The sequence below is a fragment of the Oryctolagus cuniculus genome, chromosome 4 (genome assembly GCF_964237555.1).
Source record: "Oryctolagus cuniculus chromosome 4, mOryCun1.1, whole genome shotgun sequence".
NCBI classification, from domain to species: domain Eukaryota; kingdom Metazoa; phylum Chordata; class Mammalia; order Lagomorpha; family Leporidae; genus Oryctolagus; species Oryctolagus cuniculus.
In genome coordinates, this window is record NC_091435.1 from 147,113,306 (window position 1) to 147,398,944 (window position 285,639).

The window sequence follows — 285,639 nt, forward strand, 5'->3', positions numbered from 1 at the left end:
GCCAAAGATGGCCCAAGTGCTTGGGCCCCTGCACTCACGTAGGAGACCCGGAAGAAGCTTCTGGCTCCTGGCTTTGGATCGTCCCGTTGGGGCCATTTAGGGAGTGAACCAGTGGATGGAAGATCTGTCTGTCTCTTTCTCTCTCTCTCTCTCTGTCTCTGAAACCCTGTCCTTCAAATAAATAAATAAATATTACCCAAAAAAGAATGTAATACTATGTAGATACAAAAAAAAAAACCCACATACACAAGGAAGAACTTATTCAGAACAAAACACAATGCTACCATAAGTTTGTAAAGAAAGAATCACATTCCCTTATGCACAATTAGGAATTTCGAAACCCTCTGAAAAACAAACATGTTAAAAAACAAATGGTACAGACCCATTGGCAAGAAAACCTGAACCAAACTGAGTTGACTTAAGGCTGCTTATGGTTTATTTGTCCTCCATGGTGCGGAAATGATAGCATGCACGTTTTATCACGTGTCCCGCTGGGTGTGTGGCATCACCTACACACACTACCCTTCTACACACCTTGAATTCCAGACTCCAAAAAACACCTGCCCTGCAGGGCTCCAGATAAGGGACTGTGGCTCTAGCATTAATATTGCTTTTTTAAAAACATTTATTTATGTATTTGAAAGTCAGAGTTACACACAGAGAGAGGAGAGGCAGAGAGAGAGAGAGAAAGAAAGAAAGAAAGAAAGGTATTCCATCGCTGGCTCACTCTCCAGATGGCTGCAACGACCAGAGCTGCACTGATCCGAAGCCAGGAGCCAGGAGCCAGGAGCTTCTTCCAGGTCTCCCACGTGGGTGCCGGGGCCCAAGGACTTGGGCCATCTTCTACTGCTTTCCCACGCCACAGCAGAGAGCTGGATTGGAAGTAGAACAGCTGGAACTCGAACCAGTGCCCATATGGGCGGCTTTACCTGCTACACCATGGCGCGGCCCCTTAACATCTCTTGAGGTATCCAGGAGAAACTAGCAGCAGTGGCTCCTTGCACTGGAGCGGCATGGCTGTGCAGCAGGGCGAGAGGGAGGCTTTTCACTGCACCTCACCTCAAGAATGCAAGGGTGTGGGGAGACGGGCGGGTGTCTGGCACAGGGGGTCAGGTCCCGCTTGGGACACTTGCAACCCACATCAGAGTGCCTAAGCTGGCTTCCCGGCCCTGCTCCCAATTCCAGCTTCCGGCTAATTGGTACCCTGGCGGGCAGCAGGTGACAGCTCAGGTGTGTGGTTCTCCTGCCGGGCACGTGGGAGACTGGATGAAGTTCCCGGCTTCTGGCTTCTGCCTGGCCCAGCCCCGGCTGTTGCTGGCATTTGAGGAGTGAGTCAACAGATGGCGAGCTCTCCCTGTCTTTCAAATAAATTAATTAAATAAACCAAAAATAATTTTTCTAATGTAGTATAAGCATATTTTATTTATTCACATAAAAATAAACACTGCTTAAGACTGCCTCAATGCTGGTCAAAAGCCCAACCGGTCCTGGTCCTGTCATTGGGACTGGTTGTGGTAGGCTGTAGGAACAGGGAGCTGGGAAGGCGGGCTCCAGGGTGGGGGCAGGTGGGACGGCAGCCTCATCTCTGACTCACGGTGCTGCCCTGGGCGCCTAGAAAAGTCGAGATAATAAGAATGACTCAGGACAAGCACCCTGATGGGTGGATCGGGAGTGGTAGGGAGCCAGGTCCCCATATCAGCCTCCTCCACTACCCCTCCCCCCACCAAGGGGCACGAGAAGCCCCGCCCCAGACTCCTCCTCCTCCTCCTCCTCCTCCTGGGGGACATGTACCCAGCAAATCCTCAAGGTAAGGGAGTCGGGGGCCAGGGCCCAAGCGCAGGTGCCCATCAAGTCCTCAGTGCAGTAAGCGGGACAAGGGGCAGGACGCGGCGGCGGGCCTCAGCCGGCCTGCAGCACAGAGTTGGAGGAAGAAAGCAGGCCAAGGACAGGGCCAGGAGTCGGGCTGGGGAGCGCGCGGGCTTGAGCGGCAGACGCAGGAACTTCTCCCTCCAGCGCGAGAACGTCAGGCGCGCTCTTCAGATGAAGGCGGGCGGCGTTGGAGGGGATTTAGAGCAGCCTCTCGGCTGCTGCAGGGCCCCTCACCAGAACCTGTGCAACCACGGCTTCCTCTACGCCTGGAGATCCAGACAAATGCGAACACGCACAAACACTTCCGCACGTCCACGTGCACACGCACAACTGTGCACGCGTGCGTACATTTACGTGTCCGCACACACACAGACGCCTGCCCCTGGGTCCTTGTGCTGGAGCCTTCGGAACACGCCGCCTACGTTTCTCTCGCAGGCCTGTCCAGGCTGAACCCCGTCTTGGTGACTGAGGTTCGCAGAGCTCAGACTAACAAAACACGTATGGGGGGCGGGGGCAGAGAGTTACAGGAAATGCATACTGTGAAGCAATTATGCATTCATTTAAAATGTTTTGAACCAAAATAAATGTACCTTTTCATTCTAGCGCCCACGATCTTTCTGAATTACCCTTGTATCTATTCACATAGGTTTTCAGGTCATTATTTCACCTAATTATTATACATACTCTTTGTTTTTGTTTTTTAATTTGACAGATAGAGTTAGACAGAGAGAGAGAGAGAGAGAGAGAGAGAGAGAGAGAGAGAGAAAGGTCATCCTTCCGTTGGTTCACTCCCCAAATGGCCGCTACTGCCAGCGCTGCGCTGATCCGAAGCCAGGAGCCAGGTGCTTCTCCTGGTCTCCCATGCGGGTGCAGGGCCCAAGGACCTGGGCCATCCTCCACTGCACTCCCGGGCCACAGCAGAGAGCTGGCCTGGAAGAGGAGCAACCAGAACTAGAACCTGTTGCCCTTATGGGATGCCGGCCCCACAGGCGGAAGATTAACCAAGTGAGCCACGGCGCCGGCCCCTGTACAAACTCTTATTTCTCTTCTTACTCTACAATACCTAATGAAAAGCTATCATGGGGCTGGTGCTATGGCATGACGGGTACAGCTGCCGCCTGCAGTGCTGGCATCCCATATGGGTGCCGGTTCAAGTCCCTGCTGCTCCACTTCTGATCCAGCTCTCTGCTATGGCCTGGGAGGGCAGGAGAAGATGGCCCAAGTCCTTGAACCCCTGCAACCATGTGGGAGGCCCAGAAGAAGCTCCTGGCTCCTGGCTTCGGATTAACTCAGCTCCAGCCATTGCAGCCATTTGGGGAGTGAACTAGCGGATAGAACACCTCTCTCTCTCTCTCTCTCTCTCTCTCTCTCTCTCTCTCTGCCTCTGCCTCTCTGTAACTCTGCCTTTCAAACACATAAATCAATCTTTAAAAAAAGGAAAAAGAAAAGCCATCACTCCTTTATCTCTATTGCATTCTTCGTAATGACTGAGTACTGTTCCTAAATATGGGTCCACCAGAATCCAGTCAGCCATCCCCTGGGAATGGACGTTCAAGTTGGCTCCCATCTGGGGACACCATGACCAGTGCCGCAGTGGTTGTCTCGGACAGATGTGAGTGCGGATGGTGAGAAAGGGTCGGCGGCGGCAGTGTACTTCCACGGGGGTAGGCGCTGTGGCCCGCAGCTTGAGCTGCCGCCTGGTGGCCTCGCGTTCTGTGCTGTGGCGCCGGTTCAGGTACCAGCGACTGCTTCTGCTCACGCGCCTGGGAAGCAGCAGAGAGCGGCTCAGGTAAGTGCGTTCCTGCCACTCACAGGGGAGACCGGGACGCAGCTTCCAGCTCTGCCCCACCCCCACCCCGAGCCAGTCCTGGCCACTGCAGCCATCCGGGGAGTGACCCGACGGATGCAGCACCTCTCCGTCGCTGTCTCTCCCTCTCTGTCACGCTGACTTTCAGAGGAGTAGGAAACTATTGCAGCAGTCTGTAACACCTGGGCAGGCGCTGTGGCACCGAGGGGGACGCCACCACTTGGGAGGCCAGCACCCCCTATCAGAGCACCGGCTGGAGTCCCAGCTGCTCTGCTTCTTGGCCGACCATTCTCTTTCTTTCTTTCTTTTTTATTTATTTTTTTATGTGCTTTGGAAAGCAGCATGTAACGGGGAGACCCAGATGGGGTTCTGGGCTCCTGGCTTCAGCACGGCTCGGCCATGGCTGTTGCAACCATTTGGGGGAAGAACCATGGACGGAAGCTCCTCTCTCTCTCTCTCTCTCTCTCTCTCTCTCTCTCTCTCTGCCCCCGCTGTCACTCTGCCTTCAAATAAATGAATAAACCTTTAAGAAATACATACACTTCTATATGTCATTTATACAAATTATTTATCATACATTATAAGTTGTATATTATAGAAGATAAAATCACTTCTATGTCATCATTCTAATTGATTGTTAAAGGTCGTAGAAATGTCCATTTCCGTCCCACTGCGCGTGAGCGCTCTGTCCTCCGCAGACACACAGCAGCGGGCGCCCGTCTGTCTCAGTCCTTCTAAGCTGACGTAATCGTTCCACTACCAGTGATTTTTCCTACTTTTTGGTTCTTTGAAACTGCCATTCCATAAAATGCTGATATTCCTATAGAATCATTTATCTTTTTCTTGCCAATTTGTGAACATTCTTTGTACTCTTCCTCTGATTTATAAGTACAGTTCCCAAATATGCTTACCTATTGCCTTTTTAAAGAAATACTTATTTGTTTATTGAAAATCAGAATGAGAGAGACAGAGAGAGAGAGAGAGAGATCCGTCTTCTATCCATTGGCTTGCTCCCCACTTGACTACAATGGCCAGGGCTGGCCAGGTCAAAGCCAGGAGCCAGGAGCCTCTTCTAGGTCTTTCCTGTGGGCGCAGGCCCCAAGCATTTGGGCCATCCTCTGCAACATTCCCAGGCCCATTAGCAGGGAGCTGGATCACAACTGGGGCAGCCAGGACTTGAACTGGTGCCCATATGGGCTCTGGCACTGCAGACAGTGGCTTAACCCATTGTGCCACAGTGCTGGCCCCTTACTTATTGCCTTTGTATTATCTTTCACCAGAAAAAGTTTAAAATTTTCAACTTGTGAAATGTATTTCTCTTTTCCTCCACAACTTCTGAGTTTTTGGTGTTTTTAAAAAATCTTCCCCCAACTTCCAGATCTTCATAGTGCAAGCAGGCTGCTAGTGCCTTGCCATCACATCTGCATCACAGGCAGTGGGATGGAGAAAGGGCAAGAAGGACACTTCACCCCAGTTGAAAGCATCTTTCCAGACATTTCCACACCGTAATTCCACTCACATGCCATTGGCATAACCTAGTTGCGTAGCCGTCTTAGCCAACATGTGTCATGGGTCATCTTTGAGAAATGCCATCTGGTACAGTCAACACTTAGAACCACGAGAGCGCTGGCTTCCATTTGGTAGAACAGCAGAGACCACACACGGCCAAGATTCCTGGAGCCTGGGAGCCGGCGTCTTAGGAGCAAAGGGCTCTCTCTCGGGCCCCACTGGCGTGGTGCTGCAGAGTGGGCGCCCTGAGTCACAGAGGCTGCTCAGGGGCCTGGCTGCAGGGCCGGGGCGGGGGGCGCTGCCCAGGGCTCCTCTCGCCTCATTATCCTCCCCAGGCGATGGGCTAGAGGCTTGTGGCTGGGTGGGGCTGACGGAGGAGGTGTCTCCGCTGTGGGAAACACCCCGAGGCACTTCCAGGCACACAGGGGCTGTGGGGGAATTACTTCTGAGTCAGCCAGGCTGTGGGGTGTGTCTGCGCCTGGGGCAGGGCGGGGGCAATAAACACACTTTCCAACCAGGCTCACTCCGCGCGCACGCGTGAGCCCACTGGTCATTCACCCAGGGCCCAGGGAAAGGGAGGCGGGCCGTGCTACGGGCCCCAGCGGGCTGCCAAGGGAGGCAGCAGCAGGCTGGTGGACAGCAGCTGGGGCCCCACCAGCACAGCCCCAGGCAACCGAGCTGCCCCGGGGCGCGCAGGTCCCCAGGCCGGTGCGGCTCCTCCACTTGGCGGCAGTCTCCGGGCCTCACTGAGTCCCGCTCCTCATACATGCAGAGGGGGGTGCCTGCGGCCGCACTCGGGGCTCAGCGCTGGGAAGGGGGACCCCGTCAGTCTCCGCGCCCCCAAGCTGGCTGTGTGGAGGCCAGCGTGTTCCGCCGCGGGTCTCCTGGTCTGTGAAGTGTCTTTAGGAAATCGCACCATTACTACATGTTCACTGTTAAAACAGCCAGGAAACGCAAACCCAAAGAAGGTAGGTAACCAACTTTTAATTCCGGAGATCAAGAGGCGCCAGCCCATAGGGCTTCCGATGGCTTCCGGAACCCAGACACCGCGTCTTTGTTAACGGGACCAGGTTTTGTGCAGAGCTCCCTAATTGCCCCCTTTCCCACTCAACAGTAGCCAGGAGTTTCCTTCTATTGTCAACAAGCAAACCTCCCCGAGCGACCTTAACCCCCCTTGGGCCATTCTGGCAATGCCAAGTCAATGCTGAAGGCAGGCTGGGTATCACCGAGTTTTTCTTTCCCTCAGCTCCCAACCTGGCCAGGAACAGAACTGCCATGGATCCGGTTTGCATGTGCAATTCTGAAGTTGTGTTCACCATGGATTAATTTTTATTCTTAAAAACGTCATGTTGATGGGCCAACGCTGTGGCGTAGTGGGTAAAGCTGCTGCCTGCAGTGCCAGCATCCATATAGGCTCCAGTTCGAGTCCTGGCTGCTCCACTTCCCATCTAGCTCTCTGCTATGGCCTCGGAAAGCAGTAGAAGATGGCCCAAGTGTTTGGGCCCCTGCACCCACATGGGAGACCCGGAAGAAGCTCCTGGCTCCCAGCTTCGGATCCGCTCAGCTCTGGCCTTTGCAGCCATTTGGGGAGTGAACCAGTGGTTGGAAAATCTCTCTCTCTCTCTCTGTAACTTTACCTTTCAAATAAATAAATAAATCTAAAACAAAACAACAACAACAAATGTCATGTTGAGAGAGCATTTCTCTTGTAGAGGGCGTCTGGTGCAGTAGGCTAAGCCCCCACTGTGAGCGCCGGCAGCTCCCATCATATTGTTGGTTCAAGTCCTGGCTGCTCTGCTTCCAATCCAGCTCCTTGCTCATGTACCTGGGAAAGCAGCAGGGGATGGCCCAAGTGCCTGGGTCCCTGCACCCACATGGGAGACCTGGATTGAGTTCCTGGCCCAGTCCTGGCTATTGCAGACATTTGGGGGGAGTTAGGGGATAGAAGATTCTCTCTCTCTCTCTCTCTCTGTTATTCAACCTTTGAAATGAATAAATTAATCTTAGAAACACAACGAAAGAGATACGTTTTGGTGGACAGCACCCTTGGAGCCTCCTTCGCTGCCTGCTCTCCCATCCCAGCCCCGGGTGGTGCGGGTTTTCCGGTTCTACACCACGAGCTGTTGGGATTCTTAGGTTGTTTCCAATCTGCGCGGTCTGCACTCCCGGCACTCACAAGACTGCCTGGCACCTAGGAGGTCACTCAGGACATATTTATCGGATGGCTGAATGAGTGAAGGAGTACTACAGTGACCACTGGGACAGCTGAATCGTGTGCGAATCCAGAAGGGAGAGGAGGCGCTCCCACGGCTGACTCAGGCCTGCTGGCCAGGCCCCTTGTCTGGGGCACAGGACTCTGGACCCCCGTGTAGCTGCCTCTCAGGCGACAGGGGATTTTCCCAACCCTAACGAATGTGTGGAATTTTCAAATAACAAAGCCAGAACCCAAGAGAGGAAATTCTAAGAACATGAAATAAGTCTGAAGCGCAGAGGTGGGTGTTTATTTCCCATCGGCTGCGCTGCCCCGCCCCCGCCTCCCTCCCCAGACCCCAGAGGGTGGGAGTGGGGGGGTCCGGATTCAGATGTCAGCACCACAAAGCTCAAGGAAACCCATCTTCCTGTGTTTGCTCAGAACAATGCCGGAGAGGCCACAGCACGGCCTGCACTTTTCCTTTGCACACACGCACTGGGGTCCCAGCGCGCTGGGGGGGGGGGGGGCGCCAGGGACGCAGGGCCGTGAATGCTCCTGTTCCATCACGGGTCACGTTTGGGCACACACAGGCTGCGAGCCCCTGCGCTTCCTGTGCTCACACCCACGGGAGCCCCGGCAGGTGAGGATGAGATGGGGGATGTGGAGCCCTGGCCCCACCTTGCTGGGAGCAGCTGCAGAGGCTCCCTCTGTCTGGAGCTGCGGCTTCTGTCAGGAAGTCCTCCTGGATCTAAACCTTTCCCAATCCGGGCTATTCCTCTGCGTTCCTGACAGCCCGGGCTTCCGCAGCCTCCCTGAGCATTTCAGAGACCACCTCTAGGATCGGAGTGGGTGCACCTTGCCGACTTCCGTGCCCCCAGCACTGAGCACAGGCTGCGAAAATAAGTACTTGCCGAGTGAATTAAGTGCTCACTCTGGGGACTCGTCTCTCCCTGGCCAGAGAGCGCCTAGGGCCAAAGTGAACGTGCGCTTTCCTCCTGTTTGCCCCGGGCACTGCCCCCACGCACAGGCGACTGCGGGCACCCGGCCCCCGAGCCCCTGGTGGCAAGCAGGGGCGGACCCTCGCTCGCCTTCCCGCTGTCGGCCCTGCGTCCCCAGGGCTCGAGCAGCCCACTCTGGGTTTCCCTCTTCCCTAACAAGCCACCGCCCTCGGGCTCTGCCCCGCAGCCTGATGGCTGGCCGGCCGGACGTGCGACGGGGAGGTCGGGAGTGGCCCCGGGAGCGGCCGCCAGGGGAAAGGGCTGGTGCGTCCAGGGCGCGCGGCGAACACGCCGTCCACATTCCTGCGCGGCCGCCCGGAGCCAAGGCCGCATTCCTGGGCCGCGGCCCGAGCGCAGCCCCGACTCCCGCCCCGCTCCGCCCCGCCCCGCGGGGCCGCGCGCGTGCCCGCCCTCGCCAGCGCCCCCTGGCGGCGGGCACGCGCCCGCCCCTGCGCCCTCGCGGCGCCCGTCCCAGCCCGCCGCTGGGGTCCGAGAATTGCCCCCTCCGCGGTCGACATTGGGTTTCTGCCGCTAGAGACGCGCAGTGGCTACCCGAGAGCCGTGAGGGCTTCGGGGGAAGGAAAAGCAGCGGATCCCCCGGCTGGAAAGTGGGAGAGGGGACCCCAGCAGGTGGGAGGGGCCGTGGGCTGGCCCACCCGGAGGGTGGGGCTGCTGTCGGGAGTTGAGGCCCCAAGAAAGAGGAAAGGCACCGGCCCGAGGCGTCCGCATTGGAAGGGTAAGCGCCGGCCTCAGGTGCACCTGCACGCACACACCTGCGTCAGCACCAAAACAGCGCGGATACCTTGTTTCAGTCGCTGCGGTCCTCCAGGGACCTGAGGGAGGGGAGTGTGTCATGTTCACTTCCTCCCTGCCCCCCTCCCCGGGGGGCCTGCTTAGATCCCTGGTCAGTGTGGAACAATGGCCGGCAAAGTCTGGCTTGCCCCCATCTTCCCAGCTTGTTAACACCGGCCTGTCTTCGTGGAGAAGGAGCTACAGCCCGGCACAGGGAAATTGGCGTGGTTTTCAGCCCGAAGACCTGTTGGGGACCCACCCTGCGGATTAGCGACACCTGAGAAGCCATTAATGCAACAAAGCATTCCTGGAACTTGCAAGGCTCAGCATCTCGCAGGGTTGCTTGGGCAGCCGGGAAGAAGGGTGGCAAACTCCGACTGGCCCACACCCCAGCTGCGATGAGGGGCAGGGAGGGAAGGGAGGCGGCAGCCCTGGAAACCACTTGTTTCCCAGCCTCTGAGAGCAGGACCAGAAAAGTACCCTTTCCCACCGGGTGGTGTCTGGGGTGGCCCCGGGGGAGGCCAGAGTGACAAGGTGGCAGCCGGCTGGGCAGTCCTGGTTTGAGGCTGTAGAAATGGCTCAAGGTCAGCCCCTTTCGGATGGCCCAGAAAATGGGCATCCTGGAGTCCCATGCTACCTTGCAGCCCCCTCCCCACCCCCGCTGTGCCGAGGCTCCACCTCTGGGGGATGTGAGGGCACTCCAGGTGACGGTGATGAAATCAGACACGAGTGAGCCCCTCGGATGAGCCCACCCGGGCCCTAACCCCCCAGACACTCACCGTCCCTGCAGGAGGAAGACACGGCCAGTATAAGGCAGTGTGCTATGTGCCCCTGGGGGCAGGGTGCGGGCTCAGGTGCAGCGGAGGACTGTGCGGGGCGGGGTGGGGGGGTGGGGGTGGGGAATGGCGGGGCCCTGCCGGAGAGGGGGCCGTTCCATGCCTCCCCATCCTCAGTGAGTCTCCTTGGTGCCTTGGCCCCTGTGGCAGCTCCATGGGCTTCGCTGATCAGGTAGTTCTGCTGGCTAGCCTCTAAGCCTGGCACTTTGAGCAGAACTGAAAATTCCCACTGGGCCCGGCTTGGGCTGTGGCTTCGGGGAAGAATCCAGAAATGCAGTCCCTCTCCCTTGGAGTGATCTCCAGCCAGGGCGCTCCTCACCGACAGGGGGAAGGCGCATTCTTTCACTGCCCCTCGCTCCTGTGCAAGCAGCCGAGCCGGCCAGGGGACTCGGGCTCCCAGTCACCTTCCCCTATGCCCCGCAGGGCCTCACTCCATCCGTGTGCTTCATGTGAATAGAAGGCTCCCGGCCCTACCACCCCATAGTAAGAAAAATGTCTTGAGGGGCCGGTGCTGTGCCATAGCGGATAAAGCTGCCACCTGCAGCACTGGCATCCCATGTGAGCACCAGTTCAAGTCCCAGCTGCTCCACTTCGATCCAGCTCTCTGCTATGGCCTGGGAAAGCAGTGGGAGATGGCCCAAGTGCTTGGGCCCCTGCACCCACGTGGGAGACCTGGAGGAAGCTCTGGCTCCTGGCTTCAGATCAGCACAGGTCCAACTGTTGAGGCTATTTGGGGAGTGAACCAGCAGATGGAAGACCTCTCTCTCTCTTTCTGCCTCTGTAACTCCACTTTTCGAATAAATAAATCTTTAAAAAATGACTGGAGATAATAAACTCGGAAAAACACGAGTTTGCAAAAGTATCATCAGAGTAAAGTTCCTCAAATGCTGGCAGGCTCCAGCACCACCAGTCCGTGTGCAGAGCAGGAAGAAGGTGCATTTTCCTGGGCCCACTCACAGATTCTGAGTCAGGATGTGGTAAGTGGGCCCAGACTACACAGATTTAGAAACTATCCTGGGAGGCCGGTGTTGTGGTGTAGTGGGTAAAGCGGCTGCCTGCAGTGCTGGCATCCCATATGGGCGCCGGTTCAAGACCTGGCTACTCTACTTCCGATCCAGCTCTCTGCTATGGCCTAGGAAAGCAGCAGCAGATGGCCCAAGTCCTTGGGCCCCTGCAGCTACATGGGAAAACCGGAAGAAGCTCCTGGCTCCTGGCTTCGGATCCGCCCAACTCTGGCCATTGTAGCCATTTGAGGAATGAACCAGCAGATGAAAGACCTCTCTCTCTCTCTTTCTCTCTCTGTCTGTCTGCCTCTGTAACTCTGTCAAATAAATGAAATAAATCTTTAAAAAAAATTATCCTGGGGCCAGTACAGTGGATAAAGCTGCCACCCATGGCACTGGCATCCCATGTGGGCACTGGTTCATGTCCAGCAGCTCCACTTCCCATCCAGCTCCCTGCTAATGGCCTGGGGAAGCAGTGGAGGACAAATAAAATAAATATTTAAAAAAAATCACCCTAAGGAATCCTGATGCCCTTAGACTGTTTTAAGATTTATTTTTATTTATTTGAAAGAGTCTGCTGGTTCACTCCCCAGATGGCTGCAATGGCCAGTGCTGGGCCAGGCAAAAGCCAGGAGCAACCTCCAGGTCTCCCACATGGGTGCAGGGCCCAAACACTGTGCCATCTTCTACTGCTTTTCCAGGTGTATTAGCAGGGAGCTGGATTGGAAACAGAGCAGCAGGGACTTGAACTTGTGTTGTGATACGGGATGCCAGTGTCACAGGTGGTGGCTTAATCTGTTGTGCCACAGCGCTGGCCCCACCATTGGACTTTGCAAGGTACTTTGACAAGAATGGGTACAGATGGCCTTATGTCTGTTCTCAAATCCACTTTGAATTCTCACTCTGTCAAGCATTGGACAAATCCCAGGAGATTTTTAATTTTCCGCCCTTGAAAGAGAGCACATAGGGAATGGGGTCTGGAGGGAAGCCCCACACTGTGCAGACTGGGATAAACCAAGGTGGACCTCAGGAGTGTTGCAAAGTAGGGCCCACAGAGCACCACACAAGGGAAGGCTTCCACCCACCCCCGCGCCGCCACCTCCTCCTCTCTGTTCCAGGAATCACTCATGAAGCAGACCCAAAACAAACAAAAAGCCCCTCATGTCAATGCCTCGGCCAGAATCGGAAGCAAAGTCCCCCAAGGGTCATAGTTCTGCTGTCTGGCACCTGAGCAGTGTCAGCAACAACCTTTGTGGAACCCAAGATCCAGGCCCTTGGCCCAGACAAATCCTAAGAGGGAGACGAGGGGAATGCGGGGCTGTTGGCAGTGGCTGCCTCTTCCCGTGTGCTCCTTGGCCTCTGCCTGTGATCTCGCTCACACCCCCGATGCACCGTGCTGGGCCTCCTGTCCCCGGCTGTGACTGAGAACAAGGCACGGCAGCGTTGTACATACTTGATGTCATTGCAAATTGTTGTTTGCAATAGATTTGCATCTGGGAGACTTGTGTCAGATCTGTTGAGATTGTCATTGTTTTTGTGTCCTATGCAGCCTACAGTTCACACAGGGACCCAAGTGACAGTTTAGGCAGCTTTTTCTGGTTCCCTTGGGTAGGTACTGGTAGCATCCCCTTCAAAACTTACTTTTTAAACAATATTTTTAAATGTGTTTATTTGAGAGACAGATTACCCTTACACTGGTTCACTTCCCCAAATGTCTACAGTAGCTAGAGCCAGGCCAGACCAAGGCCAAGGTCAGGAGGCTGGAAGTCAATCCAGGTTTCCTGTGTGGGTAGCAGGGACCCAATTAATTGAGCCGCCGCCTGCCGCCCTCAGGATGTGCACCAGCAGGAAGCTGAGCTGGAACCAGGAGTGAAACCCAGGTACCTGATGTGAGAGGGGCCCCTCCACTGCTGGATTGCGTCTTGAGGAAGAGAGCGCCTGCACATTCCACGAAGGTGATTTCGTTAAATTATATGACGCAGCCCGTGGCTCCATCCAGCCCGCAGGAAGCTGAAAATGCTGCCTATCAAATATTAGTGAAGCCACATTCTATTTTTTTTAAGATTAATTTTATTTATTTGAAAGACAGAGTTACAGAGGTCTTCCATCCACTGGTTCACGCCCTAACTGGCCACAACCACCGGAGCTGGGCCAATCAAACGCCAGGAGCCAGGAGCTTCTTCTTGGTCTCCCACGTGGGTTCAGGGGCCCAAGGACTTGGACCAATCTTCTGCTGCTTTCTCAGGCCATAGCAGACAGCTGGACCGGAAGTGGAGCAGCTGGGACTCAAACCCCAGTCCATAGAGGATGCCAGTGCTATAGACAGGGGCTTTAACCTACTGTGCCACAGAGCTGGTGCCAGAAGTCATTCTTAGTTTTAGATGAAAACTATAAATACTAAATAAAAATTCTAGCACTTTCTTCCTGCCCCCTCCAAAGGATTATCTCAAACATCCCAATTTGGAGACCACTGAGGTCGCCAGGATCTCCACCCCCTCCCCCCCGACCCAGGGGCCCAGGTCTCTGAAAGCCAGCCTTCCTGTCGCAGAGGGGCTCCCCAAAGCCAGGTGCACAGGCTCTCGCAGTGGGATCCTGGGTTCCGTTCAGACTTCTCTTGGCTGCAACTGCCCTCCTGCCGGGTCGGGGAGACAGGGCGGAAGGCTGTGCTGAGGCATGGTGGGCTGGGCCCCACGGAGTCTGCACTTGTGGGACTCCCCCGAGCTTGTGGGACTCCCCTGAGCTCCTGGGACCTCCATCAGACTGCATTCCTGAGGTCTGTGGAGGACCTCGGCTGGGTTCCTGCCCGACGGTGGAGAAACAGCGGCCCCTGGTGGCTGTGGCAAGCCATGCCTTGGAACTCCTGCTCCCTCTGGCTTTAGAATTGGCTGTTTTGCTTTGATGGCCTGGTTATTTGCACAGACATACTTAGGAAAGACTTGAGTTTGTGGCTGGGCCTCCTCAGCGTGATTCCAGGCAAATTACCTTCACTGAGTCTTGGGGTCTTCAGTATCGCAGAGGGACAGCCAGGCCTACTTCTTAGAGTGGTTACAGGAACTAAATGACAAGCCGTAAAACAGTGCCCCGCGCAGAGAGAGGAGGCGTGCTAGGGTGACTGGATGTCCTTGCCTCCAGACATCAAAAAGCATAGCCCCTGGAGGGAGAGTGTGAGACGGTGGGCAGGGCCCCTGTGCTCCTGTGCTAACACGTAGACAGCAGGGCACAAGTGTGGTGGGCACGAGCCTGTGTGCGTGCATTTGTGTCTGTGTGCACTCAACACACACACACGGTAGAAATGTGCAGAGCTCCGGATGATGCCCAGGGCACACACCCCAGGGGAGAAGGAATGGCAGCAACGAGGAAGCCTTGTCACTGACTTCTTGAGCTCAGCCGGAGATGCACCTGAGCTCACGGCTCTTAGGACTTGCACTGCAGTAGCCTACACACTTATCCACGGGGGATGCATTCCAAGACCCCCAGTCGAGGTCTGCCACCTCCAACACACTGCTTTTCCCTGTATGTATCTCTATACACAAACTTAATGCCTTTCCCATCCTAACTGAGGTACTGTGGCCATAACTTTTGCAGTCTGAGGTGTGAAAGCAAAACCCGCACACACTTACCGCCCCCCCCGCCCCGATTCCACTGATACAAGATGGATCCCACCATAGATCTTAGCAGCCTTACCATACAATTTTTTTTGTCTGCTTATTCAAGAATCTGCCCCAGGAGCCAGTGCTGTGGTATAATGGGTTAAGCTGCTGACTGCAATGCTGGCATCCCATATGGGTCCCGGTTCAAGTCCTGGCTGCTTCACTTCTGATCCAGCTTCCTACTAGTGTGCCCAGGAAAGATGAAGAGTGGCTTAAGTGCTTGGGTCTTTGCATCCATGTAGGACACCCAGATGAAGCTCCTGACTCCTGGCTTTAGACCAGCCCAGCTGCAGCCATTGCAACCATTTGAGGAGTGAGCCAGCAGATGGAAGACCTGTCTCTCTCTGTAACTCTGCCTTTCAAATAAATAAATCTTTTTTTTGTTTACAAGACATGAAAATCTTTACTTTCAATAAGTAATGTATTTTTGCATAAATCTACAACAGAGAATTCAAATGTAGAAAAAAAAAAAAAACTATATCCAGGACACGGTCATCAGCACATCCCCCAAAGGTCAAATAAATAACTCTTAAAAAAAAAAAAAAACTTGCACTTCTTCCCTTTGGCATATCTGAGTCTCCAGCATCACCATTCTTGCCGTTTGGGGTCATCATGAAATCAAAAAAGAGTTACTTGATCAGAAGCGCTGTGATACCGGAACAGTCCATCTGAGAACCAAGATGGCTACTAAATGACTAACGGGTGGGTCATGTCTGCAGCGTGCATGTGCCGCACAGAGAGGGGTGATTCACGGCCCAGGTGGGACAGAGCCTGACGGTGTGAGAACTCATCACGCTGATCAGAGTGGCATGCAGTTTAAAACTTAGGGATGGTTTATTTCTGGAATTTTCCATTTGATATCTCTGGACCCCAGAGGACCGTAGGGAATGGGAACTGATCAAGGGTGACGATTGTACTTACTGAACACCTACTATGTGCTGGGCGGGATCAGCAGCATGGGGTAGGGGAGGAGGATGGCTGCAGAGGCCAAGGAAAGGCTCCTGCTGGGTTTGAAGCTTCCCCCTTCTATGACCTTCTCCTGCCCTTGAACCCCTTTTCCCTCCCGTGTTTCTCTCTCCCCTCATTCTCCTAGAGGCTTTGGGGGCCTGTCTTTGGCCCCCTTCCGTCTCCACCAAGGGTGAACCATTAAAGCTACCTCTGCCCCAATACAACCGTTCAATACAAAGGCATAATTGCTGTTTTGTGTTTCTGCTTTCTCCCTAGCTTGAAAACAACAATGCTTCCACGGCTGTTTGCCTTGGGAGTGGGCTGGGGTGGGAGATGGAGCCACCCACCCTGGAAAATGAGAATTTCTGAGGCCAAACAACTGGTTCCTAAACCTCCACCCACCCTGGATTCCTGTGGATCTGTTTTCCCCATTATGGGTCAGGGGCCTAGAAACCTTCCACTGTTTCGCCATCTCCATCCTCTCCCTGACCCCCTGATCTGTCTTTCTTGGCTCTGTCCTTGCTCTTCAACAAGGAGAGAAACAGAGGAAGGAGCCACTCCATGTTCCAGGGTGTTCGTGAATTCAGAAGTGGGTTTCAGTTCCTTTTGGAGGGGTCTGGAGGCTTTAGTTATGGGTATACAGAAAACTAAGCAAAAAGTGTTAAACAACTATTAACTCCAGGAAAACTAAAAGGAAACATAATCATAATGAATGCTTTGACTCAGCCGTAACTATACTCACATGTTCATCTGAAGATTGAGTGAACACTAATTTAACCAAAAGTTGGAACACTGCCGTTAGAACAGGACAGAGAAAACAACAGTGGGACCTGGAGGTGGTTGGCTCTGTCTTCATCCTCCAAAGTACAAAGTCGACAAGGAAGCATTAAGAATTGACGAATATGGTGGTAAACATCAGAAAAGAATCATTTAAGAGTTTAGGGAGGGGTTTCAGAAGTCAGAATTTATGGGGTGGTACTCTTTATTATAAACCTATAAGACATTTCAGTTAAAAAACAACCTTTATGTATTACTTTGATTTTTTTAATTGTTCTATAATTTTAAAGACGTGGGCTGAATGTCTAGGAGATAATACTGGAAAACATTCCCTTTAAATGCAGAGTGAAAAGACCAACAGATGCAAAACATAGACTAAAACTAAATGACACAAGGACAAACCCAGATGTCTGGATTCAGGGGAAGAGGCCTGGGAGACAGGAGAGGAGACAATGAGAGGGACATTTTCCTAAGGCAAAGACAGAGCTAGGCTATCAGAGAAAGGACCATAGAGGACAAGAATATCATTAGGGAAGCCAGCAAAAAGAAATACGAGTGGGCAATAAACAGGAAACGTACTATGCCATATACAGTTAAAGAAACACACACTGACACACCAGTGTTTTCATTTACCCTGACTGGCAAAACTTCGAAAGCCTGATAATGCCTGGAATTAATAAGCAAGTGGGGAATCAGGCCCTCTGATCATCTGTTGAGAATGCAACAGCACATCCCTTTTGCAAGACTAATTGCCCTACCCCCAAAAAAGATCAGCATTTAAAATGCCTCCACTCTTTTTCTAGCACTGTCATTGCAGAAATTTATGTCGCAAAAACTTGTTAAAATCTGTTATGATTTCTTTTGGGAAGATTTATTTACTTTATTTGAATGGCAGACGTACAGAGAGAGATATTTTTGCATCTCCTGATTCAATCCCCAAATGGCCACAATGGCTAAAGCTAGGCCAGGCAGAAGCCAGGAGCCTGGAATTCCATCTGGGTCTCCTGTGTGGGTGCCAGGGGTCTAAGCACTTGGGCCATCTTCCACTGCTTCCCTCCGAGCATTAGCAGAGAGCTGGGTCGAAAGCAGAGCAGCCGGTACAGGAACCAGCGCTTATATGGGATGCCATATAAGGTGGCTGCTTACCCTGCCACACTACTGCCCTGGCCCCTCAAGATTTCTATAGTCATTCTAGGTTGCTTCCTGTATTACAGTAGTAAGAACATAAAGCCTGATCAACCTGTCCATTGGCAAGGTCCTAGAGCCATTTTGCTACATTACAGAGTAGAAGAGGAGAATCCGACCGTGTGCTGAGCTCTGGTGCTAAGAGATGGTGAGGTTGGGCCATGTACACACTTTTTAAAGTGAACATGATATGTCAGTATAAACATTTTTTCCGTGTGAATACCCAATGAACCTGTGGACCAGTGAAGATGGTGGTCCATGGGTACCGCAGATGAAGACTGGGCAGAGCTGTGATTTTCATTTTATTCTGTATGGAATCCTTTTTCTCTTTGCACGGTGTTGTATTAATTTATGCTTTAAGATGATCATTGGCGTTATCTGGCTCATGGTCTGATGGGCTTTCTTTGTTTTCTTCTTAATGCTTTTTTTGGCATTAAGCCAAATTATTTTTTTCTTTGGATCTTGTGTCATAAGAGGCTTGCTGAGAACGATGCGGGTGAGTAAAGAAATGGCACATTTAAATGCACTTGGGTACAGTTTCACAAGTGACAGGGTGAAGAGAACAGTGGTAAGCTTCCAGAAAAAAAAGCAGTAGGTTACAAACAGAGAAATGAGATTTGGATTGACATCAGATTTCACAAGAGTTACATGTTGCAAGACGAAGAGAGATATCTTCCAAGTTCTGAAGGAAATTCAACTTGAACCTGGAATTCTATAGCCAGCTAAACTACCACCCTAAGTGAAGACCAAATAAACATGTTATCAGAAATTCAGGGACTCAGAAAATGCGTTACTATGCACTGTGTGTGAAGAAATTACTCAAGAATGTATCTCACTAAGCAAAGTAATTCAAAAAGTAAAAGTGATTTTTTTTAATGGAAGATGTGGTTGAGAAGAATATAAACATGGGAAAAAACAGATACTACAGTGGGGCTTGACGCCTGAGATGTTCTGCTTTGGTAGATGCTTACTAATCCACGATCATTTTCTTAAGAACCCCAGTTATGTTGCTCATCCAAGACAATGTCACCTTATAATAGCATTCTTTACATGGCGTTTCCTATTTCAAAACCAATCTGCAGGCAAAACACATAAGGGAATGGACAGAGCAGAGATAAACCTTGACAAGGAAGAGGGGGAAAACAGAGCGGAAAGCCACGGAGCTAAATCCTCTAAATTCTTTCAGCTGCATTTCCATCGCAAAGCCAGCGTGGGAGGGTTACATCTTTGGGTTTGGGGAGGACCCCAGGCTGAGCCACAGAGGAAGTGGCCCAGGGATGTGTTTGAGCTGGGGCTGACTAATCCTCACCGTGGGTCGTCTTTCCTCCTTCCCAGCTCATGGTGACATCATGGTGGTGGCTTGAACTTAACCGCAGTAGGAACAGTCTCACCTCGAAGAGGAGCAAACGCCAGGCATGAGTTTTCTTTCCTCCCCAGAGAGCCAGTTGGTAAATGTTTACCAGCACGGCCCTGCAGCCTTGTGAGAGAGGATGAGGATGGTGAAAGCAGAAGGTGAAACCCACGGGCTGAATGGTTGTGGGTAGCTCAGAGCATTCCTGGAGGGTGAGGTCTTCCGAGATAAGACTCGGCAAAGTTTCCCTTAAGGGGCCAAGCAATACAGATCTCGCTCAGCTCTGCAGTTACAGCTCAACAGACGCCACCAGGGACTCGTGAATGGACAAATGTGGCTGTGTTCCAATAAGACTTTTATTTGCAAGACAAGGAAATCAGCCCAGGAGCCCCAGTTTGCTGACCCTTGGTCTAAAACAGACTCCACAGGCGTGCACTCCAGATAAGGCACCGGAAAGTGGTCAGCGGCCACAGGGGGAGGCACCTGGATGGATGGATATCTGAGCCAGACGTCCCACTCCTGGCTGCCCCGTGGGGCAAACGGGGGGTTCAGAAGTCCCCGGGGACCCAGACACAAGGTGCTGTATCAGATAGAACTGGGCTTGGTTTTATAGCAGGCTGAAAACACACAAACTAATGGTGGTTCAGAACACACAGATTTATTCTCGATGTGGAAGCCAGGAGGTCACACAGCCTGGTCAAGCGGTGGGGAGAGACTTGTGTTCAGCTGAGCTTCCTCCCTGCCTTTCCTAAGTGTGGCTTCGTTCACATGGTTCAGGCTGGCGGCTGAAGCCCCCGCCATTCTGCCCTCCATGGCCACCTAGCGAGGAAAGGAAGCAGGAGGGGGGATCCTCCCCGCCTTGTGCTTAAAGGCCTTTCCCAGAAACCGCACGCCCTTCTCCGCGTATGCCTTCCTGGTTAACACGCACTGGCTGTGCCCCAGTGGGAAAGGGTTGAGGACAGCACCTCATCCAGGGGCGCACATTCCAAGTCCCCCCATAGATGCCTGAGACCATGGAAGGTACCAAACCACATGTATACTGTGATTTCCTACACACACGCATGCCTACGATAGAGTTTAACAGATACATCAGGTACAGTACGATTCTAACAGCTTGCTGCATTACAAGTTATGCGGATGGAGCCACACTTCTCTCTTGAAAGAGTCCATACAAATAGTAACATCTTTGGATAGTGGCTGAATGGGGATACCCAAAACCACGGATAGAGAGGGACTACTCTAGTCTTCAGATATAAATGGGGTGTTACTTGGAAGGAGAGGAGAGAGGCTATCCACTCAGCAGCGTTGGTCTCAACCCTGTGGGCAGGCAGAGGCGCAGAGCTGGCCAGAAAGGCCAGTTTCCAGGGCCTTGGCAGGGCTCACAGAGGATGCCAGAGCATGGGGCTGCCTCCTGGGCCTGTGCAATTGCATAGGGCCCCTGCTTAGCAGGGCCCACGCTCGGCTTAATGATGGACTGTCGGGCTTTTGTCTTTGAACTTGTGTTTTGTACATGAAATCTGATGGGCCAGTGCATGGGTGCTGAGTGGGTGGGGAGGGGATGGGGTGGCAGTGGGGGTGGTGTGTGTGCCCTATGCATGGTGCCCAGGGTCCTTGCAGCCCCTATTGTCATATTACGTTACAGATGACTGAGGTGCGGCTTCCATAACATGCTTACCTTATATTCAAGTCCGTTCTCAGAAAGCCCCCTATGGGGGCTGGGCATTTGGCACAGAGTTTAAGATGCCACTTGGTATGTATGTCCCATATCATAGTGCCCGGGTTCAAGGCCCAGCTTCACTTGCTGGTCCAACTTCCTGCTAGTTCAGCCCCTGCGAAGCAGTGGTGATGGTTCAACTAGCTGGACCCCCGCTACTCCTGTGGGAACCCAGATTGAATTCCAGGCTCTGGCTTTGGCTTGGCCTAGCTCTGGCTTTTGAGGACATTTAGGGAGTAAACCAGTGGGCAGAAGAGCTTTTCAAATAAATAAACAAAAAAATGTTTTTAAACAAAGGGCCCCTAAGCATGCTTGAGTGCTATTCTGTGGTCGTTTTGATTTTTCAATGAATTTTCTCTTTGAACTTGAGTTTTGTAAGTGAAGTCCAGTGGGACAGTGGAACGTAGCCATGTGCTCCATCCCCTGCCACCCCATTTGCCCATGCATTCAGAACTTGCAATACCCCAAAGCACGGAATTCCAGTGGACCCACAACGCGTAGGGTTTCAATGGGACTCAAAGCAAGTACAAGGCCACCACGCCATGTCTGTGACTGAGCAGAAGCACTGACAGCCCGAGGGGCCACACTTTCCATTCCAAAAGGAAAGAAGACAGGGGGCGGGCCAAGGACCCAGCCCTATCATGTGCGTTTTTTTTTGGTTTTTTTTTTTTTTTTTTTTTTTGACAGGCAGAGTTAGACGGTGAGAGAGAGAGACAGAGAGAAAGATCTTCCTTTTCCATTGGTTCACCCCCCAAAATGGCCACTATGGCCAACGCACTGCACCAATCTGAAGCCAGGAGCTTCCTCCTGGTCTCCCATGCGGGTGCAGGGACCCAAGCACTTGGGCCATCCTCCACTGCACTCCCGGGCCACAGCAGACAGCTGGACTGGAAGAGGAGCAACCAAGAATCTGGCGCCCCCACCGGGACTAGAACCAGGGGTCCCGGCGCCACAGGCGGAGGATTAGCCTAGTAAGCCACGGCACCAGCCGTGTCATGTGCTTTCTTACTGGTGTTATTTCCCTGTATTAGCCAACCTCTTCTGTCAAAACTGATGGCAGAACAAAGACAGGGCAACTCTCCAGCTCATTTTACTTTCAGTCTTCCTTAATAACCAACAAGGCAAAGGTAGCAAAAAGGTTGGTACAAGGTGCAGAAAAGTAAAAGTAAAAAGTTACTTTATGCAACATTTCAATTGGTGTGGTAAAGGCAAAATACATGAGCAATGACATATAAATTATATTATTTTTGTGATTTTTGCCTCTGGAGTTAAATACTCTTAAATTTTTAATTTAAAGCTAGCAGTGTATGATATAAAGATGAATGATAAAATCCATATTAGTATAAAATTTTTATTTTTCTGTACTTAGAATGACATTATGTAGCAAACCAAAAAACACCATAACAACATAAAATAGGACAACTTTTTATTCTTTTAGGACTTTTGGTAGTACTTTTTTCCTACTTATTGAATGAGGGGCCCCTCCATGTCCCTTTTGCACTGGGCCCTGCAGGGGCCACAGCAGATGCAAGGACACAACAAAGGACCAGCTCACCTCTCAGGTCTGGGCCAGGGGTGGGCAGTTGCCCCTGTCCTCAGCAAGCTTAGGCCCCCTGCATCTGTGTCCAACTTCAGCAGGCACAATAAGGCCTGCTGTGACCAACACCCGCACGACATCCTGTGGAGAGGAGGCTGGAGCAGGCAGCTCAGAAAGACAGGACATGGAGACACTGAGTTTTCACCACCATCTGTGGCGAGCAGCCCCGATTCGGTCATGAATTTTTTTGTTATTTTTTTAAAGATGCATTCATTTATTTGAAAGTCAGAATTACACAGAGAACGGAGAGGCATTGAGAGAGAGAGAGAGAGAGAGAGAGAGGTCTTCCATCCAGTGGTTCACTTCCCAATTGGCTGCAATGGCTGGATCTGCACTGATCCGAAGCCAGGAGCCAGGAGCTTCTTCTGGGTCTCCCACATGGGTGCAGGGGCCCAAGTACTTGGGCCATCTTCCACTGCTTTCCCAGGCCATAGCAGAGAGCTGGATCGGAAGAGGAGCAGTTGGGTCTCGAAATGGTGCCCATATGAGATGCCAGTGCTTCAGGCCATGGCATTACCCTGCTGCGCCACAGCGTCGGCCCTCGGTCATGAATTTTTAATGCACAAAGCAATCCACCATTGTAACAATTTTAATAACTTGTTAAAGTGTTCTGGGCACTGCTACCATTAGAATGTTTTTAAGTAATTTTACTTATTCGTTTATTTTTAATTTACAAAAGTTATACACATTGGGGCCAGCATTTTGGCATAGCAGATAAAACTGTTGCTTGCAACACCAGCATCCCATAAGGGCACCGGTTCGAGCCCCGCTGCTCCACTTCCCATCCAGCTCCCTCCAAATGGCCTGGGAAAAGCAGTGGAAGATGGCCTAAGTGCTTGGGCCCCTGCACCCATGCTGAAGACCGGAAGAAGCTCTTAGCTCCTGGCTTCGGCCTGGCCAGCTCCAGCCACTGTAGCCATCTGGGGAATGAAGAAATAGATGGAAAATTCTCTATCTCCATCTCCATCTCCATCTCTATCTCCCTCCTCCCCCTTTCTGTAACTTTGCCTTTCAAATAAATAAATAAATAAATAAAGCCACTGCCTGCAGTGCCAGAATCCCATATGGGCACCGGTTCGAGTCCTGGCTGCTCCATTTCTGATCTAGCTCTCTGCTATGGCCTGGAAGGGCAGGAGAAGATAGCCCAAGTCCTTGGGCCCCTGCACCCACTTGGGGGACCCGGAAGAAGCTCCTGGCTCCTGGCTTTGGATTGGCTCAGCTCCAGCCATTGCAGCCACTTGGGGAGTGACCCAGCAGATAGAAGACTGCTCTCTCTCTACCTCTGCCTCTCTGTAATAAATAAAATAATAAATAAATAAATAAATCTTTTTTAAAAAGATAGCCATTTATCATGTACAACACATTTTAAACTATGTGTACATTGTGAGATGATTGATAGAGCAAATCAGCATATGAAATATCTTACTTATCTTTTTTTGTGATGAGAAGACTTGAAATCTATTCTCTTAGCACCTTTCAAGAATGTAATACATAGTTGTTAGCTATGTCACCAACGTGTAAAACGTCCCTGGAATTATTCCTCCTATCTCCCTTATCTCTCTGAAGTGGTGCATCCCTCTACTAACTGCTCCGCACCCTCCAGCCCCCACCAAGTTCCTTGTAACCACCATTCTGTCCTCTACTACTATGAGTTCAGCCTTTAAAATTACACCCGTAAGTGAGATTTTGTGGCATTTGTCTTTCTGTACCTGATTTTTTTCACTTAACATTTTGTTCTCCATGTTCATCCACATTGTCACCAATAACATGATTTCCTTCTTTTTAAAGATTGTATAATGGGGGCCAGTGCTGTGGTGTAGTAGGTTAAGCCTCTGCCTGCAGTGCTGGCACCAGTTCGAATCCCGGCTGCTCCTCTTCTGATCCAGTACTCTGCTAATGGCCTGGGAAAGCAACAGAAGATGGCCCAAGTTCTTGGGCTCCTGACCCACATGGGAAACCCAGAAGAGGCTCCTGGCTCCTGGCTTCGGATTGGCCCTGGCTGCAGCCATCTGGGGAATGAACCAGCAGATGGAAGACCTCTCTCTCTGTCTCTCCTTCTCTCTGTCTGTAACTCTGCCTTTGAATGAATAAGTAAATCTTTAAAAGAAAGTTTGCATAGTTCTCATGGTGTATGTACACCACATTTTCCTTATCCACGCGTGGGTAGACGCCTAGGTTGCTTCCCTATCTTGACTCTTGGGACCAGTGCTGTAATGAACGCAGGGGTGCGGGAGTCTTTGTGATATGCTGATCTCATTCGCTGTGGACACACTCAGTGGGAATCATACGGCATACATATAGATTCACAGTCATTTGCTGAATCACACGGCAGTTCTATTTTCAATTTTTTGAGGCCTTTCCACACTGTTTTCTAAATGTTTGTATGAACTTGCATTTCCACCAACAACATGCAAGGGCTCCCTTCCTCCACGTTCTCACATTGCTTGTCGTCTTCCATCATTCATCTGTGTGGGAATAGCCATCCAACCAAGTGTGGGGCGGTACCTAACAAGCGTGGTTTTGAGTCGTGTCTCTCTGATGGTTGGTGGTGATGGACATTTTTCTATACCTTTGAGAAATGCCTATCCAGATTCTTTGCCTGTCTGCTTTCTTACTATTAAGTTGTTTGAGTGCCTTACATGTTTTGGACGTTGACCCCTTATCAGATGTATGGTTTGCAAGTTTTTCTCCCCTTTCGTCTCTTCCCTCTGGACTGTCGCCTTGGCTGTGCAAAAGCTTGTCAGTTTGATGCAACCTCACGTGTTTATGTTGCTTCTGGGTTCCTATCCAAAAAAACCACTCGCCCAAATCAACGTAATCGGGCTTTTTCTGTGCTTTCTTTTAGTATTTTCTAGCTCCAGGCCCTCATGAGGTCTTTCATCCATTTTGGGTGGGTTACTGTGTACAGTGGGATAAAGGGTCTAGTTCTGTCCATTGGCTTGTGGATATCCAGTTATCCCAATGCTGTTTATTAAAGAGGCTATCCTTTCCACAATGCGCGTTCTTGGCACTCTGTCAGAAATCAGCTGATTTTTAATATGTGGACTTATTTCTGGGCCTCTATTTTGTTCCATTGGTCTGTGTTTCTGTTTTATTGCTAGCACCATGATGTTTTAATTATTATGTTATATATTATATTACATTTGATTGTTACATAATAATACTGTGTATACTGGAAGTCAATTTTGTTACATGATAATACTGTGTATACTGGAAGTCAATTGTGAAGTCAGGTAACATGGAGCCTGCGGCTTGGTTCCTTTTGCTCAAGATTGGTTTGACTATTTAGGCTATTTTCTGGTTCTGTGCGAAGCTTGGGATTGTTTTTTTTTTTTTTTTTGCTATTTCTATGAAAAATGGCATTGGAACTTTGATAGGGATTGAACTGAAGCTGTAGATTGCTTTGGCAGCACGGGACGGCATTTTAACTGTATCAGCTCCTGCGACCTGAACGTGGAATAGCTTTCCATAGTTGTGTCATCGTCGGTTTCTTTCATCAAGGTCCTAAGAGTTTTCAGTGTCCAGGTCTCATCTCCCTGGGTAGATGTTCTGCTTTCTCTCTGTAGCTCTTGTACACAGAGTGGTTTTCTGGATTTCTTTTTCAGATAGTTCATTGTTAGTGTGTAGAAATGCTGTTGATTTCTGCGTGTTGATTTTAGATTCTGCATCTTTACAGACTTCATTAGTTCCAGTTTTCCACACACAGACCTCTGAGTTTTACCTTTGCAAAATGCAAGTCTGAGCATGCCACTGGGCAGCTTAAAGTCCTTCCAAGGCATCTCCTTGCCCTGAGGACAAACATTAAAGTACTTAACACGACCTGCCAGACCTCCACATTCAGCTCCCTTGCATCTGCAAGTAGTACCCCACTCTTTTCCACACACCCCTCGCCACAGGGCATTTGCACATCCTCTCCTCCTGGACCATCTTCCCTATCCCTCACCCTTAATCTGTTGAACTCTCCTCTTCTTTCCAAATGAGCTTCACAGTGCAGCTTTTGCTCACGCATGCGTCCCCAGGCCTAGCAAAGACCTTGGTATGCAGAAGGTGCTGAATGCATTTTTGGTGAACCGTTGAATGCGGGCAGGCAGGGAGGGGTCAGCTGGTAAGGATTACGCTCATGTGGGTCTCTCCTGGTCACCTAGTGGGCTCCAAACAGCACAGCTCTCCTCTCTTCTCTGTTCAGGGTCTCGATTCATTAGCCTTGGAGTGATTTTTGTTTAATTAGACAATTGATGAGGAGGATGGGAAATCAGATAAATCCTACAGTGTGCCTCCGGGGAAGCTGTCATCCCTTCCTGTGCCAGCTCCTCGTCCCTGGAAAGGGGATGGTGACGTCTGGAACTGGCCTGTAGGCTGACACCTGCAGGCGCTGGGTGCCCTGTGACAGGAAGCTGAGCCCCAGCCTAAGCATCTCCAGCTTCCTGCTGAGCAGCAAGAGACCTGAGCACAGGTCGCCAGGCCCCCAGCAGGCACCCTCTCACTCCTCCTCCCTAAAGGGAAGACTTTCACATCCAGCCAAAGGAAGATTCCAAAGAGGAAGCATTACAGCCAAGGTCCTCATGCCCCCGCCCCCGCCCCGCGCCCCGGGGTTGGTCACCACTTCCCGAGGGGGGCGAAGAGGCGGTCAGCAAAGTGTCACCTGACCTTTGTTTCTACCTTCGGGGAACTAATTCTAGACTCAAGGATTCTCTAAACCCATCCAAAACTTGTGGCGAAACCCACATCCTCCCCATCCGCCCGAGGCCCCCACCCACATCCTCCCGCTGACTATTTTCGGTGGAGAAGTAACCAAAGCGCACATCAAAGTATTATGAGACAGAGAGACAGACAGATGTCTAGACAGACTACACGGGGATCGCCTGCGTCCAGCTTCAACGACCTTTCACCACTCGCCACTCGGCATCTACCTCTCGGGCCTGAGCCATCTTCATCTCTGACCTGGTTGGCTCACCCTCCCAGCCAGCTGGCCACCCTGCCATCACCTGTGTGCCCCAAATCTCTCTCCATATACAGGTTGCCAGGTGAAACACAGCCCCTTGTGTTAAATCTGCATTGCAGAGAAACAAGTAACCCTTTCAGGATAAAGATGTCAAAATATCTCCTGGGGTATACACACACTAAGAAAAAATCAGTTAATCTGCAATGCATATGTAACTGGACATCTCGAAGTTTCATTTGCTGATTCTGGCAACTCTATCCTGTAGTAACTCATGCTTTTAAAAAATGCAAATTAGCTTATATCATGCCATCTGCTGGAAATCCAGCAGAGGCTTCCCAGCTTGAAGCAAAGTCCTTCCTTGTGCTTCTGGGTTCTCCTACCCTCTCCGTGGCCACTCCGCCTCGCCCCGGCCCCTGCTGCCTTGCCGTGTTCTTGCATCTCCCCCAGACGGCTGCATGGCCGGCCCCCGCACCTGCTCCGGATCGTCTCGGATGGAGACAGTGCTGCGGTCTTGGGTAGGTCTTGCCTCACAGCGCTTTGAGCACTGCCCTCCTCGCTGCCTTGGATTATTGTCTGCCTCCCTGCCAAAGTGTACGGTCCGCATTGAGTGTGCGGCACAGAGGATACACTTTAATACATGCTGAGCCCCTACTGGGACGCCGTTAGGAAGTACAGCCCGGTCAGGTGCAGAGACACCGGGCTTCTAGACTCTTGTCTTCTTCAGCCGGCTTGCTCTAATCTTTCCCCCACTTACCTTGCTCAGGGCTGCCTTTGGCCACCGCCTCAGGTCTCCTGGGGACTTTTCCGGGCTGCACTCAAAGATAGGCATGGGGGAACTGTTGTATCTCATATCAGAGTGCAAGCTGGTTGCTCCGCTCCTGATCCAGCCTCCTGCTAATGCAATCCAGGGAAGCATCGGAAGATGGTCCAAGTGCTCCCACTAATGTGGGAGACCCGGGTGGAGGTCCTGGCTCCCGGCTTCAGCCTGGCCCAGGCCTGGCTGTTGCAGGCATTTGAGAAGTGAAATGCAAGATGGAAGCTGATGGGTGATCTGGATCTCTGTCTCTTCCTCTTTTTCTGCTCTTTCAAATACAGTAAATAAGCATTTTTATTTTTTTAAAGATTTACTTATTTATTTATTTGAGAGGCAGAGTTACAGACAGAGGGATAGAGAGAGAGAGAGAGAGAGAAAGGTCTTCCATCCGCTGGTTCACTCCCCAGATGGCAGCAACAGCAGGAACTGAGCCAATCCGAAGCCAGGGGCCAGGAACTTCTTCTGGGTCTGCCACATGAATGCAGGGGCTCAAGGACTTGGACCATCCTCCGCTGCTTTCCCAAGCCCATTAGCAAAGAGCTGGATGGGAAGTGGAGCAGCTGGGACTTGAACCGCTGCCCATGTGAGATGTGGCGTCGCAGGCGGTGGCTTGCAGCTTCACCTGCTACACCACAGTGCCAGCCCTAGCACTATCTATCATACCACTTCCTTGTGTGGTGACAAATTTTTCTCTAGTTTTAATCTGTATTCCTGGGGTTACCACAGGCTTGAATCTTTTGCCACATTTGTTTACAACAATGTTTCCACTGTGTAATGTGAGCTCAGATGCCGGTCTACTACCCAGGCCTTAACTACTTAAACTAATTTTATATGCTCTTTCTATAACAAGAGGTGTGAGTGTTCTGCCTGTGGTAAACGTGTCTTTGAACCTCCCCCTGCTTCCCGATCTGTTCTTTTTATTTTAGTCATTATTTTCATTGTTTTTGCTGCAGTACAGAAATTAAAGTTTTTATTTATGCAAATTCATCAGTTTTCTTTTGTGGTTTCTTCTTTGTTTTCACTTCAAATCTGACAAATATATTTCCTATCTAGAAATTTGATCAATATTTGATTTTATGTTCTTCCAGTTTGTCATCTGTGATTTGGTTTTCTGATACTTAAATTTTTAATCCAAATGAAACTTACTTTAGAATGAGGGCATTTTTGTTTTTGCCAAAATTGTGCAAAACATAAGCCTTTGTACAAAACCAAGTAAATAAGTAAAAGTGTGGCTGGTGTTGTGGTGCAGCGGGGTAAGCCGCCACTTGGAAGGTTAGCATCCCATAGTGGAGCCCTGGTTCCTGTCCCAGCTGCTCTACTTCATATCCAGCTCCCTGCTGGTGCGTTTGGAAATACAAGTACTTGGGTCTCTGCCACCCACGTGGGAGACCCATATGGAATTACTGGTTCCTGACTCCGCCCTGGCACAGCCCTAGCTATCGTGGCCATTTGGGAAATGAACAAGCAAATGGAAGATCTCTCTCTCTCTTGCTCTCTCTAACTCTTTCAAATAAGTAGATAAATATTTTTTTTAAAAAGGAAATTTGGGCCAACACTGTGGCACAGCGGGTAAAGTCACTGCCTGCCACACCCCATCCTGTATGGGAGCCAATTAGAGTCCTGGCTGCTCCACTGCTGATCCAGCTCCCTGCTAATGTACCTGGGAAAGCAGCAGAAGGTGGCGCAAGTGCTTGGGCCCCTGCAGCCATGTGGGAGATCTGGAGGAAGCCCCTGGCTCCTGGCTTCAGCCTGGCAGAGTCCCTGCGCATTGCAGCCATCTGGGGAGTAAACCAGTGGATGGAAGGTCTCTCTCTTTCTCTCTTGTCTCTCCCTCTTTCTCTCTCTGAAACTCTTGTTGGGGGTTTGAGGACTGGGGATAGGCCTGGGAATAGGCCTGGGAATAGGAATTTTCTTCCATTACCTTCCTCCCACCCCCAAGTATCTGGTGAATGAACACAGGTGGGAATCATCCATCTGGTCAACCCTTTCCCATCAAGTCCTCTTCAGAGGACACAGAGCAAACCCCAAAGGTCAAATCCTTCTTTCTGAGTGGCACATCCTCAGGGTTGACGGCTGGTGGAGGGGCAGGTGAGTGAATGGCTTGGGGTTTGGGTCACAAGATGATCTTGGGAGGTGCAGTATCAGGCCCGTTCAGTCCTCTGAACCAGAGGGCTGGTTGCTGCCAGCACATTCTTTTATAGTAGGAATGGGATGAGAAATGAGCCGAGGATGTGTGTGTGCAGGGGGGCTGGGGGACTGGGGAGCGCCTCCTACACAGGGCAAGAGCTTCCCGCTACTCTAACAGAATGCTGGCGCTAATTAGCCACTGAAGCACATGTTCATGCAGTTATGTTATGAGATACAGGGATAAACAAAATCTGGAGTAGTTTTAGGAACTCAATCTCTTTACACCTGAATTTCCCTAGCTAAAAACTGGATCAGCTTGGAATTCTATCCCCCTTATATTTCAGGAATAAATGAAAAAGATTATCTCATATAAAAGATTCAATTTATGTATGTTCCCTTGGATAATTAACCTCATTGAATTAATCAGGCTCTGATCATATATATATATATTTTTTTTTTTTCAAAAAGCTTCGTTTTAAAATGCCAGAACTGGCACTGGTGTTGTGGCACAGCTGGTAAAGCTGCTGCCTGTGATGTCAGCATCCCATATGGATGCCAACTCGAGTCCTGACTGCTGCACTTCTAATCCAGCTCCCTGCCACCGGTCTGGGAGAGCAGTAGAAGATGGCCCAAGTGTTTGGGAGACTCGGATGAAGCTTCTGGCTCCTGGCTACGGCCTGGCCCATTCCTGGCAGCTGCAGCCATCTGGGGAGTGACCCAGCAGAAGAAAGATCTCTCTCTCTGTCACTCTTTCAAAGTAAATAAATACATATTTAAAAATAAAATGCCATGGCTGAAACAACTCAAATGTTCACCAATAGGGCATGAGTATATCCACACAAAGGAGCCCTTTGCATCTTTAAAGAGTATTCGGGAAGGCACAGTCATTTGGCAACGCTCGGGGTGCCCACATCCTGCATCAGAGCATCTGGGTTCAAGTCCAGGCTCCTGCTCCTGGCTCCAGCTTCCTGCTAACGCACACCCTGGGAGGCAGTAGTTACAACTATAAATAGCTTACAACTACTTATTAGATATTTTATAAAGAACTAGAAGAGAGGAGTTCAAGTTGTCCCAACACAGAGAGATGAATGCTGAATGTTCAGGGAGATGCAAATGCTGATGACCCTGATTCCATCATTGCACATGGGAAACATGCATCAAATTACCACACTGTACCCCACAGATATGCACAAACCACAGGCTAACAAAGCAGTGTGTATAAAATGCTATCTTTAAGAAAGAAGCAGGAGGTGGGCATTATGGCATGGCAGCTTAAGTGGCTGCTTGGAAACACCCGTATCCCTTATCAGAGGGTCTGGGATGGAACCCTGTCTCCACTTCAGCCCAGCTCCCCGCTAATGCACCTGGGAAGCAGCCGATGCTTGAGTCCCTGCCGCCCACCTGGGAGACCTGAATGGAGTTCCCAGTTCCTGGATTCAGCCTCTCCCAGCCCTGGCTGTTGCGGGGATTCAGGGACTCACTCAGCGGACGGAAGGATTTCTCTCTTTCTCTCTCTCATTCTCTCTCTCTCTGTCACTCTCCATTTGAAATAAAATTAAAATGAATGAATACAGGCTTTATAAAAAGGAAGAGTCAGGAGAAATATGACCATGTATTTTATATTTTGTTTATATGACATTTTTAAAGGAAAAAAATGGAAGACTAAACCAAAAACTAAAAGGAACCAGGGTTCTTTGGAAAAGTTCCAGGGGCAGGAAATGTACAAGAGCAGACTGGAGAATTTTGCGGTACTGGAAAACAAAGAGGCTATCAGAGACTGCTGGGGTCGTGCCAAAAGGACACAGCAGCCGCCGGGTAGGACTTCCCGTGAGCCAAAGATGGAAAAATTTGGATATCAAAAGTAAACAAAGAGGGGCAGGCATTTGGCACAGCAGCTAAGACGTTGCTTGGGACACCCACATCCTGGCTCAGGATTTGTCTGGGTTTGAGACTCTTGCTTCCTGCTAATGTGCATACTGGGAGGCAGCAGGTCATGGCTCAAGTTCTTGGGTCTCTGCCACCCATGTGGGAGATCCAGACTGAGTTCTGGGTTTCTGGATTTAGCCTTACCCAAGCCCAGTGGATGGAAGATCTCTCTTTGATTGTCTCTGTCTGCCTGCCTGTCTGTCTCTCTTCCTTCCTTTCCAATAAGAATAAATAAAATGTAAAAAGCAAACAAAAATAAAAACAGAAAATCTTAGAAAATAATGACATGTGTGTCCTTGATTGAAACACAGCAAACGGATTCAAATCAGTGAGTTCGTAATGACACAAAAAAAGAATTCATTGTTCAGAGAGGTGAATGCTAAGGAGCCAAATCATTTTGAAGAATGGTAAAGAGAGAGAAAGAATAAGACACTTACGTTGTCTCTCCTATGCACACTATACTTCAAGGTCACTGAGTGGACAAGAAGGACCGTTTTTTCATGACAGATCTCCCCCTGATGTGAAGGACAGCCCCCAGAAGGGCCCCCAATGAACCCCACCTTGTGTTGCTCCAAGGTTGGTTCTGTGTGATTATCAGCACGTTGCAGAAGTGATGGTGAGTGATACCAAATAATCTGGCTTCCATCGTGAGCGCACGTGTTTGGGGGTGTGTGTGTTTGTGTGTGTGTGTCTATCTCTTCATCTATCATCTATCTTCCCCATCCCTCATTGCTCATCTGGGCAGTGCCCATACTGTGAGACAGTTGCACCGTCCACAGGGAGCTTCCTAGGTGAGAAACTGAGAAATCAAGCCGAGAACCGACAAGGACGGAGGCCAGCCAACAACTGTGCGAGTGAACTAGATCCAGCCCCTGGAGGGCTGCAGCTCTGGTCAGCCGACTGATGGCAACGTCGGAAGCAGAAGACCGCGGCCAGGAGATTCTTGACCCACAGAAACCACGTGATAGTAGATGTGTTTGGTTTGAAGCTTCTAAATTAGGTAGCAGTAGATAACTAATGCAAGGAGTGGCGAACTAGAGGACAGGTTGGTGCTGACTGATGACATACCAGACGTAAGCAATGAGCATCAATGACTGCAAAACCCAGTAGGTGCTACCCATATGTGGATTTAGTATCAATCTTTTATTTTCAAACAATTTAATTTTTATTATCTTTACTAAAAAACTTTATAATATGTAATTTCAAACATATTAAAAGTATGAAGAATCATAAACTGAGCTTCAAATACCCATTATTGAGCACTAATAATTATCGACTTATCCACAGCTGCATCCAACTCTCCTCATTTTATCTTTTTTTAAAAAGATTTGTTTGAAAGGCAGAGTTACAAAGAGAGAGGAAAAGAGAGACGTCTTTCATCTGCTGATTCACTCCCCAAATGGTCGCAATGGCCAGGGCTGGGCCAGTCCAAAGCCAGGAGCCAGGAGCTTCTTCTGGGTCTCCCACTTGGGTGCAGGGGCCATCTTCTTTTGCTGTCACAGGTGCATTAGCAGAGAACCAGATCAGAAGTGGAGCAGGCAGGACTTGAACTGGCACCCATATGGGATGCCGGCACTGCAGGCAGTGGCTTAACCTGCTGTGCCACAGTGCCAGCCCCCATCTTCACTCCATCTTCACACTGGATATTTTGAAGTAAATCTCAGACATCATATTATTTAACCTACTGATCAATAACATCATAAAAAAGATAAATTAACATTTTACATTTCCTATTTGATGCAATGAGAAAGAACTAACAGTAGCTATGACACATTATTGTTAAAAAAAAATTAAAGCTGAACTTCATCACATCCCTGGATCTAACTACAGTTTTACAGGAGATACCGAGATTAAGAAGGAAATTATACAGGTAAGTTATTGATTTCTTTAACAAACTAATGGTCTGAAAAATGGATTAAGAAATACAGCAATCTAAGGCCATGTGTGGGCCCTGTTTGGAACACAAAGCAAATAAATCATTAGTAAAAAGACATTGTGGGACAATCAAGGACAAGGGAACATGAACTAAATATAAAATAATACTAAGAAATTATTATGGAGCCAGCATTGTGGCATAGTGGGTAAAACCACTGCCTGTGATGCTGGCATCCCATATGGCTGCTGTTTTGAGTCCCAGCTGCTCTACTTCCAATCTAGCTCCCTGCTATGGCCTGGGGAAGCAGTAGAAGATGGCCCAAGGGCTTGGGCCCCTGCACCCACTCCCATCCATGGGAGACCCAGGTGAAGCTCCTGGTTCCTGGCTTCAGCCCAGCCCCAGCCATGGTGGCCATTGGAGGAGAGAGCTAGCAGATGGAAGATCTCTCTCTCTGGCTCTCCACCTCTCTCTGTAACTCTGTCTTACAAATAAATAAGATAACTCTTTAAAAAAAGAGAAGGGAGGAGATGGAATTTGGCTTCAGCAATGGCATATAGGGGTACGTGTACGGAGTGGAGCAATAACGAGGAGGAACAGGACTGAAGGGAGACCGAGTGTGAGTTGGAGCTGTGCTAAGTTCGAGCTGCTTATTCAAGACACAAATAGAAAAGGCATTTATGGTAGCAGCTCTGGAGCACGCGTAGAAAGAGTTGAGCCAGAGACACGAGGACAAAGTACAGAGAGAAATGGAGCAGGCGCAGATCTGAGCTCAGGGGCCCATCCGTCCTGTAAGGTAGGCGAGAAGACGCAACCGGGAGAGAAGCAGCCCTTTGTGGTGGAATGAGAAGGCCATGCCAAGGTGGCCCCTGGCAAGCGAGCATCAGTTACTCAGGAATGGCTTTGAAACCCATCTGGCTACAGAGCCTGACTGGCAACAGGCTGTGATTGGATGGCTTTGAATCCCACCTGGCAATGGAGCCTGCCTGGCAACAGGCTGTGATTGGATGGCTTTGGAAACTGCCTGGCTGTGATTGGTTGGGGCATAGACCGCCCCTTGACCGGATTGGCTGGTCTTGGCTATATAAGCTGTTGTACCAACTGAAATCAAGAGTCTGCAGGCTGCTCGCCTCAAGCCTGCTTTCAACCGACTCCCGGGGTCTGTGTGGTGACTCCGCGCCTCTTGCCCCCACCATGCTCCTCCTCTCAGAAAGGAATCCACTGCAACATTGTTGAGAAATCAACTGCAACAGACCTTAGTGAGGAGCGGGAAAAGCAGAGGCATTTCCAGAAGAACTGTGTCTCGGGCTGCAGGGAGCGAAGGGGGCTGAAAAAAGCAGCTGACCGCCAGGTGTGGTGCCGGCAGGTTCTCCGGGGTGGAGGCACAGGCAAAGCGCCAGGAGAGGGGGCATGGGAGCCCGCCTGCCAGGGACTGGCAGACACCTGGGAGCAGGAGAGGGAAGACGGCGAGTTGGATAGCACCTGTGAGCTGGTCTTTAGGTGGGAGGAGCACAGAGATGGCCAGGGGAGTCCAGTGGGGCACATTCCCACCCCTGGCCTCCACAGTTTGACTCCAGCCCTGCTTCAGGAAGCTGGGGGTTATTTTGTAGGAGAATCATAAATCAGAAGTAATTTATCTTATTTAAAAAATTCTACTTTATTTATTTTACTTGAAAGTCAGAGCTACACAGAGAGAGAAGGAGAGGCAGAGAGAGAGAAATAAAGGTCTTCCATCCACTGGTTCACTCCCCAATTGGTCGCAATGGCCAGAGCTGCACCAATCTGAAGCCAGGAGCCAGGAGCTTCTTCCAGGTCTCCCACATTGGTACAGGGGCCCAAGGGCTTGGGCCATTTTCTACTGCTTTCCTAGGCCATAGCAGAGAGCTGGATAGGAAGTGGAGCAGCCTGGACTCAAACCAGCACTCATACGGGATGCCAGTACTGCAGGTGGTGGCATTACCCGCTATGCCATAGCGCCGGCCCCCCAAAAAATTCTATTTATTTGAGAGGCAGAGAGACAGAGAGCACTCGTATCTACTTTCTCCCCAACAAATTCACCCCCATCCACTCACCCCCAGAATTAAGCCAGAAACTCAATTCAGTTCTCTCACATGGGTGGCAAAGACCCAAATACTTTTTTAAAAAATATTTATTTATTTATTTGAATGTCAGAGTTACACAGAGAGAGAAGGAGAGGCAGGGAGATATATATATATATATATATATATATAGAGAGAGAGAGAGAGAGAGAGAGGTCTTCCATCTGCTGGTTCACTCCCCCAGGTGACCACAACAGCCAGAGCTGTGCCAATCCGAAGCCAGGAGCCAGGAGCTTCTTCTGGGTCTCCCACGCAGGTGCAGGAGCCCAAGGACTTGGGCCATCTACTGCTTTCCCATGGCAGAGAGCTGGATTGGAAGTGGAGCAGCCGGCACTCGAACTGGCGCCCATATGGGATGCTGGCACTGCGGGCCGCACCTTTACCCACTTCGCCACAACGCCGGCCCTAGGACCCAAATACTTGAGCCAGGCATTGCTGCCTCCCAAGGTCTGCACTGGCAAGAAGAAGGAATTGGAACAGAGACCAGAATTGGACCCAGGCTCTCTGGTGTGGGATGCAGGCAACTTAAAGCCCACACCTATCTTATGTTTTTTACATGTTTTTAAAAGGGACTACCTTTTAACCAGCTAAGACAATGGTAGAGAAGGGAGTTAGCTAAAAATGTTGTCTAAGTTGGGGGTTGAGGCTTTTTTTTTAATGTTTGTACTTACTTTTGTTTTATTTGAAAGGCAGAGTGATGGAGAGGGAGAGAGAGGGAAAGAGAGCGAAAGAGAGAGATTGAGAATCTTCCATTTGCTGGTTCGTCACCCAGATGCCAGCAACAGCCAGGGCTGGACTAGGCTCAAGTCAGCAGCCAGGAGCTCCATTCACATCTTCCACGTGGGTGGCAGGGGCCCAAGTCCTGAAGCCATCACCCTCTGCCCCTCACGGTGCACATTAGCAGGAAGTGGAATCGGAGCAGAGGCTGAACTGGATTCCAGGCACTCTGACATGGGGTGCAGGTACCCCAAGCAGCAGCTCCACCTCCCGCACCACAACACCCCCCAAAGCAGATGAGCTTTTTTAAAGGAAGTATCATCTCTTAAGGCAGGAGCCCACAGGACAGGTAAGTGAGGGGTGGAGGAAGCGGAGCCCATCCGTGGCAGAGCGCCTGGCAGCCGCGGTGATGGACACGGCCTGGGATAGAGCAGCCGCAGGGACGCTTTCCACCTTGGAATTCCTGGGCAGCGCCAGACAGGCCTTAGGAAATGAGACATTCATGTAATCAGCGACTCTGGCAGCTCCCAGGCCACACATATGGCCGCGTGCATGGTGCATCCAGAACAAACACAAATCCATCTCCAAACGCTTGTAGGGTTAAGACAGCTTTTACTGAGTGTTCTCCCAGAAGGTGCAATAAGGGGAAATTTATGCCACGCAACAAGCAATTTCTCCTAGCCCCTCTTGTGACAAGGGGAGGACTGCTGTTTCCTCTGGCCAGGGGCTGTCTCACTCCTTCTTCTTCCACGTACCCGCAGGGAGAGTGTCCTGGGCTGCCAGTGGTCCCACCTCTCCCCCTCCCCCTCACCTCCGCCACCCCATCTCAACAGACCTGCCTGGTCCACTCCACAGACATTCCCTGCTCTTGGATGCTATCAGTCAAAGAGACAGTAGGCCCTAGGCCAGATGCAGGACTCTTTGTTTGTTTGTTTGTTTGTTTTTTGGACAGGCAGAGTTAGACAGTGAGAGAGAGAGAGAGAGAGACAGAGAGCTTTCTTTTCCGTTGGTTCACCCCCCCCCCCCAAATGGCCACTGCAGCTGGAGCACCGCACTGATTTGAAGCCAGGAGCCAGGTGCTTCTCCTGGTCTCCGATGCGGGTGCACGGCCCAAGCACTTGGACCATCCTCCACTGCCCTCCCGGGCCATAGCAGAGAGCTGGACTGGAAGAGGAGCAACCAGGACAGAATCCGGCGCCCCAACCAGGACTAGAACCCGGGGATTAGCAGAGGATTAGCCAAGTGAGCTGCGGATGGGACTCTCGTTTTAACCACTGAGGCCCTTTAGGTTTATATGAATTTCCCATTGTTGCTCTAACACCTTACCATAAACTTGAGAGCTCAGGACAGCGCAAAGTGGGGTCAGCATAATGGAGATGAAGCTGTCGCCTGCGACACTGGTGTCCCATGAGAGCACCAGTCCAAGTCCTGGGTGCTCTGTTCCCTGCCAAAGAGCCTGAGAAAGCAGCAGAAGATGGCCCAAGTCCTTGGGAAACTCGGATGGAGTTCTGGGCTCCCGGCTTCAGCCTGGCCCAGCCCTGGTCATTGTGGCCCCTGGGAGCATGAATCAGCAGATGGAAGATCTGCCTCTCTGTAACTCTGCTTTCCAAATCAATCAATCAATCAATCAATCAATAAAATAAAGCACAAACTTAGTGTCTTCCAGTTCTGTAGTTCAGAAGTCCACGATGGGTCTCACTAGGCTGAAACCAAGCTGTGCTTCCCTCCAGAGGCATTGGAGGGACTCAGTTCTCTTGCAATGTCCAGTCCTTAGAGTGTACCTGCTTTTCATGGCTCACGGCCCCTGACACCCTCAGAGCCAGCCATCGTTCTGCTTCGACCTCTGCTGTCACCGTCACCCCTCCTTGTCAGACTTCTGCCTCCTTCTTCCACATTTAAGGAAACTTTTGCTTATGTGGGGCCTGCCCTCATAATCCGGGATAATCTCCCTGTGTCCGAGGCGGCTGATTAGCCTCCTTAATGCTAGCTGCATGCTTCATTTCCCTGTGCCATAGTCACAGTTTCTGGGGATTAGGCCTGGACATGTTTGAGGTTTGTGAGCTGTGGGGGCTGGTGGCAGCCTGCAGAGGGATGCTCTCTTCCTCTGTAACCAACAGCAATACAGGGGAGGGCCATGCTTAGGGAGAGGCCCTAAGCCCAATCAAGCAGGGCAAAGGGGCCAAGGAAAGCCCTCCCCCAAGCTGAGCCTCATGCAATGCTTTTTCAATTTTAGCTCCACTCCGGCCCTTGACCTTCACCTCCACACTACGTGGGCAAGGGTGGGTGGTAAGTGATTTTCAGGAGATACAGAGATGTCAGACACTGGCTCCCGGTGCCCTCACCCATCCTCTTCTGGAAGCCTCTCAGTTCCCGAGCACTGAGCCATCCAGATTTGGGTAGACATCTTGACATTCCAATATCTCTCCCATGCCCAGATTAAATGTGAGAAGCACAGTGATTCCTCCTTGACTCTGGAAAGCCAGGAAGTGCTGTCTCTCTGGGGCTTAGATTTGTAGACGGGGAGATGAGGGAATGCAGGATGCTCACCGATTTTGATTTTGGAAAAGGATAACTCCACAGCCCATGCTTGTGTGTTGCGGTGAGGCAGCCTCCAAGGATGGCTGTCACCAGTCCCTTATCCCCCTGGCTGCGCCTGGTACTCCCCACACGGAGACATGGAGTCCAGTAGTTACCCTTTCTGTGTTTTAGCCTCAGAGACTTGCTCCACCAGCAGAGCTCGGTAGAAGTTATATTCTGAGTCTTTGGAGGCTAAAGTCAGATGGATTTTGCATGATTCTTTTGGGAACTCATTCTTGGCACCCAGCCAGAATTCTGTGAGAAACCCAGACCATTTGAGGAGGCCCACTGTAGGCACTGTAGTTGATGGGATGAGACGCGCTTCCCGGCAACAGCATCCACGGGCGGCCGTGACTGAGTGATCTTGAACATGGGGCCCAGTCGAGCCTTCAGCTTGCCCCAGCCCCAGTTTTTATCTGACTGCAGCACCATGCAAGCTCTAAGTGAGAACCACACAGCTGAGCCCACCCAACTCCCAGAACGGTGAGCGACAGAACAAACGTTGTTTTGCCACTAGGTTTTAGGGTGGGGTTTGTTACAAAGCAGTAGACAACCGGTACCCTTGGGGGGGGGGCACAGAACAAAGTCCAGGATGTGTGCTAGCTGCTGCAGAGACTGGCATAAAGTACCAGATATTGGCAGAGAAGATAGTAAATTTGTGATCAATAAATAATAAAGGCAAAGTGCTCTAGGATTTTGGAGGAAGGAGATAACACTTATGGGGATCTGGTCAAGAAAAACTGGAAAAATCAGATTTAATAGAGGTCTTCAAGGTGTGAGCAGAGTGGGATGGGAAAGTTTATGTCTGAAAGAAGTCACGTGGACAAAAGTGGCAAACTGAAAGAACGAGGAGTTCATGAGAAATACGGTAGGCTTGGTTGAAAACACTGATCTTTTGCATTTGTCCTTTTCCAGGCGGCCTCCTCCTCTTTCTTCCATTTCCCTAATTTTATCTACTTAAAAAATAATTCTTCCACTTTTATCCTAATATCAAGAATAGTTTGGGATACTGTTTTCTTTTTTAAAAATTCTTGAGGGGCCGGCACTGTGGCATAGTGGGTAAAGCCGCTGCCTGCAGTGCCAGTATCCCATATGGATGCTGGTTTGAGTCCCGGCTGCTCCACCTCCAATCCAGCTCTCTGCTATGGCCTGGGAAAGCAGCAGAAGATGGCCCAAGTTCTTGGCTCCTGCACCTGCCTGGGAGACCCAGAGGAAGTTCCTGGCTCCTGCTTTGGATTGGCACAGCTCCAGCCGTTGCAACCAGCTGGGGAGTGAACCAACGGAAGATCCCTCTCTCTCTCTCTCTCTCTGCCTCTCCTCTCTCTGTGTAACTCTAACTTTCAAATAAATAAATAAATCTTAAAAAAATAAAATATTCTCCTTATGAGGAACTCAGAAGATATTAACAAGTGGAGCAGAAAGGATACCTAATTACTGCCACTTACAAACAAGGGTATGAACATGGAAACTTACTAACTTTTTGAGCTGACCTTCATGGTATAGGTTATTATTATGAATAGTTACATAGAATACAACTGCTTAAACTGAATCAGTGTTTATTTTTCTCTCCAATATGAACAATTATCAGATGAGACCTGTGCTTCATGCTAATTCAGGGACACAAATCTTTCTTATTATTTTTTTTTTTGAAAGGCAGAGTTACACACACACACACACATACAAACATACACACACATGCATTTTCCATCTGCTGATTGACTCCGTGAACGGATGCAATGACCAGGGCTGAGCCAGGTGGAAGCCAGTAGCCTGGAATTCCATCCAGGTCTCCCACATGCCCAAGCACTTGGGTCATCTTCTGCAGCTTTCCCAAGTGCATCAGCAGGGAGCTGGATAGGAAGCGAGCAGCTAGTACTTGAACCAGCACCCATAGAGGATGGATCCTAGGTGGCAGCTTAACCTACTATACTACAACACCAGCCCTCCATGTCCTTCTGTGTCACTGTTCTATCCCCTGGGGTAACATCAGCAACAGTATGATAGAAACCCAGTCACCACTAAATCTAGGTTCCAGCCAATCTGGAAAAGGGGAGAGGGGGCTGACACTGTGGCACAACGGGTTAAAGCCCTGGCCTGCAGTACCGGCATCCCATATGGGTGCCAGTTCCAAACCCGGCTGCTCCACTTCCGATCCAGCTCTCTGCTATGGCCTGGGAAAGCAGTAGAAGATGGCCCAAGTCCTTGGGCCCTTGCATCCATGTGGGAGACCCAGAAGAAGCTCCTGGCTCCTGGCTCCTGGCTTCAGATCAGTGCAGCTCTGGCTGTTGTAGTCATTTGGGGAGTAAACCATCAGTTGGAAGACCTCTCTCTCTTTCTCTGCCTCTGCCTCTCTGTATCTCTGCTTTTCAAATAAATAAATAATTTTTTTTTTGAAAAAGGGAAAGAGGTAGGAGAGGCAGGCCCGATGGCCCACAGTTGAGAGTGGCCACCTGCCTTCCTACACAGTCTTTGTCAGAACACGTTCTCTCAGCCTCACCCAAGCCCAGGAGTCAGGGGAAATGTGTCCATTGAGGCAGCCGGCTAGATCTGTGGATCATAACCACAGAGGAAGGGGATTCGGGGAGGGCAGAGGCTGTCTGTGCCCCAAGTTCTGAGCTTTCCCACAGTCTGGGAGGCGGGTCTGCAGGTTCCTTGTGAGTAGGAGCCACATTTTCTCCATCATTGGCCCCCGGCGCTGAGCCCACCCCCGCTGAGTGGATGGAGCTGAATGCGAGAGCTGTGCTAGCCAGCAGGGGGGACCCACGAAGGGAGAGAGAGAAGGGAGATGTGGCAGAGTTTCCTAGGGAGATGCACAGGGCGTGATGAGTCTTGCCAGAACAGAGATTTGTTAGTGTTATGATATTTTTGTGATCCAGGCTGACAGCTCTTTGGCTCGAGTTTAAAGAGCTCGAGTGGAATACCTCACTTAACAGAAATTTACTGAACACAATCCAACGTCGAGAGATTCCTCAACTGTTTTAGGGAAAAGCAGGCCCTGAGCTTGAAGGCTCCCAGGGACCTGCCTCTACTGCTGTCCACAGGTTCCAGAACCTAACCACACTTCAGGGCCTCCACCTGCAGCCACTCCGCACGGTCGGCCACGCCTGCCTGGCTCTGGCGACACCTTTCCGGAGTGCTAACAGCCCCCAGAAAGTGAACCTGTGCACTCATTCACCATGTCCAGACGCCAGCTGCTTTCCAGACAACCAGGCCCTGCCTGGTGTGGACTCACTGCTCCTCCAGGTCAGCGAGGTTTTAGAACCCGCTAGGCCAAATCAGAGTCTGGCCAGTGGGTATTTACCACTTACTGACCTTGGACAAATTACCTTGCCTGTCTTAACTCCAGCTCCTTCGCCTGTAAAATGGGGAGTTTCACCTCACTGAGTGTTTGAGAATTAAATGGGGTTCTAAGTGGAATGCACCTGGCCCGAGTCCATGATGGTGAGTAGTAAACCAGAGCTTTTAAAATAATGCATGACAGTTAGGTGTCCAGGCCTCCACGGCCTCTCAGCCCAGACGGTATTAACAAGTAGGACAGAGAGGAAAGCTAATTACCGCCATTTACGAAACTCACGGGTATGAACATGGAACCTTATTAACTTTTTGAACTGCCCTGCACTCCCTGTGTCTCCAGCCTGGTCTCTGGAAGATGACCTGATCCCGGTCCATGTAGCACCAAGTGACTTCTCAGCCAAACTGGGGATGATTTGCAAACTCCAGTTCAGAGCTTGCATCCTCCTCCCTGGTCCTGGGCAACCTGAGAACAAGCGCATCCGCAGAGCCACCTGGAGGAGGCCCAGTGGTCTCCTGTGCTCAGGCAACCGTGCTGCAGTAGGCTCCGGATGGCTCTCAGAGACCAGCTGTGGTCTCAGGTCAGTAGCTCATTCTGTTCTATCCCACAGAGCCCAGCCCATCCTCGTCTCACTTCTAGGGGACGGTTTCACGCCTCCCAGTCCTGGGGCTGGCCAAGCTCATCCTTCCAGGCGTAGGTGTCGCTCTCCCAACCCAGGCCAGCTTGGCCTCACTCCCAGCTGACTTCACACCTCCTGTCCAAGCTGTCGGTCTGGCTTCCCCTCCTCAGAAAGCACGAAGCCCACCTGAGCACCTGCAGCCGGGAAGCGGAGCCCGTGAGTCTTCCATTCTCGTACATACCCCTCCCCTTCCCGGGAAGTCTTTCCTTTAATTCCTTCTCCTCACATCAGTGCTCCGTGGAGGGGCAGGCATGTCCCCCCACTTAGCCATCCGTTCTTCCTCGGAAAATGCCTCCCCCTTCCCCAGCACAACACTCTCCGTATGCAGGTGGAAGAGATGTGTGCGCACACGCGTGCACCTGGTGGAAACCAGTTCCCCAAGTTTGTGCATACTTGCCAGGCTGTTTTTGTCTCCTATCTACTTTGAAATGATAAGTTGAGAAGTCTTCCGTTCTTGTTATTAGCAGGCCATGTGGGGCGCTTGAGGCAGGGCGAACCTGCTGTTTGATGTCTGAGCTGCTAGCTGCCATAAATTAGTATTCATGTTCCATCCTGTCTCATGAGTTACATGGGTGTTTACCGAGTCGACTGTGAAAACAGGTCTACCAGGCTGCTCCGTCTGTGGAGAGGGCAGAGCCCCTTCCTGATGCTCCACTTGACACCTCTGTATCCCATTCCAATCTCTTCATTTAATTTTATTTGTTAGCAAAGTTATACAAATACAAAGTTTAGAAAGTCAAGTGATTCTCTAACACATTGAAAACACAGCCTTCCTCCGGTCTCTCCTTTACCCCTTCAGTTGGCTGATTTGATACTTTCCTCTGTATTACCCAAGAATGCAGTTCTAGTGCTATTTCTTGATTTTTCAAATTTTTGGCACCATCTACTTATTTTCAGCTTGAGAAATGAAGATTTAGTTCTTTTTTCAAGACTTCATCACCATTATTTTGACCATAATAAATAATCATCACAGGTGAGCCTTGTAGCATGTTATGATTGCCATTCTTTTTAAAAATAATTTTGTTTTCCCTGGAGTTATTAATTGCCCTGTTTTTCTTTTCAGTTTTCTATGCGTTTATCTCCATATCAGTATCTTTTTTTTTTTTTTTTTTTACTTGACAGGTAGAGTTAGACAGTGAGGGAGAGAGACAGAGAGAAGGTCTTCCTTCTGTTGGTTCACCCTCCAAATGGCCACTATGGCCAGCGCTGTGCCAATCCGAAGCCAGGAGTCAGGTGCTTCCTCCTGATCTCCCACGCGGGTGCAAGTGCCCAATCACCTGGGTCATACTCCACTTCCTTCCTGGGCCACAGCAGAGAGCTGGACTGGAAGAGGAGCAACTGGGACTAGAACCCGGCGCCCATATGGGATGCTGGCGCCGCAGGTGGAGGATTAGCCAAGTGAGGCACAGCGCCGGCCCCAGTACCTTCTTTTTTTTTTTTTTTTAACAAAAAGAACATTTATTTGAAAGATAGAGTTACAGAGAGAGGGAGAGAGAGAGAGAGGATGAGAAAAAGGTCTTTATTCACTGGTTCACTCCCCAAATGACCGCAGTGGTCAGAGCTGGGCCTATCCAAAGCCAGGAGCCAGGAGCTTAATCCAGGTGTCCTACACAGGTGCAGGGGCCCAAGAACTTGGGCCATCTTCCACTGCTTTCCCAGGTGCATTAGCAGGGAGCTGGATTGGAGGCGGAGCAGCTGGGACTTGAACCGGTGCCCATATGGGATGCCAGTGCCGCAGGCCAGAGCTTTAACTCGCTGTGCCACAGTGTCGGCCCATTACCTTCTTCTTAAAGGCTTTGTTCCTGGATCCTTCTTGCTTGCTTGCTGGACTGCTGACTCTTGTCCTGCCTCCCAGCTGTCATAGCCCTTCATCTCCTCCCTGAGAAGTCCCTTTGCCTCTCTCGTGTCAAATTCACCGTTTTCTGTACCCCATGAATGTGTGAGCTCAGGAAGTTTGGCCATTACCCTATCTTTTTAGATTCTTTTGGTAAATACCCATGGCCTCTAGCTGTACGTCCCTTCCAACAACTTTGCTACCTGGTGATAAGCATCAGACTGAATTATGTTAAATATTCAATAGCAAGCAGGCACAGAAAGATCCAGAGAGACTATTTTTGTAATCTGGGGGGGGGGGGATGTCCTTACTTTCCATCCTTGGACATTCTGACAGATATAATTTAAAAAATGTGTTCAAGGGCTGGTGTTGTGACTCAGCAGGTTAAGCCTTGCCTGTGACGCTGGAGTCCTATACAAGTGCCAGTTCAAGTCCTGGCTGCTCTGCTTCTGATCCAGCTCCCTGCTAATGCCCCTGGGAAAGCAGTAGAAGATGGCCCAGGTGCCTGGGCCCCTGCCACCCACATGGGAGACCCAGATGGAGTCCCAGTCTCCTAGCTTTGGCATGGAGCACCCTGACCATTGCGGCCATTTGGGGAGTAAACCAGTGGCTAGATCTCTTTCTCTGTCTCTCCTCTTTCTGTCACCCTACTTTTAAACTAAATGAATAAGTCTTTTAAAAATGTATTCTAAAGATGCACTGGCATTCCAATAGTAGAACAACCATATTCCAGTTGGATCAGATAATAAAGACCCATGAACTATGTGTGTTTTTATGTGTAGGGCACAGAACCCAATGGGCTGCTTTGAAGGAATTGGGCTACTGAGTGTGCCAAATTCTTATATTTCATTTATGCAAGAGCAATAGACTTTTTTTTTTTTTTTTTGAGAGAGAGAGAGACAGAGAGACAGAAATTGAAAGAAAAATAGAGCTCCCATCTGCTGGTTTGCTCCTCAAGTGCCCTACAAGGGCTGGGCTGAAGCTGGGAGCCAGAGACTCACCCCAGCTCTCCCATATGGAGAGCAGGGATGCAATTACTTGGCCTAGAACAGCTGCACCCAGGGTCTGTATTAGCAGAGTACTGGAGTCAGGAGGTAGAGCTGGGTATTAGTCACAGGTACTACGGTGTGGGATGTGGGTGTTTTAAGCACTGGATCAAATGCCCACCCGAGAGCTGCAGATTCAGAGAGGTATTTTAGAATTGTTATGCCATACAAGTGTGGATACTTCATTAGGCTGTTTCAAATGCTAGCTCACTGCCCTTACCATGTAGATTCAAGTTAATTTATGCACACTCACACATCACACTGTTTATACCAAGGCCCTTTTAGTAACTTTTCACCTAGATGATATAACACTACTTGGTTTTATTTTTCTTAGTTTACGCTCTCATTATGACAGTCTATAAAAAGTTCCCTAAGAAATGGTTCATGTGGTGGGGTAGAGGGTGAATCCTGTGCCTGCATCCCATTAGGGTACTGGTTCCTGTCCTGGCTGCTCCATTTCCAATCCAGGTCCCTGCTAATGGCCTGGGAAAAGCAGTGGAATTTGGTCCAAGTGTTTGGGTTCCTGCACCCACGTGGGAGCCCTGGAAGAAGCTCCTGGCTCCTGGTTTTGGTCTGGTCCTGAGCCGGCCATTGTAGCTGTCTGGAGACTGAACCAGTGGATGGACAAATCTCTGTCTCTTCCTCTCTCTCTGCAACTCTGACCTTCAAAATAAATATATAAATAAATCTTTTTTAAAAAAGAAATGGTTTATGGGAGATAATGTTTTTTAGATTTATTTATTTGAAAATCAGAGTTATACAGAGAAAGGAGGAGAGGCAGAGAGAGAGAGAGAGAGAGAGAGAGAGAGGTCTTCCATCCACTGGTTCACTCCCCAACTGGCTGCAACAGCTGGATCCAAAGCCAAGAGCCTGGAGCCAGGAGCTTCTTCCAGGTCTCCCATTTGGGTGCAGGAGCCCAAGGACTAGGGCTGTCTTCTACTGCTTCCCCAGGCCATAGCAGAGAGCTGGATCGGAAGTGGAGCAGCCGGGTTTGGAACCGGCGCCCCATGGGATGCCGGCACTGCAGGCGGAGGCTTTACCCACTGTGCCACAGCACCAACCCCAGGAGAGAATATTTTGAGATTTTGTAATCTTGTGATATATTTTGAGATCTTGATTAAAAATATCTTTATTCTCTTCTAACATATAGCTGAAAGTTTGGAGAGGGATAGAATTCAAGTTGGAAATTATTTTCTCTTTTAAAAAAAAAAAATATTGATTGATTGATTTATTTGAGAGGCAGAGTTACAGAGAGAGGGAGAGACAGAGAGAGAGGTCTTCCATCTTCTGGTTCACTCTCCAGATGGCCACAATGGATGAAGCTGGGCTGATCCAAAGCCAGAAACCAGGAGCTTTTTCCAGGTCTCCCAGACTGATGCAGAGACCCAAGCACTTGGGCCATTTTCCACTGCTTTCTCAGGCCATAGCAGAGAGCTGGGTTGGAAGTGGAGCAGCCAGGACTTGAACCTGTGCTCTCCCATTTTTTAAAAAAAATTTTTAAGGCTTTACTTGCTTGTCTTATAATTCTTACTATTTTTATTGAAAATGATCCTATATTTTGAATCTTTGCTTTGGTGTTTTGAAAGTTCATGATATATGTTGATGAGAGTCCATATTCATCCATTTTGTCTGACACTTGGGAAATTTTCTTGGATAATTTCTTTTATAAATTTTCCCCTATTTTCTTTCCCGAAGCTTCTGTTCTTCGAATGATGCGCCTCCTGGACTCATCCCATATTTCTTTCTTTAGCTCCTCCCCCTGTCTGCTCCATATTTTGTTTTACTTTCTTGGAGATTTCTTTAACCTTTTATTCTGACTTGAACATCGACTTTTAGTCTTTATTGTCACAAACACTCTTTGTTTTTTGTGCATAAATGCCAACCTATTCTTGTTTCCTGTGTCGGTATTCTCTCTCGTCTCTCTGGGAGGTTTACTAATCACACTATGTTAGGTATGTTTTTCTGCCCTGCAGTGTCCCGCACAGATTCTGCTTATCTGTTTACTCTGCTCGCTGTCTTTCATGTTGAAGAACGGCCTCACGTGTCTGAGGCTCTAAACCTTGCTGGTTGACTGGTGACCTTTATCTGGAGTCATAAAGGAAGGGCCGTGAAATGTCAGCACCTTTAGGTATTTTCTCTGGGACAGATCCGATTCCCCAATCTCCCTCCACTCTCCTGCCTTGCTGCCAGCATCCTGGGGGCTAAGTGTATGACGAGTGTGGAAACTTTCACCTCCTCCTGTTTTCAGAGTAGCATCTCAGCTCTTACGACAGTTGGTGTTCCCCAGTCCCAAGACCTCTGTATTATTATTTCTTTTTTTTTTTTTTTTTTAACAGGCAGAGTGGACAGTGAGAGAGAGAGACAGAGAGAGAAAGGTCTTCCTTTGCCGTTGGTTCACCCTCCAGTGGCCGCCGCTGCAGCCGGCGCACCGCGCTGATCCGATGGCAGGAGCCAGGATCCAGGTGCTTTTCCTGGTCTCCCATGGGGTGCAGGGCCCAAGCACCTGGGCCATCCTCCACTGCACTCCCTGGCCATAGCAGAGGGCTGGCCTGGAAGAGGGGCAACCGGGACAGAATCCGGCGCCCCGACCGGGACTAGAACCCGGTGTGCCGGCGCCGCAAGGTGGAGGATTAGCCTATTGAGCCACGGCGCCGGCCTGTATTATTATTTCATAGACTTCTCATTTGGTGCTCAGGTTGGGGAGAAGAGCAGGGGGTGGATTTGCTTTTCAAAGGGCCACACCATGGTTTTAACCATGGCCTTGGCCACTATTCACCTACCTTCACTCACAACGCAGCTACTGTTGCCTTCCGCTTCTTTTGTCTCCTAAAAAAAATCCCTTTCCTACTGTTTCAGAGGGGTTTGGGAATATTGCAGAGATAAAAGCTGTGTTCAATTTGCCATATTTGAGCAAAATCTATTTTCTCCACTTCTGGTTTCACTTGGGAGAGACCCAAGCTGGATACCCTGACGTCTGGCTTTCACTCTCTCCTCCAAACCTGTGCCTGTTTCTACCCACTGCTTTGGATCTGTAGACAAATCCGAAGTCCTCCACAGGCCGTCTCCTTCCCTCCTGCAACCAGGCTGCTCAACACAGACTGGTCTCACCCCCTCCACCTACCACTTTCAGCTTCACTCCCAACCATGCCCAGAGCTGACCGATCCCTGGTCAATACCATCTTCCATCCACCTCCTCAGCACCTGCATACATTGAGCCCTGGTGTCTAGTCCTCAACTCTGCTCTTCTGTGCCTTTCTTCATATTTCAGGGAACACGGAAGCAAACCAACATGGATTTCCCTCACCTCCTTCTCCTTCTCTCCTACCCCACACAGGTGTCTACGTCTGGACCTGTCCTGTCCTCCTCCCATAGCAAACTCTGGGGCCAGCACTGGCCATCAGGCTCTGTTTCCAGGCTGCCCGAGGCACTTCTCCCCCCATGCAGACCATGCCTCAGCTTCCAGCGCCAGCTCTGCCTGCGTCTTTGGGCCACTGCCCCCTCATTTATTTCCTCTCGCTCTTTGTCTCTTGACCTCTGCATTTTGGCACATTCCTTTCAGCTTGAAAGAAGCTTCCATTTTCCCTCCTTAAAGGAATCCTTCTAAATCCCTATCAAGGGGCCTGCGCCGTGGTACACTAGGTTAATCCTCCACCTGCGGCACCGGCATCTCATATGGGTGCCAGTTCAAGCCCTGGCTGCTCCTCTTCCAATCCAGCTCTCTGCTATGCCTGGGAAAGCAGTAGAAGATGGCCCAAGTCCTTGGGCCCCTGCACCCGCACAGGAGACCCGGAAGAAGCTCCTGGCTCCTGGATTTGGATCGGCGCAGCTCCAGCCATTGTGGCCATCTGGGAAGTGAACTAATGGAAGGAAGACCTCTCTCTCTCTCCCCCTCACTGTCTGTAACTCTACCTCTCAAATAAATAAATAAAATATTTTTTAAAAATACCTAGCAAGATACTGCTCTATCTCCTCTTGCTCCTACATCAGCCTTCCTGAAAGCATCCTGTGTGTTCACTATCTCCACTTTCCTGCCTCGCCTTCTTGCTGAACTTTGCAGTCAGCTTTCTGCCTGCCATAGAGTCTCCCTCGCCAGTGCCCCTCTTGTCGGCACAGGCACTGAGTGCGTCTAGGTTCCTGGATTACCTCCTTGCAGCATGTACCATCATTGGCACGCTTCTTTTGCTGCACACCATGCTCCTCTCCTGCCTGTCCTAACCCCCTAGTAACTGCTTTTCTGGAGTTTCTCTTCCTCTCCTACCCCTGGAATATTCTTTTAAAAATATTTATTTATTTATTTGAAAGTAAGAGTTACACACAGAGAGAGAAGGAGAGGCAGAGAGTAAGAGGTCCTCTATCCGCTGGTTCACTCCCCAGATGGCTGCAATGGCCAGAGCTGCGCCGATCTGAAGCCAGGAGCCAGGAGCCAGGAGCCAGGAGCCAGGAGCCAGGAGCTTCTTCGGAATCTCCCACATAGGTACAGGGGCCCAAGGACTTGGGCCATCTTCCACTGCTTTCCCAGGCCATAGCAGAGAGCTGGATTGGAAGTGGAGCAGCTGGAACTCGAACCGGTGCCCATATGGGATGCAGGGATTGCAGGTGGAGGCTTACCCACTACTCCATGGCACTGGCTCTGCCCTGGAATATTGATCTGCCCAACATTTCCTCTCAGCCCCCCTTCTTGATGGGTCATATGCAACACCCCCAGCCTCTTCTGCCATCTCTGCTGAGCTCAGACACGCATTCCCCTTTGCTGGTGAGACATTTCTACCAGGACACTCCATAGGAGCCTCAAATGCAGCGCGGCCCAAACTGAAATCCCTGTTTCAGGACCTAAGCTTGTACTAAGTGCTTTCTGCGAGTTGTGACACCCCGGGAAGTCACTGCATTCTTATTTGGAGAAGTGTGTGATAATATATTTCTATAGGATTAAATGGTTTACTTACGTCTCATGATGCACGTTTCTGTGGTTTGAATGTGTTGGGAACTTGATCCTCATGTATCAGGGTTGGAAAGTGGAGCCTAATGAGAGATATTTGGGTGATGGGGTTACCACCTCTATGAATGATTAAAGCCATTACTGTAGGAGTGGGTTCTTTATAAAAGACAAATTTGGATCCCTCTTTCTTTCTCTCTCTTGCCTTTCCTCATGGGATGATACAGCAAGAAGGCCCAGACCAGACGGTGGACCCTTGACCTTGAACTTCTCAGTCTCCAGAACCATGCGCTGATAAAAACCTACTCATGGCCGGCACCATGGCTCACTTGGTTAATCCTCCGCCTGCGGTGCTGGCATCCCGGGTACTAGTCCCGGTTGCTCCTCTTCCAGTCCAGCTCTCTGCTGTGGCCTGGGAGGGCAGTGGAGGATGGCCCATGTGCTTGGGCCCCTGCACCTGCATGGGAGACCGGGAGGAAGCACCTGGCTCCTGGCTTCGGATCAGCGCAGCGCCGGCCGTGGCAGCCATTTGGGGAGTGAACCAATGGAAGGAAGACCTTTCTCTCTGTCTCTCTCTCACTGTCTATAACTCTACCTGTCAAATAAAAAAAAAAAAAAAACCTACTCATTATGCATTAGGCTGTAGGATTCCCTTACAGCAGCACAGGATGGACTAAGGCACAATCAAGCACTCATCAGCTGGCTGATGTACTGTCCGTGCTCAGCAAATGGCCTCAGTCGTTAGGAACAATGTCGGGAGTAAGCATTAGCATCGCTATCCTTGTCTACCCATCAAAATGGCAACACCGTCATTTATTTCTGGCCCCTGCCTGTCACTGCCTGATCCGCTTTAATTATTCAATCATCAGACCCACTGATTCTATTCCACAAGCATCTCTCGTATCAAGCTCCCTATTCCCATCTCACTGCCCTGTCCTGTTCACTCCCAGTCTTTGCTCACCCATTGAAAGCTACACTGCCTGATTTCCCAGTCTCTGGTTTAACCATTCTCCCCATCCCCCAGTTCACCCACTGACACTATCACCAAAATGACCCTGCTAACTGTGTCACATCTCTTCTTGGCATGCTTCCGTGGTAACTACAATTGTAGTCGACAGGGGAAGCTAATATTTAAAAATCGCACCCGCTGCAGCTGTGTCTTTGCCTGAGGCGCACTTCCCTCCTGAGCACAAGGCTCTTTGATAAAACACCTGGCTGTGTGCAGGTGAACGGCTGGGAATGTAAGACAAAGATATGGCAGAACTCCTCCACAGAGGTTTGGAAGGCTGCTAGTAAGGGAAGAAAGTGGAGGGGCGCCTAGGAAGGGGAACAGCCCCACCCACCACTCGGTGGGAGGCAGGAGGAAACCTGGCAGTGCTGGGAGGTGAAGATCAGAGGTATCTAACACGTTCCCTCGAGATCTGGGCTGTTTCCTGTTGCTCTCTAATCCCGCCCATTCTGCCATCAATACCCTTGACCCTGTGTCTTTGATAGAGTATGCTTCCACAGCAGTGGACAGGGCTGCGCCTCTCCAGGGCTGCTGGGAACACAGGGCTCTCTGTACCTCCAGAAATTGGAGGTAGGAAATTAGAGCCTGCAGACCAGACCCTAGGCACCCATGGGAGCAAGGAGGGGGTGAACCTGAGGTATGGCAACATGGGGTTTCGATCAATTGCAGTGAAATGCTCTCTTCTGCATGGTGTCATCACCATGGTAACAATCTCACAGCCATGTTTGCTGGGACCAGACAAAGGGCTGCGTGCTTTGTGTGCACAACTGCATGCAGTCTTCCCCCCGGGCTGGCTGCAGAGCTGGCATCCTTAACTCCTGTTTATAACTCAGGACCTACAACCTGCTGTGGTCACAGAACTGCTGGGGCCCACACTCAGAGCTGCCCGACAGGGGGACCTCACTGCTCTTCAGTGTTCCTCTCCAATAGGCCTCACTGCAATCAGACAAAAGGGCGGACTCAGTCACAGCTCGGAATCAAACATCAAGTCCACCCACTCATTTTGCAAATCGGAAGAGGTCAATCCAAGGTAGCAGAGTGACCACTTTCAGGGGCCAAGTGCACTGAGATGAATTCTTTTCATCCCAAGCCCAGCGCTCTTTTTCCCAAATGGGTGTTGCAGAACTGTGATGCCATCAGGGTGTCCTGCAATGAACTGTGTACATTATTGCACTGAAGTTTAGCGGGTGTTCTCACTATCTTTGGTGTATTAATTTGATAGAGTTTGGGAACTCCGGCTTCTTGGGTAGAAAAGCCCTTACTTTGGGAAATGCAGGCATCTCATTCATCAGGGGGTTCAGGGAGTGCAAATGGATACATGTCAAGGTGACGTTCTCTGCAGAGACCCGCCAGGGCTCATAGATTTGCTGATAGTTGGATGGAGACAGACTCCAAGGAGGAGGGACCGTCCGAGAAAGGGGAGGAACGCCACAGGACTGGCTTTGGAGGAAAGAACAGGATCCAGGAGAAGGAATGAGAGAAAGAGGCCAGGTCTGAAAGAAGCAACTGCCCAGGTAAGGACTGGTCCGTAGTGGATAATACACACCTTCACTTTCCGCGATCAAATAGAATCTGGCTCCCAGCCTCTCTCTGCATTCAGCATGAAGTCTGGTAACAGTCATTTCCTGTGACTTGTTCCCGTTCCCCTCAGGTCATCCCAGAGTCCAGAGTCCCAGGCTTATCTACTCCTGAACAGCTGGGGGAGATGCACCTGCGTTCTGGTGGATCCCCAGGGGGGGTCACCAGGGTACCTCCTGCTGTGCGGATCTGGACTCCAGCCTGACCAGCCTGGTCCCTGCAGGCGGAGCTCAGAAGCCATCTTTCCAGGACTTCCTCACAGCAGGGCTCAGCTGCAGGGGCCCTTCCTGGCCTCTGGGAGATTTTTCTTAGCAGCTGGACACATCCCTCCACTGCTGGAAACCCTAACCCCTGCCCTCACTCCAACTCTCACCCTCTCCCATTCAGTCTTTATCTAAGCTCCCAAGAGCACAGGTGTAGTGATGCCCTGCGGGGATCAGGCAGCCAGGCTGACCTTACACATTTAAAGATGGCATGAGGGGCTGGTGCTGTGGCATAGCAGGTAAAACTGCCACCTGCCATGCCGGCATCCCATCTGGGTGCTGGTTCGAGTCCCGGCTGCTCCACTTCCAATCCAGCTCTCTGCTATGGCCTGGGAAAGCAGTAGAAGATGGTCCAAGTTCTTGGGCCCCTACACCCACATGGGAGACCCAGAAGAAGCTCCTGGCTCCTGGCTTCGGATCAGCACAGCTCTGGTCATCGTGGCCAACTGGGAGTGAACCAGTGGATGGAAGACCTCTCTCTCTCTGCCTCTGCCTCTCTGTAACTCTGACTTTCAAATAAATAAACAAATCTTAAAAAAAAATAAAGATGGCATGAGCTGATGATCCCTTTTTTTTCTTTGAAGATTTATTTATGTGTTCGAAAGGCAGATGGGATGCTGGCATTGCAGGCAGTGGCGGCTTTACCCACTATGCCACAACACCAGTCCCTGAAGATTCTTTTAAATTGAGAGGAAAAATGCTTTTTAAATTATTATTATTTTTTAAAGATTTATTTATTTGAAAGTCGGAGTTACAGAAAGAGAGAGGAAGGAGGGAGGGAAGGAGAGAAAGGGAGAGGAGGAGAGAGAGAGAAAGAGAGAGAGAGAGAAATCATCTACTTGTTGATTCACTCCCCAAATAGCCTCAATGGCTAGGGCTGGGCCAGGCTGAAGCCAAGAGCCAGGAGCTTTACCTGAGTCTCCCATGTGGATGTAGGGGCCCAAGCACTTAGGCCATCCTCTGCTGCTTTTAGCCAGCTCTCTGCTAGTGGCCCAAGCACTTGTTTGTGTGTGTGTTTGTGTACATGTACATACATGTATATGTATATGACTGGGCTGGACTAAGCTGAAACTTGGACTTGGGAACTCAAGCTGAGTCTCTCACGTGGAAGGCAGGAACCCAGTGATTTGAGTCATCATAGGTACCTCTCCTGATGCCCATAAACTGAAAGCTAGAATCGGGATCCCAGCAGGAACTTGGATCCAGGCATTCCATTATCAGGGTCTCAACCAGTCTTAGTCACCAGACCAAATGCCAGCCCCCAGTGTTTCTATCCTGAATATGAAACCTGCAATCTAGAAACTCAGACTGGGTTTCTATGTTGCAAGTTTGGGTCAGCATGGCTTCTTTAATCATTGCGGTAGGTAATCTTGCTTTAGGGTTGAAATGTTAATTACATCTAGAAAACACCTGGCAGAAGCACCCAGCCCGGTATTTACCCAGTAACTGGGCACCGCAGCCTGGCCAAGTGGACAAACTCAGTTAACCTTCACAGCCAGCCTTGCTGTTCTTGTCCTTGCACGGCTTTTGTGTCACTGGTGTTGTGGATGCCAAGCAAGTTACAGCATGCTGAAGCCTGTGTTTAGCTACACACACTTCCCTGGCACCTGTGCTGCCATGCAGATCAGAGCTGGCGGGTGTCTCATTTCACTCATGTGTCAGACCACCACCACCCCATGCTTTGCCATGAGGGAACTAGGATCTCGCTTCCCTGGCTTCATGATATGTTACAAAAGTTGTGTCTACCTTTTCCTCTCTTCCACTGGAAATATAATCATGGCAAATGTAACACCTTGTCTATATGTGACATGGTACGTTCTTGAGAAACATATTTTTTCTTTTTAAAAAAAGCACTGCTATAAGAGGTGACTGCTATGGGTTCATCAGCCAAAGAAAGAAGCATTTGGGGCTGGCATTGTGGCACAGCTGGTAAAACCACCACCTGCAATACTGGCATCCCATCTGAGCACTCGTTCAAGTCCCAGCTGCTCCACTTCCCTGCTAGTGCACCTGGCAAAGCAGCAGAGACTGGTTGAGACCCCCATAATGGAATGCCTGGATCCAAGTTCCTGCTGGGATCCCGATTCTAGCTTTCAGTTTATGGGCATCAGGAGAGGTACCTATGATGACTCAAATCACTGGGTTCCTGCCTTCCACGTGAGAGTCAGCTTGAGTTCCCAAGTCCAAGTTTCAGCTTAGCCCAGCCCAGTCATATACATATACATGTATGTACATGTACACACACACACACACACACACAAACAAGACTGCAGGTGCAGCAGTTCCAACCATTGCTTGGGACACCACACCCCATATTCAAGTGCTGGTTCCAGTCTCAGTTACTCTGCTTCCAATCCAGCTTCTTGTTAATGCACCTGGGAGGCAGTAGATGATGGCTCAAGTTCTAGGGCACTGGTCACCTACCCTGATGGAGTTCTGGGCTCTGGGCTTTGGCTCGGCCCAGCCCTGGGTGTTATCAGCATCTGAAGAAAGAACCAGCAGATAGAAATCTCTCATCTCTCTGTGTCTCTGTCTCTCATTCTCCTCACTCCTGCTCTGTCTTCCGAGTGGATGAGAATAAACATCTACAACAAGCCTGCAATATTAACTCTTCCCTGTGCTTCCAGCCTGTGAGCCTGCGCTGTAGCCTGCAGACTTGGTAGCCTCTAGATGATTCCTTAACCTCTCCCTCTCTCCCTCCTCCCCTCCCTCCTGTTCTGAGGCAGAACCCTGACTAATACAGAGCTTTATACTGTTTCAACACTACAATGTCCCCTAGAGATTAAGAATTAGATGAGCACAGAACCCGGAAGCACCCCAGGTGCACAATGCCTACTGCCTCTTCCTCACCCCACCAAATTCCTCGAGGTCAAGGGCAATGTTTGAAAGAAGAGAAAGAGGAAGTATGTACGTGTGCTGGGGGGAGGCATCCACAACAGCACAAGAAAATTATGAGTAATCTAAATGCCACATTAGTTTTTTGCTTTTAGAGAATTCTGAAACAAATTGCTGAAAGGTGGGAGAATATAACATGGTTATAAAATTCGAAAAGGTAAATTTCCCTCCCATCACTGTTCCTGTACTTGGGGCGTGGAGGGCTCATGTGTGTTTTATAACACCCCAAACCTGCATTGCACATGCACAGGCACTCAAGTTGAATTTCTTTCTCCCTTTTTTATACACATAGTAGCATGCTCCACATACTACTGCGTGCCTGGTCTTACTTGTACAGGACAAAGACAGTTCCGTATGCACACACAAAGAGCTGTCTCATTTGTCTTTACAGCCACATACCTGTGGGGATTCAGCATGACTTACTAAACCACGGCACCGTGGGTGAGTAAATGCTTCCCAGTGATGACGAGCTGGAACGAGTGACTTTGTATACACAGCATTTCCCCGGATAGAGCACTCTACGTGGAACTGCTGAGTCATAGAGCACTCTACGGGGAACTGCTGAGTCAAAGATAATGTGCATTCACAGATGGGATAGGTAATTGCCAGAGTGTCTGTCTTGGAGGCTCCTGGGATTTTCGTCCTGGTCAGCTATGTAGAAGAGGGCCTGTTTCTCCACACGGGGGCCAGCATTGTGTGCTTGTTAGCCAACTGGTAAAGACTGGCTCATCCAAACTGAAAATATGGTATCTCAGTGCAGTTTTACTTGCATTTCTCTCGCTAAGACTAACATTAAGCACCTTAACTGTTATTAATGTATTTCTAAATTATTTGCACTTACCTCTGACTTTTACATTTCTTTATTCATTTTTTATTGTAGAAGTAGTTAGGTATTTGCATGTGATAAGAATTGCAATTTATCCCCTTAATTTGTCTTTTGCCTTTTTACTTTGTTTATGGTTGTTTTGTTCTGCAGAAATATTTTTATGTAAGTAACGCCAAACACGTTTCTTATGAATGGATCAGAAAAAATTGAGAAATCCCCTAAAAGAAGGCAAACAGTACCAAATAAACAGCGAGACAGGATCAGAGAAAACCACAGCCTAAAATATCCCCAGGGAAGTTCTGCTTTGGAGGTGGGAAGGGTTTTGGAACAGTTCAGAATTCAGGATACATGGACCCAAAACGGGAGGACACGCTGGGCAACACCCAGACTGCTGAATTTGGAATGTCTGGGCTGGTGGGATCCTCTTCCTGCTCCCCTGGACTGAGCAGAGGTTCCCAGCGGTGTTGTTGCAGAATAAAGGAGTGATGGCAACATCACTGGACCCAAGAGGAAGACTGACGTCCTGGAAGCAAGCCTCTCCCAGGGCAGGCAGGGAGACCTCAGGGTGAGCAAAGGGAAGCTGGCAGAGGGGCCCTCCACCCCAGAAAGGCACACTCCCATCACTGGGAGTGCACACTCAAAGACCCACATGGGTTCACAAAAACGGAAGGAGTGGCAGGCAACATTCAGGAAACACCTGGGGAAAACCAGTACCCCCAGTACAGCAGCAGATGCAACAAGCGGAGGGTTGTTCGAGCAAAGCGTTAGTTGAGAGCAAAGAGAAAAGTTTAAGCACACAAAGTCAATTGCTTCAGAATGGCTCAGAACATGGTCTCAGGCACCAGACTGTCTGGAATTGATTTCTAGCTGTACCACTTTCTAGATGTATGGGCAGCACCAGAACAATTACCTCAGACCTCAGTTTCCCAGTCTGTAAAATGGGAATTTAAGTAATACCAATCACATAGGATTCTCCTGAAAATTAAATAATCATTTAAAAATACTTAGCTCAGAAACGAACTAACAATAAGTGCTCAATACATCCTAGACATTGTTATTTTTTATTTCAAGAGATAGCTAGCTGCAATAAAGAAGGAAAAATGTGGGAATTTAAAGATTACAATAGGGGCAGGCCCCACGGCTAGGGGTTGGATGCCCACCTCCCATATCAGTGACTAGGTAGGTCTGAGTTTCTGCTCTGCTTCTGACTCTAGCTTCCTGCTCACGCACACCCTGGGAGGTAGCAGGTGATGGTTCAAACATTTGAGTTCCTGCCACCCACGTGGGAGACCCAGACTGAGTTCTGGGGGCCCCTGGCTCCAGGCTGGCTCAGCCCTGGCTGACTCAGTCATTTCGGGGATAAGCCAGCAGATGGGAGCTCTGTCTCTCAAATACACAAAGGAAAAAAAATTCTAATTAAGATCCATGGTGAATTTATAATTGAAGTAGTAAATTGAAGAATATAAGAGGCACGTGTTGAACAATGAGTTAATGACTGAGATTTTGGGTAGGGAATGCCCTGTCAGAGACCCAGCTTCCTAACTGGCCTCTCCTCTCTCACCCTTCTTGGAGACAGAGCTTTGGAGCAGAGCGGCAGCCTGGAGTGGGGGAGGGGAGCATGGGGATTGGCTTATCTGGGGCTGAGCTCTGAGCAGGCAGGTCCAGAAGCTTTCTTATCTATGGAGGCACGGAGCAAGTAAACAGCTTCATGGAAAAAACTGGGAGCTCTGTTTCTTGTTGTCAGAGAAGGGACTTACAGACAGGGAGTGAGGGAGGAATGGCGTGGTGAGAATCAGAAGTGCTGCGGTGAGCTCATGGATTTAAGACTCACATAGGCGTACAGGCGTACGCCTATGAAAATGCACTTGCTTTCCTGTTCTTTCTCCTTAAAGGGCCTACAAGTAATTGCATCTGAGCAGCAGTGAGATCTCCCAGCTCCCAAATCGTGGTTTCTAAATGCCATTCTCTGTGAAAAGGGATGGCAGCTCCTAAGAGAAAATGACTGATTCCAGGGCTGGGGCAGGAAAGTGTAAGAGGAGAGAATATTTGGTCGTTCTAAAAAGCAAGAAAATGCTCAATGAATGCTAGACACAGGGTTAAAAAAAAAAAAAAGACACAGGAACCAGCTGAAGGGGCTTCCACTACTCAAATCTGGGACAATTTGAGCATGAAAATGTATAATCACAGTAACAGATTATAATTCATCAGATAAAATCAGAATCCATAAACCAATATTGATATAAGTAAATGAAAAAAAGAGAAAATGGAAAAGATCTTCCTTATGGTTATATGTTAACTAAATATAGAAGGAATAATAAATTTAGAAATCAGGGTCAGCGCTGTGGCATAATGGGTAAAGCCACTGCCTTGGCGCTGGCATCCCATATGGGCGCTGGTTCTAATCCCAACTTTCCTCTTTCAATCCAGCTCTCTGCTGTGGCCTGGGAAAGCAGCAGAAGATGGCCCAAGTCCTTGGGCCTCTGCACCCACGTGGGAGATCCGGAGGAAGCTCCTGGCTCCTGGCTTCACATCAGCTCAGGTCCAGCCATTTGGGGAGTGAACCAGCGGATAGAAGACCTTTCTCTCTGTCTGCCTCTGCCTCTGTAACTCTGCCTTTCAAATAAACAAATAAATATTCTTAAAAAAGTGATAAAATCATCCATGTGCCATCAAACTAGCTGGATAAGTCTGATGGGTATGGGCTGGCACTGTGGCATAGCTGGTAAAGCTGCTACAAGTATCCCCTATGGGCACCGGTTTCAGTCTACTTCTGATCCAGCTCCCTACTAATGTGCCTGGGAAAGCAGCAGAGGATGGTCCAAGTGCTTGGGCCCCTAAACCCATGTGGGAGAACCAGAAGCCCCTGGCCTCTGCCTGGCTCAGTCCCGGCCATTGGGATCATTTGGGGAGTGGGCTAGCCAGTAGATGGAAGATGTCTCTCTCTCTCTTTCTGACTTTGCCTTTCAAATAAATAAAATAAATATTAAAGAGAGAGAATGAGAGAGAGTAGAGGCAACAAAATGGAAAAAGAAGGGAAAAAAATCAACCTGAAGGAGGGAAAAAGTAGGTGGGAGCAAGTAAGAGAGCAGAAGAAGAAAGAAAATACAAAATACATAAGAAAAAGATATAAATAAATATACCTGTCATGCCAGTAATGTAGAAAATCAAACTCTCAAGAACTGCTGTATTGTAATAAAGCGAAATCCGCACTTCCTGCCTCAGACACAGAGATGTCGAGGGTGGCAGGATGTGTCTGCGGCCGTGACTGCTGCCAACAGGGTGCATGAGAAAGAACAGGCCTTGATCTGGCTCAGGGCCTCAGCCTCTCCCGAGGGCCCTTCACGCTGTGTTGTGACATGGGGGCAGGGCAAGCAAGCACATGGAGACACGGAGACAGGAAATGGGCCCAATGCACCCTTCATCAGTAGCCCACTTGGAAGATAATGGACCCAGCCCCTCAGCCCTCATGGCCAGAACCATCTCTTACATGTCCCACCTCCTAATACAGTTAATGTGGCCACTAAATGTCAACATGTAGCATGGTATATGGCTGGTAGGGCTTTATTCACATTAGACAACATAGACGCTCAGGCTAAAAGCATATTCATGGAGCTACAGAAAATCACATGTGAGGATTAAAACCTCAAGGTACCCAGAAGTTACATCCTTTACAATTTTCATGCCATTTCTTTTATCTTAATAACATTGCATATTGTGTATAATTCTATATACCTTATATATAATACATATGTCAACTCCAAAAGCCAGAAATCTATGAATTTTTCTAGTAGCTAAGTCAAGAAAAGGTGAAAAGAAATAGATAAAATACGTTTTTTAAAAATATTTATTTATTTATTTATTTCAAAGTTGGAGTCACACAGAGAAAGAAGGAGAAGGAGAGAGAGAGAGAGAGAGAGAGAGAGAGAGAGAGAGGTCTTCCATCTGCTGGTTCACTCCCCAGATGGCCGCAATGGCTGGAGCTGGACCGATCTGAAGCCAGGAGCCAGGAGCTTCTTCTGAGTCTCCCAGGCGAGTGCAGGAGCCCAAGGACTTGGCCATCTTCTACTGCTTTTCCCGGCCATAGCAGAGAGCTGGATTGGAAGTGGAGCAGCTGGGTCTTGAATGGTGCCCATATGGGATGCTAGAGCTTTAGGCCAGGGCATTAACCTGCTGAGCCACACTGCTGGCCCCTAAAATAAGTTTTAATAACATATTTTGATGCAACTAAATTTAATATTTGATCCATATAAAGTTAGTTATTATTTATTCTTTTTATTTGAAAGGCAGAGATAGACAGAGAGAGAGAGAGATCTTCCATCTGTGGTTCACTCCCCACGTAGTCGCAACAGCCAGGGCTGAGCCCAGCCAAGGCCAGGAACCAGGAGCTTCACCCAGGCCTCCCATGTGATGGCAGGGGCCCAAGCACTTGAGCCACTTTCTGCTGCTTTCCCAGGCACATTAGCAGGGAGCTGGATCGGAAGTGGAGAAGCCAAGACATGAACCAGTGCTTGAATGGAATGCCAGCATCATAGGTGGCGGCTTTACCTGCTATGCCACAGTGCTAGCCCCATCTCTTCTCTCTTAAGGGAGATAATCCATAAAGGAAAGGATTGTCAGATTTATCTAAAATAGAAATCTAAAATTCAAATTAAGCAGAAAGCTTCATAATCAAAGAATCTAGTAAAAGAAACTATCTACAAATCTATCAAAGAAAAACAACTAAATTAAAAACTAGGCATGGGGCCGGCACTATGGCATAGTGGGTAAAGCTGCCGCCTACAGTGTTGGCATCCCACATAGGGGCACGTTCGAGTCCCAGCTGCTCCACTTCTGATCCAGCTCTCTGCTATGGCCTGGGAAAGCAGTAGAAAATGGCCCAAGTCCCTGGGCCCCTGTACCCACGTGGGAGACCTGGAGGAAGCTATTGGCTCCCGGCTTCGGATTGGCGCAGCTCTGGCTGTTGCAGCCAATTGGGAAGTGAACCAGCGGATGGAAGACCTCTCTTTCTCTCTCTCCTCTCTCTGTGTAACTCCAACTTTCAAATAAATAAATAAATAAACAAATCTTAAAAAAAAAAACAGGCAGAAGATGTGGATGGATGCTTTACAACATGAATGTCAATAAAAAAACCACACCTCATTAAGAGGACAATGCAGATTAAAAAACAATGAGCCACTTTTCTTCCCCACCTTGTTTAAAGCAAAAGGGAAAACACTGATATATTACCTTGCCTGTGTCATTTATGCCACTGATGGTTAAAAACCTTTTGGAAGACAACTCAGCAGAATCTTTAAAAATTAGACCTAAGTCCCTTTGACTCAGAGATTGTCTCTCAGAGAACCCATCCTTGTAAATAGCTACCTGCGTGCACAGAGATGCACCTGCAAGGATGACCTCTGGTGTCAGAGCTGGGGAAACTTGCCAGGAGCCATCCCAGCCCAGAGAATGTCAGTGGGGTGCTTGTGGATGTCACAGGGGCACCCTCAAGATCACAGCTTACTTTGATCTGCCCAGAACTCAAATCCTGCAGACCAATTCCTTTTTTGAATGATTCTATTTCTGAACGGCGGGAAAGAATGACGTACACAACAGGTGTGTGTCTAAATGCATACAAGAAGGGAGTTCAAAAAGTTCATGGAAACATGAAGTTCAAAGATCAGCTTATTCTGATACAAAAAATGGTTTTAAATCCATTCATAGTTTTTGCATAATACCCATTTTCTAGGAACATCTTGAAGGTCACATATGCAAATGTAACTACCTGCAGAAAGCACTGTGGAAACATACATGCACTAAAGCGGATGGCGGGGAAGAGAGAGGGCGTGTGAGGAGGGAATGCTTGTATTTTACTGTGTGCTTCCTGGCTGCTTGACTTCGAGGAGCTCATCCATCGCTTGAGGCGAGAGAAGGGCTATGGGGAAAGCAGCACTCCCAACTTCTTGCAGAGCAAGGTAGGGGCTGTGTTCAGAACAGACAGCAGTTGTAGGATGGCTAGGTGCAGGGTCTTGTTTCGGACATAAGAGAAGAATTAGAGGACGAGATGGAGATGCAGGTGGGTAGAGGAGCAGGGCTTATTTACAAGCAAAGTGGTGAAAGCGCATGTGGGGGCACTCAAGAGAAAGCTGCCGTCCACCAGGTTGGGGTCCATCCTGTTTATGAACTGGCGGTAAAAGGGGTGGGGCTTAACTGAGTATTTGCAGGGGATGGAGTTTGGGGAGGGGGCTTGAGTGCTGCCCATTTCTTTGCTCCCCCTCTCCGTTTTATTTTATTTTTTTAATTTCAGAAGTGTCACGGCGTCAGGTGCATGATGGGAATAGGTGTGTCAGCCAGGGTAATTTTATTATAATGACTCTATAATGAGTTAAAGGTTATCACAAAGGGGCCAGCGCTGTGGTGTAGCAGGTAAAGCTGCCGCCTGCAGTGCCGGCATCCCATATGGGTGCCGGTTTGAGACTTGGCTGCTCTACTTCTGATCCAAATCTCTGCTATGGCCTAGGAAAACAGTAGAAGATGGCCCAAGTCCTTGGGCCCCTGCACCTGCGTTGGAGACCAGGAAGAAGCTCCTGGTTCCTGGCTTCGGATCGGTCCAGCTCTGGCAGTTGCAGCTATTTGGGGAGTGAACCAGCGGATGGAAGACCTCTCTCTCTCTCTCTCTCTCTGCCTCTGCCTCTGCCTCTCTGTAACTCTGCCTTTCAAATAAATAAATAAATCTTAAAAAAAATTAAAGGCTATCACAGGGATGCAGCCAGCAGCCATGTTGGTTATTTTTAGCCATGGCCAGTAGTAAGGGGCCAAATCGGGGAAGCTGTGGTGTTTTGGTTTTTCATTGCGGAGACTGGGGTGGGAGGCTTGGGTGGTGCAGGCAGAGTGGCAGGGGGAGGCTGGTGACCTCAGCTCCTCCTTGCCAGTGATCTCCCTGCCTACACCCGAGTCACCCCTTCCCAGACTGCCCGCCAGCTTAGTGGCACAGTCGAGTGCCGGTCAGGGTTGAGGATTCGTCCTGGGGCTCTGTGAGCGCTTGGCAGGCAGGCTGAGCGTCTCTCCCAGTGGACACCAAACCAGCAGGTCTCGGAGCTTGTGCCAGAGTCCACACATGGAACCCTGTCATCTACGTTATCCATGCAGTGTCCCCTCTGTGCCACTGCCAACCACACAGCCCAGTGCTCCCACCCTGGGGCATCTCCAGGCCAAAGCTGGCCTTTCTTAGGACTGGCAAAGTAACGCATCCTGCTCATGGCGTTTTCCGGGCCTTGTGTGATATGGGTCTTGGAGGAAAGAAAGAAGGGCAACCACCATAACAAGCAGAGCCAAGAGCGGGGGCAGTGTGTGGAGAGCGGTCATGACCGTGGCCTCCATTTCTCCCAGTCAAGGAAACAGCAGGCTGAGGTCAGGGCTTCCCAGCATCTGTCTGGAGAGGCTTACTCAGAAATTTCACAGGTTGCCACCTACACTTTGGCAGGGGATGGAGACTTCCTGTTCAGGGATTAGGGTGCTGGGAAGTCCTTTAGGTGAGACCACCTGCCTTGTAGAGAGAGAGAGAGAGAGAGAAAGAGAGAGGGAATCTGCTCCTTTGCTGAGGATTTAATTAAGCATTAGGAAGTTTGTGATTTTAATCTTACTCCAAAGTTAATATTTGAGTATAGATTTGAAGGGGGTGAGAGATGAGGCCATGTGGCTGTTAGACAGAAAGCAGCAGTGCAAAGGTCCTGAGGTAGGAGGGAGGTGGGTGGCCGAGGCTGCGGCTCACTTGGCTAATCCTCCACCTGCGGCACAGGCACCCCAGGTTCTAGTCCAGGTTGGGGTGCCGGTTCTGTCCCGGTTGCGCCTCTTCCAGTCCAGCTCTCTGCTGTGGCCCGGGAGTGCAGTGGAGGATGGCCAAGTGCTTAGGCCCTGCACCCACATGGGAGACCAGGAGAAGCACCTGGTTCCTGGCTTCGGATCGCTGCAGCGCCGGCCATGGCAACCATTAGGGGAGTGAACCAACGGAAGGAAGACCTTTCTCTCTCTCTCTCTCTCTCTCTCTCACTAACTCTGCCTGTCAAAAAAAAAAAAAAAAAAAAAAAAAAAAAAAAAGGAGGGAGGTGGGGACTGGGAACTTCCTGATGCCTTCTGAGAACCTTGCCTTCTCTCTAGATGGACTGGGAAGCTGTGGGCAGATGAGGCTGACACGGAGCAGCATGGCTCCGACTGCTATGGGGGAAAGTGCAGTGCAGGCAGCGGCAGCAGCCCAGAGGAGAGATGGTGGAGGGCAGCCGTCCTTAAGTGAGTGCGCAGAAGCACCTGAGGGCCTTGGGACCACGGATTGCAACCGCTAACTTCTCCTTCACGGCATGATGAATGCACAGTGAATCTTCAGCGAGGCGCCTTGCTCCCCCACTGCAGGAAGCCTTGGCAGGACCGGGATAGAGCCCAGGCTCCAGGGCGGGGAGAGTGGTGCTCCTGAGGGTGTCTGGTTTAAGCTGTTGGGAGGTAACTGGAGATGAAACTTCTATAGACAGTGGTCATCAGAGGGAAGGGATTCTTTAGAACAACAATCCTAGCAACAGGTGTGACACCCACCGGGTCGTCTGCCTTTCCAACTAAACCCTGTTGGAGAGATTAAGTCACGTTCCCAACTTCATACGATTCCTAAGTAGCAGAGCCCAGCCAGGCTTTACAGCTCTGTGTTGCGGGCTGCCTCACGAAGTCAGGCAAAGGCAGATCTAGAAGCAGTCAAGAACCTCCGGAAGCTGGGAGCCCTTTCCAAAATGCAGGGGGCGTGCCACCCTTTTAATAAAAGTGTCTCCTACCTGAACCGGGAGCTCTGTCCAGAGGGCACCACCTCCGCCCCAGCCCCAGCCCCAGGCTCTTCCCGGCAGTTCCTGGGGCACCCTACCTCAACACTTTTGTGGCTTGTGTGGTTTCCACCCTCTTCCCAGCCGCCTCCTGCAGGATGCGGGTTCTGGGCTGAGAAGCTGAAGCTGGCTAAATCCGGGCCAGCCAAGATCTAAACTGTCACTTGAAAAAAAAAACTAAGTTCCGGAACATCTCTCATCAGTCGGGTCCTTCCCCACCTTCCAGGGGATAAAAATAGCCGTCGTGCAGGGCCTCACTGCGGAGAGCAACTGCGCGCCTAAGCCGGGCCTGGCTGGAGTGCAGCTGCTCCCGCAGGGGAGGCTGGGGCCAGAGGGGACCTGTCCCACCGGGCGGGGATGCTCGGGAGCTACACCGAGGCTGGAGGGAGGTGACCTACGACCGCGCTCCCCACCCTCTGGGGGGGCGGGGATGGACTCCCTGAGAGAGGTTATGAGCTCAAGTGCGCGCACACACACACACTCAGGTGCGCAGTCACACCTTTGCACTCTCCACGTTCTGGAAGCAGCTTTGGGACCCTGGCAAGGGTCGCAGATCCACAACTCCAGAGCTGCGTATAGACAGTGACGCAGATCGACTACAAAACTATTTCAAATCCGCAGCGTGTCATCATCTCCCTTTAGGGTGCTAAGATCTTTCTGGAAAACAAATGTATTCGATATAAACCCGCAAGAAGAGGCACAGAAATGCTGGGGTTGACCTCCCATGCCGTGACAAAGGGTGATTTCTATTAATCTGCGCTTTCTCACTACGCCGAAAAAAAAAAAAAAAGAGCCAGTTTTTCGTTTGCAACCAGAGAGGCCGCGTCCAGGCATTTCCGTGGACCTTCGGAGCGGCCGGGGTCTCCTTGCGTGGACCCTCCGTCGGGGGAGGGGGCTGCAGACGGCACAGCAGCCGGGGGACAACGCGGGGCGAGGACGGGCCCTTGAAGAGGGTGACCTAGGAGCCCTACGCCCGACAGAAGCACTTTAAAATGCAGGCGCTCACAGCTCGGATGCGGCCCGCAGGGAGCGGGCGGCGCGTGCGTGCGCGGCCCCGGGGCGGCGGCGGCGCGCACGGGCGCGCCTCCGCGGGCAGTCCCCCGCCGTGGACGATGCCGCCGGGAAGGCGGCGGCGGCGGCGGCGCGCTCCGGCGGTCTGAAGCGGCGGCTGGCTGCCACGGGCCAGCGGCGCGATGAGCTGGGCGGCCGCCCCCGGCTCGGGGCTGTGAGCGGCTCGGGGCCGGGGGTGGGCGGCGGCGCGGCGGCCGGCCGACGCTCCTCCTCGGCGGCGGCGGCGGCGGCGGCGCTGGCCATGCGCGGGGCGGCGCGGCCGGGGCGGCCAGGCCGGGGCTGCCTCCCGGGGGCCCGCGGCCTGAGGGCTCCGCCGCCGCCGCCGCCGCCGCTGCTCCTGCTCGCGCTGCTGTCGCTGCTGCCCGCTCCCGGCACCGCCGCCGCCGCCCCGGCCCCGCGGCCCCCGGCCCTGCAGCCAGCGGCCGCGGGGCCCAGCGTGAGCCTCTACCTGAGCGAGGACGAGGTGCGCCGGCTGATCGGTGAGTGGCCCGGGCCGCTTCCGGCTGCCGGCGGCTCGGTCCGCGCGGCGTGGACCGCGGGCGCCTGCCCTCCCCGCCCCCAGCGCTCGCCGCCCGCTCCTGGCGCCCGGTTCGCCCCGGCGGCCCCGGCCTCCGCCTGCCTGCCGTGCTGGCCGGGAGGTGTGGTCCCTGCCCGGCCCCCGCCCCGGGTCGGTCTCGGGGCCTCCCCTCTTCGCCCTGGCTGTCCCGCCACTGTGGGGACCCTCGGCCTCCGCCAGAGACCCGGATCCTGCCGGTGCCATCCCCCTCCACCCTCTGCCGTGCTCTCGGTGCAACTTTAGCCCCGGCCGCGCAAAGTTTCTTTGACCTTCCCCGTGCCTGTCATGCTCTAGGGCCCTGGATGGAGGATGCCTGAGAATTCACGCAGATCCTGGGTTGTGGTTTAGATGCGGGGTAGGCCACGCTCCGGTTGCTCGTGCTTTCTGGTTGCATGCTCTCAGCAAAGCGTGAGAGCAAGGGGACGTTGGTGGCAGCTTCTGGGTGCACTTAAAGATAGTGGGTGATTCCCCAGGTAGCCGACATCTGAGCCCCTTCTTGCTGCTCGTCTAGGATGTGACTGCTTCGTGTAAACACCTTGAAGAGAACGGAGAACTTGGCCTTGGGTCACCTTCACGACAGCGTTGTTGCTTTCTGGACGCCTGCTTTCTTTTGTGTATTAACACAGTCCCTTTATTTGGTCTTGTGGCGTGGTTTAAGGGAAGAAAGTTAACTCGCTTCACCACCCATTGCCTATCGCTTTTACTTATTCTTTTTTAAGTTGCAGGATTTTCTTGAGGTCTGCTGAGAAATGGAATTGCACGCGGCAGGCTGTTGAGACGTTTGTTACGTGTATGGATTTGTAGTTTTAGCTAAGGAGGTCGTCTGTGTTTTTGTAGCCTCGTGCCTTTCTTAATCCTCCTTTTAGGCTAGCCGAATTCGCTGAATGTAGTTTAGCCCAATTAAACCCATGGATTGGCTCAGTGCTTGGAACATAAGATTTAGGCTTAGGAAAAATAGCGAATGTTTGTAAATCAACTCACATCATATTAGAAAATATTCATGTGTTATGCATGCCTTGGTCAAGATGGAAAGAACGTGTATAATTTGTGAAGTTGTTTATGTGTGTTTCTTCTTTCCTGGTGAAGGGTGGAGGGAAGGGACAGAGGACAACCAGGGCCTGATGCTGATGGAGTGCCCATATAAACCTGCCCCTGCACACTTTATACGTGCTGTTTCCTTGAACTTTCTTGCTAACCAGTGAAGTCTATGTCTTTGTCCCCATTTTAGAGATGAGAAAGGTGAGGCTTTATGTATTTTGCTCAAGGTAAGAGTTCATATTTTTTTTTTTTTAAATGAAATGGTGACATTGGCTGCAGACAAAGTTCCATTGAATGAAAAGAAGATATTGTATATATAGAAGTTTGATTATGGCACGGAGAAAAAGAAATCATTGCTAACTAGTGCTTGAGGTGATGTGTTTGTTCCCTTATTCAAAGGGAATTAGTTTTCTTAGGGATATTTGTGGCAGAGGAGGCTCCTGGTTGATGAGCATCCAGTGTATGCTGGGAAGTGGACTGTGGGGGCAGAGGGGCTTGAGCTCCAGGACTGGGCTCTGTCCCTGGGGGAGGGGGACCTCTAGCAGCGTTTGCTGTATTTCAGATTCCGTTAACCTGTGACCCATGGCCGGGTCCTCTGTTTTTACCCCTTCCCTTCTCCCCTATTCCTTTTATCTGTAAAGTACTCCTTGGCTCCCCCTAGGTGGAGAGATCAGGTGCTAAGCTGTGTACCAGGCAGCCTGGGTTGGCAGAATGCATTTTTCCATGGAAGCTGTCATGGTGTTTTAAGACTACTTGAAATAGTACTTGTGCACCATATTTTTCAATCATTGTGATATGGGAAATCTGGTATGGGAAACTAACATTATTTTATGATATTCTATAGAGTTGCATGTGAGAATCTTATGAATGAAGTTGATAGTGATAGGTTGAGCTAACTGCCTTTGATTTGAGAGTAAGTTGTTTTAATCCATTTCATACATGCACAGTTTTTAAAGAATAAAATAGAGCTGAAAGACTTAGAACAAAAGCGAACTCCTGCTTTCAGGTTTTTACTCTCCAAGCTCTGTGGATAGCTTCTTCGACTTCACCTAGGTCTTGTGTGTTTCTTTTTTTTTCCCTTGAGTTTTACATTTTGTGTTTCTGAAATCAGTGTAGAATAAGCATTTGACATCTTATCATAACTGGGTGCTTATCCCATTTTTCCTTTAAACTCTTTAAGTATTTTTTTTTTTTTAAATGAAACCCGCAGTGGGGCTGGTGTTGTGGCTCAGCAGTGGGGCTAGGTTGGCACTTGGGACACTGGCATTGTGTATCATAATGCCTGGTTCAATGTGGCTATTGCATGCTTCTGATCTAGCTCCCTCCTAATGTGCACCCTAAAGACTGCAGACGATGGCCCAAGAGCTTGTGGGAGACCCAGATGGAGTTCCTGGGTTTGGCTTGGCCCAGCCTCAGCTGTAGTGGCAATTTGAGGAGTGAACCAGCAGATGGAAGATTCTCTCTCTCTCTCTCTCTCTCTCTTTCTCTCCCCCTCTCCCCCTCTCCCCGTCTCTCTTCCTCTTTTCCTCCTCCCCTGCTGCATGTCCCCCTCCCCCATCACTGTCTTTAAAATAAATTAATTAATTAAAAAAAAAAAAGTAAACCCAGCCGTCAGTTTTATATCATGTGTACCTGTTTTGCTCCCTTTTGAGTTGGTGATGTATTTCTTGTATGTTTTTATTTCTCCCAGAGAAAATAAGTGCTTCAAACTTTTTGATGAGTTTTCTATGTGTTTATGTCTGCGTTTCCTCCAGTACTCAGAGAAATACATTACGTGCCTTTTGATGTTTTTCCCAGGTAGCGCTTCAAGTCGGTCCTCTCTCCATCCCACACATTTCTTCTTGACACTCCTCCCTCTGGAGCTCCCTGTTCTGTACGCACAGTAGGACTGCTTTTCCTGGGACTTCCACCCCTTTCTCCTGCCTGCCTTTTCTTTAGCTTGCTCCATTTAGAAGTGTACATCCTCAGTGGCTTCCTAAGGAAGAGCACGTGGGAGATCCGTTGTTCGCCACCTTGCATGTTCAAGACGTCTGTCCTAGTCTTTCTAGGTGGTGTGGCTGAATTAGAATATTAGATTGAAAAGATTCCTCTTGGCAGTTTCAGTGACAGTTTCACACTGTCGTGTCATGACAGCTTGCGATAAAAAGTCCAAAGTTATACTGATTCCTTTTATTTTCCCTTGTTTTTTTAAATGTCAGGGTCTTTTTGTTTGACATTCTCAAGTTTTATAACCTTCTGTGTGGTTTGTTTCTTTTTTGTGTTATCTTAGTGGGCCTTTTAATCTGGAGACTCATATCATTCAGTCTTCAGAAATATCTGTTACTTTCTCTATTTTTTTAATTTATTTTATTTATTTGAAAGACAGAGTTACAGAGAGAGGTAGAGACAGAGAGAGAGGTCTTCCATCCACTGGTTCATTCCCCAGATGGCCGCAAGGGCCGGAGCTATGCTGATCCGAAGCCAGGAGCCAGGAGCCCCTTCTGGCTCTCCCACGTGGGTGCAGGGGCCCAAGGACCTGGACCATCTTCTACTGCTTTCCCAGGCCATAGCAGAGAGCTAGATCAGAAGAGGAGCAAACAGGACTCCAACTGGCGCCCATATGGGATGTCGGCGCTTCAGGCCAGGGCTTTAACCTGCTGCGCCACAGTGCCGGCTCCTGCTACTTCCTTTATAACATCTACCCTTCATTTTTCTATTTTTTTCTTTCTGAAAGTTCTGTTCTGTTAGAATTGAATCTCCTAGAATTGAACTTCAGATTTTTTTATTTTGTCTTTTATTTATATTTTTGCTTTGGAATGAATGGCAGGGGCAGAGTTTTTTTTTTTTTTTTTTTTTAAGATTTTTTATTTATTTATTTGAAAGAGTTACACAGAGAGAGAGAGAGAGAGAGAGAGAGATGTCTTCCATCCGCTGGTTCACTCCCCAACTAGCCACAATGCCTGGAGATGCACTGATCAGAAGCCAGGAGCTTCTTCTGGGTCTCCCACACTGGTACAGGGGCCCAAGGACCTGGGTCATCTTCTGCTGCTTTCCCAGTCCATAGCAGAGAGCTGGATCAGAAGAGCAGCTGGGTTTCGAACTGGTGCCTATATGGCATGCTGGTGCTTTAGGCCAGGGCGTTAACCCACTGTGCCACAGCACCGAGGGGCAGAGTTTCTTAATTTTGTGTTCAACCCTTTAATTTTTTTTTTTGTTTGTTTGAAAGGCCAAGTGATGAAAAGACAGAAATATAGAGAAAAAGGTCTTCCACGTACTAGTTCACTCCCCAAATGGCTGCAACATCCAGGACTGGGTCAGACCAAAACAGGAAGCCAGGAACTCCATTCTGATCTCCCACCTAGGTGACAGGGGCCCAAGCACTTGTACTGTCATCCACTACCTTCCCAGGCGCATTAGCAATGAGCTGGATCAGAAGCAGAGCAGCTGGGATTGGAACCAGTGCCCCGATGTGGAATCCTGGTGTAGCAAGCAGCAAAGCTTGACCCTCTGGGCCGCAATGGCGGCCCCCAGGCTGTAAACTTTGATGGCTCCTAGCTGCAGTTCTGCCTGTGTGATTCAGTTTCTTCAGAAAGAATCGTGGGGTCTCCTGTTGGACTTGAATAGCGGCTTTGGGGCTCTCTCCTTGTCAGTCTGAAACTCGGGTCAGCCTTCGGTACCTCCTTGGTGCCTGTAGGGCGGAGCCTTTCAGGGGTCCCAAGGGGCAGTGACCTCTCCTTCAGCTGCTTCCCGTCATGCAGGAGTGTGTTGAATTGTATGCTCTGTTGTTGTCTTTTGCTGTCTGTTTGCCCTAGTGGTTTAATGTCTTTGTGGTTCTTTCCTGTCCTTTTAGAAGAGTTTGGGTCGGGAACAGGGATCGAGGCCGTGGTCATTGCATGGAGTGTAAGCGTCAGTTAGGATTGGGCTTACCTGCTGAGGATAACGTGTGGCAGGTTTTTGTAAGCACGGTGTGCAGAAGAATAGCAGCTCACCCCGCCGTTGACAACACTCTGCTGGTGTGTGGTAGTCTTTTGCCTGTGTCAGGCACGAAAGCAATCCCTGTGTTAGGTATACTCTGATACTTCCATGTTGTAGGTGGGTATTGTATTAGTCTGCTGTTAACGTCACAAAATCCCTGAAGCTGGATGCTTTAAAGGAGCGCACTGCTCTGGAGGGTCAAGGGCATAGTGATGTCTTTGGCTGGCTGTGATGAAGGCATCGTGGCAGACGGCATCCTGACACTTGCCAGAGGGAGAGTACATGTGAGACAGGAAGCCAGGGAACGGTTCAGAGGTCAGGCTCCATCTTTCTAACAGAACTTGTGAGAACCACGGCAATCCCTCCAGTGACCTCACCCACCCCTACAAGGCTCCACCCCTTAAAGGTGCTGCCTCCTGTCATGATCACCACACTGGGGACCAAGCTCCCAGCCTGTGAGTCTTTGGGGGGACACACTCAAACCAAACTGAGACCAAAGTAAGGGACTTAATTTGTCAGGCTGCTGTAACAAAATAGCATAGACCAGGCAACTTGTAAACAACAGTCTATGTCTCCTGGCTCTGGAGGCTGGGAAGTCCAAGGTCTGGGCTCTGGTGAGGGCCTGCTTTCTGGTCCATAGACAGTGCAGCGCTGTCTTGCCTTGTTCTCATGTGGTAGGCACGAACAGCTGTTTGTGAAGGCACTGATCCCATTCCTGAGGGGGTCTGCCCTTAGACCTCTCCCAGGTCCCCACCTGCTCATGCTATCCCTTTCAGGACTAGCATTTGATGGGGGAGGGGATTCAGATTCAGACCACAGCAGAGAGGAAAGACTTGGAGCAGGTATGTTGGTAGCCCAGTTTCTTGGTGGTAGAGCAGACAGCCCTGATGGAAGTCTGTCCATTCTGAGGATTCCCGGAGCTTTAGGAGCTTTGAATCTCTGTGCAGCCATCCCGCGTCCCTCGGTCCTGCTTTGTTGCTCTCAGCTCCTGTTCTTAACAGATTGCAGCCTAGGCATCCGTTTCCCCATTTTACAGCTGAGGACTCCGATTCAGGGCTCCATGAGTAGAGGCTGAGTCTTGACTCAGTTCTGCAGAGTCTGGAACCCATACAGCCCCTTTGTCAGCTCCGCGGCACTGTTCAGGGAGTGGAATCTGCAAGGCTGCTGCCACGCATGCATCTTGGTCCTGACTGTTACCTGCATCCTCCCGTGTTTTCTAATAGGCAGCGTCGAAGTGCTGAGCTCCATTCTGGCTGGGCAGTGCCAGAGGTTTAGGAATAAAGTACGGTGGGATGGTGTGGCATAAATTGCTCATGGCAGCAGTGGAGGTGGTGAAGAGTCAGAGAGAATAGACTTGGTCCGCCACCCATTAGAAGTTCATTTTGGATATCTTGTCTCTCCTTTCAAAATAAATACCTACTGGGAGAGTTGATTTGATTTTAAAGAGATGTAAATAAGTTTGACACCAGTTGAGATCATTGCTCCCCACAGCTGTCCAAAAGAGTTTTTTGAAGCCCAACCAAGTATCATATATTGTGGAAGAAAATGGTGATTCCAAATTATTAGATTCCTTTGCTTGAGGAACTGCGAGTTTTGTAGGAGAGACTGCTGCATCCAGGACTGTTAACTTTGAGATAAGAGTTCTGTTGTTGACATATGTAAGTAATAGGAGTGATTACTTTTTTTTTTTAAAAGATTCATCTTATTTGAAAGGCAGAGTTGCAGGGTGGGAGGGAGAGAGAGAGGTAGAGGCAGAAAAAAAGATAGAGATGGAGACAGAAATATGTCTTCCATCTTCTAGGTTACTCTCCAAATGGCTGCTCCACAAATGATTGCAATCACCGGGGCTGGGCCAGGCTAAAGCCAGGAGATTCATCTGGTTTTCCCTCATGCGTGGTAGGGGCTCAGGTATTTGGGCCATCTTCCACTGCTTTTCCAGGCACATTGTAGGGGATTGGTCAGAAGTGGGGCAGCCAGGACTCGAACTGGTGTTCATAAGGGATGCTGGCATTTGCAGGAAGCTGCTCAACCTGCTATGTCACAGTGTCAGCCCCACCAGTGATTCCTTTTGACGGTGATTGATAGAAGTAAGTTATCTTAAGCAGGATTACCTTTGAAGAAGAGGAGATAAGCTTAGAGTTTAGGAAAGGTATTCTAGAAAACGTTTGAGCCTTATCTTAAAGGATGAGCTTTTTGAAAAATTAATTAACCTTTCATTTGAAAGGAACAGAGACTGAGTGACATCTTTCATCTGCTGGCTCACTCCCTGAATGCCATCAGCAGTTGGAGCTGCACCAGGCTGAAGCCAGGAGCCCAGAACTCAATCTGGGTTGCCCATGTGGGTGGCAGGGTCTCAGTAGCAGGCAGCTGGAATCAGAAGTGGAGCAAGGACTAGAACCCGGCCACTCCAGTACTGGATGCAGGCCTCCCAAGCAGTGCCTTCACTACTGTGCCAAACATGCACTCCTGAAGGATGCGTTTGATGGGCAGAAAAGAGAGCAGCTCGTGTCGCCAGAGAAAACAGCATGAGCAGAGGCACAGAAATATGAGCGCAGTGTATGAAATCGCGCAAGAGGAAAGAGCAAATGTGGCTACAATGAGGAAAATTAGCGAAACCAGGGAGTGACAGAATATGAAGCTGGGCGGTGGGTTGAGCTTGGATTCTCTTCAGGGTAAGGGACTGTTGCAGAGTTCAGAGAAGGGGAGTGTGCACTCAGGACTGGGTTGTAGAGAACACTTCAGCTCCAGTGGAGAAGGTCGGCAGGGGAACAGAAGCTGTATCTGGGCCTTGGGAGCCGGCCTTGCCTTGACAGAAGAGATCAAGTAGGGCAAAGCTGACTTGTGAGGAATTTGCCGAGTTTGAAGAAGGCTTAGAGGAAGAGTCTGGAGGGCTAAGGACACGGGAAGCATCACAAAGGAATTGAGTCTCAGCTGAACCAAAGGGCCCTTTAGGGAGAAAAAGCCTTAGATGAGCCAGGTGCGGTGGTGGGGTGATGAAGTACCCTCTCTGCGGATGGGACTGGCGCTACCTGCACGGGGCCCAGATGAGGCGTTGGGGTTTGGTGGAGGTGGGGTAGCAGCCTGCAGCGAAACCTTAACCCCTAGGCGTTTTGGGTAGGATTGGTGGTATTGACACAGCATTAATTTGAACGCATCTGTTCTTCATTGGGAGAGCAAGCCTGAGACATTGTGCAATTGTGGGTTTGAGGGTTTTTTTTTTTTTTTTTAAATGCTACACATGTGGGAGAGTTCTAACCAATTATGGCTAAACCTGTCCCCTATGAGTCACATCCTGAGTTGGCAAGTGAGTTCTGTAGGTGCTGCCTAAAATGCTGTTTGGGTTTTAAGGCTAACTTTAGGGACAAACAAAATGTGTGTATTTATTCAAGCACCCTGAATTTGGAAGTTCCACAGCATTGCTTTTGGGGTTTTAGTGCAGTTTTGTCAATGTTCTGAAAAAGTCTTGCCATTTACGCATCCTGAAAACAAAAGCCTCATGAAACAAAACCATTGACTACTCTGAAATTACATTAGAAGTATACTTTTCTGTTGTCCTTATTCATGAAAATCAAATACAATATTTTCTAGTACAAGTGTTATTAAATAGTTTTCATTTGTATAGGATCTCTTAAAAATGTTATGTGCTCAAATGTGTCTATATCGATGAATTATATAGTAAAACATTTATTGACTGACTGTTTTGCTGTGCCTAACAATGACAGTACTGAGTGAATGTCATTGGCCTCATTCTTGTCCTTACCTAATATTTTAAGCTGGAATAGAGAGCACGTCTAAATAGGGATCACCTGTAGCCAGGAGGCCTACCATCTTGCTCCATGCCATGTATTTCAGGGTGTTCTGTTTTATTTTATCAATCTTAGGAAGTAGGTAGCATTGACTTTTTTTTTTTTTAACAGATAAACCTGAGACTGGCAAATTTCAGAATTTGCTAGAGGTTGCAGAGATGTATAGGGCTATGTGATTCCAGAATTTTTCCTTTTCTGCTGTTCTGCCTCTGAAGATTAGCTATTTACTTAAGTCTATAACCAATGTCATCTGAGAAGCTTAAACTGAATACGTATTCCTACACCTACCCTGAGTAGTATTTTTACTACTTTGATCTGAGATGGGACTCAGCTAAATGAACCTTTGGAATGCTGTGCTTAAATGACTATAAGAAAAAATTATAAGTTTTTTCATATTTGATTACCTTTGAAACTGGAATCATAATCATTTGACAGTTTTTTCTTAATGATGTACTTTAAATAAAATATGGCATGATAAAAAGATAATACAGTGAAGGAAATGGACATAATTTGCCATCTTTCTGAGTTGTGTGTATGTGTGTGTGTGTGCTTCTGTATGTCACAGCTTTCCTTGACAGTTGTGAAATTTCTGCTCGTGCTCTTTGCTTATGGTCATGGCTGCATAGTTTTTGCAGGGCAGGGCTATGCTGGGTGAGATACTTGGGTTAAGAGCAATGGTGGCTCTCTTCAGTTAGGGAATTGCTGGCAAGGAGAAACATCAGTGGTTCTCAGCGTTTTTGTTTTGTTTTATTTTTGTGAAAACTTCAGGAAAAGAAAACTTTTCCTGGACTCATGCATGGATACCCAAACATCCTGAGTTTTGTACACTGTGCCAGGGCTTTTTATGTTTTTGGAACTTTGCAGGGACTCTGTGAAAGTTTGTAGCTACATCTGAGCCCCATGAAAACTGAGATCTTGGTCATATGTGGTGTTGTATCTTGGGATCCCCTGGCCTCCCATGTGAATTTTTGAAAATTTGCATACATTTTAACATTCACATTATTATAAAGTTATATGGGTTTTTGACAAATGCAGTAGAGTCCTGTATCCATCATAGTATCACCTAGAAGTTTATCACCCCAAAAGGTATCTCCTGGGAGGAGGCCTTTATATTTGTAAATGCTCCTCCTCGTATTTGAAATTAATGTGTTTTTTCTCTTTCAAATAAATTTTAAAAAGATTTTAAAAATTTATTTGAAAGGCAGACACACTCACACACACACACAGATTGAGATTTTCCATCTGCTGGTTCACTTTCCAGATGTCTGCAATGGCCAAGTCTAGTCCAAGCTGAAGCCAGGAGCTTCATCCTGGTCTTCCATGGGGATGGCAGGGGCCCAGGTATTTGGGCCATCTTCCACTGCCTTCCTTGGAGCATTAGCAGGGAGCTGAATCAGAAGCGAAACAGCTGGGACTCAAATTGGCACTCCAATATGGGGTGGTGGTATTGCAGGCTGTGGTTTAACCTGCTGTGCCGTAACAGCAGTCCTAGAAAGTTGTTTGAGTAGACTCTGTTACCTAAAACAATACATAACCTGTAGTAGATGTTCAGTGAAATTGAATGAATTAGTAAATTAATGAATTATACTTTTTTTTTAATGTACTACCTTATGCCTTATTGGGGTTATCATTCTCTTGATCATTTGCCATTGCTTGCTAAGTTATTATCCAAAAGGGAAATTGGATTGAACTTAAGCATACCAATGGAAGTTTTTGATAGACTGCTTTCTTAGAAGTTGCCTAATTTTCTCAAGTCTCTTTTTCATGGTACCCTCCTCTCGATAAGGTGCCAGCCATGTTGGCTTCTGTAACTCCATGCCCTGTGCAAACTTATCTTACGTACCTGTCACATTCTGTGTCTGTCCTGCTACAACAAGGCTACCTCATGGCTTGACATTTAGCAAATTCTCAGTAGACTGTTGGCCCAAACATGGTTGAAGAATGTGAAGTATTCAAAAGTGAGTCTGGCAAAAACCTTTTCCAATAATTAAACGCTGGGAAATACAACTTCTAATATATACTTTTTCTGAAATATGTAAACTGCTATTAGTCAGATGCAGTATGTTTTTCATCTTGTAATTGTAGTTTTCACCTGTAGAAATTCATTTGAGATTAAAAAAACTTACATGTTCCTTAACTTTTTGAACATGTAGAATGCAGTTGTAATAGTTATGTCCTTGTTTGCTAATTCTAAGGTCTGTTCTTGTTCTGGGTTGCTGTCAGTTGATTTATTTATCCATCTCTCATCTCTGTATTTTCTTGCTTCTTTGCATGCGTGACAGTTTTGGACTGGATAGCAGGCATTGTGAAGTTTACCTTTCTGCATGCTGAGTATTTTTGTATTAGAAAAATACTCTAGGTTTTGATTTGGACTGCAGTTACTTAAACACATTTGGTTCTTTCAGGTCTTGCTTGGATTGGACAGGAGCAGAGCTCAGAGTAGGACTAGTTATTCTGCACTGCTGCGTTAAGTATTCTCTGTGCACTCTCCCTGATGAACTAAGAAGCATGAGATCATCTGCTCTGGCTGGTAGGAAAGTGTGATGTTCCAGATTCTGTGTCAGTACTAGGTCATACCATACTACTTACACAGATTCTGATAAGTACTAGGTTTCCTTGTATCTTTTCTCTGCCCTTGTGTAGTTTCTTTATATGCGTGCTCTGGACACTCAGCTGAATACTGGAGGGCAGCCCTCCACAGATCTTCAGTTTCGCTGTTCAGCTCTCTCCTTCCTGCTGTTCATCTTTCTGGGCTTTCAGCCTTGGCTTCTCAGTTCCCGTCTTTGTGCTGCAGTTGTGGAGCTCACCTAATTCAGATTCTCCCCTCTTGGGGATCATTGGTTATTTGATATTCGGTGTCTTAACTGGTGTTTTTCTTGCTTGTTTCACATGAGAGGGTTAAATTGGTCCTTTTATTTGATCTTGTACAGAAGTAGAAATGACTGAGGACTGTATTTTTATTGTTTACATCTTCTCAGAAGTTGTTTAACTCCTTAGAGAACTTATTCCAATTTCAGAAAGTGTTTAAGGTTTGTATATATGTGCATTCGTATACACATTTGTGGGTGTACAGTAGAGAACATGGAGTGGGAGAGTGTTGGACTTGGAATTCATCTGTTTGAGTTTTAATTCCATCTCCTCTGTTACATATGGGTAGGCATGTTTTAAATTGTTAATTCCTCATGTAAGATGGGATGCTTGTCAGCATACAACAGGATAGCATTTAACACAGATACTGTCATTTATATGAAAGTGTTACATAATCCTCAAAACAATTTAGTCAGTGGCAGGGAGATTTGAATGTTTTTGCATTAAAAACAAAAACCCAAGATGTTAGGTTGTTTAGATATTGTATTAAGATTCTTTAGAGATACAGGATAGGGTGGGGGTGTGTGGGGTTGTGTGTGTGTCTGTACACAAAGAGGAATTTTTAGGGAAATTGGTTCCCACAGTTAACGACAGTTGAAAACTCCTGCAACTGGTCTTCTGCAGGCCGGAGACCCTGGGATACTGGTAGTGTGGCTCAGTCCAAGTCCAAAGGCTTAGTACCAGGGGAGCCTCAGTTTGAGGCCAGAAGCCAGAGTGCTGGCAAGAAGGCCATGGCTGTGAATCCTGGAGTCCAGAGGCCAGCAGCTGACATCCAAGGCAGGAGTCAAGTGTGTTCCAGCTCTTTCAGACAAAGACCAGATTGCCTTCTGTATTTAGTCTGTCAGTACCCCCAGCCCCTTTATGGCTGCCCCACCCGCAGTGAGGTGGAGTCTTCCCACCTAGTCCGCTTGAACTCACATGCTAAGCTCATTTGGAAATACCCTTGCAGATGCACCCAACATAATGCTTTTCCGCGTTTCTAGGCATTCCTTAATTGAGTCAGGTAGACGCTGTCACAGATATCATTTGGTTGACTGATTTCCTTTAGTAGCAACATTTATTCATTTACTCATTGAACAGTTGTTGAGTGTGTATAGAATCTGATTTCAGGGCTTGGTATGTATTTTGGTGAATAACAAAGATCCTAACTCAAGCAGAGAGCTAAATGATCTGCCTGAGAGAATACAGGTAGCTTTGGAATTGAACTCTGAAGATACCACTTTCCAGTGTAGTCCGTCAGTAGCAGAGAGGAGGGATGTTATGAGTTCCCTTTCCTGCTCTGAGCCCCTGCACATGACAGCCAACTCTAGGTTGCTAATGGCCTGTAAGGACGAGTGAGGTAGAGAGGGTGCTCCTTTTGGGAAGTGACTGTGAAGGAAGCTGAGTGATGATGTCAGACTGTGTGTAAATTATCTCCATTAGAGGGCTGGTCAGATAATTTTCTTGTTTTCAAAGGGAAAGGGGCCAATGGCAAATTATTTCCTAGAGTATCCTTCTATCAGATATTGGAACATTCTGGCACTATGAGAGAGCATGTTTCATATTTTATGTTTAGGGTTGGCGATTCTGGGTTATGCTTCTTTAATTTACTGTCGTTGGGTAGGATTTGGGAAGCACTTTAAACCTCTCTGCAGTAATGGTACAAATCACGGCTTTGGGGAATTTTTCTTAGATGACATGTATTCACTGGATGTGAATTCTTGTTCCCTGACCCAGACTAATAGTGTCTAACTCCCTTTCTAAGTTCTTAACCGCCTGCTACGGTGTTTGCAGTGCATCTTTTGAATCATCCATTTTCAATCATGTGACCAGATTTTTCTCCTGATTCCATACATCACCTCCCAAAAGTGTTATCACAGGTACTAGTGAAGTGAAGCTGAGCACAGCTTTTGTGCTGGGTAGCTTTGGGTTTCAGTTGTCAGGAACACAGAGTTACAGAGCAAGTTAAGTTATGAAATGGTGTCTCGCTTAGTTACTTGGGTCTTTGTACCTGTGGCCTGGTCTGTTAAAGCAGTGCAGCTTGGAGCCATTCCAGTGAACTGCTTTTAAGTGGGCTGTTAGAAAATGCTGCAGCAACTGCAGATGCTCGGCTTCTACTTGTTCCGGAGATTCCTTGCCATGTCATCCTGTAGCTGTTTGCAAAAGCCACCTCCTGGGACCAAAAGGGAAGACCTGCCCGCCTTTCTTAGCGGAGGCGGATCTCAGGAAGAGAGGAAGCAGCCTGGAGGAGGGGTGGAGGGGCACAGTGATGCTGTCTTCTGCTGGTTATCCTTCGTGTCTTTTTCTCAGATGCTCTCTGTACAAGTAAGCAACCCCTTGCTATCGCAGCCTTTAAAGTTGAGGAGGAATACGTGAGGAAAAGGCCAGATGTGACAGAATGAGACGTGGACTGTCTTCCTTAATCTGCAAGATTATTGCTTGAACAGTTGTGGAGATTAAATAGTTAGGTGCCCCCCCCCCCCCGCCTTTTTTTAATTATGAAGAAAGGACACTGCTTCCCTACAGTCTTAACATTTTAGATTCCCTATCTTATTATAGTTAAATATTAAGTCTCAGTTAATTTTCTAGTTATAATCTGATAGTAGCTCCATTATCAGATTCTGATGAGTAAAACATTATCCAATTTTACCTTATTTGTTCCATAAAGTGGGAACATCTGAAATAAGAACTCTTTATTTTCTTTTAGTATCAATTTAAGTTTATTTGGTGGGTTATTACACATTAAGTGTTTTTCTCTGATTAATGGATCATATACCTCTATCCCCAGAAGCTGTATTATCTTGACTAAATAGAGTGTTAAAGTTTTGACTGGCACATGAGAACTGGACGGTATCAGAATGATAGGGTTTTGGCTGGCATTTGGAAACGTAGGTCATATCATGGAATGGTGGAATTTGGCAGCTGAGGAGGGGCTTTACTACCATCTGTTACAACTTTATTTATTTGTATATTTTCTTTTAAAAATAAAAAGGAAAATAGTGTATTTATAAAGATTTTTATTTATTTATTTGAGAGGTAGAGTTACAGACAGTGAGAGGGAGAGACAGAGAGAGAGGTCTTCCTTCCGTTGGTTCACTCACCAAATGGCTGCAACAGCTGGAGCTGTGCCGATTTGAAGCCAGGAGCCAGGAGCTTCCTCCAGGTCTCCCATGAGGGTGCAGAGGCCCAAGGATTTGGGCCATCTTCTGCTATCCCAGGTCATAGCAGAGAGCTGGACTGGAAGAGGAGCAGCCGGGACAAGAACTGGTGCCCATATGGGATGCCAGCGCCACAGGTGGAAGATTAATCCACTGTGCCATGGGGCCAGCCCCTCCCTTATTTTTAATATACACATTTTTAATTGACATGCAGTATTTGTGCATATTTATGGGGATAGCATGACATTTCAGTACTTTTATGCCTTGAGTAACGAGCAGATCAAGGTAATTGACTTATCTGTCACCTCAGTCGTCATTTGTTGTATAGGGAATGTTTAAAATCCTCTATATTAGCTATATTTTCAATTAATTGTTGTCAGCCATAGGTATCCTACTGTGGAATGGAACATTATAAGTTAGTCCTGTTCAGCTGCACCTGTGTGCATTAGCTATCCTTTCTCCTTCCCTCCCTCTCTCACAGCCTCCTAGGTCATGGTAACTACTATACTATTCTCTACTGCTTTGAGATCAACTTAGTCGTCATGTGTGAGAGCCTGTGATATTTGTCGTTCTATGCCTGGCTTATTTCACTTAACATAATGTCCTCCAGTTCTATCTGTAGTGCCGCAAATGATAGATTTTTGTTCTTTAATAATGACTGCTGGATCATATGGTAGTTGTAGTTCTAGTTTTTCAAGGAACCTCCATACTGTTTTCCATAATAGCTCTCTTACGTTCCCCTAACCTGCCTCCTTGCCAGCACTGCTTTGGTCTTTTTGATAACAGCTATTTTAACTGGGGTGAAATAATCTCTCATTGTGGTTTTGAATTTAGTGATTAGTGGTGTTGAGCATTTTTTTCTGTATGTGTTGGCCATTTGTATGTCTGCTTTTGAGAGTGTACAAGTCATTCACACATTTTAAAATCATGTATTATATATATATATATATATATTTGCTATTGAGTTGTTTGAATTCCTGATGTATTCTGGAAATTAATCCTTTGTCAGCTGAATAGTTTTCAGGCATTTTCTCCCATTCTGTTGGTTGTCTGTTCATTCTATTTTCTTTGCTGTATTGCTTTTTGGTTTGTTGTAATCCCTGTTTGTCCATTTTTTCTTTGTCTTTCATTTTGCCTGTGCTTTGGGTCATATCCAAAAAAAAATCTTTGTCCAAACTATTGTCTTGAAGTGTTTCCCCTATATTTTCTTCTAGTAGTTTCAGTATTTTGCATCTTACATATAAATCTTTGAACCACTACCACTTTGAGTTGAGTTTTGTATATGGTAAGAGTCAGGGGTCTGGTTTCTTTCTTCACTCAGACACTCTATTTTTTTCAGCATCACATACTGAAGAGACTTTCTTTCTCCAATGTATACGCTTGTTGCCTCTGTCAAAAATCAGTCAGCTGGGGGCAGGTGCTGTGATGTAGCTGATAAAGCCGCCCCCTGCAGTGCCAGCATCTCATATAGGAGTTGGGTCAAGTCTCCACTTCTGATCCAGCTCTCTGCTGTGGTCTGGGAAAGTAGAAGATGGCCCAATTCCTGGGGTCCCTGCACCCACCTGGGAGACCCTGAAGAAACTCCTGGCTTTGGATCGGCATAACTCCGGCCGTTGCAGCCGTTTGGAGGGTGAACCAGCAGATGGAACACCTTTCTCTGCCTCTGCCTCTGCCTCTCCTCTCTGTAACCCTGCTTTTCAAATAAATAAATAAATCTTTTAAAAAATCAGCTGTAACCGGGGTAGGCGCTGTGGCATAGTGGGTAAAAAAGTCAGCTGTAAATATGTGGATTTCTAGGTTCTCTGTTTGCTGGTCTTGCTATTTTGGTTATGGCTTTTTGGTATGTTGTTAAGTCAGGTATTATAATGCCTCCAGCTTTGTTCTTGCTCAGGATTGCTTCATCTGTTTGAGGTCTTCTGTGTTTCCTAGTGAGTTTTGTGATTGTTTTTTCTAGTTTTGTGAAGAATGTCATTGGTGTTTTGATGGGAATTGGGCTGAATCTGTAGATCACTTTGGGTAATACAGACATTTTAACAATAGTCTTCTAATCTGTAAACTTGGAAAGTCATTCCATTTTTTGTTTCTGCTTCAGTTTCTTTCGTTCTTGTTTTACAATTTTAAAAAGTATTTATTTATTTATTTGAAAGGAGAGTGACACAGAGAGGGGAGATAGAGAAAGAGATCTTTGATCTACTGGTTTATCTGCCTGCAACAGCCAGGGCTAGGCCAGGCCAAAGCCAGGAGCCATGAACTCTATCAGGGTCTCCCACAAAGGTAACAGGAAACCAAGTACCTAGGCCGTCTGCTGCCTCCATGCACATTAGCAGGGAGCTGGATCAGCAGCATGGATTCAAACGCAGCAGTCTGGGTGTCCCAACCATTGGGTTAGTCTGCTGCACCACAGTGCCCTCCTCTGTTTTGTAGTTTGAATTGTAGAGATTTGGTTCCTTGGTTAAATGCATTCCTATATATTTTAATTTTTAAAAATATTTATTTGAAACACTGAGTTGCAGGGAGGGAGGGGCAAGATCGAGAAAGAGATCATCCATATGTTTTGCTTTCCAAATGCCAGGTGCCTGGAACTCCATCTGGGTCTCCCACATGCATGACAGGGGCCCAAGAACTTGACCATTTTCTGCTGTTTTGCATTAGTGGGGAGCTGAATTGGAAATACAGCAGCCAGGATACAAACTGGTACCCATATGGGATGCTGGCATAGCCGGTGGAGGTTAACCTGCTGCTCCACAATGCCAGCCCCTATATTTTAATTTTTAAAATTATGAATATCATTGCTTTCTTAAATTTTTCTCAGAAATTTCATTATTGGTATACAAGAGATCTGATTTTTATATGTTGATTTTATGTTTTGTGACTTCACTGAATTTGTTTATCATTTCTGACTTTTTTTTATTTTTTATTTTTTATTTTTGACAGGCAGAGTGGACAGTGAGAGAGAGAGACAGAGAGAAAGGTCTTCCTTTGCTGTTGGTTCACCCTCCAACGGCCGCTGCGGCCAGCGCACCGCGCTGATCCAATGGCAGGAGCCAGGTACTTATCCTGGTCTCTCATGGGGTGCATGGCCCAAAAACTTGGGCCATCCTCCACTGCACTCCCGGGCCACAGCAGAGAGCTGGCCTGGAAGAGGGGCAACTGGGACAGAATCCGGTGCCCCGACCGGGACTAGAACCCAGTGTGCCGGCACCGCAAGGTGGAGGATTATCCTATTGAGCCGCTGCGCCGGCTAGGTTTTTCGATATATGAAACCATATTGCCTGGTAACGGATAATTTCCTATTTGTATGTCCTTTGTTTCTCTTGTCTAATTATTGTGGCTAAGACTTCCAACAGTATATTGAATAAGAGTAATGAAAATGAACGTCTTTGTCTTGTTCCTGTTTATGAGGAAACAATTTCAGCTTTCCCTCATTCAGTATGATGTAGGCTGTGGCTTTGTTATATTGAGGTATATTTTTTCCATGTCTGATTTTTTTGAGAGATTTTATCATGAAGGTATGTTGAATTTTGTCAAGTTTTTTTCCTGCATCTCTTAAGCTGATCATAGGGTTTTCACCTTGGATTCTGTTTATGTGAGGTGTTACATTTATGATTTGTATGTGTTGAACTATCCTTGCAGTCCTGGGATCAGTCTCACTTATGGTTTTCAAGGATCATCTTTTTAATATGCTGTTGGGTTTGATTTGCAAGTATTTTGTTGAGAAGTTTTGTATCTCTGTTCACTAGGGATGTTGGCCTGTAGTTTTCCTGTTTTTCTTGTGTTCTTGTTTGATTTTTGTATTAGGTTAATGGCTTTCTTTATAGAATGAGTTTGGAATGGTTTCCCTCACTTTCAGTACTGTGGAGTAGTTTGAGAAGAATTGGCTTGAGTTCTTTACAAGTTTGGTAAAATTCAGTAGTGAAGCTATCCAGTGCTGGGCTTTTCCTTACTGGGAAACTTTTTATTACCGAGACACTCTCATTACTTGTTATTGTTTGTGTTTTTAAGTCTTAGTGGTTCACTGTGGTAGGTCATATGTGTCCAGAAACTTTATCTACTTCTTCTAGGTTTTGTAGTTGGTTGGGCATAGTTGTTCACAGTAGTCTGTAATGGTCCTCTTTATTTCTATGGTATGGTTGTAACGCCTCCCCTTTCATCTCTGATTTCATTTATTTGTGTTATCTCTGTTTCATGGTTAGTCTAGCTTAAGATCTGTCAATTTTTTTTTTAAGAAAACTCTTCATTGATCTTTGTATTTTTTAGTCCCTTTTAAAATTTCTGTTTTGATCTACAAATTTTGGTTTGCTTTGTTTTCAGTTTTTTTTAAAAAATTATTCATTTTTATTTATTTGAAAGAGTGATGGGGAGGGAGGGAGGGAGGGAGGGAGAAAGAGAGAGAGAGAGAGAGAGAGAGAGACAGAGAGAGAGAGAGAGAGAGAATGAGTGAATATCTTTGCTGGTTTACTTTCCAGATGCCTGCTGTAGGCACCGTTGAGCCAGGCCAAAACCAGGAGTCAGAAACTCCATCCAGGTCTCCCATGTGGGTGTCAGGGGCTCAGCACTGGGGCCATCATCTGCTGCCTCCCAGGTGTATTAGCAAGAAGCTGGATTGGAAGCAGGGGCAGAGACAGGAGTCTATCCCAGGCACTCCAATATGGGATGTGGGGCAGGCATCCCAAGTGGTAACCCACCCTGCTGTGCCATAGTGCCTGCTCTTATTTTCAGTTTTCTTGAGTGGCGTGGTTAGGCAGGTCTTTTGAAGTCTTTCTGTTGTTTTGATACGGGCATTTACTGCTATAAATTCTTCTTTTAGTACTGCTTTTGCTGTATCCCACAGGTTTGGGTATGTTGTGTTTTCATTTTCATTTGAAGAAATTTTTAAATTTCTCTGCTGATTTCTTCCTTGATTGTTAAAGAGAATATTGTTTAATTTCTCTGTATTTGTACACTTTCTAAAGGTCCTCTTGTTGATTTCTAGTGTTATTTCATTGTGATCAGAGACGATGTATGCTATGATGCCAGTTTGCTTGAATTTGTGGAGACTTGTTTTGTGGTCTAACATGGTGTATCCTGGAGCACATTCCATGTGCTAATGAGAAGAGTGTGTATCTGCAGCTTTTAGGTGAAATGTTTTGTAATGACTGTTAAGTCTATTTGATCTATACTGTAGCTTAATTCTGATGTTTCTTTATTGATTTTTTTTTTTTGGGGTCTGGATGATCTGTCCATTGAAAGTGGAGTGTTGAAGTTCCTGACTGTTACTGTATTGAGAGTCTAATTCTCCTTTAGAAATAATGTTTGGTTTATATAATTGGGTGCTCCAGCATTGAGAATACATGTTTATAATTATTAATTATTATTGTTGAATTCATTTCTTTATCATTACATACTGACTGACCTTCTTTTGTGTCTTTTTATAGTTTTTGATACAAGTATAGCTATCCCTGCTCATTTTTGGTTTCCATTGCATGGTATACTTTTATTTTTTATTTTTTTATTTTTATTTATTTATTTATTTTTTTTTCTGGACAGGCAGAGTTAGACAGTGAGAGAAAGAGAGAGACAGAGAGAAAGACCTTCTTTTTCTGTTGGTTCACCCCCCAAATGGCTGCTATGGCCGGTGCGCTGTGGCCGGCATGCTGTGCCAATCCGAAGCCAGGAGCCAGGTGCTTCCTCCTGGTCTCCCATGTGGATACAGGGCCCAAACCCTGAGCCATCCTCCACTGCCTTCCCGGGCCACGGCAGAGAGCTGGACTAGAACCCTGTGCCCCAACCGGGACTAGAACCTGGGGTGCCAGCACTGCAGGCGGAGGATTAGCCAAGTGAGCCGAGGCACCGGCCGCATGGTATATTTTTAATACCCCTTTCATTTCAGTCTGTGTGAATCTTTAGTGGTACAGTGAGTATTTTGTAGACATCAGATCCATGGGTCTTGTTGTTTTTAGTTTATCCATCCAACCTGTGTCTTAATTGGGATATTTAATAATTTTACAATCAAAGGTATTATTGATCAGTAAGAATGTACTCCTGTCATTCTGTTAATTTTTTTTTATATCCCTTGGATTTTCTTCTCGTTATTTAATTTTGTGGTTTCATGGTCTTCTATGTTGATGAGTTCAAGTCTCTTATTCTCTTCTGTGTATCTGCTATACTGTTGAGATTTGCACTTCCACATGTTTCATGTTGGTGGTCATCATCCTTTCACCTCTAATGGAGAGTTCTCTTGTATGTTCCTTATAGGGCTGATGTTGTGCAGATGAACTCCACTTCGAGCTTGTCATGGAAAGTCTTTTTCTCCTTCATTGCTTGAGGATAGCTTTGCTGGGAATTTCTTGGCTATTTTTTTTCTTTCAGAACTTTGCATATTTCATTCCATTCTCTCTTGGCTCTAAGGTCTGCCAAGAAGTCAGCCTTTAATCTAATGGGGGTTCCCTTATAAATGACGTGATGCTTTTGTCTTGCTGTTTGCATTTTTTGACAGATTGACTGTCAGCTGCTTCAGAGAGCATGCTGTTTGGGTCAGATTTATTAGGGGTCCTCTGGGCTTCCTGGACCTGGATTGCTTTCCCAGATTTGGAAAGTTTTCAGGAAGTATTTCATTGAATAGGTTTTTCTGTGCTTTTCCTTCCTTTTCTCCCTCTGGAACACCTATAATGCAAATGTTTTTCACTAAATGGCATTACGTACTTGTAAGTCTGGGAAGCTTCATTCTTTCTAGTTTTTTATCCAACTTGGTTATTTTTAAAGACCTGCTCAGAGGTTCTTTCTTATGCCTGCTAAATTTTGTTGTTTAGGCTCTCAACTATATTTTAAATTTTATTTATTGACTTCTTTAGCTCTAGGGTCTTCTTTTTAAAATATTGTTTATTTGAAAGGCAGAGCAACAGCTAGAGAAATCTTCCATCCATTGGTTCACTCCCTAAATGCCAAGTACTTGAGCCATAACTGCTGCCTCCCAGGATGCCCATCAGCAGGAAGTTGGATGCAGAGTAGAGCAGCTGAGACTCAACAGGTGTTGTGATCTGGGATGCAAACAACACAGTTGGCGGCTCAATCACTGTACCGCAATACTTGCCCTTAGTGCTGAGGTTTCTGATTATTTTTTTTTCTTAAGATCTCTGTTTGCTGAATTTCTCTTTCATAGCATGAGTTGTCTTCCTAATTTCATTGTCTTTTGCATTCTTTTGAATATCATTAAATTTCCTTAAAATCATTCTTCTGAATTCTCTGATAGGTAGTTTACTGTTTTCCGTTTCTTTGCACTCTGTTTTGCTAGAGTTGCTGTTTTTCTTTGGCAGTCCTGTTATGCTTTTTGTGTTCCTACATTGACTTTTGTGCATCTGCTGAGTAGGGTCATTCCATGGTAAAGGACTGTCTGCTGCTGTTGCGTCCTAGAGTGTTGGTTGGATATGCTGTGTTTACTTTGGTTCCATGTGGATGCTTTGGTGTAGTGTCTGTGTAGCTTTTTTAGCTGTGATCAATGTTGATGATATCTGCAGGTATCTTGGTGGTCTCACTGCAAGGGTCATGGGATCGCATCACCAGTTGGGGTGCAGCTCCTTAGGCAGGGTAGGTTCACTACCCGATCTGGGCACAGTGTGTCTGGCTATGGTTGTGGGGTGCCCAACAGGTTTTGCAGGTTGTAAGAGGGCAGGATCACCCCAGTGGGCCCAGGTGATTATGGTATTGTGTGTCTGCTAGTGAGGTGGGATACTGTCAGTGACTGAGGCCTAAGCAGAGGCTGGGCTGCACCAGTGCACTCAGGGCACTTGTCATTTGGCGTCCAGGGACTGTACAGTAACTACATGGGGCTCTCAGACATCAGCCTGCTCGGGAAGGTCTGCCTAGCGACTTCCCAAGGCTGAGACTGGGTGGGCAGGGCTGAATAATGCCTGCTTCTGGTTGTGCCTCCGAGAACAGGCTGCTCAGAGCTTCTTGAGGCCACAGGAGGTGTACAGGACTGTCGACTTGCTTCCCAGGTGCCTCTGGGGCCCAAGCCCCTCAGGAAAGCCTGCTGAGTTGCTTCCTAGCATCATGGGTAGGTGAGCAGCCTATGTGGCTGCTTTCATGGACTCTGTGGGCTAAACAGCTCAGAACTGATTGCCTGCCTGATGGCTTTCTGGGGACAAGGGTGTGTGGATGGGGCCGTCTGGCTGATCTGAAGGCTGTAGGAGGGAGGCAGAGCTATGTGGCTGCTGCCCATGTTCAAAGATGGTGAGTGGGGCTGTCTCCTAGCTGCTTGCAGGTCTTCTGGCTGTTTTCCTGGGGTCTCTGCAGGCTGAGCTGCCCAGGATGTGCTCCCTAGATTCTTCTCGGGATAATGGGAGGGTGTATAGGGCCTCCTTGCTGACTCACAGGGCTGGGTTGGCAGAGATGCTAGGAGTAGCTATCTGGCTACTTCACAGGACCCTGAGTGGACAGTACTGAAGTACCTTTAGTACTTTCTCAGTTTTACTGTTGATTCACACTCTTTTAAACAACATCTTGGTTTCATAGTTGAGAAAACTGATGAGAAAATAGAGAAAGTGGTTAAGTAGTTGATTGCCAAAGGTCTCTCAGCTATTAAATAGCAAAGTGATGTTAAAAATGGCTCTTTTTATAGAGGTGGCTTTCTGAGTTGGCACTAATTAACGTGTTTGCAGACCCAAGAAACCAATCATTCACTTTTAAACTAATTTGGAAAAAAATTTTGAACTGAATTTGTTAGAACTCTGAATTGTTAGAGCTGTACAGGCCAAGTCATGAAGAACACAGGCCTTGAATTCAGTTTGAACTTCACATTGTGTAGGAAGGAATGATGTTTCTTGATGGATCTCGGGGGTTTTTAGGAATAACTGGTTCTTCAGCTTGGCATTTGGTTGTTTAAAAATAAAATTATGATCAAATGTCATACTTTCTAAGAAGAAAGCAGCATTCCTGCTTCACTGGAGTTGACAGTGAGAAATTGAGAAATTTAAGCCTAGGTAATTAATTGAGTAGCTGGAGTGTTTTCATTCTGAGTGGCAGAGCAAAAACAGGAATGCATGCTAATGATAAGATGCTCTCTTTTTAGTCCTCGCCTGGCTGTCCTTGGTCTGGTCTGGTCTGGTCTTTTCTTTTCTTTTCTTTTCTTTTCTTTTCTTTTCTTTTCTTTTCTTTTCTTTTCTTTTCTTTTTTTCTGACAGAGATAGACAGAGAGACAGACAGAGAGAAAGGTCTTCCTTCTGTTGGTTCACACCCCAAATGGCAGCTACGGCCGGCACTGTGCCGATCCGAAGCCAGGAGCCAGGTTCTTCTCCTGGTCTCCCATGCGGGTGCAGGGCTCAAGCACCTGGGCCATCCTCCACTGCACTCCCAGGCCACAGCAGAGAGCTGGCCTGGAAGAGGGGCAACCAGGACTAGAACCCGGCACCCATATGGGATGCTGGCACCACAGGCGGAGGATTAGCCAAGTGAGCCACGGCGCCGGCCCTTGTCCTTGGTCTTTGCCACCGCCCAGCTTGGTCTGCTTTGTCTGTGTTCCCGCTGGTGCTTTCAGTCGTGTCTGTGGAGCCCGCTCTGTCTGGAGGTCTCCTCTGACTCTTCTCGCAGTGCTGCTCCATCCCGTCAGCCTCGCTGAAGCCGGAGTTTTCTCTTGAAAGTGATAGTTTTCTTATAACCTTTTCCCAGTCGCTGCGAGCTGGTTTTTTTGGTTGGTTGGTTGGTTGGTTTTTACTACTCCATCCCCATTCTTGGGGCAGGAACCAGCTCTCTTCTTTTTCTGTTGAATTATAATTTGTTGAGGTGAAATTCATTTAACAAATGAGCAGTTGAGAAGTGAGCAGTTCAGTGGCATTGACACCACGTTGTGCAGCCACCCCTTTCATCCAGTTCCGAAGTATTTCTAATACTCAGAGTAAAAGCCCTTACTCACTGCGCAGTTTCTTCTCATCCCCCTCCCCTGGCTCCTGGCAGCCTCCGATCTGCATTCTGTCCTGTGGACTTCTCTATTCTAAGTATTTCACAGAACCCGAGTCATACAATATGTGAGCTTTACGTCCAATTCTTTTTACTGAGCAAATTTGGAGATTCTCCTACATTGTACCATGTGATTAATACTTAATTACCTTTTTAAAAAAGTTTTAAATTTTTTTATTTTAAAGGCAAAATGACAGAGATAGATAAATAGGTAGATAGACATATTCCATCTCTGGTTTACTCCTCCAAATGCCCTCAATAGCCAGGGCTGGGTCATGCTGGTGCCGGGATCCTAGAACTCCATCTGGGTCTCCTACATGGGTGGCAGGAATTTGCGTAATGGAGGTGTCACCTGCTGCCTCCCAAAGTGTGTGTTAGCAAGAGGCTGGATCAGAAGTGGAGTGGCTGGGACTAGAACCAGACACTCTGATATGGAATGTGGGCATCCCGAGCGGTATCTTAAATGCTGCACCCAAACACTCACCTGTTCATTACATTTTATGGCTGAATAATATTCCAGTCTATGTTTGTGCCATAGTTTATTTGTCCATTCCCCTGTTAGTGACTGTTACATTTGTATTATGGATGATGCTATTGTAAATATCCATGTAGATGTACTTCATTGAGTATCTGTTTTATTTTTTCAGTTTATTTATTTGAAATGCAGAGGAACAGAGATAAAAATCTTCCATCTGCTGGTTCACTCCCCCAAATGCCTGCAATAGCCAGGAGCCAGAAATTCCCTGTGGGTTTCCCGCATTGGTGGTTGGGACCCCAGTACTTCAGCCACCTTCTCTTGCCTCCTGTGTGTGCGTCAGCAGGAAGCTGGGTTGAAAGTAGAGGTGGGACGAGAGCCAAACACTCCAAAACAGGCTGTGGGCCTCCCAAGTGGCAACTTAACCTACTGTACCACAGCGCCAGCCCCTGAGTACCTGCTTTTAATTTAGAATACTGTATATACCTGGAAGTGGAATTGTGGGTCATGTGGTAATTGTTTAAGTTGAGGAGTCACTAAACTGTTTTCCATACTGGTTGAACTGGTTTGCATTCCTACCGACAATGTAGAAGAATTCGAGTTTCTCTACATCTTTGGCAACACTTGTTATTTTCTGCATTCTTTCTTCTTCTTCTTCTTATTTATTTTTTTTTTTAAAGACTTTATTTCTTTGAGAGACAGTTATAGACAGAGAGAAAGGTCTTCAATCTGCTGGTTCACTCCCTAGATGGCCAGAAAGGCCAGAGCTGCGCCAATCCAAAGCCAGGAGCCAGGAGCTTCTTCCAGGTCTCCCACATGGGTGCAAGGGCCCAAGCACTTGGGCCATCTTCCCCTGCTTTCCCAGGCCACAGCAGAGAGCTGGATCAGCAGAGGAGCAGCTGGAACTCAAATCAGTACCCATATGGGATGCTGACACCACAGGTAGAGGCTTAACCTTCTTTTTCTTTTTATTTTTTTTAAAGACTTTAAAAAAAAAGATTTATTTGAAATGCAGAGTTACAGAGAGAGAGAGAGAGAGAGAGAGAGAGAGGGAGGTCAGTCTTCCATCCACTAGTTCACTCTCCAAATGGCTGCAAAGGTTGGAGCTGCACTGATCCGAAGCCAGGAGCCAGGAGCTTCTTCTGGGTCTCCCACGTGGGTGCAGGGGCCCAGGGACTTGGGCCATCTTCTGCTTTCTCAGGCCATGTTAGAGCACTGGATCAGAAGTGGAGCAGCCGGGACTCGAACTGTCATCCATTTGGGATGCCGGCACCACAGGCAGTGGCTTTAAGCTTTATCCGCTATACCACAGTGTAGGCCCTGCCTTAACCTTCTGTGCCACAGCGCCAGCCTCTGGTCTATGTTTTTCTTTCCTTGCTCCTACTGTTGGTGTGATTCTTAAGAATCCATTGCCAAATCCAAGGTAATAAAGAGATATCTCTCTTCTTTTGAAGGTTTATTTATTTTTATTTGAAAGAGAGAGAGAGAGAGAGAGAGAGATATTTTCTGTCTACTGGTTGACCCTCCAAATGGCCACAACCAGGAACTGCAGGATGTGAACCATCTTCCACTGCTTTCCCAGGTGCACACAGCAGGGAGCTGGAGCAAGAAGTGGAGCAGCTGGGACTTGAACTGGCATGCATATGGGATGCCGGCATCACAGGCTGTAGCTTAACCCACTGTACCACAATGCCAGCCCTTCCCTATGTTTTCTTCTAAGAATTTTATGGTTTTAGGTTTTAGCATTGATCCATTTTGAATTTTATATATAGTATAAGCTAAGGATCCAGTTTCATTCTTTCACATGTGGATATCTAGTTGTTTCAGAACCCTTTATTGAAGAGACTTTTCTGGTGGCCAGCTCTGTGGCATAGTAAGTTAAGCCTCTACCTGCAGTGCCGGCATCCCTTATGGGTACTGGTTTAAGTCCTGGCTGCTCCACTTCTGATTAAGCTCCCTGCAAATGGCCTGGGAAAGCAGTGGAAGACGGCACAAGTGCTTGGGCCCTAGAACCCACGAGAGAAACCTGGAAGAAGCTCCTGATTGCTGGTTTCAAATTGGCCCAGCTGCAGCCATCGCAGCCATTTGAGGATTGAACCAGCAGATGGAAGACCTCTCTCTCTGTCTCGTCCTCTCTGTAATTCTGCCTCTAAAATAAAGCTTAAACAAACAAAGACTGTTCTTTCTCCATTAAATAGTCTTGGCACTCTTGTCAAAAATGAATTGTTATGCCAGTATCATTTTTTTTCTTTTTTTCCTTCCAAGCCAGACTTTATCCAGCTTTATTAAAGATTCTTTTCAAGAATAATCATGGTATTTCAGACAGGACTTGGGCAGACAATTGTGAAAAATTACAGCAACTTTAGTTCCTTTCTCCAGTGGACTCCCCATATCAGAAAGCCAATATAAAGCCCAATGAAGTCTTTATCTGATGCTGTGAGCAGGGGACTTTGAGAGTGAGGGTTGACCTTTCACGTTTAGCATGTTGTTCAACAGCTTTTCACAAGCCCACCCTGACTTCCAGGAAGTGAATTGATAATGGCAGAATGATAAACCTAAAGATCCACAGCCTAGAAAAGGAACCGCAGTTCTGTTGGGACAGCATCTCAGCAGTGTCACTGGGAAGGCCAGCTTGCCTGTCATGCTGGCTTTGGGGTCAGGTCCCAGCAGATCTCTGGGTTTGAGGGAGTTAAGTCTATGCTGAAGGCAGACAGGGAAGAGGAAGAGAACACAAAATCAAGTTCAGTCCCCCCTCCCCCCCACAAGGTTATGTGCCCTGGTGGCTATGTGTCGGCAGCAGGGAACTCCTCCTCTCTCAAAACTGGAAGGGAAAGGTGTTTTCCCTCACGTCAGTCCAGCCTCAGAGACTCTGAGAGTGCCCTGTGCCCCCTGCCCCAAAACAGCAGTGTTCTGTGTGTTAACAACTAATTTGAAAAAAAGTAAAACAAAATTCTGCATTTTTATAAAACTTGATAAAAACAGTATTTCAAACTGTGCAGTTGGCAGAAGCACGCAGTTACCAGAAGTGCACAAACTCACTCAGTGTCTCCAGCACCTTCCGCTCTCTGTGCCTGGGCTGTTCTGCTGTCTCCGTTTTCTGCAGGGTTATTGCCATCCTTGTCAGCATCAGCTTTTCTCTTTTTCCCTTTGGGTACCATCTCTCCCTTTTCTGCAGGGGCCTTTTAAGGCTTGGGTTCTGGCTTTGGAGGAGCAGATTGGCTGACAACCGTGCGGGTCTCTGGGGTTCGACCTTCATCTGGGCCTGACCTCCTTGAGCACCCCCTTCAGCCTCTCTCTTGGGCATGGTGGTGTGGTGGTGCAGGCTGGGTTGGTCCAGGGGTCGTTCTAGCCTCTTCTTTACAGTGCTCCCTCCGAGGAGCACGTTGTTTTGTTTAAAGTAGTTTTGTGATGAGTTTTGAAATTAGAATTTTGAAATTGCAACTCTGTTCAGTTTTTTTTTAAAGATTTATTTAGGCTGTGGAGTTGCATTCCATATGGGTGCCAATTTGAGTCCTGGCTGCTCCACTTCCAATCCAGCTCCCTGATAATATGCCTGGGAAGAAAGTGGAGGATGGCCCAAGTGTGTGGGTCCCTGCACCCAGGTGGGAGATTTGGATGGAGTACCAAGCTCTTGGCTTCAGTCCTGCCCAGCCCCAGCTGTTGTGGCCATTTGTGGAGTGAACCAGAGGATAGAAGATTCCTCACCCCCATCTTTTCAAATAAATACATCTTTTTTTTTTTTTAATTTATTTATTCACTTGAAAGTCAGAGTTACACAGAAAGAGAAGGAGAAGCAGAGAGAGAGAGAGAGAGAGAGAGAGAGAGAGAGGTCTTTCATCCACTGGCTCACTCCAACTGGTGGCAATGGCCGGAGCTGCCGCTGATCCGAAGCCAGGAGCCAGGAGCCAGAAGCAGAGTAGCCAGCCGGTGCTCGAACTGGCACTCCCACATGGGCTGCCAGCTTTGCCAATGGCAGTTTAACCTGCTGTCCCACAATTATGGCTCCTGTGATCATTTTTAAGATTGTTTTGGTTATTTGAGGCTGCTTGCAATTCTATATTAATTTGAGGATCTTTCCCATTTCTGCATTTAGAACTTTGATAGACATTGCACTGAATCTGTAAATCATTTTGGGTTATATTGTCATCCTAATGTTAAGTCTTCCAATCTGTGAATATGGTATGTTTTTCCATTTACTGAGGTCCTTAATTCTTTCAACAATGTTTTGTCATTTTCAGGATAGAAGTGTTTCATACTTGTGGTTACATTTCTTCCTAAGCATTTTATTCTTTAGATACTTCTGTAAATGAAATTGTTTTCTTAATTTCCTTTATGGAGTGTTCCAAGAATCCACTCTTATGCATTCATTACCATTTTCCTGTTTTTATTGTCTTGCCCCAGGATGATGACTTGAGATTCTCTTTTCTTGATTTCTGTGATGGTTACTTGTTTGACTTTTGACCCATCTGGGTTGTGGGAGTCACCAGACCACAACAGAATGATCCTCAGAGACTTTATTCTGCCTTGCATTTTATTTCCCTTCCTTAATCCAGAGGGTTATTAGAACATTCCCTGTTTTTCTCTTGGTTGCTACTCCTTTGACCATGCTAAGTGTCCCTGTTCCCAGGTCTCTTTCCAAATAAGGCAGTGCCAGGATGACCAACAACCATATATTTGGTCCTTACCTTGGCCTTGCAGTCTCCTTTTTATAAGTGCGGCACTGTAATCTTCTTCCCCGTCATTCCCTTCTTCTGGAACCAGTCTGGCAACACAAACGCCAGTATATTGCTCTGAAGAAACAGCATACTAAGAAGAATAGGAAGAGACTGAAGAATATGCTCACTTTTTTGGCCAACACAATGATGGAAGCCAGAGAAAACTGCCAGGCTGACATTGCCAAGAAATCCAGGCTCTGCTCTTTGAGAGCTTCTACTTCTAGATTTGAGCCAAAGTAAGATTTAAGAGTACAAAAAGGTCAGACCTCAAAAAAGAAAACTAGTTTTTCCTTAGTTACTTTTTTGTAACTATCTTATGGATGATTTGAACAATTTATATACCTATATAAAAATTACATAATTTGCATGCTAATATCAGTCATAGATAGGTAGTTTTGTATCACAGTTATCCTTATATTGGCTTCTCTCTGTATTTCTACTATTATGGTTTTTTGGTAAGTCATCTTTTTTTTTTTTAAGATTTATTTTATTTATTTGAAAGGCAGAGTTGCAGAATTAGAGGAAGAAACAGAGAGAGCTCTTTCATGTGCTGGTTCACTCCCCAAATGGCTGCAACAGTCGATGCTGGGCCAGGATGAAGTGAGGAACTTCATCTGGGTCTCCCACGTGGGTGCAGAGGCCCAAGCACTTGGGCCCTCTTCCGCTGCTTTCCCAGGCATGTTGACATAGAGCGTGGATCGGAAGTGGAGCGGCCAGGACTCAAAGTGGCGCCTGTATGAGATACTAGTGATGCAGGTGGTGGCTTTAGCCCCAGCTTTTACATTTTGATTTAGAACAGTAACAATTCGTGATTATTATACTTTCATTACTTCTTTGTATAAAGTGATTCTCTGTTCTTTTAAAAACATAAATCTCAAATTAATGTCTTTTGGAGTAACTTTTTTGGGAAGAACATGTTATTGCATATGATGAGAGTTTGTCTGGAAATAGAGTTCCTTGTCTGCATTCTATTCCTCTGAAGACCACTATCGCTTTGTTCCAGTCCGTCATCCTTAGGGTTTTCCGTGTTATTCCCATTCAGATTGTGAGCAGATTTAGCTAAGATTCCTGGCTAACCAGGAATTTTCTTTTCATTTCAGAGCCCCATTGTCAGTGGAGCATGTAGTCTCCCATGATGCTTGTCAGGTTTTGCCTTTTGGTGTAGGTGTTTTAAGGAAAAGTAGGGGAAAGGTGTTTTGCTTTAATCATTGATCTTTGATCATCATAGATGTTAATTTTGATAGTAGCCTACAAATATGAACTTTTACTAAGTTTTGTTTCATTAGCTTGCACCAACCCTTCATGGATGATTTTAGACACTTATTGATTTTTGTTTTACTTATTTATTTTTTTAAAGATTTACTTATTTTACTTGAAAGTAAGAGTTACATAGAGAGAGGAGAGGTTGGGGGAGGGTTTCCATTCGCTGGTTCACTCCCCCATTGGCCTCAACGGCCAGAGCTGCGCCGGTCCGAAGCCAGGAGCCAGGAGCCAGGAGCTTCTTCTAGGTCGCCCATGCAGGTACAGGGGCCCAAGGACTTGGGCCATCTTCTACTGCTTTTCCAGGCCATAGCAGAGAACTGGATCGGAAGTGGAGCAACCGGGTCTCAAACCAGTGCCTATATGAGATGTTGGCGCTGCAGGTGGCGGCTTTACCAGCTATGCCACAGTGCTGGCCTCGATTTTTTTTTTTTTTTTTTTTTACTGAATTGCTGTTGCAGTTGTATTCATATTTCTTTAAGTTTTTTTTTTTCCAACTTAACGTTTATAGAAAATTTAAGAGAAGAAAAAAGATAAAGGTATACATTAATCTACCATTTATAATGAACCATTGTTTATATTTTTTGGGATTTTCTTTTTAAAAAAATAGAAGATAGGGCATTTGAGTTAATGGTTAAGATGCCTGCATTTCTGTTCTGGAATTTGATTCCAGCTCAGGCTCCTGTTAGCACAGATCCTGAGCGCAGCAGGTGGAGACTGAAGCAGTTGCATTCTTGCTATTCATGTGGGAGACTTGGATTGAGTTCCCAGTTCCTGCCTCCAGCCCTAGCCCAGCCCTGGCCAGTGTGGACTTTTGGAGTTTGCACTAGCAGTAGAGAGCTCTGTCTCTCTGCCTTGCAAATAAATTTATTCAAAATTAAAATAGAACATACACACTACATGTAACATGGAGTTACATAAATGAGATTCTTCAATAGGTTCATGGAAAAATGAGTAATGTGAAAATCTGTGTGTGGATTTCAAAAATTTTTGCACCAAAATAAAATTGCCTTTTAGTTTTATTTTCCCACAAATATTTTCAAGTAGCTTTGCGTATTTAATTCACTAAACCTTTTTTTTTTTAAAAAAAAGATTTATTTGTTTATTTGAAAGAGATTCAGAGTTAGAGGAGGGAGAGAGATCTTTCATCTGATTTACTCCCCAGCTGTCCACAAGGGTCAGGACCTGGAGCCAGAAGCTTCATCCAGGTCTCTCGTGTGTGGGAGGGACCCAACCACTTGGGTCACCTGCTGCTGCTTTTCCCAGGTCATTAGCAGGGAGTTGTATTGGAAGTAGAGCAGCCAGGACATGAACCGGAGCCCATATGGTATGCCACTGACGCAGGTAGTAGCGTTACCTGATAGGCCCCTGAACACGTTTTATATGCATGGGCTGTTCTGAGTGTCAGCTGTTGAAAATTTGCTTTGTGTAGTTTGTATTTCTCATTTTAATAGTACATTCTGAGCAAAATCAAGTTCATTCAAATTTATTTGTAATAGTTCTGTTCATGACTTCGTATTTTTTTTCCAATATTTTTTCAGTTACATTTTTGGTCATTGAAACTTGTCTTCAAAGGGGAAGCCCAATATGAAATATAGGTGAACTGAAAGTTATTTGACTCTTAGGGTATTACCTTTCTCCTCCAAAGAAGGAAAAACTGTTGGAAACCACTGTTCTCTATTATGAATATATTATGGTTTATTAATCACTATTTTATTTCTGGTAATTTATATTGTTGTCTCCAATCTTAATTATCATTTTGGTTAATATTTTTGAGCATAAAAATTTGTTCATCTTTGGCTTCTGTATGATGGATTTTTAGTAATGGAATTACTTGATCGAAGAGTATAAATATTTATAAAACTTTAGATATAGTTACAAATTGCTTGCCATATCCTAACATTTAGTATTATATTTAAAGAACATAAGTGTTTCTGTTATAACATCAAATGTATTCTTTTTTAAAAAAAGACACCCTCAAAATTGCCTCTTCACTAAAAATAACAGGATTTATGGGAAAAATAAGGTTAAGGGCAGACCACTCAAGACCTCTACAATTTTCAAGCCAGAGTACTAACAAAAGCATAATTGGTACCTTATGAGGTAACTTGGGCAGCTCACTCAAACCACTTAACTTGGCTGAGGCTGCCTCAGGAGAGTTTAAAAAAAAAAAAAAAAAAAAAAAAAAACCTAAAATACAAGAGGATAGAAGCCGCAAGCTTGCATGGTCTTGAGCCAACACAGATGAAAGTAACTTGTTAAGCTGGGGGGCTGCCACTGTGGTGGGCACAGGTGGGCACAGGTAACTTTCTTGGTCCAGGAGAGACAGAGCCCTAGATGCAGGTGCTGTTTTAATGTATTTTTAAAGATTTATTTAGTTATTTTAAAGGCAGAGATAGAGACAGAGATAGAGAGATCTTCAGTCTTCTGCTTCACTCCCCAAATGGCTGTAAAAACTGGAGCTGGCCCAGGTTGAAGTCAGGATCCTGGAGCTTTTTCCAGGTCTCCCATGTGGGGTGGCAGAAGCCCAAGCACTTGGATCCTCTTCTGCTGCTTTCCCAGGTGCTGCATAGGAAGTAGAGCAGCTGAGACTTGAACCAGTGTCTGTATGAGATTCTGGTGTGGCAGGTGGAGGCTTAACCTGCTGTCTCCTGTTTTAATATTCTTAAAATAGGGCCTAGATGGCTCCTGCCTCGCAGCTTAGCTGGGTTGAGAGTCTTTTTTTTCCCCACTGGAAGTTGTAATTCACTTCCTGCTGCTCCTTTTCTCTGCCTGGGGAAATTCATATGTGAAACTGATTCAATTCTTATTTGTTATTTTGGTTACTAACCACTTACATGCTAATTGGTGTTATATGAACATGTTTTATGATAGCACAGACTGTATTTGCTGAACTTAATAGGTGAAAATTTGAATATAATAATGATTTCTTTGCAGAAATCCTAACCCTTTGAAGGAGATAGTTTGAAAACAAATGTTTTCAAAATCTGTAGTAAAAAACCAGCAACTTTAAAAATTGTATTGTTATTTAGTACCTTGGTCTAGGGTAGTGAATTTCAAATTTACAATGTATTTTGGTGGCCATTTGGTGTTCATGGAGATTTGGATCACAGGGGGCTCCAAACTGTTAGCAGCTTGTCAATATTAATTTACTTGTAGTCATTCATTTGTGAGAATGGCTGCACCCAGGATTACAAAGCATTCAATTATAGACAAAGAAGACAAGAAGTGGGGGGGTTGGTTCAAGATTGGGTGTTTTCTCAGTGGGATATGTATGTCTAACATAGACTGCTAGAAGTTGGGGTTCTAGTAAGAAAGTAATTTACATAATTGGGGCTGAGGCCTGTAAGCAGGAAAATGAGGAAATGTTTGGTATAAAGAATGGGAGAAGGAACAGGATTACAGATGCTGAGGATAGTAGGAACCCAGAGAACAGCTGTGGTAATTATAACGAAAACCAGCAAAAGAGCTGCTATTGAGATTACGTTCCAAGATTATGGAGTGGAGTAGTTTGCATTTGCTACCGTCCACCCAAGTTGGTTGCTTTGATCTGGATGAAGGTTGTTGGAGCTGAAGAATAGAAGGAGTGCAGAAGGGCAGGATGCAGGAGTGAGTTGGTCTCAGGAACACTGGGAGTCTGCCATAATTTGTCATGGAGAGGGATGTATAGAACTGGTTTCAGAATCCCCAGTGAACAAGGTAGCTAAGATGATGGGAAGGATGGTTGGTGGCTTAGTTTGATGGCATGATCTTAAAGGAAAAAGATTTTCGACAAGGATGTTCAAATAATCATCTAAAGTGGGGGTCCTGGGGTCCACAGCTATTCCTACTAAGGGTAAGAAGAAGGGCCCTTTGGGCCCCACAGGGCCAGGGAAAGTTATAGGCAGCACAGAAAGGCTCATGGAAGAGAAGTCAGGGAAGAACAGCCAGGGTGATAAGCATGCCAACTACAGCTGAGGTTTTAGAAGCCTGAAAACGTTAGCTGGCTGCAGTCTGCTCCGCTGGGATGTTGTGGAGTTCTTTCTTGGTGTTCAAAGAAATGTTCTCTGCTTAGGAACCATGGCTTCTGAGATGTTTGGGTTGGGAGAAGTAGAGAGACTTTGAGCCATTTGGAGAGAAGAGATATTCCAGGAGGTTGGGAAGGAATTGACTGTGTCCTGTGAGAGCTAAGAATTTGGAAAATTTCTGGTAGGATTCACCAACAAATTAGTAAGTGCATGCGCAGCTTGGGGGTATGTTTGCCTTGTGTTCTATTCGTGTCTGACTGCTTATAGCTCTTTCCCAGCTAGCTTGGTAGGGAACTGAATTTTGCAGAACCACTAGATGTTCCTGACACGTTGTTGTCTGGAAAACTTAAACACATACAACACTATCTTCATTGTTATTCTATTAATAGCATAAAAGCTGTTATTATTAAGAACAAAATTCTTTATTTCCCTATGAAAGGTGTTTGAGGTTTAAAACTGAAAGCTGTTGATCACTGAAGATTAATTTTTTCTAAATATTTTTTTTAGTGCCAGCATTGTTCTATGATTTGCAAGTTTTTTTGAGATTAAAAAAAAGCTAAGAACTGTTGAGTATTAACTTTTACTTTCCTCTTTATGTAACGCCCAGATTTGAGATGTTCAGGTAGTTGAGTTTTAGAAAATGCGCGTGTTATCTCCCATTCCAGATACAGAGCATTTCCATCACCCCGGACGTTCCCCGTGTCTCTTTCTAATCCATCTGTCAGTCTCCCTTTCACTACCCTCTCTAGGCAACCACTGATGTGATTGCAGTCACCATGAATTAGTTTTGCCTGTTCTGGAACTTTATACTCTCTTGTGCCTACTGTCTTTCACCTACAGCCTGAAATTCATCCCTGTTGTTACAAAGTCTCAACAATTTATTTTCATTGCTGTGTAGTATTCTGTTGTATGGATATTTATCCACTCATCAGTTGATGGACATTTGTGTTGTTTCCGGTTTTGGCTATTTTGAATAGCTATGAACACTATGGGCTATGAACACTCCTGCAGAAATCTCTCTGTGGACATTCATCATTAGTTTTGGTAATTACTTAGAAGTGGAATTGCTGGGTCACAGAGTAGGTGTAGGTTTAAATTTATGACACTGCCGGCTTTCCAAAGTTGTTGGAACATTCTCACGCTCCCAGAAATGCATGAGTTGCAAGTGCTCCATATCCTTGTCATCATTCAAACTGCCAGGGGTTCTCCTTATGGTTTCAGTAGTATTTTTCTAGTGATTAATAATGATTAGCACCTTTTCCTGAGCTTATTGGCCATTTATGTGTCTTCCATAATTATGAAATATCTTCTCACAACTTTTTTCCATTTTATTTGAGTTATATTTTTATTTGTAAGAGTTCTTTGTTCTAGAAACAAATTCTTTCATTAAAAAAATTAACCAAAAAAAAATTAACCAATGTCTCATCACTTGCCCTCAAATAAGTCTTACGTTGTGAATATATTCTCCCAACTTGTGACTTGCATTTCATTTTCTTAATGCCTTTTCAGGGCAGAAGTTTTTAATTTTGATGAACACCCATTTGTTCATTTTTTTTCTCTTTTGGTTTATGTTTTGTTGACCTGAACAAGAAATCTTTGCTTATTCCAGGTTGTTAAGCTTTTTATACCTAGCTGTATTTTCTTCTAGAAGTTTTATAGTTTCAGCATTTACACTGAGGTTTATATCTCAAGTCACATTTTGTGTGATGTATAAGATAAGGGCCCTTTTTTCCCATTATTTTGTTATTATCCATCCAGTTGCTTTAGCATCACTTGTTGAAAATATTTTAATTGGGGCCATTGCTGTGGCGCAGCGAGTTAACACCCTGGCCTGAAGTGCTGGCATCCCATATGGGTGCCGTTTCTAGTCCCGGATGCTCCACTTCCAATCCAGCTCTCTGCTATGGCCTGGAAAAACAATAGAAGTAGCAGGCCCCTGCACCTGCATGGGAGACCCCAAAAAAGCTCCTGACTCCTGGATTCTAATTGGCGCAGCTCCGGCTGTTGCGGCCAATCTGGGGAGTGAACCTACCTCTCTCTCTCTCTTTTTTTCTCTCTCTGCCTCTCCTCTCTCTTGATGTAACTCTTTTAAATAAATAAGCCTTTAAAAATATTTTAATTGATTTGCCTTTTCCTTTGTTGAAATTCCATTGACTGTATAGTTGCAGGTTTATTTTTGGATTCTGTTCTATTCTGCTGGTATGTCTGTCTATATACCAGTACCACTTTGTCTTGATTGCCATAGCAATTCAAGCAATTGCTAAACCAGGTAATGTGGATCACCCAACATTGTTTCTTTCTTTTTAAGATTGTTTTGATAGGACAGATGTTTGGTATGACTGTGAAGACACCTCCTGAGGCACCCAAATCCTATATCAGTGTTTTTGGACTCTGCTCTTGATTTTAACTTCCTGCTAATGTACGCCCTGGGAGGCAGCAGTGCTGGCTCAAGTACTGGAATCACTGTCACTCACATGGGAAATCTGGATGGAGTTCCTGGCTCCTGGCTTCAGTTTGGCCGACTCTGACTGTTGTGGGCATTTTGGGGAGAAAACCATGATCTGAAGCTTGGCATCTTAACAGTATTGAGGCTCACCCAAAAGTGGAATATCTCTCCACTTATATAGGTCTTTTATTTTTTCTTAGCCATGTGTTTTGTAGTTTTCAGTGTAAGGGTCCTTCTTCACAAAGCTTTAGTTAACTTTATTCTTAGATCTGTGAATATGATCTAATGTTATGGTATTGAGTTACAAATTTTACTTTTCAGTTATTTATAAATGCAGTCATTTTTTAATATTGGCCTTGAATTGTAAGCTTTTGCTAAATTTTCTAAGTGGTATTTCAGACCCTCAGTGCAAGGTTGAATAAAAGTGGTAGAAGTGGACATCTTTGCCTTATTTCTGATTCTAGGAATAAGGACTTAATAATTACCATCGAATATGATGTTAGCTGTAAGATTTTTGTAGATGCTTTTACCAGCCTGAGGAAGTTTCTGCCTGTTTCTAGTTTGCTGACAGTTTTGGCTTTTTTCCCCACCAACATGCCTTTGAATTTTGGCAGCTGTCTTTTCTGTATCCATTGAGATAATCTGGGTTTGTCTGATGAAGTGATTTTTATGGAATTTCTTAAAAGCTCAGCCTTGGGGCTGGCATTGTGGGCATCCTAGTTACTCCACTTTCTCTCCAGCTCCCTGTTAATGCAGTTGGGAAAGCAATGGGTTTTGGCCCAAGTACCTAGGTCCCTGCTACCCTTTTGAGAGACCTGATAGAGTTCTAGGTTTCTGGTTCCAAGCTAGCCGATTCCTGCCATTCAAGTCACCTGGGAGTGAACCAACGGATGGAAATTCGTTCTCTCTCTCTGTAACTCTTTCAAATAAATAAATCTCAAAAAAATTTAAGCTTACACATTTGATCATGATGTGTTAATGCTTTTTTCATATATTTAGTTTGCTACTGTTTTGTGGAGAACGAAGGATTTTGGTCTATAATTATCTTGTAATGTTAGGTTTTAGTACCAGTCTGATGCTGCCCCCTTAAGATGAGTTAGGAAGCAGTCCTTCAAGCATTTTTTGATAGAGTTTATGTAAGATTGGTGTTATAACTTTCCTTTTTGAAAAGACTTATTTATTTATTTGAAAGTCAGAGTTACACAGAGAAAAGGAGAGACAGAGAGAGAGAGAGAGAGAGAGAGAGGTCTTCATCCGGTGGCTCACTTCCCAACTGGCTGCAACGGCCAGAGCTGTGCCAATCCGGAGCCAGGAGCCAGGAGCTTCTTCCGGGTTTCCCATGTAGGTGCAGGGGCCCAAAGACTTGGGCCATCTTCTACTGCTTTCCCAGGCTGTACCAGAGAGCTAGATTGGAAGTGGAGCAGCCGGACTAGAACCGGTGCCCACATGGATTGCTGGCACTGCAGGTGGCGGCTTTACCCACTAAGCCACAGTGCCAGCCCCCTCACATGTTTTGATCTTTTGATTTCCTAGAGAATGTTAGTTTCCAACTACAGTTGTGGATTTGTTTATTTGTTGCTATTTTCCCTAATTTTTCTTTCTATATTTGAAGCTCTTTTGTTAATTGTACTACTGCATCTTGTGGTTTTCATTAATGTGGAATCTTATTAATATATTTCATATTAATTAATGATTTATTAGTATGAAGTCTTTTTGCATTGAGTTCTAGTTTGTGTCATGTGAGTGCTGCCTCATCTTTTACATTTGCTTTTCTTATTTTTACCCAGCATATATTTCTAGGGTTTGTTCTAAGTGTAACTCTGGCAAACAGCATCTATCTGGAATAGAGTAAGACTCAGCTTTTTTTTTTCTTAAATAAAGAAATTTCAACTATTTAGAATTATTGGGCACTTAGCCTTCTTGTTGCATTCCCATCTTGCTTTCTCCCAAATCTTTACCTCCTTTCTCCTCGTCTCCTCTGCTTCCCTCTTTCTCCAGCTCACCAGTCCTCCCTCCTGGGGAACTGGCGCTGCCTGTCCTGGCTTCAGGGAAGTCTTCTGCAGAAAACCTCCATCTTTATTTCACTGCATTCAGTGCCTTGTCTAGGATAAATCAAACACTGGGCCCTCAGCAGTGCAGAGCTTTCCCAGGTAAGCCTGTCATTTCTGAATTAATGATCGTATTGTATCTGGTTCAGAAATGAGAAAACTAAATTTATAGGCGAAGTACTTGTAGTAGAGTTATTTCTGTACCTGTATGCTTAGGACGGAGGAGATCCCCATAACAACCTCTCAGCATACCATGAGGTTACAGGAAATGTAAAATTTACATTTCCTGTGGCCTCCCCTTATATTTTTTCCTTCAACATGTAGAATATTTTGTCATGCATTACTAGAGGAAAACCTGGACATAACATTAAATATCACAAATAAATTCAAGGGAAAGTTAATTCCTCCTTTTATGTTTGCAGTTTTTTTTTTTGGTTTATCGTGGAGAAAACTCTGTGTGATTCTTTACCTCTCTCAAACACTTGGTAATACCTTTCTCCTCTCCTTTTGTAAACCATGGGCTGGGTTCAAGTTCACTGCTTTGATAGGCCCTAGAATATAGTATATTGTTTTGTTTTCATTTTAATTGTTTTTTGGCTACTTTGTATTTTTTTCAAAAATTGATTTTTACACTTAAGATTGAACTTTTCCTTTTTTTTAAAAAAAGATTTATTTATTTATTTGAAAGTCAGAGTTACACAGAGAAGGCGAGGCAGAGAGAGAGAGAGAGAGAGAGAGAGGGGTCTTCCGTCTGCTGGCTCACTCCCCAATTGACTGCAACAGCTGGAGCTGTGCCGATCCGAATCCAGGAGCCAGGAGCTCCTTCCAGGTCTCCCACGTGGGTTCAGAGGCCCAAGGGCTTGGACCATCTTCTACTGCCTTCCCAGGCCATAGCAGAGAGTAGGATCAGAAGAGGAGCAGCTGGGTCTCAAACCAGCACCCATATGGGATGCCAGCACTGCAGGCAGTGGCTTTACCCGCTGTGCCACAGCGCCGGCCCCAAACTTTTCCTTTAAGATTTTTGATTGGGTCAATTTTATTTTTATTTTAAGAGGTTATTTATTTGAAAGGCAGAGACAGAGATACATTGCTATCCACTGGTTTACTCCCCAAATGCCCACATTGGGTGGGACTGGCTCAGATTTGACGTTGGGAGCTTGAAACACAATCCAGGTCTCCCGTGGGAGTAGCAGGAACCCAAGTTCATGGGTTATTACCTGCTGCCTTTCAGGGTGCATGTTAGCAGGAAATGGGAATCAGGAGTGAAACGAACTCAAACCCAGGTGCTCCGACAAGGGCTGCACGAGCCCACATGGCTTCTTAACTGCTGCACGGAACACCTGCCCATGAGTCAGCATTCAAGCGAAATATTAAATGCAGGTGGTGTAAAAAGTATGGCAGGATTGCAGAAGAGGGGCTGTGTGTTGGAGGTTGGATGTGGCCCTGGTTAAGAAGCTCGTATGGGAATGAGTGAATCGTGGGAGTCGCTTCTCCAGCAGTTTTAGGCTTGTTCGTTGTTTCTGTGTTGTCTAGTGAGTGTCTGCTTTGGGCGGAGAACTCCATCCGTGCTGAGAAATGTGGTAACATCTACCTGCAGTCGAGGGAAAGAGGGAAAGAGGCTGTGTGCCTGAGTGCCGCCGTGGTAACCGCTGGCAGGAGGGCGGGGACTTGGAGGTTGTCTCTGGGTGGCGTCTGCAGCTGCTGGCTCACACCTCTGCTTTACCTCCCATGTCCTTCTGCCTTCCATGCTGAATCTTTCTAAATCCACATCTGTTCTTGGAGAGGAGTGTTTCTTCATAAGCTCTACTCTGAGAGGTACTGTATCCAGAGGGAAGAGCATCCCACTGTCCAGAAGACAGACTGGCAGGCAGTTTTATTGCATATGTTTTAGCCAGAGAACAACTTGTTTTGGGTTCAAGTTTTGTCTCTGGTGGTGGTGATGAAACCCATTGTCCTTACTACATTGTAGGGCAGCACACACGCGAGCCATGTGTAACATATTTATAATTTTGTTATCTCCACTCTATTATTAGAAATACTGATGGCCATGATTTTGAAGGTATTTTGGATGTTTAATTTTTTTCCTATTTTTTTCTAGGTCTCGATGCAGAACTTTATTACGTGAGAAACGACCTTATTAGTCACTACGCTCTATCCTTTAACCTGTTAGTACCCAGTGAGACAAATTTCTTGCACTTCACTTGGCATGCGAAGTCCAAGGTAAGAGAGTGGTTAACTGTGGGTATCCTGACAGGGTCTCCCAGGCCCCAGAGACAAGGGCTGTTATTGAGGAGTGGACTATCATTTGAACAAAGGTCCATGGGTGGTGTGCTAGAACCATGGTGGGTCTTTTTTAAATCTTGAGCCTACTCTAAAATTTCTCAGGTTTTAAAATGAATGTGGCTTATTTATTAGCACGTGGCAGAACACATTGCGATCAAGCTGGAAGAGGGGACTGTTAGACCTGAGAATGACTTTGCTGTGATGGTGAAGCCTTCCAGGTGGGGTTGAGGGACTTCGTGAGAGCTGTCTGTCAGACCTGTTTGATCAAATGGATGTGGTGCTCCCATTTGTGGTCAAAGAAACATGCAGAAGCAGCAGCCCCGCATGCGTATTGTGAAGCTGCTTTAATCCTGGGGTGGGGGTGGGCTGTGGCCCCATTACTTAAGAAACCTCTTGCCTGGTTGACTTGTCACCAGATTCCTTGCATTTCCTCTGACTGGCTGGGTCCCTCAAACAGTTTTTCTCCTGTGTCAAGGAGTGGGAGGCTGACTGGGGACTCTGCTATCCCCTCAACCAACTTCAGGTTCTCTAATCAGCTTTAAATAAATAAGTTGTTATTTGGAAACAAAAAATAATTTGCTATTAAAAGCAAGAAATAATACTGATTATAGAGGTTCATTAAATATTATAAAGTGGTATCCTGATATATATTAAGTGGTGACCACTTTAATGTACAGTTTTTAATGTAATTTTTTCTCCTTAGAAAAGGTTAATTGAAAAATTTTTTAATATTATAGAAATGTTTTAAGAGCTAAAGACACTGCAATAAGACTTTGTAGTTTTATACTTAGAAGCAATCATTGTAGTTTGATATAACTTCTTGAAATTTCCCCCTTTTTTTTCCTTTTAAAGCAAAAAAAGGGCTTTTATGTAGCATATGTTTTTCATTATTTTTCCCCTACCTTTCATCTTGACATCTTTCCATTTCTCTACCTCACTGATTTTCTTGAATGGTTTTATAGTATGATATTGTAATGCTTCCCTTCACTGTTAATTTCTTTTGCTTTGTATAGTATGCAAAAATCCATGGTAAGGGATGGTGAATACAATTGGTACTTCATCTTTGTTGATGTTTCTGTAAAACTTTGCTCTTTAAACAAATTTTGATTTATCTATTTTTCATTTAATTGAAAGAGAGAAATCTGTATCCTCTGGCTGGTTCACTCCTCTGATGCTCACAACTGCCCTGGGTGGGCCAGGCTGAAGCCAAGGAATTGGGAACTCCACCTAGGTTTCCCACGTGGGTTGAGGGACCCAAGTACTCAACATCTTCGCCTCCCAGGGTGCGCTGTAGCAAGAAATGGGATCTGAAGCAGAGGTGGGAGTCTAGCCTCAGCACTCAGTTATGGGGTGTGGGCATCTCAAGTGGCTGTTTACCCACTGTGCCACAACGCCCGCCCCAGCGCTTTGCTGGTTTTTTAGTTAATTTTTTTGTTTTTTGTTTTGCTGAGACCAGTGTTTCATACGTTGGTTAAGTTGCTGTGTGGGATGCCTCTATTCCATATTGTAGTGCCTGATTCAAATCCTGACTGCTCTGCTTCTGTCCCATCTTCCTGCTAATATGCACCATTGCAGGCAGCACCTGATTGCCTCTGCCATCCCCGTGGGAGCCCTGGATGGAGTTCTGCCTGGCCCAGTCCTGGCTGTTGAGGGCAGCTGGGGAGGGAACCCATGTAATGGAAGATCTCTCTCCATCTGTTGCTCTTCTCGACTCTCTCTGCTTTTCAAATTAAAACAATTTTTTTTCTAGTTTTACTATTGATAAATATGTGTGTATATGCATGTATATATATGTATGCATATGTGTGTGGGGGTATGCATGTATAGATAGATACATTAAAAATACCTTTGTTTATTGTGCACAGTGGTATTTCTGAATAGTAAATTGTTACCCAGAAGTGAAATGGCAGGGTCAAAGATTTTGATAGATATTACCAGTTCCAGTCTCAGTTGCTCCATTTCTGATGTAGTTCCCTACTAATACGTATCTTGGGAGGGCAGAGAAGATGGCCCAAGTACTTGGGCCCCTGCCATGTATATGGGAGACCAGAATGGAAGTCCTGGCTCCTGGCTTCAGCCTGGTCCAGCCCCAGCTGTTGCAGCCATTTGGGGGAGTGAACTAGTGGATGGGAGATCTCTCTCTCTCTCTCTCTCTTTCTCTCTCTCCCTCCCCCTCCCCCTCCCCCTCTCCCTCTCCTTCTCCCTTTATCTCACAAGCACTGTTTGGAAGTACATTGCAAGCATTGTGTCCCTTTACCCCTAAGAACATCAGTGTATATTTTCTGAGAATAAGAGCATTCTTTACAGAACCAAAATACAGTTATCAAATCAGGAAATTTAGCATTGTTTTAGTACTATTACTGAGTCCATAGTACTCATATTTCATCAGCTCTCCCAAGAATGCTCTGTATAGCTAGTTTTTGCTAGTTTGTACATATCTCTTAAGTTCCTATTAACCTGGACCTGTTCTAAGCCTTTCTTTGTGCTTTTCGATCTTGACATTTTTGAACTCTATGGGCCAGTTATTTTGTAGAATGTTCATTGGTTTGAGTTGTCTCAAGTTTCCCTGTGATTAGGTTCAGGAATGTCTCTTGGCGGGACACCACAGAATGCACATGATGTCACTTATGACTGGTGATGTTCACGCAATGTGTTAGATAATAACACATATGTTCCAAAATGACATTGTTGGGATTATTGACGAGAGGTGGTTACAGTAGATTTGGTATAATATGATCACCCCCAGAGATCCAGCACTTCTGTGAACATCTTTCAGGCAGAGAAACTTCTTATATTCCCTCCAGAACTCATAGTTGCTTCTTTGTTTCACTTTCTGTCTTTGATGTTGATGAATATAAAAACAAAAGATACATCTTTTTAAAATAATGGGGAGTCTCCTAGAGGATTCTAGTCTAGGTACTGCTACTGATCTCGAGCAGACTATGACTATTTCTGCATACACTTAGGGAAAAAGAATTCTGATATGATATATTGTGAGAACGTTTCCTAGGCCAGTGTGCAGGTTGTGATCTGTGAGTAAAAGGACAGTGTGGGAAATGGCAGTTAGAACTGAGCAGGATGAGGGCCGGTGCTGTGGTGCAGTCGGTTATGCCACAGCCTGTAACACTGGTATCCCATATTGGAGTACTAGTTCGAGTCTCAGCTGCTTCTCTTCTAGTCCAGATCCCTGCTAACACACCTGAGAAGGCAGCAGAAGATGGCCCATGTACTTGGGTTCCTGCCATTAACGTGGGAGACTTGGAAGGAGTTCTGGCTGCTGGTTTCTGCCCATCCCGTCCTGGACTGTCACAGCTATTTGGGAGTATCCAGTGGATGGAAGCTCTCTCTCTCTCACTCTGCTTTTAAAATAAATAAATCTTAAAAAAAAAAAAATTGAACAGATTGAAACCTCTTACTTGTTTTTAAAGATATGCACGCTGGATGTTTTTATTTGTAGTGAGTTTCAGGGAGTGGTGTTTGAATTTTGGGAGCTTGTCACAGGAGCAAGTTGCGAGGAAGCAGGTAGACAGAAGGGGGCACAGATGAATATTTATGCATTTGAAAGGGAGGACCCAGGAGGAGCCTTGATACAGCTCAAATTAACTCTTCCATAGCGTTCTCATTATCTTGTAGAATATGCTTTCTCTACCTTGAGCGCACATTTTGTCTGCTGTGGCTGGTCTGATACTTCTGGTGTGGTAGAAGTTTCATGACTTGTAGTAGGGTATCTCCATTTATTTATATGTCCAAGCCCCAGTCTGGAAGGGATCCCAGTCTCCTTCTCCTACACCTTGTAAGTCCAGCTGGTCCTCTCATAATTACATCTTGAATGCATTTTATGTCTCTCTTGGGACCCAAAGCCTCGTTCTTAGTTTGAATCTTCATTGTTTTTCCCAAATAAGGAATGGTCTTCCCACTGATTGCTTAGCCTCTAGACTAGGTCTTTCTGCTGCCCTCAGAATGCAGTTCTGATTTCCTAGGAGATGTTGGTGATCTTTTCCTGACCTTTCTTTGGGCCTCCTCCCAGCCGTTTGGTTAGTGCCGTGTTGTCTGCCTTGCAGTCTCCTAAAGGTTCCATGTCACTGCTGCTATTTGCCCTGCTAGAAATGCCCTTCCCCCTGCTTTACCTCATTAAGTCCTGTTTCTCATACACTAACCTGACGTCGCCTCTCCCCCAGCTGTGTCAGGTGTCCTCCTCTGTATCAGTGCCCTTCTCCTCCTTACAGCCCGGTCCTATTCTTAAACTATCATGACAGTTGATTTTCTTTCTGTCTGCCTCCCTCCTAATTGCTGAGCACCTCAGCGGGTAACCCCTGGGCCTGATGCTGACCACAGGTAGAAACCACAGGGCACAGCTTAACAAGTCAGGAAGTTTGGAGCAGTTGGAGCTTTTCAAGGTTGGACTATGCTGTGTTAGCACTGGTGACATTCCTGTTTCTGTGGGTGTGAAAACACGGGCTGGGCACAGAAGGAGATTTTCAGGTATTTTACTCTAAACGGAGCAAGATTATAAATTGGTAGTATATTGAATATATAGCTAGACATGTTTCACAAGCTCATCTGTTACAGATATATGAATTTAGAGGAAAGTTGCCATCTTTTATCTTACAAAGCTTTTTATAGGATCAACTAAGGAATATGTGAATGATAGTTTAGTTTCAGGCTTTGGTTACCATTGCAGCTCCTAATTCCAGTTCTAGGTCATAATCCCTGATTTTTTGCCTAGTCAATGAGTTGAAGTTTGTCTAAGAGAAATCACGTGAGTAGGCATGATACAAATTCAAAAGGTGTAAAAGGTATACAGTGAAAAAATAAAGTCCTTACACTTCCCATGTTTCATCCCTGAGCAGTCTAGTCATCAGCCCCCTTCCTTGTTCTCGGGAAATCAACAACTGTTACCTAATTCTTCTCTCCATTTCTAAGGTTAGTTTGTGCACAGATAAGCATCTGTGTGTGTGTGTGTGTGTGTGTGTGTTTCTGTTTTGCAAATGTTTATTTGAAAGGTAGAGTGACAGAGATTGATTAGGATCTTTCATTGACTGGTTGACCCTCCAAAGGTCTGCAATGGCCAGGGCTGGGCCAAACCAAAACCAGGAGCCCGGGAATTCAATCTGGATCTTTGATTTGAGTGGTAGGGATCCAGATATTTAGCCATCGTCTGCTGCCTCCCCAGACATTACTGGGACGTTGGATTGGAAGTAGAAGAGCCAGGACTCCAGTCTGTGCTTCCATATGGAATGTGGATATCCCAGGGTTACAGCTTAACCCACTATCCCACCATGTTTTTTTTAAACAAGTAACATACTGTAAACTTTCCTGCACTTTGCAGAACACGGACAGTGTATCCTGGTGAAGATTCTCTGTACCTTCTAATAGAATTTCACTTTGTTCTCCCCTCATGAAGCTGTGACATACTGTATGGTTGTATTCTTGTTTATTGATCAGTTCCTATGAGAGGTAACTAAGACCTGGATTTGCTTAGGGTAATAGTAGGGGCAGAGGAAGCAGGAGACAGAGCTGACCTGAAATGGGAAGTCACCCAGAGGGCAGGGGAGACAGTGAAGGGATCTTCACCTGATTAACGGCTTCAAGATGAATCAGGAACCCTCAGAAGGAAGGCCGTGGCTCCCACTTTATCAGAAACTCTCAGTTTCTACTTTTCAGGATTTTGCCAGAAGATGAGGTGTTTGCTTCCAAGGATCTTCAGGCTTTCTGGTCAGCATTAGATGGTTTTCGTTAGTTTTCCCTCGTCACAACTTGTGCTGGTAGGGTTGTCCTCCACTGTTTACTTGCTGAACAGCTTGTGGTCCCCCCGAGGCTGGAGCTGCGTCTTACTGATGTGTGTTGCACATGTCTGAGTGAGTGAGTGAGGGGGCCGTGGTGGTAATTGCATTTCAAGATTAGAGGACTCTGGTTCTCTTTCACACCACATACTCAAAAAAAGCAGGCTACTGAGTGGTTTGAACAGATAATTAACTTCTTCTATATTCCAGAACTTTCCCTACCGTCCAGCAAGAAAACATGCAACTGTGTCTGTTAAGTGTCAGTAACTATTTGAGATAGCTGAAAGGCAGAAGTGCACTAGAACGCAGCAGCATGCTCCTCGCGCCTGCTCTCCCAGCGTAGCGCTCTCTGGTTGCAGAAATGCTCCATCACTGTCAGGAAGGTCTGCGGGCAGCTTGTCAGAGCTCCTCCCCTCAGCAGCCCCGGGGGCCAGCCTGCTGTGTCCCTTGCAGAGCGAGGTTTCTGTGAAAAAGACAGCACTTCTGGTAATTTCAGGGAAATTAAAAGGCTATTTGGCTGTAGGCAAGTGTATTCACTTTAAATGTGCACTGTTTCCAGAGAGAAATGGCTTTACTCCTCAGCTGCTGATTTGCAATTGCTGTTTGTATCCAAGTAATGGAAGATTACCAGAAATGTTTGTTTTTCAGCTTGTTCAAATATTTATATTTTCTCTGGTTTCTTTTCTGAAGTTATGTTGGCTCATTCTTTTTTCTAATAAACAACTGCTGCTTGAATTTCTTTGTTTCTAGTGCATAATAAATTTAGCTTTTGAACAGTTCTTTTTCTTCAAAAGATGACTGGCAAGTGAAATTCCTTATAGATGAATCCATCCCAAAGTAGAGAACATTGGACTTCAGTTTTCGGCAGGTTCTTCTGATCCTAGTTTTAAAGTGCATGTCGTATAGAGGCATAGAGAGTTTTAAAATGCATGTCGTATAGGGCATAGAGAGCTGTCTTGGGAATTCCTCTTGTGTTTAGATGGTCACTCAAAGGGCAGGCTTCCATGTCTTCATGCTTTGTCCCTCCCCCGGGCTGCTCCTGGGGCCTCCTCATACCTCCAGGCAGCCCCTTTGCCGTCTCTGCCACACCCTCACTGTGCCTGGCTCCCCCCAGTCTCTTTCCCCTCCCTCCTGTCCCTCTGTCCTCTGTGTACTGAGACTCATGTGTCTGTCTTGTCCCCTTCCTTCTGTGCTGTAGTCAAGGTCCTTGGCCCCTTTGCCATATTGTCTGGTTTTCTTTTTAAAGATTCATGTATTTATTTGAAAGGCAGTGCTACAGCGGTGAGACCAGGGGGAGTGGATCTCCATCTTCCATCTGCTGGTTTACTCCCCAAATGGCCACAGTGGCCAGGGCAGGGCCAGGCCAAAGCCAGGAGCTTGCAACTCCATCTGGGTCTCCCATTTGGGTGGTACATCTTCCATTGCTTTTCTGGGTACATTAGCAGGGAGCTGGATTGGAACTGAAGCTGCCAGACAAGAGCTGGTGTTCATATGGGATGCTGACATCACAGGCGGTGGCTTAACCTGCTGTGCCACAATGCTGGCTCCTTTTAGGAGTTCTGTTCCCTGGTCCCGTTCCTTATTGCTCCTCTGCTTGCAATAAGTGAGACCTAGAATAAAGGAGACAGAGCAGGTTTGGGGAAACAGTGTAAGCTGTAAGATTATTAGGTATCTAGTAGTAGGTAATTGGACATATGGAAGAGATTGAAGATAAGAGCAAGAAAGACAAGTTGATAGTAACAAGATCTCATCAGTGGTGAAGTACGCTAGAAGCTAGTGTACCAGGAGAGGATTTCGCACGTGGAGAAGAGAATGGACCTTTCCTTGGAACTGGAGCACGTGACGTGAGTGTTCTAACAGATCTGCCTGGTACTGAGAAGAGAGAAAACCAAGAGTATTATTGAGCGTAGTGAAGCGGTGAGGGTCTGTGAGGTTTGGAATTGAAGACTAAGGACAAGAGGCGTCAGTGCAGAAGTGACTGCTGAGCAGAACTGGGACCTGCTCTGAGCCTGGGATCCTTGTTGTGCAGGAGCACCTCTCTGAGGTGGGGTTTCCTCCAGCGGGACTGAGCAGTACGAACAGGTGAGAGGCAGACAGGATCCAGGGGCTGCCTTCCAATGTGGGGGAGGAATGAGCCAGTTGAAGACGCCAGCATGACTGTGTTGATGATGTCATCATCTTTAGAGCACAGGTTGTGGGCAATGTGAGACCAAGCGGTCTAACGCCAGAGAAGAGGGAAGTGGCTTAGGCCACCATATCCCTGCTAAGATCAGTCCCTGGCTCATAAATGTGGACTGCCCTGGAGTAGTGGAGATAAAGAACTGGTTTTGTAGGCATCAGAGGTGGGCGGTGAGAGGTCAGTGACAGGATCTTCAGATCTGCATTTGCTGTGGTTATGGAGCAGTTCTTTAGTATATAAGAATATTGAATACTGCATTTGGAATTCAGCAGGAAGATGGCAAGAGGCAAGGTGAGCTAAGGGCCAAGGCCTCTACCAGGTCCTGTGTGTACCATTGGTGTTGATGCCGTGTTAAAGAGCCATTACAGTAGCAGAAGTTATAAGCTTCAGATAGAGCAGATTTTGTGTGAGGAAGGGATGTCTGGGAGGACCTCATGATTCTTAAAGAATGCGGACTCACTTCCTCACGTCTAGGCCTGAGTCAGGTGTTGTAGGAACTAAATGATAGGCGGTGGAGGAGATGACTGCTGAGGAAAGCCAGGCTGGAGAAGGTGAGAAAGACATTTGTGAACAAGGTGAGAGTTTGGAGGCTGTTCAGAACAGGGTGGCTTCCAAAATGAGGGACAGACCAGAAGAACTGCAACAGTGTTCTTGGCAAAGCACAGGAGGGCTTTTGTCAGAATCTCTGGGGTCGGCAGCAGGCTGCTGATTATGGGGAAGTGAAGCATTCCCATGTGGTAGCTACTGGGATGACTGCTGATACTACTGGGGCCTGCATTTTTCAGAGAGATTCTGTACCAGGCTAGCAGGTACATTACATTAGCATATTGCGTCTTCGTAACATGTTGTGTTATCCTTGTTTTACAGCTACTGAGCTCAGAAAAATGTCTAATTTACCTAAGGACTGCATGGTCTCATGGTTCCATAGCCAGTTCTTGCTGATTGTGCTGGTTTCTTTTGTGCACTTGCCTTGTGTACTGGATGTAGTGATACAACCAGTGATTCTTGAGGGTGTGTTGTTGGAAAGCCTGCTTATTCCCAGCTGGGCTATAGCGCTCTGGCACCTCCAGGTGGCAGTAATGGTATGGTAATTGCTACCATGAGAGAAAACACTGACTAGCAGAGTGAGGTACCACTCAGTCACTGGTGTGCTGCAGCAAGAACATTTTCTTTGTTGTGAACCTGGCGCTTGACAGTACAGCCTTTAACAGGCATTCATGCACCTATAAAGGAAGATTTTAATGTTTGCATACTCTGAGTGTTTAGCCCAGGACTTTCAAGTAGAGTGTAAAAAGAGAATCCTAGAAGGGCATGAAACTCATTTGGTTGAGCCTGCCTTCTTGTCCATGGCTAACAGCTCCCTCTGCTTTAGTTGATGCCTGGGGGTCTGAGGTGATACTCTTTCCCTCTTTCCTTTCTTCTTCTTCTTCCTCCTCCTCCCGTTTTCCCTCCTCCTTCTCTTCCTCCCTTCCTCCTCTTCTTCTTCTTCTCCTTCTTTTTTTTTTTCTTTTTCTTTTTTTTTTTTTTTTTTGGCAGGCAGAGTGGACAGTGAGAGAGAGACAGAGAGAAAGGTCTTCCTTTTTTCCGTTGGTTCACCCCACAATGGCCACTATGGCCGGCGCACCGCACTGATCCGAAGCCAGGAGCCAGGTGCTTCTCCTGGTCTCCCATGCGGGTGCAGGGCCCAAGCACTTGGGCCATCCTCCACTGTACTCCCGGGCCACAGCAGAGAGCTGGCCTGGAAGAGGAGCAACCGGGACAGAATCTGGCGCCCCGTCCTCCCCTTCTTTCTTTTTTTAAAGATTTATTTATTTATTTGAGAGGTAGAGTTACAGAGAGAGACAGAGGGAGAGTGGCTGCAGTGGCTGGAGCTGAGCCAATCTAAAGCCAGGAGCTAGGAGCCAGGAGCCAGGAGCTTCTTCTTGGCCTCCCATGCAGGTGCAGGAGCCCAAGCACTTGGGCCATCTTCTACCACTCTCCCAGGCCACATGCAGAGAACTGGATGAGAAGTGGAGCAGCCAGGACTCGAACCAGTGTGGGATACCAGTGCTACAGGCAGAGGCTTAGCCCACTATGTTACAGTGTCAGCCTCTTTCCTTTCTTCTTTATTATTTACCATTTCACTAATCTGTTGTTAGTATATAAACGTGTTTAAGTATCTCATTAAAAAAAGAAAATCTTTGAAAATCCTCTGCCCTGAATGCCTGCCTCCTATTTTTCCTTGTTAAATTTCCTAAAGAATGGCTTCTTGAACTTTCTTCATCCCACCCTTTTTCCAACCCACCACCCCGTGCATCTGCCAGTCTTCTCTTCAAAAGCTGCCCTGTGGCCCCTGAATGGAAGAGGGGTATTATATTTTTCAAGACTCCACAGGCAGGACAAAGAATGATGTGAAATGTAAGATTTCCTTGACCATCTTGAAGGTGGTAGCTATTCTGAATTTCAGCTCTTGCTTTGCAGTAAGAGCTGCTGCTACTTCTTTAGCACAGGGCTGTATTTATGGATGCTGACTGGTTCTGTTAAGCCACATTGAGTAGGCCAGGTAATGATGAGATGATGGCTTTAGGGATATCTGTCTTGTTGTTGCCTCTCCTGTCTTCTGGATTCTGAATCCCTTGAGAAACAGATCCAGTGCTTAGATGGGGAGGCAGACATGAACTTTCATGGTGAAAGCTGGACTAGAAAATGTGGCTAGAAAGTTTCTGTAGAATTCTTCAGTTGGAGTCAGCTTTTTTGGTGAGGGGTCTGCAGAACAGACGTGAGGATCCTCGGACCTTGGCTTAGAAGGTGACTGATTATGATGGCTTCAACCTGCAAATTCTGTCTCAACTCTTGGCTCTGTCTGGCTCTCCATGGCTCTGTCGTTGATGGCTGCAGTCTTCAGCAGGGTTTCCGGATCCTAGAATGGTGGTTCTGGTCTCTTTGTAAAATAGAGGGTGGTAGCTGGGTAGAATTTTTATCCTGTTGATAATTCCTAGGACTATTTGTGACAGTTTGGATCTTTTAATAGCTAGATTGTACATACTAAAGGCTCAGGCATTGATGAACGAGCTGTTACTGAAGTCGTTACTGTCCTTCCTGTTACTACAGAGCCAGTTTTATTTCTCCCTATTTTACAGGTTGAGTATAAGCTGGGATTTCAAGTAGACAATTATGTGGCTATGGACATGCCCCAGGTCAACATTTCTGTTCAGGGGGAAGTTCCACGCACTTTATCAGGTGAGTGAGAGTCCTCTGAGACAGAGTTAACATACTGCTGACTGCCTGTGCTGAGCTGTGCTTTACCTCCTCCCATGCATTGCTGGCACGGCTTCCACACGAGTCCCTGTGTCTGACCTTGTTCTTCCTCAGTCAAGTCCTGCATCCCCCAGTAGGACCTGGGTGACCACTGCATATGTACATCCTGACCACATGGCAGGAAGCTCCTCAGTGCCCCCAGGCCCATCGGCTGGATACAGAGCAGAGTCCCCAGTCCGTGTGTTGGGACCTTTACTGGCTGCCCCTTCTCCTAGCCAGCCTTGTTGCTGCCCTTGACTGCTCCTGTGTTCTTGCAGTTTGACACCAAATGCAGTTTTGATGTCCACACCTTTGCATGAGCTGGTCTCTGTGTGTGGGACCATTGTTTCCTCCTTTCTGAAATCCTGTTCATTCTGCGACACTCAGACTCTTTACTGTCCTTATCCTGCTTCCGCCTGTCCTCCCAGTGGTTAACTCTCTCTTCTGTTCTTCCTGCCCCATTGTACCGCGTTTTTAACTGGTTTCTAATTGCATTATCCTGTAATTTTTTTCTTGTTGTGTAGCATCTGGACACAACATAGGCACTCCATACATCTATGAGTAAATGAACTATCTTATTTAAACCAATTTAACACTTTTGAACTATTGAAATCTTTTTCTTAAAAAGATTTTATTTATTTATTTGAGAGGAAGAGTTAACAGACAGTGAGAGGAAAAGACAGAGAAAGAGGTCTTCCCTCCCCTGGTTCACTTCCCAAATGGCCTCAACATCTGGAGTTGTGGAGGTCTGAAGCCAGGAGCCAGGAGCTTCCCCCCAGTTCTCCCACATGGGTGCAGGGGCCCAAGCACTTGGGCCATCTTCTGCTGCTTTCCCAGGCCATAGCAGAGAGCTGGATCAGAAGAGGAGCAGCCAGAGTAGAACTGGTGCCCATATATTACGCTGTTGCTGCAGGCGGAGGATTAACCTACTATGCCACAGCACCAGCCTCTGAGTGAGATCTTAATATAGTAGGAATGTTTTAAAATTGAAACCATAAGTGATAGCAGTGTAGTCAAACTTTTCCTGGCAGTCTTATTCATGTTGTTAGTGATATCCATTAGTTTAAGCTTTAAGAAATGCAAGAAGGTGGATTAATTCATATGGGTAAGTAAAGAAATGCAGAAATGTTCCTATCTCTGATACACTCATACATACTGAGAAAAGATATATTCTAAATTATAGAAAAAGAATCTTTAATTGAAAGATTGAAAAAAAAAATAGGCGGGGCCGGTGCTGCACCCATGTGGGAGACCCAGAAGAAGCTCCTGGCTTTGGATTGGCACAGCTCCAGCCATTGCAGCCATCTGGGGAGTGAACCAGTGGATGGAAGACCTCTCTTTATGTCTCTACCTCTCTCTGTAACTCTTTCAAATAAATAAATAAAATACATCTTTAAAAAAAAATTTAAAAAATAGGCATTGATGTTTGTTACCCTGTTGCTGCAGTTGCTGATAGAAGCCAGAGAATGTTTAGAAAGCTGTTGTTTAAATTCATAGTTGAGAACTTATCCTATTTGTTTACCTGTTTATATTTAATCTTTCATTAAGAGCAAGATAAAACAGCATCTCGAGAATGGATTATCTTTCTTTCCTACCATATAATTTTTGTTACTGTTCCTGATAGGACGGGTAGGGACAGCAGGGTTTACCTTTTGAATCTAGCTTCAGTGTGTTGGACGTACGAGACAAAGTTATATATTAAAAATCGTGAGCCGAAGTTGAAAACAATTATCTCTTCATTTATGTCTTGGTTAGTTCTTTACTGCTAACTTTTTGTCCTTAATGAATGAAACACTTAATGTCTAACCTTGTGGTGTTTAAAGATGAGGTATCTGAAAGCTTCTGTTTAATTAGTTTATGTAAATAAATGACTTTCAGTTTTATTACAACAAAAATAGTTCTGAAAAGTTTATTAGAGCCATTTTGAGCATTAATGTGGATTTTTAGAAAATTGAATGATTTTTCTTATTTTTTTTAAAGTGTTCCGGGTCGAACTTTCCTGCACTGGCAAAGTAGATTCTGAAGTTATGATATTAATGCAACTCAACTTGACAGTAAATTCTTCAAAAAATTTTACAGTCTTAAATTTTAAACGAAGGAAAATGTGCTACAAAAGTAAGGAATTTGTCAACATTTTATCTTTGTACACATTTAATTATGATGAAGTCTTGATTACAGCTGCAGATGACAAGAGAAGGAACACATCTAGTTCAGGCCCCACTCAGTGCCTGGTTTCTCAGTCTTGGCAGAACTGCAGAGATATTTTCCATTAGGGATAGGAAATAGAACCAACATGACTGAAGAGTCAGAGAAAGAAGATAAATGTGTTAGGGGACCCTGAGTAATTTGAGTATCACTGTGTTTTCCTTATAAAGTTACTTTCGTGTGGAAGCCTTGCTCTGGGGTCAGAGAGACATGGGCTAGAATGACAGCTTTTTTTTTTTTTTTTTTTTTTTTTGACAGGCAGAGTGGATAGTGAGAGAGAGAGAGACAGAGAGAGAGAGAAAGGTCTTCCTTTTGCCGTTGGTTCACCCTCCAATGGCTGCCACGGCTGGCACACTTGCGGCCGGCGCACCGCACTGATCCGAAGGCAGGAGCCAGTTGCTTTTCCTGGTCTCCCATGGGGTGCAGGGCCCTGCCAGTTGCTTTTCCTGGTCTCCCATGGGGTGCAGGGCCCTGCCAGTTGCTTTTCCTGGTCTCCCATGGGGTGCAGGGCCCAAGCACTTGGGCCATCCTCCACTGCACTCCCGGGCCACAGCAGAGAGCTGGCCTGGAAGAGGGGCAACCGGGAAAGAATCCGGCGCCCCGACCGGGACTAGAACCCGGTGTGCCGGCGCCGCTAGGTGGAAGATTAGCGTAGTGAGCCGCGGCGCCAGCCGACAGCTTGGTTCTTTCCAAGATACTGGGGCAAGTTGTATAACCTCGCTAAGCCTCAGTTTTTCTCATATGCAAAATGGGCATTATACATGTTTCAGAAGTTTTTATTTTCTTTTTCTGCTTTTTAAGAATAATTAAATTTAGCCTGCCACATAGAATATCATATATAAATGTTAGTAGTTTTTTTACTTTTAATTATATTATCTGTTACTCAGGAAATCACAGCATGTGTGAAAGAGTTCCAGCATGCTAGGTCATAGATCAAAAAATTTTGTAGTTCTCTTTAAGGGTTATCTAGTCCAACTCACTCACTTTCAATTGCAAAAATTCAGGTCATGTGGGTAGAACTGATTAGTATCCAAAGTGGTTAAAAAAAGAGAAACCAGTGGGCGCTGTGGCTCAATAGGCTAATCCTCCGCCTGCAGCGACGGCACACCAGGTTCTAGTCCTGGTTGGGACGCCGGGTTCTGTTCCGGTTGCCCCTCTTCCAGGCCAGCTCTCTGCTATGGCCCGGGAGTGCAGTGGAGGATGGCCCAAGTGCTTGGGCCCTGCACCCCATGGGAGACCAGGAGAAGCACCTGGCTCCTGGCTTCGGATTAGCGTGGCAGCCATTGGAGGGTGAACCAACAGCAAAGGAAGACCTTTCTCTCTGTCTCTCTCTCTCTCACTATCCACTCTGCCTGTCAAAAAAAAAAAAAAAAAAAAGAGAGAGAGAGAGAGAGAAACCCACACTTATAAATTCCCTAAACTTGTTCAGTGTTGACTGTGTTCTAAATGTTCCATGTACAGTAAGCCCATTTAATCCTTACAGCAACCTTAGGCAGCAAGTTCTTTTATTATCTCTTCTTTGGGAGGTGAAAGCTGAGTTCTGAAAATCTGACTGATTTGCGAGCTCAGAGAGCTAAGTGGTGCAGCTGAGGTGCAAACCTATACTCTAGTGTCATTGTTAAACTGTCTCCCAAGAAATTTCCTGAAGCCAACAAGTGCATTAAAATGACTAATGTCCAGATACATGCCAAAAAATAAAAATAAAAAAAGCCGTACTGCATTAGAATAAACATTTTAAAAATGGTAAGTTAGCACCTTTTGGCTTTTGTGTTTAGATACATTTTTCAGTTGTAACACATTTAGTTATGTACCTACTTTGATATAATTTTAAAACTGAAAGGGCTTTAAAAACTCTGTAGCCAAACCTAGCCGGTATAAAATGAACATAAGGAGACTGGGGCTGTGGAGAGGTTGCCTGCGCTTCCCCGGCTGGTCAGTGAGGAGGGCAGGACAGCTGGGTCCTGGTCCCCAAGGAGATGGGCAGACTGTAGCGTGGTGTTTCATCTGTTACTCTTCAAGGCACAGTGAGATACAATTGGTGTGGTCCATGGGTCCCACCAATGCTGAAATCCACTAAGGTCAGTGATCAACCAGTATTCAGAGTGATCTATGCCTTCTCTGTTTTCTTTAATTGATACATGAAAATGAACATTAAAATTCTATTGTTGGTGTTATTTTCTGTTCTGTTTTACTTAAGTTTAATATAGTAGTACCCTCTTTATTTGGTCATACTTTTCCATGTTAATGAGTTTCACTTTAATATGTGATCCCAATGTATTTATCTGGTTTTCCAGGCCACTAGCTCTTAAAACAGTCTACTGTTAAAAAATATCTGTACAGCATGGAGTGTTACTGGCAAGAAAAATTTCCTTTATCATTTGAGGATATGAGTTACAGTGTAAACAAGTTGTGCTACTCCAGAACTGCTTAGAACTGTTCCATTCTGCGAATGTGCAATGTGAGGCTCCAGTGCACGTTTGTGTATAGCTTCCCCCAGACTTCTTAATCACAAAACCCTTTGCCAATGAGCACCTAAAAGTAGAGCCCTTTGGCTAAGCTGGCACTATTGATTAATGATTGAGGTGATTATCAAATGTAGCTTTCAATATCTTGCAACAAATAACCTTGTTACTTAATTCAAGCAGTGTTCTGATAGAACCCAAAACTATGTTAGAGAAGCGTTCATACAGTTTAATTATAGTACTTAAGGATTTTCATGAAAAAGAAAGAATTCCTAAATAATCTTTTATATCTTTTTTAATTTAGAACTTGAAGAAGTAAAAACTTCAGCCTTGGACAAAAATGCTAGCAGAACTATTTGTAAGTGTTACTGTATTATCTTTATTATTAGGGATTTAAAAAATGGTTAATTGAATATGAACGTGATTGCACAAAACTTAGAGGTTCCAGTTTGTTGAATGATAATGATGCCATGCTGTTTGTAAGTTGGTAAATGAGTGGTTGGAGAAGTGCAGTTCATATATATCTCCTAGCAAGTTGGTTAAAAAGCTTTCACAGACAAGAATCTATTTCCTGTCTTCTCAGGTGTTCTAATTAAAGTATGAACATGAAATATGTTTAAGATTTTTATTAGCCCAGCTTGGAAAATCGAACTTGTGTCCTGGCCCTAGCCAGGTGAAGATCTAAGCTTAAACACAGTATATTATTTCAACCAACATCACTGAAAGTCACAGTAGATTTTGGGGGAATGGGTATTGATTATGATTAGGTACTATAGCAGGCTTCTTTTTTTCTTTCTTAGCATGAGCACATCATTGCATCTTATTTTCCTGAGATAGTTGTTAATAGCAGCATCTTAAAATAATAATATTCTTTTAATGGAAGTTGACTTTAATTTTTTTGAAAAAATTTTAAGTCTGCAAAAATTGAGAGTATGCTTCAATGAACCCCCTGTACCCACCACCCAAGTTCATTAATGATGAATATTTGACCAGTGTTTTTCCACTGAAAAATATTCTGGCTGGTTAGGAGTAGGATAGAATATTTTAAAGCACATCCCAGGCATCACATTATTTCATCCACAGATATTTCAGTGTGACTCTGTTAAAAAACAGAACAAAACAAAGCACAAAAACCACAGTCACCCCATACCTATACACTTAGATTTATCACATATAGCAAAATTAGCAGAAATTCTTAATACCTTCTGATAGCTAGTCCATGTTCAGCTTAATCTAATAGTCTTAGAAGTGTAAAGGTTTCTGCCCTCTGAGTCAAGATTCCTGTGAAGCCTACACACATAGTTTGTGGCTGATACTTATATTCATCAGAAAGCACCTCCCTGATTTTTAAATACACTTATTGAAGAAATTGTATCATTTCTTCCTTAGAATTTACCATATTCTTCATCTTCCTGGTGTTACTTAACACGTTTTTCTCTCTGCTATAAGTTGGCAGTCAGATTTCACACTGGATTCGATTCAGACCCAATTCTGGTGGCAAGTTCAGTCCACAGGCAGTACTGTGTGCTTCCTGTCTCGTCTTTGTGTTACCTCAAGAGGCACCAGGTATCTCGGTGTGCCAAAGTAGGTCTTTTTCTGAAGGTAAAATAACATGAAATAGTGTCTACTCATATCTTATTTAGATGCATTTCTAGAAGAAAAACATTTTTTAACATTACTACTCTCAAAATTTACCTTTGAAATTCCGGTGATTTTACCCATGTCTTTGTACATCCACAGGCTGTTTCCACAAGAACAGTATTGCATATTCTTGGTCTCTTCCTTGCTCCTTTCCACTCGTCTCCTTTCCTATTTATTTATCCAACCACCAGCATTTGCTGAGATTCCATGGAGTGCCAGGGCATGTGACTGAGGCAGAGAACCCTTGCCCTCAGTGCCGTGTAATGTAGCTGGGGGGATGGACGGGAGGGTGGGCAGTGGTAGCAAAGGCAGTGAAGCTGTGGTGGATACAGAGAGCCTTGGAAACCTGAGGAGGGCCATGTTCCCTCCACTAAGGGAGCGAAGGACAGCCTTCTGAGGAAAGTGACATCTCATCTCAGACCTGAGGATGAGCGGGCCGTGACGGGCAATAAGGCACGTCAAAGCGAGGGAGTGAGAACAGTGCACACACCAGCCTGGCACTTGGAAGCCATTGAGCAGGGTGCACGTGGGGCACCTTCTAGCAGAGTGCCTGGGCGGCACTGCCACACGTGCCGTGGGCTCTCCCTGCCTGTCCAAGACCGGGCAGCCCTGCAGGGCCATACCGTTTCCATGGGGAAAGCTATGCCTTCATTTCGGCAACAGCCCAGTCCAGCCACCCTAGAGGTCATTTGGTCTCTTGGCATCGCTTTGTTCTGATTTGTTTGTTGATTCAAAGTTTAAATTTTAGAAAGCACAGCCGGCGCCGCGGCTCACCAGGCTAATCCTCCGCCTTGCGACGCCGGCACACTAGGTCTAGTCCCGGTTGGGGCGCCGGATTCTGTCCTGGTTGTCCCTCTTCCAGGCCAGCTCTCTGCTGTGGCCAGGGAGTACAGTGGAGGATAGCCCAAGTACTTGGGCCCTGCACCCCATGGGAGACCAGGAGAAGCACCTGGCTCCTGCCATCGGATCAGCATGGTGCGCCGGCTGCAGCGGCCATTGGAGGGTGAACCAACGGCAAAGGAAGAGCTTTCTCTCTGTCTCTCTCTCTCACTGTCCACTCTGTCAAAAAAATAAAAAAATAAAAATTTTAGAAAGCAATCTTATTTCCATGTTTTTGAAAGACTTAACTTTTATCTTTTGTCCTGACCTATCCCCAGAACTCCAGATTGTATGTCTGACGATTTACCATCTGCATGTGGATTTGTACTAGGCAGTCCAGACTTAACTTGAACAAACAGAAACCTCTTTCAGTTCTCACTTCTCCACCTGCTTCTTTTTGTCTTTGTCAAGCTACTCTATCCAAGTAATTCCTTAAGCCAAAACTTTGATTCCTCGTCTTCCTCTTACGTTAGTACAATTTATTAACAAGACCTGTTGACTGCTTCAAATACATTTTGTTCTACCTTCACCATGACACTGTTGTCCAAGCCACTGTTCTGTGTCTTTCTTTGACTGCTCTGGTAACCGTCTTAGCTTGTCTGCTCCTTCTGCTCTGGTTTCCCCACACAGCATTCTTAACACAGTAGACAGTCAGCAGGTTTTTTTTGAGTGACACTATGTTTGTCATTCCTTTGCTTGCAACCTTGGTGATAATTTCCCATGTCATTTAGGAGAACCCCTCGGATTCCTCTGGTTCTCTTCAGTAGAACTATGGTGTGCACCACACTCATTGTCGAAACTCAGTCACACCGCTTGTCCTTGCTTAGATCACATACACGAGTGTGTATTGTCTCTTCTCAGTGAGTGTGAGTCTTTGTCATTAGGTTATTCTCCCTATTCTTGCTTTCTGGTTCTGTCTCTTAAAAATGCTGTAAAGCCGAATATCATTTTATCAATGCAGTCTTTAAAAAACAGCTAAACAAAGGTAATTTCTGTTACTCTCAAAAGAAAAAAAATAAATGTTTGTTCTTGTGCGTGCCTCTATTGTTCATTTCTTTCCTCTGAGTCAGTGGTCCTTGAGTTCTCCAACCCAGACGTCAGTACTGAGAAACTAGGAAAAACCTAGAGCGCTACGTTTTGCAGGATGGTAACTGCTTGTTAGCCGCTCTGAGTTAGTTAAAACTAGGTTAAAATTAAAGCTTCAGTTCCTCAGTTATACTGGTCGCATTTCAGTGTTGAATAGCCAAAGGCCCCTGCACTGGGCAGCACCCTGAGAACATTTCTCTGACTGTAGAAAATCTGTCGGGCAGCACTGTGACAGTGTATTTTGTGCTTACCATTTGTGCGTGACTGTCATTTTTGTTTGCCAAAAGTCCTATTTAAAACCTGTAAAAACTAAAACAAAAACAAAAACACTGAAAAATTGTGTGAGCCGCTGGTAATTGATGTTACTGAAGAGGGAATACAGACAGAAAATGGGAACCCTGTTATGTAAAACGGGATACTCACTGTGTAGATTGGGTCACAAAGCAATAGACTGTGTTTGTTTAAAAAGCTTAATGTGCTTTTCGTTTTTATTTCAGATGATCCTGTACATGCAGCTCCAACCACCTCTACACGTGTGTTTTATATCAGTGTAGGGGTTTGTTGTGCAGTAATATTTCTTGTAGCAATAATATTAGCTGTTTTGCACCTTCATAGTATGAAAAGGATTGAACTGGATGACAGGTATTGTACATGTTTTGGGAAAGGAGAAAAATAAAAGCAGTTATTTGCATATGTGTAAGAGCCTCTGCACACCTGTGTGCACTGGTACAGGGGAAGGAGGAGGTTGACCAAGCTTCAGTCAGAGGAAAAATAAGATGTCCTGAACACTGCCTTTGATTTCTCTGATTTTATTTATTTGTGAATTTGCGAAGTCAGAAATCAGTTTATTAGTTGTTAGGAGAAGTGGAAATCCGGTATGTTTTTTCCAACCCCGTTGAAATATCCTAGACTCCTATTACCTTTTTCTTTAAGATTTAATATTGATTGAAAGAGTTACAGAGAGAGACGCACACACAGAGATATCTTCCATCCTCTGGTTCACTCTCCAAGTGACTGCAGTGGCTGGGGCTGGCCCAGGCCAGGAGTGTAGAGCTTCATCCAGGTCTCTCACGTGGGTGCAAGGGTTCAAGCACTTGGGCCATCTTCTGCTGCTTTCCCAGGTGCATTAGCATAGAACTGGATTGGAAGTGTAGTAACCAGGACATGAACTCGTACCCATATGGGATGCTAGCGTCACAGGCTTAACCTGCTGTGCCACAATGCGCACCCTGTCCTATTGCCTTTTAAGATCAGCTATTTCGTTGATCTAGTTCCCAGCTTCATTATTTTCCATCTGTCCATCCAGCCATTTATTCATCCAGTAAACATTTATTGAGTAACCCACCACGATATAACATTGCCTCTCAACCTAGTTGTACATTAGAGTTGTGGGGAAGTTTTGTTAAAAACATACCAGTCGTGGGTCTCACCTGCCAAAGATCCTGATGTAATCAGTGTAGGGTAGTGTTTGGGCTACGATGTTTTTCTTCAAACTTCCTGGATAATTATAATGTACAGTCATTTTGAGATGCATTGGGTTAGGTATTATGCTAAGTGCTGGGAATACCAAAATTAATGATACACTTCCTGGTGTCAACAATTTAATCTTTGACATTAGCTCATGATTATACAACTGTGTCAATTTGATGATCGTGATAGGTATAGTATGGTATGGGAATAGGGAAGGTGCTGATCACAGCCTGGGTGACTCAGAGATGGCAAGGAGGAGGAAGTTATAATCAGGTAGGGAAGAGGTGGAGCTGGAGGTGGAGGTGTATGTTCACGACACAGAGTCCTCATTTCCCTGCTCAGTGACTCCCAGTTGTGGACTAGACATCCCTGTTTTCGTTTGTGGAAGTGCTTCTCCCGTTCTCTTTGAGCCTTTGCTCCCCTTCTTCCTGTGTCCTTACCTGTGCTCTTGTCAAATGATGACTTGTTCCTCACTTGTGCCCTGTATGGTTTTTGTTCCTGCTTTCTTTTTGCCCATGGGACTCCCTGTATTTTCTCCTAGTCCAGACTGTTCATTCTTCAAGTTCCAACTCCAGTGCCAAAGTTTTCATAAAGTCTTTAAGCCTCCCAGCTATTCATATCCTTCTCTCTCTCATTCGCAACTCCCTCTCTTATTGTACTTTTTCCTTCTGGGTCTCTCTTTTTTTTTTTTTTTTTTTTTTTTTTTTTCTGTGGGCTTGTCTCGTTGGTCCTGCTGGAATGTCAGCTCTCACTGCCCAGTTGGAGAGCCATGTGTCTCCCCCGTTGCCGGGTCCCCAGTCCTAGCCCAGTGTCACCTGTGCAGTGAGTGAGCACGTTTGGGCATAAAGAAGGACTGCAGGGGCAGGGGTCTGCCTCCGGATACTGCCTGTCCTCGCTGTTCTGCTTTCTGTACCTGTGTAGAGAAAGGAGAGGAAAAGGGTAAGAATGAGAAGTATGTGCTTTGTGTACCTGGTGGTGTTGGAAATAGGTTTACAAAGGAACAAATAACATTTAGAAGAAAATTGAGAGGAAAAAGAGGTAACAGAAGCATTTTGATAGGACAGGATATATGTAAAATTAGAGGGGTTTCTGGTCAGCATGCTGAGAGTTGCATTTAAAATAAATTATTTAGTTGAGAGACGGAATCAAAGAGTTCTCATCCCTTGGTTCACTCCCCAAATGCCCACAACAGTCTGGTCTGGGCAAGGCCAGAGCTGGGAACTGGTGACTCAGTCCAGGTCTCCCACTTGAGCCATCACTGCTGCTTCCCAGTGTGTATATTAGTAGGTAGCTGGATTGGGGTCAAAGCCAGGACTTGAATCCAAGTACTTCCATTCGGGATGCAGGCATCCCAAGTGGCATCTTAACTGCTTAGCCAAACGCCCACCCCAGGAGTTACATTTTCCTTGAGTGCTTGTGGGCCAGAATTGTGCAGGAACTTTCCGTTTCCCTGGGGCATACACTTTTGACTACTGAAATGATTGGTTATCACCCATTAATAAGTGTTCTGACTCTACAGGTTTTTGGGCAAAGGTCTTCAGACATTGAGTAAAAGCAGCTTCTATTACTGTGTGTTTTCATTGCCTGGTGGTCAAGAGCATGAATGTGGAAGCACACCTCTGAGGTCTGGTGGTTCTCCTTCCTAGCTTATGTCCTTATGGCCTCCGTAGAGTAAGTTACGGAGCTTCGCCATGCCTCTGTTTCCCTCAGCTATCAACCAGAGATAGATGCCTAATAGGCATGCTGTAGGCTTTCGTGAACTAGTACTTCAATGTCTTGCAACCCAGTCTTGCCCATAGTAAGGCCATTTTTAGGTGTTTGTTGTCAGAAAGTTGTGGTGTGCTAGTAGTGATTTCTTGTGCAGCTCTTTCCTGTTCTATTAGTGGTTGTTGATTGATTATGTGCCAAGGAAGCTAACAGTTGTGACCAGAAAGGTCCCCTCCAGTAATCTGAGAGCTGCTTCTCTTCCTGGATAAGGACTGCAGAGAAAGTGATGGCTGCCATTCTAGTGAGCGTTGCCTGCTTGCCAGTGCTGTGCCAGGCATTTCACATGCGTTGTACTAAGCACCTTCAGCTACCTATGGTGGTGGGACTTACTGTCCTTGTTTCAAAGGGGAAGCTACAGGCTCAATGAAAGTGAAGGATTTTTCAAGGATCAGGTTGTTAGAACCACGCCAGTGGCTGCTAGTTCTTTGTAGTAACTGACTCTTGTACTTGAGTGGAGCACTTGCTGTGTGCCAGGCACTGTTTTGTGTGTATCCCCATTAGCCGTCACAGCGTCCCTGTGAGTTCTGATGGACCCATGGCTCCGTGGCATTCCTGTGACACAATAGTAGAGAGGGCTTCAGTTCTAGGCACTCAGGAGCCAGAGCCCTGTTACGCACAGAGCTTCTTTAGGGACTGAGAATAAAACTGCCTGAGCTGTAGTCACGCTGGGCACTTGGAACCCATGTGTGACTTTCTCTCTTTAAGCACTGCAAATGCATCTTTTCGGCCTCGGTTCTGCCAGGTGGGTCTCGTGGAGAGGCAAAGCTGTCTTCATGTTTACTCCGAAGTCCTTCAACCCAGGGCTTGCTCTGCAGTGCGCCCGCACTGCGGTCTTCCCCGTCAGTTTGTGTCTGTGGGAAAGTTCTTTCCCCTTTTGTGGGATTCTGGAAGCTGTTATTTGGCAGCATCTTTGTTTACCCTGTCTCCTTCCCGTTATCTCCACCCCCTCACCATTGCTGGTGCCCAGGTCCTCCTCTACTAGGATTTCTCTTTGTTTCTATTTCCACCTCCTAACAGAGTCTTAACACGTAGTAAGATGTGCAGTAGCTATTGGATGAAGGATGAATAGAAGTGGCCAGAAACTTTTGTTGTTCTAGTAGTTCTTTGCCCTTCCCAATCTGTACCACCTGCTCATTCATAAGCATCCATTCTGTCTGGTCTGTGTCTTTCCATGCCAGAGAAGTATGATTTTTCTGCTCATTGATCAGGCGCTGGTATACATGCTGGGCAGGCAGGAGTGAACAAGCAGGCACTTTTCCTGTCCTTGTGGAGTTAGAGTAAGGCCGACATTAAACAGAAAACACTGTGCAGTGCAGGCTTCCTGAAAGTGGAAAGCACTCTATTCAGTGCTGGATGTTCCAGCACTCAGCACAGTGCCTGGCATGGCAGGGACACTTGATAAATACTTGCTGAATGAGCAAATGAATAAGGAAGGAAAATAGCACAGAGTATAGTAAGTGTTTAGAAGGAAAGTTACCAACTTGGCCCCGAGTCCCAGTATCATTCTAAAGCAGGTCCAACATCTCTATAACTAATCCTACTTGCTGATGAAAAGAAAATGTATTTAGGCTGATTTTATACAAAAAGTATTGGTAGATGGACATTTTAATCTCCTTTCCTACCTCCTGTGTGGATTTGGACCTGAGCAGGTGTCAGAGGTAGGTCCCCGACTGCTCCTTGCTTCTCTTTAACAGTGAGCCTTGGGTTGCAGAGTTTGTTTGCACCACTTAGTGTAGTGCTTTGCTTAGGATTACTTGATCCTCCCTTCCCATCTAGTGTCTGTTGAACAAATGAAACATTGGCATAGAGGTACCCCTAACACCTGTTACTGTTTAGCTGGTACCTTTTCTGAGATTCGGAGATGGTACAGTAGTGCCACCTACTGCTCAGTTAGTGGAGAGAAATGGGCTCTTCTGTATTTCACTGTCAGTGATGCTGATAACAGTTAATATTTAAGTAGTAGTTTCCATATATCATATAGTTCCAGCCTCACAGAAATCCTGTGAGGTAGCTTTCTCATTTTGCGAGGTAGGTTTCTTATCCTGTCTTATGGGTGAGTAAGCCGAAGTCCTTCATTTCCTCCTCCTGAGGATGCTGATGCTGCTCTTTCCTCCGTCTTTCTAGTCTGAGCCTGAGTACTACGCAGAGCTGCAAACACACGTGCCTGTAGCTCCTTTTCATTCTAAGGATTGGAAGTGCATTAAAACATTCCCAGTAAAAATAATAGTCATTTTTGAAAATGTATCTGGAGGCCAGACGCTGTCCTAAATGTTTTATTTACTTATCTTTCATGTAATCCTTCCAGCAGTCTTATCAGGAGTTAGCATTATGTGGGGCGGGAAAGCTTAAATAGTTTACTCAGGTCATACTGTTAATAGTGGATGGTGCTGGCAGTTCTGATTTCAAGGTTCATGCTCTTGGCTCTGCTAGACTGTCCAAAGCCCACTACATGCACAAGTAAAATTCAGATAGGCCCATTCTTGGATAGGCCCCAGCCTGTACAGCTCTTCCAGAACCCTGCTGGATGATAGCCTGCTGAGTCCTTATGTGGTGTCTTCAGCAAGGTGGCTGGGGAAGCAGGCTGGGCCTCTGAAGGGAAGGCTGCTTGAGGGATTTCATTAGGCGAACTGTGTCTTCCGGACGTGTTGTGTTGAGCAGAACGGCTTGAACCTAAGTGCTTTTCAAATGTTTATTGCAGAAAATTATAGTTATTTTTATTGTGACTTTTTAGAATGTTTTAGTTGTGAGAACATAATAGATTGTATTACTAGTGATAAAGGAGATAATAGATTGTATTATTAGTGATAAAAGCTTGCATAGCAACTTAACTATGTTCTATATTTACATTTTCAGATGATTGTGGGGACTCTTAGATTGATAAAATATAAATTCATGTATAAATGTTACAGATTACATAGCAACTCTTTGTCATTATAAACACTTTTCTATCACTAGTTTGTAAAACTCAGAACTGTTGTGTGCAAGGGGTCAATGAAAAGGTTTTGCACATTCTGGAAAGTGGGAGCCTCTGACTGGGGTGTACTGATGCTGTGGCTAGAGGAGGCATGGAAAGCGCATCCTGCCCCGAGTTGGGTCCTTCCCACCGAGTCTCTGCGCTGCACTTCTGCAGTGCTGCTGGATCACAGGACCGAGGTGGCGAGACCGGAATATGTGCAGGGGTGACCTGGGACAAGGATACTGTCCACTGGATAGACAGAAAGAAGCACATGTGTGAGAAGCATTCGTTTGTAGTAATCTTGAATACAGGGTCAGCAATTATTTCCGCCTACCATCTTCCAGGTCTCCTGTGGTAGTTTGAGAGTACCATGTGATATAATGTTTCAGATATTAGAGATTTCCATATTCTCCACAGATTTTGTGTGAGGAAAACAGCTTGACCCAGATCTGACACTCCTTCTCAGCCCAGCCTTTGGATGTGTTGACACATTTGATCTGGAGGCCGTTTGATTTGGGGCATCGTTGCAACAGGCCTGTCGTTCTATTTTCTGAACAGCTGTCTGAGCGAGTGGCCTGGGCTCTCTTCTTCAGAGATGAGCCTTCCTTCCCTAACATACTCTTTCAGAGGGCCTTTGGCTGCTATGACAGGACTCAGACCTGCATTTCTGGGTAGTTTCGGTATGATGAACCTACTTGGTGATTTGGGGGAAAGAAAAAATAGAGCTCTGCATTATAAAGCAGATTAAAATTTCAATACAGAACATTGTGGAAAAGATCCTTGTGCTGTTGTGATGATCAGGGGTTTAGTATATTTTGTATGTATGGAAAAAGGGATATTTCTCAATAAAACTGATTTGTCCAATGTTTCTCTTATAAAAATTGTTTGCAGTATCAGTGCCAGCAGTAGCTCCCAAGGACTGTCTCAGCCATCCACCCAGACGACTCAGTATCTGAGAGCTGACACGCCCAACAATGCCACTCCTATCACCAGTAAGAGTTAATTTAATTCCAAAGTTGACTTATTAGGCCTGTTTAATTTGGCTGGAAGGCAGTTCAAGTAGTGTGGGGGTCTTGCAGGTTTCTTGCAGGTTCTTATTTAGTGTGGTTTTGTGGTAGGTGGAAAAGCAGTTCACGTGTCATGTCTGTCTCTGTGACTTGCACGCTCCTTCATCCCTGTGACTTGACCTGCTGTTCTAACTGAACGGTTGTCCCCAGTGCCGTCATAAGGGTATTTATATTGCTTGTTTTGGCTTTGTTGGCTCCTCAGGTTATCCTACCTTGCGGATAGAGAAGAATGACCTAAGAAGTGTCACTCTTCTGGAAGCCAAAGCCAAGGTGAAGGATATAGCAATATCCAGGGAGAGGATAACTCTGAAAGATGTACTCCAAGAAGGTATTTATTGTTTAAAAATCAGCTTTTCAAGTAAGAGTTCATGTTACTTAACCTCTGAAAAACTTGATTCACACAATTTAAAAAATTTCACCTCGTTTTGTGTCTAAGATAAGGATAAAAAAGCAGCACACAATATATTTCTCTTATTAAAATGACTTTCATTTTCTCTTTTTCCAGACTGGTGCAGTTCTTGATTTTGAAGTATATTAAAGCATATGTAGTTCTTATAACCTTTAAGATATTTTTTCTGTTTTGTTCTTACTTGAAATGATCTCTCCTTAGCATGTCTCTGAAATATTCCAAGTTGTTCTGTCTGACTGACAGTGGGGGCATTCAGCGGAAGGAACAGGCCCGGCTTTGGAGTCAGACTCGAGTTCTTATCCCATGATAGGTGCCCTGTGTGACCTGGGAGAAGTCACTGTCTTTGATCTCCAGTTTCCTCTTTGGTAAATTTGGGCCACATTGGCAACTCTTAGACTAGTTATGAAGACTAGATGAGATGAAGAAAATTCAGTGAACTAACACACAGTGTTGTTTGATAGATATTAGTACCTTTCCCTTTTGCTGGTCCTTTGCTTTTTGAATTTTAGAGTATTAGGGAGATGCTGAAGGAAGAGGACAGAAATTAATAAAGTACTGCGTTGAGCTCTTGAAGTTCTTAAAGAATTACTTTTTTTTTTTTTTTAAATACCATTGCCGTAACTCAGTTTCAGTGTTTGAGATGCATATGAGTTGTGCTGTCTTCATCTGATGGTTGGGATAGTTGTAGGTCAGTCACAGCCTAGTGAGAGACTGCCCTCAATGGCGAGTGGTCACTCATGGACGGAGACTTGGACGAGTTCTTCAGAGTGTGAATGCCACTTGTGAGGGCTGTCATCTGTCTACGCCTAACTGATTTTCAGATCTGCCTGCCACCTGAGGAGAGCAGGTAAACCAGTCAGTGTTTCCTGAACAGTCCAAGGAATGAGAAACCAATGAGTCCCGTTGTATTTGTAGGTGATTTTGATCTCTACTTTGATAGAACAAGTGATCTGTTGCGGTGGTATAATGTAAGGAAAGGAGATGATTCTGGATTAGGTTGTTTTCTTTAATGTTTTCAAGCCTGTATGCATTTTTTTCTATTATTACTTCATTTATTAATATAGAGAGAACAATTTTCATGAATTTCGTAGTTACAATTCCAGTAATTCAATGATACTTGATTTCAGAAAAGAAAATAAGAGCTAATTAACATTTTTGTAAGAAATGGTCAGATTCACTGGAAATCTGATAAATGCAAATCAAACACTAATTACATTCTGTTTTTAATCTGTTCAATTAAGAGAATTAAAAAGATAATATCTAATTGAAAGGGATATTGAGGGAGCAGGCTCTCTTCCATATTGCTAGTAGGAATATTAATTACTATAGTAACACACACACACACACACAGGTACACTTTTGTGTGTGTTCCCTAAATCCTAAGGGTTTAATTTTATGTCAATCCATGTTTGGAAGTACTTCAAGATGGACTAGGTACTGGGAAGAGCACCTTTTGTTTTGCCTTGCCGCTTGAAGAGATATAGAAGCTTAGTCAGGCCAGGTCAGTTCAAGTGCAGGAAGGGAAGAGTGTTGTTAGGAAGGGACTGAAGGTCAGGGTATGTGGTCGTATGTATTGACTCGTGTATTTGAAGGTACTTACTTAGCTCTAGACAAAGATGTTAAGTACAGATAATCAAAGCTTTTGTCTCACACTTGTGGGTACTCTGTGTCTCTGGGCCTCAGTGAGACTTGATAGCGGGCACCAGCACCTCCAGCTAACAGAGCGGAGGGCATTAGAGCAGGCCTGTTGATGTGTGTGTGCCTGCAGCAAAGCAGAAGTAGCTGCAAGCATATTTTTGACATGGTGAAGGAAGCAAAGTAAATCTTTCCTAGTGGGAAAGTGAGATGAGATGAACTTTTGATGATCATCTCATTAAGGAGCTTTTGTTAGCAGTTAGAAAACTGCTAGTAAAATCTGGATTTTCATAATCCATTTTTTTTAAAAAAGAGGCTGATAGCTTCCTGAATTCTTGTGTTTTTTTTTTTTAATATTTATTTATTTATTTGAAAGGCAGAGGTACAGAAAGGTAGAAGCAGAGAGAAGTCTTCCATCCTCTGGTTCACTCCCCAGATATCCACAACAACCAGGCTGTGCTGATCCGAAGGCAGGAGCCAGGAGCTTCTTCTGGGTCTCCCATGAGGGTGCAGGGCCCAAGGACTTGGGCCATCTTCTGCTTTCCTAGGCACATTACCAGGGAGCTGGATCAGAAGTGAAGCAGCCGGGACTCGAACCGGCACCCACGTGGGATGTTGGCACTGCAGGCGGCAGCTTTACCCACTATGCCACAGCACCGCCCCATTGGAATTCATTTTTAAGCTCCTCCCATTTTTAAACACTCTTTCCCTTCAAAAAAAGGTTGTCACTTCTCTTCTTACTATAATGAATTTTAGGAATTTTGCCAGTTACTTGAGAGGTTGAACAACTGATTGGAGATCTAAGTAGTGAGTGGTAGCATAATGAGAACCCAGGACTGTTTGAATCCAAGACTTGGATACCCCTGGCCTTCCCCTGGAGCGGCTTAGCTCTACAGCAGCAGGAAAACGGGTCCGCTTTGCTTCCTTTGTCATTGTGCTGAGCCTAAGCCTAGACACTCCTAAATGCCTCTGTGGTTACCCCATTAATGGAAAAAACAAAAGTCTTGTATACTTAGCTTAGATATGGTATTTCTTAAAGCATTTAAGACGTTTCATGGTTACTAAGAACTTTTTTTTCTTTAAAGAATTATTTATTTATTTGAAAGTCAGAGTTACACAGAGAGAGAAGGAGAGGCAGACAGAGAGAAGTCTTCTATCCACTGGCTCACTCCCCAATTGGCTGCAATAGCCGAAGTTGCACCGATCCAAAGCCAGGAGCCAGGAGCTTCTTCTGGGTCTCCCACGTGGGTGCATGGTCCCAAGCACCTGGCCCATCTTCCACTGCTTTCCCAGGCCATAGCAGAGAGCTGGATTGAAAGTGGAGCAGCCAGGACTGGAACCAGCACCCATATAGGATGCCAGTGCTGTAGGCAGTGGCTTTACCTGCTATGCCACAGTGCCGCCCCCCCCCCCAAGAACTTCTAACAGTTGTTGAATACAAATGATCTGATTCATTTTACTGTGGAGTAATAGTGTTGAACACATATGCCCATTATGTTTGTTGTAAATATGTTATGCCAGAAAGTTTTTGTACTATACTTTTATGAAGGTTATTGTATGATTTAATTAATTATTGTTTTTCTTTTTAGGTACTTTTGGGCGTATTTTCCATGGGATTTTATTAGATGAAAAAGATTCAAATAAAGAAAAACAAGCATTTGTAAAAACAGTTAAAGGTATGATTTCCTTCCATAAAATTTCCGTAATGCTTTTCTGTCTAAGGTGGATCATGCTGGCAAACTTCTGTCTCCATTTCTCAGTGTACCCAGCTCTGTGTTAATTTAGCCCATAGAGGCTAATTTTTTTAAGGAGATTTGAGTTGCTTTCAATAGATTTAGAAAACAGAAGTCTGATTAATGAAGACAGTAAGATTAATGCGATTTTACTCAGGATTTTAAACTGCATTCACTTCGTTGTTGCTGTATCTAATGTTGAATTTTTCCAAAGTTAAAATTCCTTTGGTATTGTCTTTCCCCTTTAGAAAACATTATCAGTAGTTTTTCCCTCCTGATATTGAAGACTATTGAAAAAAAAATTTAAATAACCCCTTGTAGCTTACTTGGATAGCCACTGTTTACTTTTCATTCCCCTCTTTTTTCTTTCATTGACTGTATAACACTGCAGGAAGTGTGTGTCTGTGTGTGTGTGTCTCTGTGTGTGTGTCTCTGTGTGTGTGTCTGTGTATTTTATGGTATACTTCTACAAGATAGCAGTAGTTGGAATTGCTGGCCCAATAGTTGTGTTCATTTAATGTTTTTATAGATGTTGTCAGATTATTCTTTAAAATATAGCACTAATTTATATTTTCACAATGTCAGTTTTTATATGCTCTTATTTTGGCCTATCTTTTGATGATACCTAATTTTTAATTTTTTGATTTTTTTTATAAATTACTCATTTAGAAATTCCTTGTCAAAATTCTACAGTGTTTTCCATACTTGTATATGGCCTAGTTCCCTATACTGGTAAATTACCAAGACTTCATAATACTAGGATTTTAATTACTTATGAATAATATTTGTAAAGCTAAATAATTCTTAGTTAAGTCTTTTATTTGTTCATTTTTTTGAAAAGATTTATTTTATTTATTTGAAAGCTGAGTGACAGTGACAGAGGGAGAGACAGAGAAAGATCTTCCATCAACTGGTTCACTTCCCCAAATGTCCGTAATCAGCCAGGGCCTAGGCCAGGCTGACGGTAGGAGCCCGGAATTCTACTCAAGTCTCCTATGTGGGTGGCAGGGGCCCCCAAGCACTTGGACCTTCTTCCACTGCTTTCCCAGGTACATTAACAGGGAGCTGGATCTTAAACAGAGCAGCCAGGACTTGAACCAGTGCTCAGTATGGGAGTTGGCATCATAGGTGATGGCTTAACCCACTGTACCACAATGCTCATTTTGAGAGGAACAAAAATGTGGTAATATAGAGGATGTTAAATATCAATGTCTGAAATGCACTGAAATGACCAAATATTAATTTCTGAAAAATGCAGTTTGCACTTTAATGTTGAGGGGAAAATTATAGTCTATTTTATAGACAACAAAATTATATGACATTTGCAAAATTAATTTATAAGAATTATATTTCCAAATTAAAGAATACATTGAAAGTATGAAGGATTTACATTTATTATTTCTATAAAGTCTAACAAAAGATTTTGGAGGCTGGCACCGCGGCTCAATAGGCTAATCCTCCGCCTTGCAGCACCGGCACCCTGGGTTCTAGTCCTGGTCGGGGTGCCGAATTCTGTCCCAGTTGCTCCTCTTCCTGTCCAGCTCTCTGCTGTGGCCCGGGAGTGCAGTGGAGGATGGCCCTGGGAGACCAGGAGAAACACCTGGCTCCTGGCTTCAGATCAGCGTAGTGTGCTGGCCGCAGCGCGCCAGCCGCAGCGGCCATTGGGGGGTGAACCATCGGAAAAGGAAGACCTTTCTCTCTGTATCTCTCTCACTGTCCACTCTGCCTGTCAAAAAAATAAAAAATGAAAAATAAAAAAAAGATTTTTGGAATTTAAAAATTGTAATTTGGCAAAATACTTGTTTAAGGCTGCTTCAAATAACACACACACCCTTTATCTTTTTTTAAAATTATTTATTTATTTATTTTAAAGTCAGAGTTACACAGAGAGAAGAGAGGCAAAGAGGAGAGAGAGAAGTCTTCCATCCGATGGTTCACTCCCCAAATGGCCGTAAAGGCCAGAGCTGCGCTGATCTGAAGCTAAGAGCCAGGAGCTTCTTCTAGGTCTCCCACACGGGTGCTTTCCCAGGCCATAGCAGAGAGCTGGATTGGAAGTGGAGCAGCCGAGACTTGAACCGGCAGCCATATGGGATGCCAGCGCTTCAGGCCAGGGCATTAACCCGCTACGCCACAGCACCAGCCCCATATATTTTTTAAACTAGTGGTTTAGCTTACTATTTAATTGAATATTTATTTCCTCCAAAGCTTTTTTTTTTTTTTTTTTTTTTTTTGACAGGCAGAGTGGACAGTGAGAGAGAGAGAGACAGAGAGAAAGGTCTTCCTTTTGCCATTGGTTCACCCTCCAATGGCCGCCGCGGCCGGCCCGCTACAGCCGGCGCATTGAGCTGATCCGAAGCCGGGAGCCAGGTGCTTCTCCTGGTCTCCCATGCGGGTGCAGGGCCCAAGGACTTGGGCCATCCTCCACTGCACTCCCGGGCCACAGCAGAGAGCTGGCCTGGAAGAAGGGCAACCGGGACAGAATCTGGCGCCCTGACTAGAACCCTGTGTGCTGGCGCCGCAAGGCAGAGGATTAGCCTAGTGAGCCGTGGCTCCGGCCTCCTCCAAAACTTTTAAGGCTAATACTTCAGTTAGGTTCCAATAGACTTCTGATCTGTGGGGAGCAACTCGGACTAGACTAAGTTACTGGAATTAAGACTTATTCTATGCATCTGCTCTCCCACAATATGGCGCTGGGAGAGGAGGAAACAGCTTCTACACAGCTGCCTCCAGTTCAACCAATAAGCAGCAGGAGCTGCTCCTGATTGGAGGAGAGCAGCATACTCGGCGTGTGGGTAGCAGAGTTGGGATTGGTGGAAGAGGACTATAAAGGAGGAGAGAGACGGCATGCACCGGGAACATCTATGGGGAACACCTGAGCAGCCCCCGAGAGAGCCGGCCAGCGGTGTGCCGCTCCCCCGCGGAAGTGGGGAAAGTGGCAGGGGGAACCACCCTTCCATGGAGGTGGAATGGACGGTAGCCAACCCGGGAAGAACCAGCAGCAAACCCGGGGAGGGCCGAGCAGACGAAAGAACAACGCAGGGTCCTGTGTCGTTCCTCCACGAAGAGGGGGAGCGACATAATGGATCCGTGACTTGGATATGAAGCCTAGGCAGGGTTTAGTGTCGTTCCTCCACAAAGAGGGGGAGCGACATGATCTTTTAAGGATAGTTTACCAATTTTAATAAATGTGAAGTTTGAACCATAGTTTTAATAAAACAGCTATTTTTATACTCATTCCCTGTTTTTTTTTTACAGAAACATTTCCCCATAATTCTCTTTCTTCTGGGATTTGTAAACATTCTGTGGATTGTTCTAAACTTGGCTATTATTAATTTTTCTGAGTGAATCTTGTGGGAAGTGTCCATACAGAATTGGGTTGGGGGGGGGTGCGGGAGGAAATATTGATGAGAAAACACAATGAGGATACTGGTACTGTCCCCTAAGATAATATTTCTTGTTCTGTATATACTTGAATTTTAGTCCCTTGGTTGTTTCTCTGCCTTACAACTGTAATTATAAAGTTCTCTGTCAGCTAGACAGAAGTAAGAGACAGCACAGTGAGTGCTCAGCCATGTAAGGGCCATGGTTTGCATGAAGGACAGGGTAGAAGTACACCAGGGTACGGCACAGTTGTTAGAGAACCCCACCTGGTTATCTCGGAGATGTATTCTTTGGAATGTTATTTTTCAATTAAATCTACATAGAATGTTCTTTCACAAATCTGTATGCTTTGTTACATGCTCCTTAATTAGAGGTTTTGCATAAAATAGCAAAATATTTTTTTAAATAATTTATTTGAAAGGTAGAGTTATGAAGAGAGAGAGGTCTCTTGCATCTGCTGGTTCACTCCACAAATGTCCACAGTGGTGTGGGCAGGGCCAGGCTGAAGCAGAAGCCTGGAACTCTATTCAGATCTCCCATGTGGGTGCAGGGGCCCAAGCACTTGGGCCATCTTCTGCTGTGCTTTCCCAAGTGCATTAGCAGGGAGCTGGATTGGAAGTGGAGCAGCCAGGACTCAAACTGGCCCCCAAATGGGATACTGCTGTGCCACAAAGGTGGCTCTAAGTTAAGTTGTTTAGAGTACATTGACCTTTGCCTTTAGACATCAGTAGGAAATTAGAGTTTGGCTCTTTGAAAAGTTTCTAATTTTGTGCAGAAACCTAAATGGATGTTCCAGTAATTTCTAGAAATTGGAAACCTAAATCTTACATAATAAATATGAAATTGAATTCATAAAGTAAATGAATCAAGTTGAGGTTATTGGTATTAAGTTCTTATTTTCTTTCATAGTTGCTAAATCTTTGAAGTTTTGGAAATGAGTGTTTGTGTTTTTTCCCCTATTTTGTGCTGTTTTGTAATTTGGGGACTGGAAATTATTTTGTAGCACCCTTTTCTTTTTTTTTTCTTCTTTTTTTTTTCTGACAGGCAGAGTTAAACATTGAGAGAGAGAGAGAGAGAGACAGAGAGAAAGGTCTTCCTTCCGTTGGTTCAACCCCCCAAATGGCCGCTATGGCCGGTGCACTGCGCCAATTCTGAAGCCAGGAGCCAGGTGCTTCCTCCTGGTCTCCCATGCAGATGCAGGGCCCAAGCACTTGGGCCATCCTCCACTGCCTGCCCAGGCCACAGCAGAGAGCGGGACTGGAAGAGGAGCAACTGGGACAGAATCCAGTGCCCCGACTGAGACTAGAACCTGGGGTACCAGCTGCAGGCGGAGGATTAGCCAAGTGAGCCACGGCCCCGCCCTGTAGCACCCTTTTCAATGTACTCATTTTGAGGATAGACCTCTTACTATTTACGACTAGGGCTAGATTGGGAGAGCAGTCCAGGAAAATTAGCTTTTCTTTCTCTCTTTTTTAAAAATGATTTATTTATTTATTTGAAAGGCAGAGAGGAGAGAAAGGAGAGAGAGGTCTTCTATCTGCTGGTTCACTCCCCAAATGGCCGCAACTGCTGGAGCTGCACTGATCTGGAGCCAGGAGCCAGGAGCCAGGAGCTTCCTCCAGGTCTCCCACAGGGGTGCAGGGGCTCAAGGACTTGGGCCATCTTCTACTACTTTCCCAGGCCATAGCAGAGAGCTGGATTGGAAATGGAGCATCTGGGACTGGAACCGGCACCCAAATGCTGGCACTGCTGGTAGTGGCTTTACCAGCTACACCACAATGCGGCCTGAAGATGAGCTTTTCTTACTAAATGTATAAACTTATTCTTTTCTCCCTTTGAAAGTTTTCTAGATTATAATCCAACTCAAATAAGAATATGCTTATCAAAGTTAAGAACTTCTCAAAAATTTATTACATATTAATTTTAAAAAGGAAGTTAAGTATATATGAAATGGCATGCTGAAATTACCTTATGTAGTACTTGAATCTCCTTGCCTGTTGAGAGGTCGGTGAACTCCTACTAACTGGGTGGAGACCTCCAACTATTACTGATTCTCAGTATTCAAAAGATCCTCCCAACTCCCAAGAGTCAGGCCACAATTTCACTAGAAATTATGTGGTTTCTAGAAAGAGTACCTAGGGTATGTTCTGCCATTCACTAAATGATCCTGTATTTTAAGCAGTTTTAGATAACTAGAATTTATTTCAGCAGATAAAAATATACCAAATATTTCAAGTCTTTGTCTCGAATTTTTCTACCCATTTCACATTCCTACAAAAATCTTCACCAAAGCTTTAAAGACGGAAAGAGGGGGGGCGGGGGGGGGAGGGGAGGGTTAGTTATGTGGAAAGAGGACACTAATAGCAAGTAATGGGAGAGAGTGTGCTGCAGAGAATGACATTCCAGTTTTGAAAGTAAATTTAGGGGCCGGCACTGAGGTGTAGTAGGGCCGCCTGCAGTGCCAGCATCTTATATGGGTGCTGGTTCGAGTCCCAGCTGTGCCACTTACAATCCAGTTCCCTGCCAATACGCCTGGGAAAGCAGTAGAGGATGGCCCAAGTGATTGGATCCCTGCACCCATGTGGGAGACCCAGAAGAAGCTCCTGGCTCCTGGCTCCTGGCTCCTGGCTCCTGGCTTCGGATTGGCCCAGTTCCAACTGTTGAGGCCATTTGGGAAATGAACCAGTGAATGAAAGACCCCTCCCTCCCTCTCCTTCTTCCTCCCCCTCTCTCTCTGTCTCTGTCTCTCTCTCTCTTTTTCTGCCTCTGTAACTCTGCCCTTCAAACAAACAAATTTTTAAAAAAGTAAATTTACTTTCAGATTTCTCAGCTGTATTTTAAGGAGTGAATATGGCAGTCATAGTGCGGGACCCAGGCTCATGGCTTTCATTGTTGGTTGAGCATTTCACTATAAGGGTCTGGAATGTGGATCTGGCTTTGCCACTCTTTTGAATTATTTTCTCCCTCTTATTACATTGACCAGGAGCTTTATAAATAATTGTTAGTGTTTTTACTGACCTCATAAAGTTAATTATTGGTTTCTTTGAAAAGTATTTTTAAAGATAGATGCACTACATTCAAGTTTGTTCTTTATTTACTTATTTTTAAAGATTTATTTATTTACTTGAAAGGCAGAAGTACAGAGAGAGAGCAAGAGATCTTCCATCTGCTGTATCACTCGCCGAATGGCCACACAGTCAGGGCTGAGCCAGGCTGAAGCCAGGAGCTTCTTCTGTGTCTCTCATGTAGGTGCAGGGGCTCAAAGACTTGAGCCATCCTCCACCACATTCCCAGGCACATTAGCAGGGAGCTGGATCAAAGTGGAGCAGTGGAGACTTGGACCAGCATCCAAGTGGGATGCCAGCCCTGTAGATGGAGGCTTCATCTCCTAGCCACAACACTGAGCCTCGTTTTTGATTCTTAAAAATATTTTAAATAACTCAAACGTTTTCAGTTTTACAACAGAAATACAGCATTTATTTAATAGAAAGGTTCTGTTCAAGCAGTGGAAAAATTCCTTTATACTATTAAGATAGCAGTCCCTGTAAGATGAGGAATCCTGGGTTCTTGCAAATACTTGACAGCTTAAACTTTCTTTTGGAGATACAGACTGGAGATATTGGCAAATTGCATTATCAAGTTTGTTGAAAAAACATTGACCTAAAAGTCAGTTCTACTTTTATTTTGCTACTTTGAACCCAAAACCACAAGTTTAGAAGCTGAAAATGAAATGGAATAGTCCTTGGATTGGCTTTTATATGAAGGTTAATTTTCTGCTAGTTCAGTTATTATTTCTTTGTGTTTGTTTTTAACCACAGAGAGGTAAGAAGAAAATAATAAATGAGCTGTCAACTCCAATTAGAGCTCCTGTGGTCTTTTTTTTTTTTTTTTTTTTAGTTATATATTTGTAAGGTTAGGAAGCATAAACAAGAAAACATTAGAGGATGTAAATTCTGTCATCTTGAAAAATAACCACCATAAACAATTTCTTATGATTCTTTTCGTGAGTAAGAAAAGAAATATTCCCAAATGTTTTTAAAACATAACCCCTGGGGCCAGTGCCATGGCTCACTTGGCTAATCCTCCGCCTGCAGCGCCGGCATGCAATATGGGCGCCGAGTTCTAGTCCCGGTTGCTCCTCTTCCAGTCCCGCTCTCTGCTGTGGCCCGGGAAGGCAGTGGAGGATGGCCCAAGTGCTTGGGCCCCTGCACCCTCATGGGAGACCAGGAGGAAGCAGCTGGCTCCTGGCTTTGGGTCAACACAGCATGCTGGCCGTAGTGGCCATTTGAGGGGGTGAACGAATGGAAAAAAGACCTTTCTCTCTGTCTCTCTCTCTCACTAACTCTGCCTGTCTTAAAGAAAAAAAAACTGTCACGTCTTACAAGCGCAGGTTTGTATGTTGCTTTTAAAATTTAATATATTTCAAAGGTGTTCCTCTTATTTTTTAAAAAGTAGCTATGTGGTGTTGCATTGGCCCAGTTTCATTAGTTCTCTATCAATACTTTGGTTGATAGGAGTTTTTTGCTGTTCAGTTGAATGGTGTCCTTTTTACATTATTTATGATAGTACTTAAAAAATGTATGGAAAGTGGAATTACAAGACAAGGCTGTGGGGCTGGTATGGGAGCACAGTGGGTTGAGTCGCTGCTTATGATGCTGGCCTTCAGATCCAAGCTGCTCTGCTTCCTGTTCATGTCCCTGCTCGTGTACCTGGGAAGGCAGAGGAAGATGGTCCCAGTGCTTATGCTTCTGCCACCCAAGATGGAGCTCCTGGCTTCAGCCTGGCCCAGCCTTGGCCACTGTGGCCCTTTGGGGAGCAAACCATCAGATTGCAGATTTCTTTCTCATTCCATCTCCCCTGTCACTCTTCCTTTCAAATACATAAATCTTTAAAGTTTGTTCTAGTGCAAACATTTTGAAAGGCACACATGGGCATACTATAGATGAGTCTTTGAGTATATCTGTGGACTCTTAGCAATGAAATAATGTGAAGCATATGTTCATTGAAAATGTTGTTGGGCATTGTTTTCTCTACCTACCCTAAATGCGGTTGATAGCCTGCTTCTACACATTGTTGCCCAACTGGCAAGTAGCTGAATGTCTCGCTCTGTTTCATTCCGGTGGGGAAAATGGCCTTTCTGTATGTGGAAGTGAAGCTGACAGCTGTTTTATAATCCTCTTGTTCTTCTGTGTTTTTTTTTTTTCTTGTCTCAGTAAACTCTATGTTTACATCCTCTGCCTCTGTCTCAGTATTTTTCCTTACTGATTTGTAAAAGTTCTGTGAAAAAGGAGAAAAAGGAAATTATCCTTACATGCCTTATGTTAGAGATATTTTCCCATCTGTTACTGCTTTTCCTATTTACTTATGGGACCTTACTAAATTTCTAATTTTTATGTAAGAATTTCTGTGAAAGCTGACCTGCCAATGAGACTCTGTCTACTGCAGTAAAACTTCGGAGTAGATCTAGTTAGATTTACCTGTAACTTGTAATGGAAGTTTATCTTGCAGTCAGATAATCATTGCATGTGTATGGTGTCATCGCTCAGCACAGTTTCTTTTCTGTGTCTAGATCAAGCTTCTGAAGTCCAGGTGACGATGATGCTCACTGAAAGCTGCAAGCTGCGAGGTCTCCACCACAGGTGAGAGGAGGGGCCGCCAGCCTGTGAGGCACCCAGCCCTCCACGCTGCCTTCTCCCTGCGGGAACTGGCCGCGAGTTACGAACTGAACACTTTTTGCATAGCTGCATTTTTTTTCTGAATATAAAAGTCAAGTACATGCACATTTACAAGCACAGTAAAGTCTAAAGAATATAGTATGTAAGCCCACATCTGGGTAATTATAGCTAAGTTTTCCAGAGATAGTTCATACATACTTATGTGCGTATTTCCCTTTTTTATTAAAAATAGTCTGATGCACTTATGCTAAAAATATTTATTATGAAATTTTTGAACATACAGCAGCAAAGACAAAAATAATAAACACCAGTAATAAATGCCGGCAATAGTTAACATTTTGTCATAGTGGCTTTGTGTGTGTGTGTGTATGTGTGTGTGTGTGTGTGTTTATCTCTTTCTATGTGTGTAGCTCTATATAGTCTAGATCTAGGTATTTGTGTGAAAATATTCTGTAGTAAGTTAGATATTTCAGCACTTCTAGTGCATTTCTAGCATGTATTTCTTTTTTTTTAATTTTTTTAAACTTTTATTTAATGAATATGTTTCCAAAGTACAGAATATTGATTACAATGGCTTCCCCCCCATAACGTCCCTCCCACCCGCAACCCTCCCCTTATCCACTCCCTCTCCCCTTCCATTCATATCAAGATTCATTTTCGATTCTCTTTATATACAGAAGATCAGTTTAGCATACATTAAGTAAAGATTTCAACAGTTTGCTCCCACACAGAAACATAAAGTGAAAAATACTGTTTGAGTACTAGTTATAGCATTAAATCTCAATGTACAGCACACTAAGGACAAAGATCCTACATGAGGAGTAAGTTGACTTAACAAATTGACACTCTTGTTTATGGCATCAGTAATCACCCTAGGCTCTTGTCATGAGCTGCCAAGGCTATGGAAGCCCCCTGAGTTCACCAACTCTGATCATTTTTAGACAAGGCCATGGTCAAAGTGGAAGTTCTCTCCTCCCTTCAGAGAAAGGTACCTCCTTCTTTGATGACCCATTCTTTCCACTGGGATCTCACTCGTGGAGATCTTTCATTTAGGTTTTTTTTTTTTTTTTTCCCCAGAGTGTCTTGGCTTTCCATGCCTAAAATACTCTCATGGGCATTTCAGCCGGATCCACATGCCTTAAGGGCTGATTCTGAGGCCAGAGTGCTGTTAGGACATTTGCCATTCTATGGGTCTGCTGTGTATCTCACTTCCCATGTTGGACCATTCTCTCCCTTTTTTATTCTATCAGCTAGTATTTGCAGACACTATTCTTGTTTATGTGATCCCTTTGGTTCTTAGTGCTATCATTACGATCAATTGTGAACAGAAATTGATCACTGGGACTAGTGAGATGGCATTGGTACATGCCACCTTGATGGGATTGAATTCGAATCCCCTGGTATGTTTCTAACTCTACCATTTGAGGTAAGTCAGCTTGAGCATGTCCCGAATTGCACATCTCTTCCCTCTCTTATTCCCACTCTTATATTTAACAGCGATCATTTTTCAGTTAAGTTTCAGCACTTAAGAAGAATTGTGTATTGATTACAGTATTCAACCAAAAGTATTAAGTAGAACAAACAAACAAAAAATACTAAGAGGGATAACATATTAAGCTGCTCATCAACAGTCAGGGTGAGGGCTGATCAAGTCACCGTTTCTCATAGTGTTCATTTCACTTTAACAGGTTTCCTTTTTGGTGCTCAGTTAGTTGTCACCTATCAAGGAGAACAAGTGGTATTTGTCCCTTTGGGATTGGCTTATTTCACTCAACATAATGTTTTCCAAATTCCTAACAAGGATCACTTTTCAGTTAAAATTTAAACACCTAAGAATAATTGTGTGTTAATTACAGAGTTCAACCAATGGTACTAGAACAAAAAAAAATACTAAAATGGATAAAGTATTACATTGTACATCAACCGTCAGGACAAGAGCTGATCAAGTCACTGTTTCTCACAGTGTCAATTTCACTTCAACAAGTTTCCCCTTTGGTGCTCAGTTAGTTGTCGCCAATCAGGGAGAACATATGATATTTGTCCCTTTGGGACTGGCTTAATTCACTCAGCATGATGTTTTCCAAATCCCTCCATCTTGTTGCAAATGACTGGGTTTCGTTGTTTTTGACTGCTGTATAGTATTCTATAGAGTACATGTCCCATAATTTCTTTATCCAGTCTACTGTTGATGGGCATTTGGGTTGGTCCCAGGTCTTAGCTATTTTTAAACAACTCTTAACTTCTGGGCAACCAACGGTAGAGGGAACAATAAAAGTTGATAATTCTCAGGACGGGTGACATGGTGCAGGGGGCTGGGCCACTGTCTGCAGTGTCGGCATCCAGTATGAGTGCCAGTTCAAGTCCCAGCTGCATCACTTCTCATTCAGCTCCCTGCTAATGCACCTGGGAAAGCAGTAGAAGATGGCCCACGTGCTTGGGCCCCTGCACCCAGGTGGGAGATCCGGATGGAGTTCCAGGTTCCTGCCTTCAACCTGACCCAGTCCTGGCCGTTGGTCACTATTTGGGGAGTGAATCACGAGATGGAAGATCTCTGTTTTTCTGCCTCTCCCTCTCTCCCTGTAACTCTGCCTTTCAAATATTTTTTTTTAAGTTGATAATTCTCAGTAGCAGAAGGGAAAGAAACACAGTTGTTTTTTGAGGGAGAAGAAAAATTTTCCTGCTTTCAAATTCTGAGGCAGATTTCTTATTATCATATAATCCATTAATAAAATATCAAATAATCCTATTTTTTCTTTGAAAATAAGAAGGCAGGGGCCGGCGCCATGGCTCACTTGGTTAATCCTCTGCCTGCGGCACTGGCATCCCATATGGGCGCCGGGTTCTAGTCCCGGTTGCTCCTCTTCCAGTCCCGCTCTCTGCTGTGGCCCGGGAAGGCAGTGGAGGATGGCCCAAGTGCTTGGGCCCTGCACCCGCATGGGAGACCGGGAGGAGGTACCTGGCTCATGGCTTCGGATCAGTGCAGCACCAGCCATGGTGGCCATTTGGGGGGTGAACCAACGAAAGGTTTCTCTCTGTCTCTCTCACTGTCTGACTCTGTCAAATAAAGAAATAAAAAATAAAAAAATAAAAGAAGGCAGAAATCTTTGGAATAAGTGAACGCACTATATTGAGGGACAGTGACAGGGTCCCTTTGGAAGGTAAACTTATGTGGTTCAAAATGTTACCTTCCATTGGCCTGATTCACTGCAAGTGAACCTATCCTTGCAGAGGAATGGATGGACAACTCAGCCTTCAGACTTCATTTTCTAAAAAGGACATTTTTATTAACTAGACTTTTTGTTTTCATTTTATTTGAATGGCAGAGAGACAGGAACAGAGATCTGTGCTCTAGTCATTCCCCAAAGGCCTGCAGCAGACGGGGCTGGTCCAGGTCAAAGGCAGAAGCTCGTAACTCAATCTTGGTCTCCCACGAGGGTAGCAGGGACCTAAGTATTTGAGCCATCACCTCCTACCTTCCAGGGCACACATTGGCAGAAAGCTGGATTGGAAATGGAGAAGTTGGGATTTGAAGTGAGTACTCCAAAATGGCATGCAGACGTCTCAAGCAGAAACTTAACTGCTGTGCCAAACGTTCCACCCCTCTACTAGGCATTTGACAAGAACTGGGAAACACTGAATTGGAAATATCTTTTTTGGCAGTGTTGGGAGTGCTTGATGTTCTGTTAGCTGACTCTAGGGAGAAGATCCAAAGTGTGTAATACTAGTATATGATGCTGACCTAGCCTTAGGCACCTAGCCAGCATTCCTACCCTGAGGACAGGTCTGCACTACAGCATGGAAGTGTGTGGCAGTTAAATATGCACAAAGCCAGGCTTTTCCCCAAGCACAGCTTTGTGTATTCTGCTGCCTTAAAGACACCTTGGCTGACAAACGTTCACACCAGCCCTGTGCCGAATTTTCTGATGCAGGCATTCTGTAGGCCTGTCGGGATGAGTCAGTCCCAGTGTCCCCTCAGGGAACAAGTGGAATGACTACCGAGTTGCAGTGATTGGATGCTAGGCATTCAGGGGTTAAATGTCTAAAGGCAGGGTATAGCTTCGTTATGGCTGCTGGTACCAGGATTCCTACTTAGGACCAACAAAATGCATTGTCAGATTGTAGAAAGTGTATTGTTCCTCCATTCACTTAGCAGTTCATCTCTTTTTTTTTTTTTTTTAAAGATTATTATTTGAAAGGCAGAGTTACACAGAGAGGGGGACACAGACACACACACACACACACACATATACACACACACACAATGAGAGAGAGAGAAAGAGAAATACCTTCTATCTACTGTTTTGGCTCCCCAAGTGGCCACATCAGCCAGAGCTGGGCCAGGCCAAAATCAGGAACCTGAAATCCATATGGGTCTTCCACCTACCTGGGTGGCAGAGGCAGAAGCACTTGGGCCATCTTCTGCTGCTTTCCCAGGTGTTTTAGCAGGGAGCTGGATCAGAAGTTGAACAGACAGGCCTCAAAATGGCATTCATATGGGCTACTGGCTTTGCAGGTGGCAGCTTAACCCCCTGGGCCACAATGCCAGTCCATAATTTTGTTCTTTTGTTTTGTTTTGCTTTTTAACAAGAAGACAAGTTTATGTGTTCCAAATCAAGGGGAAAAATGTATAGGACCCAAAAGGATCTAGCTAGTAGATTTATCAGACATATATTCTTTTAAAGATTTATTTATTTGAAAGAGTTAGAGAGAAAGAGAACCAGAGAGAGAGAGAGAGAGAGAGAGATGTCTTCCATCCTCTGATTCACTCCCCAGATGGCTGCAACAGCCAGAGCTGGGCCGATCCAAAGCCAGGAGCCAGGAGCTTCTTCTGGGTCTCCCACATGGGTGCAGGGACCCAAGCACTTGGGCCATCTTCTACTGCTTTCCCAGGCCACAGCAGAGAGCTGGATCAGAAGTGGAGCAGCCGGGACTGGAACCGGCTCCCATATGTGATGCCAGTACTGCAGGCAGGGACTTTAACCCACTGTACCACAGTGCTGGCCCCCAGACACAGATTTAAAACTAACAATTATAATGTGTTAAAGGAAGAAAGAGAACTTTAGCAGAGCACTGACTGGAAACAATAATAAATAAATGGAAATTCCAGAACTGAAAAATGAAACAACAGAAATTAAAAACTCATTAAATAGGTTCAGCAGGTTGGCCAGGTTGTTTAAATAGAACCAACAAAAGAGTGCCTCCACTTGAAGAATTACGAATTGGAGGCTGGTGCTGTAGCATAGGAGGCTGAACCTCTGCCTGCTGTGCTAGCATCTCATGTGGTTCATGCCCCAGCTGCTCCTCTTCCAATCCAGTTTTCTGCTTGTGACCTGCAGAAGCAGTGGAAAATGGGCCCATGCACTCCTGTGGAAGGCCCGGAAGAAGCTCCTGGCTCCTGGCTTTGCATTGGCTCAGGTCCGGCCATTGCAGCCAATTGAGGAGTGAAGCAGCATTCTTCAGAGAATGAAGACCTCTCTCTCTGTTTCTCCCTCTCTCTGTCTGTAACTCTACCTCTCAAATAAATAAAGTAGAAAGACTATATTATTAAAAAATTAATAATTGAGCTATATTAAAGTTAAGACTTTCGGAGCAGACACTGTGGCGTAGTGGGTTAAGCCGCTGCCTGCAGTGCTGGCATCCCATGTGGGCACCAGTTCCTGACCCAGTTGCTCCACTTCTGATCCTGCTCTCTGCTATGGCCTGGGAAAGCAGTAGAAGATGGCCCAAGTTCTTGGGCCCCTGCACCCGCATGGGAGACCCAGAAGAGGCTCCTGGCTCCTGGCTTCAGATTGGTGCAGCTCCGGCTGTTGTGGCCAACTGGGGAGTGAACCAGGGGATAGAAAACCTTTCTCTCTCTGCCTCTCCTTCTCTCTCTGTGTAACTCTGACTATCAAATAAATAAATAAGGCATCTTAAAAAATAAAGTTAAGACTTTCACTTTAAAGATATATCATGATTAAAAGACAGGCTTAACACCATCCATGTACCTAGGACATATATTCAGATTATATAAAGAACTTCTGTAAATCAAAAAGAAAAAGATAACCCAATAGAAAAAGGGCAAAAGACTTCACTGGCTCTGCACAGAAGAGGATATCCAAATGACTAATAAACATCAATGGCAAGTTAGAAAATATAGCTGGCCAAGAACTTTTGGCTTAATGAAAAATTTTCCTCCTTGTTTCCTCTGAAACAAGTTCAAACCAATAAAAATTATTTTATTAGAGTATTGCTTTTAAACTATGTTAGTTAGCATAGTAATTGTACATATTTATGGGATACAATGTGATATTTCAACAGGAGGATGCAGGATGTACTGATCAAATTAGCAGTTAGCATGTCATTCATTCCTTTATGTTTGGGGCCTTCGAGCTCCTCTCTGATTTCCTCATCAAGTGTGTAGTAGGTCATTGTGAACCGAGCCGTCCTGTGCTGGGAACGCTAGAACTTGTTGCCTCTGTGTACGTGTGCTTTAGCACTCGTTATCTCCCCCACCCTTCCTAACCTCCAGTTTACATCAAGTGTCTTGTGTAGCTTCTCAGAGAGAACGTGCCGTGTGCAGGATGTTCTTTCTGTGTCTGGCTCATTTCACTTAGCATAATGTTCTCCAGTTGCATTCATTTTGCTGCAGAGGATAGAATTCCATCCCATTGTGCATATCCTCCATTTCCTTTGTCCATTCATGCACTGATGGACACCGAGGCTGACTCCACACCTGGGCTGTGGTGCTGCAGTGAACGTGGGAGTGCGCTGTCTCCTTCATATGCTGAGTTCCTTTCCTTTGGATTTATAGCCTGACGTGGGATAGCCTGGTCGTATGGATGGTGTGTTTTTGTTTAGGAACCTCCACACTGCATTCTGCACAGTGGTTGCACTAATTTGCATTCCCACAAGCAGAGTGTAAGGGTTTCATTTTCTCCCCCTCCTTGCCAGCATTGTTTGTTGCTGCTGTTTTGGTCCTTTTGATGATGGCCATTCTAAAACTGGGGTGAGAGATACCTCACTGTGCACTCAGCAAGACTGCAATTAGAGGCAGTTGTTGTGTTGAGCCCCAGAGAATCCACTCTTCTGTGCCTCTGCCCAACAGCACCTTGTCTGCCCTCTTCTGCTTTTTAGCAGACCCAGACCTTCCTCTTTATCCTCCTTTCCTCTATAAGCTGGCATAAAGAAGAGCAGCCATCTGCACTGTGAAACACTGTGATGAAATATATACCTAATGCCAGAAAAATGAAAATAAGATTGTCTCCCACATTCTTGGCTTTATTCTGCACTGACCATAGCAAGCTTTTCAGGTTGTGTGGTCCTGATGTTACAGGTATGGAAGCTAAGGCCAAGAGATTGGTCGCACAGTAAGGGGTAACTGTGGGACTCAGAAATCTGTCCTAAATTCCATGTGAGCAACAAAGCACGTCTTGGCGTTTGTGGTGATTTTAACCTCTTTGAAGACTTTGTGATGACCATATTCTTGTTCACAGTCTGGATTGGCCTTTTAAAAAATATGAGATGAGGGCCGGCATTGTGATGCGATGGGTTAAGCCACTGCTTGCAATACTGGCATCCCATATCATAGTGCTGGTTTGAGTCTTAACTGCTCCACTTCCAATCCAGCTCCCTGCTGATGTGCTTGGTAAGGCAGCGGGAGATAGTCCAAGTGCTTGGGCCCCTGACGCCCTTGCAGGAGACCCAGCTGGAGTTCTGGGCTCCTGACTGGCCTGGCCCAGCCCTGGCCATTGCAGCCATTTGAGGAGTGAACCAGCAGATGGAAGATATCTCTCTCTCTCGCTCTCTGTCGCTCTCTCTTGTCGCGCTCTCTCTCTCTCTGTTACTTTGCCTTTCAAATAAATAAAATAAATCTTCAAAAAGGTAAAAGAAAAAAAGCTTGATGATGGGATAGGTGGGATATTGTTAAAATACACTCGTGGTCAAGTCCTTTTTCAGGTGTCTATGTCCTTTGGAGTGACAATTTAGTGTGCCTGGAGGGTCTCCAAAGGCACAGCCCACAGGAAACAACTTGCCTAACCACAAAATACACATAGGGTGAAGGTTTAAGTCTGGCTTAAAATAGCATTTATAAATTCACATTTTTAATGGTAATCATGTCTTCTTTTAAGTATATTTGGGATTTTGTTTTAAGTTATCTTTATGGTTATTATTAAAAGTAAGCCCCTGAGGTTTTAAGATTTCACTTATCTTTCTCCCACTTTCTTATTATTTTACAGAAATCTTCTTCCTATTACTCATGTGTGTATAGAAGAAGGAGAAAAGCCCATGGTGATATTGCCTTACATGAATTGGGGGAACCTTAAATTGTTTTTAAGGCAGTGCAAATTAGTAGAGGCCAATAATCCACAGGTAAGAAAAATTTGCCCAAATACCAGTTATTTACTGGAGATGTTTGCTAATATCTTTGACAGATGTTAGCATTCTTAAATATAAACTGTTCAGAGAGCTACAAAGAAGAAATTCAAAGTGAACCAGAGGATACATGTATAGCCTGTTGATTTAGAGGAAAATGAGGGTTGCTCTCTGCTGATGCTAAAGGTTTTCCTTGTGTTATAGAACTTCAAGAAGTTTGTAGAAAAGTGGAGTTAAACAATTTAACATTTTATTTTGGGGGAATAAAATGGGCACAGTGGATACTGCCTGCCTCCCATACTGGAGTGCCTAAGTTCCGGTCCTGGCTACACTCCCAACTCCAGCTTCCTGCTGTTGTGTACCCTGGGAGGCAGCAGGCGGTAACTCAAGTGTTTGGGTCCCTGCCATCCGTGGGGGAGACTTGGACTGGGTTTCTGGCTCCTGGCTTTGGCCTGGCCCAGCCTGGCAGTGCCAGCAGTTTGTGAACCAGCAGATGGGAGATCTCTATCTCTTTGCACATCTCTCTCTCTGCTTTTCAGAAAAGAAAAAAAATTATTTTTGTGCAAGAAATATTTGAAATCCATGCATAGTTTTTTCATAATGCATATGTTCCATGAAGTTTTTGAAGACTTTTTGTATCTTTGTAGTCAATTCAAATCCTCTGTGACACAATCTCAGTGATTTTCTGGAGAACTCTTCCAAGTTGTCCTAGATTGCCATCTGGAATGAAAACAGACTTTACAGAGCCATTTGGTCCGTATTGTCCCAACAGCTGGTGGTAGCTGGTCTCTAGACTGTGGGGGAGATTGAGGACGTTCTCAGTAGGCTTGGCTGTAGGATGTCCATCGCCTCGGGTGTCATTGCTCCTGAAGCCATCGCTGTGAAGCATTTGGTCATGGTAGTGATGTGGGCCAGCAGGTGCTTCGCTGTCTGCTGTATCTCACAGCCTCACTAAGTTAGCTTTTGTGTTTATAATAGTGTATTTATTACAGTTGGTAGGAGAGAGTGAATGCAAAGGTTATGTTAAGCATTTGGCTTAGTACATGTGGTTTGCTTTATAAATTGACAGGATGAAAGCTAATGGTTGTGTGTGATGGCCCAACAGCATCACCTGGGGAAGAATGGTTATTCCTTACCCCACAACACTGGCATGCATGTAGTCTAGCCTGTGTTGTTAGTTTGAAATAGTCTCCAGAGGGGATAATCTAATAAAAATTGTTTAAAAGAGAAGAATGGTTATTGAGTAATAAGTATTTGAAAAATTACCTTGAGAATTTGGCATTCATTGAATAGAGAGGTATTCACTGAGCAGCTGTCATAGGTCCTGGTGTTGGGGAGATACAGCTGATGGATGAGCCAGTCAAGTGAATTTAGCTGACATTTATAAAATAAGGGCTATCATTGGTGAAAGTACAGAATAGGGAACTGTGGGAACTTGCTCTTGGTCAGGAGACAACTTCTGAAGCCCAGGGAATGTGTGAAGAAGTACTTGGAGTAGGATTGTGGGATCCATCCTCAAACCTTGTCATTTTCTGTTACCCAGGCCATTTCTCAGCAAGACCTGGTGCACATGGCTATTCAGATTGCCTGTGGAATGAGCTACCTGGCCAGAAGGGAAGTCATCCATAAAGACCTGGCTGCTAGGAACTGTGTGTAAGTGCCGCGAGCGTGTCGGTGTCACTTAGAGTACAGGGCTCCTCAGGTTTGCTGCTGTCTCTGGGAGTCACAGTGAAACGTAGGTGTAGTTAAGCCTTAAGGCAATCTGCTTGTTAATGCCCGAGTGCATTGATGCTCCTGTGTGGACTTTCCAGGATTGATGACACACTTCAGGTGAAGATCACTGACAACGCCCTCTCCAGAGACTTGTTCCCCATGGACTACCACTGTCTGGGGGACAACGAAAACAGGCCAGTTCGGTGGATGGCTCTTGAAAGTCTGGTTAATAATGAGTTCTCCAGTGCTAGTGACGTGGTAAGTGCTGCATGGAACGGGGTGGAGAAGTAGCCTTCAGTTTTAAAATTCGTACGCTTTGTTTTCTCTTCACGCTAGTAACTGTCCCTGAAATGCGTCGCGCAGAAGGTAAGTGTAGTGGAGACGCGCCGGTGCTGTGAGTCGTCTCACTCGACCCTCAGCACAGCCTCTCAGGCAGGGCACTGTGACACTGCGCCAGCACTGGTGTCCCAGTTTTGAGAGAGATTGCAGTCATTGATTCTTTTTCTTATTTAAGTCTCACAATGACCAAGTGGTTGCCAGATAACAGAATTGTGTTTTCTTTTTCCTCAAATGGTCTCTCCCAAGTATCGTGGCCTATGTGATATTTAAGTTCCCACATGTCCCTCTCCTGTGTTTGTCAGTTCCTGGGTAGTTCTGCCACTCAACCGGATCATACAGTTGGAGCCTTTGAACTTAGTGATGTGTAATTTCAGAAGCAGCATCTACTTGTGGGTATTTTACAGCTGTTTTGAATTTCTGCCACTTGACCTTTTAGTCTGATTTGGAAGATTAAGCTTGATTTAATGTACTCCTCTGTCTCTCGCCTGCTACATTTTATTGTTATAGCTGGAGCGTTAGAGATTTAGCTTCTGTATGTGAGGTTCCCCTGTGCGATCACTCGGTGTTAATCTGTGCAGCATGTTAACACGTAACGGAGTTGTTGGCTTCAGTTCCTACTGTAAGAATTGAGCTTACTGTGTCATTATATCTCATCTAAATATAGTTAACTTATAATGTAGGGTTATCTTTTTACTTTGAAGTTTGTATGCTTTAAGGATTACTTTTTAAATAGAGTGTTACTGTACACTAATTAATTAATTACACTAATTAGCCTCTAACTCTTTCCCCCAGTGTATTCAGTTCCCATGGCTGCTGCAGCAGATTTTTACAGCCTTGGTGGCTAAAGCTGAAGTCAGATATGTATTCTTGCACAGTTCAGATCTGGAGGCCCAGTGTGTGGGATCAGGCTTGGCTGGGCCCTGCTACCTCCAGAGGCCCTCGGAGAGAAAGCATCCTTTGCCGCGCTCAGCTTCCGCACTCGGTGGCGCTCCTTAGCTGGTGGCTACATCTCCTTCTCTTTTGTGCTCATACCACCTTTTCTTTCGTGTGTATTTGTGTTTTCAAAACTCTGCTTGCCCCTTTCTCACCAGGATACATGTAATGGCATTTAGAACCCACCTATACAGTCCAGAACAAGCTCCTCTCTGTGCCCTTAGCTTCGTCACGCCTTTTGCCATGGAAGATAGTATTTTCAGGTTTCAGGGATTAGGGCATAGACATATCTTTGGGCTTACCATTCAGCTAATTAATGGGAATTATGTAAGATTTCCTTATTGAAAAACATGATATTCTAATTTATAAGTCTTAAAATGTGGATAATTTAATAAAGGATAAAGACCCTCTCATTAATTATAATCTCTTCATGAATTTATTTTCCTTTTTTAGAAACTAGGTGCTGCTTGATATAGTGCTCTGTTTCTAAGGTTTTGTTATTGGAAAGGTAGAGTAACAGAGAGAAAGGGAGAGACAGAGAGATTCCCCAGCTATTGGTTCACTCTTGAAATGATTGCAGCAGCCAGGACTGGGTCAGGCCGAAGCTTTATAGGTCTCCCATGCAGGTGGCAGGGGCCCAAGGACTTGGGCCATTATCCACTGCTCTTCCAGGCACATTAGCAGGAAGCTGGATCAGAAGCAGAGCAGCCAAGACTCAAACTGGCGCTCCAGTATGGGATGCCGGTGTCACAAGTGGCACCTTACCCTGCTACACTACAAAGCCAGCCTCAATATTCTATTCTTTTTATATACTTATGTCTTGATAAAATATGTTCACTTGGTGTGAATGAACAATTTACTTACATAGATTTTTTTTCCCCTACTCTTTCTGGCCTCTAAAATAAAGTCTTTTATTCTGTACATCTTCAAAAATACTTTGTTTTAACTTAAAATAAACTACACTCTTGTGGGAGAAAGCCTCACCCTTGAGATGGGAGAATAATACACGTGATTATGAGGAGGCAGGTTGTCCACTTCAGAGCAGCCACACAGGTGACGCTGGGCAGAAACCGGCTTCTCTAGCCGGAGGGGCACGGGGCCTGTCAGGCTGTGGGCTTGTGGGGTAAGGCAGATATACCCAGACTCTTGGATTTGAATTCTGAAAGTATTTTTTGTTGTTTGTTTTTCTTCTTCTTGCTTGTAAGCATTTTTGGCATTCTTTTAGCTGACACAAGAAATTGTACTTACAGGGGACTGTGTGATGGTTCAGTACGTTTATACATATCTATCTCCTTGAACATTTGATCCAAGTGTGTTTAGTTAAAGATTGCTTTATAACATATGGATTGAAGTTGAGGGGTTGAAAACTACATTTAGTATTCCATGTACTTTGAGATATAAATGTAACATCCAACAAAATGGCATTGCTTTCTTGGAGGGAACACTTTCTTTCTCCTTTTCTTTTTTTAAAAAAGAGTTATTTTATTTATTTGAAAGAGTTAAAGTGAGAGAGAGAAAGAAATCTTCCATGTTTTGGTTCACTCCCCAAATGGCTGCAACTGCCAGGGGGGTAGTAGACTGAAGCCAGGAACCAGGAGCTTCTTCTGGGTCTTCCACATGGATGCAGGGGCCCAAGTACTAGAGCCATATTCCAGTGCTTTCCCAGGCACATTAGCAGGGAGCTGGGTCGAAAGAAGAGCAGCTAAGACTTGAACCAGCATACACATTGGATGCCAGCATTGCAGGTGGTGGCTATACGTGCTATGCCACAGCACCGGGCCCTTTTTCTCTCCTTTAAAAGCCCCTTAATATTTTCGTATTTCTTTGTAGTTAAGAATTCTACATGATTTGTTTCTATCTTAAAAATAATAAATTGCGTCTCTGGATTGTTCTCATAGTTTTTACTGGAAGGAGTCAATATTTCATTATGTCAAATTCTTGTAATGTTAACGTTATCTTTTAACTATTGAGCTTAGGAAATATGCACAACTAGATTTGACTAGTTATAAATGTCTTTCTAATACTGTTCCAAGATACGACGTCATCATAGACGTTCTTAAGAATGTCTGGATATTGTTTTTATTCTGTTTTCTTCAGATGTGGGCACCACCATAGGTTTCTTAATGTGACTTTCTTTTCCATTATTTGAAAATAAATGTCTTGATTTATATCTTCTTTGAATATTACAGTAGCTAGCAGAATTCTACTATTACGAAACAAATTTCTATAAAAGATTAAATGCAATCAGGATTGCACAGTTAGGAGTTTCTTGTGGGGTTTCTTGTCTTTAAGGTGTTACATTGTGTTTAAAGAGCATTTTCTTGGGAAAAACAACTCAAGGAAATGACTTCCATGCTGATCTCATCAGAGTGGCTGTGGCGATGAGGAGACCCTATAAAGGCGTTTGAACAGTTTTTAGGGCATAGGGCGAATCGGAGTATTTCCCTTTCACCTTCATGTTACTTATTTTGTGTATGTGAATGACTACCGAGGTGGAAAATATAGCAAACTGCTTCATGTTTCTCCTGTTGGCCCAGTGCCTCTGAGCCAGTGCCTCTTGGACAAGAGACCCTCACATTTATACATCATATACCTATGAGACTGCTCTGTTGAACTACTGTCATATCCAAGGGAGTTACAGGAAGGGACTTATTATTTAGAAGGTACAGAAAATTTTCTATTTTATATTAGATCTTAATTATTAATTTGAGAGTATTGGTGAGATTTTCAATAATTATTTATTTTCTTTATGGCTGTTGCTTTTTTAAAAAAGTTTTGTTTATTTATTCAAAAGTCAGAGTTACGCAAAGAGAGAAGGAGAGGCAGAGAGGGAGAGAGAAGTCTTCCATTTGTTGGTTCATTCCCCAATTGACCACAATGGCTGGAGATGTGCCGATCTGAAGCCAGGAGCCAGGAGCTTCTTGGTGGTCTTCCATGTGGGTGCAGGGGCCCCAGTACTTGGACCATCTTCTTCTGCTTTCCCAGGCCATAGCAGAGAGCTAGATCGGAAGTGGAGCAGCTGGGACTTGAACTGATGCCCATATGTGATGCTGGCACTGCTGGCAGCAGCTTTACCTGCTACACCACAGTGCCGGCCCCTGCCTGTAGATTTTAAACATTAAAAATTTTAGAACTGTTATTTAAGTATTAAGTTTATATTAAGAGGTATTAATATTAAAGACAATTTTAATAAACATCTAGAGGATTACTTCAGACCTTAGTTTAGGAAAAAAAAGACAAAGGTTTAGTATTATTAACAATAAGATCATGTTAGGGCCGGCGCCGCGGCTCAATAGGCTAATCCTCCGCCCTGTGGTGCCAGCACAGCGGGTTCTAGTCCCGGTCGGGGTGCTTTAATTCTGTCCCGGTTGCCCCTCTTCCAGGCCAGCTCTCTGCTGTGGCCAGGGAGTGCAGTGGAGGATGGCCCAAGTGCTTGGGCCCTGCACCCCATGGGAGACCAGGAGAAAGCACCTGGCTCCTGCCATCGGATCAGTGCGGTGCGCTGGCCACAGCGCGCCGGCCGTGGCGGCCATTGGAGGGTGAACCAACGGCAAAGGAAGACCTTTCTCTCTGTCTCTCTCTCTCACTGTCCATTCTGCCTGTAAAAAAAAAAAAAATGATCATGTTCGGCAGATGTTGTTGGGGAGGGCAGCAGGCTGTCCGCATTCCATGGTGGAGGGCCCGTTGAATCCTGTCCTCCCTGCTTCTAGCCCAGCTTCCTGCCAGTGCATCCTGGGAGGCAGCAGGTGATGCATGCAAGTACTGAGTCCTGTCACCTGATGGAGTGCTAAGCCTCTGATCCAGCCCTGACTATTGCAGGCATTTGGGGGGTGAGCCGGAGCTGAAAGATTTTTCTCTTTATCTGTCTGTTCATTTCTCTGTCACTCTACGTTCAAATAAATAAATAAACATTAAAACCAAACTTCTTTTTATTTTTAAAGATTTATTTTATTTATTTGAAAGAGTTACAGAGAGCGAGAGGGGTGTTCCACCTGCTGGTTCACTCCCCAGATGGCCACAATGGCTGGAGCTACGCCCATCTGAAGCCAGGAGCCAGGGGCTTCTTCCAGGTCTCCGACGTGGGTGTAGGGCCGAAGGACTTGGGCCATCTTCTACTGCTTTCCCAGGCCATAGCAGAGAGCTGGATCAGAGGAGGAGCAGCCAGGACTAGAACTGTCTCCCATATGGGATGCCTGCACTTCAAGCCAGGGCTTTAACCTGCTGCGCCACAGTGCCAGCCCCCAAACTTCTTTTTTAAAAAGACATAGTCTAATTTTAGTTAGTAATATTCTTTTAATTATTCTAATGTTTCCTTGGAATGAGGTATACATGGAGCTACTGCAGGAATAGTTAATGTAGTTAAAAAAAAACTGAGCAGTTGCTGTCTTGTGGCCCTGGGTGTGTTTTCTCTCTTGTCTGTCCCTTGAGCTATTTTACTCATGGAGTCTTAGGAACATTCCTGTCCTTTCTGTTCCTTTAGAACTTTATCTTTATCATTCTAGTTAATGTTCCCCTTCCATGGCCATCGTGTTCTGGCCGAGCAAAGTCTGGTACAATGGAGAAAAGCGCCCTCAATAACAGATGGGGGGGGAGGCGCTGGGAGACACCCGGTGTTGGCTTCTCTTTCCTGATCACAGGTCCTTGGACAGATTCATAGCAAAAGTGGTCATTTCTCAGCCGTGTGTGACACTGTGGGCTTAAAGCGTGCTGATTTTGAGGTTGGGATAGTGTCATCACACCTTCAGGCTGCTGTGATAAACTACCATGAATTTGACAGGTGGAGCAGCAAGCATTCGTTCTCACGTTTCTCCAGTCTTACCAGTCCAAGATTAAGGCATCAGCAGACTTCGTGTCTAATGACAGTCTCCCCCTTCATTCATAAATGGTGATCTCTGCATCTCCCACGGTGTGAGGAGTGAGAGAGCTTTCTGATGATTTCTGTCTCAGGGGCACAAATCCTACCAATGATGGTTCCACCCTCCTGACCTAATCGCTTCCAAAGGCCCCAACTCCTAATACCGTTGCATTGGGATTAGGATTTGAACATAGGACTATGGGGCGGGGTGGGGGAGGCACACAAACCTTCAGTCCATCACATCCCACCACTGGCCTCCCTGAATTCATCCCACAAGCAAAATACATTCATTCCAACCCAACGGCCCTACATGTCTAAACTTACTCTGGCTTCACTTTAGAGTCTAAAATCTAAAGTCTTCTCTAATTATCATCTAGGGTCAGGGTGAGCCTCGAGGTACGGTTTCTCCTGAGGTAACTTCCCCTCCAGCCCTGAGCCTGTGAAACTACGCAAGTTATGTGCTTCCAAATACAGGTGTAGAATGGATACCTACAGACATGCCCCTCCCCGAAGTGAGAGATTGGAAGGAAGACGGGGGTGATGGGTCCCTAACAGGGCAGACAACGTTAAATCTCAGGCACTTCTTGGCTCAGTACTCTGCCTTCTGGGCCCAGTAGGGTGACAGTGTCACCTCCCACAGCTGGGCAGAAAGGCACGTTGGTCCCACCCCAAGATACCAGTTTATATTTAAAGGACAAAAATAAATTTAAATTAATTTAACTCTTTGACAAGCCACATCCTATACATTTTTGGTAAAAAAAAAAATTATGTCCTAAAAAGCTATAAAATAGCAAGTTAGGGGGAAAGAAGTGAGACGAATAGAACACTCTTCTCTAAAGTGTTCTATAAGTGGACATGGCCACAGTCCTCCATGAAACCCTGGGAAAAACAACAACTTGACCTTCCTATTGCCCCTCCCCAACTGCGTCAAACAGAAGGAAATTATAGAATAAGCCTATCTACCCTTTGAATGGTTTACTTATCAGAAGACTTGAGAGAGCAAGTTTTCCACAAATCATCCTTGTGCCATTTGGTCTTGATTCTTTTTTAAGAGTCGGTTGCCAGCATGCAGTTTATCACTTTCGCTGGATTTTAAGGAAGTGAAACTGTAGCATGCCCTTTGGCTTGATTGTTCTTTATTTCATGTTGCTTTTTAGTGTTGTGATATGTAATGTGAGAACCTTAGATGACTTGTTAGTGATAATAATGTGGACATAAATGTGAGAGAAGTAATTTTAATTATCTATTATAAAGTATGTAATACAATATGTTATAATTAATTATAAATATAATGTATGCTATAATTACTACTTAATTAACCCTTCCCACAGTTCTGTGATCAGTGCACAAGAACAGACCTGTGTCATCTAGAAAGAAGGGAGGGCAATGCCCTGCCAGCCCGTTTCACTTCTTTGGGCCCTGTCCATTTGTGTAATAAACTGCTTCTCTGTAGAAATTGGACACTGCTCCAAAATCCAGCATTGTGTTTATTAATCATTATCGGTGTTAGGACTTATATAGAGTGAGGTCTTAAGATAGACCTGCGGGGCCGGGGCCGGCACTGTGGCGCCGCAGGTTAAAGCCCTGGTCTGTTGTACCGGCATCCCTTATGGGCACTAGTTCAAGTCCCAGCTGCTCCACTTCCAATCCAGCTCCCTGCTAATGCACCTGGGAAAGCAGTAGAAGATGGCCCAAGTTCTTGGGCCCCTGCACCCATGTAGGAGACCTGGAAAATGCTCCTGGCTTTGGATTGGCTCACCTAAAAGTGAATGCACTATGCTTAGGTTTTGTAAGTAGGTGTATTTGACTTGTGTTTGGTTGGACATGCCTCTCCCCCGCCCCCGTTTTTTCTCTTTGATTCATTAAAAAATGTATTTGTAGGCAAGTTTCCTCTTTCCGTAAAGTCAAGTCACCAGTGGTTCCCCAAGGTTTGTTGTGAAAATTAAATGCAGTAAAGGGTTCAGAATGCCTGGACTTAGAGCCGCTCATAAACAGGGTACTGTCTCACGCCAGCGTCTCCCCACCCAGCCCCAGTTGCCCTGACCTCAGAGTCACACGTGACCATGCAGTAGTCACCTCCCCTTGGCAATGGCTCTTACAGACACGCTGCCTGCCCTCTGGGAGCTGCAGTACAGCCAGGGCTGGGCCGCAGAGGGGAGCCCTGACCAGAGCTCACCGTGGCTGCCACTAGCAGCAGTCCACAGGCTGCTTCCTGATAAATCTGATTATTACTTAGGCAAGGTGGGCAGCTGTTTTTCTGGATATTTGCATAGGTTAATTTAAATTTAGTAAAAATTCCCGCTGTCTTACCTTTTACATAATTTTCATGTCACACTCAGGATGCTCTTCGCCAAACTTAGGCTAAAGTTATGTTCATTTTCTACTTCTCAACTCTACAGATTGGCCATAATATTTAAACTTACAAACTTTCATATTAGGAAAGTCTTAGATGTAATTCATGGTTTGAGGTGCTACAGCTTGTAGTCAGTAGTAAAAAAAAAAAAAAAAAAAAAAAAAAACCTCTTCTAATAGCTGTAATACTTAGAAGACTCATTACTGATGTCCCGGTGAATTCATGAAGCACTGTCTTCCATCCGAGCAAGAGGAGCTGAGTGCGGTAAGACTTCCTGTGGTGCTCTGCTCTCCTTAAGCGTCAGATGAGCGGCAGTTTTCATCCTGAAGCAGCACCCTGACAGCTGCTTCAACTGTCCCCTGATTGTGTGCTGCTCCTCTCCTAGTGGGCCTTTGGAGTGACGCTGTGGGAGCTCATGACTCTGGGCCAGACGCCCTACGTGGACATCGACCCCTTTGAGATGGCTGCGTACCTGAAAGATGGTTACCGGATAGCCCAGCCCATCAACTGTCCCGATGAACTGTGAGTGTCATTCTGTTTACTGTTGTGGGATAGAAGGAAAGAGCGGGTTTCCATATTCACATGAAGCCTTCCCTTTTGGGACTAAGGGCTCTTCGAACTTGAGTTAGGCTCTTGTAGAGAAGCAGAGTCAGGCAGATTGTGTGTTTTCATGCATTTGACATTAGGACTTGTTGCACTTCCGTTTGTAGAGTGTAAACTAAGCACTGCAGATTAACCTGAGAGACTGGTGTGCGTAGTGAGACCCCTGACTGAGTGCCATGTCGCTTACTCTGTGGAGACTTTTGATTATAAAGCCCTAGTAATTGACATGGGTGTAGTATTTTTTTTTTAAACCAGGCCTTTTTCATCGTCTGGCCTTGCCGTAGGGAAGATGTTCTGGGCTGGTGAGGGAGGTGATTGCTTCCATCACATAGCCAATCCTTCCATGTAATGAAAAGTGGTGGGCAGGGGGCTCTTCAGGGGTGCCAGTGTGCACACGATGAGTGTGTTCTCAGTTCCAGAACCCTGGGCTTCTAAACCACGGCACTGATCTGACTGTTTGTCCAGTGTTCTTGGAGCTTAGATAACATTTCCTCCTCCCCCACGCCCCGTCTCTCAGAACTGCCACTTGACTGTGTCTTAGGTGTTTCCATGAAGTCTCTGTGTTTGCTGAAATATTTTGATTTGCTCTCATGAAACACTGAAGTCCACACATATGCAGAGAAGTTATTTTAGCTTTTTTTTTTAAATCATAGAACTGACAACAGATAGTAAAACTGGACAGTTTTAATATAGCATCCTCTGCATGCCACATCAGACAGAGGGCGTTAACCAGCAGGCTAGGCAAGTACTGTGCTGTCTGTCACCCACTGATTCCCGGCGCTGTCGCTCTGCAGGTTTGCTGTGATGGCCTGTTGCTGGGCCTTAGATCCGGAGGAGAGGCCCAAGTTCCAGCAGCTGGTGCAGTGCCTCACAGAGTTCCACGCAGCCTTGGGAGCCTACGTGTGACTCCTCTCCGAGCCCCACAGTGGGGGCTCACCTGGATCCCGCCACGGACGCTTGGTGTAGGATGCAGCGCTGGCAGGAGCACCCTCGTCTTCCAGAACACTGTGCCTTTGGGACGCTTTAGAATCGGAACTTCTAAGACAGACTTAATGTGGAATATTTTTAGATACGTCTTTTATTAGGTTGAACTTAAAGGGGTTTTGTAAATTTTTTGGCCAAATTTTTTAAAAACATAGTTACTTTGGATTAGTACATTCTTACAAAATAAACAGTTTTTAAAATTGTTTAGACGTGGATATTTGGAATAGCTATCTTAGTGCCAACTGCTATTTGATCAAGGTAATGTAGGTGACTCTCCTTTAAAATGTTTTTTAATACTGTTTTTTATCACTGTTCTTGGAAATGGTTTGTCTTCAAGATGCAATACTTTTCTTGGAGGAAACACAGAATAAAAAGATGTGTGGTTTGCCTTCTAGAAGCAAAGGCACTATTGGCGGGAGAAAAAGAGAAAAACAAGGGGGAGGGAAAAACAACAACATTTTTGTACTTGTGAGAAACTGCCCTTTCGTGGAGAACCGTTTCTTTTTTGTTCTGTGGCGGGGAAGTGGGAGCTGAGTCCACTGCATTTTCCCCTTGGCAGAAGTGGGCTTTGCTGTGAGCCAGGGTTGGGCAGATCAGGAGTAAGACACGGCAGTTTTATTTATTTTTACTCTCTGGCGAAGCAGATGACACAGGTCCAGCAAGTGACATCACGTGTCTCAGCTGAAGATTCCCTTTATTGCACCTGGAACAGTGCTATGCACAGAGCAGGTGCTGGAGTTGTGGGTTTTTTGTTTTTTGTTTTTTGTTTTTTTTTAATGTAAACTGGTACATTTTGTGCTTATCATCAAGGCTGGCTTAAGTATAAAACTTTTTTAAAACACCTGAAAAATTAAAGAATTTGTTTTATATTACAACAGTGTTGAATGGTTGGTTCTGTCTGGTAGGCCTTGGACCGTGCAACAGCCACAGCTTCGTGCTTGAGTTCCTGAGCGTTGCACTCGGGCTGCAGAGTCCTGACCTGGCTGCAGTGGGCTTTGCCCAGCTTCCAGGCTCTAACGCAATGTGGCATTGTTGTTTCAAGGAAGTGTGAAGAGCCCTAATGCGTTTCTGCAGAGCCAGTAAGGGAGCGCCGGGTGTGTGTGCTCCAATGTGGTTGCCCGAGCACCGCTGAGGGGCCCGCGGTGCTGCCGCTACGCCCGGCCTCACCGGACGATGAGGGACGGCGCCTGGCAGCTGGAGGCTCTTCCTGCTTTTACAGAAGCTTCTTGAGTAAAGAACACGTTAGGGAGAGTAGCTCGCACACTGCGTGTTCTTCCACAGACGGGCTGAGAGCATGACTTTCTGAGAACCTGTATTAACGCTGCTCCTTTGGTTTTATGAGCTGCTCAGTCTCCGGGATTCAGAGGAGGATATAAAACCTCCATTGACCATTTGTTAGTTAGAGATGTTTCTGTTCGTGACCTGCATTCTTAGGAGGCAGCCAGTTAGCAAATGCTTTCAGGGCGTCCTTTTCTGTGGTCAGGTGAGTGCCTTGTAGCACAGCTCAGTGTATAAGATCTGGAAAACTAAAGAACAGTTAGAGGCGGCGCTGCGGCTCACTAGGCTAATCCTCCGCCTGCGGCACCGGCACCCCGGGTTCTAGTCCCGGCTGAGGCGCCAGATTCTGTCCCAGTTGCCCCTCTTCCAGGCCAGCTCTCTGCTATGGCCCGGGAGTGCAGTGGAGGATGGCCCAGGTGCTTGGGCCCTGCACCCCATGGGAGACCAGGAGAAGCACCTGGTTCCTGCCTTCGGATCAGCGCGCCAGCTGCAGCGGCCACTGGAGGGTGAACCAACGGCAAAAAGGAAGACCTTTCTCTCTCTCTCTCTCTCTCTCTCACTATCCACTCTGCCTGTCCAAAAAAAAATAAATAAATAAACGGTTAGAGATGCCCATGGTGGCCGGTTCTCCTGCAGTGGCAGTGGCTTTGTTGAGGATTGCAAACATTACTGGACAGATTTCGCAGGTGACAGCCTTTCTAGAAAAGGAGCAGCTTCACCGAGCACCAGTGTGACAGTAAAAGCTGGCTCCAGTGACAGCGGCCCTTTGGGTTCTGTCCTTTCTCAGACACTCCTGTTGGGAGCACCGCCTGTGTGGACGCAAGGAGGACTGCGCCGTTCACCCAGTGTGTGCCTTACGCCTGGCGCTCAGGAAGGGGGCAGACCAGGCAGAGCCCGCTCCTCCCAGCCTAGGTCAGCTTGGAATCAGGAGAAGCAGCTGATGAAAGTCAGGTTTTGGTAAGAGTTATGCTTCAGATGTCATGGCCAGCCAGGCTTCTCTGAGTGGTGACATTTGAGTTGAGATCTGAATGACAAGAAGAAACTAGCCATGATCAGATCTGGGCAGAAGACACATGACAGCAGAAATGATGAGGCCTCCCCTCGCAGCCCTTCCCGCCCATCCCCCAGCTGCCGCCGGGAAGAAGGAAGAGGAGGCCGTGTGGCTGGAGCGCAGTTGGGCCGGGGAGTGGTCCCACACGAGGGGCGGGAGAAGCAGGAAGCCTTGGCACACATTTCTACCTGGTGCTAGTACGGTGCGGATTTATTCAGAGATTTTTTTTTTTAATTTATTTGACAGGTAGAGTCATAGAGAGAGAGAGAGAGACAGAGGGAAAGGTCTTTCTTACGTTGGTTCATCCCCCAAATGGCCGCCACGGCTGGCGCTGTGCCGATCCGAAGCCAGGAGCCAGGTGCTTCCTCCTGGTTTCCCTTGTGGGTGCAGGGGCCCAAGCACTTGGGCCATCCTCCACTGCCTTCCCAGGCCACAGCAGAGAGCTGGACTGGAAGAGCAATCGGGACTAGAACCGGTGCCCATATGGGAGGCCGGCGCTGCAGGCCGAGGATTAACCAAGTGAGCCACGGCACTGGCCCCTTCAGAGGTTTTTCAAATAAGGAGTGACATGATCTGAAGGTTGGGTGGTAGAAAGGCAAGGGGGCAGAAGTAGAGACTCCATAAGAAGCTGTTTTGTGGTCCAACAATATTACAATGAAGAGAAGGGGTAGACTGACGATCAGTCTTGAAGGTACCTGATCTGGATGTGGGCAGTGGGTGAAGGAGGAAAGGTGAAGGTACCTGATCTGGATGTGGGCAGTGGGTGAAGGAGGAAAGGGAGTTGTCGGGGGTGGGGGTGGCTGGTTGCCTGGGGGCGTGAGCATGTGGCTGTTGGGTCCAAGTCCTGAGATGGGAGAAACAGGAGCCTGCCGGGCAGAGGGGATCGGTGGTTTGGTGCAGGCTGGGCTTGAGATGCCAACTGATCACCTGGTGAGGACTGAGTTGTAGACAAGAGTCCACAGCTCAGGGAAGAGAGCTCAGTGAACACGCAAGTGTGCAAGCGTAGCAGAAGCTGTGCCACCGAATGGGTCTGCCTAGGGAGAGAGTGGAGAGAGAGGGCCTAGGACCGAGTCACGTCGAGTTTCGTGAGGAAGGCACATCGGAGAAGAACCCGCTGCAGCTGGTAAAAGCAACATCAGCAAAGTGAGGTGTGTGGCCCCCGGGAAGAAAGTGTGTGCAGTGGAGAGCGAATCCCCCCCGGGGCTTAGCATGGTGGCAGGTCCCGCGCGGCCTGTGCCAATGAAGAGCCTACCTGAGAAGAGAACGCAGCAGTTTCTGGAGCAGCTCCCGGGCCGGGCACTACTGCCTTCCAGCTACAGGTGCGGCACCGGCAGATCTCACAGGCTGGTGGGGACGACCTCTTTGCTGCCGTTTCACCCACTGCACGGAAGCCACTCGCCTCTGGCCCCGGGCCCGTTGGCAGTGCTGAAGGCTGTGTTTTTACTGGGAGGGAAATGTGGGACACAAAACTTGAGCTGTCCCCGCGTGTGGAAGTCTGCCTCTGCGGAGTCGACTCCCTGGCAGCCTCCTGCCTTGCCCAGCTGCCTGCCCGGTGGCTGCCTCTGCCCCACTGCCTGGCCCCTGCCAGCGGTCAGAACTCCCAGGCAGCAGTCGCCGCCTCTCTCCAGCCCCACCTGCCGCCCTCCCTCTCTCCCTGCCTCTAAGCCCTTCCCTTTGCGTGTGCTGTTCCTTCTCTGAGACAAGCCCCGCCCCCTCCTCCAGGCTCGTGTGGCTCCCCAGCGTAGTCCCATGAGTGTTTTTGAGTTCCTTGAGGAGAGGAACTTGTGCTTTAATCAGGTCTGAAACTCCATTACTTAAGTAGTGCTTGACACATGGTTGAATATTTAAAGAATGTGTAAGTAAAAATACCTACATTTGTGCAAGATAACAATTGGAGCGACTTTAAAAACCTTCTAATTCCTTAAAACCAGCAGCTCATAGTTCACATACTGTGTTCTCATAGCAATATGATAGGATATTCAGACTGGCCAAGCTAAGTTTTATGTAATAGAAATGAATAAAGTATGCAATAAAAAGAATACAGGTTGCTATGGAGGGTCCTATCCCAGCCCCCACCACCCCACTACAACATTTTAACTTCATTTTTCCTGCATTTTCTTTGGTCACAGGAATCTTTAGCCTGGTTACCCTCAAATTACTTTCCATACCAGGTCCACTTTGGAGTGATAGGTTAAATCCATTGACTTCAGCGGGAGGTTATTTTTCAAGTGTTTCTCTCCCATGTCCCTCTCCCCATCCCATCCCAGGGAGAGGTGACTTAATCTCGGGCTAGAAAATAAAAATGGAACACTTTGCCTATTTTTTTAAAGATTTATTTTATTTATTTGAAAGAGTTATAGAGAGAGGTAGAGACAGAGAAGTCTTCTATCCACTGGTTCACTCCCCAGATGGCCGCAACAGCTGGAGCTGTGCCGATCCGAATCGAGGAGCTTTTTCTGGGTCTCCCACGTGGGTGCAGGGGCCCAAGGACTTGGGCCATCTTCTACTTCTATGCCAGACCACAGCAGAGAGCTGGATGGGAAGAGGAGCAGCTGGAACTAGAACTGGTGCCCATATGGGATGCCGGAGCTTCAGGCCAGGGCTTTAACCCGCTGTATCACTGCACCAGCCCCGCCTATTGTTACAGTTTTGTTTCTATATTTACTTTGCCCTTAATATTTCAGGATAAGATTGTAGTGAACTCTCTGAAACGGGAACTTCCTGCCTCAGTGTATTGACTACATAGGTTTACCTAAGCAAGCTCTTTCCTCCCTAAGAATGTTATTCTTTATAAAATTAAGGCTGACTGGGTTTAGTGGGAGATGAGGCCTAACCTTTCAAAGGTCAGATGTTCTTGTTATGCTGTTAAAAACTTAAGAAAAAGAATAGAATTGGTGATCCTCAAAATTATTCTTCTTAAGGCAAATGTGAGGTTTCTTCATATTGGCTTATCCATATTTCAAAGTTAAACCATTGGTGCCTGCGGTGTGGTGTGGGGGTGAGGCCACTGCTGCTTGCAACATCCGCTTCCCATAGTAGAGCTCCAGTTCAAGTCCACGCTGTTCGGCTTCAAGTCCAGCTTCCTGCTGACGCACCTGGAAAGGCACAGGAAGATGGTCCAAGTGCTTGGGCCCCTGCCACCTAGGTGGGAGACACCGGTGGAGTTCCCGGCTCCTGACTTCATCCTGGCTCAGCCCTGGCCATTGCTGCCACATAGGGGAGTGAACCAGCATGGATGATCAAGCCTGTTTTTCTCTCTCTCTCTCCCCCCACTTTCCACTCCCTCCTACCCTCCCTCCCTCTGTCTCATTCTGCCTTTCAAGTAATTCTTAAAAAAAAAAAAAAAAAAAAACTAAAGCATTTTTCAGTCATTGTCTCTAGAGAGGTGAGGGCTCCCATGAGGATATATTGAAACTGGGGGAACATGTATTGGTAGAAAATGGTTACCTTTAAGAAAATAAATTAACTGTGTGATACTGTGGCGGAATGAGAAGGTCATGCCAAGGTGGCCACTGGCAAGTGAGTGTCAGTTACTCAGGAATGGCTTTGAAACCCACCTGGCAACAGAGCCTGCCTGGCAACAGGCTGTGATTGGTTGGGGCATAGATCGCCCCTTGACCAGATTGGCTGGTCTTGGCTATATAAGATGTGGTTCCAACTGTAATAAATGAGTCTGCGGGCTGCTCGCCTCAAGCCTGCTTTCACCTGACTCCCGGGGTCTGTGTGGTGACTCCCGGGGTCTGTGTGGTGACTCCGCGCCTCTTGCCCCCACCACGCTGCTCCTCTCAGAAACGAATCCACTGCAACATTGTTGAGAAATCAATGGCAACATCTGGCCTGCCAACATGACTGAGAGAGACAGCCTGTTGGACACGGCAAGGTCCCCCCTGGATTTCGGCAAGAAGGCCCCTCGGTATTCTGTGTGCTGTTCGGTTCTGTGAGGGTGAGCACAGAACCCACTCCTACGCCCCTTTCCTTCTCCTTGTCCTCGGTCTAAGTGACCCCAGGTTAGGCACACACCGCCCAAAAGCGTATGCCGCTTCTCAGCTGCTCCTGTTACTTTGGGTTCGCCCGGCGAATTCACATAAGGACTGATCATCCCAGAATTCAGAACCAAGTCATCTTCCCTCACTCGAGAGAGGTGACGCTCCGGAGACACCGTGTGGGCATACGGCCTTGACCTAACGAATCAAGGAAGTCCCCCACTAAGCACAGGACATACTTACGATCTGATATACCACTATCTGTTTGTCTAACATAGGGAACCCCCTGCAGAATGCCATCAACAGCTGAGGTGCTAGGAATTTGCTTTGTTATGGCAGCAGTGCGTACGTGTCTTTCCTTTGGCTAGAGTTGGCATGCCGTGCCGCTCTTAAGCGCTCAGACATGGGAAAGATACCCCCCTCTCAGAATCCTGTGCAGATTATCAAAGATAGTGAATCTGTGAGTGATAAGAGCCTGACACTCCAGGTCCCTGTCTCACAGACAATGGTTGATAACTTAGGGAGAGAGAGCTGGGACAGTGAAAAAAACAATGTAGCAAACAAGGTAACAAACAAAGTAGCAATGCCTAGTCAGCCACCCCCCACATACCCGTGGGATGAACTAAGAGGACCTCTAGACAATAACCCATGCGAGGTCATCCCATCCGCACCCAGTGAGGATCCCCACATTTGTGGCAGTACTCGGACACCCCAGGCTCTCAGGGCAGCAGCTGGACCCCATCCCACCTGCACGTTTGCTGTTAATGTAGGAGCGGATGCAGAATTCAGGCCCTGGATTCCAACGCCTGTAAAAAGACTTCTATTAACCAAAGGTCGAGGATATGCTTGTGTCGAACAGCCCATTTGGGTACCAGCCAGAAACATCAAGCATGCAACTGACAGCCAACAAGAACCAGCTGAACAAGACTGAGAATCCGCCTTGTTAGCAGATACACCTGCCCTATTATCCTACCCTGAGAAACTGCCCATAGCCACATCTGTTACTGTTTTGTACCCCACTAGCTCTGGTCAGCCACTCAAATGGCCCATAGTCCGTGTGCAGTCATGCCATTCCTGATAACCATTATTCCTCAGTCCTACCCCTATCTGAGCAAGCAATCCTGTGGTCTCTCGATTTGAGCACTGGTTAGTCAATGACGGGTAAGATCCCCTGGGGGACAACCTAAGACAGGCAAAGCTGCGTATGGAGACCACATGGGAATGGGGTCAACAATGGTATGGCCAAGAATCATGCCTCTCATTGCTCAAAAATAAACGAAAAGGGTGGAATGAGAAGGCCATGCCAAGGTGGCCACTGGCAAGTGAGTGTCAGTTACTCAGGAATGGCTTTGAAACCCACCTGGCAACAGAGCCTGCCTGGCAACAGGCTGTGATTGGTTGGGGCATAGACCGCCCCTTGACCAGATTGGCTGATCTTGGCTATATAAGATATGGTTCCAACTGTAATAAACGAGTCTGCGGGCTGCTCGCCTCAAGCCTGCTTTCACCTGACTCCCGGGGTCTGTGTGGTGACTCCGCGCCTCTTGCCCCCACCATGCTGCTCCTCTCAGAAACGAATCCACTGCAACATTGTTGAGAAATCAGCGGCAACATGATACCTGCAGGTTACATTCGTATTCAGCTTTTTTACATCTTTCTAACTCCACTGTTTTGCCTTTTGCCTTCTTGACTCCAAGAATAAACGTGGGTTGGTGTTACTTAGGCTTGCATCAATGGAGGTAGCATTTGGCTGCCTCAACCCAGTACAGCCGTCTGTACCCACACGGGATTGGTTCGGAGACCACGTTGGGTAACGAGATTCTTAGATGCTTAAGTCCCTTAGATAAAATGGTGTAGTGTTTGCATATAACTTATAGACATCCTCCTCTGTATTTTTTTTTTTTTGAGATTTTATTTATTTGAGAGGCAAAGTTACAGAGAGAGAGAGAGAGAGAGAGAGAGAGAGGTCTTCCATCCACTGGTTCACTCTCCAGTTGGCCTCAATGGCTGGAGCTGCACCAATCTGAAGCCAGGAGCTTCTTCTGGGTCTCCCATGCGGGTGCAAGGGCCCGAGGACTTGGGCCATCTTCTGTTTTCCCAGGCCATAGCAGAGAGCTGGATCGAAAGAGGAGCAGCCAGGACTCAAATCGGCGCCCATATGGGATGCTGGCACTGCAGGCGGCGGCTTTACCTGCTATGCTGCAGTGCTGCCCCTAGACTCACTTTGTTTCTTCGAATCTGTTCTGTCTGCACTTGGTTGAACCCATCAGTGCAGGCCCCATAGGCATGGAGGGCTTACCGTGTGGGTTACTTTTCTCTGTCAAATCCGAAGAGAGAACCAGGGCTGACAGGGAGACCCCAGCCCTCCATCAGCATCCCCTCCTGGGCGCTGCTCTACAGCTCACATGCTGTGGTTCTGAGGGACCGCAGGGCTAGAGCTGCTGCTGGGTGGGAAATGGGAAACAGCCAAAGGCGTGAGTTGCTTGAGTCCTTTCTCTTGGGGCTGGGGGCTTCCTGTAGTTTACAGCCACCAGCATGTTCCAGGCCCCAGCTGTCACACGTGGGCACTCCGAGCTATAGGTATCCCAGCAAAGTAGGCTTTGTTGGTTGCTAATTGAAGTTATAATTGGTTTTGCTGAGTTACATTGGTTTTATTTATATGCTGACTTTATTGAGTTATAGTTCACATGTCACCCATATAAAGTATAAAATCCAGTGATTTTGGGGGGAACCGTCAGAGCTACAGCATCATCACTACAACCTGCTTTATTACTACTTCTGAAGAGACCCCATATCCATTGACAGTCGCTTCTGGTTCCCCTCCCATCCTCAGTCCTAGCAACTACTTTCTGTCTGTTGATTTATGTCTTCCGAGCCTGTCACAGAAATGCAATCATTCACGAGGTGGCCTTTTGTGTCTGGCTTCCTCCACTAGGCCTAGTATCTTCAGGCTCCTCCGTGTTGTAGATGTATCACTACTTTGAGCTGTGAAGCTTTGAAAAGTGCTCCATTGTGTGGATGAGCAACCATTCACTCACAAACTTCTGAGGAAGGTGAGTTGCTCACATTCTCGCCTTGAACCAAACAGGGCTTCTAGGGTAAGGAACGGCGGGCACTGGCTGTTGGTGGGCAGCTAGCAGTGGCCGGCCCTGTGCAGAAAGGGACTGGTATCTGGCCTCTTCCGCAGCAGCTCCAATGGTTCCAAAGTTCTGTGGGCTGTGAGGGGGGCAGTGCAGTGATGGTGGGGAGTCCTAGGAGATGTTGGGGGCACCCAGTCAACTTGCTGTTCTAGATCTGGGAGTGCCATTACTGGAGGAGAAAGCCTGGGAGGGAAGACTGCCCAAGCTGTCAGCCTTGAGCACGCCCAGAGAACCCTACTGTTCCATGGTGGTTGCTGTCACTTTGACCGGCAGCCCTACCGTCTCCTCCCAGTCTGAATTCTGCCACCACGTTACAGAGGCGGGCTTGCACCGACGCTATGCTGTCCTCCGCTTTGAGCATACGGTATCTATCCCTCAGTGCCTTTGCTCTCACTTCGTGATCAGCTGCAGCCTTTGGAGATAAGCCAGCTATATTTCTACATAGAGATCCTTCAACAGTTATCTAAACAGTTATCTAATGATGCATCATAAGAGTTTATTGGATGATCCATGCCTCTGTGTAGACAACACTGACATCACTGTGAGGCTTGAAGTCGCGTTCTTTACATGTGCAAAGCTCACTTTGGAAGTTGTCCGTGGGACAGGATGCTGTGCTGAGACTTGGGTAGATGCAAGGAGGAGGAGTCGTGGGCCCCAGCTCTGGGAAAGCACCAGAGTACACGCTCTGAGTAACGCGCCCGTGGCCTTGACTTGGCCAGAGTGTCTTCATCAGGAAGTGCGGTGCTGGAGATGTGTGTGTTCCAGTTCTGTGTTGGAATCTCCAGGCAGTGGCCCTCTGGCCTTTGCCCCCCCCCACACACACACTGCAGACAGCCTGGCTGAAGGGAAGGGGGCAGCTTGGTTGGACACAACAGCAGCCTTGCTCAACTCCGCAGACTGCTGTCTTGTGGGAAGTGCAACCCCAGGGCCTTCTCACCTCTTCTGGGAAGGCAGGAAAAGCAAGAGACGGGAGCTGGCACTGCCCGGCTCCGTGGAAAGCTGGCCTGGCTCCACCACGGGGCTGCCCCTTCTCCGCCCTGACCTCTCCCCATTCTTTAGCATCCCTTTGTGGCCGTCCTCACCGTCTGGCCCGAGTTCTCCTGTCCCTCGGGGAGGAACTTGGTTCCCTTTCCGCAGGATGCCCTCTGCAAGTGCGCTGGATCAACAGAAGCAGTAGAGCTGAGTCAGTGGCTTGGGTTTTGCAGCCGCCTTACACAGCATGGCGTTTTAGGGATGGAGGGGGTAGCTTGGTTTTCATTTTGGAGATGAGGAAACTGAGGCCATTGTCACTTCCTAGACACATCTCATGCCAGGGTGATCTAGGAGGTGGGCGTTCTTTGCTACAGGGGGGAGTTAACTCATCACTCACTAATACTCCCTGAGGGGGTGCTTGAACACATAGTTATCGAGTGGGTGAAAGTTGATTTGATTTGCTTAGGCCAGGGAGTGGTTTGATGCTATGGGGCGTAGCAGTCCTGGCAGGGAAGGGTGGGAGGAGAGAAGCGAGAGGATGGCAGTTGTTCCAAGAGCCCTGATGTCCTAAGACGCTCGCGCTTGTTCCAGAGGGTGGTAGAGACCTCAGGGGGCTTTTATTGGGAGGGGATGCGGACACATGTGCACAGTGATGTCAGTGGTGGCTGCTCATTCTGCACTGGCCACTGACCTACCTCATGCCTTGATGTGCATTATCTCTCATAATCATAAGAAATGGAGTGAGGTCGCACAGGCAGGCTGCCCAGAGCCCAGCGAAAGATGAGGGGTAGAGGTGTGGAGTGGGCAGGGCTTTCAGGGACCACACTTGGTGGTCCTACCACATGTCAGGGCGTGAGTGACAGGGCTGTTGGCTGAGGGGGAGGGGCCAGCCCCGGGGGCTGTCAGGATCCTAAGCTTTTTTTTTTTTTTTTTTTTTTTTGACAGGCAGAGTGGACAGTGAGAGCGACAGAGAGAAAGGTCTTCCTTTGCTGTTGGTTCACCCTTCAATGGCCGCCGTGGCCGGCGCGCTGATCAAAGGCAGGAGCCAGGTACTTCTCCTGGTCTCCCATGGGGTGCAGGGCCCAAGGACTTGGGCCATCCTGCACTGCACTCCCGGGCCACAGCAGAGAGCTGGCCTGGAAGAGGGGCAACCGGGACAGAATCTGGTGCCCCCACCGGGACTAGAACCTGGGGTGCCGGCGCCGCTAGGTGGAGGATTAGCCTAGTGAGCCGCGGCGCCGGCCAGGATCCTAAGCTTTGCAGCCTTCACTGAGAGGGGAGCAGCCTGAGAACCAGTGAAAGTGGGACTGAGCTGGGGATGGCGACAAGGAACTTAGAGTAAGTGGTTCCTGGTTAGCTATGGCGTTTTCCCAGTAGAATCTGCTGTTGCAGAGTGGGCTACATTTCCCCCTCCTACTGTAGTCCAAAGGGGGGAGGGCGGCTCGGGCTAGGGGCTGGTTCACTTTCCACAGCGTGTCTGTCCCATCCTGTGGGAGAGTCTACACCACTCCAGCACCCCAGCTTCCAGAAGAGTGCAAGAGCAGAAGTGAAAAGCAGATGGTTCCCTTTCAGGAATGTGATGGGGAAGTTGTACTCATCCCATTTGCACCTCCTGGTGGCCAGGCGCAGGCTCCTGGCTCCGGGAGCACCTGGGAGATGGGTCTAGCAGGGCAGCCGTGTTCCTGAGGAAGAGGGGAATAGATTAGGGGGCTGCCCGTTGCCCGCCACGGAAGAGAAGGCTGCTGGGGGGAAGGGCGGTAGTGGAGGATGAGTTTTGTGGACAGTGAGTGCTGCAGTGTGGGAGAGTTTGGGGTGTCGGTGAGATGGAGTTCAGGTCGGTTCAGGTATCTCCTCCTGGAGCTCCAGCTGAGCAGGGTCGCCATGCCAGGATACCAAGAACCCAGAAGCCTGGAGCCTGGGAGGCTGCAGCACAGACGTGGGGCCGAGGGAGACAGTTTGTGGCTGGAGCAGGAAGTGGATTGAAGTCTGTAAGAGGTGGCTTAGCTCTGGGAGATGGCGGATCCCCAGGGAGCCGTGTTTGGAAGTGCCTTGGTGGGGTGGAGGGTTCCAGAGCTGTGGCCGTCTCGGAGCACGTTGGGTGCCCTGCACAGGGGTCAGACAGCACCGCCCGGCTTCTTCCTTTTGCTGAAGTGCGCACATGGTCCGTTTGGGCCCTTCTGACTGTCTCACTCCGCACTCTACAGGGCTGCTGCTACCTGCTGCTTGCTTCGCTTATTTTCATGTGAGATTCCCACAAAGACCATCTGCTGGCTTTGCTCATCTTCTCACGCTGGACCGGGGCTGGCCTGTGTCAGCGCGCATCCGCCGAGCACGCATGCGCGGAGGGCAAAGTAGGCAGGTGGGACGCTCGCCCAGCCACTCCCACTGCTGCGACAGTGGGTACAGAGGCCTGGGCAAGAATTCAGCTCCATGGGGCTTCATCTTCCTTCCAGGCCGTGGGCATAGGAAGGGTTTCTGGGGACACGAACGTTGGCTCGGAAACACTTCAGGATTTTTGGCACCCAAAGGGCTCCATCCAGCTGCTTGAGGATTCCCTCGCCATTCCGTTCGTCCCACTAGAATCTCTGGGAAGCTCTGCAAGCCCCTGGCAGGAGAGGCCGAGGAGGCCACCCTGTCCGCACAGTGGCTGGGGCACCCGGCCAGCCAGCTATGGTGCAGTGTAGGAGGGAGGGGCGACTTAAGCTGTGGCGGCCCCCAAGGTTCCAGCCCCAGAGAGGCTCCCTAGGGGAGGGAGTGCTCCGGAGCTGGTGTGTGCACCAGCGGGCCGTGTGCAGCTCATCTGATCGGCCACCTCCTCTTTCTGGTCAGCCCCAGTGGAGTGGTGAGGGACAGCATCTCTGAACCGTGTGCCACTTGCGTTGTGCACACCCTGGGTGCCGGCCTCACCCAGTGAGGAAATCCCTGGCGGCCTCACCGGCAGCCGGCCTTCCTCCCTCAGCCCTGCCTTCCCTGTTTTCACTGAAACTCCTAATGGCAAACCCAGGGCCTTCTACCCATGGATCTGTTTTGTGGGAAACAAAAACCGCTTCCCAGAGAGGAAGCCCCAGATGCTTCTCTTGCGGGGAACTGCACGCTGTTGGGTTCAGGGGAGTCTCTTCCCAGGTTGTTGAGGGGGTCTGTCAAGGTTGCAAGGTGAACCCCCGGTGGTCCCACGGCCTGGCTGGACCTCCCCCTGCATCGCTGGCGCTGGGCCCTGACTCTGGAACTCCCTGCTGAGACTGCACGCGAGAAGGGGCCGCGTGCCCTCGGGGCCCCAGGAAGCAGGCGGCTGCTCCCCTCTGAGGGTTCCGAGGCCTGCAGGGTGCCTTTCCTCCAGGTCTCCCGTTCAGAGGACGGCATTCTGTGTCACTCGCTGCAGAGACCAGCGTGGCGCCTCTCCCATGCCATACTCAATCCACGACCTCAAAGCCTGCCTCTACATCTCGCTCCACACTTCATCAGTCCAGCCTCCCTGGGGGTGGCGCCTCCCAGGCCCCTGGCCCATCTGGGCCATCACCGTGGACACACCCAGCATGGCTGGTTTCTCCAGCACACAAAGACCCCAAGTCCAGGCAGGGAAGCCAGAAGGAATTGCCCTGTGTGCTGCACCCCTGCATCCTGGAGTTGGGGGGTGAGGGGAAAAAGGCTTGGGAAACAAGGCGAGGCCAGAGGGGCCGCAGCAGACAGAAGGACCAGGGCTGGCAGTGTTCCCAGAGGGGAGAGCCGGGAAGTCACAAGGAGGCACCACGGGCTCCCTGTCCAAGCAGCAGGCCAGCCAGGGGCCCTCTTGGTGCTGTGGTCTGTGCAGTTGGCCTCCCAGATTCTCATCACTGTCCTCTCCCTCATCCTTTCCCTCTCTGACCCCACTTATTTGAAAGTCAGAGAGAGAAGGAGCAAGAGAGAGAGAGAGAGAGAGAGGTCTTCCACCTGCTGGTTCACTCCCCAATTGGCCACAAGGGCCACAGCTGCACCGATCCAAAGCCAGGAGCTAGGAGCTTCCTCTGGGTCTCCCATGCAGGTGTAAGAGCCCAAGGACTTGGGCCATCTTCTACTGCTTTCTCAGGCCATAGCAGAGAGCTGGATCAGAAGTGGAACAGCTGGGACTCGAACCGGCGTCCACATGGGATGCCGGCCCTGCTGGCGGTGGCTTTACCTGCTACAGCACAGCGCCAGCCCCCCCTCCCCTGACTCCCTTTAACCACATCTCTCTCAGCCCAGGTCCGCAGCAGCCCTTTCTTGCACAGTGCTTTCTCACCTCCCTGTTCTCGAAACCACCTCTGTCCCCTCTGACCTTGGCTCCCCAGAGGTCTTGCGTGCTCTGATTTCAGTCTCCTGTCACTGCCTCTGTGTCTGTAGAGCCAGGCCTCCAGCCCCTTGCCCCCCGGCTCTCCTGGACCTGACTCCAGAGCCCGTCCTCCCTGGGGCTGCTGTGTCAGCCCTGGGCTAGACTTCAGCACCCCTCCCAGGCCAGCGCTGTGGCCTAGTGGGTAAAGCCATTGCCTGCAGTGCTGGCATCCCATATGGGTGCCGGTTTGAATCCCGGCTGCTTCACTTCCGATCCAGTTCCCTGTTAATGCGCCTGGGAGAAAGCAACAGAAGATGGCCCAAGTGCTTGGGCCCCTGTACCCATGTGGGAGACCCAGAGGAAGCTTCTGGCTCCTGGCTTTGGATCAGCCCAGCTCCAGCCGTTGCGGCCATCTGGGGAGTGAACCAGTGCCTCTCTACCTCTGCCTTTCTTTTTTTTTTTTTTTTTTTAACTTTTATTTAATGAATATAAATTTCCAAAGTACAGCTTATAGATTACAATGGCTTCCCCCCATAACGTCCCTCCCACCCGCAACCCTCCCCTTTCCCACTCCCTCTCCCCTTCCATTCACATCAAGATTCATTTTTGATTCTCTTTATATACAGAAGATCAGTTTAGCATACATTAAGTAAAAATTTCAACAGTTTGCTCCCACACAGAAACATAAAGTGAAAAATACTGTTTGAGTACTAGTTATAGCATTAAATCTCAATGTACAGCACACTAAGGCCAAAGATCCTACATGAGGAGTAAGTGCACAGTGATTCCTGTTGTTGACTTAACAAATTGACACTCTTGTTTATGGCATCAGTAATCACCCTAGGCTCTTGTCATGAGCTGCCAAGGCTATGGAAGCCCCCTGAGTTCACTGACTCTGATCATATTTAGACAAGGTCGTAGTCAAAGTGGAAGTTCTCTCCTCCCTTCAGAGAAAGGTACCTCCTTCTTTGATGACCCGTTCTTTCCACTGGGATCTCACTCGCGGAGATCTTTCATTTAGGTTTTTTTTTTTTCCCCCAGAGTGTCTTGGCTTCCCATGCCTGAAATACTCTCATGGGCTTTTCAGCCGGATTCGCATGCCTTAAGGGCTGATTCTGAGGCTAGAGTGCTGTTAGGACATCTGCCATTCTATGGGTGTGCTGTGTATCTCACTTCCCATGTTGGATTGTTCTCTCCCTTTTTGATTCTATCAGCTAGTATTTGCAGACACTAGTCTTGTTTATGTGATCCCTTTGGTTCTTAGTCCTATCATTATGATCAATTGTGAACAGAAATTGATCACTGGGACTAGTGAGATGGCATTGGTACATGCCACCTCGATGGGATTGAATTGGAATCCCCTGGTATGTTTCTAACTCTACCGTTTGAGGTAAGTCAGCTTGTACCTCTGCCTTTCAAATAAATTAATTAATTATAACAAAAATCCCTTGTTTCTCACCTTCTGCGCAGACTTGCATCTCTCCTCCGCAGCGTAGGAGGTTCCTACCCCAGGCTTCCCCTTGCACGTTCGTCCCTCGGGGATTCCATCTGTGTGCAGACACACTCTGAGAGCAGCATCCCTGACTGGGGTCTCTGGTTCAAGAACCCAGGCACCTCCCCAGAGGTTGCACAGCCTCCGCCCGGCACAGCCAACATGAGACTCATCCTCTCCCTCTGCCACGGCCACCCCAGGAGCCCCCTTCCCTGCTTGTGCCGTGGTTCTCCCGGGCCATCTGAGCAGCCTGCTCCAGCCTGCATCCTCCTGAGTGCCTGCAGGGTGGGTGGGGCCCGCCTCTCCCTTCCTCCCCTCCTCCCTTCCTCCCTTCCTTCACCCCAGTGTTGACTATAATATGCCGTTTGGGCCTCCTGTCCCCGTTCTCTTCCCCATGCTGCCCTGGCTGCCAGCGTCACCTTCATCTTCCTTTTTGGGAATATCCTGCAAGCACTTACTTCAAGCATTCTGAAAAGTTATCCTGAGAACTATTCCCCTCCCCCAAACGTGGCTGCGCAGCGGCCAGTGCTGGCAGCCAGGTGTGTTCTGGTCTACTCCGTTAGCAGCTCCCCAAGCCCAGAAGGGCCCCTCGCCCCTCCCCTGCAGCTTCCTCCAGCTCTTGGGGTTTGTTGAATATGAAGATTTCCTGCAGCGAGAGAGTAGTTCTGCTGACCGAATAAAGGTGAGCCTACCACTTCCCGCAGAGAAACAGACACATATGGAATTCATTATTCCAAGGCTTCCTACTGGCAGGAAAAATCGCACTCAATTCAGAAGGCTTGGAGAAAGGTATACCGGAGAGACGGGGCTGGTTTCACAGGCACGCTCCTGACGGGCACAGGAGAGGGCACGGCTCCTCACTATTGGCCTGCCGGGTGGGACGCCGTGTGCTGAGCCCTCACCCCCCTCCATGGAATGCTCGTCCCAGCACTGGGGCCCCGCGTCATGGCACGGGGCCTGGCTCCACATGTTCGTTTATTTACTAAGCCGACATTTATGCAGGTACATGATCCAAGTCAATGCCAATGGCCCTGACCTCTGGACCCAGGCCTGAGACCACAGGGCGCCTGCCAGGGTTGGGCTGCAGCCTGTGGCCATGAGCCACTAAGGAAATGACCCATGACCTGGATAGCACCGACTCCCCGCTCCAGTTCCCAGGCACAAACATCACCTAGACAGTCCTCACAGAGGGCTGATGCCATTGGCTGATCTATGAAAGGGAGCCCCCCCGCCAACTGCCAAAGTGGCTTCATGACAAATCGCCACTCAGCCTCCTGTCGCATCCTAGGAATTAGATGCCTTAATGATTTTTAGATTAAACAAATTTGCAGTGAAATCAGGAAGTACACAGCACGTTTGTTATAGATAGATTTCCTAAGCTAGGCTCCAGCACCAGGAAGTTGCTATGAAGTTGTTTTTGAAGATCTACGGAAGATGTACTTTGTAATTAGTGTACTCGCCACAATAAGCATTTGATTCACTTCCTGTCTGGGACATAATGCCAAACTGTACAGGAGCAGTGTCTTGCAGGATGAATGCCTACCTATAAAAGAAAAATACTTCTTGAGGGCTAAAACTTATATCGCCTCTGCCTATGTTTCATGTCTTTTAGTCTCTTTTTTCTCCCCAAGGTTTATTTGAGAGGCAGAATCACAGAGAGCAAGAGACAGAGAGCGAGCGAGTGCGCTTCTGTCTGCCGATTCTGCCCCAAATGGCTGCAATGGCTGGGGTTGGGCCAGACCCAATGCCATCTGGGTCTTCCACATGAATTTCAGGAGCTGAAGCACTTGGGCTCTCAGCTGCTGCCTTCTCAGGCACATTAGCAGGGAGCTGGATTGGAAGTGGAGCAGCTGGGACTGGAACCGGTGCTCTGATCCTGATGTTGCAAGCGCTGGCTAAACCTGCTGTGCCCTCACACTGGTCTCTCTTAACCTTCTTTTAATATTGTAAATGAGGCCCATCCAAAATCCACTGCCAGCTTCACATGAAGTAGAAGGAAAACAGGTAAAACACTGCCATCAAAGCCAGGACGTGGCCTGGACGCCACACTCCACCTGCTGTTCCACGTTGCCTCATTGATTATCCTACCTACGTGAGCATGGAACGATAGGGTGGTGGGCACAAAAACCACTTACAGATGAGCCCCTCATGTGCTTGGAAAGCACTGAGGATCCCCCTCCCCCAAAAATACCCTTTTAGAATTATTTTTTAAGTCTTACTATTCCTTACGTATAAAGCCATCCGGAAGAAACAAATTCATGAACGTGCAAGATGTGACTTACCAAACTTTATGGAACTTCCTGAAGCTATTGCAAAGCAGCCCGGGGTAAATGGAGATGTTGACCACATTCCTGGCTGCAAAGAGCCAAAATTGTAAACATAGCAGTTCTTCCCAAGTGAATAACATCCCCTGCTCCAGTGTGATAGATTCCTAGCGAGTCTGAGGCCGGTCACCACATGTCCAAAGAATGTTCCATTTCTAGAACATGAGGAAAGGGCAAGGAAGAAGGTGGTTGGAAGGGCTTCTTCAGGGATAGCCTTGCTCTGAATCCCGCCCACCTGCTACATGACAGCTCAGGAGGGTGGAGGCCAGTGAGCAAGAGCGAGGAGGAGGGGCAGAGAGGAGGACAGAGGCTGAGCCGCCCTCCAAGCCGAGTCCCCTCCCTCTCTGCCCTCCTTTGCTCCTGCTGGCCCTTAGGAGGAGCAGGGAGCAGCTGAGCCCGTGCACGTGGCCCTGCGCACTCGCATTTTCTTTTTTAGATTTATTTATTTATTTATTTGTTTATTTGAGAGGTAGAGTTACAGACAGTGAGAGGGAGAGACAGATAGGTCTTCCTTCCTTTGGTTCACTCCCCAATGGCTGCAATGCCCAGAGCTGCACTGATCCAAAGCCAGGAGCCAGGAGCCTCCCCCAGGTCTCCCACATGGGTGCAGGGGCCCAAGGACTTGGGCCATCTTCTACTGCTTTCCCAGGCCATAGCAGAGAGCTGGATCAGAAGAGGAGCAGCCAGGACTAGAACCGATGCCCATATGGGATGCCAGCGCTTCAGGCCTGGCGTTAACCTGCCACAGCGCCCGCCCCCACACTCACATTTTCGTGAAGCCGTGGTCCTGGTGGGTCGCCCTTCACCTTGTCGGCAAACCTGCTCTGCCTCTGCATCTCTGCCTCCTCGCCGGCCTCTTCCCTTTTCCTGCCTTCATTCCTGATCGCTTCCCCTCCTCGTCTCTTGCACCGAAATAACAGCAGCCTCGCGTTGTGAGTTCTCATCGGCGTCTAGGAAGGGCCAGCCCCTCCCTCCCTCCCACCCTGCCTCCCTACCTCTGACTCAGCAAACGCCACTGGCGACGTGCTGGTGGCCCTGAAACCACGGTGAGATCCTCACTCCGGCACCCTGTGGCAGAGCAGCGCGCAGCGGGGGCCTGGGAAAGGGCCTGGGAGAGGCCTGGGGCAGAGAGCGCGCTGTGTGCAAGGCCGCATGCTCTTCTACACCTGGGCCTTGTGAATGAAGCAGCAGTGCAGCGGGTGAGCCCTTCAGTTTGAAGATTAGGGAATCCCAGGCTCCCTTCCGCAAACAGGCCCAGAGCTCCCTGATTGGTCCGGAGCCCAGGAGACGCCCACTGGAGGAGACCTGGACCAACTGCTGGCCCCACAGGCTGGGCGCTGGAGGGTGGGAAGATCTAACCCTGCAGTTTGGCGTTTGAATTTTGCACTGGAAGCCCATCTTCCTTACAGGCTGTTGCTGCTGCTGCTGCTGCTTTTTTTTTTTTTTTTTTTTTTTTAAGATTTTTTTTTTTTTATGTTTAGTTGAAAGAGTTACAGAGAAAGGTAGAACCAGAGAGAAAGAGGTCTTCCATTCTGCTGGTTCAGTCCCCAAATGATCACAATAGCCAGAGCTGAGCTGATCCGAAGTCAGGAGCCAGGAGCTTCTTCCCGGTCTCCCACACAGATGCAGAGACTCAAGCACTTGGGCCATCTTCTACTGGTTTCCCAGGCCACAGCAGAGAGCTGGATCGGAAGAGAAGGAGCTGGGACTCGAACCGGTGCCCATATGGGATGCCGGCATTGCATGCTGGGGCTTTAACCTGCTGCACCACAGGGCCAGCCCCCTTACAGGATTCTTGAAACTAAGCTTCTGAAAAAGTGGATGCCAAGCATCGCTCCTTCTATTCTGAGAGTGGTTGCAAAGCCACAGGAGCTGACCTGCGGGAGCGTTCACCAAGGGCAGGGGCAGTGCAGTCTGCTATGTCTCCACAGTCCCCTGGTTCAAAGTCGGGGTAAATCAATCACAGGGTGCGGCACGCCGAGAACAGCATCAGAACGTGGAGCATCTTGGCTCTCCCTTGCACAACTCGGACGACATGGCGTGATCACCCAGGATTAGCTTTACTGGGGTGGAGTGGGAGTTTTGATGGAGACAGAGCTACCCCTCGGCACTGCCAGGGCCCAGCCACAGCCTGAAGAGGACAGCTCTTCACACAGCTCCTGTGTTGGCTGTGTACTTGGCCATGGGGGCGGCTGGAGGCCTTGGAAGGAGGCTGGGTGGGAGGGACACAGATGGATGGCAACTTCCTGCTGGCTTGGGGACTTCGGACAAAATCACATGAGCACCCTGAGTGTCCCGCTGGGAGGACAGTCATGCTAATCCCGTGGATTATGGGTGAGATTCAGTGTGGTGGGGACAGCACTGTCATATGCTAGAAGATGGGGAGGTGCCTCCTAAGGGTCCCTGGCGAGGGTTCTGCAGGCCTCCTGCTGTGTCCCAGAGCAAGGTTGCTTTGACTTTACTTCTGCTAACATAAGGGGTCACATGGCTCCACTCGCCTCCCAGATCTGGAGCAGAAACTGATGACAAAAGTAGCCTGGGACCGGTGGCCCAGAGGTTAAGCCACCACTTGGGACATGCACATCCCATATCGTCAGTATCGATGGAAGTCACTGCTGCTCCACTTCCAATCCAGCCTCCTGCTAATGCACCTGAGATGACAGCGGATGATGGCCCAAGTGCTTGGTTTCCTGCCACGCCCGTGGGGGACACGGATGGAGCTCCAGGCTCCTGGCTTTGACCTGGTCCAGCCCTGGCTGTTGCAGCCATCTGGAGAAGAGTGAAGCAGCAGATGGAAGATTATCTTTCTCTTTCTCTCTCATCACTCTGCCTTTCAAATAAATCTTAAAAAAAAAAAAAAAAAAAAAAAAAAAAAAAAAGATGCGCCCTGGACACAGCTGGGGCCCACTGTGTGGACAGACCAGCCCAGAAAGCTGAGTGATGGGAGGGCCCTGGAAAACCCTTGTTGCTGGCATCCATTGCTACAGCCTAGAAGAAGAGAGGTGGGAAAGTGAGAGTGTCCACGTCTTGCCCAAGATGTGGCACAGGTGCCCAGATGGGCAGATCAGTGAGGTTTCCTGGGGCGGCGTGTCCAGGCCTTGCATGTTGGTGCAGTTTCCTTTCCTGTCCACTCAGGACCCCCAGCCCTCCCAAGAGCTGGTGCAGCCTGGAATCTGTTGTCCCAAGCTGGCTCAGAGTCTGCTGCTGCCTTTGACTCCAGTGGTGCGTGCTCCCACGAGAGGCAGCCAGGCTGCCCACGAGCCAGGAGGGCTGAGCTAGGCTCTGGGAGCCGCGCTGTTCAGCATGAGGGTGTTCTGGTGCAGGATAGTGGCCATGTGGGGCAGGGCCCAGTCAGGCCCTAGAACCTCACATTGGCTTCTTCCCTAGCTGCTTGAACTGTGAAGCCTGCAACCCATGGTGGAGAGGCACCTGATAAATTTACTTCTGCCCCAGGCAAGTGCCCCAGGAGCCCTGGGCAGAGGGGCCCTTTCTCTCCAGATCCTTCTGCCAGACTTCCGGCTGGGTTGGCTTCTCTGTTGTGGGACACTGCAGATTAGGGAGCTATGGACCGTGCAAGCAGAGGGGTACTGCAAGGAGCTGGGTGCTGTGTGAGTGCCGACAGGGGGCCGAGTGAGCGGGGGGGGGGGGGGAGGCAGGCGGAGGGAGAGTCTGCCGGACGTGGAATTGATTGGATGAGGCAGGAGAGGGGGTGAGTTTTGGAAAACCCCTTTTACTATTGCCCAGAGGATTTCCATGGAAATCCTGAAAACATTACATGTCAGTCTCACTTTCATGTTCTTCCAAGACCCGATAGCAACCGCCAACTTTGCAACGCACAACTCACCTCTCTACTTGGAACCCAATCTCCCAGCGAGTGCTTGGTCCCCCTGCACAGCTTGGCACAGGTCTCTGTCCCAACTTGCGGGGCCTCGGCGGACCCAGCCACGTTCTTTCTACCAGGAGTACGGACTTTACTGTTAATGTCACTGCTCCAGCCACCATCACCACCAACCACCTGTCCCCTGCGACCCACTGTCAGCAGCATCATTGTTTCCTCCATGAACACCATCAACCATTATCATGGTCATTTCCACTGACCACTGACCATCATACCACCACCCTCCCTCTGCCCCTCTCCCTACCATCCTTGGGTCCTCCTCCACACACCCTGTCTGTACCTTTGCAAACAGCATCTCCATTGGCAGTTCTCTCTCATTGCCTCTTCTAGAATCCTCTGCCACCTGTTTGTTCAGGTGGCTGCCAGGAAGCCTACCTTGGTGCTATGCTTCCAAAAGTGGGATTTACCCCCAACGCCACCACTTCCAGGAAGACAGGCAAATGTTCCCGATGCGTGTCAGCTTGCCGTCTGATTGGATTAAAAACAAAAGGACTGGTTCACTGATCTCCTTAATGGCCTGAGCTCCCCTAGAAAGAGCCAGGGCCAGCCCTCCCCGGGATATTGCGATCAGCAGCAGTGATTAATCCAGCATGCACTTAGAGCAAGGGTTTCGCCTGGAGAATGAGTTGCTTTAGCCAGCTCTAGAAGCCCGCCTCGTCCCACCTGCTGTGCCTGGGAGGGGTTCAGTGGTGTCAGAGCCAAGGGAATTTCCATGTTCTTCAGGAGGCTATGGCAAGACAGCCAGGGGGAGGGCGCTTCAGGGCAGTGCGCCTCGGCCTTCAGATGTTGCTTCCAGGAGCTGAATCAGATCCATGAAGGCTGTTCACGTCTGAATCTTAGTTCGCGTGGGATGGCTCGGCTGTGCAGTTCGGCAGACTGGCTGCACGCCAGCAGGTTATTATTGCAGCATGGCCCTGATCAGCCGACAGCAGGTTATCAGTGTTATCTCTTTAACATGACTTCTGTTCTGCAGCTCGACCTTTTTACCTGGGAACCTTTGCACTGGGGACACTTACATTTCAGCGGTCCAGCAGGGCTCCGGTGATGTCTCATGTGACTACTAATGAGGTCTGATGCCTTTTTGTCTCTCGTTCTATTTTAAATGCCTCTTGGGGCAGGTGTTGCTGTGTAGCACGTAAATGCTTGGGATATCTGCCTTCCTTATCAGAGTACCACAGTGTGAGTCTCGCCTCTGCTTCCATTCCAGCTTCCTGCTAATGCGCAGTCTGGGCGGCAGCACATAATGGCTGCAGTACTTGGGTTGCTGGCACCCAAGTGGGAGACCCAGACAGAGATCCAGGCTCCCGGCTTCAGTCTGGCCTGGCCCAGCTCCAGTTGCTGCAGGGCACTTGGGGAGTAGCCCAGTGGGGGGTAGATCTCTCTCTCTCTCTCTCTCTTCTCTCCTCTGTCACTCTTTCAAATACATAGAAATGAATAATAAATATTTTTAAAATGCCTATTCATGCCATCTGCTTATTTTCTATTTTTCTGTCTTTTTCTTTGTGAATTGTAGGAATTCTTTTTTATGGGCTATGCAAGCCCTTTGGCATTTGTAAGTATTACAAATATTTTCTGCCACTCCGTGCATGCCTTTCCATTGCTTTGATGGCATCTTTTGATGAACAAGTTATTTTCTTCAATGTGGTCAAATGTGGCAATCCTTACCTTCATGGTAATGCTTTTGTGCCTTACTTTACTTAAAATTTTTTGATAAAGATTTATTCATTTGGCCAGCGCTGCGGCTCACTAGGCTAATCTTCCACCTGTGGCGCCAGCACCCCGGGTTCTAGTCCCGGTTGGGACGCCAGTTCTGTCCTGGTTGCTCCTCTTCCAGTCCAGCTCTCTGCTGTGGCCCGGGAGTGCAGTGGAGGATGGCCCAGGTCCTTGGGCCCTGCACCCCATGGGAGACCAGAAGGAAGCACCTGGCTCCTGGATTCGGATCAGCGCAGCGCGCCGGCCATGGTGGCCATTTGGGGGGTGAACCAACGGAAGGAAGACCTTTCTCTCTGTCTCTCTCTCACTAACTCTGCCTGTCAAAAAAGTTAAAATTAAAATTAAAAAAAATCCTTAAAAATTTATTTATTTATTTGAGAGATAGAGCTACAGACATAGAGAGGGAGAGATAGAGAGAAAGGTCTTTCATCTGCTGGTTCTCTCCCCAAATAGCCACAATAGCCAGAGCTGGGCCAATCCAAAGCCAGGAACCTGGAGCTTCTTCCAGGTCTGCCATGCAGGTGCAGAGGCCCAAGAACTTGGACCATCTTTGACTGTTTTTCCAGGCCATACCAGAGAGTTGGATCAGAAGAGGAGCAGCCAGGATACGAACCAGTGCCCATATGGGATGCTGGTGCTGTAGATGGAGGCTTAGCCCACTGAACCTCAGTGCTGGGCCCTACTTAAACTTTTTTTGTTGTTAAATTTGAGAGATTGATATACTTTGACAGACAGACAGACATTGACAGATAGAGAACTCCCATCCACTGGTCTACTCCCCAAATGCCAGCAATCGCTGGAGCTGGGCCAAAAAGCCCAGAGCCAGGAAGTCAGTCCAGGTCTCCCACATGGGCAACAGGGACCCAACTACTTGAGCCACCCCCTGCTGCCTCCCAGAGTGCATTAGCAGGAAGTAGGAATCAGGAGCAGAGCCAGGGCTCAGACCCAAGTTCTCCAGTATGAAATGTAGGCATCGCAAGCAGGGGCTTAACCCCTAGGTCAAACGACCACCCCTTGTGGATACAATCTGTATCCTCAAATTGTGAGATAGTCTTCCATATTCTAAAATATGTATTATTGTCATTTCACATTTATGTCCAGGGTATGGGAGTTTGGTTTGTGTTTTATGGGGACATCATGTAGTTTCAGGATAATTAATTTATGGAACAAGCGAGCCCTGTGTTCTCCATTGCTCGGCTGTGCTGCCACCTTTGGCTCAAGTCGACTTCTCTGTGTTTATGGGCTCTGCATGCTGTTCCGCTGGCTTCTGCTCGTGCCACATTGTCTGTACCACAGTCTCTTTGTGGTGTTTTACTGAAGTAACACCTTGACAGTAGGGACTCCATTTTGGAGCACTTGAGACTCCATTCTGGGAAGGTGCCCTTCCCACACCGTGAGACTCTGGTCTGAAACTATGATCTAAAACAGTTGAACAATAGCAGTCCACTACGTCACACTTGGCAGAGCATAGAAACCCCCTAGCATGATCACTCAAGCTTGGAAGTGGATAGGCTGCACCTGGGTTAATGATAAAAATGTAATTTGTCTATGTCCTACATATGATTAAAACCAATACCTGGATTAACGTCAAGATTATAATTGGAATTGTTAAGATTGTAACTGGTATTGTCAAGATTATAATTGATACTAGTTTCCCATAGGTTTTAGGTCAGCTTGACCCCGGTAACCATGTATTCCCTCCTGTTCCTAGCAACCATAAATTCCCCTCCCGATTTTGTGGTTTTTGCCTTTATAAACCCTGTTGCTTTGGGCTTCAGGGCCGAGAGTTCTTTGGAGCATGAGCCCACTCTCCACCACTGGCAATAAAGGACCATCAGATTTTATCAATGTGTGGAGCTCCTTTGTTTGCACTCGCTCAGGTACAACATTACCATCCAACAGGACAGATTTTTGATTTTTCTTCTTTTCGAGATCTTGGCTCTTAGCTTTTTGTGTTTCCATGTACATTTGAGAAGCAATTGTGAAATTGCACAGAACAGCATAAAGCAATGACCACGTGATACATTTGGGAGAACATGAATTTGGAGAGAATGGACCTCCGTCCACTTCCAGTAGTTCCTATCCCTTCCTCTTCTCCTTCTGGCACCTCCATGATGCAAACAAGAGGTCTACAGAGGTCATGGGAAATGTGTGCTATGGAAAAATTTATAGGAATTTCAAATTGTTTTGCATCAAAATAGATGTAGCTTTTAATTCCACTTTCTCACAGACTCTTTGAAATACACTTGTGTTTACATCTTTTATCATTGTCCTGCAATTCTAGGGACACTTCTAAGGTAGTCTATAATTCTCCTCATTTTTTTTTTCTATCGGCTGTTCAGTTAGGGAGGTTGCTACGAGTCTGCCTTCAAGCTCACTGGTTCCTTCCTCAGTCGAGTCCAGTTTATGGATGAAGACATTCTTCCTTTTGATTACAGTGTTCTTCATTTTGTCCCTTTTTTCAAAAGATTTATTTATTTATTTGAAAGTCAGAGTTACACAGAGAGAAGAAGAGGCAGAGAGAAAGAGAGAGAGAGAAAGAGAGAGAGGTCTTCCATCCGCTGGTTCACTCCCCAATTGGCTGCAATGGCCGGAACTGCGTTGATCTGAAACCAGGAGCCAGGAGCTTCCTCCTGGTCTCCCATGTGGGTGCAGGGCCCAAAGACTTGGGCCATCCTCCACTGCACTCCCGGGCCACAGCAGAGAGCTGGATCAGAAGTGGAGTAGCTGGGACTCGAACCGGCGCCCATATGGGATGCCAGCACTGTAGGCAGAGGCTTTACCCGCTACGCCACAGCACCGGCCCCGTCACTTTTTTTTTTTTAATTTTTATTTATTTATTTTTAAAGTCAGAGTTACAGACAGAGTGAGATCTTTCTTCCCTGGTTCACTCCCCAGATGGCTGCCACAGCCAGAGCCAGCCGAAGCCAGGAACTTCATCCGGGGCTCTCATGTGGGTGGCAGGGACCCAAACACTCGAGCCATCTTCCATTGCTTTTCCCAGGCCATCAGCGGGAGCTGGATTGGAAGTGGAGCAGCTGGGACATGAGCCGGCACAGTGCCACAAGGCTGGCCCCTGTCACATTTTTTTTTTTGTATTATCTTAGAGTTTCCAACTTCCTGCTTGTATTACCCATCTGTTTTTGCATGTTGTTTTTTTCCCCATTAGAGCAGTTAACATAATCATGGTTATTTTAACTCCCAGCCTGATCTTTTCAACATCTCTGCCATATCGGAGTCTGATTCTGATGCTGAGTGGATTTTTCCCATTTCGTGTATCTTGGAATTTTCTGTCCAGAGCCAGTGTTTTTATCTAAAAGGAACTTAGGTAGACGGGGCCCTAGTGTGAGGTTTAGTATCAATATGGCTGGGACGTAGACTGTTTGCTGGAGCTCAGGAGTCAGAGGCTAACACCTTCTAGCCCCTGCTTGCTTTTGTCTTCTCTGCTGTCTGTAAGGTTTCCTAGAGCTGAGAATTTTGGGTCTTTTGGCTGCGCCTCCCTGGTAGGCTGTGGGCAGAGGAAGTAGTCGCGACACTAGGTCTCGGGCTTGGACTACGACCCTCCCAAAGGCCTCTCGGATTCTCCATCCTTACAGGGGCTGGCACCGGAAATCTCCCTTCTCCAGGCTGGCCAGGCTCTGATGCCGCTCCAGTCAGTCAGGCACTGGTGAAAGAGCTCCCCGTGAAGGCAGCTTGTGAAGGAGAACGGGCAGTTCTGGAGGATTCCGCAGGGTTTCTGTCCCCTCCTCCCGCACGAGGTGCTGAGGAACTTTCCTCCCGTCTTCACAGTGACAGCCTGGTGGGCTCAGGACTGTGTGCGTGCGTGCGTGTGTGTGTGTGTGTGTGTGTGTTAGCGGTAGGGGAGTCTGGGCATAGGTGTCTGCTGTGCTGTTGAACTCAAGTCCACACGGAGCGTCCAGCTGTCTGTCAGTTTCAGGGTTCCTCCAGCACTGGCTTCAGCTGTGGGCTTCTCCTGGCCGGCGGTGGTTTTCTGTACCCCAGTTACCAGGGCAGCAGTTTGCTGAGGGATCTGAGAAGAGTCGATGATTCTCAGGGTATCCAGCTTTTTTGTTATATGAGAATCAGAGTGACAACTTTCTTTTCTTTTTTAAAAAAGATTTTATTTATTTGAAATGCAGAGTTGGAGAGAGAGAGAGAGAGAGAGAGAGAGAGAGAGAGAGAGATCTTTTGTCCTCTGGTCCACTCCCCAAATGGCCACGATGGTCAAGCCAAAGCCAGGAGCCAGAAACTTCATCCAGGTCTCCCACGTGAGTGCAGGGGCCCTAGCACTTAGGCCATCCTCTGATGCTTTCCCAGACACATTAGGAGGGAGCTGGATCAGAAATGGAGCAGCCAGGACTCGAACTTGTACCCGTATGGGACGCTGGTGTTGCAGGCGCAGCTTAATCCACTTCTCCATCGCCCTGGCACTGGGAGCAGCAACTTTCAAGCTCTTTCCGTGCCAAGCTGGAAACTGGAAGTCCACTCTGCTAGCATGAGTTTTCTAGCCACTGAATATGGCTATTCTTTTAAGGTTTTCTGAAATTCTCTTTAAAATATCTTATCTCTGGAGGTCTTATAAATGTTCTATTGGTTCACATTATTGTAAATGTTTCCTTTTATAAAATTCAGTTGTATAACTATGGCTGGTGTGTAGAAATATTGACTTTAAAACTGCTTTACTGGGCTCTTTGCATGTTATACGTGTACCATGCAATGATTTTGGTGTACTTACAGAGTTATGCAACCATTACTGTAATCTAATTTTAGAATATTTTTATTGTCCCTGTAAGAAATCTCTACCCATGTCAAAGATAAACAAGGCTCCAGAAACTAGTTAAGATGTTAATCAGTCATATACTGTTGCAATAGGGAAATGAATCCACCAAGAGCTGAACTCAGCTTCAATCTGTATAGGAGGTGACTGGCTGCTTTAGCGGGAGATGAGAGAATGGGTGTGGGAACTCAGTAGAGGCAAGGAAGTAAAAAAAATTACAAGAAGTGGGAAGGCGAGATTGGTGCACAGAGGCAGAAACAGGGGCCGGGTCTGCAGGTGTGGGCGGAAACGGAGTTCTGTTGGAACTATTGATTTTTCCCAGGCACACACTTCTAGGGGGGCCTTCAGCTGTTAGAAACTCTTGGAGGGTTTTATTCCGGCCTCTGTAGGGCAAGGCTGAAGCCCAAGCAGGCAGAGCACGCCCAGCAGCCTGGCTGCAGTTCAGCCTAGGAGGGCACAGTGGTTCCCATTAGCAACCACTCGCAGCGGCTCTGGTGTGCGTCTGGTTTGAGCTTGTCCCCTCCCAACGGCTCAGGTTTGAAGGCTTGGTCTCCAGTGGGTGATGCGAGAGGCGGTTGGCCCTGAGAGGTAGATGCTTAGATCACTGGGGGCGCTGCTCTTGGAAGGGATTAAGGTGCCCGGAGTGCTTGCAAGAGTGAGTTGTAGGAGCCACCCTGCCCCTGAATTTCTCTCTGGCTTCCTGTCTGGCAACGTGGTCTCCTGCCACGGTACCATCCTCCGCACGTTGTGCGTGCTCCTGCCACGGTACCATCCTCCGTTAGCCCTCATCAGAGGCCGAACCAAGGGGGCTCCTGGACCGTGGACTCGTAGCCTCCAGAACGAGATAAATCTCCAGATGAAGCTGCCTCAGGCATATCGGTACACTACCAAAACAGACTGAGGCTCCGCTGGCCCCTCACGCCCCACTAGGCTGCGGTTGCCTCTACAGAGTTGCCTGTTCTGGAATTTCATGAAAAGAGGATTGTACAGCATGTGACCGACCCTCACTTGGCACAGAGCTTCCAGGATTCATCCGTGTTGTGGAACAGATCAGTGCTTCATCCCTTCTGCAGCTGAACAATTCTCCTTTGTGTGGATGCGCCACATCGACCCAAGAGAAAGGAAAACACTCGTCTGCAGAGAAACTTAATAAAGGCTTAGTGACATAGTCATAAGATCCAAAAAAGGAAAACATCCCAATGAATATCAAAGAAAGAATTTATAAACAAAAAGGATAAGCAAACGTGGTAGGTTGTGTTCCTAGCATATTCTTAAGTAGAGTACGAGGCTTAGACTCTTTCGAGTGGTTATCTCCTGTCCCCGTACAGGAACCCATTGATGAGGTGGAAGGGGCGGGGCTCTATATTCCTTGTTCAGGGTCAATCTCTAGTGCTGCTGGCTACTTTTTTTTTTTTTTTTAAAGATTTATCCATTTTACCGAAAGTCAGAGTTATACAGAGAGAGGGAGAGGCAGAGAAAGAGAGAGAGAGAGAGAGGTCTTCCATCCGCTGGTTCACTCCCCAATGCAGATCGGAAGCCAGGAGCCTCCTCCGGGTCTCCCATGGGGGTGCAGGGGCCCAAGGACTTAGGCCATCCTCTACTACTTCCCCAGGCCATAGCGGAGAGCTGGATTGGAAGTGGAGCAGCCGGGTCTTGAACCAGTGCCCATATGGAATGCCGGCACTGCAGGCAGCGGCTTTACCCACTACGCCACAGCACCGGCGCCTGGTACTACTTTTATAAGTCAGTGCTTGTCAGCTCTCCCGTGCCCCTTCAGACCAGGCTGGAGAGCTGCAGAGGGCCGGAGCTGGGAGTTCCCTCTCCTCCACTCCAGTTAAGCTTTGGTAAATCTGGACCAAACTAGCAAAGTGGTTTTCTTTGAGGTCTGGCCCTGGTTGATGAGAACTGAGTGATCGGTCTACCGTTGTTCCCAAATGGATATTCCCCCCTCTCCTTGCCTGAAACGCAGGGCGATTTTTCTCAACGCTTCACCCGGGAAGCCCGGTAGGTCTCCAGAGGTAGGGGTCACACAAGTGTGGGGGCCTCCCCAAGGCTGCACCCCAGGAGTGTTGGTCTCTCAAGTCAGACCCCGTTCAACCTGCAGTGATGAACCGTGGTCCTCGAAGCGGTCCTCTCACACCCCGCCTGCGGGGTTCTCTCCTGGTAATGCTTGCTCTGAGTTTGCCTCTTTCCAGTTCAGGGCCTCTACCCTGTGACCACAGTTCTCTGATGGATCTCAGAACAGTTGCTGATTTTCAATTTGGAGCAATGACTTCCAAACCTTCCAGATTCTTCACATGTTAGACAGGCAACCAGAAGCCACGTCATTCCTTTATTTATTTATTGCCGTGCTGTGCTGAAGGAAGCCTCCAGTACAAGGCTGAACTAAAGCTGTGGGAGGAGGCATTCTTTCTTGCTGTCAGCAGTTCATCTTTAAGATGCTGTCCACTGTACCGTCACAAGGGTTAATCCTTCTCAGATAGCTTCAAATTTTAGTTTGCTGAGAGTTCGTTCCAGTGATAAATACTGAGTTGTATTACATGTATACCTATTGAAATGATTATATAATTTTTCCTTTCTAACCTGTAATGTGACATATTGATTGTTTTTCTAACAACACATTAACCTTGCTTTTTGTGAATGAATGTCATTAGATCCTGGTGTATTATTATTTTTATATGTTGTTGGCTTAACCCGGTAGCATGTGGGAGAGGATTTGGTATGTATGTTCGTGAGTAATAGCGGTCTCTGATTTTCTAACCTTATATTTTCTTTGTCAGATTATGGTATCAAGGTTACGATAAAAACCCCACAGGAAGAAAGCCAAGTTGGGAGCAGTCCCTCTTTTCTGTTCTCTGGAGTTCATGCAGGATTGCAAGGATTTATTTTACAGCTAATCGTGGATCCTGTTGGAGCCATTTGGACGAGAGCTTTCTTTGGGGCGAGATCTTCGGTTGCTGAGTCCGTTTCTTAGGGGCCGGAGGACTATTCCAGTGTTCTGCTTCTCCTGGAGTCGTCTTGTCCCCCTAGGAATTTCTCTGTAACATAGAAAGCTTCCCATCTATATGAGAGTTTTCGTAATATCTTATTTTTAATGTCTGAGCATTGGTAGTTATTTCATCTTTTTTATTCATGATACTGGATACTTGTTCTTGGTGTTTTCTTGTTGGATGTTGACAGAGTTTATTGGTTTTAACAATCTTTTCATGTAATAAGCTTTTAGCTTTCCTGGTCCTCTGTATTGTATCTTTTTTTTTGTATTTCATAAGGTTTTTTAAATTTGTTGACATTTAGGGGTGATGCTGTGGCACAGCAAGTAAAGCCGCTGCCTGCGGCACTGGCATCCCAAATGGGCACCTGTTCAGCTCGTGGCTGCTCCACTTTCAATCCAGCTCTCTGCTGATGGCCTGGGAAAGCAGAGAGGATGGCTCTGCTCCCACGTGGGAGACCCCAAGGAAGCTCCTGGCTACTGGTTTTAGCCTGGCCCAGCCCTGGCCATTGTGGCCATCTGGGGAGTAAACCAGGGGATGGAAGGTCTCTGTTTCTCTCTCCCTTGTCTCTCCCTCTCTCTCTGTAATTCTGACTTGCAAATAAATAAGTAAATCTTACAAAAACTTGTTTACATTTTTTTGGGCTTGTTTCATGCCTTGCCGACAGTCAACAAGTTTATGTACAGTCTTTTTTCTTTTTTCTAATATATCTATGACAGTCACTACATTTTATTTTGTAAAGACTTATTTATTTCTTTGAAAGGCAGAGACAGAGAGAGAGAGAGAGAGAGAGAGAGAGAGAAATCTTCTGTACACTGGTTCACTCTAAATTGCCACAATAGCCAGGGCTGGCCCCAAGGCTGAAACCAGGAACCCGGAACTTCATCTGGGTCTCCCACATGGGTGGCAGCGGCCCAGGGACTTGGGACATCTTCCACTGCTCTCCCGAGAGCATTATTAGGGAGCTGGATCAGAAGTGGGGCAGCCAGGACACAAACTGGCACTCCGATACCGGATGCTGGTAATGCAAGGGGCAGTTTAGCCTACTGTACCGCAACACTGGCCCCATAGCTTTTCTTTGAAATGTTGCTTTGTGAACCCCATGAGTTTCACTGTTTACCATTTTTATTACTACTCTGTTCAATATTCTTTCTTTTAAAAGAATTATGTGTTTATTTATTTGAGAGACAGAAAGAAAGAGAGCTTCCATTCACTGATTTACTTCCCAAATGCCTGTGACAGCCAGACGCTGGGTTGCAGGCCCAAACCAGGAGCTAAGGGATGTAGCAGGTAAAGCTGCTGCCTGCAGTGCCTGCATCCCATATGGGCGCCAGTTCAAGTCCCAGCTGCTCCACTTCTGATCTGGCTCTCAGCTATGGCCTGGGAAAGCAGTAGAGGATGGCCCAAGTCTTGAGCCCCTGCACCCATGAGGGAGACCCAGAGGAAGCTCCTGGCTCCTGGCTTCAGATCAGCGTAGCTCCAGCCATTGGGGCCATTTGGAGAGTGAACCAGCAAATGGAGGACCTCTCTCTCTCTATCTGTCTCTGCCTCTCTGTAACTCTGCCTTTTGAATAAATAAATAAATCTTAAAAAAAAATCAGGTGCTAAGAACATAATCCAGGTCTCCCACAGGAGTAGAAGGAACCTAATTACTTGAGTAGCTGGAGTAGGAGCTGGAGGTGGGTATCGAACCAAGCATTCTGGTATGAGATATGGGCATCTTAACCACTATCCAGTGCTTGCCCCCTAAATTGTATTTTTAAATTTGTTTTAAAATTAGCACATGGGAAGTCAGTGTTTTGTGGTAAAGTTCTGTGAATTCCAGCGCACACATGGATTCTGTAACCACTGTCATTATCAGGAATGCATCTCTGGTTGCTGATAAGAAACCCAGTCAGTTGATTCTTTGTTCATCTGTAAGGAATGTCACATCTTTTTATCCTTTCTTCTGTCAAGACCTTCCCTTTGTCATGAGTTTTTAGCAGTATGAGTATGAGGTGTTTGGCATGGATTGCTTTGGCTTATTCTTTTTGAGATTCACTGAGCTCCTTGGATCTGTAAGCATATATCTTTCGCCAGGTTTGGTAAGATTTCAGCCTTTTTTCTTCATGTATTTTTTTTTTTTGGCACAACATTATGCAACTGTGATGACACAAATATTGAGCATTTGCCCCACGATGCTTTTAGGTTCTGTTATTTTCTTTTATTCTTCAACTTTTCCTTCTCTGTTCTTTAGATTGGATAATTTCTGCTAATCTGTCTTCACGTTTACTGCATTTTTATTTGTCATTTCCACTAAGGATTGTATTACTTAGTTCTAAAATTTTCATGTGGTTCTTCTTTATATTTTATATTTCCTTGTTGAGACTTTCTATCTTGTCACTCCTTTTAAGTGTTCATTTTTATTTTTATAACATTTTATAATAGCTGTTTTAAAGTCTTTGTCAGATAGTCTCAATATTTATGTCATACTGATGTTGGCAACCATCGACTACTTTTTTCCATAAGAATTGAGATTTTTCTGCTTTTTTGCATACCAAATAATTGTGGATTGCATCCTGGCCATTATTAACATTATGTTACAGGATTCTGAGTCTTATTTAAATTCCCTGGAAGACGTTGATATTTTGCTGTTCGAAGCAATCAGTTCAGTTGGGTTTAGGCTGCAAGTTGTGAACATCTGCTTGCGATTTGCGGTTTTAAATGAGTTCTGTTTTCCAAACCTTGGCAGTGCTGCTGCTGCATGCATATCCATGCATGCAGGCCCCCAGGGCCAGTCTGGATTCTGGGAAACAGTTTATCTCTTAATTTAGTCTTCAGATTTTAAGTATGCGGTTTAGAATCAAATCTACGCATGCATGGTTAGCGGTGAGCCCAGTGAGCAACTTCACGGAGCGACTTTCTGAAGCCGTTGCTTCTCTGTAATCTTCCGCACCCTGTCTGATCCCCTGCGACTCCCCCATTTTGGTTGGCTTCACCCTCCTGGGACACTTTTGGAGCCACAGATACTTGAATAAAAGAGTCAGATTTCATCATTAATCACCAGGGAAATGCAAATCAAAACTGTAATAAAATGTCATCTCATCCCATTTAGAATGACAATTATCAAAAGGACTAAACAAAACCAACAAACCAAAAACAAATGTTGGTAAGCATGTGAAGAAGGGGGAACTCTTACATACTCTTGATGGGAATGTAAATTGGCACAGCCATTATGGACAACTGTATGGAGTTTCCTAATAAAACTAGGAATAGAAATGCCACGTGATCCAACAGTCCCACTGCCGAGTATATAACCAAAGGAAATCAAATCAGTTTGTCAAAGAAGCATCTGCACTAACATATTATTGCAGCCCCATTCACAAGATATGGAATCAACCTAGTTATCTATTGACGGATGAAAGAATAAAGCAAATGTGGTGTGTATATATATATATATATATATACATTGTGTGTGTATATATATATATATATATATACACACACAATGGAATATTCTTCCATTTGCAGAAGTGTGGATAGAACTGGGGAACATTCTGTTAACTGTAATACATCAGGCACAGAAAGACAAATACTGCAGACTCTCACTTACATGTGGTAGCCAAAATGTTGATCTCTTGTAAGTAGAGATCAGAATAATGGTTACCAGAGACTTGGAAAGGTGTAAGTGAGGGGTGATAGAGAGAGGACAGTTAATGGGAACATGGGTGCAATTGGATAGGAGAAATCTCTTTTAATGTTCTATGGCACGCGCAAGAGCAGGGTGACGGGCGAGACCGTGGTCCCCTGTCCAAGCTGTCCCCACCGCAGGAGAGCAGGGTGACGGGCGAGACCGTGGTCCCCTGTCCGAGTTTACTGCTCAGCTGCTCTCCGGAGGCGGAAGGCGGTGCTGACCCGAGTGAGGGCCCCGGCTGCAGCAGTGAGAGGTGGCAGCTGTGCCTGGGAGGGAGGGCCGGCAGGTGCAGCAGGGTCCTGTGAAGGGAGGAGCCCCCAGGCTGTCACCAGAGCTCCTGGGAGCACAGTCCTGCTGTCCATTCCAAGGGGGAGATGGGAGAAAGGGATGAATTCCTGGTAGCCAGCGTGGGGCTTTCCTTGTCTGGGGCCCATTTCCTGCAGGTGTAACAGACAACGCTGGTCACAGGGCGTTCACTGTTTAGATTTCCCAGTAACCTTTATTATTCCCGTCGTGAATGAAGGAACTGGTGTACAGAGAAGTTAATGTCCTGGCCTTAGCGGGTGGAGGAGTTGGGTCTTAAACCCCAGCCGAGTGGCCCCTGAGCCTGCCGCATTGACCACTGGGCCACCCAGCTCCCCACCTGAGGCTTCACAGCGGTGAACTCGCTGGCCATTGTGAATGACGAGAAGTGCCACGCCGGGGCTGTGGGGACAGGGAGCGGGAGTCCGCTATCCATCAGCGAGCTCGGGATGAGCTCAGGATGGCTGGATGGGGGAGTGGCAGGAATTGAGTGCCGCGCTCGGGGTTGCAGTACTTCCTGACCGTTGCCAAGAAGAATGAGTTGGACGTCTTATTGCCATGGTGTGTATTGCCTCTTATTTGATAAAGGTCTTGTTTGTGTCATACTGTGTCCTGGTCTTTGATCTAATAATCCAGATGGAGTTCAATAAAGTATCCAAGTTCTCATCCCCACCAAAAAAAAAAAAAAAAAAAAAAAAAAAGTTCTATGGCACAGTCGGCTAACTGGTTGGTAACAAATATTTCAAAAGAGTTACACAGAGAGAGAAGGAGAGGTAGAGAAAGAGAGAGGTCTTCCACCCTCTGGTTCACGAGCCAATTGGCCACAATGGCTGGAGCTGAGCCGACCTGAAGCCAGGAGCCAGGAGCCAGGAGCTTCCTCTGGGTCTCCCACGTGGGTGCAGGGGCCCACGATCTGGGCCATTTTTCACTGCTTTCCCAGGCCATAGCAGAGAGCTGGATTGAAGTGGAGCAGTCAGGACTCAAACCGGTGCCCAAATGGGATGCTGGCACTGCAGGTGGCAGCTTTACCTGCTACGCCACAATGACAGTCCTGTAGAATTTTTTTAAAATTAGAAGGAAAGAATGGGAGTGAGGTGGGGTAAAGAAGGAGGAGGGAAGTAGGTATGATTATGGGGTTCTTGTGATGACGTGCTAAAGTTGCACAGCACTGAACACACACACACACACACACACACACACTTGAACATAAGCAAAACTGAGAGATCTGAGCAAGAACAAACTATCAGAGTTGTAGGCCCATCTGAAGATCCTTCCCTGCGAAGTCGTGTTCTTTGCCCTTGCCTGTCTTCCTATTGAGTGACATGTGTCTTTCATCTGCTCTTTTTGCTGTCATTTATGCAATATTCTGGATATCACTTATTGTCTGATATGAGTTATGCAAATATCTTCTGTAAGACTGCCAGTAGTTTTTAAAGATTTATTTATTTATTTGAAAGTCAGAGTTACACAGAGAGAGGAGAGGCAGAGAGAGAGAAGTCTTCCAGCCAATGGTTCACTCCCTGGTTGGCCGCAACGGCAGGAGCTGCGCCGATCCAAAGCCAGGAGCCAGGAGCTTCTTCCGGGTCTCCCATGTGGGTGCAAGGACTCAAGGACTTGGGCCATCTTCTACTGCTTTCCCAGGCCATAGCAGAGATCTGGATAGGAAGTGGAGCAGCCGGGTCTCAAACCGGCGTCCATATGGAATGCCGGCACTTCAGGCCAGGGCTTTAACCCACTGTGCCACAGCACCGGCCATTATTTTTTTATTTTTTAAAAGATTTTATTTATTTATTTATTTGAAAGTCAGAGTTACACAGAGAGAGAAGGAGAGAGAGAGAGGTAGAGAGAGAGAAAGAGAGAGGTCTTCCATCCATTGGTTCACTCCCCAGTTGGACGCAATGGCCAGAACTGCACCTATTCAAAGCCAGGAACCAGGAGCCTCTTCCGGGTCTCCCACATGGGTGCAGGGGCCCAAGGACTTGGGCCATCTTCTACTGCTTTCCCAGGCCACAGCAGAGAGCTGGATCAGAAGTGAAGTAACCGGTGCCCATATGGGATGCTGGCACTGCAGGTGGTGACTTTATCTGCTACGCCACAGCAAAAGCCCCAACCAGTAGTTTTATTAACTTTAGTTTTGATCTGATCATATTTGTCAGGTTTTCCTTTTGTAGTTTTCGTGTTAAGAACTCTTTATCTGCTGATTATAAACATCTTAGCCTAAAATTTCTCCCACTACTTGTATAGTTGTTTTATTTGGATTGTTTTATATTTGGCTTTTAAATCTACCCAGATTTTATGTTTATGATGGGCTAAGCTAAGTTTATTCTGTTCTACTTCTACACTAGATACCTGATTGTTGTGAAATCATTGATTAAACATTCTGTGTTCTTTTTTTACATTATGCAGGCTTTATTTCTTATGTCATCACAAGAAAAAAGAAGGTGAGTACAATACAATATGATATTCTGAGAAAGACAGTTTATACATTCACATAATTTTATTACACATATAATTATTCATGGGGCCAGTGCTATGGCACAGGTTAATCCTCCTGTGGTACCAGCATCCCATATGGGCGCCGGTTCAAGTCCTGGCTTCTCCACTTCTGATCCAGCTCTCTGCTATGGTCTGGGAAAGCAGTGGAAGATGGCCCAAGTCCTTGGGTTCCTGCACCTATGTGGGAGAACTGGAGAAAGTTCCTGGCTCCTGGCTTTGGATCAGCTCAGCCATTTGGGGAGTGAGCCAGAGGATGGAAGACCTCTCTCTCTGTCTCTCCCTCTCACTGTCTGTAACTTTACCTCTCAAATAAATAAAATTAAAATCTTTTTTAAAAATATAATTATTCTATTTATAATTATTGTTGTAAATGTCATACTGTCTCTACCTTACAGATTAAAGTTTATAAAATGTTACGTATATATAGGAAAAAAAACATAGTACATACAGGATTAATACTTTCAGCAGTTTTTGGTATGTCTTTTTATTTTTTTTAGAAATCTTTTATTTAATGAGTACAAATTCATAAGTACAACTTTTAGAATATAGTGGTTCTTCGCCCCATACCCACCCTCCCACCCACACTCCCACACCTTCTCCTCCCTCTCCCATTCCATTCTTCATTAAGATTCATTTTTAATTAACTTTATAAACAGAAGACCGACACTATACTAAGTAAAAATTTTAACAATATGCAGCCACAGGCACACACAAAGTATAAAAAACTGTCTGAGAACAAGTTTTTCAGTTAATTCTCATAGTACAACTCATTAAGGACAGAGGTTCTGCTTGGAGAGTAAGTGCACAGTGACTCCTGTTGTTAATTTAACAATTAACACTCTTATTAATAACGTCAGTGATCACCTGATCACTGCCAAGGCTATGAAAGCCTTGTGTGACCACAGACTCCGTCAGTATTTGGACAAGGCCACATGCAAAGTGGAAGTTCTCTCTTTCCTGCAGAGAAAAATACCTCCTTCTTCGATGGCCCCTTCTTTCCCACTGGAGTCTCACTCGCAGAGATTCTTCACGTAGGACATTTTTTTCCACGGTGTCTTGGCTTTCCATGCCTGAAATGCTCTCATGGGCTTTTCAACCAGACCAGAATGCCTTCAGGGCTAATTCTGAAGTCAGAGTGCTGTTTAGAGAGTTTGTCATTCTTTGAGTCTACTGTGTGTACTGCTTCCCATGTTGGAACAATCTCTCCTTTTTAATTCCATCTATTGTTATTACCAGACACTTGGTCTTATTTATATGATCCCTTTAACACTTAATCCTATCATATGACCAATTAAACACTAATATAATCACTTTAACACATAAGATGGCATTATTACCACCCAGCTTCATGGGATTTGGAGTCCCATGGCAAGTTTTTCTTTTTCTTGTTTTTTTTTTTTTTTTTTTTTTTTTTTTTTTTTTTTTTTTTTAACAGGCAGAGTGGACAGTGAGAGAGAGAAAGACAGAGAGAAAGGTCTTCCTTTTGCCATTGGTTCACCCTCCAATGGCCGCCGTGGCTGGCACGCTGCAGCCGGCGCACCACGCTGATCCGAAGGCAGGAGCCAGGTGCTTCTCCTGGTCTCCCATGGGGTACAGGGCCCAAGGACTTGGACCATCCTCCACTGCACTCCCGAGCCATAGCAGAGAGCTGGCCTGGAAGAGGGGCAACCGGGACAGAATCCGGTGCCCCTACCGGGACTAGAACCCGGTGTGCTGGCGCTGCTAGGTGGAAGATTAGCCTAGTGAGCTGCAGCGCCGTGTTTTTTTTTTTTTTTTTGTTTTTGTTTTTTTTTTTTGACAGGCAGAGTGGACAGTGAGAAAGAGAGAGAGACAGAATTCAGCTCTACCCTTAGAAGTAAGTCTGTGGGAATGTGTGCAAACTGTACAGCTCTTCCCTCTCTTATTCCCACTCTTATTTTTTTTACTGGGATCTATTTTCAATTAACTTTACACACATATGATTAATTCTATGTTAAGTAAACAGTTCAACCAATGGTATTAAAAAGGAAAAAATAAAATAAATAAAAAATTGTTCCTCAGGGCTGGCTCCGTGGTGCAGTAGGTTAATCCTCGGCCTGTGGCGCCGGCATCCCAAATGGGCGCCGGTTCTAGTCCCAGCTGCTCCTCTTCCCATCCAGCTCTCTGCTACAGCCTGAGAAAGCAGAAGAAGATGGCCCATGTCTTGGGATCCTGCACTGCATGGGAGATCCGGAAGAAGCTCCTGGCTCCTGGCTCCTGGCTCCTGGCTCCTGGCTTTGGATCAGCACTGCTCTAGGCGTTGCAGCCATTTGGGGAGTGAACCAATGGAAGGAAGACCTCTCTCTCTCTTTCCCTCTCACTGTCTGCAACTCTACCTCTCAAATAAAATAAATAAAATCTTAAAAATAAATAAATAAAAACAAACTGTTCCTCGACAGTCAAGACAAGGGCTGTTCAAGTCATTGCTTCTCAAAGCGTCAGTTTTACTTCTACAGGTTTTCTTCTAGCTGCTCAGTTAGTTGTCACAGATCAGGGAGAACATATGGTATTTGTCCCTTTGGGACTGGATTATTTCACTAAATATGATGTTTTCCAGATTCATCCATTTTGTTGCAAATGATGAGATTTCATTTTTTTTAAAACATTGTGTAGTGTTCTGTGGGGAGCAACTGAGACTAGACTAAATTACTGGAACTAAGACTAATTCTATGCATCTGATCTCCCACAATATGGCACTGAGAGACAGCAAACAACTTCCACACAGCTGCCTCACCAGTTCGACTGACGAGCTGCAGGAGCTGATCCTGCTCCTGATTGGAGGAGAGCAGCGTGCTCGGCGTGTGGGTAGCAGAGTTGGGATTGGTGGAAGAGGACTATAAAGGAGGAGAGAGACAACATGCACCAGGAACACCTGAGGAACATCTGAGCAGCCCCCAAGAGAGCCGGCCAGCGGTATGCCGCTCCTCTGCAGAAGCGGGGAAAGCGGAGGGGTGCCGCCCCTCTGCGGAGGTGGGGGGGGGGCTGGCAGCTAACCCGGGAAGAGCCAGGGAAAGAGAACAGCGCAGGGTCCGGCTGGCAGCAAACCTGGGAAGGGCCAGGCAAAGAGAAGAGCGCAGGGTCCGGTGTCGTTCCTCCGCGAGAGGGGGAGCAACAGTGTTCCATAGAGTACATATCCCATAATTTCTTTATCCAGTCTTCAGCTAATGGGCATTTAAGTTGATTCCATGTCTTAGCTATTGTGAATTGAGCTGCAATAAACATGGGGGTGCAGATAACTCTTTTATTTGCTGGTTTCATTTCCCTTGGTAAACTCTTGAGGAATGGGATGGCTGTGAATGGGATTGATCTCAGAAGTTCTTTCTCAGCTGTGGCATTGTCTGTGTATACAAAGGCTGTTTTTGTGTGTGTGTGTGTTGATTTCATATCCTGTTATTTTACCAAACTCTTCTATGAGTTCCAATAATCTCTTGGTGGAGTCTTTTGGATCCCCTGTAAGTAGAAAAATGTCATCTGCAAATAGGGATAGTTTGACTGCCTCTTTCCTGATTTGAATCCCTTTGATTTCTTTTTCTTGACTAATGGCTCTGGCTAAACCTTCCAGGACTATATTGAATAGTATTGGTGAGAGTGGGCATCCCTATCTGGCACCAGATCTCAGTGGGAATGCTTCCAACTTTTCCCCCATTCAATCTGAGGCTGGCCGTGGGTTTGTCATAAATTGCCTTGATTGTGTTGAGAAATGTTCCTTCTATACCCAATTTGCTTAAAGTTTTCATCATGAAAGGGTGTTGTATTTTGTCAAATGCTTTTACTGCATCTATTAAAATAATAGTATGGTTCTTGTTCTTCAATTTGTTGATGTAGTGTATCACATTGATTTGTGAATGTTGAACCATCCCTGTATACCAGGGATAAATCCCACTTGGTCTGGGTGAATGATATTTCTGATGTGTTGTTGGATTTGATTGGCCAGAATTTTGTTGAGGATTTTTGTGTTTATGTTCATCAGGGAAACTGATCTGTAGTTCTCTTTCTCTGGTGCATCTTTTCCAGGATTAGGAATTAAAGCGATGCTGGCTTCACAGAAAGAATTTGAGAGGATTTCCTTAATTTCAATTGTTTTGAATAACTTGAGAAGAATTGGAGTTAGTTCATCTTTAAATGTCTGGTAGAATTCAGCAATGAAGCCATCCAGTCCTGGGCTTTTCTTTGTTGGGAGGGCCTTTATTACTGATTCAATTTCTGACTTGGTTATGGGTCTGTTTAGGCTTTTTATGTCTTCATGGTTCAATTTACGTAGGTTGTATATGTCCAAGAATCTATCCATTTCTGATAGATTTTCCAGTTTGTTGGGATACAACTCTTTATAGTAATTCCTGATGATTCTTTTTATTTCTGTAGTGTCTATTGTTACATTTCCCTTTTCATCTCTAATTTTCTTGATTTGGGTCTTATCTCTCCTTTTTTGGTTAGTTGAGCCAATGGTGTGTCAATTTTGTTTACTTTTTCAAAAGACCAGCTCTTCATTTTGCTGATCTTCTGTATTGTGTTTTTGGATTCAGTTTTGTTGATTTCTTCTCTAGTTTTAATTATTTCTTTTCTCCTACTAGTTTTGGGTTTGTTTTGCTGTTGTTTTTCTAGATCTTTGAGGTACACTGATAGTTCATTTATTTGGTGCCTTTCCAATTTCTTAATGTAGGCATCAAAAACTATAAACTTTCCTCTTAACATTGCTTTTACTGTATCCCATAAATTTTGGTATGTTGTATTGTCAGCTTCATTTGTTTCCAGATATTTTTTGATTTCTTTTTTGATTTCTTCTATGACCCACTGTTCATGCAGGAGAAAAATATATATTATGTGGCTGTAGGGTGGAAGGCTCTGTAGATATCTGCTAGGTCTATTTGGTCTGTGGTGTCGATTAACTCTGTTATTTCCTTGTTGATTTTCTATCTGGTTGATCTGTCCATTGCTGAAAGTGGGGTATTGAAGTCCCCCATTACTATTGTATTGGAGTCTATCTCTCCATTTAAATCCATTAACATTTCTTTTAAATAGCCAGGGGTCCTGTTATTAGGTGCATATACATTTTTAATGGTCACATCTTCCTGTTGAATTGATCCTTTAATCATTATATAGTGTCCTTCTTCGTCTCTTTTAATAGTTTTTTGTGTTAAAGTCTATTTTGTCTGATATTAGGATGGAGACACCGACTCTTTTTTGGTTTCTGTTAGCATGGGTTATCCTTTTCCATCCTTTCACTTTCAGTCTGTGTGCATCTTTGTTGGTAAGATGTGTTTCTTGTAGGAAGAAAATAGATGGATTTTCCTTTTAAATCCATTCAGCCAGTCTGTGTCTTTTAACTGGTGAGTTGAGACCATTTACATTCAGGATGACTATTGTTATGTACTGACTTTCTGCATCCATGTTTCCATAAATACTCCTAATGTTATGTTTTTGGTTTCCATTGTACTTTTACTGGGTTATTTTCTGCGCTCATCTTCTTTCATAGTGATGTCCCTGTTTCTGTGTGTAGCATATCCTTGAGCATCTTTTGTAAGGCTGGGTGACTAGTTAGAAAGTCTTTCAATTTCTGTTTGTTGTGGAAGATCCTTATTTCTCCTTCATTCATAAATGAGAGCTTTGCATGATATAGTATTCTGGGTTGACGGCTTTTTCTCTTAGACTTAGAAGGTATCTTGCCATTTTTCTTTTTACCTGTAGAGTTTCTGATGAGAATTCTGCAGTGAGTCTAAGTGGATTTCCTCTGAATGTGATTTGGGGTCTCTTGAGCATATTTTAAGATCTTTTCTTGGCCGGTGCTGTGGCTCACTAGGCTAATCCTCTGCCTGCGGTGCTGGCACCCCGGGTTCTAGTGCCAGTCGGGGCGCCGGATTCTGTCCCGGTTGCCCCTCTTCCAGGCAAGCTCTCTGCTATGGCCCGGGAGTGCAGTGGAGGATGGCCCAAGTCCTTGGGCCCTGCACCCCATGGGAGACCAGGACATGTACCTGGTTCCTGGCTTCGGATCAGCACAGTGCGCCGGCCGCAGCAGCCATTGGAGGGTGAACCAACACTAAAGGAAGACCTTTCTCTCTGTCTCTCTCTCTCACTGTCCACTCCGCCTGTCCAAAAAAAAAAAATCTTTTCTTTATGTGTTACTGAGGAGAGCTTTGCTACAATGTGTCAAGGTGAAGATCTTTTCTGGTCCTGTCTATTGGGAGTTCTCTGTACTTCCTGTGCTTGAGTGTCTTTTTTTTTCTCCAGATTGAGGAAGTTTTTTGTTAATATTTCATTAAAAAGGCCTTCTAATCCTTTCTCTCTTTCCATGCCATTCTGAATTCCTAGGATCCATGTGTTGGGTCGTTTGATAGAATCTTGTAGATCTCCAACCATGTTTTTTAGCTTTCTAATTTCTTCATCTTCTCTTTGGTCAGGCTGTAATATTTCTAGAAATTTGTCTTCTGGTCCTGGTATTCTTTCTTCTTTCTCACCTATTCTGTTGTTAAGGCTTTCCATTACATTTTTTATTTGATCTATCAAATTCTTCATTTCTAGTATTTCCTTCTGACTTTTCTTTAATATCTCAATTTCTTGGGAGCATGTTTCATTTAGATCGTGAATTTGCTTTCGATTGCTTCTAAGTAATCTGACCATTTTCTGAATTCTGTTTCTGACATATCTTTGATCTCTTCATCTTCACCTTCTGTTATGAAGAGTTGTAGTGTTCTTTTGGGGGAGGGGCACTCATAGTGTCTTCCTTATTCTTATTTAGGGTTTTTCCTTTGTTGTTTGGCATTTGTGTATTTTTTCTTTTTTTTGTCTTGTTGCTTTTCTCTTTAATTTGTGACTTTGTGCTTGTGGTGAGGTGTCCCTCCGATATGAGCTGTAATGTGTCTGCATTTCAAGTGGAAGCACGCAGCCCCACCTACTGGGGTCTAGCTCACTTCTCAATCATGGTGGAGGGTGGGTTTGAGCTCTGGTGCACGGAGCCCCGCCTACTGGGGCCTGGCTTGCTTCTCACTGCTACATGGAATGAGCTCAAGTTTTCAATATTAAGGACTTCTTGTTGTACAGCTTGTGGGATAGGGAAGAAATTACTCTGAAATGTGGTCCTTGTTCCTGGGTAGGGGGTGTGATGAGGTTGCCCCTGCAATTGATGGGCATGTGAGAAAATGTAAACGATTGATATGGCTTCTCCCAGCCAGCTGCAGGTCCAGTTGGGGGGAGGGGGGAGATGTAGATGGGTGGGAGGTGCCCCATCTCTCTGTTTGCTCTTCCATACCTTCTCTTTTTTCCTGTGTGGAACATCAAAAGTAGTTTGCCAAGCTCCCCCTCCTGCTGCCATCTGCAGCTCCTAGGATCTGCGATTTCCTGTCTAACTGGTCCACAGGGGGCTGGCACCAGCCTCCTCATTCTTCACTGGGCCTCTGCCACTTCCCTTTCTTGTTTGCTCCTTCGCGTGGACCTGCCCAGTCTCTGTTGGACTCCTGGGCTTCCCATCATGAATTTCCTATGGCTCTATCTTCGGCATGTATCCTCTCTCCTTTTTGAGTATCTATTTTGCCCCGCATGACTTGGATCATCCTGTTGCTCTACTGCCATCTGCAACATTCTGTCCTTTATAAAACTAATCTGCAATGCCACCTTCACTACGCTCAATTCCCACACATGTACCAGTTTCATTCTGTATTCAGCTTCATTATCTATTTATTTGTACCTTAATCAATACTGTGCAATTATAATTGTAGCTTGGTAGCATGCTTTTATTATATTAAGTGGTACATTCCTCTCTTACTGCTTTTTTTTTCTTTTCAAATCATCTTGATTGTTCTTGCACATTTTCTATTTCAAATAATTTTTGGAATCTCATAAAATTTTTAAAGCTTTCTATTGCAATTATAGTTAATATAGTTTGCTCTCCACATCTACAAGTTCCACATCCATAGATTCACACAACTTCAGACCAATAGCACCTGGGGAAAAAATTGTGTCTGCACTGAGCCTGCACAGACATTTTCTCGCCCTCAGTCCTTAGAGTATAGCAGCTATTCCCAGAGCACTTGCATGGTCTTACATGTTAGAAGTCATCTACAGATGATTTAAAGTATGCAGAAGATATAGGTTCTACGCGAATACTGCACCATGTTATAAGAAGGGCTTGAGCACCCAGGGATGTTGGTGTCCTTGTTGAGATGGGTCCTTCATGGATCCTGAGGAGCCACGTACATAAAATCTGGAGATTGTCACGTCAACAGTGGGAGTCATTCCATCCAGTGTCATAACACCTTCCTGTTGTAGCAAATTGTTTCTGTGTCCTCCAAACTTTGATCGTTTGCTTTATATAGGCTTTTTTTTTTTTTTTGACAGGCAGAGTGGACTGAGAGAGAGAGAGAGAGAGAGACAGAGAGAAAGGTCTTCCTTTTCCGTTGGTTCACCCTCTAATGGCCGCTGTGGCCGGCGCTCTGCGGCTGGCACACCGTGCTGATCCAAAGCCAGGAGCCAGGTACTTATCCTGGTCCCCCATGGGGTGCAGGGCCCAAAGACCTGGACCATCCTCCACTGCACTCCCGGGCCAGAGCAGAGAGCTGGCCTGGAAGAGGGGCAACCGGGACAGAATCCGGAGCCCCGACCGGGACTAGAACCCGGTGTGCCGGTGCCACAAGGTGGAGGATTAGCCTAGTGAGCCGCGGAGCCGGCCTTATAACTCTGCCTTTCAAATAAATAAGTAAATTTTTAAAAAAATTTTTTTTAATTTTTGACAGGCAGAGTGGACAGTGAGAGAGAGAGAGACAGAGAGAAAGGTCTTCCTTTTGCCGTTGGTTCACCCTCCAATGGCCACTGCGGCCGGCGCTTTTCGGCCAGTGCATCGCGCTGATCCGAAGCCAGGAGTCAGGTGCTTCTCCTGGTCTCCCATGCGGGTGCAGGGCCCAAAGACCTGGGCCATCCTCCACTGCACTCCCGGGCCACAGCAGAGAGCTGGCCTGGAAGAGGGGCAACCGGGACAGAATCCGGAGCCCCGACCGGGACTAGAACCCGGTGTGCCGGCGCTGCAAGGCAGAGGATTAGCCTATTGAGCCGCAGCGCCGGCCGTAAATCTTTAAAAAAAAAAAAGAAAAGAAAAGAAAAGAAAGCAGAGCCAGGATTCAAACCTAGGCACTCCAGTATGGAATATAGGAGTCACAAGAGGCATCATAACCACTATACCAAACACCAGCCCCTGGATTTTAAAATGTGGTGCAGTTTGGCTGCTGCTGGTAGTGCCAGCACACCGTATGGGAGTCCAGTGCCAGTTCTGGCTACCCTGCTTCTGAGGCTCCTCACTAATACGTTTTTGAAGCAGCAGAAGATGGCCCAAGTGCTTGAGTGTCTGCCTGAGTGCTTGGGTGTGGAAGACCAGGGTGAAGCTCCTGGTTCCTGGTTTCAGCCTGGCCCAGACCTGGCTGTTGTGGTCATTTGGGGAGCGAGCCAGCAGCTGGAAGATTCTCTCTCTCTCTTTCTCTCTGAAGGTATGGCATCCGCTGGGAGCACTTCCTATTTCTCCTTCAATCTGTTAATATGGGGAGTTTATTTTTGAAAATTCTTTAATGTTGAAATACCTGTTCATCTCTGAGGTAGCTCTTCTTGGTCATAATGTGTTGTTATTTTCATACAATCCAGGATTTTTGTCTAATAATGAAAACAGTGAACTCTAAGCTCATGTGTACTTACTCTCTACTGTTTTCTATCGTATTACACTTGTGTTTTTGGGGTTTCAGGGTGTAGTGAATTTATTTATTTATTTATTTATTTAAAGATTTTTATTTATTTGAGAGGTAGAATTACAGACAGTAAGAGGAAGACGAGACAGAGAGAAAGGTCTTCATTCGCTGGTTCACTCCCCAAATGGCTGCAACAGCTGGAGCTGTGCCGATCTGAAGCCAGGAGCCAGGAGCTTCCTCCAGGTTTCCCACGTGGGTGCAGGGGCCCAAGCACTTAGGCCATCTTCTACTGCTTTCCCAGACCATAGCAGAGAGCTGGATTGGAAGAGGAGCAGCTGGGACTCAAACCGGTGCCTATAGGGGATGCCTGTGCCACAGGCAGAAGATTAACCTACTGCGCCACGGCGCCGGCCCCCTAGGGTGTAGCGAATTTTGATAATTTTCTTTTGCGTCAGCATTCAAGAAGCAGGACTCTGTCACTGTGGACACGACATCCAGTTCCACCCCACACCCTGTGAGCTCCAGCCACGGCCAGAAGTAGGAACTCACAAGCATCCCTCCCACCCAGCACACTGGGCTCCGGGTCTCCTGCCTCCTCCTTTTCCAAGGACCACCCAGCCATTTGCTGTGGGGAGCGACTCGGACTAGACTAAGTTACTGGAATTAAGACTTATTCTATGCATCTGCTCTCCCACAATATGGCGCTGGGAGAGGAGGAAACAGCTTCTACTCAGCTGCCTCCAGTTTGACCAATAAACTGCAGGACCTGCTCCTGATTGAAGGAGAGCAGCATACTCAGCGTGTGGGTAGCAGAGTTGGGATTGGTGGAAGAGGACCATAAAGGAGGAGAGAGACAACATGCACCAGGAACATCTAAGGGGAACATCTGAGCAGCCCCCGAGAGAGCTGGCCGGCGGTGTGCCGCTCCCCCGCGGAAGTGGGGAAAGTGGCAGGGGGAGCCGCCCTTCCACGGAGGTGGAAGGATTGGCAGCCAACCTGGGAAGAACCAGCAGCAAACCCGGGAAGGGCCGAGCAGACAAAAGAACAGCGCAGGGTCCTGTGTCGTTCCTCCGCGAAGAGGGGGAGTGACAATTTGCCTTGGAACTTGAGTAAGCACACCCCACGCTCTCGTCCATGCACCTGCCATCTCTGACTCTTCATTCCTGCCAGGAGTGGCTGGAGGAGAAGGGCTGTCCCTCAAACCCATCTTGTGCTTGCCCAGGGCCTGGAAGTACAAGTCTTGGCACTTGTTTCCTGCAGTGATGGCATATTACATTGGCACCCTCCAGCTGACCAGCGAGGAGCTACCCTGGGCCAGGTTTTTCCTGGGACGCTGTAGAGAATGCAAGGTGGGGCTCCCGGTTCACCCTGGTGAGGATTGGCAGAAATCAACTGGACATGGGTCAGGCTACAGTCACAGGGTGTCTGGTGTACAAACACGTCTCCGCTGTGAGGAACCCTGGGGATGTGGGTTGGACATCCGGGCACCAGGCTGCCCACAGGTGGAAACATCCTATGAAAGACATGGATGCACCCCTATCCAGCTCCCCTCACTTCCTGTTAGGGCAGAGTTTCTAGCTGATCTGGCACTGGGGCCCTGGATTTAGCTTGGAGGCTCTCAAAATACAGGGTAATACTGGGAAATTCGAGACAATTTCTGTATGTGTTTGGACTCATGGTTGTTGTCAACTGTCCTTTGAGAGTTCGGTAGATTTTCCCTGGGTAGTATCTGATCCTAGTGCTTTTCACAGAGGGAGATCATTGAAGGATTATATTCTTCATATTTTTATTTGTTTTTCAAGTTAAAGTGTAACTTATATGTAATAAACTGCACAGGTCTTAAAGGGGTATGTTGGTGAGTGTTGACAATTGTATATACTTGTGTAATAAACTATAATCCATGAAACTCATCAATATATTCAGGCTTTCACATTGATTTTGATATATGGTCATACTTAGAAGACTTTCATAATTAAAAAAATTCTTCTTTACACATTGTATCTCATTTCTGACTCAAAATTGTCTTAAAATATTGCTTTTCTCATTCTCCTTCTTGATCATACTTGCCAACAATTTGTCTTCTTTAATTGGCCTGTTCTAATAACCAGTTTTTATGGGTTTTGGTTTTTATCATTTCTGTTAAAACTTGTAATTGGTGCCTGCCTGTACTGACTTCAACACGTCCCTTTTGTTTTCTTGGGTTTGTACTATGAGCTAGTCTATTCTTCAGTACGCTGGGTTCAGAGCCTAGTTCAACGCTTTCTTTCTTTTTTTTTATTTTATTTTATTTTTTATTTTTTGACAGGCAGAGTGGACAGTGAGAGAGAGAGAGACAGAGAGAAAGGTCTTCCTTTGCCATTGGTTCACCCTCCAATGGCCGCCGCGGCCGGCGCACTGCAGCCGGCACACCGCGCTGATCCGATGGCAGGAGCCAGGTGCTTCTCCTGGTCTCCCATGGGGTGCAGGGCCCAAGCACTTGGGCCATCCTCCACTGCACTCCTGGGCCACAGCAGAGAGCTGGCCTGGAAGAGGGGCAACCGCATTTAAGGCTACGTGTTCTCCTCTGAGTGTACATTTGGCTGCAATCCACAGGTTTTGGAATACAGTGCTCTCATTTTTACTCATTTTGAAATAGCTTTTTATTGTGGTAGAAGCCACATACTATAAAATTTTTGCCATCTTCACCATTTTCAAACGTGCAGTTCAAAATTGTTAAGTATCTTTACATGGCTGTGAAACAGGAACATGTATTTTGTAAATCAGAAACTGTGCACTCAGTAAACAGAGGTCCCCTCCCCACAACCCCGAGCGATCCCTTGTATGGTCAGCTTCCCCTTCCATCGCAGCACTGGAGAGGAGCTGTGGAGCGGGAGGAGGCTTGTTTCAGCTCCTGGTGGGGAGGGCCACCGTGAGACCCGGTGTCTGGAGAAGTCTGGCCGGGGCGGAGTCCCGTTCAAGCCGTGACACTGCCGTTCTGCTGCTTTCCCTCCACGTTTGGCTGCTCTAATACCCCATGTAAGTGGAATCCAATCGCATTTGCTTTTCGTGCCCAGCTTATTCCACTCAGCATAAGGTCCTCAGGTTCATCCTATGTTTTACCATGTGGCAGGATTTTCTTCCTTTTTCAAGGCCAAATGATACTGTATGGATGTACCAGTTTGCTTATTCACTTGTTGATGGCCATGTGGGTAGCTCCCACTTCTTGATTACTGAGGTTCGTGCTACTGTGAACGTGATGTGCGAATATCTCTTTGAGGCCACATTTTCAGTTCTTTTGGATATTTACCCAGAAGTGGAATTGCTGTGTCGCATGATAACGCTGTAACTTTTTGAGGCAATTTCATACTATTTTCCATAGTGGCTAGACCAAGTTACAATCTCATTAATAGTGCATAAGAGTCCCAATTTTTCTGTATCCTTACCAAAACTTATTTCTTGTATTTTTGATAGTTGCCATCCTAATGGGTTAAAGTGACATTTTATTGTGTTTTGATTTATATTTATTTTTTATTTTAAAATATTTAATTATCCAGTAAAGATTAAATACATTAAACATATATAATATGATGATTTGATATATGTATGCATTATGTAATTATTGCTACATCAAATTCATGTATTCATTACCACACATACTGTACATTAGACCTCTGGAATTTGTTCATCTTATGAATGAAAGTTTGCACCCTTTGAAAGTGATTTCCCCATTTCCCCCACCCCACCCACTAGCAACCCCTGTTCTGTTTTGTGAGCTCAAAGGGAGCTTCTTAGAGCCTACCTGAATCGGACCCATAATATTATACAGCATTTGTCTTTTTGTGTCTGGCGTATTTCACTTACCCTGATGTCCTCAGGCAAATACACATTCTTGGAAATGACAAGATTTCTCTCTGTTTTGAATGGCTAAATAATATTTCATTATGTATATGAGTATGTACCACAGATTTTTATCTAGTCACCCATCGATGGACACTACCCTATCTCCATATCTTAGCTATGCTGAATCACGATGCAGGGAATATGGGTGTAATTATCTCTCTCATATCCTGATTTCATTTCCTTTGTCTGTGCACTCAGTGGAATTGCTAGGTCTATGATAGTTTTAATTTTAATATTTTGAGGACACTTCCCACTGTTTTCTTTAATGATTGTACCATGCAGCATTCCCACTAACTGTGCACAAAGGTTCCAATTTCTTTGTACCTTTGCCAACATTTGTTATCTCTTATCCTTTCTCTTAAGATTAACTTATGTATGCATTTGAAAGGCACAGAAACCAAGAAAGAGAGAGGGAGGAGGAGGGTGAGGGAGAGATCTCCCATCTGCTGGTTCATTCCCCAAATGGCCACAGCTGCCAGGTCTGGGCCAGGCCGAAACCAGGAGCCAGGAACTCCATCCAGGTCTCCCACATGGTGGCAGGGGCCCAAGCACTGCCTTCCCAGGAGCACTAGCAGGAAGCTGGATTGGAAGTAGAGCAGCTGGGAGGCAAACTGGCCCTCCTAAAGAGGTTGCAAGCACAGCGGCCACTTAACCCCATGTGCTGCAAAGCTAACCTCTCTCTTTCTCTTTAAGTCATCCTAACAGGTGTGAGGTGATAGCTTATTGTGGTTCAGATCTGCATGTCTATGACGAGTACTGATGCTGAGCCCCTTTCATTTACCTGCTGACCATTTGTATGTCTTCTTTGAGAAATTGCCTATTTAGGTAATTTTATTTTAATTTTTTTTGTTTGACAGATAGAGTTAGACAGTGAGAGAGAGAGAGAGAGAGAGAGAGAGAGAGAGAGAAAGGTCTTCCTTCCGTTGGTTCATCCCCCAAATGGCCGCTATGGACGGAGCTACGCTGATCTGAGCCAAGAGCCAAGTGCTTCTCCTGGTCTCCCATGCAGGTGCAGGATCCCAAGCACTTGGGCCATCCTCCACTGCATTTCTGGGCCACAGCAGAGAGCTGGACTGGAAGAGGAGCAACCGGGAATAGAACTCAGCACCCACATGGGATGCCAGTGCTGCAGGCGGAGGATTAACCAAGTGAGCCGAGGCGCTGGCCCCTTAGGTCATTTTAAAAATAAGGCTATTATTATGAGTATTGAGTTGCTTATAGATTTTGAATGTTAACTCCTTATCAGGTAGATGGTTTGTGAAAACTTTCTCCTATTCCTTTTCACTCTGTTATTGCGTCCTTTAACATGCAAAAGCTTTTCAGTTTGATCTAATCTCATTTGCCAATTTTTGCTTTTGTTGCCTGTGCTTTTGAAGTCATAGCCAAGAAATCATTGTCAAATCCAGGGTCATGAAGCTTTTCCTGTTTTCTTCTAGTTTTTTTTTTTTTTTTTTTAATATTTATTTGAGAGGCAAAGTTACAGACAGAGAGAGGGAGAGACACAGAGAGAGATCTTCTATCACTCCCCAAATGGCTGCAATGGTTGGAGCTGGGCCGATCCGAAAGCCAGGAATCAGTAGCTTCCTGCAGGTCTCCCACACAGGTGCAGGGGCCCAACCACTTGGACCATTCTCTGCTGCTTTCCCAGGCCATAAGCAGAGAGCTGGATTGGAAGAGCAACAGCCAGGGTATGAACCAGTGTCCATATGGGATGCCGGCACCACAGGCAGAGGTTTAGCCCACTACTCCACAGCGCCAGCCTCTTTCTTCAGTTTTATATTTTTAGGCATTAGAAATAAGGTTGTGTATTTTGAGTTAATTTTTGTATATGATGTGAGATAATGGTCCAACTTTATTCTTTTGTATGTGAATATTGAGTTTTCCCAACACCATTTGTTGAAGAGACTGGTCTCTTCTCATTGGGTGGTCTTGGCACACTTGTTGAAGATCATTTGACCATGTGTGCAAGAGTCTTATGTCTGGGATCTGTATTCTGCTTCTTAGTCTATTTGCTTGTCTTTATGTCAGTATTGCACTTCTTTTTTTTAAAGATCTATTTATTTATTTGAAAGGCAGAGTTACAGAGAGGCAGAGGCAAGGGGGCGAGGAGAGAGAGAGAGGGAGAAAGAGGTCTCCCATCTGTTGGTTCGCTTCCCAGATGGCTGCAATGGCCAGAGCTGTGCCGACCTGAAGCCAGGAACTTGGAGCTTCTTCCGATCTCCCATGTGGGTGCAGGGGCCCAAGGACTTGGACCATCTTCTATTGCTTTCCTAGGCCATCGCAGAGAGCTGGATCGGAAGTGGAGCAGCCGGGACTCAAACTTGTGCCCATGTGGGATGCCGGCACCACAGGTGGCAACTTTACCCACTATGCCCCGGTATTGCACATTTTTTGGATAGTTTTGTAGTCAGATTGCAATCAGTGTGGATACTCTTTTTGAATTATAATTTAAGAGACAGAGAGAGGGGAAGAGAGAGCAAGACAGAGAAAGAGAGAATATTCCCATTTACTGCTTCACTCCCCGCATGACCACAAAGAATGAGACTTTACTGGACTAGGCTGAAGCCAGGAACTAGAAGCCCAATCCAGGTCTCCCACCAGCATGCAAGGACTCAACCATTTGAGCCAGCATTTGCTGACTCGGAATCTGCATTAACAGGAAGCCGGAATTGGGAGCAGATCTGGGTCTTGAACCTGGGTGCTGCAATGTGGGATGTGGGCACTTTAACCAGCGGGCTAACTGCTGAGCCACTGCTGTACATCCTCCCCTGCCTTTTTTTTTTTTTCTTTTTCCAAATTATTTTGGCTAGAAAGGGTCTGTTGAGATTCTGCTTGAAGTTTAGGATGAATTTTTCTGTACCTGCAGAAAATGCCATTGAAATTAAACAAACATTTCTTTATTTATTTGGGATTCAGACAGATGAGAGACAAAGAAAGAATTCCTGCCTAAAGTTGCTGGGACTTGGCCGGGCTGAAGCCTGGAGCCAAGAGCCCAGTTCAAGTTCCCATGTGGGTGGAGGGAACCCAGTGACTCGCGCCATCACTGCTGCCTCCAGGAGTGCATCGCAGCCAGGAATGAGAGCCAGGAATCAAATCCAGGCGCTGCAGGGTGAGACACAGCCATCCTAACCGCTAAGCTGAACTCCGCAGCGTGCAAGGCCTTCCATTTTTGGTCTTTAATGTCTTTCAGCAATGGCTTGTGGTTTTCCATGTACAAGTCTCTCACCTCCTACGTTATTGACGCTATTGGAAATGAAAGTGCTCCATTCATGTCCTTCTGTGATTATGGATTGTTGGTGTAGAGAAATGCAACTGCTTTTGTATGTCAGTTTTTAATGCATCTTTGCTGAATTCATCGATGAGTCCTAATAGTCTTTTTGCGGACTATTTAAAGTTTTCTACTTGTAAGATCATGTCATCTACACACAGAAGAAAGTCTTCCTTTCCCGTTTGAATGCCTTTTATTTGATTTCTTTATTGCCTGATTGGCCTGGATAGAACTTCTAATACTACACTGTGCTGAGTAGAAGTGGTGGGAGGGGCCGGTGCCGTGGCTCACTTGGTTAATCCTCTGCCTGCGGCGCCGGCCTCCCATATGGGCGCCAGGTTCTAGTCCTGGTTGCTCCTCTTCCAGTCCCGCTCTCTGCTGTGGCCCGGGAGTACAGTGGAGGATGGCCCAAGTGCTTGGGCCCTGCACCCGCATGGGAGACCAGGAGGAAGCGCCTGGCTCCTGGCTTCAGATCAGCATAGCTCCGGCCATAGCAGCCATTTGGGGGTGAACAAACAGAAGGAAGACCTTTCTCTCTCTCTCTCTCTCACTGTCTAACTTTATCTGTCAAAAAAATAAATAAATAAATAAATTAGTGGTGAGAGTGGGCGGCCTTGTCTTGTTCCTCATTTTAGAGGAAAAACTTCCAGCTTTTCTCCAATGACTTGTGTTTCTCATGGAAAGCCTTTGTTCCGTCGAGGTCATTTCCTCCTGTCCCTAGCTGGTGGTTTTTGTCATGGCAGGCACTGAATCTTTTCAAATGCGCTTGCTGCATCTATTAAGACCTTTGCTTTTTATCCTTTATTCTGCTATCACGTTGATTGATTTGCCTATGTTGAACCATCCTTGTATCCCAGCGATATCCCCACTTTGTCATGGTGTGTGTTTCTTTTAATGTGCTGCCAAATTCAACTTTCTAGTCTCTTGCTGAGAATTTTTGTGTCAATATTCATCAGGGATATTGGTCTCTAGTTTTCTTTTTCTTCTTTTAATAGTGTCTCTGGCTTTGGTATTGAGAGAATCCTGGTTCTGTGGAATGAAAGCCTTCCCTCCTACTCAGGTCCCTGAAAGAGTTCCAGGAGGACTGATGCTAATTATTTCTTTTTTTTTTTTTTTAACAGGCAGATTGGATAGTGAGAGAGAGAGACAGAGAGAAAGGTCTTCCTTTGCCGTTGGTTCACCCTCCAATGGCCGCCATGGCCGGCACACTGTGGCCGGCGCACCACGCTGATCCGAAGGCAGGAGCCAGGTATTTATCCCGGTCTCCCATGGGGTGCAGGGTCCAAGTACTTGGGCCATCCTCCACTGCACTCCCTGGCCATAGCAGAGAGCTGGCCTGGAAGAGGGGCAACCGGGACAGAATCCGGCGCCCCGACCGGGACTAGAACCCGGTGTGCCGGTGCTGCCAGGTGGAGGATTAGCCTATTGAGCCATGGCGCCGGCCGTTAATTATTTCTTGAATCTTCAGAGAATTCTCCAGTGAAATCATTTGGTCTTGGGCTTTTATTTTGGGGAAGTTATTTTTTTTTTAGTTACTGATTCAGTCTCCTTACTCAGTATTTTCTGTTCAGATTTTCTATTCCTTCACATGTGAGTCTTGGTACATTGGGTGTTTCTAGGAATTTATCCAGATTATATGACTTGTTGACACATGAGTATTCATATTACTCTCTTATAACCCTTTCTATTTCTGTGACATTGTTTGTGAAGTCATCCTTTCTTTCATTTCTGATTTTAATTATTTGAGTCTTCTCTCTCTTTTTCTGAGTTAATCCAAGTAAATTGGTCAATTTTGTTGGTCTTTCTAAAAAGATCAACTCTTAGATTTGCTGTTTTTCTATCCTCTAATTTATCTCTGCTCTAATCTGTATTCGGTTCTTCCTTCTGTGAGCTGTGGATTGAGTCTGTTCTTCCCCTAGTTTTGCTTTAGGTTGTTGAACTGAGGTCTTTGCTCTCTTTCAATGCACACATTTGCAGCTGTGACGTTTGATCCTGGCACTGCATCCGCTGCATCCTGGGTTTTGGTGTGTTGCAGCTCCATTTTCACAATTCGCAAGATAGTTTCTAGTTTTTCTTGGGTCTTCTTCTTTGGCTCTTGGTTGTTTAAGAATGTATTGTTTCATTTCCACACATTTGTGGATTTACTGTTTCCTTTGTCCTGTTGACTTAAAGCTTTATCTCATTGTGATTGGAAAAGAGATCTCATATGACTTCAGTCTTCTTGCATTGTTGACTTATTTTGTGACAATACCTGTGGGAGACCCTGTAGGACGTTCTGTGTAGCCTTGAGAGGACGTTGTTCTATACAGACAAGAGAAGACTGTGCTTTATTGGTGGCATGTTCTGTACATGATAGCTATTATACATTCTCTGTCGGGGAGACCACAGATCTGCACTTCTTTAGGCTGTGCTTCAGGCCTAACGAATGTTTCCCTGTTTCTTTGCTGGGATTTGGGAATTAAAAAAAAAAAAAAGAAAGAAAGAAGCTGATCTTTCCCAATCTGTGAGCGCCAGCCCTGTGCATGGGGAGACCTCCCCTGTCAGCCCACTTGGTGGGGACAGAACTCCAGTTGCAATGTGGTGCTCACCTGTTTGCAGTGATTTCGAGGCTCCGGCTCTGGTTTGTTAGTGCTCTTAGGCAGGTGAGACAAAAACTCGTCTGTCAGGCAGGCCCAGACAAGCCATACACGGGACACAAGTGTACGTGGTAGTTCTCATTACAAGGGGACCTGTAGGGTGTTTCCTTCTGTGTGCTCTGTGCTACGCTGTGCAGGCAGATGGGTGTGGACAGGCTTGCCCTACTGCAAATTTTCCTATTCCTTTCACTGGACTCACCTTGGGGGCGGGGGGGATGGAGAGGGAATTATTGTTGTTAAAAAATTTTTTTTTTTGACAGGCAGAGTGGACAGTGAGAGAGAGACAGAGAGAAAGGTCTTCCTTTTGCCGTTGGTTCACCCTCCAATGGCCGCTGCGGCCGGCGCACCGCGCTGATCCGATGGCAGGAGCCAGGAGCCAGGTGCTTTTCCTGGTCTCCCATGGGGTGCAGGGCCCAAGCACTTGGGCCATCCTCCACTGCACTCCCTGGCCACAGCAGAGAGCTGGCCTGGAAGAGGGGCAACCGGGACAGAATCTGGCGCCCCGACTGGGACTAGAACCTGGTGTGCTGGCGCCGCTAGGCGGAGGATTAGCCTAGTGAGCCGCGGCGCCGGCCTATTGTTAAAATTTTAAAATTTATCTGTTTATTTGAAAAGCAAAGAGAAAGAGACAAAGACGTAAGAAGGAAACTCGACTCACTCATTCACTCCCCCAAATGCTCACAACAACTGAGGATGGGCTAAATTGAAGCCAGGAGCCTGGAACTCAGTCCAGGTCTCCCACATGAGTGGCAGAGACCCAACTACTTGAGCCATCACCTGCTGCCTCGCAGGGTGCACATTAGCAGGAAGCTGGGTTGGAAGTGGAGCCTGGTTTTGAATGCAGGGATGCAGGTATCCCAAGTAGAATCTTCACCACGGTGCCTGGAATGCTATAGCCTCTCAGCTGGTCCCTGGATTTCTCACAGAGGAATTCTGGTTCATTCTGTTGGTGTCTCAGTGTCTCTGTAGCTTCCCAGGGCACCATTGCTGATGTTACTGTGTTCATTTGTAGAAAGTTTTAAGGCAAGAGAGTGGTGATTTTTTTCTATCCCCTGAGTAATTTAGAAAACTGCAAAGTGTCTTTCTCTCTCTCTCTGTGTTGCTATGTTGTTATTTTTTTTAAACTTTTATTTAATGAATATAAATTTCCAAAGTACAGCTTATGGATTACAATGGCTTCCCCCCCATAACGTCCCTCCCACCCGCAAACCTCCCCTTTCCCACTCCCTCTCCCCTTCCATTCGCTGTGCTGGTATTTCTAATTTCTTATTATGCTGAATTGTCATGACTAGTGAACGTGCTACATGCTGTTTAAATTCTGGGAACTTTTGGAGAATTCCTTCAGGTCTTGCTACATGGTGTTTGTGAAAGTTTTATGCATATTCTGCTTTTTGAGTAAAAGATCCTAACTTTGGGCACCGGATTCTGTCCTGGTTGGCCCTCTTCCAGGCCAGCTCTCTGCTGTGGCCAGGGAGTGCAGTGGAGGATGGCCCAGGTGCTTGGGCCCTGCACCCCATGGGAGACCAGGAGAAGCACCTGGCTCCTGGCTCCTGCCATCGGATCAGCGCGGTGTGCCGGCCGCAGCGGCCATTGGAGGGTGAACCAACGGCAAAAGGAAGACCTTTCTCTCTGTCTCTCTCTCTCACTGTCCACTCTGCCTGTCAAAAAAAAAAAAAAAAAAAAAAAAAAGATCCTAACTTTATAGTTTGGATTGAGCTCCTTAATTTTTGTTCTCTAAATTTTTATATCATTATTTCTTATTTTTAAGCCACATGAGCTGCCAATTTCTGAAAGTTTAGAGAAACTTATTACTATGTTAGATGTTTTTCTCTATGATGATATATAAAGTTAGCCTTTTAGATCTGCCAATTTTTATTTCCCATACTGCAGACATGATGTTTGGCGCACAGGTATTTATGATTGCCATGTTTCCTTATTATTAACGGACACAATAATTTCATTGTACTTCTTATCAAGCACTTATTATTCTCAAATAGCCTTTTCTGTCCCAGTTTATGGTCTTTACTTTGAATTCTATTTTTTTAAAGATTTATTTATTTATTTGAAAGGCAGAGTTACAGAGAGGCAGAGAGAGCAAGAGAGAGACAGAGATCTTCCATCCACTGCTTCACTTCTCAGATGGCTGCAATGGCTGGAGCTAGGCTGATCTGAAGCCAGGAGCCAGAAGCCAGGAGCCTCCTCTGGGTCTCCCACTTGGGTACAGGGGCCCAAGCACTTGAGCCATCCTTTATTGCTTTCCCAGGCCACAGCAGAGAGCTGAATCAGAAGTGGAACAGCTGGGTCTCGAACTGGTGCCCATATGGGATGCTGGCATTGCAGGCGGAGTCTTTATCCCCTATGTCACAGTGCCAGCCTCTGAATTATATTTTGACTGATACTAATACTCATACACCTGACTTATTAGCATTTTTGTTTTGTCTTTACCCATCCTGCTTTTAAATTTAAAACTTTAATTTTTTAGTTTAAAACTTCTTGCATTATTTTAGTAGGCCATGCTTTTAAAACACTGTCATTTCTATTATTAAAAATATAATGATGGGCCAGCGCTGTGGCTCAATAGGCTAATCCTCCACCTGCGGCGCCAGCACCCCTGGTTCTAGTCCCAGTCAGGGCGCTGGATTCTGTCCCTGTTGCTCCTCTTCCAGGCCAGCTCTCTGCTGTGGCCCAGGAGTGCAGTGGAGGATGGCCCAGGTCCCTGGGCCCTGCACCCGCATGGGAGACCAGGAGAAGTACCGTAGCGCCAGCTGCAGCAGCCATTGAGGGGTGAACCAATGGCCAAAGAAGACCTTTCTCTCTGTCTCTCTCTCTCTCGCTGTCTAACTCTGCCTGTCAAAAAATAAATAAAATTTAAAAAATATAATGACAGCCCCTTAGGTTGTCAGGGCAATGTTTGTCACAGTTGTTGACACCTACCACCAAGCACCACCAGAGATACACCTGTGGCCACTTTGGTTCATTAGCACTCGGGCAAGGGCAAGACCCCCAGTGCAGCAAAGACCAATAATTTTGTTCCGCTGGACCTGTGTTCCTGGTGGACATCACCTTAGTAAAGCTGCCACTGTCTCTGTATCTCTTTCCCAGATACAAGTTCTCTCTCTGAATGTACCTTGCTACCTAGCTATATTGGATCTGTTCCATTTTTTAGACTCTGCTGTCACAACTCTCTGTTTCTGTCTCTGGTCTCTATTACACATACACACACACACAAACACAAATACTCACTCAATGTTTGGCTAAGCCAGATTGACTGGACAGAACAGTGACTGCCGCCCCGTGAACCTGGGAGTCAGGGCTGGGAGGAAGGATGGTGGGTAGAAGTTTGGCTGGGCAAATTTTTTTTTAAAGATTTATTTATTTATTTGAAAGTCAGAGTTACAGAGAGGCAGAGGCAGAGGCAGAGAGAGAGAGAGAGAGAGAGAGAGAGAAAGTCTTCTACCTGCTGGTTCACTCCCCTGATGACCACAATGGCTGGAGCTGTGCCTATCCGAAGCCAGGAGACAGGAGCTTCTTCCAGGTCTCCCACGTGGGAGCAGGGGCCCAAGGACTTGGGCCATCTTCTACTGCTTTCCCAGGCCATAGCAGAGAGCTGGATAGGAAGCGGAGCAGATTGAACTCGAACCAGCGCCCATATGGGATGCCGGCACTGCAGGCAGCTTTACCCGCTACACCACAGCGCCGGCCTTGCAAAAACTCTTTCAAGAGTTTTTCTACTACGGCAGTAAAAAGTGATCACAACAAATGCTATCTCAAATCTCGATTATTCTTGATCGTTAATGACCTGGTGACAGCATAGGTTTAATCATACGCTTCTTGTTTGGATTTGATTCATCTGTATAATTAGGATCAAAACAATATGGTTTGTACTTTCTTCTCTGTCTCCACTTCCTTTTATAGCTCAAGACCTCCTGTGCCACAGGACGAGTCTTTACTGCTCATCTTTGGAACCACACTTGCATGTCAGATAACCCGAGAGTCAGGCTGGAACGGAGCGGGTGGAGATGGGAGCAGATGAGACCAAGGCCTTGGATCCGCACCGAACATGGGGCAGCTTTTATTAAACTCTCCCAGTCGTATTCCTCTCATTGTTAAAAATGCCTCCCGGCGATACTATTGCTTGCTTGTTGAGGGACACGAGGAAGATATCAACGTGTCCATTTTATTGATTAGGAAGCTGGAGTTGTGGTTTGATGCGTGCTTTGTTCACGCATGGGCAGTGCACCAAGCCTTGGGGTTCAGGGGTGAATTAACCACGATGGCTGTCTGGATGAACCAGGCGTGGCGAGGGAGGCAGGCGAGGATCCAGGGTGTAGGGGACGGGCACACAGGGCCGATGGCGCTGGAAGTAGGGGATGGTGGCGGGGCAGGCAGGTGGCTGACTGAGCCTCAGGCACCCCCTCAGGGGTCAGGGAGGAGTGTGAGTGGGTGAGAGTGCTGTGGGAGCAGAGGAAGCACTGCAGGCAGAGGGACCCGGGATGTGGGGTGGAGCAGAGCTGGGTCCAGATGCGTGCGGGCAGTGGTGGGAGGCCGAGGCCGCGGAGCTGGCCAGCAGCAGATGGTGCCTGGGTCTCTGTCCTCAAGCCCTGGCCCCTGCAGCCTCCACGCACACTGCAGGCTGGGGGTCTCCACCACAGGCAAGTTTGCTGAGATTCCCACGGCGCTCTTCCCGCCATCAGTGGCTCCCCGCGTCCCTGCCCTGTGCTCCCTGGCTGTCCTGCAGCTCTCCCCCAGTTCTAGGCCCTGTCCTACCTCTAGATATTCTGGCTCACTCCCCAGTTGGGTTCCTTGGATTATTCGGTCCAAGTGAGTGAGAGGGTTTTCTAGGGTACTGTTTTGTTTTGACACTGGCAACCAACACAGCCCCGAGCAACCACAGAACAAGCACCTGCTGTGCCCCAGGCAAGGCGTTTTGAGAAATGCTGGTGGGAGAGGGAGGCTTGGGTCTCAATGCCCGAACGATTCTAATCTGGGCCTGCAGAACTCACCCTCCATCCCCACAGCCCCGCGGCAGGTGTGGAGAGGGTGAAACACGGAGGCCTGCACGTGTCGCTTCCTGGCGGTGGGGAGCAGCCGCTCCTGGCTGGTGGACTTGCTGCTCAGCATAGAAATAAAAAGAGTGAAAGAGAGTGCGAGAGCAACAGAAGCTCCGCGCGGGGAGGAGGGGCCCCAGAGCTGGGAATCCATGGTGCCCGCCAGCTGGTCTGGTCTAAGGCGGGGAGGCAGGAGATAGAAAAATGGAGACCAAAAAATTCTCCAACTGCAATTCGTCTTAAGAGAAAGGAGCATAGACTAGCAGAGGCTGAGTTTTGCGAGCTCGAGGACCAAGCCTTCCAGAAAACTCCCTTTCAGATGGGGACTTGGGGCTCCTCAGCCCGGGGTGTTGCTCAGCTGGCAGCCTCTGGCTCAGCCCTAAGAAGGGCGCTGTGCAGTGATGTCTTTGGAGGGACACCTTGCTGTCCCCTGGTTCTGGCACTCAAGGTGTGGTCTGCAGTGTGGCAACATCAGCATAACCTGGGTTTTCCTTTAGAATCCAGACCCAATGTTTGACACGGCGCACAGGTGATGCATCTGCTCATTAAAACACAAGCCGTACAGGCCTTGCTGCACGCTGCCCTGCCTTGCTGTTTGCTAGGTCGGCTTTCCAGCTCAGGAGCTAGCAGGCTAAGATAGTGTCAGCCAATCTCACCTGTGCGTGCAGCAGGGACCAGCGGGGGCTTTTTGAAGGGGGGAGCAACTGATACTTGCACCAGAATCAGCCTGGGGCTGAGAGGAGCCAAAGGGAAGTTGGGGATACAATGGCTAGGAGTGAGGGCCAGGGCCATGGCCACGGCCATGGGAGCTGAGGGACAGGCAGCCAACCCATCCTGGCTCTCAGTTCAAAGTCAGCCCCATTGCCCTGTGGGGCTGAATCTTGCCCAGGTTCAAGACCTGGATGGAAGACAGGGGTGAGTCCAGCTCATGGAACTTGAAGTTTTATCTGAATCCGTTCTGCCTCCCCCACACCACAGGAGTAAAGTGTGGTTGTCTCCCTTTCCATCAGGGCCACCCAAAGCACGAGGGCTGATCTTAGTACCAAAGCCCTCGTCCCTGGCAAAGCCCTGAAATTGTTAGGCAGGAAGTTAGGTGTGAGCTTATGTGTGTGTGACAAAGGCCTCCGGAGAAGACTTCTACATCCAGCATATGCGTCTACATCTCAAAGTTATCCCGATAATGCTTCAGGGGCAGCCCAGTGTTTGCATCCTGCCCTGCCCCCTTCTACCTGATAACCTGCCCCTTCTGCCTGACAAATCTTCCACAATCTCCCAGATGCAGCCCAGTATCTGCATTTCAAACACCCTGCTCCGGATCCCCACTCTCTAGGGGGTCCTGCTCACCCTTCCTCTGAACCCAGGATGGCACCAGCTAGGCTTCCTCCTGTCTGATACCTTCAAGGAAAAACTCAGATAGGAGCTTCTTAGTATTTACAGCCATAAAATCCTTTGTTTCAGGAGGAAATGTGTGAAGACAGAGACCCATCTCCTTAACACCGCTCCCCACCCCCCCCTCCCCCGCCTCAACCGGACTGCGCGCTCAGCCCTCTGCCTCTCTGCTGAGCCACCTGCCTGGTCTGGCCAGGTGTAATCTCTCCTCTCAACATGTAACCTCGCTCCCCCCCACTCCCAGTCTCTCAGGCTCTGTCTGGAGGGGTGGCCATCCATCCTTACGGATGTCCCTTCCCTAATAAACCTTGCTATTTTACCTCCCACTACTCTCTGTCTCACGCCTGAATTCTTTTTTGCGCGAAGACAAGAACCCTGCAATTTCTCCGGTAACAAAATCAGCTGCCCCTCACCCCCACCCCACTGACACAGCCTCCCGCCGTTCCCTGGGAGCTCCTGCCAACTGCTGTTTGCTCAGCATCAGCTCCATAGGCAGGTGTTTGTTGGAGGTGTTTGTCCTCAGGTGACCCTCGTGGCCTCTCAGAATCTTGTGACAGGAAGATTTTCCAGAGGGATGTCATCCCGGCACCCAGGGACTTCCGGGGCCCCTCCCTGAGTCTAACATCAACCAAGCAGTCGTGGACAAACCTATCCCGACGACTCCTTGGCTGTGCTCTGCGGAAAACCAGAGGGAGGAAGCCATTTCTGCAGGCTTTTGCTACCAGTTGAGCAGGTCCACATGTGGAGTCTAGAAAAGCCTGCTGAGCCGCTTTCCCCCTCCCCTGGGACTGCCCAGCAGCACCCCCTGGGGGCCGCTCCTCCCCTCCCCACAGTGCTGGATCAGCCAGGTTTCCCCTGATGAGCTCACGGTGGGGTGGACTGGGAAGGCTGCAAGGGGAGCGGACAGTCCAAGACGGACCAGGCTCACGGTGGTGCACGCACAGGCAACAACTTGCATTTGGGGACTTGGAAGCCGCCTGTGGTTGTCACCAAGGTACATTCCTGTCCCTGCGCCTGGTCCCCGCGCGGAGCCCTGCGCCGAGACAGCAGAGCTCTGGGAGTGGATCCCACGCCAGCAGGGCTGACGGGTGGCAGGTATGTTTTTGTTGCTTCCTGTGCCCTAGTTTCTGTGTCTTCTCTTCACCGTCCTCAGGAGTGCCCACTGGTGTCCGATGGGCTTAGCTGGAGTCGTGCCAGAGGCAGGCATTTTTCTCCTGTTCCAGGAAGGGAGTTAAGAGGAAGAAAACCCTGCTCGCCCACAGCTAGCTCCCGCTTGTCACCCAGGATAAAGGTGAGGGTGAGGGTGAGGGTGACGCCTTCTTGGGCAGGGGCTGTGTAAGGACGGTGGATCACCTGTGGGCCGATCACCTGGATGGCCCATGAGGGTGGGGCCTGTGCTGATTTCATGGAATCTGCTGCCCCCAGCATGGTGCCTCGCACCAAGGCAGTGCTCAATAAACCTGATGATGATCGAATAACAGAAGAACCTCTGCATGAGGGAGGGCTCCAGGCAGGAGCAGCTCTGCGTGCAGGCCCTTCTATGTGGGCGCTGAGCCAGCGAGGCCTCTCTCAATTCCAGCTGAAGCCTCCACTCCAGCAGGGCCCTCACATCACCGGGTACTCCGGGTGGGGGGGCACCCTCCCTTCAACCCCGGTCTCCCGCTGCTCCCGCTCTGCTGGCTATGAGCTTCCGAGGGCTGGGGACAGCAAATCCGCCACAGGCGAAATAGAGGCCCTGCCTGATTGATTGCCTTGATTGATTCCCTCTTCTATTCAGCATTCATTCACTCAGCTCCTACCTGTGCCGGCCCGAGACAGGCTAGGGAACTATGGACCACAGAACTGGCAGCCGTGCTGGTCTGCCCAGTGGGATCTGGAAGTTGTGGCAGGGCCCCAGGTGCTGGCTTCGCTGGTGTGGACTCAAGGACGAAGTCTGTGGCAGGGCAGTCGGTACCCAGAGCTCTGTGCATGTGAGAGCAGGGTGAGTCCAGGAGGGCCCCAGTCTGGGCTGTCCCGGATGCAGCCAGCAGAGGCCCCCTGCCTGGTGAGGTCTGGCCACAGCCTTCAGTACGGAGGAGAGGAAGTCCCCTGGAAGCCCAACATCAGAGGCCCTTCCCTCTTGGGGTCTGGTCAAGGCTCAGTGTCCCCCTACGTGTCTGCTCCAATTCCTAAGCTTGCCGTGCCCTTGACATGTAGCTCTATACCAGCCACTCCCCCTTTACAGCTCCAGGCTCTGGTGATCTTTTAGTTCTGGCATCCAGGATTGTGTTTCTTTTCCTTTCTTTTTTTTTTTTTTTTAAGATTTATTTTATTTATTTGAAAGACAGAGTTACAGAGAGAGGTAGAGACAGAGAGAGAGGTCTTCCATCTGCTGGTTCACTCCCCAGATGGCTGCAACGGCCGTAGCTGCGTCAGTCTGAAGCCAGGAGCCAGGAGCTTCCTCCAGGTCTCCCAAGTGGGTGCAGGGGCCCAAGTACTTGGGCCATCTTCTGCTGCTTTCCCAGGCTACAGCAGAGAGCTGGATTGGAAGTGGAGCAGCCGGGACCAGAACCGGCGCCCATATGGGATGCCGGAGCTTCAGGCCAGGGCATTAACCCGCTGTGCCACAGTGCCGGCCCCCCAGCATTGTGTTTCTTAATGAGAGAGGGGGCAGGAGGGGAGAGAGAGAGAGAAAGAGAGAGAGAGAACACGTGCACAAGCGAGCACCAGTGTATCTCTGTCTGCTCAGAGCCCTTCCTGCTGTACCATATCATAGGTTGCCAGTCAATTGATCCTTCCTAGTCCTACCCATGTGGCCAAGAGGGGGAGTGTCACAGGCCCTTGTACTCACAGCTATGGCCAGGCAACAGAATGGGTCTAGTACTAAGAGGCAGAATGGATAATGAACGGCCCCAGCTAAGTACTTCCTCACTAGTGAGGTGTGTGCACAGGAACAAGGAACACAGGGCAGGATAGTATGGTGCAGCTGATAGAGGAGCAGGTGCTAGAACTATCCAGGCACTTGGAGAAGGGCTGCCCAGCCCCTGGACACCCACGCCTGTCACAGAGCACTGGCACACACTTGGTATCTTAGTCCACATCCTGCTGCTATAGCAAAACACCACAGAGAAATAATTTTAGGGAAAGAAGCATATTTTGGCTCACAGTTCTGTAGGTGTGGTAGTTCCACATGGTAGGACCAGCTTGGCTTCTGGTGAGGGCCCTGTGCTGCTTCAGGTAGTGGTGGAGAGTGGAAGGGCAAGTGAGTGGAAGGGAGAAAACACAAGAGGGAGGCCTGCTTCACCACAACCTGCCCTTGCAGTAGCTAATCCAGTCCCATGAGCGTGAGAGCTCACTCACCCCTGCCAGCCAGCATGCATCACTCATGCCCATCACCCAAACACCTCCCTACACTGCCACAGTTACAAGTTCCAACATGCAAACTTTGGGGGGACGCACTCAAGACACAGGACCTGACCACCACCCCCACCTGGTCCCCTGACATAGTCAGTGCTCACTGAGTGGGTACACAGATGTGGGGAGGTGGGTCTGATGATTAATTTTGCATCAGCCCAATTAGGTTAACAAGGGCCCAGACAGCTGATTAAACATTATTTCCAGGTGTGCCTCTGAGTGTTTCTGGAAGAGATTGGCATTTGAGTCAATATGCTATGTAAAGACCTCTGGCTGGATGAGCGGTCATCATCCAATCCACCGAGGGCCAGAATTGAACAAAACAGTGGAGGAACAGCAAACTCACTGTATTGCTTCCACTGGGACGTCTGTCTTCTCCTGCCCTTTGACACCGATGCTACTGGAACTGAGACCAGGACTTACTGGTTGTCTGATCTTTGAGTGGGGACCAGAATTATGCCACCAGCTTTCCTTGGTCTCCAATTTGCAAATGGCAGATCCTGGGACTTGTCAGCCTCCATAATTTCATAAGCCAATTCCTCATGATAAATCTCTATGCATCTATCAATCATCCACCCATCCATCCATTCTTTCATCCACCCTCGCTCATGTATTTATGTCCTATTGGTTCTGTTTTGCTGGAGAACTTTGATGACTATATTGTGAAAACTAGGTAGATGGGCCAGTGTGAAGATAGATACTTGGACGGTGCTATGAATTCACTAAGGGATTTACTTTTCCTTGAAGGCACATGGGAAGACCACATGTTCCAGGACTCCATTCTTCTGTGGGCTGTGTGTTTTGTCCTGACCCAGGAAATATCACTTTTCGTCCTAGCTTCTAGGATCTCCTATGAACTCTTTAGCTACTGTCTGGCTGCTGCACAGAACCCAGCTAAAGGTTGTGAGCAAAAAGAGGAACCCCAAGATGGCATGGGCCTCCAACCCCATGGGAGGGGGTAGGAAAGTATTGTTGTATTAATCCATCAAAATGTAGGACTGTTGTGGCTGTGAGTCCATTCTGACGGATACGGGAAATAGCAAAGAGACCCACGTGGTTGCAGAAAAAGCATCTGGTAAGACTGGCTTTCTGGAAAGAGAGAGGAAGCCCACGTGGCTTCTGAGTCCTCTGGGCCAGGCGGAGTTTGGAGAGCAGAATTGGAGAGTATGCGTGGGTGCAACTAGCTGTGAGGACAAGGGGTGCAAAAATGATCTGGAAAGGATCCGCCAGTGTGAAAGCAGAAATGAAAAAGATTTCAGATACTTGGGACCCTGAAGGGCTAGAAATGCCAATGTTCTGAAATTCCAAATAGGATAAAGTAGGAATTTTTTTTAAAGCTTTGAACAATAAATGTCAACACCAGTTATCAGTTGAACAAAGCATGCAGGGCAAAAACTTAAATTTGGCCTTCTTTGTTCGAGCTGGATCAAGGACTCAGGGTCTCAGGGTAGCTGCCTTGACATGGAGACAGCCAAGGAAGGGAGGCGAAAAAGCAACCTTTGAGAACCATGACCAGGAAAGAACTTTCCCTATGATTCATACTCAGAACTGAAAGCAAATAGATTAGCAACCCAGGAAGCACTGGAAGGGATTAAAGTTTGTAAAGCCAACACAGGTCTGAGCAGGGCAGCAGCTTTGTCTGCTCAAGACAGAGAGACTGTGAGAGTGCTAGTGGCAGGGATGGGGGAAGCGAGCCTGGACCATGCATTCCCCAGCGCCGGATGCCCTGGGATCCTCTCCTAGCTGCTGGCTGCCACTGTGTTTGCAGGGAGTTCCGGGGGTGGGGGGGACATGCTGACCTCCCGCCAGCTTTGACTCACAAAATCTTGGGGCTTGGATGATGAAGGGACATTCCAAACTGAAAAATCTCAAAAGGAGAACATCAGAGACTTCCCATACTGAACAAGACAGAGTAATGGACCATGCTTAGTTTCATCCCAAAAAACTAAAAATTTTCCAGTGGTTCTTAAGACACTGGGCATTAGGCAATAAAGAGCTGTGATCTCTCCAAGATGGGGAACAAATATGGTAGTCCCTGTTCATGCCAGCTGGGAACCTAGGGAGAGCTTCCAAGTCTCCCCAAGTGGAGAAGATGGACCAAGGAGGCCAAGGTGTTTGAGACCACCAGGGGAAAGCAGGAGTTTCCTAGAGAGAGAAAGAGAAATCTGCAGAAGCTTCCCTGAGTACTGACCGGAGCATGCATATGAGAAAATGTCACAGGGAAGGGAGAGCATCGCCCAAAAACGATCAGAGAAGATCCCTGTGGCCCACACAAGGAAAGAGGAGACAGTTGTCACCATCCAGAATGGAATTTCATAACTGATGGGGCCTCAGGAAGAATACACTGAAGAGTTTGTTTCCATCATGGGAAAAAAATTAGCCTTGGCTAATCGATATTCTGATCCTATATAACAAAGCTCAAAAGAAAGTCTTGAAGGAATCAAATGAGTTCTAAATAAACCTAGCTATGTCCCATAACAGAGGTCAAGAATATTCATGGGGGCAGGAACTGTCTAGTACCCAACAAGATGAGATTTGAATATCTGGCATACACTCCAAGATTTCCATGTCTGAAAAGAAGCGGACAGATATGATCCATAACGAAGAGAAAAATCAGCCAATAGAAACTGATCCAGAAATGGCACAAATACAGACTCAGCAGGCTGGGACCTGACCTTGACACAGTTAGTAAAACTGTAATCTGCATGTTCAGGGAGACAGATGGGTCACCATGTGAAACCGAGACAGAAAAATTTAGAAGGCCCACACTGAGCTAAGAAGCATGACAACTGCAAAAAGCAGATTAGATTTTGCGGGAGACAAGGTAAGTGAACTTGAAGACAGAGCAGAAAAAACTTATCCAAAATGAGATGCAAAGAAAAAAAAAATACTCCAAAAAATAATAAGGCATCAGAGAACTGTGGGATGTCCTAATATACAGGTATCTGTAGTCCCTGAAGAGGAAAGAAAGGACAGAACAAAGAAGAATCCTTTTAGGAACTAATGGCTACATGTTTTCTAAATTAGCTAAAACTGTAAACCAGATATTGAAGAAACTTTATGAATCCCATGTGCAAGAACCATGAAGAAAGCGACCACAAAGTACTTTATAGTTAAATGACTCAAAATAAAACAGGAAGAGAAAACCTTGAAAGTAGTCATAGGGGAAAAAGACCATAGATTTCTGGTTCTAATAAATGCAAACCAGAAATAGTCTGAAGCATCTTTAAAGTACTGAGAGCTAAGAACTGTCACTTCAAGGTTTTTACTTAGTGAAAATATCTTTCAAAAATGGGGAAATAGGGGCCGGCATTGTGGCATAGCGGGTAAGGCTGCTGCCTGAGACACTGGCATCCCATATGGGCCCCAGTTCTGATCCAGCTCTCTGCTATGGCCTGGGAAAGCAGAAGAACATGGCCCAAGTCCTTGGGCCCCTGCACCCACGTGGGAGACCCGGAAGAAGCTCCTGGCTTCTGGCTTCAGCCTGGTCCAGCCTTGGTTGTTATAGTCATTTGGAGAATGAACCAGCCAATGGAAGATCCCTCTCTCTATCTCTCTCCCTCCCTCTCTCTCTCTAACTCTAACTCTCTCTCTAACTTTATTTTCAAATAAATAAAACAAATCTTTTTAAAAATGGTGCAGTAAATACTTTTTCAGAGATCTGGGCCCTGGTTAACCCTGCCCCATTAACCTTCAGGTCTGTGGCTGCTCCACTCCTGTTGCTTCTCCCTAAGGAAGCTCCGTAGGAGCTATGCCATGAAGGCTAAGCTGTAGGCAAGGTAAAGGGAGGACCAGCGCTTCAGGAAGTGGTGCAGCACAAGCAGAGATCCAGGGCCCAAACAGAAGCTTGTTCAGAGAGAACTGGGATGCCAGTTAGGAGAGCGAGGCTAGACTGCAGGATCCGGGCGCGTGGAAGTGAACAGGAGTAACCCTGGTACAACTGGCACTGTCTCGTGAGCTATGCTAGAGGACACACACATTTCGTCTCTTCTCTGAAGTCGGTGTTCTGATCTCAACATTGAAGGTAGGTAGACTGGCAAAGAGGAGTGAATTAAGGTGGGGGAGGGGCAGGTGCTGTGGCATAGCGGGTCAAGCTGCCACCTGCAGTGCTGGTGTCCCATTCTAGTCCCGGCTGCTCCACTTCCAATTCAGGTCTCTGATGTGTCCTGGGAAAGCAGTGGAAGATGGCCCAAGTGTCTGGGCCCTTGCACCTGCCTGGGAGACCTGGAAGAAGCCCCTGGCTCCTGGCTTCGGATGGTGCAGCTCTGGCCGTTGTGGCCATTTGGGGAGTGAACCAGCAGATGGAAGATCTCTCACTCTCCTTTGCTTCTATCTCTCTGTAAAATTTTCCTTTCAAATAAATAAATACATCTCTCTCTCTTTTTTTAAAAAAAAGGTGCCTACAGGGTCTCAGCTGGAAGTCACGCCCAGGCGCAGATGGCTCCAAGCTGGCTTCGTGGATGGCTCAGGGAGGCAGGAGCTCCTCCCCAGTGGCTTGGCAGTGGCTTGGGTGAGTGTACTGTTTCAAGAGGCTGCATGCTTGGGTAATGCTGTTTATAAGGACTTGATAAGCCCAGGAAGTGGTCCTCCAGGGCGTTGGTCTCAGACACTCAAGTAGTAGGGGCTGAGAGCCTCAAAGCCACACTGCTTCTCTCTGTAACCAATTATCACCACCTCTGAGCAAAGGTGCCCTCTGCTCCTGGGGACTCCTGAGACTGGGGGCCAGCTTTCTGCCCTGGTTGAGTCCCAGGCCTCACTGACCAGGGCCATGGCCCTGGGGCCACCTCTTCAGTTTCGATTTGTAAAAGGGAGGTTAAAGCTCCTGGTTCTGGGTGAGCAGGTGCAGCAAGGTCTTCACCAGGCTGTATAGGCCCTGGGTGGAGCCACAGAGTGGGTGGGGCGTGGCTGTACCTCCAAGGGAATGGTTGTGCTGCACTTGGGACTCCCAGATGCAATGGGAGGAGTCTGAAGAGAAGAAACCTTTCACCTGAGGGAGTGGTGTGTGTGTGTGTGTGTGTGTGTGTACACCCAGATTCCTTCTGTGTCATCTTCCAGCTGAACTCGCACTCTGCATGTCTAAGTTTGCAACCTGAGTTCATTCTGTTCTGAGGGCAATGGTCATGCTGCTTACCTAAAGGGGTGCTGGGGACAAGATGAGCAAGTGGAGGTTAGGGCTTGGCCCGGAGCTGGGACCCCAGGGCTCCCCAGCATGGTGCTGTGAGGTCAGGGCTGAGTTCCTGGTGCACAGTGCAAGGCTCTTGCCAGCCTCAGGCGTGGTAAGCAAGGCTAATGTTGAGGACTACAGAGAGAGAGGACAAGTTCCTTTGTGTTTTTTTGCTAAAGCAAGCTTGCAGGAGAACAGCCAGTTGCCAAGGGTCAGATGTAGATGACCCTGGAAACGCGCCGGGTGTCTTGAAGGGAGCCCTGACGTTGATACTATCCACTGAGGGCTACTCTGTTTCTGATCTTGCTTCTTGCTAATGTGCCTGGGAGGCAGTGGATGTTGGAAAGTACTTGGCTTCCTGTTACCCATGTGGGAAACCCAGATGGCGTTGCTGGCCCTAGCCATTGCAGGAGTTTGAAAAGTGACCCAGCAGGCTGGCGCCGTGGCTCACTTAGTTAATCCTCCACCTGCGGCGCCAGCATCCCATATGGGCGCCGGTTCTAGTCCCAGTTGCTCCTCTTCCAGTCCAGCTCCCTGCTGTGGCACGGGAGGGCAGTGGAGGATGGCCTGAGTGCTTGGGCCCCTGCACCCATGTGGGAGACCAGGAAGAAGCACCTGGCTCCTGGCTTCAGATTGGCGCAGTGCCAGCCATGGCGGCCATTTGGGGAGTGAACCAATGGAAAGAAGACCTTTCTCTGTCTCTCTGTCTCTCTCACTGTCTATAACTCTACCTGTCAAAAAAAAAAAAAAAAAAAAAGTGAACCAGCATATGGAGGATCCCTCTCTCTCTCTCTCTCTCTCTCTCTCTCTGCCTTTCAAATAAATAAAGCTTAAAAAAACCTTCAAAATGCTAAATACCCTGTGTGAACATTATACGATGTCTATGTAGGGTCTTTGTCCTAGTGGGTTATTCTGGTGTCTTCATTGAGTAGCAACTGACTGTATATGTTTAGGTCTATTTCATTGATCATATGTCTCACCACACTTTCTTGATTACTGTAGGTTCACAGTACATTCAGAAATCATACACAGTATAAATTCTCCAAATATGTTTTTTCAAAATGATTTTGTAATTATAGGTCCCTAATGTTTCCATATAAATTTCAATGTTGGTTTGCTTGTTTCTGTAAGAAAACCCTGCCGACATTTTGATTGGGGTTGCATAGATCAGATTGGGGAAGAACTTACATAGTAACAGTATAAGGTCTTGCAATCCATGAGCATGCTGTAGCTCTTAATTTTTATAGGTTCTCTTAATAACGCTTTGCATTTTGTGGTGACTAACGCTTGTACATACTGTTAAATTTATCTCTAAGTATTTCATATATCTTGTTATTACTTACTTGGTAATACTTGGTTTTAAAATTTTTCATTTTAATTATCTGTTGCTGGTGAACAGAACAAAATTAGAACTCATATGTTGACTTTGTATCCTACAATCTTTCTGAATTTTCTTGTTGATTCTAGTAACTGCTTTTATATTACTTAGGATTTTCAAGGGATACAAGCATGTTGCTTACAACTGAAGACAGTTTTACTTTTCCTTTCTGATCTTTACTGTTTTACTACTTTTCTTGCCTTATTTCCCAACTCTTATCACAGGTATGAGTCGAATAGAAGTGATGAGAAGTACAAGTTGGGGTCCTTCTTGGTTTCTTTCTCAACACCCCACACTACGTCATGGCTAGATTATATTGCGTCTCCCTTTGAAATACAGCTAGGGTCAGATGACTTCCTATGGACTCCACATGGCAAGCTGATTAGCTGTAAGGACTCCAGACAGAACGCTGGGTGCAGATAATTTTTTAAAGATTTATTTTTGGACTGCAGCTTCCAGAGAGGAGCTGGGGAGGACGGTGGCCCCGAGGCTCCTCGCTCCGCGGGCCAGGCGAGTGCCCAGGCGGCAGCGGCGGGACGGCCTGGGGTTCGGCCTCCCTCCGGCTCCCTGGACGCGGGCAGAGGCCTGCGTGGGAGCCGCAGCTGCAGCAGAGGCTCCAGGGCCTCCCTGCCCCTCCTCCCGAGCCCGGGCGGCTGGAGGGGGCCGCTGCCCGAGAATGAGCATTCCCCTCACCATGGTGTGGAGACTGTTCCATCACCAGGAGCACGCAGTTAGGATTGTTGGGCTGCATAATGCAGGGAAAAACTACTGTCCTTTACCAGTTTTCTATGAATGAAGTTGTACCTACCTCCCCTACATAGGAAGTAACGCCGAAGAGATAGTGATTAATAATGCACGTTTCCTAATGTGGGCTATTGGAGGCCACGAATCTCCTAGTTCCTCCCGGGGCACTTCCTAGACTAGCCCCGAGGGTGTGATAGCTGTTGTGGACAGCAGAGAGAGGAATTCTGTAACTAGAGAAGGACGCTCTAAAACGTTAGCACGGGAGGCCCTGAGGAAAGCTGGATCGCTGGTGTTTGCTAGTAAACAAGCTGTTACAGAAGGCGCTCAGGTTTTGAAGCTGACGTCTGTCAAAGATCGCCAGAGGCACAGCCAGGCCTGCCGTGCTCCCACTGGAGAGGGACCGCGGCAAGGACCTGCATGGATGATGTCTCTGCTGACCTCTGACCTCTTCTCACAGACTGTGTGACCAGTGTGCTGGACTTCACCTGAAAGCTGCGAAATGTAATGCTTCACATGTATTTATAATTAACTGACCTAACCGTTTTCTATAAGAAGAAAAAGTCAGACCACTTGTTTGAAAACAAAGATGAAGTCTCCTCTTCCAATTTACTTTCTCATTATTCCTTCCAAAGTAGGCTATGGAAGCTGTGAGGGACATTCTCTCATAATGAGTGCTCTCCGGACACTGTGTAGCCTGTGGTAAGTACACAGGGAGAGGAATGCGTTGTGAACTTCTAAGAGCTTTGTATCAGCATGGCCTCTCTTGTTGAATGTTGTTATTTTCTTGTTCATTAAGTCAAACTACAAATCATGACACTAGGTTTCCAATATTTTTAAATGTAACGCTACTCATGAAAAGTATTTTGTGTGTATTGTGTATATACCTCCAGTCAAGTCAATGGCTTTGGTTTATGTGCTAAAGAAGAGCAAGTAACACAAAAATTAATAATGTCCTTGGTTATAACCACAGTGAGATGAGCACAGGCACTGGTGGGAAGTGCCGTTTGGTACGTTTCCTCTTTGTTCTCTGTGTTGTACTAACCAGCCCCAAATCATGGAGCTGCTCTTAAAAAAAAAAATAAAGGAAAAGGAAAGTCAAAAGCTTGATAACTGTGGACCTCTTTTTTTTCTTTCTTTCTTTTTTTTGTTTTGCCCAATCCCACATATGAAAACATAGAATCCAACTAAGTGGAACATGTTATCCAATTCTTGGTTTAGGATTACTAATGGACAGAACTGTATAATGAGCAGCTACCAGATTATTCTTTTTGTTGGTCATTATGCCATCTAAAGTGCTAACCAAGTTATTCATGAATCAGTCAATTATAAATTGTGATAAAAAAAAGCTAGCAAGTTTTTCCTTTTTAGTGTTAATTGAGTACTGATAGGAAACATGCCTACCCAGAGAAGTAATGCTCTATAAATATTATTAAATAATTCAGCTATAGTCTTTTTAAGTATTAAATTATATTTGAAGCAGTTAAATCAACTTGAGAGCTAAGAGTAAGGCATATTCAAACAACAGCATCAATTAACTTGCAAATTTCTCATTATTTTAGGAATTGGAATAATTTTAGTTTTTTTGTTTTTGTAAGTTTTCTTGTATCTTCCACATAAATGCATTATTTGACAATTATAAAATGTAAATGGTTTTGGAATGCTTTCAAGAATTTGGTTTAAAAATCGATTGACATGATGTGTTATTTGTACTAGCAAATAACTTGACCCAAAATACCTTCTGTGTTTGCTTAGAATATTTTGTTTGATATCTGAAAGTTGAGGTTTTTCTGTCTGAACTGTAAGCAAACATCCCAAATGTGTTGAAGCATATTCTCAGATACTCTATTTATATCTTTCATGTTCTGAATAGCTGAAGATTAATCTGAACTGCCAGTTTTTAGATTTAGAATCTTCAAGGAAAAAATAACTACTTTTAGACCAATGTTTTAAATTTCATAAAGGTTTTGGTGAGGGATAATACTACATACTTTCTTTTTAAAGATTTATTTTTTGTTTATTTGAAAGACAGAGTTACAGAGAGAGGTAGAGACCGAGAGAGAGGTCTTCCTTCCGCTGGTTCACTCCCCAGATGGCTGCAACGGCCGGAGCTGCACCAATCCGAAGCCAGGAGCCAGGAGCTTCTTCATGGTCTCCCACATGGGTGCAGGGGCCCGAGGACTTGGGCCATCTTCCACTGCTATCCCAGGCCACAGCAGAGAGCTGGATTGGAAGAGGAGCAGCCGGGACTAGAACCAGTGCCCATATGGGATGCCAGAGCTTCAGGCCAGGGCATTAACCCACTGCGCCACAGTGCCGGCCCCAATACTACATACTTTATGCATTGAGAAAACTTTGAAAGTTATTTTCTACTAAATATAAAATACTCATTTTTGAATTCCAACTCAGTCATGAAAGGTCAGTATTTAACATCAGATGTTTTGTGTTTTATATTATGTTCAAAATACAATTACAACATTTAGTATTTGTCAACATACTTTTACAAAAGTACATCCTGAATTACTAAGCTTTGTTCATGTGTTCTCATATTTTCTCAAATAATTATAATGAGTTACTTGTAAATTAAAAATTCCCTTGTTACCCCTCCCCCCCAAAAAAAGATTTATTTTTGGCTGTTCTCTCATGCATGGGGAGGCAGCCTGTTGGGGATTCACCCCCCGACAAAAATCTTCTCCCTTACTCTGGTGTTTGGTGAGTTTTGTGGTGACCCTTCCCTGGTGCTGAGACCTGAGCCCAGGCTCTCCCAGTGGCTTGCTCTCCCCTCGGGTATGTGAGCTGCTCGGGGATCCTGGACCCCTGCCAACCACAGAATTCACCTCCTTCTTTACCACAAAACACTTGGTGACTCCCATCCATGCACCGTCCCTTCAAAAATCCCGAGATGGGAAACTGGCTCAAATCTGAAGCACTCTCCAGGATGTACAGTTTGACCTTTAGACTTTATAAAGGGGATGGCTGACATTTTTATGCAATCATAACACAGCCAAAATGAGAGTGTGAATTATGGTTTCACAGCTAGATTTACTTTGCCATAGGCACAGTAAATAGGCAAAGCTTAAAGTGAGGACATAGCTTTCCTCATGGTCATTGTCTACCTCAAAACAAACCACTATCAGAACATGCTTGTGGCTGCAGACTTCTAATTTAGACCACCAAAGATTAGAGATGGACTTGAGCACCCCTTGACTTCCATCCTCTTTACCAGAAACCAGGAGGAAGAGGAGGGTAGGCAGCAGAAGCAAGGTAAAGATAGGTGGCAGGCCAATTAACGGCAGCTCTACACAGTGATCTGCCATCAGGGAGACCCAGCAGACCAGTCCACCAAAAACAGCATTGGTTTTTTATGTAGAGAGCCAGGGCTTCAGCAGAAGCCAGCTTATGAAGAGCCCTGGCAGCTCTGCCAGCCAACAGTGCAATCACTGGAAATGGACCTGCCCTGGAGTCGAAGGATTCCCAGGTCAGAGCCACAGATCTTATTGGCTCCAAGCTGAAAAGTCCTTCACTCAGCCCAGCTTCCAAAGTGACCACCGCTGCTGAGGGGATGGCCAAGTAGGGTCAGCAACATTGCAGGCAGAACTGTAAATTTCCTGTTAGAGATGCCACCTGCCGTCACCGGGCCAGCTCTCCACCTAGGCCAGCTAGGTTATGGAAGTCAACTGGAGGTTCACACCTGCTTTATGATGTACCCCATGTGAAGAGATAGATAGGTCTGGACCTCATAACTGGCAAGGACTTAAAGCCCACCTGGTTATTATCAAGCCCCTTCTGTCAGTTTCTATTTGCCTTTCAATGGGAAAACTTGCTTGTGGTTTAGACAGCACTTCTCTTAGGTCCTCTAATAATGATTCTGTCCTTTGTTCTAGACCCTGTCTAGCCCACTTGGAGCTTCATTTCTTTGTAATCATAGCCTCTACTCTAACATCAGTGGCTCTACTCCTGACCTCTGTGTATTGATGGTCTTCTCCCCTACTTAATGTTCAGCATTTCTCTATAGACAAACTCCTATACCCACAAGAGGTGAGTGGCCTTTCTCCCAGTCTTGGCTGAGATCAGCTTAACAGCCTCTCTCTCCTCAGTAGTGATCTCAGGAACAGCTTTGGGCCACAACATTATCTCAACTCCAAAACAACTCCAACAGCTACAAGAAGAGGTCGCCTTGTCCATTAAGACCTCAGCCAATGCCATCCGAGGAAGTGATAATGGAATGAACCAAAGCCTTCACCAACCAGGCAGTCAACCAAATGATACTACAGGGATATACTCGGCTCCCCACCCAGGAGGTCATGACCTGAGACATTGTCCATGCCACCAGAGAGTGACATGTCATCCCATGCCAGCAGGAAGTAGTTCTAGAAGACAGATCATCCCTCTGCCTCTCTTGGATTTTTGGGGCTGATTAATCCCATACAATACTTGCTTTATAAAAAAAGGGGGGGGAGGGGAATGTTAGTAAAGTGGTACAGTCTTATCTAGGGAGCCATCTTAGGTTCTGGCCCTGTCACAGTTTTTTTTTAGCTTTTGTTTAATAAATATAAATTTTGAAAGTACAACTTTTGGATTATAGCAGTGCCGCCCTCCCATAACCACCCTCCCACCCACAAACCATCCCATCTCCTACTCCCTCTCCCATCCCATTCTTCATTAAGATTCATTTTTAATTATCTTTATATACAAAAGATCAACTCAGTATATACTAAGTAAAGATTTCAACAGACTGCACCCACACAGACACACAAAGTATAAAGTACTGTTCGAGTACTAGCTTTACCGTTAGTTCTCATAGTACAACACATTAAGGACAGAGATCCTACATGGGGAGTAAGTGCACAGTGACTCCCATTGTTGATCTAACAATTGACACTCTAATTTATGACGTCAGTAATCACCTGAGGCTCTTGTCATGAGCTACCAAGGCTATGGAAACCTCTTGAGTTCACAAACTCCACCTGTCACTATTATGTACAACAAGCTTCCATCCTAAGCCCAGCCTAGCTTACTAGAAGTCAGGTGACCAAATGGCCCAATCAAAAGCATCAGCTCCACCCCCACCCTAACGGGATTTGCCACTCTCACTTCCTTACCTCTGCAAAGCTATATAAGACCTGTTCTCCCAGAACAGGCTGCTGTTCTCTCGTGCACAGGGAGGCAGCCTGTCAGGTTTCCCCACCCAACAATAAATATTTTCCTTTTAAAAAAAAGATTTAATTTTTATTTATATGAAAGGCAGAGTTACAGAGAGGCAGAGGGAGAGGCAGAGAGAGAAGTCTTCCATCCACTGGTTCGCTCCCCAATTGGATGCAATGGCCAGAGCTGTGCCAATCTGAAGCCAGGAGCCAGGAACTTCTGGGTCTTCCATGCATGTGCAGGGGCCCACGGACCTGGGCCGTCTTCTACTGCTTTCCCAGGCCATAGAAGAGAGCTGGATCGGAAGCGGAGCAGCCAGGACTTGATCTGGCACCCATATGGGCACTGCAGGCAGTGGCTTTACCTGCTACACCACAGCGCTGGCCCCTATTTTTTAAAAATTTATTTTGTTTATCTGAAAGGCCGAGTGACAGGAGAGGGGAGTAGGGAGAGATCTTTCACCTGCTGGACACCGGAGCTCCATCTGGGTCTCCCATGTGGGTGGCAGAGGCCAAAGTACTTGGGCCATCTTCTGCTGCTTTCCCAGACCTGTTACCAGGAAGATGGATCAGAAGTGGAGCAACTGGGACTTGAACCAGTGCTTTAATATACGATGCCAGTGTCCTGGGTGGGAGCTTAACCCGCTGCACCATAACCCTGGCCTCTGGGTTCAGATATCCTCAACTATCCTTGGGTGCTTACTTAATCTCTTTGCCTGATTTGTAAAAAGAGAATAATTATAATTATAGCTACTTTATAGATTTTTGGAGTGAGCATTAAGTCTTGGCTCATGCAAAGTGCACAGTAAATGTATCAAGTGGCCCCTTAGGGGTCTCATCTCCTGGCCTTCACTCCTTCTGTCTGTTCTTGATGCAGTCACCAGACACATGGCTTAGAACCGAAGTCAGGACATGACATTTCACCCCGGGGTAATAGCCAAAACCTTCCAACACACCGCCTGCTTGTTCAGACTGAGGGGTTTCACGGCACTTCCCTCTGCAGGGGGTAGGCTCCAGGGAGAGCAGCAGCTCAGCCAGAAGCCTGTGTGGGTGTTTGGGAGCAGATACGGGTAGTTGTCCTCCTTCAGTGCAGGGTCACCCTGTCCTCTCCTACTGCCTGGGCTCCTGTCCTCTAGGAAATGTATTCTTACCAAGTGCAAACTCCGGTTTCTTCCTTGAGGTCACAGAGCCTTCCCTTTGCACCCAGGCCAGTCTCAGAGGGAGTCCTGGACAACCTGTTCCTGCTGGCTGGGAACTTGGAAGGCTGGGGAGACCAGCATTAGGCCTGCCTGTCCAGCAGCCAAGTGGGCTCATTTCTTCCCTTCCTTCCTTCTTTCCTTCCTAACTGTTTTTCTTTCTTTTTAAAATATTTTATTTATTTATTTCAAAGTCAGAGTTACAGAGAGAGAGGGAGAGACAGAGAGGGGTCTTCCATTTTGTGGGTTCACTTTCCAAATGACTGCCAGACCAAAGCCTGGAGCCAGGAGCTTCATCTGGGTCTCCCATGTGGGTTGGCAGGGGCCCAAGCACCTGGGCCATCTTCTGCTGCTTTTTCCAGGCCATTAGCAGGGAGCTGGATCTGAAGTGGAGCAGCAGGGACTCAAACCAGTGCCTATATGAGATGCTGGTGCCTGTGGCTTTACCTACTATGCCACAAAGCTGGTTCCTTGGCTGATTTCTTGTTGGGTTTCCTGTCCAGCTGTCGCCTCCTTGGCTCACCTGTGCCATTTGGTGGACAGGATCCAGCCTGCGGTTTGAAGGTTCTCATCCATGTTTGGGGCCTCAGAGTCTGCAATGGCAGGGCATGGTGCTGAGGCATGAATAAGACACAGCCCTGCTTTCACGGCACTCACCATCTCGCGGGGACACAGCCTTGCAAACGGCCAGCATGCGGCAAACACCGGAGCGGCAGGCACTTGGGGGAGGGTATTTGCCTGACCCTGGAGTTGGGGCAGGAAACTGGGAAAGGTCTTAGCCCAATTTCTCAAGAGAATACATATTGCACCAGACTTTACTGATTTCTTCAGAGGTGGCGGTGGGGAATGCAGAGGCTTTCCATCCTGACGGTACTGATAAGCTGAGCACAGTCACTCACTTCTCCCCACACGTACGCCACTGTTAGCTGGCTGTCTCATCTCACGTGACTCAGCATCCTTGGCTGGAAGCCTGGCCCAGAGCACCGGTTCTCACATCCCCAGCACACGTGGAAGGAAGGGCGGTAAGCATCCACTGCACACCCTGTACTGTGCTCTGCTGGGGTCCTTGCATGGGCGACCCTGGCTTCAGTGTTGCTGTGAGGCTGCTATTCTTTGTGTTACTGCATCAACGCCCCCAAGAAGAAAGGTCCAAGGCTGGGCACCCGGGGGCTCAGCCTCTGGTGGTGGTGTTCTTGCTGGCAGTCCTGAGCTGGCAGAGGGTCACACGACCTGAGGGAGTGTGTGTGTGTTTTCATCTGAGTCTCTCCTTGTAAACCCTCCATGATTCCATCAAGGGCCCTGCCCTAACACTCCAATCCAATCTAGATTGCCATGACTGGGTACAGTTTCCATCCTTAAGCACCTTTAAGGAACCAAATCTTTAACTTGTGGGCATTTGGGAGACAATTAACATCTCTAGAGTGCTATTGTCCCCACTTTAGAGATGAGGAAACTGAGGCTCGGAGGGGTCCAGTTTTGTCCCAGGCCATCCAGCTAGGAAGAAGCCCAGCCCAGATTTGCAGACACAAATCTTTCTGTGTTCAGGGCAGGGGCACTTCCCACACAGCTGCAGGATCTCCCTGCAAGTCCTCGGACACTCCCAAGGCTGGGGAAGGTGACAGCTGTGGCATCACCCTCAGGGGCTGTGGCTCAGTGGGTTCCGTGCAGACTTCACCTCGCTCAGGCAAACCCCACCTTGCCCAGGCAGACCCTGTATTCTACCATAAGTGATATCCGATCGAGCAGTCTCATGGCAAACAAACTCTGAGAATGAGCTGTGCCGCCCTCACTGCTGGCCTGGGAGCCCCCAAGCTCTGTTGGCTGGTCAGGTGGGAGACAGTGAACACCGAGACCTGCGCCCCAGATAGCTCCTCACTGCGGCAGGGGCTAAGGCTAATGACAACCTTGCCTTTTAGCAAGCCCTCCCTGGTGCCGGGCAAAGTCAAGGTCTTGTCCTGGAATTCCCATCTGAAATCAAGGAGGCAGCCAGAATTACCATCTTCATTTTATAGAAGCAAAGGAGGCTCAGAGGGCCAGCGCCGCGGCTCAATAGGCTAATCCTCCACCTAGCAGCGCCGGCACACCGGGTTCTAGTCCCGTAGGGGCGCCGGATTCTGTCCCGGTTGCCCCTCTTCCAGGCCAGCTCTCTGCTGTGGCCTGGGAAGGCAGTGGAGGATGGCCCAAGTGCTTGGGCCCTGCACCCCATGGGACACCAGGAGAAGCACCTGGCTCCTGCCTTTGGATAGGCACGGTGCGCTGGCCGCGGCAGCCATTGGAGGGTGAACCAACAGCAAAGGAAGACCTTTCTCTTTGTCTCTCTCTCTCTCTCACTGTCCACTCTGTCTGTCAAAAAAAAAAAAAAATGGCCCAAAAGCCAGTGATCGTGCCTGGGCAGTCTACCCCGCCACGATCCTGCAGCACTCCCACTGCAAAAAAAAAAAAAAAAAAAAAAAAAAAAAAAAAAGGCTGACTCAACCTTGCTTTCCCACCAGTGGCCATTCCGCTGAGTGCCTGAGTCTTACCTTGGGGACAAGGACCCTTAGCACACCTCTGTGATGTGCGGCCAATGAAGTTTAAGGCAGGTGTTCTCCTAGCCGCCCTGTCACACGTTTTCCCATCTCAGGTCAGGAGAAAGTGGCGGTGCTTAGTGCTGGCCCAGGATTCCCTGTCCTGACTGCCAGTCAGGAAACAAGTCCCCCCAGAGGGTCTGCTGCCCTTGGACTGGGGTGGGCCTTGAATAGCATTTTTAAGAATCTCCCCAACTCCAGCTGAGCCCGAGGTGCCAGGGTCTCTAGGCAGGAGCAAATTCCTGCTGCCCCCAGGAATTTGCTCACTGACCCCCTCCCAAGCAAGATCTGAATTGGAGTCCCCCAGAGCAGGTGCAGTGTCTGAGCCCAGCGGCCCCTTCTGGGCGCTCTTCCAACACCATCTCTGGTCTGCTAGGCTGCTGGGAGAGGCAGGGGCGGCCTCGCTCTTCACACGTCATGATGGACGCTGAGCTCGTTCCGGGGGAAGCCTCTCACTCCAGGACCGGCGTTCTGGGCTTGGCCGCGGGCCATCTTAGTCTACAGCTATGGAGCCAGAGGAGCAGGCGCTTGCTTCCTGCAGGGCTCCGAGGCCACGAGCGGCATCTACTTTGGTCTTTCTCCATTGACTCAGCTTCTGTCACGCGTGCTTCTGGGCAAAGGCAGGCGACACGCCCCCTGGGGGTGGCAGGCAGCTGAGCATGCGTCTGGGAGAGCGTCTACCGTTCTGTTCTCAGGAAGGTTTGCTAACTCTGGAACCCAGATAGGCCGCCCCCTACGAGCTTTGCATGACTGGGGGCCGGTGCTCAGCCTGAGCTCCCCATCCCGCCCTCGCGGACCCTGAGCCCTGATGGGGTCGCCCAGCCTGTGCTCTCACGGGGGTCTTTAAGCTGTGACCTCATCTCTGTAGGAAAGTTCCAGCTGTACGCCGCGTCTCATGCCCTCAGACCCCAGACTCATAGTCACCGACTGCCAGCTGTCCCGCCTCCTCTGCGGATTCCGGAACGCCCACCCTTGCCCTGCGCATGGGCAGTGTGCGCGCTGCCCACCTGCCGCCTCCCAGAATCGCCCTCCCACTGCGTCGAGTGCATGCGTACTGTGCCGTCTTTGGGGGTGTGTGTGTCCGTCCTTTAGGTTGTACCATGTTCCGCTACCCCCCCATCCCCAGTGCCGACCTGTGACCCTGCCCTCCCGTTGCACACACGCCTTCCCACTCGCTTTCTGTGCAGGACAGGGAGGCCCTGGGACTGAGCCCTGGGGAGCACACAGGAAGCCAGCCACCTTCCCGGATGCGGGGGCGGGGGCGAGGCCAGGCGCCAGGGGCCCCAGAGGAGGGGCGGTGAGGGGGCAGCGTTCACAGGGAGGTGGGGGTCAGAGGTCACGGCCTTTCTGTGGTCTTTACAACAGGGCCAGGAATCTGTTCCCTTCTCTCAGGGCTGCAGGCCTGAGACGGGAGTGGGAGAGGAGAGGTGGACAGGACAGGAGCAAAGGGGGCCCAAGGGGCCCAGGACAGATTCACCCACCACACAGGCTGAGAGCAGAGCGAGGGGGCCTGAGGGCGGCTGGAGAGCGCACGCCCACCCACCCCTGCCCAGTGAGTTCCAGTCCCTCTCAGACCTGACTGCTCTCACGTCCAACAAGCCGACGATTTTCACCTCCTCGTTATACTAATAACTTCCAGAAAGTAAATTAAAAGCAGACCCATCTACTTAGGTGTGGGTATGGGACAAAATGTTTCCAAATGCTGCTAAGGAATGGAATGGCCACCACGTTTAGAATGCCAGGTTTGCTTCAATAGGATTAACTCGATGGGATTGACTTCTTCTCAGGCTCATGTTTAATTCTAACTATTATTTAATTCTGGCAAATACGTATTTCCTATGTATTTGGATCTCATTAGGTGCGTTATTTAAGAAGCCTAGGAATAGTACCAATTGAGCTTAAAAATACTTCTCTACTATGGAAATTTTCAAACAATCACAAAAGTCAAGAAAATAGTAAGACAAGTCTCTCACGGGCCCATGGCCAGCTTTAATAATTACTAACATGTGATCAGTCTTGTTTCATCTCCAGCTCCCACCCCCACTTCTTCCCTCCCCTCTGGGGCACTGGATTATTTCAAAGCAAATTCCGGATTTATCCCATTTCATCTGCGAATGCTTCAGTACCTCTGAGAAGTAGGGGCTCTTTTTCTTGAAATACACAACCGCATTCTGTTACAGCACCCCAAGGTTAACAGTCATTCCTTAACACCATCAATTTCTCATCAGGTTCGAATTCCCCAGTTGTCTCACTGACTGCTTGTTACAGACGGTTTGTTTAGATCGGGATCCAAACAAAGGTCACTCACTGAGGATCGAGAGGAAGCTCCTGGCTCCTGGTTTCAGATGGGCGCAGCTCTGGGCGCTGTGGCCGTTTGGGGAGTGAACCGGTGGATGGAAGACCTTTCTCTGTCTCTTTCTCTCACTATCTGTAGCTCTACCTCTCAAATAAATGAATAAAATCTTTTAAAAACATTACTAATATTGTCACTTTCACAATTCTCTACAGAGAGTTAAGCCCACCCACTTTGTATCCACTTAGGTTCACTTCTTCCATTTTTGTTTTATTTTTTTAGGGATGTTTAACTTAATTTAATTTTGTTTAATTATTCTGTAAAGCATTTATATAATTCTAAAGTCATTTCCTTTGTTTTCCCTCCCTGTATAGGAAACCATTTTCATTTATGTTGCTGCTGTTGTTACTTTTGTTTTAAAATGTAGGCAAACAGGGGCAGGCATTTGGCCTAGCAGTTAGAGGCCCCTGTGCCCTGTTGGAGTGCCTCTGTTCAATTCCCAGCTCCAGCCCCTGACGCCAGCTACACAGCCTCAGGGAGGCAGCAAGTAGTCGGGTCTCTGCAACCCTGTGGGAAGCCTGGACTGTGTTCCTGGCTCTTGGCTCCGGCCAAGGCCCAGGGTCAGGCCTGGCCATTGCAGGCATTTGGGAAGTAGACCAGCAGATTAGAGCGCCTTCTCTCTGAACATGTCTCTCCCTGCCAAATAAATGAATTATTTAAAACTGTAAAAATATATAGGCAAATCTGAATATTTGTATTCCCCTGCTTCTTGCATTACTAGTAGCATGATACACACATGATTCCATGCCTTGCTTTTTCCAGTTAGTTATACATGCCCTGCAGGTCATACTGAGAACCAACACAGTCAGCCCTCCACACCCACAGGGTTCCTACCTGCAGATTCAACCGACCATGAACTGAAAATACATGGAAGAATTGTGTGTTTTTCTCCTGGTAATCATTCTTGAAGAATGCACCGTAGCAATGACTTAGCATTCATATTGCAGTAGGTGTGGTAAGTCATCCGGAGATGACTGGGGGTGAGGGGGAGGATGTACGTGGATTCCATGCAAACAGCAGCCTGTTTTATATAAAAGACTTGAGGGATCGCAGATCCTGGTAGCTCCAGGGAGTCCAGGAACCCATCCTCAACAGATCCCGAGGGACGGCTGAGCAGAGCTCTTCCCTGCTGCTGTTCACAGCTACATAGTACTCCGCTGTTCCACTGTGGCTTGGGTAGCCAGTCCCCTACTGTTTGGAGTGTGTATTTCCAGCTTTTTCCTTTTTTAAAAAGGTTTATTTATTTATTTGAAAGGCATAGTTACAGAGAGGCAGAGAGAGAGAGAAATCTTCCATCTGCTGGTTTACTCCCCAGATGGCCGCAATGGCCGGAGCTGTGCTGATTCGAAGCCAGGAGCCAGGAGCTTCTTCCTGGTCTCCCATAATAGGTGCAGGGGCCCAGGGACTTGGGCCATCTTCCACTGCTTTCTCACGCCATAGTAGAGAGCTGGATCAGAAGAGGAGCAGCCGGGACTAGAACCAGCGCCCATACGAGACGCCGCACTGCAGGCAGTGGGTTAACCCGCAATGCCTCAGTGGCAGCCTGCAGCCTTTTCCTCGATACACAGCTTCTCAGTGAACAGCCTTAGCTGTCCTTCTACCTTCTTTGCTAGTGAGCTCGACGAGAGCCCTGGAAGTGGGAGCTGCTGGGTAAAGGGTAAATGCTGACCTGATTTTATGAACTATGGCCAATTCTCCTCCTGGGGGCTCACACCAGGTTCATTTCCATCACAGGACATAATTCCAAGAGCGATGTGATAGTTTTATTTAGTAATTACAATTTTTGTTTGACAGGCAGAGTGGACAGTGAGAGAGAGACAGAGAGAAAGGTCTTCCTTTTGCCGTTGGTTCACCCTCCAATGGCCGCCACGGCTGGTGTGCTGCGGCCAGCGCACTGCGCTGATCCGAAGCCAGGAGCCAGGTGCTTCTCCTGGTGTCCCATGGGGTGCAGGGCCCAAGCACTTGGGCCATCCCCACTGCCCTCCTGGGCCACAGCAGAGAGCTGGCCTGGAAGAGGGGCAACCGGGATTAGAACCCGGCGCCCTGACCAGGACTAGAACCCGGTGTGCTGGCACCGCAAGACGGAGGATTAGCCTAGTGAGCCGCGGCGCTGGCCAATAATTACAATCTAAGAGCTAGCATAACATTTAAGAACCTTAAAAATCAAACCAAGATGGAGTGACCTAAGCCAATACCATTAAAAACAAGAAGTTACCTTTGCCCCAAATAAAATTAAAGTTTAAAAATTATAGCCCTAAACTTTTTCCCCAAAGCTAAAATTAGGTGCAGCTATAAAAATAAGGGACCCTATGCTTAGCTAGCTGCGACACTTGTGCCTGGCTGTGCCAAGACCTAACCCAGTTTGTATGCCTCCTAATACTCAAATAACGGTGTGGGAAGCAGAACGCTGCTCTCCCACCAGGGGAATGAAGGGAGCGAGACGTTGTCCCCCTCAGGGTGAACAAGATGGCGCTGGCAGGGAAAGGAAATGCCAAAGAAGTAAACAACAAAATGGTGACGAGGTGCATGCCTCCCATGTGATCCCGTAGCTGATTGGATAGAAGACGCATGCCTTTCACATGATCAGCTCACGGATTGGACTGCTGTGTGCATGGACACTATAGTGCTTTTGATTGGTCGCTGCGGGTATATAAACCATGTGGCTTTGTGCTGGGGGCGCTCTCTGGACTCCCAAGTTCAGGAGGCCCGTCTGCGCAGACGCCGAATAAATCCTCTTGCTTTTGCATCAGCTGGTCTGGACTCTGAGTCTTTGGGGTGTGCCTCTCGACATGTTAGCATCCTCACTCCGAGGGTCTAACAACATAGCACTCATGGAAATGAATATTCTACAAAACTATGCCTGGATAACATTTTTTTTTGCAATAAGGTAAATAATAATAATAATGTAATAAAAACCACATTGACCCGTGAAGTGCCCAGAACACACTAATTGGCTGATACCATTGCTTACAAATGTACCTTGAATTTGATGATGCTTATGTTGGGAAACAAGGTTTCTATTTTTAATTTTTTAAAGATTTATTTATTTATCTAGCCGGCGCCGTGGCTCAATAGGCTAATCCTCCACCTTGCGGCGCCGGCACACCGGGTTCTAGTCCCGGTCGGGGCGCCGGATTCTGTCCCGGTTGCCCCTCTTCCAGGCCAGCTCTCTGCTATGGCCAGGGAGTGCAGTGGAGGATGGCCCAGGTGCTTGGGCCCTGCACCCCATGGGAGACCAGGAAAAGCACCTGGATCCTGGCTCCTGCCATCGGATCAGCGCGGTGCGCCGGCTGCAGCGGCGGCCATTGGAGGGTGAACCAACGGCAAAGGAAGACCTTTCTCTCTGTCTCTCTCTCTCACTGTCCACTCTGCCTGTCAAAAAAAAAAAAAAAAGATTTATTTATTTATCTGAAAGGTAGAGTTATAGAGAGGGCTAGACAGACACAGAGAGAGAGATCTTCCACCTGCAAACTTTATTGAAACGTAGAGATACAGAGAGAGAGAGATCTTCCATCTGCTGATTCACTCCCCAAATGACCACAAGGGCTAGAGCTGGGCCGATCTGAAGCCAGGAGCCAGGAGCTTCTTCTGGGTCTCCCACGTGGGTGCAGGGGCCCAAGCACTTGGCGCATCTCCCGCTGCTTTCCCAGGCCACAGCAGAAAGCTGGATTAGAAGTGGAGCAGCTGAATCCTCCGCCTTGCGGCGCTGGCACACCAGGTTCTAGTCCCGGTCGGGGCGATGGATTCTGTCCCGGTTGCCCCTCTTCCAGGCCAGCTCTCTGCTATGGTCCGGGAGTGCAGTGGAGGATGGCCCAAGTGCTTGGGCCCTGCACCCCACGGGAGACCAGGAGAAGCACCTGGCTCCTGGCTTCAGATCAGCGTGGTGTGCCGGCCGCAGTGCGCCAGCCGTGGTGGCCATTGGAGGGTGAACCAACGGCAAAGGAAGACCTTTCTCTCTGTCCACTCTGCCTGTCAAAAAAAAAAAAAAAAAAAAGTGGAGCAGCTGGGACTTGAACAGGCCACCTTATAAGATGGTGGCGCCACAGGTGGAGGCTTAGCCTGCTATGCCACAGCGCCAGCCCCTCTTTAGCACCCACCCTCCCCGGGGTTAGTCGCTGTCTCACTGGGACCAGGCCAGTGAGGACACTGGTATTTGGCATCTTCAGGACTCACAGCTGGAGTCTCGGCCAGATTTGTCACTCACGGTGCCTCTCAGGGGCGATCGTTCCAGCATTTTCATGAAAGACAAACGTCTTTCCACACACGATGGGACACCCATGACGGCTAAGAGGGAGCCCGCTCAGCTCCCCCGCCCACCTCTGATGCTCACGGGCTCCCAGCGCCGCCAGCAGCCTCTGCCGTGGGCCCTCTCTTGCCTCCCCCAAGAAGCTCGGCAGCAGCATCAGGCGTGGCTCCCCAGGCCCTCGAGGTTTTAGCCCCGATGGATTTATAACCTGAGTCATCCATCCCAAATCCGTTAATTGCTCTGAAAATTATAACTTCATGTTCAAAAATAGCTTAACAACCCTTCACAGCTGGGGGATCCCTTCCCTCACAGGGCGCTCTGTTCCTGGGTGGCGCAACGGGCTCCCTCTCATCCGCCTGTCCACCAGTGTCAAGTGCATTGTGTCCGCTTGTCCCTGGGGAGGATGTTCAACCACTTTGGAACCCCTCCTGGCACAGAAGCACGCAATTTCCTCCTGAGAACGAAGCCTCTCCAGGGGGTGGCCCTGGTGGGGTGGCCCCAGGGAGGCAGGATTCCCGCTCCTGGGCCAGGCCCTTCCTTTTGTCAGTGCTACATCGGGCGCCAGGCCAAGCTTCACTCTCAGTGGCACTTCCTCCCCTGGGACTTGACTCACCAAGAGAGGCACAGGAGGCCTGAGCCAGGGTCTGGAATTCGGCCCACATGGCCATAGCTCTGATGTGACCCGGCTTTCCAGGCTGCAGGCCGCCACGTGCTGTCGGCCCGGGTGCTTTGTACACAGCCAGTCCACGGCGTGTGGCTACAGCACTTGGCGGGCACCCTGTGGTGAGCAAGGCCTGAGAGATCCCACACTTGGGGACTTCTTGTGAAACAGTCTGGCCCCTCAGAGCCTGGGAAATTAAAAAAAAGAAACTTTACTAATTAATTACTTACTTATTTTGATTAAGAATGCATAAACCTGATGCGAAATCCAAAATGCAAGTCATACAACACAGTAACTTCCCGTCTCCGTCCCACTCCTGCTTCCCATCCCATGTGTCTTCGATTCCTTCTGAAGCTCAGACATCTGCATTGTCAGGGCGACTTTTAGCATCAACAGTGAATGTGTCAGTGACGTCACGGAGACTAGAGTGTGTGGTGGGGTGGCCCTGTGGTTTCAGGGAAGGAAGCGAGGAAGGGCATGGGGACCGTCTTGGGGGGGTGGGGGGCTGACCGGTGCCTGGGTGTGCATGGGAGATTAGGAGGGAGCCAGCAGCCCCGTGTGCTTGGTGATAGATGAGCAAGGGGCCAGAGGCATGAGCTGAGGTCCAAGGTCAGGTAGCCAAGAGGGTGGAGGGTGCAATTGTGCGGTCAGCGAAAGGACTCTGGACTCCGAGCGAGACAGGATGGGCCTGCAGAGTTCCGAGCTTTCTAGGACAGTGGCCACAGCAGACTCACCTGTGAAAGCCATCGTCCCACAGATGCAAGAGGCCAGGGAGGAAGCCGTGACAGCAATCCAGGTAGGAGGGTGGCACAGCGCTATGGGGGCTCTGGAGGTGGGGAAGGGAGGCCCGGTTTGGGGATGGGAGCAAGGGGAGCTTTACTGTCACAGGTACCAGCACCAACAGGTTTGGAGCAAAGAAGTCAGGGGCAGGGGGCCGGCGCTCTGGTGTAGCAGATAAAGCCACTGCCTGCAGTGCTGGCATTCCATATGGGCGCCGGTTCTAGTCCCAACTGCTCCACTTCCAATCCGGCTCTCTGTTATAGCCTGGGAAAGCAGTAGAAGATGGCCTAAGCCCTTGGGCCCCTGCACCCATGTGGGAGACCCGGAAGAATCACCTGGCTCCTGGCTTCAAATCGGCACAGCCCCGGCCATTGCGGCCAACTGGGGATGAGCCAGCGGATGGAAGACCTCTCCCTCTCTGTCTCTCCTTCTCTCTCTGTGTAACTCTGACATTTAAATAAATAAATAAATCAGGAACAAACCCCAGGACAGCTTCTAACCTTGCTGCCTGATTGCAGCAAAGCCAGCCTTCTCCAACACGGGCGCCACCATCTGCATACATAGAACCTGGCCATGGTGAAAGACACAGCCGTAAGGAGAAGGCCTGGACCCCTTCTAGGGCCCAGGCTGCCCCGCTGCTGTGCAGGATCTCCAGGGAGGGCCTCCGGACTGCCCCAGTGACCGGGTGACCCCTCGGAGGTCTGCAAGAGCCCTATTGTCATCTTTGGACCTGAATTCTCAAGTCTGACGCGGCGAGAGAGCTTTAAGATTCTGCCAGGGGCTGATTTGTACGTGAGCACATTTCCTAAGAAACAAACAGTCCAGCCTCCGTTACAGGACGTCAGGGGTCTGGCCCCAGGCCTGCAGCTGGTGGAGTGAGAGTCCACGTTTCCACGGTGGGAGGGCGCCGTGTCCTCTGAAACGCGGCCCGCTGGAACGAGTACGGCACCCTGTCCTCGGGGACATCCTTCCTGGGCCAGCCCCACTCCCCTGTCTGCCAAGCCTCTGCAAACAACAGCGGCGCAGACAGCTGCAGGGCGGCTCCTGTCCCGGCGGCGGAGACCGGGAGCTGTGCACTCTCTCAGGCCTGGCCCTCTCCCAAGTGGGGACCTCTCGAGGTTTGGGGAAGGGCAGGTCCCCAGGTTTCTGAGTCCTTGGACACTGGCTGCTTAGCCCCTGCAGCTGTCCATCGCGCCGTGGCGCTGCTGCCACACTCTGCCTTTGAGAACCTCTGTTAGAGGCTGGTGTGGTGGCACAGCTGGGTAATAAGCTGCAGCCTGCACCCCCCTGCATGCCTCATCAGAGTGCCAGTTCGAGTCCCTGTCAAAACAAGGCATACTATTCCAACCTATTGCCCACTGCTCTGTTTCTGATCCAGTTCACAGCTAATGTGCCTGGAAGGCAGCAGGATGATGGCCCCTACACCCTTGTGGGAATTCCAGGCTCCCGGCTTCCGCTTGGATCAATCCAGCCCTGGCCATTGTGGCCATATGGCAGGGGGAGGGGGGGGTGAACCAGCAGATGGAAGATCTCTCTCTCTCTCTCTCTCAGCCTCTCCCTTTTTCTCTGTCACTATGCCATTCAGATAAATAAAATAAAATATGTAAAAGACCCAGTGTCTGGGCTCTGGGCTATGCAGGGGACAAGGATGCACTCCTCAGGGGGCAAGTCGGTGTCCTCCTTGGGCTCGTTCTGATCTGTGTCTGGCGTCCAGCACTTGTGGAGGGCTGACTCTGCCTGGCCTTCTAGGCCCTTGGTACGGATGGTCCCATCTGATCCTAGAAGTCTAGGTTTGGAAAGGCTGGCCAAGGGTCCAAGGTCACACAGGGTGACACTTTGTGGCCCAACACAAGTGCCTACGTGGGGTCTGCTGAGCTAGCCAGGCCGAGGGGACGCCAGCACGTGGTAGAGCATCAGCCACCCTGGCTCCTTCTGCACTTGCTCCCAAGCCCACTCTGCAAGTTCAGCAATGAATGGGCCAGAGTCCCTGCCTTCAGGATGCTCTTGGCAAAGCCAAGACCAAGTGCTAAGCCCACTGCCCTGCCCAGTGCCACCATGCCGTATTGCTCAGTAATGGTCCTTGCAAGAACAAGAGTAGAGAAGCAAGTTCTATTGAGAGTTAGCGTGACTGAGCTTAGATACTTGCTTTCGGGGGTTAGACCTCAGAAAAGCTCTTCCCTGCAGTGGTTCATCAGGAACTGGAGACAGCTCGAGCAATTGGGAGAGAGAGAGAGAGAGAGAGAGAGAGAGAGAGAGAGAGAGGATGCAGCAAGAGAAAGCTTCCATCTGCTGGTTCAGTTCCCAAATGACCACAATGGGGCTGGGCCAAGTCCAAGCCAGGAGCCTGGAACCCCATCTGCTTCTCCCACATGGGTGCAAGGGCCCAAGCACTTGGGCCATCTTCTGCTGCTTTCTCAGGTGCGTTAGCAGGGAGTTGCATTGGAAGTGGAGCAACCAGGACTGGAACCAGCACCCGTGGTGGTGGCTTAATGCACTATGCCACAAGGCCAACCCCTAAACTTCTGTTTTAATTCCATATTTTCCTATATAAGCTAAAACAAAATGGTTTCACAGGGCAAAGTACTCGCAATAGCAAAAAGCGTTTTTTCTTTTTTAAAATAAGCTCTCCTGACCCTCCCAGGACCACCTTCAGTTCTTCGGAAGTTCTATTCTAAGGTCTGCGCAGAACAGAAGTGACTGTGGCAACCCACGTCAGTGAGCTGGGAGTCTTCACGCTGAAATTTGTATGTAGCACATTTGTGTGGGTGTGTTGTTGTTGTTATAATTCTGGAGAAGAAGAAAATCATCACATTAAAAACATTCCAACCAAATGTTGGCTCCGCTGGAGCCCTTTGGGGGCAGTTTGCAGCAGCTTTCAGGTTTCACAGAGAGAGGGAGGACTGGGTCATGGTCACAGGTCAGGGCCGGGCGCCCTGGTCAGGGCTTGTCTGCTGCGTGTGAAGCTCCAGGTTTCCACCAAGCACAGTCTACGGGAGGCAGGGAGGGCAGGCGGAGGCCTGGGAGCCCCCACGAGAGAGGGTCTGGAATTGCAGAAAGGAAAAATAAGACTGACCCAGGGGCCTGCAGAAGGAGAGGCCCCGGCCCCAGCGGCACGAAGAGAAAGAGCCCATAATCTTGGTGACGCAGGGCCAGGAGGTTAACCCCAGAATAATCATAATGAAAACAATCTGTTTGCACCAGGGATGCTTCCAGAAATTCCCGGGAGCACGTCCAAGGTGGAGAATCCCAGCCGGAAGTGCTGCTGGTTGGAAATGAGAGGATGGTGGGGGGCTGGGGTGGTGGTGGGGCGGTCAGGGGACAGCCTCTTTCTCAGCAAGCCCCCTGGGGGACCTGTGGCTGGGGTAGGGGAGGGGGTAGCAGGCTGCAGCTCAACAGCTGGATTTAATGTTCTTGGAAGAGTCTTCTTTCTACTGGAATCCGTTCGTTCCTCCTGCTCTGAAGTGGGGATGGACTTCAGCGCCCATTCCTTGGGACATGTGCCTGAACTGCGTGGGACAGCCGACCGCAGGCCACCTACGCACTGCCCACCCCGCTCCGGGGGGACTTCTAGTAGGCGACAAGGGCCTGTCGAGGGGCCCCAACAGTTATTCATACTCGGCTCCTCTGCCTCTGGGGTGGTTCTCAGCTGGGCCAGGGACCCCAGGACAGAGCCTGCTGTGCTGCTGTCGAGGGGACAGAGCCCCCTTCTGTGCTTCCCCTTCCCCACAGTCACTCCAGGGAAGCCCAGTCTTACACCCCAAGTGACAAGTTTCCACGGGTCAGGTTGGGTGTCAAGAGAGATCTCAGGGGCTGGCGCTGTGGCATAGCAGGTAAAGGGGCCGCCTGCAGTGCCGGCATCCCATATGGACACTGGTTGGAGTCCTGGCTGCTCCACTTCCCATCCAGCTCTCTGCTGTGGCCTGGGAAAGCAGTAGAAGATGGCCCAAGTCCTTGGGCCCCTGCACCCATGTGGGAGACCCAGAAGAAGCTCCTGGCTTCAGATCAGCGCAGCTCTGGCCGTTGTGGCCATCCTCCAGCGATGGAAGACCTCTCTCTGCCTCTTCTTCTCTCTCTGTGCAACTCTGACTTTCAAATAAATAAATAAATAAGTCTTAATAATAAGTCCCTTTTAATGAATCATGATGTGAATGGAAGGGGAGAGGGAGTAGGAAAGGGGAGGGTTGCGGGTGGGAGGGACGTTATGGAGGGGAAGCCATTGTAATCCATAAGCTGTACTTTGGAAATTTATATTCATTAAATAAAAGTTAAAAAAAATAAGTCCCTTTTACAGATGGGGAAACTAAGGCTCAACAAGGCAGCCTTTCCGTGGTCACCTGCCCAGACCCCTGGCCACACCCCCGAGCTGCTCTGGACCTGCCACCTGCTGTCTGATGGGGGCAGGGAACTCCTACAGAGCCTCTCAATCTTGGCAGACAAGCTGGAGTCTGCCAAGCAGTGAGCGTGAGCGGGTGTGCACTCACGACTATGTGTGCCCCAGTGTGCCCCTGTGCAGGCCCCAGGCTTGCCAGCACACACACATGTGTCCATGTGCTATGACAGGTGCAGGAATCGGGAGCGGGGTGGGCCCTGGGGAAGGGCTGAGGTTCGGGTGCGTTCGTATTGAGTTCAGGTGGTCTTGGGCGAGACTGGGGTGAGACTGGGCCGAGTCCTTGGGGAGGGTGTTGATGGGGTCAGCTTGCTCGGGGATGTCATCCCCCAAGAGGAAGATGTGGGGAACACCCAGAATGTCACTGAGGAAGAGAGGGCTCGGGCCGCTGCCCCGAGCCAAAGGAAGGAGGGCTGGGAAGCTGGAAGATAAGAGGCAATTCCTGGAAACGGCCGGCAGCCCCTGTGGGCTGTGAGGCAGGGTTGGCTTGTGGGGCAGTCAGCCTGCTGTGCACCAGGCAAGAGCTGGAGGTCGAGATGAACGTGGAGGAGGAGACTTGAGCTGCGCGTTTCCCCTGTAGACTTACAGAGGCCCCACCGCAGGGCCTGGGCTGCAGGTTCAGAGTAAACCAAAGTGTGGTCCACGCCCTTGAGAAGCCACTGAGCCCAGGGAAGGCGCCAGAAGCAGACCCAAAGCAGAGGGTGGAGGGTGGCAGGAACTGCCTGGGAGGGGCTTCCTGGCGCCGATCTAAACCCCCAGCCTGATGCTAACTCTCGCCTTCCCTCCCCCACACCTCCAGGAGTTCAGAAGCCAGGGTCTTGCTGCACCCCCACACAGACCGTATCTGACCCCCTAGAATGCGCACGTGTGTGCCTGCTGGTCCCATGGAAGGCTGCGAGAGACCAGCCAAGGACAGCAAGCTCAGCCCCAAGGCCAGCCCAGATCTGTGTGCCAGGAGCGCCGTGCTCACTGTGCACCTCGGGCCGGAGCTGGGGTGCTGGTTTCAGACTCTGGGACATGGCTGCACATTCAGGCTGTGCTGGGGGCTGACCACTGCATCCCCCCATTGCCGCAACAAGGCCACTGACTTTACTGCCTCAGGACCTCTCACCCCCTCCTAATGGGAGCCCTGGAGGCTCGGAGAGGGCAGGTGGTGTGCGCTCCAGGCTGGGGTCCCACACAATGCCCATCTCTTCCAGGCCTGGTGACGTCCCTCCTGGTGTGAACACCACTCCTGTGCGACCCACTGGACTGGTTTCCAAAAGCAATTGTGAAGGTTCCTGAGCAGAAGCCCCCAGGCCCCTGGCTTCACTGGCTGAAGGCAGGGCCCTGCCCGGGGAAGCGGGAAGCCGTGGGCCAGCCTCCTCCTCGGTGTGCTAGTGGCTGACCTTGGCCTCGGGGGCTCTCCTCTCCTTGGCAGGGAAGGGTGCTGGGAGGGCTCCGCTGAGAACCATCCTAAGGGAAGCAGCCGCTCCTGCGTGGGCCTGCCCCGCTCTGGGCCTCACCTGCCCTTGGCTTGCATGGGGATTTTTCTCTGGAAAGAAAGGGCCCCAGCTCCTGAGCCTCCCAGCAGACAGAGATCAGCACATTCCAGGGCTTGGCCTTTCTGCCCTGGGGTCAAAATCTCACAGCAGGTGGAAGGTCTGGGTCTCCTCCTGTCCCCGCCGCTGCCCTGGGGCTGGCAGTGGACAGGGTGGGGACCAGCGGAGCTCCTGGCACCGCCCAGCCTCTGCTGAGTGGACACTGAGTTGTCCCCCACAACTCACACAAACCCAGGGGAGCGGCTGGACCCCAGATCGCTGCCTGCTCCCGAGGCCCGGGCACCTGCGGCAGCCCGCTTCTCTGTTGGAGTCTCAGTTGCCAGGACTCCAGGGCTCCGTCCAGCTCTGCCTCCAGGCACCCTCAGGGCTCCCATGGAAGGTCTCTACTCTCCAGCCTCCGACCCGCTCTCCCTTCCACCTGGGATGCCCCCTCCTGTGTCTTCCTCTTGCCTCATCCTTCAGCCCCAGGTTTCCTCTCACTTCTCTGGGACGCCTGCATGGCCTTGCCTCCACTCACACACCGAGGGCTGGTCCCATGCCTTGGACTTCAGGCACCTGGGGGTGATCTGTTGACACTGTCTCTCCAGCCACAGAGGGGACAGACACAGGGAGAGGTGCCCACCTGCACCCCCAGGGCAAGCAGGCATTTGAATGTCGTGGAGGTTGGGGTCTCTAGAAGGCACTGCTCACACCTGGGGTGGGAGGAGGCTACACGGCCACGTGGGACAAATCATCTTGGGATAGCTCTGCGGAGAGAGCAGAGAGCTGCGCAGGGGCTGGTGCCCAGTGGGTGCGCAGCCACAGGCAGACTCCAGAGCCACCAAGGGGACCCCAACAGAACTTTATTCTTGTGGGAGGTGGCAGTGGAGTCAGGTGGTGGGTGCATGCCTGCCCCTACCTTCTCCCTGGGGTAACTGAGAAGTCAGCAGACGGACTGTCTGAGTAAGGTGTGTGGAATGGGCCATTGGTTTGCTTTCTCCTCTGCAGAATCTCAGGCCAGAGGCATGGGCAGGGCCAGGGCGCCCTCCGGGCCCCGGGGTGGTCCTTATGGTTTGGGGAATTGCTCCCCAACTGACGGTAAAGGACTGTGTGACTCATGACCTCAGGAGAGTCTGGTTCTGGGAAGACAGCAGTCCCGGGTTCCAGCTGATGCGCAGAGAGATAGGACTTCACACCCTTCCGGCCCCATATTCAACAAACACACCCAGGGCTGTCTCACCAAGACACCGGGAAAGCTAGGTGGGTGGACACAGCTCTGCCCTGAAGGATCCCCTTTCCAGGAATGGGGAGGCCAGGGTCAGAGCTTGGGAGCAAGGGCGTGTCCTCTAGAGGAACGGTCCCTAGGGTAAGGGGCCAGGCTTAGTCCTCACCTCCACGTGCAGCTTGGAGACCTGGCCCAGGCCCTGGCTTTCAATCCCTGAGAGGTGCACCTCCAGCGCAGGCTGTCTCTGGAACTCTGGCTGTTACACCAGCTGCCCCAGCAAGCTGTTAGCTGACAACTCATTCACGTGCCCCCAAACAGCGTTCCAGACACTCTTCCTCTGTAGGCTCTGGACTTCTGTCAATGATGGCAACTCTGGAATCATCTGGACCCTGCCTTCCCCTGATGCCCCACACCTCATGTGTCAACTGGTGCTGTCAACTGGTGCTGTCAGCTGTCCCCGAGGCTGTAGGCGCACCCTCGCTGGGAGCCATGGGAGCAGATCCATGGTGCCTCCAGTGTGGGGTGTGAGAGAGGGATGACAGAGGGGCTTGGGGCAATTGTGGAGACGATGCAGATGCTAAATATCTTGATGGTACACATGGTTTAGTGGGTGAAGATGTGCAAGGGTGCTTTAAAAAGTTTGCAGAATTAAAACAAGCTGAAAAATAAGCAAAACTATAAAAGGCAAGTTTATTTTGGTGCAAAACAATTTGAGTTTTCATAATACAGATTTTTCATGAGTTTTTGAAGTCCCCTGGTCCATCAAAAGTCATCAAACTATAGACTTGATAGGCAATTTTTCTTTTAAAGATTTTATTTATTTATTTGAGAGGTAGAGTTATAGACAGTGACAGGGAGGGACAGAGAAAGATTTCCATCCACTGGTTCACTCCCCAAATGACTGCAACAGCTGGAGCTGAGCTGATCCGAAGCCAAGAGCCAGGAGCTTCTTCCAGGTCTCCCACGTGGGTGCAGAGGCCCAAGTACTTAGGCCATCTTCCACTGCTTTCCCAGGCTATAGCAGAGAGCTGGGTCAGAAGTGGAGCAGCCAGGACTAGAACCGGTGCCCATATGGGATGCCAGCACTGCAGGCAGAGTATCAACCTACTGCACCACAGCACCGGCCCCAGTGAGCAGTTTGGTGCATGCCAGTTATACCTTAACAGGCTCTGTGACGCCTGTGAGCCCTTGGCCAGGCTTCTCATCCTTTAGGCCGAGCTTCCCCATCTACAAGATGACAGCGGGCCCTGTCCTGGGGTGTGGGTGGCAAGGCTCTGTGGCTCAGGCTTTGGTCCAGCACTTTTCAGAGCCCAGCCCTCACCTCACCAGGCCTTCCTGTAGGGTGGATTGGACCTCATGAGAGGACCAGTAGGGGGTGCGGGGGCCAGGAAATAGGGCCAACCACGAAGGAAGAGCAAAGGGGAAGTAAATCCACAGCACCAAACTGCACAGACTTCTCTTCGAGCTCAGAACACCTCTGGGGAGCTGGAGAGAGGCCCAGAGGTCACGACCAAGCCCTGCATTTGACAGGCGGGGAAACCAAGGCCCAGACAGCAGCCCCTTTCCCAGGCCGCTGAGCTGGAAGCGGGCAGAGTTGATGCAGGATCGAGGTGGCAAAGCTCAGCACCACCTTTCACATGGTAACCTGTTCCCCCACCCCTGCCCCTGCCGCCCCTCCCAGCCTGTGCCGGTCCTGTTTGCCACAGCACTCCTCACTTTCTGATGCCCCGCGTCATCGGCTTCTTTACTGCATTTGCTGTTTGACCCCACCTGCTGTGGTGTAAGCTCTGGAAGGCCAGGGACAGGTGTCTGGTTTGTAAACCAGTGAATCCCAAGCAACTACAACAGCGGCCGCGGACACAGGCTCTTCGCCAAGACTTGTTGAATCAAGGAGCCGGCTGAGCGAGGGCTCCCAGGTAACTCTCGCCGAGCTCAGTGCTGCAGGCGGCTGTCTTCCCTCCTCTCGTCTGCAGGATATGGCATCCTTGGGCTCGGACAAGACATGTACAGCCTGCCTGGCAGCCACACAGGAGCCAACTGCAGGAACAGGTGACTGCTGATCAACTAAATGATGAGAAGCGATGCTCTGGAAAACTCAATGGGACGAGTAGAGGACCAGCCGTGGGATGGTCCCCGGAGGTGTATTTTCTTCACTGCTGGGACATTCTGGTCCCAGCCCCAGGGTGCTTGGAAGATCTCTGCCAGTGGAGCACGGGGTGGTGGTGGGGAGGGGGTCTCAGCTCAGCTCACTCATTTCCTGGGTCACCTGGTGTTGGCCCTCGGCCCTGGTCTTCCCATCTGTGAAATGGGACGAGAGTGCCTTCTCTGCCGACTTCAGGAGGGCTGGGGGCAGGTGAAAGCCACAGGGCTCTGTGAGCTGCCTGGGCTTGTGCCTCCGTGGGCGGGGTGGCTTCAGGTGGCCACAGGGATGCCGAGCTGAAGGCCCGAGATAGGAAGCTTGGTGCTGTGGGGCAGTCTGTGGGCTAAATCAGATCCTCGCTCAAAAATCCCATGTGGAAGTCCCTCCTACCAGTACACCTCGGAAGGCGCCCGTATTTGGATTCAGGGTGTTTAAATAGTTAATTACATTAAAATGAGGTCATTGGCGTGGAATCTAACCCACTCTGGTATCCTTATAAGAAGAGGAACGTAGGCCACAGACACACCCAGAGGGAAGAGGACACAGGGAGATGGTGGCCTTGGGCCCTCGGCAGAAACCAGTCCTGCCAACACCTTGGCCTTGGCCTTCCAGCCTCAGGGCCACGAGGCAGCAGATTTTGGCAGCTGAAGCCATGCAGGGCCTCCTGCAGCTCCAGGAAGTGATGTCCTGTCTGGACGGCCAGGACTCGGGCAGCGTCAGCAAGCCTGGGAAACCCCATTGCTCACCCAGTCCCACACAGACCCCCCAGACATCCAGGCTCTGCTGTGTTCCCAGCCCACTGCCCCCTTCGCTGGCAGAGACAACTCATTGGGTCCCTCAGCCTTTGAAAGAGCTGGGAGCCTGAGAGGGGCCCCACGGCACCTTGGGCACCATCCCTAAGCAGAGAGCCCCAGAAACACGCTGTTGGACATCCATGAGAAGCGTGCTTCTGGAAGAGTCTTGGTCACATTGAGAGAGAAGGGGAACCTTTTCTGTGGGCAGTCAGGGGAGAGAGGCCATATGCACTCCCTGGAAAGGGGCAGGCAGACACCCTGACCCTGTGCCCAAACCCCTTCTTCCTTTCACATGCCCTGAAGCTTCTCTCTGGGCACATGGGGCTGTGTGGGCTTTGAGATCTGTGCATGCTAAGCGTCTGCCCCTGAGCCATCGGTTCTCAGGTCACCCATGCAGCAGCCCAGTCCCGGGAGGCTGACAGGGGCTCACTTCCATGGGGGTGGCTCACCTCAGTGCCTTCCTGTCCTGAGCCAGCTTTGATTAAATCAGACCTGGCGTGGTGTCCTCTGGTCTCACCTCGTCACCCACGGGGCCGCGTTTCATTCAACAGCTTTGGTCCAAGATACGAGCTAAAGTCTGAGTGATGACACCAGCACACCAGCATTGCAAAGGGCCACACTTTAGGGAGAGTTTTCAGGTCAAGGGATGCAGTAGAAAGAATCCCACTCCTTCTGCAAAGTCAAGGGGAAAATAAAAACAAAATGAGGTTTTCTTGGCCAAACAAGGCCACCCACATACTCTCCCCTCCAAAAATCGAGGCTGCCTCTGGGTCCCTTCAGCTGTCACGGAACCATCGCCCGTAGCACAAGGGTCGAGGCGGTCTCCTTATTTGGCTCGCTCCTGATTTAGGAAGCCAGGAGCTGCCAGGACCCAGGCTGCCGAAACGCCACAGCCAACGCCCCTGGCTCCGCGCCCCCTTTCCTGTGTGTCTGGCTGACGCACCCAGGGGCCTGGGGGCAGATGGGCTTGAATTCCAGCCCCACCGCCCTGCTCCCAGTTTGCTCCTGAGCTCCAGGAAGCCGGAGGTTGGCCGCCCCGGGCCCTCAGGAGCGCGCGGTTCTGTAGACACGCTGGCTCCGCAGCGGGTCCTGGCCTCGGGTGTCTCATGCCCGCGGAGAGTCCTGCTTGGGACTTCGGCTTCGGTGGGACCATTCAGTGCCGGCCAAGTGTTTTCAATGAAGCCTTTGAAGACCTTTGCTCCCTGCATACCTCTGCCGCCCGCCCTAAATATGGATGTTTTCTAACAGAAGTTGAGCAGAGGCCTGGTCTGTGGCCTCTAATCTATTTGTGCAAAGGATCAACCTAAAATGGGCTTTTCCTGACAGTTCCAAGAGAGGATTAGCAGCCTGTGTGTGGGGCTTATGGGGCTAGAGTGACCTGGGACATCCATCTTCCGTCCAGTGTCAGCAGAGGTGGCCTCTGCGCAGGCGGATGATGGAAGAGCTGGCCCGGGGCCCCACGTGTCTGAGGAGTCCCTGGAGGCCCCCGTGCACCTGGTTCTCAGCAGCTTGTGCTGGAGTTTCCAAGAAGGCAGCCACCGCCCTGCCTGCTTGCAGTCGCAATGTGAACCCTGCCGCCTGAGCTCCCTGGGACCCATCACGGGGGATTTTCCTTATCGTTGTTGCCTCTAACTAGCAGGAATGAATTTTTAAAGGACGGTTAGGGAGTTTCCTGGCTGTCACCTCGCAGTAGCTCTCCATACCTCCTACTTGAACAGCCTGATTCAGTTGGAATTCACAGAGATGTCCTGGGAATCATAAAATCCTAATTAAAAAGAGAGTTCAATTATGCTTACTAGATGAATCTTACCAAGTCAGGAGAACAAGAAATATCTGCAGTATGGATTTCCAAAGACCACCAGCTACAATTGTTTTTGTTTTTGTTTTTATCTGAGAGACAGAGAGACACACAGAGAGAAATAGACAGAGATCTCTCATCTGTTGGTTCACTCCTCAAATGCCCACAACAGCCAGGGCTAGGCCAGGCCGACAGGGACCCAATTACCTGAGCCATCATCTGCAGCCTCAGAGGGTGTGCATGAACAGGAAGCTGGATCTCCGGGCGGGAGCAGTGCAACACTGGAATCCAGGTGCCCTCGTTGGGATGCAGATGTCCTGAGAAGCCATCCTGTCCCCTCAGCAATCGTCTGTCTCCCACCGACAGCACTTCAAGCCATGCCTGCTCCACGTTGATTGTGACCCGCTGCCCTTGACCGCAGCTGGCTCTCCCATCTGAACTTAGGCTCCGCCCTGCAAGTGTTTTGCTCCCTCTGCTGCAGAGTGGCTCCACACTGGCTGGACCCCACCTCACCCTGCAGGTCCTCTCTCAGGGAGTTTTGAACTGAGGGCACACAGGGTGGGAAGCAGAGACAGAGATCCAAAGCCGCAGGGAAGCTGCATTCTGAGAACGGCACATCTACCCAGCACGAGCCACGCATACCAGCTTCCAGGGAGCAACCAGACAGTGGTCACCTTGGCAACGCAGCTTTCCTGGGCTACCTTGACGGGCTTCTGACAGCTTGCGTTTGTGTCCCAACCCTGCACTGACTCACCACAGGACTTGGGGCTTTTCTCTCTTTACAAAAACAGCCATGGGGCCAGTGTTGTGGTGCAGTGGACTAAGGCGCCAGAATCCCAGTTTGAGTCCTGGCTGTTCTGCTTCCAATCCAGTTCCCTGTTAATGTGCCTGGGAAAGCAGCAGCAGATGTTTGGGCCTTTGCTGTCCACATGGGAGGTCTGAATGGAATTCTAGGCTCCTGGTCTCTGCCAGGCCCCCCTGGCTGTTGCAGTCATTTGGGGAGGGGTGAGCTGATGGAAGATCTCTCTCTCTCTCTCTCTGGCTTTAAAATAATTCTTAAAAAAAAGAAAGAAAGAAAGAAATCAATAAGCAGTTGTCAATCCAAGTCACTTGCATGGGTCTGGGTTTCTTGTGACTGGGAAGAGCCTCTCTGGTGTGGAAATAAAAATAATTTCCTTGTTTTTGTTGGAGAACTCAGGAAGCCACAGAAGGGATCACAGTGACAGGTACCATCCCACTGGCCCAAGGGGAGGTAGCCTGGGGGCCACTTCAAGCCTGGAGCTGCAGAAGGGAGCTGCTGTCCAGGTCTGTCCTGGGGAACAGCAGCATGCCTGGGGCTTGTTGCCAACAGCAAAGCTGTACTCCAGGTTGTACTTCTGTGAACTGGACATGTGCATGGGCAGGGCTGAGTGGACACCCAGGAATGTGTCTGTGTTGGGGGGGGCGGGGGCAAGGGCCGGTGGGAGAGGGTGTCTGAGTGTGTCTGTAGGTTTGCAGCTGGGGCGAGTCGTGTGCTCGTGTGTGTGGTGAGGGAGGGTGGGGGTGGGGTGTCTGCTGTATATGCATGCACCTGAGAATGGCTACACCTGCCCAGGTATGTACCAGCTGTGCCCACCCAAGCACGGAGGCAATTTTCTGTGTGGTTGGTGTGTGAAGAACCTCTCCTTTGCTCTCGGCAGCTCAGGCTATGGTGGGACGGGCCACCCGGGTCACCTGGATGGCAGGGCTGTCATGTCAACTCGTGGATTCCCAGGGACCAGAGCCATTCAGGACTCTGAATGAAGAGGCGGGAATGAGTAGATGTCAAAGGTCCCCTCATTCCCCTGCCAGGGATCCAGAGCGACCTTCGCCCTGTCCCTTGGGCTGGGTCCTGGTCCCTTCCCCCCAGGGCGGCGGGAGAGGGAGAGGAGAAGCTGGTTTCACTTTCTCCCATTTTCACTTTCAAACTTCCTTGGCAACACTGAGAGGTAGTGCTTGGGCAGGGTGCCGGAGGCTGAGCCCCTTCACCCGGGCCCTGACCTGTGGCTGGTGACTGCATGTGGAGGGAGCCCAGGTGCAGCCGCTGGCTTTGGCTCCACACTGTTGATGATGGTGGGGATCTGGCCAGCCTGGCGCGGGGTTTGCAGGGGAGGCTGTGCCTTCCCCAAGCACATGGAGCTGTAGCTCCCTGGGCCTCCCCTTCTGCACTAATGAGAAAACAGTTCCCCAGGGAAGGCGTGAGTTGTCCAAAGTCCCACAGGAGCTGGCGCCAGGGCTGGGCCAGCTGTCAGACCTGGTGTTGACAGAGGGCACCTGGCCAATTGGCCAACAGCAGGGAGAGGTAAAAGCTAAATGCTTGTCCCATGTCCCAGCAGTCTAGGCCAGACAGCGTGGCTCCCAGCACCTCAGTCCACTCAAAGACGCCTCCCTGGCCTTCTCTGGCCACATCATACGCTGTCCTCTCATGCCTACTTGGGTGCCAGGCAGACCCTGGCCACCCTGGCAGACTCCATTCTGCAGGCAGGCCCCACACATCACACAGGCTGCTCCCAGAAAAATCAGCAGGGCTCTGCAGCCTGAGGCTTCCACCTGCACACAGGCCCCCGCAGCACCCAGAATGGTCCACGCATGTCACAAGCCCTGGCCCAGGTTTCTCTCTGGAGTGTTACCCAGAAGCCCTCTGCACCGACCTTGAAGGCTTGGCCTAGTCCATAGCCCTTGCAGAGCCTGGGGCCTGTGGACAGCCTGATGGAGCCTGCCCCCGCCAGAGTACCTCTCACCACAGTGGCTCACGCACTCACGCCCCTGCAGGCTGTCCCTCCCCAGGGCTGCCTGCCCCTCCACAGCCCGGTCAACTGCTTGATTCTGAGGCTCCAATTCCTGGCTGCCCACACGGACCCTCCAGGGCCACCCTCTGCATTGCCAGTCAGTGCTAACAGGCTGTACCCTAGTGGGCCCTGACTCCCCTCCAGCTGGAATGGGTGTGTCCTACACTTCAGATGAACCTGTGAGAGTCTGTACCCCAATTTACAGAAGAAATTGAGTTAATAACGAGCTGTCTCTTTTTTTATTTCTAAAAAAAAAAAATCTTAAAAGATCCATTCATTCATGTATTTGAAAGGCAGAGTTAGAGAGAGATATTTTTTATCTACTGGTTCACTCCTGGGCCAGCCTGAAGCCAAGAGTCAGGAACTCAATCCAGGTCTCCCACCTGGGTGCAGGAGCCCAGGTATGTGGGCCATCCTCAGCTGCTTTCCTAGGCACATTATCAGGGAGCTGGATTGGAAGTGGAGCAGCTGGGACTCACACCAGCACTCATGTGGGACGCTGGCATCACAGGCTACAGCTTATCCTGCTGCACCACAGTGCTGGCCCCAATTATTGTCTTTCTTACAAGTTCTTCTCTCATTTACATTTGTCATCTGACACCTCCAAACAAGAAGCCATCACATTTTGGATATAAAAGCATCTCGACTCCATTGGTCGTCCTTGCTTTTCACGTTGAACTTGGCTGTTCACTTCCACCCCACTGAAACACATCTCTGTGTCTCAGATGAAAGGTGCCTTACTTGAGTGATGAATGAAACAGACCATCCCCTGGGGAGTTCACGCAGGAGCAGTTTTCCTGTCACCTGGCTCTCCAGTGGGGCCTGGCCAGGCTGAGAGCTTGTCACCAGCACCTTGGAGGTGACCCACAGCCCCAGCCTCCTAGTATAGGGGGTATTACGTTGCGCAACTAAAAATACTGTGAACTTCAGATAAATGATCACTAACTTTTCTACTGTATGCTTGTTCCAAGTATGGAATATTCACGATATCATACTTACACTAACAAGACTTTGCTGTGTGTCTGAAATTCAAATAGCACCGGGCATCCGGCATTTTATCTGACAACCCACTGGTGTGTGCCACCAGGCATTGGAGGCTCTGCAAGGACCTGGTAACCACAGAACAGCCGGGCCTCTTCGCCAGTAGTGCTCCTCTCTGGATTCTAGAAAGTGACCCAAGCACTCTCGTCAGCACCTGCTATGGCAGTTACTGGCTAGCAGGGTCTATGAGGTTTCACTTCCACCATCTCCTTTGCTTTTCTTTCTCTTCTTTGCCAGTGAATACATTTCGGAAAAGGAAGAAGGCAAGCCCAACAACTACAGCGAGACCAGGACATCCACTTGGTGGTGTTACACACAAGCAGGGTGACACACGGACATCCCCGCAGATGGCCCCTGAGGAAGGTCAGAGCTGGACTCCAGATAGCATAACTCGGACTCACAACACCATTGCACACATTTGTCGATTAAATAGTAAGTAAGCATTGTTTATTCTGGGTCTTCAATACACTTCTTTAAAAAAATCTATTTATTTATTTATTTATTTGAAAGTAAGGGAGCCACACACAGAGAGAAAGACACATCAAGAGAGTTTCCATCTGCTGCCTCACTCCCCAATTGCCTAGCCATGGCCAGGACTGGGCTGGGCTGAAGCAGCGAGCCGGGATTTCAATCCAGGTTTCCCAGATGGGTGGCAGGGACCCAATTACTTGAGCCATCACCGCTGTCTCCCAGGGTCTGGGAAGCTGGAGTCAGCAGCCAGAGCTGAGTGTGAAACCCAGGCTCTCCGGGGTGGCTTGTCACTGCTCAGCCAAACACCGCCTTCCATAACACTTCTAAGCCTTACTAATAGCACTTGTGGATTAGAGATGTATAAACAAAATTAATATTTACTGAAAACTGTTTACTATTTGAAAACTTAGATGGACTTTGTCCGTTTACGCTGCAAAGTTCAACCTTGAGGCTGAGCGTGTGCTTGCGAAACACTTTGGGGTGGATGTTGATCCAGGACACAACGTCTGTAGCACGCTCTGCTTTGCTTCCCTGCATGGGCTTTTGAGGCTGTTTCAACACCTGGGGTGGCCCTAGGAAGGTGTCTCGAAAGGGGATCCCATTCCAGCAGACCCAGGTGGCTGCTGTTGCCTGCCCCACACCCCACACCCCCCAGCTTTCAGTAAAGGTGCCGCAACCACGTTCTCTGGCTGAAGTCACTGGCAGGTTGAGTGGGAAACCTGCTGGCAACATTGTATTACTTCCCGTTGTGGTTTCCTCTAAGATGCCAGGGCAGGCACTAGATCAGACGTTGAATGATCTCGTGGGAAATCAAGGAGCCGTTGATTTGCGCAGGCAGGGAATCAGGATGGGAGGTGGCCGGCAGACCTGGTCTTGGGGGACCTCCATGCTGGTCTCAGGAGCTTGCTCTGAGAAGTCACTTCAGCCTCTGAGCCCAGGGAGGGACACCTGGGGCTGCGACCTTGGGCACATCATCACCCAGTGGGCAGTACATCTTGAGTGAGCTGTGCCCCTGGGCCTGCCCTGGCCAGCCAGACTTGGCACATGACCTCACCTGCTGGAGCAATGCGTGGGAATTTTTCCACAGCCAGGGGCTTTCCATGAGGGGTACCTGACGTGGCTCTCGGTAGGAAAACAAACCTGGGAGTTTCTGCAAATGAGAGTTTAACATAAACTAGAAAAACATGACATCAAACTCAACACTTACTGTATCCTGGCATTATTCTATCCGGGTAGGGCATGTCTTGAATCAGGCAGGCACAGAGAGCTTGATGAGGAAGATGAGCCTGGCGTGGGAAGGACCACAGCTCTGAGTGCATCTTCCCAGCTCCTGGCCCCAGGCAAGGTAGGCTCGCTTTAACTTACTGATGCTCAATTCAACCCTGTTGGAATACTGTTCATAGGGTGGGTGTTGTGCACGGTGCGTCACCACTTGGCTTGCCCCCACCCCATATTGTAGTACCTGGGATTGAGTCCTGCCTCCACTTCCCCTCCACCTCCCTGCTAGCGTGTATCCTGGGAAGGCAGTGGGTGATGGCTCAAGCCCCTGGGTTCCTTCCACCCATGTGGGAGACTCATATTGAATTCCCTGGTTCCTGGCTTTGGCCTGGCCCAACCCTGGCTGTTGTGGGCATTTGGGGAGTGAACCAGCAGATAACCGATCTTTCTCTCTCTCACTCTCTCTCTTTCTCTCTGTTGCTCTGCCTTTCAAATAAATGAATGTATCATTAAAATCCTCTTTCAACTGCTTTTCACCGACCCCATCCCCTCTTTATTATCCTGAGGCCAGGAGGCAGGGGGAGCACCTGCTGGAGGAACCCACGCAGGGAGGGGTGGCTTCGCTGGGCCGGGGGACAGCCCTGCTCTCACAGGGTCCCGGACACGTGGACTTGCAAAGGAAGGCAGATGGCCCTGGACACTCGTGTCCAGTTAGAGACCCTCTGAAGGTTAGAGGAGGGGCTCCTTCTGGGAGTAGGAATAGAGGCACTAGATGGGGGGCTGACTGGGCTCCAAGTGGTCAGGGAGCCCTTGGCCAGAGGACTTTAATTAGTGCATTGCTGAGCAACCATCTTATTGTTCCCTGGAGGCTGGCTGCAGGATGACAGAGGGTGTTGTGTGTGTGTGTGTGTGTGTGTGCCCCATCTGAGACCTTTAGAAAGGGAAGGATTAAAAGAAACAGGAAGAACTCCATTTAGCTGAGAGTCGCCAGGGTCACGTCAGAGCCCCTGGGATGAACGCATTCATTCATTCAACAAATATTTACTGAGCACCTTCGGAGGGCCAGGCTGCGCACGGGCGCTGCGCCAAGGGCTGGTATCAAAGCGTGGCTGCCTTGAATGACTGAGTCAGATCTGCACTCGGTAAGGAAGTGAGTACCGTTTTATTACAGCCCTCCCAAAGAAAATAGCAAATACTTTCAGGCTTCGTCGAAGGAAACTCAACTCCTGCCTCCGCAGCTGCACGCGTCCCTGGGCGCAGCCGCCCTCAGCCCCCTGGGAACAAGCCCCCTTCTTCCTGTGCAGATACAATCAGCCCTCCTGGACTGTGGAAAACAGGGCCGGCTTGGCAAGGTGCTTGAGGTTTATTTAGTTCCCTGGGGCAGACAAAGGGCAGAGAGGAAGGAGCCGGGCTGTGCCCTGGGAGGGGGGGAGGGCGGGCAATGCTGACCTCAGCCTTGGGGCTGGGCTCTTGCTCCCCCCTCCCCCCATCCTCGGAGAGACAGCCCCCCAGCTGTCTGAGCGTGCCCAGGGTGGTGCTGGAGGAAGCTGCGAGAGTGTGGTGAGGGGTCACGGATCACATTCCTAGGTCTTTGCGAAAGGGTGGCTTTGGGACCTCTTGATACACAAGAAGGAGGCGTGCAGAAAATGCAACAGTGGCAACAGGGGTGTCTGGCTGTCGTGGGAAGGCAGGAAGGAGCATAGCCTGACCACCCCAGATTGCCACGGACTTGAGCTTTGCACATCACTAGGGACCGGAGCTGCCCGCCTTCTGCTTTCCAGCCACTGCAATGGTGAGAAGGAGGAGGCTGGAGGATGAGTCCGGAGTGAATCCTGCCCCAGAAGCAAAGCAGTGACAGGGGACTCCCTGCTGCCAGCTATGCGGGGCAGCTAGAGCCCAAACCCGTCTTTCGGCAGAAACGGCAGTGGCCCTCCAGTGCCCGAGCCTGCTGTCCCCACTGAGGACATCCAGAGGGGATTCTCCCAGCAGGGCCACAGGCCCAGCAGCCCCGGGGGAATTTGCTAGAAATGCAGCTTCTCAGGTTGGCACTGGGGCACCTGCGATGCCAGCATCCCATATAAGAACTGGTTTGTATGCTGGCTGCTCCACTTCTGGTCCAGCTCCCTGCAAATGCATCTGGGAAAGCAGTGGAAGATGGCCCAAGTGCATGGCCCCCTGCCACCCCTGTGGGAGACCTGGATGAAGCTCCTGGCTCTGTTGCGGCCATCTGGGGAGTGAACCAAGAGTTGGAAAGTCTCTCTGTCTCTCTCTGTGCTTTGCCTTTCAAATGAATAAAATTTGAAAAGAAAAATGAAATGCAGCTTCTTGGCCCTCCTGCCAGCCCACTGACCCAGAAGGCACAAGCCGCTGGGGTTGCTGGTGCTTCCTCTGCCTCCGTGTCTCCTCTGTGAACAGAAAGCACGGATGTGTGTAGCAGGTGCTCAGCCCATATTTGTGAAGAAGGACCAATCAGTCACCCAGGAATGCTCTGGACTAGAGTTGATGTCCAGCTTGGCCAGAATCAGATGGGTTGCAGCTCACGTTCCAGCTCTGCCCTGCCCTAGCCCTGTGCTGAGGGTTGATGCTCAGTCTTTCAAGCCTCAGGCTCCCCCAGGTGAAGGGGCCCACAGATGGAACTCCCCAGGCCTTGGCAGGCACAGTGTGTGTGGGAAAGTCTGGGCTACGGCAGTGCTGGCACATATGGCCCTGGCTGTGACCAAGAGGAGAGGCGAAGCATGACCTTGGAGCGGCACTCTCGAGTGCTAAGTTGCCGAGCTCCCGCTTGAAGGCAGAGAATAGGTGTGGCTTTGGGCAGAGGCCGCTGACTGGATGGTTAGCAGCAAGGTGGGTGGCCTGGGAGGCCGCCCCTGTGCCCTCCCATTGTTCAGAGAAGCCACCTGCAGTAGAGACCCCTGCCACGTCCACTAAGAGGGGTCAAGGCAGGGCGGGGCTAGGAGCGCCTTCCCTGACATCACCAGGACCTGGCTTTCATGGTGACAGCTGTCAGTTCTGAAACTGGCACTGAAGGGAAGCTGTTGTCTTATGCAGTGGTTCCCCCAGCCTCTTATTTTTTTTTATAAAAGCTTATTCTATTTGCTGTGTTATAAACCAATACCACAAAAATTAGAAAAATGCCAAAGAAAAATTTTTTGAAGTTTTATTTATTTATTTGAAAGGCAGTTACAAAGATAGAGATAGAGATAGAGATAGAGATAGAGATAGAGATAAAGATAGAGATAGAGATAGAATCTCCCATCATCTGGTTCACTCCCCAAATGGCTACAACAGCCAGGAGTGGTTCAGGCCAAAGCCAGGAGCCAGGAGCTTCTTCCAGGTCTCCCACATGGCTGCAGGGGCCCAAGCACTTGGACCATCTTCCACAGCTTTCCCAGGTACATTAATAAGGAGCTGGATCAGAAGTGGAGCAGCTGGGAGTCAAACTGGCACTCAAGGGATGCTGGCATCACAGAGATGTAACCTGCTTTGCTGCAATGCTGGCCCCCAAAGAAAAATTTTCAAATCCATATCACCACCATAGAAAGATGATTTTTATTAATGCTTTCTATGCACCAGTTTTTTGAAAACATGGTTGTAATGATTGGTATGTGACATATAAGTTTGGCCAACTTTCACATGAGTGTCTGCCTTGTTGCTACAGATGCTTCATGGGTGCCAGTTTGGGTGGTGCTGCACACACAACAGTTTCTCTGCACAATCTGGAGCCCTTGGTGGCTCGGCTGGCTCCCTGGGTCCTGGGCAGTCCCCGCTCTGCTCTGTCACCTTCTCAGCCTCCGGGCCTGGTCCCCGCAGAGGACCTGGTGCCGGGTCCCAGTGCCTTCTCACACAGACGGGCAAGACCTTAATCTTCAAGCCTCAGGTCCTCTTCTGTGAGAAGGGACAGACAGCAACCCCCAGCTGGGCCACCATGGGTGGCTGCGGTGTAAGTTGCCCAGTGTTGTCCAGCCCTTCATTTACTGGATCGTTTAGATGCCAGCGACCGGAAGTCCAACCAAGAAAACTTAAGCCATAAAGGGAATTTATGGACTCACAGACTGCAAAGTCCAGACGCAGGGGCCTGGTGGAACCCAGGGCTCAAGGTTTTAGCCTCAGTGTCCTCCATCCACATGCCCACTCCTCTGGATTCTCCCTAGGACTCCCTAGATCCCCCTGGGGGAGGCACCCTGGCTGCTAGAAGCCCTGTGAACACCCATAGCTGACTCTCAATGGGGGGCCCAAGTGGCCAGGCCTGGGTGCCATGCACTCCTACCCTGGCAGCTGTCAGTGCACTAGGCCTCCCAACCAGGAGTAGTAGGGGCAAGGCCCAAAGAGGGGCCAGGTGCTTTCACCTGAAGAGGCACAGCCTTGGGGAGGGGCACACAGCAGGTGTCTGACCCACGGACACCTGGGAGTTCCTGCATGGGATAGTCCCCGTACCCTGGTGTGAGGGAGCCGGGGGATAGGATCTGTCCCGACCCAGGCCCTTGCACAGCCTGAGCCCCTGCAACATGGCCACACCCCCAGGTGCTCCCTTTCCTGGGACCAATGAACTGGGAGGAGTCCTGACTTCCAGTGACTTCATCAGGTGACTCAGCACCCCAAGTATGGCCCAGGGTGTGTTATGGACCCTGGGCCCATGTGAAGGGCCCCACGTGGCTTTTATAGCTCCTGATGTTCACAGCTGAGAGGGCAGAGCTGATGCTGCCTGGAAGAGCCAGGCTAGGCTGGGGGTAGGGCTGGGTAGAACAGGTGTCAGCTGTGGTCCAGGAGCTGGGGAGCCACTGTCTGTCCCCAGCATCCTGAGCCCAAGCTTTGTTCAAGTGCAGGACAAGCAAGGCTGCAGGCTCTTCCGGCATCAGCCCTGTGGGTGGCATCCTGCTATCTGCACTGTGTTTGCACTTGGTCCCTGCCCTGAAGGCTCACAGGCACCTGGTACGAGGTTACTCCAAACAGTGCACAGAGGGTGTGTCCGCGGCCAGGCAGGGTGCTGGCTCCCTTTCTCTTTCCCAGGGGAGACACAAACAGGGCTCAGTGCCTCTGGGAGCCAGGAGTCAGGGGACTTGAGCCCTTTCTGGTAAGTGAGGAAGCCTCAGACCTGGACGAATGAGGGGTCTGGGAGGGAAGGGGGCCGAGAAGCAGGGCAGGCAAGGGAGAGCCCTCCCAGAAGCAAGCCCAGGGCCGGGAGACAAGCTACACGTGACCCCAAGGGATGGCACAGCACCACGGGCACTGGGGGCCTCTAGGGAGTAGACAGAGAGGCTCTGAGAACCTCCTTATTGGGGCTTTCAGAGGCTGACAGACAAAAGGGTCAAGGGAGAACAGAGGGAGGGCGCCTCTGACCAGAAGCTTCGAGGAATTCTGCCCGCAAGGTGTGCATGTGCCTGTGTGCATGCATATGTGTGTGCATGATTGTGTGTGCGTGTGCGTGCCTGTGTGCCTGTGTGTACATGTGTACCTACATGCCTACATTTCATGTGTGTGTGTTTATACATGCATGTCATATACACGGGTGCACAAGCATGTGCACATGTACTGCGTGCATGTGCACGTGTACTGCGTGCATGTGTGTACATGTATGTGCACGTGTGCACTGTGCAGCTCATGTCTGCCTGCATGTATGTGCGTGTAAGTGTGCATGCGTGCATATGTCTGTGTGTACGTGCATGTGTGCATGCATGCATGAGTGTGTGTGTGCGCGCACATGCCTGTGCTGCAGCCAAGACAGTGTTCAGGTCTTGGACTTCCAGGAAGATGATGCAAGGGCTGAGCGGGGGACTCGCAGGTGGGAGAGGGGGGAACAGGGCCCTGGAGCTCACCTGGTTCCTGGGAGAAGCAAGGCCTCCCATGAAGAGTAGCAACAGCTGCGGAGAGGACCAGGCCAGGAGGGAAGCACTGCTGAACTTGGAGAAAGCACCAACGCTACGAATGGTGACCATGACTGAGGGCTGCAGGTCTAGTGCACCCCTTGCAGCAGTTCTGCAAAGTTGGTATTGCACAGAGAGATCAGATGACTTGTCTACAGTCACACAGCTGGTAAGAGGACAGTGTGGAGACAGGACAAGAGAAGAACCCCTGTTTGCTTCATGATGTCCAGTGTCTTGAATGTGCAGGTGAGGACCCTTGCTCTCACTGGGAATCCACCCATATAGGAAGGCTGACCTATAGTCATGGGTGTCACGTTCTTCCTCCATCACAGCCGGCAGCCTCAGGGGTTTCGATCAGGGCAGCTACCTGCCCCCCATCACATCTGTGGGGCAGTGAAGCAGATTGTTGAGTCTCTCTGGGCTCCAGAGCTTTGTCTGGACTTTGGGGGACAAGGAAGACTGCATGGAGTCCCTAGGGTTGGAGGACTCTGTAGCTGGTATGGCCAATGCCATGCCTCCTGCCATGCAGACCTCCATCTGGAGAGACCAGGAGGGTGTCAGGTGAGGAAGATGGGACCTAAGTCATGGCAATGCAGCCTGAGGAATGAGTTGGAAAATCATGGAGAAAAATATCTGGGAGTGTTCAGACCTGCTGAG

The 285,639-nt window shown here is 47.9% G+C and overlaps 1 protein-coding gene, 3 long non-coding RNA genes and 2 pseudogenes across 14 annotated transcripts; 4 read left to right on the plus strand and 2 right to left on the minus strand.

Annotated features, from left to right (window-relative positions):
• The first annotated feature begins 67,601 nt into the window (after positions 1 to 67,601).
• RYK (receptor like tyrosine kinase) lies at positions 67,602 to 170,697 on the plus strand. Of its 4 annotated transcripts, none has more exons than XM_070072805.1 (15): positions 67,603 to 68,042; positions 109,902 to 110,023; positions 121,168 to 121,267; positions 123,305 to 123,439; positions 126,296 to 126,349; positions 130,095 to 130,239; positions 136,682 to 136,782; positions 137,051 to 137,185; positions 140,491 to 140,577; positions 149,585 to 149,654; positions 157,910 to 158,042; positions 159,589 to 159,698; positions 159,857 to 160,016; positions 168,624 to 168,760; positions 169,636 to 170,697. In XM_070072805.1, the coding sequence occupies exons 1-15, from the start codon at positions 67,805 to 67,807 to the stop codon at positions 169,745 to 169,747; spliced, it is 1,839 nt and encodes a 612-aa protein (XP_069928906.1). In that variant the 5' UTR covers positions 67,603 to 67,804; the 3' UTR covers positions 169,748 to 170,697. The 4 variants fall into 4 exon arrangements, with proteins under 4 accessions (XP_069928907.1, XP_069928908.1, XP_069928906.1 ...); XM_051818598.2 differs by having other exon boundaries at positions 67,604 to 68,042; positions 137,060 to 137,185; XM_070072806.1 differs by lacking the exon at positions 123,305 to 123,439 and having other exon boundaries at positions 67,602 to 68,042.
• Positions 96,363 to 96,631, minus strand: LOC127482858 (non-histone chromosomal protein HMG-17 pseudogene; annotated as a pseudogene).
• Positions 170,698 to 174,553: 3,856 nt separating the features above from the next.
• LOC138849390 (uncharacterized) lies at positions 174,554 to 192,782 on the minus strand. 7 transcript variants are annotated; one of them, XR_011388203.1, is made up of 8 exons: positions 192,529 to 192,782; positions 192,195 to 192,303; positions 189,346 to 189,469; positions 189,118 to 189,252; positions 188,309 to 188,505; positions 185,994 to 186,082; positions 181,859 to 181,931; positions 180,206 to 180,433 (listed from the first exon to the last, which is right to left on the minus strand). It is a non-coding gene; the product is annotated as an uncharacterized lncRNA (long non-coding RNA). The 7 variants fall into 7 exon arrangements; XR_011388202.1 differs by having other exon boundaries at positions 189,346 to 189,522; XR_011388204.1 differs by lacking the exon at positions 192,195 to 192,303 and having other exon boundaries at positions 189,346 to 189,522.
• Positions 192,783 to 202,505: 9,723 nt separating this feature from the next.
• LOC127482857 (uncharacterized) lies at positions 202,506 to 219,874 on the plus strand. Of its 2 annotated transcripts, none has more exons than XR_011388207.1 (3): positions 202,506 to 203,812; positions 208,111 to 208,145; positions 210,241 to 219,874. It is a non-coding gene; the product is annotated as an uncharacterized lncRNA (long non-coding RNA). The 2 variants fall into 2 exon arrangements; XR_011388208.1 differs by having other exon boundaries at positions 210,339 to 219,874.
• Positions 219,875 to 234,289: 14,415 nt separating this feature from the next.
• On the plus strand, positions 234,290 to 243,079 carry LOC138843106 (uncharacterized). The gene is made up of 3 exons (XR_011388395.1): positions 234,290 to 235,091; positions 235,251 to 235,388; positions 241,887 to 243,079. It is a non-coding gene; the product is annotated as an uncharacterized lncRNA (long non-coding RNA).
• A 1,457-nt stretch (positions 243,080 to 244,536) lies between these two features.
• LOC138849506 (ADP-ribosylation factor-like protein 5A pseudogene) lies at positions 244,537 to 248,711 on the plus strand (annotated as a pseudogene).
• Positions 248,712 to 285,639: the final 36,928 nt, after the last annotated feature.

Coding starts and splice junctions, on each gene's coding strand:
- RYK (XM_070072805.1), top strand. CDS start 67,805: ATGCGCGGGGCGGCGCGGCCGGGGCGGCCAGGCCGGGGCTGCCTCCCG. Junction 126,350..130,094: donor AAATGCTAGCAGAACTATTT/GTAAGTGTTACT, acceptor TTTTTATTTCAG/ATGATCCTGTACATGCAGCT. Junction 130,240..136,681: donor AGGATTGAACTGGATGACAG/GTATTGTACATG, acceptor AATTGTTTGCAG/TATCAGTGCCAGCAGTAGCT.